At 41.8% G+C, this 272,737-nt stretch overlaps 3 protein-coding genes and 1 long non-coding RNA gene across 13 annotated transcripts in view; 3 read left to right on the top strand and 1 right to left on the bottom strand.

Annotated features, from left to right (window-relative positions):
* Tmtc1 (transmembrane O-mannosyltransferase targeting cadherins 1) overlaps window positions 1–10,157 on the top strand; it is a 211,626-nt gene extending 201,469 nt beyond the window's left edge. For all 3 annotated transcript variants that reach the window (XM_052175329.1, XM_052175330.1, XM_052175328.1), the window contains 2 exons: window positions 1–69; window positions 4,692–10,157. The exon at window positions 1–69 is cut by the window's left edge and continues 9 nt beyond it. In XM_052175329.1, the coding sequence (XP_052031289.1) occupies window positions 1–69; window positions 4,692–4,832 (210 nt within the window). In that variant the 3' untranslated portion in view covers window positions 4,833–10,157. The remainder of the gene's footprint in view (window positions 70–4,691) is intronic.
* A 29,662-nt stretch (window positions 10,158–39,819) lies between these two features.
* Window positions 39,820–69,873, top strand: Ergic2 (ERGIC and golgi 2). 3 transcript variants are annotated; one of them, XM_052175325.1, is made up of 14 exons: window positions 39,825–39,936; window positions 42,335–42,477; window positions 44,310–44,418; window positions 46,063–46,109; window positions 47,088–47,158; window positions 49,140–49,180; window positions 52,461–52,562; window positions 53,295–53,390; window positions 60,396–60,451; window positions 61,676–61,774; window positions 62,915–63,012; window positions 67,709–67,871; window positions 69,092–69,174; window positions 69,319–69,873. In XM_052175325.1, the coding sequence occupies exons 2-14, from the start codon at window positions 42,372–42,374 to the stop codon at window positions 69,379–69,381; spliced, it is 1,134 nt and encodes a 377-aa protein (XP_052031285.1). In that variant the 5' UTR covers window positions 39,825–39,936; window positions 42,335–42,371; the 3' UTR covers window positions 69,382–69,873. The 3 variants fall into 3 exon arrangements, with proteins under 3 accessions (XP_052031287.1, XP_052031285.1, XP_052031286.1); XM_052175326.1 differs by lacking the exon at window positions 39,825–39,936 and adding an exon at window positions 39,952–40,378; XM_052175327.1 differs by lacking the exons at window positions 42,335–42,477; window positions 44,310–44,418 and having other exon boundaries at window positions 39,820–39,936.
* A 3,935-nt stretch (window positions 69,874–73,808) lies between these two features.
* Far2 (fatty acyl-CoA reductase 2) lies at window positions 73,809–176,766 on the bottom strand. 6 transcript variants are annotated; one of them, XM_052175322.1, is made up of 13 exons: window positions 121,827–121,913; window positions 121,507–121,566; window positions 100,377–100,605; window positions 92,955–93,130; window positions 89,673–89,852; window positions 84,832–85,009; window positions 83,252–83,296; window positions 82,306–82,424; window positions 81,626–81,693; window positions 79,694–79,865; window positions 77,150–77,279; window positions 76,676–76,803; window positions 73,809–75,607 (listed from the first exon to the last, which is right to left on the bottom strand). In XM_052175322.1, exons 3-13 carry the CDS (start codon window positions 100,563–100,565, stop codon window positions 75,445–75,447), a joined length of 1,548 nt encoding a protein of 515 aa, XP_052031282.1. In that variant the 5' UTR covers window positions 100,566–100,605; window positions 121,507–121,566; window positions 121,827–121,913; the 3' UTR covers window positions 73,809–75,444. The 6 variants fall into 6 exon arrangements, with proteins under 6 accessions (XP_052031282.1, XP_052031284.1, XP_052031283.1 ...); XM_052175324.1 differs by lacking the exons at window positions 121,507–121,566; window positions 121,827–121,913 and adding an exon at window positions 176,746–176,766; XM_052175323.1 differs by lacking the exon at window positions 121,507–121,566 and having other exon boundaries at window positions 121,827–121,924.
* Window positions 176,767–260,453: 83,687 nt separating this feature from the next.
* The window catches only part of LOC127677756 (uncharacterized), a 19,853-nt gene continuing 7,569 nt past the window's right edge, over window positions 260,454–272,737 (top strand). Inside the window, exons 1-2 of the long non-coding RNA XR_007976530.1 lie at window positions 260,454–260,562; window positions 268,929–269,136. This is a non-coding gene — a long non-coding RNA (uncharacterized LOC127677756). The remainder of the gene's footprint in view (window positions 260,563–268,928; window positions 269,137–272,737) is intronic.

Raw genomic sequence — 272,737 nt, 5'->3', positions numbered from 1 at the left:
ACTGCTGTGACCCTGGATCCTGACCAGGCACAGGCCTGGATGAACATGGGCGGCATCCGGCACATCCAGGTAGGTGTGGCACTCACTCACTGTGTTCTCACCCACCCTGGGTCAGAAGCCATTGTTCATGTTCTCTTTGAAAGCATTAGAATACTTAAAACAGGCATTTTGAAAGTAAAATTCACAAGAACTGTATTTTCTAATAAGTGGATATCATGGACCCATTCTAAATATTTCTAAATTAAACTCCATGCACTGCTGATCTTAGGAGACCCATATGTGCTGGGAGGAAGAGCCATCAGACAGTGGTTGAGGTGTGCACTGACCCTATGATGCTTGCTGACACCCCAGCAGTACCAGACTGTTAATTTAAATACTGCTTTACTCTTTCCTGTTTTATTTTCATTTTTTTTATTTTTTATTATGTGCATGGGACTATGGATTTGTACATTTGAGTGCAATGCCATCATAGGCCAGAAGAGGGTGTTCACAGGTCCCCTAGAGCTGGAATTTACAGGCCCTTGTGACAAGCCCAACATGGGTGCTAAGAGCTGAATGTGGATCTTCTGTAAGAGCGGTATGCACTCTTCACTGCCAAGCTATCTCTACTGCCCCTTTATTTTGTGTGTTGAAAACATTTTTTATTCTCTAACCTTGTAATGGAAAGCACATTTGTGTGCTATAGCCCATACTCCCTGAAGCTACCTTTGGGTGAGTCTTTCTGCCAAGAATGATTGAAAGTGACCCTGGGTGGGATTGTTGTTTTATAGCCAATAAAGTCAAAGATGTGTCATGATTCATTCACGTCTGTACTCACTCATCTTACCGGCCTCTCCACCGAGCATCCATCCTGCCTGCCAGGGGCACATCTAGACACTGGGCACGGAACAGTGACCAGACAAGCCAGAAACTGCTGTCCACTAGAGTTTATGTTCTAGTGACAGGCAATACATACACATGTGCACACATCCATATATACATGCCTAGAATATATCACATGGTAAAAGGCATATGAGGAAAATAGGGAAAGATGAGAGGGTGTTGGCAGGGCTCTCAGAAGAAGGATCCTGTCGAGTATAGAGAGTTGAAGGGATCAAGTCATGTGAACGAATAGAGAACTCATGCAAAGGTCTGAGGCTGAGGTGCTTGGCATGTTCGGGAAACAGTAAGCAGGAGCATGGCTGTTCAGAGGAGAAGGTGGATGCTAAGGCCTAAGAGAGTGAGGCCTACAAGAGTTTCCCAGGCTTGGGCTTCCTGCTAGGTAACCTGGGTCCTTGAAGGACTTTTCACAGAGATGCCAAGGCCTGACTTGTTATGCTAACTTGCACGCAGGCTTCTCTCAGACTCTGCAGGGGTGCAGACAGTGTGGTGACGAGGATGTCCAGGAGGCCTGCTAGGGTCTTCCTTCCACAGGCACTGACACACAAAGGCAGCAAAGGGACAGGGACTGCACAGTGGCTGTGCAGATGAGATAACAGACCTCAGTGTGGGAGATCGGAAGCACATTGCTGCTCAGTCACAGACCTGTGCTCTGGTCGGCAGCACTGTGAGATGGTCAGCAACACCTAGCTGTGAAACTTTCTCTAGAATAGTGCAATTGTTTAAATATTTAAGTTGTATATTTAGTAGTTTTAAAAAATGATGCACAGTTTTCTCAGATGGAATATACCAAAAACCAAAGTTCAGTTGTTAATTTATCTATTGAGTGTCTTATTTTTAGTGTAATTGGCATCTATTTAAACTAATCAGCGTTTGTCACTTCAGACATCATGGATTAGCCTGTGTAATAGGAAACTCCCACATTCACAGCTAAACAATTCTGTGGGTGAATGTGAACAATGTGTAGTTGGCACATAGCTTGGCAGTGTCACTTTGAGGCCACCATAACAGTCTAGGGTATTATCACTAGGCATGCAGGAACAATCCTGGACTTGCTGTGTCTTCTGCAAGGAAAGTTCACCACAGTGCTACATGCCTTGGCCCTGGCTTCTGCCCTGTGGCTGGAGAGAATGGGCCTCCAAGGGTTATGGAGGTGAAGAGTTGAAATAATGCCTTACATAGAGGTGATACCGACGGGGAGAAGTCCATGAGAGCTGCAACCACCCTAGGAAGAAAGGACACTCATCACTCATTGTCTCTGAGTCAGTACTTGTGACCCGGAAGTGCCTCAGATGTGGATAGTCAGGGCTAAATGCAACATTCTCTCCAGCTTTCACACCGACGCTGTTGGTAATTGTATAGGGTATTTTTAGTGTCTATAGTTTGACAAGTAGGCCACTCCATGAGGTCAGCTACAGAATCTTCCATTTACAGTATCTTGTCTGCTCAGAAAGTGCCAGTCTTTGAACATTTTGCACTTTTTCGGATATTCACTCTCTTTTACATAAAATGAAGTGGATGGGCTGGAACTATAGCCTCTAAAGAGGATTCCATCGTACAAGCCATATTTCAAAATACTGTCTCAGTGTGGCCTCATGGTGACCATCTGTGCCTTGTAGAATGTTATTGTACAGTAGAAGGCTCTGTGAGGCCAAGCTTGTTCTGTGTCTCACTGTCCAAAGGGCAGCAACTGATACCAACTGGGCCAAGGAAATGTGTCTGGCATGCCTGATGGGTCTTAGTCTTAATTAATTAAAAGTCAGTTCTATAAATAAGATCATTCAAGTTCCTACACAGCATAGAATTGGAGTCATTGACTTAGGGATATAATTGAAAAAGTAAACAGAGTTTACAGTTTAATCAAGAAAAGAGCAATTTGAGAGTGAGAAGGCAAACTAGATTTTGTCCAAAATAGCAGAGAAACCCAACAATCTGAGACAATACCGAGGTTAAGGGTGAAACCCAAATTCAGGGTAGACTCCAAGAACTTGTGGCTCACTACATGGAGTATTTTGAGAGCTCTTGGATCCAAAAACATGCAGGTGCCCACATATACACTAAGCTTAACAGAAATCAGAGACTCGGAAGAGGATGGTGGAGTTAGCAAACCAGTAGTGTCACAGAACTGGGCTCCTGCTCTGAGGCAGTTTGGCCTTTCAGCGTCAGTTGTCAGATGTGTCTGTCTGCACAAGCCATTGATTGTACTCAGAGTACAGTTTTTTTCCTCATCATTTCATGTTCTCTTTCAGCAGCTGCACACATAGACACCATTATAACCAGAAAGTGAGTCATAGAAACTGAACAGTCTACCCAATGATGGGATGACTACATCATCCTGTGTGTGTGTGTGTGGGGGGGGGGTCCTCACGGTGTTATCAGACAGCACCTAAGGTCTTTCCACACAATCACATGTGGGAAGATATATCTTGGTAAACATTAGCTGCTAGCTTCCAGAGGTGTGGTTTTATATTGTGATGGAAATTTAAACCATCTCTGGTGTCAACCCATATGGGAGCTACAGCTGAGGAGGATATAAAATCAATTCATAGCTTTAGGATAAGAATAAATTGGGCAGCTTCCTGGGAAAGGTGTAAACATATATGCTCCAGGTAACGCAGACTGCAAAAAGGGTCCTATCTAAGGTGAAGCAATGACTTTCTAGTGGGGTTTTGTATAAGCATGAAGGTGACTCAAGAACACCTGCATCTCTGAAAGCACCCCTCAGCTGTGTCTCTAGAGCCTCATACCCCACTTTCAGGAATCTCCTGCCTCAACTTCCAGCAACTATTTGCTGCTTGCGTAACCTCAGGGAAGGGCCTCATGAGTCTTGCAAGTCTCATGAGCTTCCTGGGCCTGTGAGCAGAGGAAACAGACAACAGAAGCTATAGTCTTGGGCTCTACACCAGATGAGGAAGATGATACAGTAGGCAGTAGAAAGGGGAATAGGAAAAAGCTACGAGCTCTGCCCAATTGTCAGTGGCCATTTAGACCCAGGCACACTGGCCTTAATGGGTTTAAAGAGGTGAATATTGACAGAATGTGCTCAGCAGGTCAGAGGTCACACTCTTTCTGCCCTTCTGCAGTGGCTAGCTTATCAAATACTATGGCTAAGAGATAAACCCAAGTCCATCTTTATTTATTTTGTGTGCATGAGTGTGTTGCCTGCATGTGTGTGCACCATGTGCATGCAGTGCTCATGAAGGTCAGAAGAGAATGTTGGATCCCTTGAACTGGAGTCACAGTGGTTGTGAGCCATCATGTAGGTGCTGTGAATGACACCATCCCCCAGGGTCCTCTACAAAAACAAGTGTTCCTAACCACTGAGCCATTGGTCCAGCTCAAAGCCCATCTCTTTAATCAAGTCTTCTCTTTGTATAAAGCTTTCATTAAGGCAAAGGTTTCTTTTTTTGTGTTTCAAGGTAAAGATTAGAACAAACTAAGAAGAGAAAATGGATATCTGTTTAATTATTGCTCTCCCCCGCTTTCCCATGCCCTACCCCAAGCCTGTTTGCTTAGAGAGGACAGCAGATCAGTGCTAACCTGCTGAGAACACTGTAAAATGACAGTCTCCTCCATACTGAGAAAGCTGAAATCTGTGTTTCGGCCATTGAGCCTTATGCTATAACTATCAGCCTCCACATTCCCCAGCTGGCTGGTTCTTAAAACAAATGGATTTTCCCAAAGCCCCAAGAGATAAGGATGAAAATACCCATGGATAAGGTCTCCTTAGGGGAGCCTTGATTACTGGCAGCCCTTCTCCGTCTTCAGAGGATTGTGCTGAGCAGAGTCTTGCTCTCTTTCTTTCCCTGCAGGGAAGCTATGTGTCTGCCAGGGCCTATTATGAGAGAGCGCTGACGCTGGTCCCAGACAGCAAGTTACTGAAGGAAAATCTGGCCAAGCTGGATCGCCTGGAGAGGAGGTTACAAGAAGTCAGAGAACGGGATCAAACATAGATTGAAAGAGGACACGGGCATGTGGGACTCAGCTGGCTGGAAGAGGACAGAGCTGGGGAGGCCTTGCTTACACACAGCAGGCTCTGCCAGCCAGGCAGTCCTCTCCTGGTGGCACGGTGGGAGACAGCCACTGGTGACTGTGCTTAAAGAGTTGTTTCCATGAAGAGACAAACAGCAGAGGAGAGCAGACTGTCTGCAGGGAAGGGAGACAGCCAGAGCGCGCTTTGCCTGCTCCTGTGTGATTCCCAGTCCCAGGATAGGATAGTAAGCAGTGCTTTGGCAGCAGATAGTGACCTCCATTCTTACTATAGCCCAGAAATATAGAAACTCAAAGTCCTGTAAACACAGCAGCTGTTCCTAAGAAAGGATGCATTCTCTGAAGTCAAGTTCAGTTAATTCTCAAGAATCTAGCGTCAGTGGTGAAGAGCATTGGTAGCGCCCTGTGGAGTGCAGGGGAGCAGAACACTCGATAGCTGGGCTTGAGCTAATGTCCCCCAAGAGTATCGCGAAGCACCTTTGGAGAAGTACATTAAATTCTACTCTGGTATATGGGGTTTTTTTAGTGCCTAAAACACCAAAATGGAATCTTCTACAATTGTATGTGGCTATGTTTATCTCTACAGGAAAATCAAAGTTCAGCATCCTTGATTCTATGGAAATGTTTTAAATGTTTGAACTGTATTCCAGGTTTCACTAGTGTCGTGTCTCCACTCTGAACCTTGTGAGTGCATTAATCCTGCAGTTGGGACCCTGAAATGTGTCGCTCAAGTGTGGAGCAGTGAGCTGCACTCTGCACAAGTGTGCAGAAGTGTTAAAGGTTTGGGCCAGAGAAGGGCTCTACTTTATTCTCTTAAGGTCAAGACTTGTGAGATTTATTGTTTTGGAAAGATATATTTGAGCACTGACGAATCTTTACATTGTGTTACAGAATTCCTCACAGACTCTTTTAAATTGAGGAGAAAGAGCTCTGTCGTTGACTTTGAGGTTTAGTGGGGATTCTGTATTTAAAATACAAGTGAGTTTGGAGACTTCTTAGAGAATACGCTAAAACTCTAGGATGAAGTAAAAATCCATAATTTTTTAAAAATATATTTATATTTAAAAATAAGGAAGGCAAAGTTGAAATCACAATATGACATTATTTTTAGTGTTATTTATTGTATAACTTATAAAATATTTAATATATATCCATATCTTGTTTTTTTCCCTCTGTACATAGTCATTTTGATAGCAGCTCTCAAAACCAAGCATATGAAAATTGCAAGATAGGAAAGCTTTCACAGTCTCCCAAATCATATTGGTTATTTGCCAATAAAAGTAATAGAGTTAGGGGCAGCTCAGTGTTTTGGGACTGAAGGAGTTAGAAGGGCTCGTCACTGAAAACAAAAACACCACAGGCCCCGCAGGTCCTGATGCTGAGCCAGTCATCACACAGACATGAGAGCTGGAGAGCAAAAGCATCTCACCAGTGCAGCCAGGCCCAAGGGAAAGCCCTCTGCTTCTTATACCCCAGCATCAGAGTGCGGTGCCTCTGGGTGTTATTTTTGTAGCAGGTAAGTTGAAATAAATGGCTGAAAATGTATTTGGAAAGGCTTGTGGTGTGGTGTTGATCCAACACACACCTGCTTTGGGGGGGGGCAGTTTTTGTCACCTGGTTTCTGTCAACATTATGTAAATTACAATATCATAAATTGATCTGGAATCTTATTTTTCCCATCTAAGATATAATATATATTCTATATTAAGAAATATATCCAAAAAAAGAAATATAACTTTAGTCCCAAGGTCAAAAAAATGTACTATAATGTTTATTATAAAATAATTTCTAGCCCCTAAGTTGGATGGCAGGGACCCTTGGTAAAAGTCACCTCTTAGTTATAATAGTCTTTAACAAAATGGATGCATTAAAAAAGTAATGGGATAGATTGGACTACAAGGACTTTGCCTTACAGAAAATGCTTCGGAAGATCTCAATATACGCTTGCTAGAATAATTAAAAAGGCAATTACAAAGTAAACCTTTCAGAGAAGAAAAAGCCACGTGAGGTCTAGGAGACTGCTGTATCTGGTCCTCTCTTCTTTCTCCTTTGTCTCCCCACTTTGGCACCTCCTGAAGCAGTAAAAATAAGCACTGCTTACAAAGAAAAGCCAAGTCAGCTTGCTTTGTTGGCCCAGATATCTTGGATCCTTTATTGAAATGAGCCAGTGAGATAGTTTCCACAGTTGAAACGTTTCCTGAGAGAAAATCAATCGCAAACTGTTTGAGTGTATTTCATTGAGTGTATTTTGTAACATGCTATTTGGTCCTTGTGACGAGGAATAGTAAGTGGGCATCGTCTTTATTGCAGTAGAAACAGAGCCTGGCATGTCATGAAAATGCATCTGCTTTGCCGTTAGCAAGCTTGTGCTCTACGGTGGCTGGAGAGCTGTTTCGGAAGCCTAGGAGCAGAGCTGGCTTTGTCCTAGCAGTGCCTCATCTGAGACTCAGACCCAGGACCTTGAGCACACCAGGAGACATGCTCCCTCTGAGCTCTGACCTCAGCTAAATTTATTCTTAATGTTTTTTTGTTTGTGTCCAGCCCCGTGTCTCAGAATTCTGAAACATGCTTTAGGTAGGAAGGAGACAAAGAACAAATCAGGATTTGCTTGGCCTGTTCTGAACCCCCAGCATAGCATGCCTGAAGTTCTTCCTTCTGTTACACACAGAGCCCTTACACACATCCTTGCAGCCCCTCCCACCACCACCATTCCTTGTCAGGCCTGCCCTTCTTCCTACCCAGCCCCAGCCCATGTCATGACATCCACCCAGACAGCAGTCCTCCTCCATTCATGTGCCCGTTGACATAGAAGTTATAGGAATGGCTTGGGGATTATTTGGTTAGGATTTTTTTTCAAAATGATTCAAATGATATTAATGTCATTAATAAAACCTGCTTTGGTGGTGGCATGCAGGTGAATGGACCAAAAATGTGGAGACCATGGAGAATAGTGTGCTCTTTGAGGCCCGGTGCCCTTTTTTGTTTGTGTAGTTTTGGAGTTGGAACTTTGTGGATGCCAGGAGAGCCTTCTATCACTGGCTACCAGTGACACCTCAGCCTCGGAGTTGTTTCTTTTGAAGTTTGGTCAACATTAGTATGCAGGTTCTCTTTTGAAGTCTCCAGCAGAATTTCACAGGCTCTTTGCAGCTTTCAGTCAAGACTTAATAAAAATTCTAAACCACACTGTAGAAGCCAGCCAGTTGTGACTGATGTGACTGAACTGAGGGAGAAAAAGGAAGCAAATGTCCCATTTCTCGTGATTGTTAGCAGACAGTTTATATCCTTCTGATTAGCAGCATGGGCTGGTACTAAGGCCCTCCCTCCAGCACAGGGCCTCCCAGTACTGACTGCCCTTAGAGAACCAGGACCCTCCTACATGCCCTAAGACCCAGCTTTCTGGTGCTAGCAAAGTCCTGCAGGGCTGAGCACTTTAACTAAAGAAACTTGTGACTTTTATCAAGGGATGTTAGTAAAATGACAATTCTGTTTCTAGATTGGACTAAAATGAGCCAAAGAACTCAAAGAATGAGTCGTTGCCCCATGGTTTGGTCAAGGCCAGTTCCTCTAGTTGGACTGGCAGGTGGCTGAGTAGGGTGGCTTTATGCTTGTGGCAACTGGACTGTAATTTACCCTTCCATTTAGAAATGAAGGAGAGGCACCACCTTGCTATGAGCATGTACCAGGAAAGGTACCAAACATAACAAATGAAAATAACAAAAACCTGATTTCTTTGGACTCTTAGAAGGTGTTCATCACTCTGTATTTGCCTCTGCCTGTCTCTCTCTGCTTGGCACAGACACTGGTGTTGTTTAGTTCTTGATTAGACTTATTCAAACTCATTGTTTTATGAGCCAGGTGGTGGTGGTGCACACCTTTAATCTCAGTACTTGGGAGGAAGAGGTAGGCAGAACTCTGACTTACAATCCAGCCTGGTCTACAAAGTGAGTTCCAGGATAGCCATGGCTACACAGAAAAAACAAACCGTGTAGCTGTACTAAGGAGTTGGGTTTTTCTTGCTTTCTTATTTTCATATCACAGTTTCCATTGTAGGTTGGTGTTGCCCAAATACTACGGCAAAGCCCAAGCATCTAAAAGGCATCCTTTCACATGTAAAAGTATAGAAGTCTGCCAAACCTCCCTTCCAGATAGCAGCTGTATAAGCTAAGGCTATGGAATACCAAAAACAATGTCAGAAATATAATAATTCTTGCCATTATTCTGAGTTTTCAATGCAAGGCATGTTGTATAGTTCTGAAAACACTTCCAATATTTTTGTTTCTATGATCTCTTTGTTCCGAGAAAACAGATAAATAACTGGTAGTACCAACCACGGCTTCCTATCAAAGTGGGATTACAGGATAGAAAAAATAGGGGAAGCCACCTGTTGGCTCATATTAAAATATTTCATTTTGATCATTTGAACTCTTCTGATTAAAGCCACCAGGACATGTGTCTTTAAAAAGAGACAGACAGCACCTCCCAATGCATAGTCCTGGTCTGATTATAAATGTAGGTCATCAGCTATTCCTCTCTAAGTGGAAGCATCTGTGTTCAGAAATCCAGGATATCTTCTCATTGTCAGGGGCACACACTCTATATTCATAGCGAATCTGGAAGTTCCTAATGTGCATATCCTTTGGGGGTTCTTTAGCTGTCGGCCCATCATGGGGGCATACTAGCTCAAGATTAGTACTTCAGAGTTCTAATCGTAGTGTCACCCTGAGGAGCTGCATCGCTGTGGCAGGTTGGTATGTCTCAGTGGAGTTTGTCCCCCATGGAGCACTGTTCTGGCCAATGGTTCCGGGAATACCATGAACCTCTTCAATGCATGGAAAAGCACTATACATCTGCGGAGATAATGATCTTGACCCGCCCCCCCCCATTATTCTTGGTAGTGAGCACTACAACCACAACAAAACACATAAACAACCCTGGGAAGGATTGGGTTGCCAAGGTAACATAACAAGAGTAGCAACTCTTACTTTACAGTCTGTGTGCTTAAAGTTCTCGTAGTGACCCTGTCAGCTTTCCTGGGAGAAAAGATAACTTTTTCTCCCAGGGAACTGAGATGTCTGCAGAGGCCAGAGCTTGTTTTGATGTGTGGAAGTCACTGTATTTGCTGTCAGGACCTTGTTCTTTGTTCCCACTGCTCAATGTTCCTGTTTTGAGTGATTGTATATAAATGTACACCTGCTTTATTTTTGCTATGCTGCTTAAAATATTTCTCCATGTAAGTCTGACTGTATACTTTGCCTAAGTCTTTCAAAAATAAAAATGTCTATTTTATATAAAACATGGTAAAATAACAATTCTGTCTGGCCTCAGTCTCTCAAGTGCTCTGATTAGATTCCATCAATAGTTTTTTTCCTAGTAAATCTGGGATCCAGAAGTAAAGATAGCCTGTCCTTATCTGTCAGGTATCTGTTCCACACCATAACTGCCTACTTCTCCTCTGGAGGAGACTCTGCCCTTGACTCCCTTGGCAGACACCTCCAGGCCAGTCTCTGGCTTTGTACACCTCTGGCTTTGTAGGTGTCTTTGGGCCTTTTTTGTGCAAATGGAAGTTAGAAATCAGGGGTTCAGCTATACCTAGACCCAACACTCTCTCTCCCTCTCTCCCTCTCCCCCCTCTTTCTGTGTGTGTCTCGGCTCAGGACTTTACCTCATGCAACTTCATCTTCCCCATTAGCCTCTGTGTTATCCTTTCTCTTCCTCTGCTTGCTTAAATAGCCACCTGTGTGCATTCCTGCAGCACTGAAATGTAGAATCCCAGAGGCTGATGTGAAAATCAGGAAAATGGCCTGGAATCTGTCTCTGTTCCACAGAATAGTAGTTGGGGAATCTCTACAGTTGGTGGATATTAGGTCAGAACAATGATATCAATGGTGTTTTATTTTTAAAATGCTAATGCTATTTCAGAACAAACATTTTCTGTGTATATGGGTGGGAATGTGTACGTACACGTACACACACACATATGCACCACATGCATGCAGTCACCCAGAGAGGCCAGAAGAGGGCATCAGATCTGGAACTGGAAGTTACAGGCAATTTTGAATTGCTGTGTTGATGCTGGGACCTGAACCCAGCATAACTTTGAGGCAGATGGGTCTTTATGTCACATACCTTAATATTCTAGTATAACAAAACTGATATAAAAAGTAACTTTTTATTCTCCTGAAGTAATTGTCATTGTCATCCAAGAGGCCAACTGCTTCTGCTAACCTAGGCCTAGTCCTGGAAGCTTCTAGCCTCCGTGTATATCTTACCTAAGCCTGGAATGTTTTCTGTCTCTGAGACTTACTACTGAATACACTCACCCTTTCTGAGTTCTTTCTGAACTCTGGCTGGCTGCTGCAACTCAGCTGCTCTGACTCACACTCCTCTCCAGCTGACTGACTCAATACAACTTTTCTGAGTTTCTGACTGAATTGCTCCTCTTGGCCTCACACTAACCTTGGCAATATGTTCTGATCTTCTAGCTCTTTCTCATTCTCTGGCTTGTTCTATCTTCACCTGTGTCTAGCTTGTTCTTTCTCCACAGCCTGTCTCTCTATAACACTCCTGGCAAAACTGCCTCCTCCCTGTCTCAGCTGCTCTCTTAAGTAGCTTCCCTTTCCTCTCCTTATGAGAGTTGGGCATAGCCTATTCTGCCAATTCTTTCTCTGATTATCACTTGGTCTGACACTCAATTAAACATCACTTTCAAACATGGGTGCTTCCTTTTATAAACTAACATTATCTTTATTGTTTGGAATTAAAGGTATATGACTTCTTGGCCTTTTGGCTAAGATCAAGTGTGAAATTAAAGGTATATACTAAGGGTAGGTCTGTATTCCAGCCAGAGGGCTTAAAGGTGTGTGCTAAGGTTGAGCCATACAACATCTAGAAACAGGTGTGCTTTTTTTCCTCTGTAAACAACACAACCTCATGGTTTACTGTGTGATGAAGTGCCCTGCAATGAAATGACCTGTTATATTCATGCTTTATCTTTGTGGGAACCTGGGTGCTTGCTATTCTTGTTCTCTGACTCAACTTTACTGACCCTGTAGTCTTCCAGGGCTGTTCCCATGTTGAAGGAGAAGGTTGCCATGGGAAATAAGGCAGAATTTGGAGCTGTTACAGATTTCTTTTCCACTGACAGTCACCTGATGCCTGATTAGCTGGCGCTGTTGGCTGGTACTCCCAAGACAGCAACATTAAGTCCTCTTTCATGAGGCTTTGAATTTACTCTATAGCCAAGACAGACCTTGAATCTGGGATAATCCTGCCTCAGCTTCCAAGCAGCTGGAATGACAGGCTTAACTGTTAGGTCTGTATATCAGCTTGTACAGAAAGAAGAATTAAGCCAGCCATAGTAGAACACATCTGTAATCCCAGTAGCACACAGGAGCCTGAGGCAGAATGATTCCAAGTTCAAGGCCAACCTGATCTACCTATAGAGCCAAGAAGATCCTGTCTCTGAAAAAGAGGAATGACTTAAGAAATACTTCTTTACTACCAAACAATAATTTAAAGGGTGACTTTGAAAATAAAATTGAGTCTTCCCATTAATTGAGTGCATGACAGACAATGACCACAATAATGGTCTCTGTTATGAAGACATTACCATCTGCAAGGCACTCTGTAACTGGTATTACCGCTCTTAATAAAGGGCATCTTGAATCCCATGACTGAGTTGGTGTCTTCAAGCGAGAAATGGAAATGAGGGTAATTATGGCCACAACCAAGATCCCCGCCTGTGTTCAGGAACCTGCTTTGAATAAAGTGCTGAAAAATAACCACAGTGACTTTTCCTGAAATGAACAATCTGGAAATATGGAAGGTTAAACTCCAAACAGAAGTGATAGTGTCTGCTTGGTAGTTGGTGAATTTGGTCCTTAGACATCTCTTCATTTGGAGACTTTGATAGGGTAGTGTACTAGATATCCGAGTTTACTTTTTAAAGATTTATTTTGTTATTTTGAGTATATGAATATTTTACCTACATGTATGTTTGCAAAAAGTAGACTTGCTAGATATCCTAGGAAGTCAGAAGGCATCAGATCCCCTGGGACTGGAGTTACAGTTGTGAGCTGCTGTGTGGATGCTGGAAGTTGAAACTATGTCCCCTTCAGAAGCTCTGGACCATTGTGCCATTCTCCAGCCCTAGACTCAAGTTTTAAACATCATTTTAAGGCAATCAAAGGCATTACAACATTGCATTTATGGGTATAGTAATTTTCATAAAGTAAATAACTGTGTAACTGACCCTTGGATCAAGAATATAAATGAGTATCCGACATGAGTAGGTCCTGCCTGCCTCTATACTTTTCACTCCCCTAGAAGTAACCAGTGCCCTGAATCCTAACAACATGGTGAGTTTTGTGAACTGAAGACTTTTCAACCCATTTCTTGGTCCTTACGACTTGATAAAATGTGCCCTGGGAAGCAGCCCTGTCAGATATGTTTGGAGACTGTGGTTTGTTGTAACAAACCCAGACCACAGCTATCTCATTTTCAATGCAAGGTTTTTTTCTTATGTGTTCTTAATGCTCCTGTCAAAACAAGCCTTATTTTTCCTTCTTGATCTGAAAATACTCTTTTGATATTTAGTAAGGGCTCCAAAGATGTTTTATGGGAAAGGAGGAAATACAACAGTCCAGGAGGGAGGGTTGCTGGGCCATGAGAAAGAAGAACAAAGGCTGACGTGGAGAAATGGTCCCCTTGCCTATCACACCATGGAATATAATGAATAACTTCCTAGCTAGTGGTTGTGCTTGAAGTTCAAATCCTCTGAGAAGGAACCATGGAAAGACATCAATTGTTTTCTTCTTTGTTCCATATCTCAAGGTCACTCTGACATGTACTAGAATCTGAATTAAGCTTTAGAACAAAAAATGTTTGATTAATTTAAAATTCTTAGTCTGACACATATAAACTTGTCTAAGAACTCATGGGCATTGATGTTTTCATTTTAACAAAGACTGGATCTTGTATAAGATTTTCATAAGGTATGTCTTTATGTTTATGAGGGTTTAAAGCCACCTTTGAAAAATAGTGTCTTAGTCAGGGTTTCTATTCCTGCACAAACATCATGACCAAGAAGCAAGTTGGGGAGGAAAGGGTTTATTGAGCTTACACTTCCACGTTGCAGTTCATCACGAAAGAAGTCAGGACTGGAACTCAAGCAGGTCAGGAAGCAGGAGCTGATGCAGAGGCCATGGAGGGATGTTTCTTACTGGCTTGCTTCCCCTGGCTTGCTTAGCCTGCTCTCTTATAGAACCCAAGAACAGCAGCCCAAATGTGGAACCACCCACAAGGGGCCCTCACCACTTGATCACTAATTGAGAAAATGCCCCACAGCTGGATCTCATGGAGGCACTTCCCCAACTGAAACTCCTTTCTCTGTGATAACTCCAACCTGTGTCAAGTTGACACACAAAACTAGCCAGTAATTGACCCCTTGTCAACTTGACACACAAACACATCATTATTAAGCCTCAACCCTTACTTTCTTATTCATCCCCAAGATCTAAATTACTTTAAAAGTCCCACGGTCTTTACATATTAAAAGTTCAGTCACCTTAAAATATCCAATATCTTTAAAATTCAAAGTCTTTTAAAAATTCAAAGTCTCTCAACTGTGGGCTCCACTAAAATACTTTCTTCCTTCAAGAGGGAAACATATCAGGGCACAGTCACAACCAAAAGCAAAACTCAAACTCCAATAGTTCAATGTCTGGGATCCAACTCACGATCTTCTGGGCTCCTCCAAGGGCTTGGGTCACTTCTTCAGCTCTGCCCTTTGTAGCACACAGCTTGTCTTCTAGGCTCCAGCTGCCTGTACTCCACTGCTGCTGTTGTTCTTGGTGGTCATCACATGGTACTGACATCTCCAAAACGCTGCTATCTTCCACTGTAATTAGGCTTCACCAATAGCCTCTCATTGGCTCTCATCAGGGTGACAAGCCTCTGTTCCTATGCATTACACCTTCAAGTCCTGGGCTATCAATTGCAACTGAGGCTGCACCTTCACCAATGGCCTTCCGTGGCCTCTCACTGTACCAAGAGCTTCAGCTGCTCTTCATCACCCCTTCATGCCTTCAAAACCAGTACATCTAGGTGACTCTTACACAGTACCAAGTCCAGCCACAGCACAAAATACAACTGTGGCTATCTCTGGAATACACTCTCTGTGCTCTCAGAAAACACTTCCAAGAAGATTTCATCTCAGTGATGCTGATCTCTTCTTAATCACCGCTAATTGCTTAGCTACAGCTAACCAGCATCAATAGTCCAGTAACACAAAGGTTTGCTTTAGTGGTTCTGGTATCTTGTTACTTACAGCTGATTCTTCAGCCCCAGCTAACCAAAACCACAGAATCTTCACAATCAAAACATGGCCACTTTAAGAGTCTTTAATCTTCCCTCTGAAATTTCACAAGCCAAGCCTCCATCTTCTGCACTGTTTGTAACATTGTCTTCCAAGCTCCTACAGAACTTTCCACAGCTTTTCTAGCTCAAAATTCCAAAGTCCTTCCACAGTTCTCCCCAAAACATGGTCAGGTTGTCACAGGAATACCCCACTTCCTGGTACCAATTTGTCTTAGTCAGGGTTTCTATTCCTGCACAAACATCATGACCAAGAAGCAAGTTGGGGAGGAAAGGGTTTATTGAGCTTATACTTCCACGTTGCAGTTCATCACGAAAGGAAGTCAGGACTGGAACTCAAGCAGGTCAGGAAGCAGGAGCTGATGCAGAGGCCATGGAGGGATGTTTCTTACTGGCTTGCTTCCCCTGGCTTGCTTAGCCTACTCTCTTATAGAACCCAAGAACAGCAGCCCAAATGTGGAACCACCCACAAGGGGCCCTCACCACTTGATCACTAATTGAGAAAATGCCCCACAGCTGGATCTCATGGAGGCACTTCCCCAACTGAAGCTCCTTTCTCTGTGATAACTCCAGCCTGTGTCAAGTTGACACACAAAACTAGCCAGTACAAACAGGTTATTTCTTTTTTCAGTTGGCATCTTCCTTTTCTTCTTACATTCAATCTTGTTCGTTTTCTTGGCATTATGTGGAAATTATGGTGGCTCTGGAAACTTCATCATGTTAAGTGGCTATGGAGTCTATATCCAGTGTATGTGTGAATGAAGTAGCCAGGGTCTGCAGCTCTCAGATGGGGGCTGCTGTAACCACAGGCCTGCCACTCTTGTAAAGAAACTGCTTTAGTTCTGACTACACATTGTCCTCAGGGTTTTAGTGTTTTTATTTCATCCTCCAACCAAATACAGAGTCTGCTTAACTTTAGACAACAAATAGAAACAGCACAACAGCTGCCACCACTCTGCAGCTAATAACTTGTCAGGTGACCCACAGACTTATCTAGAAAGAATATTCAGTCTTTGGTTAGAAATTTTCTTTCTTTTTTTTTAATTCGATATATTTTTTATTTACATTTCAAATGATTTCCCCTTTTCTAGCCCCCCACTCCCCGAAAGTCCCCATAAGCTCCCTTCTCTCCCCCTGTCCTCCCACCCACCCCTTCCCACTTCCCTGTTCTGGTTTTGCCCTATACTGCTTCACTGAGTCTTTCCAGAACAAGGTGCCACTCCTCCGTTCTTCTTGTACCTTATTTGATATATGGATTATGTTTTGGATATTCCAGTTTTCCAGGTTAGTATCCACTTATTAGTGAGTGCATACCATGATTCATCTTTTGAGTCTGGGTTACCTCACTTAGTATGATGTTCTCCAGCTCCATACATTTGCCTAAGAATTTCATGAATTCATCGTTTCTAATAGTTGAATAGTACTCCATTGTGTATATATAACACATTTTTTGCATCCACTCTTCTGTTGAGGGATACCTGGGTTCTTTCCAGCTTCTGGCAATTATAAATAGGGCTGCTATGAACATAGTGGAACATGTATCCTTATTACACGCTGGGGAATCTTCTGGGTATATGCCCAGGAGTGGTATAGCAGGATCTTCTGGAAGTGAGGTGCCCAGTTTTCGGAGGAACCACCAGACTGATTTCCAGAGTGGTTGTACCAATTTGCAACCCCACCAGCAGTGGAGGAGTGTTCCTCTTTCTCCACATCCTCGCCAACACCTGCTGTCTCCTGAATTTTTAATCTTAGCCATTCTGACTGGTGTAAGGTGAAATCTCGGGGTTGTTTTGATTTGCATTTCCCTAATGATTAATGAAGTTGAGCATTTTTTAAGATGCTTCTCCGCCATCCGAAGTTCTTCAGGTGAGAATTCTTTGTTTAACTCTGTACCCCATTTTTTAGTAGGGTTGTTTGGTTTTCTGGAGTCTATCTTCTTGAGTTCTTTATATATATTGGATATTAGCTCTCTATCTGATGAAGGATTGGTGAAGATCTTTTCCCAATTTGTTCGTTGCCGATTTGTCCTTTTGATGGTGTCCTTTGCCTTACAGAAACTTTGTAATTTTATGAGGTCCCATTTGTCAATTCTTGATCTTAGAGCATACGCTATTGGTGTTCTGTTCAGAAACTTTCTCCCTGTACGGATGTCCTCATGGGTCTTCCCCAGTTTCTTTTCTATTAGCTTCAGAGTGTCTGGCTTTATGTGGAGGTCCTTGATCCATTTGGATTTGAGCTTAGTACAAGGAGACAAGGATGGATCAATTCCCATTCTTCTGCATGCTGACCTCCAGTTGAACCAGCACCATTTGGAGGTCAAAGGGATACAAATTGGAAAGGAAGAAGTCAAACTATCATTATTTGCAGATGACATGTTAGTCTACCTAAGTGACCCAAAAAACTCCACTAGAGAACTCCTACAGCTGATAAACAACTTCAGCAAAGTGGCAGGTTATAAAATCAACTCAAGCAAATCAGTGGCTTTCCTATACTCAAAGGATAAGCAGGCTGAGAAAGAAATTAGGGAAATGACCCCCTTCACAATAGCCACAAACAGTATAAAGTACCTTGGGGTGACTCTTACCAAACATATGAAAGATCTGTATGACAAGAACTTCAAGACTCTGAAGAAGTAAATGGAAGAAGACCTCAAAAAATGGGAAAACCTCCCATGCTCATGGATTGGCAGGATCAATATAGTTAAAATGGCCATTTTGCCAAAAGCAATATATAGATTTAATACAATACCCATCAAAATCCCAACTCAATTCTTCACAGAGTTAGAAAGAGCAATTCTCAAATTCATCTGGAATAACAAAAAACCCAGGATAGCTAAAACTATTCTCAGCAACAAAAGAAATTCTGGGGGAATCAGTATCCCTGACCTCAAGCAATACTACAGAGCAATAGTGTTAAAAACTGCATGGTATTGGTACAGTGACAGGCAGGCGGATCAATGGAACAGGATTGAAGATCCAGAAATGAACCCACACACCTATGGCCACTTGATCCTTGACAAAGGGGCTGAAAACATCCAATGGAAAAAAGAAATTTTCTTTGGGAAACTTTAAGCTGTGAATTTCTTCTAGTTGGTGGGAGCTGGAGGAGAAGAGATTCTTTGTCATATTGATCCTTTGTGAATTTTACAGCATGCACCCCAATCCCATTTATCTCTCCATATTCACCCTTCACTCCTGAAACTTCCCCACCCAAAGAAAACAAACAAAATAATAAATACCCCCTCAAGAAAAATCATCTTCCCATGGAAGCTGTGGTGTGTCACACAGTACACCCTCTTTCCTAAACAGCTTTAATTGCAAATGTTCATTGCACTGAGTCATGGGTCTGGTTCGAGGCCTCTGACTTCTGCTCCATCATCTATACTGGATCCTCACCAGGACTTCTCATGGATGTCCTGTTGTTGCCCTGTGTCATGGAGATCCTGAAGCTTTGGATCTGTAGGACTGGTCCTTTCACGGTCCCCAGCAGTTTATAGATGAGGTAGATGTTGGGTTGGACCAACATGGAGCCCTGTGTCTGGGCCTGGGTGGAAGCTGAGTTCATCAGCCCTTCAGTTCTCCTGATCCCAAGCCATCAGGAACAGCTCTCCTGCACTGCCCCAGGTCAATAGTTTTGGTTGGTAAAAATCTTGTAGCTGTGAGTGAATAGGTGCCTGGTTGCTGGAGAAGTGCAGAGTTATTTAAACTCCTATCAGAGCTGGGCCTTAGCTTTCTGGGTGTCTTCTGTGTTAAGGTTCTGGGTGTGAATGTCAAAAGACTGTCATCAGAATTTAACTCTGCTCTCAGCTTTTCTCCAACAGCTGCTGTCTTTGCCTGAAGGATTTGGGTTTTAGTAAAAGACTAATAACAAATGGAGGGTTAGGTGTGTGTAATAAACTTTCAGGAACATGGAAGTTCTGCAGTCCAGCACGCTTGGTTTATAGATTGTTATTCTTTTCCTTTTCACCCATCTCTGTCTCTCGGTGACCTATACACACTCAACTCCAGATAATGACTAGGAGTGAAGATAATTGAAAAGGCCTGCAGTGTGTGGTGGCAAATAATGTAATTTAAAACTCGGGTGAGAGAGGCAGGAGGATCACTACAAGTTCAAAGCCAGCCTGGTCTATATAGCAAGAGAAAGGAATGAAGTCAGGATGAGAGATGAGTTTGGGACAGAGAAAAGATAAAGAACAAATCTCACAGATGAAGCCCATGAAACTTGATTTTTGTGACCTCAGTTAAATAAATTATTTTAATTTTACCGTTTGTTGGCAACATGTCACCCTATAACCCAGGCTTCCCCATAAATGATTGAGTTTGAGTTCCTGTGTACTCAGAGGTCGGTAAGTGGTTTTGATAACAGTCATTTTAATGTATCCTTTGAGTTACTCCATTCAAGCTACTTAAAAATAGCATTGAAAATGGTAAAGAAGATGTTTCTGTGTTGTACGTGTTCATAAATTCTTAAGCATGGCAAAGCACTTCCATGGTTTGTCTATGCGAGTATGTTGTTTTGCTTAGTTCTTTCACTACTTTATAAGTTGTTAGGACCATGCATCTTGATACTCATACACTCCCACTTTGCTGTTCATATAGAAGAATTAACAAACCCGGGCATTTGAGGTTGTTATCCCCATGTATAGGAAGAAAGTGACTGGCTAGGAATGGATGGTGTGAAAAGAATTTGTATCGACCACCTTTCCAGGCAGATTTTCTATGGCAGATTCATGTTGAGAAGGAATACATGGGTGTTCTGAAACCTCTGAAAGACCATGTACGACATACTGTACTAGTTGCTTTTGAGTGAAGAATGAATTTAATTATTTTGCTTTATTAACCATGTCCTAACTAGAGGAGAAGATACAACAAGAATAGAGACTAGGCAGCCATTTCATTTACAGTTAGATAAAATCAGACGAAGAAATATCTGCTTAGGCTACAATAGTCATCCAAATAAAACGAATCCTTCCAAAATATCAGAGCCTGAGGCACTGGGGTAGAACCCTGGATCCCTGAAGTTTTTCATCTCCTATAGGCCTGCTGTCATCTTGCTGTTTGCCAAAGTCTGTTTGCACACAGGGTTCCCCTGCCGGATGGTGAGTTCTCTGGGGCACAGCAAAGGGGGCATCATGCATGCATTCACAAACCAATAGGTTAGAAGTGACTATATCAGAGATTTCACTGTAAATGCTCAAGTTTTACCCCTAAAGGAACAGAGATAGAATAAGCAAGACTACAGATGTGCCCTTGAACAGAGCTAGCTGAAAAGTGAGACATGTCCCAGTATGTTCAGCAAACTGTTCTTTGCCAGACTTCAACCATGGGTTCCGAATCTAATCATTTCTTTCAGCAAGATGAATGGCTGGCTGACTGAAGCTTTAGGGAACAGGTCTTCTTGTGCACTGCAGCTCAGCAGCTGTCCTAGTTTCACTTCTGTCACTTGTTTTAGCTCCCAGCTCCCACTCACTGTCCATTAGTGAAAGAGAGTCAAGAGAACTCTGTGTAGCCAATCAACACACACACACACACACACACACACACACACACACATCAAGAGCATCAAGACACTGATGAGCCCATGCTGTCTGCTTGCTTTTCTCTTGGCTAGCTTTCTCTGCTTACACAGGGCAGGATCCAGACAATGAAATAGTGCTGCCCTCATTCAGAGTGGGCCTCCTTACCTCAGTTAACACAATTTCTCAACTGAGGCTCTCAAAGATGACACTTATACTTATCACAGGAGCACGTGGTGAAATCCACTGTGCCATTTCCGAGAACGTTTTGAATTTCCAATTTGATTTAAATCTTACCACTATAATCCTCTCAAGAAATCAAGAACACAGGACAAATTAAATGTAATGATGTTGCCCAATTTCACATAAGAACCAGTATTCAACAGGAATAAGGATTGATTCCCTTTGTAAACACCCAGATCGTTGATGCTCATGACTGAGACTCATTGTTCTCTTCCTTATCTACATGGTCTGTGGCTTTAATAGGTTTTGAGTCCCAGAATTCTGATTTTCATGTTCTGTGACTGAGGCAAAACTGGAAGTCCAGAGCATTCCTGCTGATTACACCCCTAACTGTGGTACAGAGAGGAGCTGGAGTATTTGTGGATTTTCAGAATTGCACCATACATCAGGAAAGTCTTCCTGTTACTTTGTCCTATCCTGGGTCTTATATAAGGCTGATACTCAGTTCTAACTATTTGGAAAGAAAGCCACAGTGAAGAAGGAGTGAGAGATAACCAACCTTTCCTGGAACTAAGTTTTTGGTTTTTTGTTTGTTTGTTTGTTTTGTTTTGTTTTTTGCTCTGGGCATTTTCCAGGAAAGCAGCTCATACATGATTAAAAATGAGTTTTGAGGGAGTTAGAAGCAGGAGAGATGGGCTGGAGAGATGGCTCAGCAGTTAAGAGCACTGACTGTTCTTCCGAAGGTCCTGAGTTCAAATCCCAGCAACCACATGGGGGCTCAAAACCATCCATAAAGCGATATGACACCCTCTTCTGGTGTGTCTGAAGACAGCTGCAGTGTATTCACATTAAATAAATAAATAAATAAATAAATAAATAAATAAATAAATAAATCTTAAAAACAAAGAAGCAGGAGGATCAGGAATTCAAGACTTATCCCCTGCTACACAGTGAACTGAAAAGCAGCCTGGGCTACAAGAAGACTGTGCTTGAAGCAACAATAAGATGTTTGGCTTTTAGTTTTCCAAAGCTCTATTACTGCTTTCTTTTTTCTTTTTTCCTTTTTGTTTTGTTTTGTTTTGTTTTGTTTTGTTTTGTTTTGTTTTGTTTTGTTTTGTTTGAGACAGGGTTTCTCTGTATAGCCCTGGCTGTCCTGGACCTCACTCTGTAGAACAGGCTGGCCTTGAACTCAGAAATCCACCTGTCTCTGCCTCCCAAGTGCTGGGATTAAAGGCACGCACTACCACTGCTTGGCTATTACTGCTTTCAAAATAGGACTTTACAAAGAAATAGGTACTAACAGTAGAATAGGGACCTTAAGGAAAAAAGAGAATTGGGCCCAACTTCTAACACAATCTAGCCAGGACGCCAGAAGAGACCATACAGCAGAGGATGGTTCAGAAGATGGCTAAAAGGGGAGCAAAGAGGAAGGGTAGAGGAGATGAATGAAAAGAATTAAACAACACACACAAAAGGCTATCTCAAAGTGGTGTAACCAAAAGGTTGCTATATGTGTCCAGCCTTCATTCTCCAGCATGTAGGGGCAGATGTGTTTCTGTCCAACAGAAGAAGCTTACAGCCACCAATGAATGGTTTTTGGCTCACAGTCAGGAGAGAAGTGGGGAAACACTTGTCGATAAGGGAACCTGGTAACATTTGCAGATGCCTTTGTGAGCCTGGGTGCACACCTGATTCAGAAGTACACACAGGCCATTAAAGAGCTTTGAGGCTGAGATTGTTTTTGAGTATAAATTTCAAGAAATGAAGTCACAGACTCATAAGACATAGCATTTATCTAAGGAATCTTTCTTCCTAAGTGCAGCAGCCATTTGGATGTGGGCATCACTAACTAGTCCAGGCTGTGGCATGTTTTGCTCTAAGTCAGACCACTCCCTGTCTCCTAGAATGCTGCCAGTCAAGCTTTCTCCCTGCATCTTGAAGTTATGAGAGTGAAAAGGTCATGGATTCTTCTTCTGTGGTTTCAGAGAGCCACTGAGGCTAGGCATCATGTGGTAGGGAAGTCCCTATATGAAGGGCCTGAGAAGGCCGGAGATCCTAAGGGTCATTGAATAAGGCTATAAAGTCTGGGCTACAGTAGAGAATCTGAGATGTTAGAGTTGCTGTTGCCATGAGAACTGCAAAGAAAAGCTGCATAAAAGAAGTGAAATCACCCCAAGAGAGAAAGGTGTGCTGTGGGCAGCAAAGCCATAGGAATTTGAAATTAAGTCCCAGGCATTAGACATGAAGCTACAAGGACATGGTGTTTGCCCTGATGGGTTTTGGTCTTGCTTTGGTTCACCATTTCTTATGTCCTGTTCCTTCCTTTTGGAATGGGAATATATATATATATATATATATATATATATATATATATATATATATATAGTGTGTGTGTGTGTGTTGTGTTAGAAGAATATTATTTACTTTTTTTACGTTACAGAGGGGTACAATTAAGAGAATTGAGTCTCAGAAGAAACTTTAGAATTTGGACTTTTGAAGATGGACTAAATGTATTTTGCATTATGATATGGCCATGAGCCTATGTGGGTCAGGAAGTAACATGTGGTAGTTTGACTGGGACATGTCCTTAATAGTCTCAAGCATTTGAACACTTGGTTCCCAAGTGGTAACCCTGCTTTGGGGGTTTCACTGGTGCAGTCTTACTGTGGTAAGTATGTCACTGGGGGTGAGTGGACTTTGTGATAAACGCACCGTGCACTTCTGCACTGTTCTTATAGTTGAGAGGTGAGCTCTCTGTTTCCTCCTGCCACTGTCGTGGTGTTTTATCACAGTGATAGAGAAGTAACTAATACTTGCAAAATCGTTGAAAATTTGAAACTATCCCATCCCTAACTTATATGCACTCTGTATATGAGAGTCTTATACAGAAAGATGTTTTCTAGAAAAATATGCCTTTTTATATTGCCTTTTGAAAACTCTGTGTTGCAGTATCACTGAAAATATCCTGTAATCTTCTAACCTAGCATTTCTGTGATATGAAATTGTCAGCTAGAGCCTTATGGAATTGTTGCGTCGCTTCAGATTATAGCTAGCAAACCTGCACAGCTATAATGGAAGTATTACCTCATCCATGCTGTGTGTAACATCCCGTAATATAAAATGCTATATTTCTCCCTGTGGGAGATAACATTTCATGCAAGAGCAGCATTAGTTTCTTACTAATTCAAGGAAATATTTGATCATTCTTCAACTAGCATTTTAATATCAATGACTAAAATATGCTAACGCTTTTCTTCTTTCTCCTTCTTGAACGTAATTCCCTTCCTCCCTGCAAATATCTGTAAGGCATCTACTGTAGGCCAGGGACCCATTAAACTATGAAATGGACCCCAAATCCTGATCTTAACAAGGTTAAAGTGTAACAAGGAATGAGGCATTGTAAGGTACATTAAAATTATGTGGGATGGAAACACCAAGGGGAGTGGAGTGAGCAGGGAGGAAGGATCCAGGGGTGAAGGCCCCTAGCCGTGTGTGTGTGTGTGTGTGTGTGTGTGTGTGTGTGTGTGTGTGAGTGAGAGAGAGAGAGAGAGAGAGAGAGAGAGAGAGAGAGAGCAGGAAGGGAAGACAGGGGTATGAGGGTGTGACAACAAAGATACTTGTGTCACAAATCTGCAAGCATCTTTCTGAACAGGTGACATTTACATGTTATAACATGATAATTATTACAAGAAATTCCAAGTCTTCCCTAAACCTGCATACATTGAAAACTAAGATGCTGCATGGGTTATATGGCCTAAGGTGTATTCTGACAAGAATCACTGTGCTTATCAGCCATGTTCTAACCTAACACTTATGCACTTGATTTGAAAAACATGTTTTGTTTATGCGAATGTAAAAAACTCTCATGCTGAGATAATAAATTGCGCAGAGTCAGTTGAACAGCTAAGAGTTAAACCTTCGAACTTCTGATTCATAAAATATACCTCTAGGGCAAAAAGACCCATGTAACTTCAGGGCTGTGGAGATACCTCAGTCTATAAAGTGCTGTTCTTCCTTGCAGGCATCAAGATCTGTGTATAATCCCCAACACACACATAAAAAGCCAGGTGTGATGGCATACATGTGTTATTCCAATGCTGGGAGGCAGAGACAGGCAGAGCTATTTGTCAAGCTCCAGGCCAGTGAGGGGCAGAGAACAAGGACAAGTATTTCATCCTATGCTAAAACCTGTTTTAAAACACTGACAACTGAACCTGGTACATGAAAAGGCATGTGAGTGGCAATGGGCAAGAAGGGGCGGGCCAGTGCAGACTGCAGCATTTGTCATAGAGGATCTCAGAGTAGATGCACACCACTATGTAGAGCAAATGTTTTTCATGTCATTAAAAAAAAAACGGGAAAATGTGAGCTATTTTATATAAAGGAAATAAAAATTAGTAAGTGCCTAAGTAAATTTTTTTCTTCATCAGAAAAAAGTTGAGCCAGGCAGTGGTGGCACACACCTTTAATCCTAGCACTTGGGAGGCAGAGACAGGGGATTTCTGAGTTCGAGGCCAGCCTGGTCTACAGAGTGAGTTACAGGACAGCCAGGGCTACACAGAGAAACCCTGTCTCAAAAAAAAAAAAAAAAAAAAAGAAAAGAAAAGAAAAGAAAAAGAAAAAAGTAAAGAAAAGAAAAGAAAAAAAAAGAAAAGAAAAGAAAAGAAAAGAAAAAAGAAAAGAAAAAAGTTGAGTAAGTAAAAAGTAAACTTGGGATTTTCAATAGTTACAGGATATTTGGAAATCAATGCTGGAAATCTTGAATCTATACAGATTATATTTTCCAGAAGCTATCAATACCATATTGATCAGATTTAAAGTTAAAACAGACTCAAGCCTTTTATCTTTTGATTCTTTGCCCAGTAGCTGGCCAACTGCTGACTAGAAGGCTTTTTGAAAGCAAATAACCCACAGAATTAGCCATTATTCTCTTTTTTCTTTTTTTTTTTTTAAGATTTTTCTTAAATTTAATGTATGAGTATCTGCATGTATACCTGTGCCAGAAGAGGGCCCAAGATCTCATTAAAGATGGTTGTGAGCCACTATGTGGTTGCTGGGAATTGAACTCAGGACCCCAAGAAGAGCAGCCAATGCTTTTAACCACTGAGCCATCTATCCTCTTTTGATAGACAAGGAAAGTGTCTTTCTGTACCAGATACCACATAGACTGAGTATCTTGGGCTGGGGAAGCAGACTGCTCAGCATGTAGGAGGCCCCCAGTTTCATACTCAGTACCCCCTCCAAACAAGGCAGCAAAGGCTTGAGTAAATCTCCCACTTTGTTTCTCATGTCAGTGAGATGGATCCTCTGCCCATCCTTTACAAAGTTATAGTGTTCCTGAAATGGGATCATTGGCTCTAAACTGAAGAGACTGGGTCTGATCAGCTGACTTAGCAATGACTTATAATGAGAAGCAGATTTGAATACTCAATATTACAAAATGTCCTTGACTATGACCTTAATTTGCCTCTGATTTCAGTATAAAACACGAGAGATTCTTCTATATTGGAGAATTCCTAAAATAAAAAAGGCATATGAGCTGAGACACAGCTCAGCTGGCAAGTGCTTCCCTAGGATACAGAATACCCTGGGTCCCATCCCCAGCACCATGTAAGTTGGGAATGATGGAATATGCCTGTAACTGGGGACAGAGTAGCAGGAGGATCAGAAGTTAAAGGCCAGTTTTGGCTCCATGATGAGTTCAAGACCCATAGAAATGGTTTCTAATAAACTTAATAATAATATCGCCCAGCCACAGTCCTATGGATTTATTTAATCAGCTCTGTGCAATTACTGGGGGATTACCCCTAATCTAACTTCCAATTTGCCAGACTGACTACTTTCCTAACGATGCTCCCCAAATACTTGCTGTTTATATCTTCCTGGGTTATTTCTGCTCTACTAGACTGTCCTCAGGAGACTGTCCTCATGTCTGTTCTCATGGACACATACTCCTGGTCACCATCACATCTAATGGAGACCTCCTCTTCTCCTTCCTCCTCATGGTCCCTACCTGTGATTCCCAGTTAGGTAACTGAAAACTGCCTACCTCTATTCTCTCCAATAATTGGCTATAGCCATCTTTATTTAACCAATAGTTTTAAATTGGGGAGCAAGGTTTACACCACAAAAGCTGGTGCACATGGAAATTCATTTGTCTTGGGGCAACCAGATCTTGAGGTGTAGAACTTAGTATTTGAATGCCTATCAGCACCAGACCAACCCCCGACAAAGACCAGCCTGAGCTATATGAAAAACAACAATGTGTGTGTGTGTGTGTGTTCTCTAAGATTAGACCCCCCTATAGAAACAAGGAACCAAAGAGTATCACCAGAACCCTAAATTTTCCAATTTTAGGTGACCTGGAGTAAACTCTGTTTATTATAATAAACTCTACACTCAATGGTTTCATGAGCCCCCATGTTTCTAAACAGGCAGCACATGCTCGTGAACTGAGCATGCTCATGATTGAGCTGCTCTTGTATGCCTTTCCTGTGAGGATGTAGATGTTTCCCAGTAAATAGCAGTAAAAGGTTTATTCTATACTTAAAGATATGCTCAAGCAGAAAACCTCAGACAGATGTGATAAGCACTTTCTGAAAGGTGGCAGTCACAAAATTAATATACAGTTCCTGTATTTTATTTTATTTTACTACATACAAACATGCTGAAATGGAAATCAGGAGAACCATCCTCCTTACAACAGCATTAAAAAAGAAAACCAAAAACCTCACCTTGGTAGTGGTGCACCTTTAATTCCAGCACCTGAGAGGCAGAGGTGTCTGTATCGCTGAGTTCAAGGCTAGACTGGTCTACAGAGCATGCTCTAGGCCAGCCAAGGCTACACAGAGAAACTCTGTCTCAAACCAAGCAAATAAACAAAAACCAAACACCTTGGACTAAACAATTTTTTTTTACGTCTTAAAGAAGTTTGTCTTTGTCTATCCAAGACAATTTCTGAACTATCCTGCCTGACAGGTTTGGTGAGTTATATTTCATAATACTGCAGATGGGAACCTTACAGTTCAGCTACAGACAGCTGACTTCAGCGTGCTGCATTATGTTAGAGGTATAATTTCTGTATTACCTGTTCCCTGAATAAGATTCTGCAATGCTTGTTGCTTTATGTGTATGACCCACAGCAGCCTGTGAAGTTTTTGTTGTTGTTGTTGTTGTTTGTTTTTTAAAACAAGAAAACAGCCTGAGATGATGATTGTGTTTGTCTGGCATTTTAGTCTTTGTGAATAATCTAGGAATAATTGTTAAAACAGGTTTGGTAAGAGGAGGACAAGTGTTTATCAGTATATTCTCCATGAAAGAGAGATAAAACAATTGGGTCATTTGTTTTCAAGTAATGTGAAATAAATAAAAAGCAATATATTTGGGTCTAGTCATGTGTTTATTCCTATTCTTAGCATATGATAAAACAGTTCAAGATTGCTTTCTTCCTTGGTCTTAGTAATTTTAACAAGGTTACTAAGTAATATTATTAACTTGATTACCAAACCCAACACCTTGGAATAAACAAACAAGGAAATTATTAACAAGATTCTTTAGTAATATTAAGCAGATTACTAGGAGTTAAAATTCTATATAATACATTTACAAAGAAATTTAACGGGCTTACAAGTAAAGAATCAGTAAGAATAAAGGCAGCTGTGAAGAGGTTGTAAGTGTGAGACTTTGGATAAGAAAGGACTGTATACAAGGGAGTCTTGTCCTAAAGTAGAATGACAGAAAGACAGGGCAACAGAATGTTTCTCAAGATGAAGGTACTTCTGAAAGCCTTCTTCATGCCCTATCATGCTTCCGATATCCAGAGCTTCTGACTGAGTGTGGATCCAGAAACTAACCTTCCTCTACAAGGAGATGTCTTTGAAAGGTTTCAACAACAGACATGTGGCTGCCCTAGAAAATGAAAGGAAACAAGGTCCTCTAGGGTGTCACCTTCCAGTGATGAACAGAGAGGCTTCTCTAGGTGGGTGCCCCAAGGCTGGCATGAGGCCCCTCAGTCACCAGAAGAGCTGGGGTGAACCAGTGTTTTGTGAGCAGCAACATAACAAAAGGGAATTCTCAACATCCCCAGAATGGGGAGGTATCAGGTATATATGATTTCTATCAGTTTCTCCTACAGAAAATGGAGATTGATAAGGCCAAGTGTCTGTCTGAGCCATTTAATGCAGTCCTGTTTTTTTTTTCTTTTTTTGGTTTGATTGGTTTTGTTTATTTGTTTGTTTTTAAGAAGCCTTGGGTTATTTCTTATATATCTAAAGAGAAAGTTGCAGTTTTTACTCAATACTGGGGTCACGTACTCAGTGTTGACTGTTAAAAAGGTGTCCTATGAAAGTGGGAATGTGGGAAGGGGGAAACTGCTCAGGCCACTGAAGCAGGCTGAGAGGTTTCAAAGCACTCACTCCTAGTGGTGCCTGAGTGCCCCAGTCTACTAGCAGGAAGAAATCCATTAGAAAAACTAGGGGTGACTGTAAGTCTCTAGTACAATGGGAAGGAAATTTTGTTAGTCATTAGTTCATTCCTGTGATAAGAGTACCTGAGATGAACAGAGGAAAGGAAGGAGGATTGATTTTGGCTATCGGGTTTAGAGGCCTCAGTCCAGGATCTCTTGGGCCTGTGGTGGATCCTTACATGATGGCAAAATGGAAGGACCAGGTGGAGTTCTTACTTAAGGCTCCACTTCCTAAATGGTTCCACTGTTTCCTGTGTGCCTGCTTGTGCGCTCTCTCTCCCCCTCCTTACTTCCCTCCCTCCCTCCCACACATTCATATATACCCAGAGAGAGAGAGAGAGAGAGAGAGAGAGAGAGAGAGAGAGACTGAGAAATGCTCTGATCAGGTGTTTTCCCAGCAAGAAGCTTATCCACTGCATTTGGATATGTTGGCCCCTGAGATGTCCCTAAATGTGGTAAACTCAGCTGTATAGTCTGTAATAGTAGAGGGAACTGCATTTGAGTTCTCTTCTGAAAAAACTAAAAAACTAAAAAATAAACCTTAAAAAATTATATTGCCAGAGGTTAACATTCCTTACATGGCTACTTCATCATCAGATAGTTAATAGCTTCCTAGTTGTTGAATTATCTACTTACTTTTTTCTCTCAGCTTACACAGGCATCACGAGATATTTATTGTTTCACTCAAGTTGGAATTCATTAACTTTATTCTGTTCCCCCTAGCCACCTCATAATTAGATTTTTAAAAATGAAATTAGGTTAATTTAGTGTGGCATGTTGAGGATCTTGTGCTGGCTCCTCATGGCCAACAAGTCCTTCGAGTATTGAAAAACTATCTGCCTTACATTTTGCTTTCACATTGTACTTTTATTCAACAAATATCTATGATCTGCTATAAACATCAATTGGTTTGATCCCCATTGAGTAATATATTACATTATAATCTCAAAAAATATATGTAATAGAAAACTGAGGCACAGCATAAGGTGAAGGAACATGCCCAAAGTCACAGATTTTAAAAGTGGTAGAGATTGTGGACCATACTCAGTTCAGCAGAGTGGCCATGAGTCACTCCATAGACCTCCTTGCACTGTAAGGGGGCAGTGGGGAGCTTGTCCTCTGAGACCAGCAGCTCACCCTACAGCACATGGATGAAAATCATCAAGCAAAGACATGAAGTTCTGAAACCATGGAGGAACCATCAAGATGTTGACAGCTGTTGTTTTCTGGTTGGCTCCTCAAAACATGGAAGACAGGAAAAATTGACAAATGGAATTATACAAAACTAATTTTAAAAATCGCTATGTACAACAAAGAAAATCATCATCAGAGCAAAAAGGCAACACAATGAAAGAGAATCTATCCGTGGTGACTGTGCCCAGAAGCAGGTAGAATCCAGCAGACTCTAACTCAGGCTACTGACTGCGGAAGAGGTATCTAACCCTAATCTTGAATCATTTCTTGGAGACAAGTCATTTCTGGACCTTCTCGAATTTCTTTTTCAACAACACTCCAAGAAATGTATTAAAACAAATATGGGCTTTGATTCCTACCTAAAAACTGCAACAGTGAGAACAGGCAGCAGAATTCCAGCAAAGCTGAACCTGGGTGCCATCTAGTGCTTAAACATGGACATGACAAGCTCAGAAAGAACCCTCCTCCCTCAGGACAAACAGGCTCAGTGTAAGTATCTGACCCCTGGGAGCCCATGAGTCACATCAGCTTGTGCCAAGAGCTTGTAGGGAACCCTGAGCTTGGCTAGTACTCAAAGTGCCAGAAACTGACCAGGCAGTAACCCGCATGGGCAAAGTCCCAGTGAGAAGCTGAAGTCATTGTTTAAGGAAATTTCATGAGTTTAAGGAAAATACTGAAAGGGTTCAATATCTTATCAGAGACTCTCAAAAAGCTGAAAGAAACTTCACAATTCCTAAGATTAAAAATAAAATTTGGAACTGCTGAAATATCATGAGCCTATGTACTCATATAAATAAGAAAACTCAGATTTTTGAGTTCTAAGATGGTACATGGAAAAATGGCAGAAGCCCATAAGTGACAATGTTGAAAATGTGCACACAGCTAAGTGTGGTAGCTCACAGCTGTGGGGTCGTATTTATACTCCTTCACCACAGGTCCTTTCACATGTTTGCTATAGCAAAACATCCATTTACCTGTGTCTGCTTCAGGAAAACATTCTTTCATGTGTCTGCTTTAGCAAGACATCCCTTCACCTGTGTGCCCCAGAAAAACTCATTTGGCATAACTAACTTTCCAAAGAAACTAGAAGTTTGCCTTTCATACACCTGTAATCCCTTAGGAGGCTGAGGCAGAAGATCTGCCCAAGTTCATGGTCAGCCTTGGATATAGGTAAAGTCTGTCTCGGCAAATAAAAACTAGTCAATACAAAATATGAGTAGAAAATTAGTTGTCACCTATAGCTAAGCCTGTGATAAAGAGGCTCTGTGCACAGATGAGAGGTTGGGCAACAGTTTCAGGACAAACTGAACACTGAGGTTGGCAGTTAGGGAGATGAAGTAAACACAGAAGCCTGTGATCCTATCATATTTGAGGCTGGTGGTGATGTTCATATATAAAGAATAGATTTGGGTTAGGAATAAGACACAAAATCCACTTGAGGTACATGTGAACCTTATAGAGTAATATCAGTTTCTCTCTCTCTCTCTCTCTCTCTCTCTCTCTCTCTCTTTACACATTTTTATTTTCTATATTCTTTGTTTACATTCCAAATGATTTCCCCTTTCCCGGATCCCCCTCCCCATATGTCCCATAAACCTTTTTTTCTCCATCCCTTCTTCAATCACCTCCCTCCTTTTTCTGTCCTTATATTCCCTTCCAATGCTAGATCAATCCTTTCCAGGATCAGGACCCTCTCCATACTTCTTCTTGGGAGTCATTTGTTATGCAATTTGTGCCTTGGGTATTCAGGGCTTCTGGGCTAATTAATATCCACTTATCAGAGATTGCATTCCATGTGTATTCTTTTGTGATTGGGCTACCTCTCTTAGGATGATATTTTCCAGATAAAACCATTTGCATAAAAATTTTTGTGAATTCATTGTTTCTAATTGCTGAGTAGTATTCCATTGTGTAAATATACCACATTTTCTGTATCCATTCCTCCTTTGAGGGGCATCTGGCTTCTTTCCAGCTTCTGGCTATTATAAATAAGGCTGCTATGAACATAATGGAGCATGTGTCTTTACTGCATGCCGGGGAATCCTTTGGGTATATGCCCAGGAGAGGTATAGCAGGGCCCTCTGGAAGTCTCATGTCCAGTTTTCTGAGGAACCTCCAGACTGATTTCCACAGTGGTTGTACCATCTTGCAGCCCCACCAGCAGTGGAGGAGTGTTCCTCTTTCTCCACATCCTTGCCAACACCTGCTGTCTCCTGAGTTTTTGACCTTAGCCATTCTGACTGGTGTAAGGTGAGATCTCAGGATTGTTTTGATCTGCATTTCCCTAATGACTAATGATGTTGAGTACTTCTTAAGGTGCCTCTCGGCCATCCGAGTTTCTTCAGGTGAAAATTCTTTGTTTAGATCTGTACCCCATTTTTAATAGGGTTATTTGGTTCCCTGGGGTCTAACTTCTTGAGTTCTTTGTATATATTGGATATTAGCCCTCTATCAGATGTGGGGTTGGTGAATATCCTTTCCCAATTTGATGGTTGCCATTTTGTCCTTTTAACAGTGTTCTTTGCCTTACAGAAACTTTGTAATTTTATGAGGTCCCATTTGTCAATTTTTGATCTTAAAGCATAAGCTATTGGTGATCTGTTCAGGAACTTTCCCCCTGTGCCCATGTCCTCAAGGGTCTTCCCCAGTTTCTTTTCTATTAGTTTCAGTGTGTCTGGTTTTACATGGAGGTCCTTGATCCACTTGGAGTGAAATTTAGTACATGGAGATAAGAATGGATCAATTTGCATTCTTCTGCATGCTGACCTCCAATTGAACCAGCACCATTTGTTGAAAAGGCAATCTTTTTTCCACTGGATGTTTTTGGCTCCTTTGTCAAAGATCAAGTGACCATAGGTGTGTGGATTCATTTCTGGATCTTCAATTCTATTCCATTGGTCCACTTGTCTGTCACTGTGCCAATACCATGCAGTTTTTAACACTATTGCTCTGTAGTATTGCTTGAAGTCAGGGATGCTGATTCCCCCAGAATTTCTTTTGTTGTTGAGAATAGTTTTAGCTATCCTGGGTTTCTTGTTATTCCAGATGAATTTGAGAATTGCTTTTTCTAACTCTGTGAAGAACTGAGTTGGGATTTTGATGGGGATTGCATTGAATCTGTAGATCACTTTTGGCAAGATGGCCATTTTAACTATATTAATCCTGCCAATCCACGAGCATGGCAGATTTTTCCATTTTCTGAGGTCTTCTTCGATTTCCTTCTTCAGAGACTTGAAGTTCTTGTCATATAGATCTTTCACTTGTTTGGTTAGAATCACACCAAGATACTTTATATTGTTTGTGGCTATTTTGAAGGGTGTCATTTCTCTAACTTCTTTCTCATCCTGCTTATCCTTTGAGTATAGGAAGGCAACTGATTTGCTTGAGTTGATTTTATAACCTGCCACTTTGCTGGAGTTGTTTATCAGCTGTAGGAGTTCTCTGGTGGAGGTTTTCGGGTCACTTAAGTAGACTATCATGTCATCTGCAAACAGTGATAATTTGACTTCTTCCTTTCCAATTTGTATCCCCTTGACCTCCTTATGTTGTCTAATTGCTCTAGCTAGAACTTCAAGTACTATATTGAAAAGATATGGAGAGAGAGGACAGCCATGTCTAGTCCCTGATTTTAGTGGGATTGCTTCAAGTTTCTCTCCATTTAGTTTGATGTTGGCTACTGGTTTGCTGTATATTGCTTTAACGATGTTTAGGTATGGACCTTGAATTCCTCTTCTTTCCAATACTTTTAGCATGAAAGGATGCTGGATTTTGTCAAATGCTTTTTCTGCATCTAATGAGATGATCATATGGTTTTTTTTCTTTGAGTTTGTTTATGTAGTGGATAGCATTGATGGATTTCCTTATATTGAACCATCCCTGCATCCCTGGGATGAAGCCTACTTGATCATGGTGGATGATCGTTTTGATGTGTTCTTGGATTTGGTTGGCAAGAATTTTATTAAGTATTTTTGCATCAATATTCATAAGAGAAATTGGACTGAAGTTCTCTTTCTTTGTTGGATCTTTGTGTGGTTTTGGTATCAGCATAATTGTGGCTTCATAGAACGAGTTGGGTAGAGTTCCTTCTGTTTCTATTTTGTGGAATAGTTTGAAAAGTATTGGTGTTAGGTCTTCTATGAAGGTCTGATAGAACTCTGCACTGAAGCCATCTGGTCCCGTTGTTTTTTTGGTTGGGAGACTTTCTATGACCCTTTTTATTTCTTCAGGTGTTATGGGACTGTTTAGTTGATCTATTTGATCCTGATTTAGCTTTGATGTCAGATATCTGTCTAGGAAACTGCCCATTTCCTCCAGATTCTCCAGTTGTGTTGAGTATAGGCTTTTGTAGTAGGATCTGATGATTTTTTGAATTTCCTCAGTTTCTGTTGTTGTATCTCCCTTTTCATTTCTAAGTTTGTTAATCTGGATACTTTCTCTGTGCCCTTTGGTTAGTCTGGCTAAGGGTTTATCTATCTTGTTGATTTTCTCAAAGAACCAGCTCCTGGTTTTGTTGATTCTTTGTATGGCTCTCTTTATTTCTACTTGATTGATTTCAGCCCTGAGTTTGATGATTTCCTGCCTTCTACTCCTCCTGGGTGAAATAGCTTCTTTTTGTTCTAGGGCTTTCAGGGGTGTCATTAAGCTGTTAGTGTATGCTCTCTCCATTTTCTTTTTGGAGGCACTCAGGGCTATGAGTTTTCCTCTTAGCACTGCTTTCATTGTGTCCCATAGATTTGGGTATGTTGTGTCTTCATTTTCATTAAGTTCTAAAAAGTCTTTAATTTCTTTCTTTATTTCTTCCTTGACCAAGGTATCATTGAGTAGAATATTGTTCAGTTTCCACATGTATGTGGGTTTTCTGTTGTTTTTGTTGCTATTGAAGACTACTTTTACTCCATAGTGATCTGATAGGAGGCATGGGATTAGTTCGATCTTCTTATATTTATTGAGGTCTGTCTTGTGACCAATTATATGGTGATTTTGGAGAAGGTACCATGAGGTGCTGAGAAAAAGGTATATTCTTTTGCTTTAGGATAGAATGTTCTATATATATATATATATATATCTGTTAAATCTAATTGGTCCAAAGCTTCAATTAGTTTCATTGTGTCCCTGTTTAATTTCTGTTTTCCTGATCGGTCCATTGAGGAAAGTACAGTGTTGAAGTCACCCACAATTATTGTGTTAGGTGCAATGTGTGCTTTGAGCTTTAATAAAGTGTCTTTTATGAATGAGGGTGCCCTTTCATTTGGAGCATATATGTTCAGGATTGAGAGTTCTTGTTGTATTTTTCCTTTGACCAGCAAGAAGTGTCCCTCAGAGTCTCTTTTGATGACTTTGGGTTAAAAGTCAATTTTATCTGATATTAAAATGGCTACTCCAGCTTGTTTCCTGAGACCATTTGCTTGTAAAATTGTCTTCTAGCCTTTTACTCTAAGGTAGTGTTTGTCTTTGACCCTGAGGTGTGTTTCCTGTATGCAGCAAAATGTAGGGTCCTGTTTACGTATCCAGTCGGTTAGTCTATGTCTTTTTATTGGGGCATTGAGTCCATTGATGTTAAGAGATATTAAGGAATAGTGATTGGTACTTCCTGTCATTTTTGATGTTATATTTTAAATTTGAATGCTTAACTTCTTTTGGGTTTGATGAAAGGTTACTATCTTGCTTTTTCCAGGGTGAAGTTTCCCTCCTTGTATTGGTGTTTTCCTCCTATTATCCTTTGTAGGGCTGGGTTTGTGGATAGATATTGGGTAAACTTGGTTTTGTCATGGAATATCTTAGTTTCTCCATCTACGGTGATTGAGAGTTTTGCTGGATATAGTAGTTTTGGCTGGCATTTGTGTTCTCTTAGAGTCTGCATGAGATCTGCCCAGGATCTTCTAGCCTTCATAGTCTCAGGTGAAAAGTCTCCTGTGATTCTGATAGGTCTTCCTTTATATGTTACTTGACCTTTTTCTCTTACTGCCTTTAATATTCTTTCTTTGTTTAGTACATTTGGTGTTTTGATTATTATGTGACGGGAAGTGTTTCTGTTCTGGTCCAGTCTGTTTGGAGTTCTGTAGGCTTCTTGTATATTCATGAGCATCTCTCTTTTTAGGTTAGGGAAGTTTTCTTCCATAATTTTATTGAAGATATTTGCTGGCCCTTTAAGTTGTAAATCTTCACTCTTATCTATGCCTATAATCCTTAGGTTTGGTCTTCTCATTGTGCCCTGGATTTCCTGGATATTTTGGGTTACAAGCTTTTTGCATTTTGCATTTTCTTTAACTGTTGAGTCCATGGTTTTCTATGGTATCTTCAGCATCTGAGATTCTTTCTTCTATCTCTTGTATTCTGTTGTTGATATTTGCATCTATGGCCCCTGATTTCTTCCCAAGGCTTTCTATCTCCAAAGTTGTCTCCCTTTGAGTTTTCTTAGTTGTTTCTACTTCTGATTTTAGATCCTGGATGGTTTTGTTTAGCTCCTTCACTTGCTTGTTTGTGTTTTCCTGTAATTCTTTAAGAGATTTTTGTGTTTCTTCTTTCATGGCCTTGGCCTGTTGACCATTTTCTCCTGTATTTCTTTGTTTTTTGCGTTTCCTCCTTATTGGCTTTTGTATTCTCCTGAATTTCTTTCAATGATTTTTGTGTTTCCCTTGCAAGGGCTTCTAACTTTTGATCCATTTTCTCTTGCATTTCTTTAAGTATGTCCTTCATGTGTTCCTGTACCAGCATCATGACCATTGATTTTAAATCCAAGTCTTGTTTTACTGGTGTGATGGGGTATCCAGGACATGCTGTTGAAAGGAGAATTGGGTTCAGATGTTGCCATATTGCCTTGATTTCTGTTAGTGACGTTCCTGAGTTTGCCTTTTGCCATCTAGTTCTCACTGGTGTTAGTTGGTCTCGTCAATGCTGGACTCACCAGTGCAAGCTGCCTCTTCCCAGGTGGCCTCTGGTGCACAGCTTACCTCCTGCACTACCTGGAGACCGAGCGCTCTGGCCCAGGCTGTTCAGATCCCAAAGCAGATACCTGAAGGCTCCTGCCAGGAGCTTGCTGGATTCACCAGAGCACACTGACTTCTCCCGCAGGCCTCCCCGAAGCCCCTCTTGCCTCTTGCAGGACCTGGAGTTGTGGCGTTGCCGCCCAGGCTGATCTGGATCCGGAAGCAGAGAGATCTGAGGGCTCCCGCCAGAGGCCTCAGGACTGGAACCTAACCTCTGTGCCACTGGAGCAAGCTGTGCACTCCCAGACTGCCTCTGGGTGCACACCAGTTCTCCGGCACTTCCTGGAGACCAAGCCCTGTGGCCCAGGCTGTTCAGATCCCTAAGCAGACACCTGAAGGCTCCTGCTGGGGCTGCTGGATTTACCAGAGCACACTGACTTCTCCCGCCGGCCTCCTGGAAGCCTCTCTTGCCTCTTGCAGGACCTGGAGATGTGGCGTGGCCGCCCAGGCTGATCTGGATCAGGAAGCAGAGAGATCTGAGGGCTCCCGCCAGAGGCCTCAGGACTGGAACCTAAGCTCCGTGCCACCAGAGCAAGCTGTGTCAATATCAGTTTCTCTTACTTTTGTTATTAACTAGCTAAAGCTGTCATAAAAATATTCTTTGAGAATTTTTACCCTACTCTAAAACCTCCCTTCAATAAATGTAACATAAGGGGATGGAGTATCTCAAAAGCAGACTGTTTCCCAGATACACCACCACCAGTAATAGGGAGATCCACCTATAGTCAGGCAGGCCGCCTGGCAATATAGCCCAGGGGTACAGCTTCACTTGTATCAGGCCCGAATCTGATCCCAAGCACCAAACAAAACAACAAAACAAAGCAAAGAAAGAATAGCATGAAAGAAAAATGATTGACTGGTCAAGAAGTTTCACTTTTTGGGAAAAATTAATTTTTTATGCTTGTTAGCTTTGAAATTGTTTTTCTAAAAGTAGCAGGGTCAAATTATTTAGTTTTGCTATGTTGTGAAACCCAACTCTCAGGGGGATAGTTATTACCCTAAAGGAAACTTAACTCTGGAGACAAAGGATAAGGTGTAACTAAAAGAATAACAGCTCAGCCCCTTTCCAAGCAAGAGCCTAAACACTGTAGACCCGTAGAACAGGAAAGAGACAGAAAAGAGCTGCTGATAGATTACAGCTGGGATAAGTTTGCATTTTAGACGTGTATCAACACATTATTATGCCCATTTCACAGATGAGGGCATAGAGATACAAAGATGCAATATACTCAAAGTCACACGGTATTAACATGTTAGACTGGATGTTTAATTTAGGTAATCTTGGCTTGAGGCTGTGCTTAAATCCATTTAACCATGAACCTTAAGTAAGTCAAGTAGTAATTTATGATTAATTGGGAGTAGTCCTGAAAGTCTGGATATTAAACTGCCACCAGAGGGCATGCATTTGTCCTTGGTTTGAAGGATGAGATTCCCTTTTTCAGTAAAGGAGTATACACAAAGTGGAACACTGTGATTTGAATCTTTGATATACAGTTTAGTACTTAGTGTTGTCAATATTCCCCAGCCTGTTTCTGTTTGACAGCTGTTATCTACTCATTACCTCCCTCTTAAAACTTAAATCCTTACCTACTAACCAAGTAAACGGTATTTGTTTGCAATAGTACTGTTAGGATTAAATGGGGGGGAGGAGCGTTTAAAACAGTGCTTTCTGTGTAAACATTCGTCATAAATACGCTTTTCTTATAACTTTCTTTCTTTTGGGTAGTCCCGATTTTTAAATGACCACACATTACTGTAAAATTTGGTAGCAAATGGGTGGGAAGGGAGCCGAAATGGGCTTCCTCTCCAGCAGTTCGGAGCCAACTTCTTTTCCAAAGCCCCTCTATCTCGTCCTTTGCTGTGAAGGGTCACGAGCAAACAGGCTTTCTCGCGTAGCTTACATTTAGGGAAACCTTAAGCACACTGACCGAATAATTGAAACCGTTCCCCAAGCCCGACCAGAATAAATGAAGACGCAAAGCCAGAGGCCGCTCAACCACCTGAACCAGTGTGACTGGCGCCTTAAAGTGGCTACTGATCACTTCCGGGCTGTAGAATTGCGTCTTTCTATTTCGTTTGTCTCAGCATCAGCCGGAAGGTAACTTTTCCCTTCCTGAAAAGCGACAGACCTCGTGTTTCCACGTAGCCACGCCCCTTTCGGGTTGACCGCGCCGCTTGATTACATCACATACCGTCAACACAGGAAGTATCGCGAGGCCTCCACTTGCAGTCCCTTTAGACATGGTCAGCGGTAAGGGTTGCTATTGTTCTCGCGATATCTTCGTGTGCGCCGGGCTCGGGCGACCCGGGTTTCTGTGAAACATGGCGGTCGGCTGGGACCGTACCATTGGGTAAGAGGCTAAAATCCTGCCGGGGCCGTTTCCTTCGGCTGTTCCGGACGGACGGGGACGTGGGCGCGGCGGAGGGGCTTCCAGGCCTGGCGCTGGCCTGTGCTCGCCGTGGCTCTGCGGAGCAGCTAGCCGCGGTGCCGCTCCGCTGCCTGGGGGCGTTCCTGCCGAGTGCTGCCGGCCTCCGCGCCCGGCGGCCGGGGAGCTTCGGTGCTCGGCTCCGCGCGGGCCGGCCGCGCCCTCCGTTGTCTCGTTCAGGCTGTCGTGGACAGCAGCAACCTGCCTGCACCGTGCTTATTCTCGCCGTCCTTTACATTAAAAGCCAGGCCTAGAGAGGGACCGGGGCGGGCGCAGACGCCGAGGCAGGTGGTGTGTGTGTGTGTCCCGTTTGTCAGCTGTTGACCCTTTCAGGAGATGATGGCCCAGCTCCTGCTACTGGACAGCCGTAAGTATCATAGACTGCAATCTCATAGATCCATGGGCAAACGTTTCATTAACTTTAGTTGTGCAATTCAGTGCCCTAGACTATAGGCAAGTAACAGCAGTTTCGGTGTTTCGAGATAGGCTTTCTTTCGGAAGCAATTAAAGACAGTTAAAATAGGCATTCTTAATTGGTTTGAAGTTGTAATTCCGAATTTCAGTTTTTCAATCTCCAGCGAACGTACATACCTAAAGAAACAAGTGTACTGGTATGTGGAGGGTCTGTTTGCCTACCTTTCTTATTAGTTACCTAAAGTTATTACTATTCCAGCTTGTAGAGGAAGATCCCGAGAAATAGAAATTCCATGCTTTTGCAGTGAGGGTTCTGGGAGCTTTCTTTCTGATAATAAACTTTGCTGAGTATTACACATTATTTCACTTAGTGAAGTACACATTACAGAAACATGGTAAGTTAGAAAGTCTTTGAAAGGAAATCACTGTAGTCTAGAACAAGAGCAACAGAGACTTAGAAAACCATTTATTTTAACCAGGGTCTATCATTTAAATAATAATTCATTTTTTAAAACAGAAGTTGGTTTTAGACTGTGTGTGCTACACGTTCTTTTTAATAGTTTTCCTAGGTTTTAATTTGGTGTTTTAATGACAGAGCGAGCTTATCTTTTGACTTCTGTGCCCTAATTTCCTCACCAATAAAATGAGAATCTTATGGTAATACTTATCTCAAAAAGCTAGGGAAGTGCTTCAGTAGAGACTGAAGAAGGTATTTTAAAAAACAGTTCCTTTCTAAACCCTAAAATTGATTGAACATTTCAGTGGGTGTGTTTAACAGGAACACTTGTCCTCGATTTGGAAAACTGCTATTTCTCTTAATTAGTAACACAGAGTATTTTTTTCTCTGCTTCTCCATGTACAGTCTTATTTATATCAGTGATACTGCCTGACTTGTTCTCTTGCTCCTGGAGAACATATTGTAAACTATTTCATGTGCTGTTGACCTTTCCTCTCTATTTTGTATCTCCTTGTTTCAATCTCATGCACTTTGATTGAGTAGCTGCTATTACCCTTCCTGCCTGTTGCTGGGAGCACTACTGAGTCCAGATGGAAAGATGCTTGTTGGTAGTCTCTTTGTTTAACATTTGTACCGTTAGTTTACACCATCTTCAGTTTGTGGAATTACCCACTCAGGTACTCACACTTTCTAACTAACCTCCTGATTAGAAATACATCTCAAATAGCTTTGCTGAAAAGTATATTTATTAAACACCCCACTTCAATTTTGATAACTTGCAGCCCATATGCTCTACCCTTTTAGATAACAATATAGAAGGACTTCTGAGACGTTGAGGACTGTCAGATTTGTCATAACAGCTAGTAAGAAGTTGCTAGAAGAGAGTTTGCTGATTGGTTTGTGTTTTTCATATCACAAAACTTGTACAGCATATTATTTGCTGTCCTAGGGAACTTTTTATTGCTAAGAAAGTTATGAGATTAGACCTATTTGATATAAACTGGGAGGCTTAAGATAGTGGAAATCTATTCTCTTCAGATAGTAAAACACAAAGTTCAAAACCAACGTGTGCCATCTTAGAAGATGTCTGGAGTATTTCCTTACTATCTGTGCAGTTAACTCCCTGTGGACTCCAAGACACCTGCGTTGCTAATGTTAGAATAAATGCCTGAGAACTCACCACAGCTTGTTTTGCCTTATAACTATCCCCACATATATGGGAATTACATAACACAGGTACACACACATATATGTACATACACATATATAATATATATTTCAACTTAATTTTAATTCTTTAACTAAAAATGTGAGTTTCCCATTTTAACGTGTGTTTGCATATTGCCTTTCATTATTAATTTTGTTAGAGTGAGAATGGAGGAAAGAGTAAAATGTGCAATGCTAATTTCTGAGAAAATTGGTCATATATTTATTTATCTATTTGTTTCTTAGCATGACTATATGAAGGAAAAGGAAGGTTTTTCTGAAGATGAGGCGACTGAATCGGAGAAAAACCTTAAGTTTGGTGAAGGAGTTAGATGCCTTTCCCAAGGTTCCTGACAGCTATGTGGAGACGTCAGCCAGTGGGGGAACAGGTGAGCTCAGTTAGACTCTAACTTACTGATCACCAACATGGGCACTGGCCCACATGAAGAGGAAGAACCCACTGCTGGATCTTACCGTGGCTTTGTAACTGCTGTCTTGTGCCAGTTAGCTCGCCTTTGTTACCTGTGTTAATACTCTGCAGCATCTGGCAGTGGCCCTATGCCTTCAGCAGTGTTCATTAAAGTATTAGTGAGCAAAGTAGTGCAGCTTATGCTTTGGTGCCAATCCAGTTGTGCATTATTCTAGTTAAAAAATTCTCATGTACAAGTGAATTTGAAACTGGAGGGAGTTAGGAAAAGCTGCTGACACAGCCTTTTCCTATTCTAGGTTGAGTAATGGTAAATCTTTGCTGTAAGAAAGTCTTTTGAGTCTCACAGGGCCCAGAGTGGAGTGAAAGCTAGTTAAGGTCTATCAGCTGTAGTCTTTGCATGAAATGAGGTGATTGGTATTTATGTTGCTAGGGTTAATGTATTAATTATATAAGTTTTTATGGTAAAATGTTTACCATCACTTGGTACAAGTGATGAACCATATAGGAAAAATCTAAGGGGCTGGAGAGATGGTTTAGTGGTTAAGAGCACCAACTGCTCTTCCAGAGGTCCTGAGTTCGATTCCCAGCAACCACATAGTGGCTCACAACCATCTGTATTGGGATCTGATGCCCTCTTCTGATATATCTGAAGAGAGCAGTGGTATACTCATATACCGAAAATAAATGCATCTTTTTTTTTTTAATCTATGCCTATAGTATAAATACTTTGTTCTTTCCCCGTGGTAAATTAATAAGGTAATATTTCATATGCTAATGAAACTTCATTAGATAAAAATGTGTAATGAAGGTTGCATGCAGCTCAGTTGGTGGTGCATGCCTACTATGTGTGGAGCCCTGACTATGAATGCCAGCACCATATAAATTGGGCATGGTATGGGCACATGACTGTAATCCCATCACTCGGATGTGGAGGTCGGAGGATCTCAAGTTCTAGATCATTCTTGATTACATAGCCAGTTATAGACTAGCCTGATTGAGACTTTGACAAAAAACAAAACAAAGGGCAATAAAATGGCTTGCTAGTTCCTAGGACTCACTCTTGTTAGTGAGAAGAGTGCCAGTTCTTGTTGCACAGCCTGCCTCTAGCATTGTAGTGTATATTAGTGACTCTTTTTCACTAGTTTTCACTTAATTTGCAGTGGTACATTACAAAATAGATGGAAGTATTTTAGTAGCTTGGAGATCTTATTTGATGCAAATTGTGTTATAAGTACATATGTATTCCTTAGTAATGAGGAAGCCATTTGTAAGTTGGTGCTATCAGCATGCTTTTATTTTTTTTATTTATTTATTTTTTTTGGTTTTTTTGGATTTGTTTTTTTCAAGACAGGGTTTCTCTGCGTAGCCCTGGCTGTCCTGGAACTCACTCTGTAGACCAGGCTGGCCTTGAACTCAGAAATCCACCTGCCTCTGCCTCCCAGAGTGCTGGGATTACAGGCGTGCACCACCACCGCCCGGCAGCAAGCTTATTTTTATTATTCTGTCTGACTGCTATGAAGAAATACAAACCTTATGCTGTGTAAACTTGTGACAAGTCTAGTGAGAGACAGTTGAACTGAGGACAAGCAGTTTTTCCTCAGTGTGTAGATGTTCGTGCTCCTTAGGTTTCATTTCTGAGCTGTTTTTAAAACATCTATAACATTCTAAGGTAAATCATTTATACTGTTTATTTAAATAATGTTCACGTTGAACACTTTTAAGTTAGTCCAGCTTAAGATAGCTGCTTACTTTTTTATTGTTTTAATTCTCTTTTTTTGTTGGATTTCTCAGTTTCTCTAATAGCATTTACCACTATGGCTTTATTAACAATAATGGAATTCTCAGTGTATCAAGATACGTGGATGAAGTATGAATATGAAGTAGACAAGGATTTTTCTAGGTAACTAACTTTTTCTTCTTGATATCTTTAGATACACAATTTTTAAAACAACATCTTTTAAAAATGTTCATCGTTTTGTTTTTGGTGTATCTTAGTTTTGAAGAAATTGTACTGAAAAGTCTCATTAGTTGCAGAAAGTGAAACATTTTAGAATCATTTAAATACTGGTTAATTTCTAAAACAGGTTCAATATGCACTTGTTTAAACAAAAGAAAAGATAAACACACACACAGTATACAAAGCAAAACAACCCTAGGAACATGCCTTTCCTTAGCTGGGGATGTAGCAGCAGTTATGTCTAAGCTAAGTTGAATTTTGATATAAATTACTTTAAACCTTTGAAGACAAAGTATTAGGCAAAAGTAGCTTAACAGTCACTCAGTTGGTTTATTCAGATGTTTCTGATGGTCTCAGATAATAGGCAGAAATGGGTTTACTCTTCCTTCATATCCCAGCTCTGCTAATGACTACATGCTTCTGAGCATGTTGCTGAGTTTGTGTTGTGTGTGCTTTGACTTCCTATTCTGTAAAGTAGAAATAGTAAATATAGGACTCTTCCCATGGACTTGATGACCCAGATAACTCACAGCTAACTCCTATTAGGTCTTGATCTGTTCACCTGTACTATTGCTCTTCTGTTATTCAAAGTACCAGTGTCTCTTCAAGGACCTTGTTGCTGGTCTTCCATTGTGGTTAAGGAATCTCCATGTTGATTGAAGCATGGTAGACAAGGAACCTGGCTTCTTGGTCCCACCACCCGTTTTTTCAGCTCTCCTTGAGCTGGACATGGACTGACATTGAGTGGTTAGCTCCAGACAATTTAAAGACTGATTAAAAATTTTATTTCTCTTGATATCAGTTGAAAATAAACCATTAAAAGCAAAAAGGTTTTATGGGAAGCACAGAATTGAGTATGTTCATGCTGTTCTGTTGATAATGAGCATTAGTGACTTTTTTGTCGCTATGATAAAATACTTTGGCCAATATTAACTATAGAAGAGTTTGTTTTGGCTTATGGTTCCTAAGGCCTGGAGTCCATATAGTGGAGAAGGCATGGCATGCTTGCAAGAGCTAGCTTTCATTCACACTTAGAATATTAAGGCATGTCACAATAGTACTGGATAATTTAAACAGTTCTTTAAGGAAGCGGGTACAGGCTATATAAAGCCCTCAAAGCCCTCACCCTAAGACACTAAGTGGAACTTTTGAAGGACCAGAGGAATGGCTTAGCCATTAAGACTTGATATTCTTGCAGAGGATTAGAGTTCAGTCTTGTTCCTATGTAAGGTTTTTCACACAAAAGAGAATCTTTTAGCCAGGCAGTGGTAGTGCATGCCTCTAATCCCAGCACTTGGGAGGCAGAAGCAGGCAGATTTCTTAGTTCGAGGCCAGCCTGCTCTATAGAGAGAGAAACCCTGTGGGGAGGGAGGGAGGGAGGGAGGGAGGGAGAGAGAGAGAGAGAGAGAGAGAGAGAGAGAGAGAGAGAGAGAGAGAGAATTTTTTAAATGCTCTTGTTCTGATTTTAAGGAATGTAAGTGAAGTTCTGTTGTTTTACTGAAATCTACAGTTTCATAGGTGAGTTGATTTATATTTCTGGTGTCCAGCTGATTGACAGGTACTGACAGCTGCCCTTTTCTCTTTCAGCAAGTTGCGAATCAACATAGACATTACTGTTGCCATGAAGTGTCACTGTGAGTATATGTTCACCACTGTTAGTCAGTCTATCACGTCGGTGACTCTTGTCTGCACATGAAAAGATTTAACTTGACCATGACTACATTGTAAAGCAAATTTAGAGTTGTTTAGAGATTTAGGTAGCCACACTCTAGTGTGGAGAGTCAGGTTTCCTACCCACACTCCACATTTCCCTCTCTCACCTGATCCCTTTACATTTAAAGTGCAGGTGCAGGGCTTCCCTAAAGTAAAGGGTGGTAAGGTGCCGCGCCCTCCAACTCCCACCCCTGATAATTGTACTGGTAACAGTGGAAAGGCACCAGTGTCTGATAGATGATGCTTGGATCAGCAGGGATGCTTTGCATGGAAATTGTCTTGGAAAGTGGAAGCCAGTGAGACTTTGGTTCGGGTAACAGTTGAATATGAGCTAGTTTTACCTTGCCAAAGGGATCAGTTGTGGGGATTTCATCAAAAAACAACAAAATCTTTGCTTTTTAGTTTTTCTTATGTTTTAAGAGATAAGGAAATGCTTTATAGCTAAATTTTAAGTAGCTCTGGTCCCAAATGTATGCCATACTTGAATATTTAAATACCATTGAAATGTTGATTTTCAAAGTAAAATTTCCCTTTTGATCTTTTTTTTTAAAGTCTCAGATTTACCTTACAATTTCTTTGAATCCTTAAAATAATTCTTGTGATTAATAGTTTGTTCAGCATCTTTAGTATTTAGAGGCTATTTAACGTGGGAAAACCCATCAGCCAGTTAACCTCATACCTTTTACCACATATGATCTATTTTTCAGAACAGAAAGTAGAAAGAAAAACTTTTTAAATTCCGGAATACTATCTACAGTGCTTCATAATGCTACTGTTTTAACTTTTGAACAAATGAAAGTCACATTACATATTTTGAGTTTTCTTTTCATCATCTCTGTTTTATAGCAGATGATAGTTTTGATTCGAGTACAAAGTGTAAAAACTTTGTTTTAATGCAGATGTTGGAGCAGATGTACTGGATTTAGCAGAGACCATGGTTGCTTCTGCAGATGGTCTGGCTTATGAACCAGTAAGTTTGATTTATGTGGTTTTTAAATGTTTGCTGAAAAGACTTTAGACATTTGTCTGATTTTTTTTTTTCTTCATTTCAAAAATCATCCAAACTAGAAATTTGTGATAGAGGAAAGTTCTACCTGATAGCAAAAGCTTGAGATAAGGTCAGCTGGCCTTTCGGATCCTCCAGTGTCTGTTACATTTCAAGTCACTGCTTCTATCAGGCCTCTTCCTTCTTTGTGTTTGCCATTAGAATGTAAGAGTATGCTATGTACTTTGTCTGGGGACTTTATGACCTGTGCTATTTCGTCCAAGCCTCAATCTGTAAACATATCTGAGCTCTAGTTTTCTCATGCCCGTATGAGTTTACGGAAGCTTGTTGCACTTACCTTTTCTAATGTTGATACAAAGCACAAACTGTCCATAATGCAGCCGACTCAGCACATGCACATTATAGGATAGATGCCCTTGCAATGGAACCAGACCAGAACTAGTCCTAAAACAGCTTCAGAATAAGCATGTGGCCCAGTGGCACCATAGCCTGTGGTTTACATGTTCATCTTTAAATTTGTTTCCTTATCATTAAGCAAGCTTGGAGATTGATGACTAAAGATGGAGGAAGAGCCAAATTCATTGAATGGGTTGAGGCAAGAAAAACTTGTGGACTAGTTTTGGTTGCTGAATTAACTTTAGTTTCTAGCAGGAAAATACATGTCTGTCTTTGATAAGTCCTTGTTTTCATTGCTTTTGAGTCTCTGTGACAAAATAACTGTGAGAGACAGCCTGAGGGCGAGCTCTTCTTTTGGCTCATAGGTCCAGAGGGTTCAGGTCATGGTTCCTTGGGCAGAACATCATAGATACTGGAATGTATGGCAGAGAAACTTCCATCACATGGTGGACAAAGAGACAGGAAGAGGCCAGGACAAGACACCTGAAGTCACCATCCCAAAGTCCCTATTAGCCCAGTAGCATTAGCTGGGGTCCTGGGTTTTAACTTTAGGAACCTGAAGAGAACCATTCATATTCAGACCAGAAAGCACTCGTGAGGTAGAACTTTTGACAGAAAAATAAATAATTTACTCTCCTTGATCTTCAGATTCAGATCCAGACAGTTACCAGTAGACACTGAGACATTTGCAGTTTATACTATTTATACTGTTTGTAGAATATTCAGTTCTAGTGCTTTTTTATAGCCTACATGTGTGTGTACTCATTTACATACACATTTGGGTAGAGACCTGAGGTCAGCCTCTGGCATTGTTGGGAAAGATGCTGTCTACCACGTTTTTTACATAAGAATCTTTTTCACTGTCCCTGCAACCTAACCTTAGGCTAGGTTGGCCATCGAGTCTCAAGGACCACCTGTGTCTCTGCTTCAGTGCTGGCTTTACATGTTTGGGTGTGCTACATGTTTGGGTGTTTTGTATGGGGTCAGAGTCTGTTCCTCATGCTTGCAAGGCAAGCACTTTATCGGCTGAGCATTCTCTCTGTGACCTTTACTCGCTACTATTCATAATTTTTTGGGTTTTGTTTTTCATTCTAAGGTTTCTTTTTCAGCAAAGAAAAAGGGGTTTCTTTTGTGACCTTTTCCTATCAGGAAGAAAGGTTGTGGGTGCTTGAGTCCCATGGCTTTTGCTGTGTCGTGTCTGTCTGTCCACCTACCCCTGTGTGGTCGATCCAGTTTTAGTTTGGTTTCAGTTTCAAAAATGTTGTGTTTGAGTGATTTTAATTCCTGAAATACCAGTTTTTGAGCTTCTGATCGATTGTCAGCTTGCGTTTGTTCCTATAAATGCCAGTGACTATTCACAGGAAAATAGTTAATCATTAGTGAAGTTTCTTTGTGCTATCTTTGAATAAGACATTACCGAAAATTAAATCATAAATACTTGTCAGTGGTATATAAGTTTATGTTTTTTGTTGGTAGAAAAGCATTTACACTTGTGATACATGAAAGCCAGGCAATTCTGTGGCCGTGACAGTGTTCTCTTCTGTTACAGGCACTGTTTGACCTTTCACCACAGCAGAGAGAGTGGCAGAGGTAAAGTGTGAACAATCCTCACCATAGAAATCTACACCACTTTTGTCAACCGGAAGCTATGCATGTTCTCGTATATAAATAATCCATATGACTTCAAAAACTATCAGATTTTAGGAAAGTCATACATAATCTTTCTTGTAGTATATTTTGAATCATAAATATAATTTAGGGTGTTTTTTTTATTTTAATTGACTTTTTAAAAACTTCTAACTGTGAAAGCATATATGAACATTGTTTAGAATTTGGTATGATGGTATACACCTATAATGCCAGCATTTGGGGGCTAAAGCTGGAAAATCATAAGTTCACCTCCTTCCTGGGCTAAATTGTAAGTTCCTGGACATGTATTAAATATGGAAAATGTCTCAGAATAAAAAGTTAATTGTGACCTGGATAGAATAAAGGAAAACTTGTCTCCTCCTTGGAACTAATGAGCAATGAGAACAACAGGGGACTTCCTAGGAACTTTATATTTCTGTGTGAACCTTTTGTTTCCAGTAACTTTCTTGGTATTGTTGGAGTATAAGTAGGTCTGTCCCTGTATTTGTAAGAAACTGCTGATGTGTTAAGTGCTTTTCTCCTTTTTGTTCCCAAAGAAGGCTTCTTTTGTCTTGTTTTGTTTTTGTTTTGTTTTTTCGAGACAGGGTTTCTCTGTATAGTTCTGGCTGTCCTGGAACTCACTCCATAGACCAGGCTGGCCTTGAACTCAGAGATCCGCCTGCCTCTGCCTCCCAAGTGTTGGGATTAAAGGAGTGTGCCACCACTGCCCGGCCCCATAGATGGCTTCTATTTAAGGTTATCTAATTTCAGATTATTACCAAAAATGTACTTATATAGGGATTTTTCCCCCTTCAGACATTTTGTTTTCTAATCCCTAGTATACTTGAAGAGTCTTTTTCTTTTAATTACCAATTTTCCTGGTTGGAAGAATCTTAATTTTGAAAGTGAATATGGTTGAACAAATGCAGTGAATCATTAAGATTTCTGGGTTTCTAGCACTTTTACTGGAAAGCTCTATCTAGAGATGAAGTATATTTTATCCAGAAATAATACAGTGAGAGTCAGGTGTGTGGTGCATACTTACAATCCCAGTAAATACAAGAGGCTGGATGGGAGGATCAATAGTTCAGAGCCAGCCTGTACTACTGTCTCAAAAAGTTAAACAAAAACCAGGAAGTACTAACGTGAACTATCTCCTTTTTAACATTTTAAGCTTTTTACTTAATGTGTGTATGCCATGTTGTAAACTTCCTGATGTGGGTACTGGAACTGAACCCCAGTATTGAAGAGTAGTAATGAGTGAGAACAGACTGATTCTATTAAGAGTGAGGGCTTTTCCATCATGTCTGGGCTTTCTGTATACCTCGATACAGCATTCACACTTGGCTATTGGTTGGTGTGTTCAAAGTAGACGTCTTACAGTTTCCTCAAACTGACTGTTGACATCCATTAAGCTGAACTTGAACTACAAGATTTATAAAACACGGGAGCTTTCAGCTTCTGTTGGTCTGCGCTCCAAATATTTTGTCTTTAGATGTGTAAGTCTGAAGGTGAGATCTGCTTTCTAGATGCTTCTTACCTGCCTCTGAACGGGTGCTCAGAGTGTGTGGTCTGTGTGGCCCTGCTACTTCCTGACAGTGTAAATACCAGAATGTTCTTTTAGAATTAGCTCTCAGATGTAAATTTCATTAAATAATTAGGATCTCAATCCCTTTATTTACAAACCCTGGACATAAAGCTTTTGGGGATGTCTGCATTTTCTTTCTAGAGTTAGAGTTTATTTCAAATTAAATTTATTGTATAAATTTGATTTGTAATTTAACAGAACAGGCCTATTACCCCAGTATTCTTGATGGATATGCATAAATATGTGCTCTCATTTCTATATCTATACAATACTTTGACCATTGCAGTGACATATGGTATATTGTGAAATTAGTATTTATTTTTAAGATCATATATTATGTGTATAAGTTTTTCTTTCCTACTTTCGAGCTTAATATTTTTTAGAGTAGTTTTAAGTTCACAGCAAAGGTGAGTGGGTGCTAGAGTTCCCATGACTCATTCCCCTTTGTCAGCATCAAGCACCAAAATAGCTTTGTTGTCAAAAATCTGTGAGTGCATGGACCCAACGTTACCCAAGGTCTGGAGGTCACTCCTGAGTAAACAGTGGTGTGAGGTCACATATCACCATTGTACCATCAAGAGCAGTTTCACTGCCCTAAAATTTCTGTGTCCTCGTTCATTCTCCCCATCACATGTAGCTTTTTGCTTGCTCAGTTATGACTTGAGATGTTAATTATTTAAGATCATGTTAAAGGAGATGAATCTAAGCATTGTTTCTATTCTTTAAGGTTTATTTATTTTACTTTGTATATATATGCTTGGGCACTTTAATAATTTTTAAGTTTTAGATGTATCTCTTTAAGAGTGTTGTGCTTGAGTCTATCTAGGTCTGGGTACTATATACATCCTAGAACGGGAGTTAAGAACAGTTTTGAATACCACAAAGTGGGTGCTAGGAATCAAACCTCGGACCTCTGCTGGAACAAGAAGTGCTTTTAACCATTGAGCCATTTCTCCAGTCTGCTGTATATGCATGTTTTGCCTGCATATATGTCTGTAAACCATGTGTGTTTGGTGCCCTGAGAGGCAAGAAGGTTGATTGCCACTATATTGGTGTTGGGAACTGAATCCAGGCCCTCTGGATGAATAGCCAATAGTCTTAACCACTGAACCATCTCTCCAGCCCCTTGAGCATTGTTTCTTAAATTCATCTTTGCTTTCTAGAATTCTGTTGATTCTGTTATAAAAGTTATATAAAGACTATAATATTTTGCTTAGAATAGTCCTGTAGAATAAAATTTATTTCTTGTGGGAAAGAAGACATCAGCTGATGTGCTATAACCTAGTTTGTAATGAGACTTGGGATTCAGGTATCTCATTATCTGTAACCTCCAGTTCAATACCCGTTGTTTGGCCTGCACTTAGTTTCTTCTTCATTCCACAGCACCTACTTCAGTGCTTGACAGGAATAAAAATTTTGTACTTATGTGTGAAAGGTGATCTTAGAGATTCAGCAGAGCAAAGGTTGCCTTTGGTGCCCTCTGACTCTGTGTTCATTAAACTGCTAGCCATTACATCACTTTTCCTGAGAAAAGTCAACTCTGTTCTAGAATATGATCCTGTAGTAAATACATGGTTCATCTAAGTCAGAAACTTTGTTATAGTTGAGCAAGTCTTAGCTTGGTGTGTATTTTACTGTTTTTGTTGCATTTAGGATGCTGCAGCTGATTCAGAGTAGGCTGCAAGAAGAGCATTCCCTTCAAGACGTGATATTCAAAAGTGCTTTTAAAAGTGCGTCAACTGCACTGCCACCAAGGTAAGACAGGTGCTTCCAGTGTCCACGTGTTTACCAGAGATTTACTTTGATACAGTTTTAGTATTGCTCTGCTGCTCTTTTTTAAGAAAGTGTTTTATATGTTGAAATAGCAATGATTTCGAGCTTTTCATCGAGTTACTTTACTTTTATATGTGTGGTATATCTCCATAGGAAATTTTTATTGTATTTTAAAAACAAATTGTAAGACTGTATACATTTTGGTTAAGAATTTATTTTTACTCTTATGTCAGAATAGGTAACAAGAATTGTTGTAATCATGGAATTTATTTTTCAAATAAAAATATACAACAGCTTTATATTGGCTTAGATAGAAAACACCAGGTTGCAAGTGGGTCATGTGCCTTTTCATGACCTTGGTGTCCTTTCCATCCATCTAGCACTACAGTACCAGAAATACATGAGGGAAGTATGTTACTGTTGGACTCTCTTAGATTTTCATAGTTCTTCTGCATGGGACCTAGTCTTTTGAGTAGACTTGAAGAAGCATAATGATGTCTATTTATGTTTATTTATGTAAACTGATGTCTATTTATAGTAGCTACATAGCAATTCTAAGTATACTCAAATTGCTGCTCTAATCCTCATATTTAAGGCAGTAGCTAAAACTTTGTCTTTAGGGAGTCTTCTTTTTCCTGTGCTCTCTTTTTACACCACTACACAGTCACAGTATCCAGTGTGCATTAAGACTTCTGAATGTGTCTTGTTTTATAGGGAAGATGATTCATCACTGACTCCAGATGCGTGCAGAATCCATGGTCATCTCTATGTCAATAAAGTAGCAGGAAATTTTCACATAACTGTGGGCAAGTATGTTCTTTTCACTTCCTGAAGTTCTTCAGAATGGGGTTGGAGTTTGATTAAAATTACAACCTTTCCTGACCAGGTAGTGCATAGGCAACCACAGAGGGTCACTTCAAAGTGGTGTCTGAGAGTAAATGGGAATTAAAACTTTTTACTTGGTAACTTTTCATAGCCAGAGAGCCTATCCTTAGCTTTGTCAGTGTGTTAATTTATTGATAGTACATTTTGTTTTGTTTAACCCTTTGGTAGTTCTCATCAAAATGCAGTCCCTGAGTAATTCTAGAAAACGTCAGAAGTTTCTAGTATCTAGAGTGAAGTTCAGGTAAAAGCTCAGGGAAATTGTCACTTATTCTCCTTTGTATCATCTAGCATAGAAACTATCACAAAAACCTCTTGGTAGATTTCACCATAGTTAAACATCCCTTCCCTAGCTTCCTCCTTCCGTGGAGAGCTGATGAGTTTTTCGCTATGCAAGCCATGGTCAGAATATTTGCTTTGTGTAGAGGTCTAGGGTAAAGCTTCAGGACCAAGCAGTGAAGATAGAGAGAAGCCTTTATTCTTCCTCAGTGCTGAAGTCCTGCAAGAGAATTCAAACTTTGACTAGTATAAATGTATTAGTTATTACATAATTATAGTTGTATTGAAGCTCTAAAAGAGATTTATAGCTGATAAGAAAAATTGTGTAATCTGCAAGTCAGCAGAGGCTTCAGGAAGAAACCTTGGACCTGCTGGTGAGTTAGTTTATCTGTCAAGGAAAGGAAAGCATGCCAGAGAAAAGCTCCTGCTCAAAGTATAGCTTTGGCTTCTTTATTTGTATAGAGAGAACATTAGATTTTTATCAGGAAAGACTGTTGCTTATAATGACCAGCTCAAACTTTATTTTTTCTTTGTTGTGCTTCTCTCCTGAAAGTTTAAACTTTGTTGTTTGGCTACTGTTCAGTGCACATTTACCTGTCTGCAGCATGGTCCTGGGGACTTTGAAACCTTGGCACTGTAGAGGGAGGGAACACATGATTGAGAAGGCTCATTACAGCTTTACATGTAGATAGTGCCCTAATCCAGAAGGGAACACACTGAATTTCTGGATTATGGCCTGGACTTCATGTTTCCCCTGACTGAGGTTCAGAGCTGCTTTCCTTCCATTGCTGGGCAATGATGGGTCAGATAGTATGTCAAGAAACAGACAGGAAAATTGAAGCATTTTTAGCACATGTCTGTACTGGGGTGACTGAACTTGATTTTTAACATTTGCAATCTTGAAGGGAGGTGATTGCTTATGCTGCTAGTCCATAACATTTCAATTTATGTTTTCTAACAGGATAATTAAAAAGCTCTGGGTAGTGAGAGACTGTTGAAGTCAGATATAATGCTCTAGTTGGTACCAAGTTAAGACCTTTTGGGGCACACTAGAACTTGAGAGTGACATTATTACTAATCAGGAAATATGTGTACATTATGGAGAATTTTTATTGTTAATGTCTAGTTGCTAAAATTCCTAACTGGGTAAAGCATAAATAGGAATAGTGTGTGGAAGTCTTCATGGTGATGTTTTAAGTACATTTTTAAACCAAGAGCAGGAAAGGACAGTTGTTATCTTAGTATCAAAAGAATAAAAAACAGATTAAACTTGGGAGAGAGCAAAGCCTCATCACAAGTAAGTAGATGACTAGATTCCAGATGTATTCCACTACCTTTTTCTGCGCGACCCATTAATAAGAGATGAACGATGTAATACCTGAGATATACATGAAGTTCAGATTTGCATTTAATAGTGCTCAGGAGACGGGGCAGGTGGATCTCTGTGTGTTTGAGGCCAGCCAGAGTATGTTCGAGGATAGCCAGAGTTACATGGTGAGATCCTGTCTCATTCCCTTTCTTAGTTAGGGTTTTACTGCTGTGAACAGGCACCATGACCAAGGCAACTCTTATAAGGACAACATTTAATTGGGGCTGTCTTACAGGTTCAGAGATTCAGTCCAGTATCATCAAGACGGGAACATGGCAGCTCCCAGCAAACAGTGACATACTATTCCAACAAGTCCATACCTCCTAATAGTGCCACTTCCTAGGCCAAGCATATACAAACCATCACACTCTCTTACGGCCCAAAAGATGATGTTTTATTGAAAACTAGCCACACTTATTTGTACAGGACTGCTTTTGCTTTACAGTGTCATTTTGAGAAGGGAGCAGTTGACTTGAGACTCTGTGATGGTCTCAGTGCTTGGTGTTGTTGCTTAGTGCACCACAGGACAGTTACCAATGTCCTATACATTGCTGTGCATGAAAAACCCTCTAGGTTTTAGGTATTATTTTTAAATCACTCCCTAATTTGGCTACAGAGTATTGCGGTAACTATGACACCATGACTAGAATAAAAGAATACAGCATCTCTTGATGCTATTAGACTAGCCAGACACTCATCAAAATAGTTCCAACTCTGTAGAAAAGCAGTGGTCAGGAAATGAGAAAGTTTAAAATGTCTAGTAGAATGTTTAAGTAAAAGTAAAGTTACAATCAGGTTTCTGCATATATCACTGGTAAGCTAAGAAAGATTTTGTTCTTAAGTTAATGAAATATGGTTTTGCCACCGCCATCTTCACTCCCAGACGGACAGGATAGGCAGCCCCAGGTACACAGAGAGATATCCCGAGTTTAACATCACTTGGGACACAGACTGCCAGGCTTCTGCCTGCGCCCAATACCTGGGTAGCTCTGCGGTTCATCTGTGTGCCAGCGCTGACATGAGTTGATTGCCCTGCAGAGTGATCAGCACTTGGAGGGACTCCCCGCCATCATCTTGGCTCCCTGTCAGACAGGACAGGCAGCTCCAGTCGGACAGGACGGGCAGCTCCAGGCACACAGAGACAACCCCAAGTATAGCATTGCTTGGGGCAAGGCATATTAGGGCTCCAGTGGCACCCAAGAGTAGGGCAGCCCATCAGCAGTCTGTGCCAGGGGAAACCCAGTCATCCAGAGGAGCAGAAATAGCCTTACAGGCTTACAGGAGGTTCAAGCGCCAGACAGTGACAACAGGACCAACTAAGGCCAGAGATAACCAGATGGCAAAAGGCAAACGTAGGAACGTTACTAACAGAAATCAAGGCAATATGGCAGCATCCGAACCCAATTCTCCGACAACAGCAAGTCTTGGATACCCCAACACACCAGAAAAACAAGCTTTAGATTTAAAATCACTGGTCATGATGCTGTTAGAGGAACACAAGAAGGACATAAATAGATCTCTTAAAGAAATACAGGAGAAAATGGTTCAAAAGGTAGAAGCCCTTACAAGGGAAACACAAAAATCACTTAAAGAAATTCAGTAGAATATCGGTCAACAGATAGAAGTCAATAAAGAGGAAATGCAAAAATCACTTAAAGAATACAGGAGATCTTGGGTCAACAGGCAGAAGTCAAGAAAGAGGAAACACAAAAATGTCTTAAAGAATTACAGGAAAACACAAATAAGTGAAGGAACTGAGCAAAGCCATCCAGGATCTAAAAACAAAAGTAGAAACAACTAAGAAATCACAAAGGGAGACAACTTTGGAGATAGAAAACCTTGGGAAGAAATCAGGGGTGATAGATGCAAATATCAACAACAGAATACAAGAGATAGAAGAAAGAATCTCAGATGCCGAAGATACTATAGAAAGCATTGACTCAACAGTCAAAGAAAATGCAAAATGCAAAAAGCTTGTAACCCAAAACATTCAGGAAATCCAGGACACAATGAGAAGACCAAACCTAAGGATTATAAGTATAGATGAGAATGAAGATTTACAACTTAAAGGGCCAGCAAATATCTTCAACAAAATTCTGGAAGAAAACTTCCCTAACCTAAAATAGAGATGCCCATGAACATACAAGAAGCCTACAGAACTCCAAATAGACTGGACCAGAACAGAAATACCTCCTGTCACATAATAATCAAAACCCCAAATGTACTAAACAAAGAATATTAAAGGCAGTAAGAGAAAAAGGCCAAGTAACATATAAAGGAAGACCTATCAGAATCACACCAGACTTCTCACCAAAGACCATGAAAGCTAGAAGATCCTGGGCAGATCTCATACAGACTCTAAGAGAACACAAATGCCAGCCAAGACTACTATACCCAGCAAAACTCTCAATCACCATAGATGGAGAAACCAAGATATTCCATGATAAAACCAAATTTATACAATATCTTTTCCACAGACCCAGCCCTACAAAGGATGATAGCTGGAAAACACCAATACAAGGAAGGAAACTACACCCTGGGAAAAGCAAGATAGTAACCTTTCATCAAACCCAAAAGAAGATAACCACTCAAAGAAAAATAACATCAAAAATAATAGGAAGTAATAATCACTATTCCTTAATATCTCTTAACATCAATGGACTCAATTCCCCAATAAAAAGACATAGACTAACAGACTGGATATGTAAACAGGACCCTACATTTTGCAGCATACAGGAAACACCTCACTGTCAGACAAAATGGCAACCAACAAATTGGGAAAAGATCTTTACCAACCCTACATCCGACAGAGGGCTAATATCCAATATATACAAAGAACTCAAGAAGTTAGACTCCACAGAGCCAAATAACCCTATTAAAAAATGGGGTACAAAGCTAAACAAAGAATTTTCACCTGAAGAATTTTGAATGGCTGAGAAGCACCTTAAGAAATGTTCAACAATATTAGTCATTAGGGAAATGCAAATCAAAACGACTCTGAGATTTCACCTCATACCAGTCAGAATGGCTAAGATTAAAAACTCAGGAGACAGCAGGTGTTGGTGAGGATATGAAGAAAGGATTGCAAGATGGTACAACCACTCTGGAAATCAGTCTGGTGGTTCCTCAGAAAACTGGGTATAACACTTCTGGAGGACCCTGTTATACCACTCCTGGGTATATACCCAGAGGATTTCCCGGCATGCAGTAAGGACACATGCTTCACTATGTTCATAGCAGCCTTATTTATAATAGCCAGAAGCTGGAAAGAACCCAGATGTCCCTCAGTGGAGGAATGGATAAAGAAAATGTGGTATATTTACAAATGCAATACTACTCAGCAATTAAAAACAACGAATTCATGAAATTTTTAGGCAAATGGTTAGAACTGGAAAATATCATCCTAAATGTGTAACCCAATCACAAAAGAATGCACATGGAATGCAGTCACTGATAAGTGGATATTAATTAGCCCAGAAGCTCTGAATACTCTAGACACAACATCAAATGATTCCCAAGAAGGAAGGAGAGGGCCCTGGTTCTGGAACCAGGATCTGGATGCTGGATCTGTTTTGATCCGGCATTGCAGGGGAGTACCAGGACAAAGAAATGGGAGGGGGTTGATTGGGGAATGGGCGGAGGGAAGAGGGCTTATAGGACTAATGGAGAGGGGGGAATGGGGAAAGGGAAAATCATTTGGACTGTAAACAAAGAATATAGAAAATTAAAAAAATATGTTTGCTTGGAACAACTGAAGAAATTGTTGAAAACATATTGGCTTTGGACCATTAACTTTCAGTGAGAAAGTGCTCCAACAACTGAAGACAGTGAGCCCAGTGTCCAATAGCCAATCAAGAAGGCAAGATAAGGATGGAGATACGGCTCAGTGGTAAAGAGTGCTTGCTACCTACTGCTCTTGCAGAGGATATGAGTTTCTTTCCCTGTGTTTGCATTGGGCAACCCATTTGTAACTTCAGCTACAGGGTATCTGACACCCTCTTCCCAACCTCCATGGGTACTGTACTCACATGCATATACCTACATACAACACACAAATAAACATTACACATTAATCAAATATTCTTTAAAAAGCAAAAGAAGTGACTGAGCTTTTTGGGATCCTGGTGAGTACATAGGTGTTACCAGTACTAAATGTTGTTAGTAGACTTGAAAAATCACTGCTATATTTAAAATGACAGTAGAATTGGAGTCTGTAAGTAGTTAAAGAGTTGAGGGAATATCGGTTTTAAAGAAATGGAGACCTCAGATTCCACAGCCTAAAATAATATCTGCCAAAATATGTTGTCAACTAGCAGTCATTTTGGTTGCTCTTGTGGACTTAATATTGTCTCTGACTTTTGTTAAAAGTATAAACCCAGCATTCCAGTTTGGCCCTCTGTAAGCTGCTGGGTGGCTGAACAGTTGTAAAGCATTATTATAGTTTTTTATTGTTTCTTGCTCAGTGCTTTAAATTTTAAGTTTTGTGAGCACTTGATAGAATATTAATAATTTTAACCTAAAATTATCAGGGAAAACAGTATTTGTGTAGCAAACTAGTGTTGTGACAGAGTTGCTTCAGGAACACGTGATGGTAGTAGCTCTGAGTGGCTCCAGCAGCTGTTGGTGTCAGAAGGAAGTAGAAGTTGACGTGGGAATCAAGACCTCCAGTGCCACATCTCAGCTCAGACTGTGACCCCAGTTATCACACACCATGGCAAGTACAAAGCAAGGTTAAAAATCAATTTAATTTTACAGTTTAGGAAATTCTGCATTAAGTTTGGAATTAACTGATCTATAATATACAAAATATGAAGAGAAGACTCTACTAGTATTCTAGAGATGTCTTTAAGGGACTGAATAAACTCAGTTGAAGCCTGCTTTCAAAATTGTGTTTTCAGAGAGGAAATGTGAAACGTTATTTAGGCCATTACCAGACACATTTAAGATCATTTTTGACATTAGGAACACTAATTTTAAACCTCAACAGTTTCCCTCAAATGCATGTGGGAGCTACAAAATAATTACAATTATTAGGTTTTGTGTTTCATTGATAATTGTTTATAAAATGGTGTTCTTGTTATGTAACTGTAATATTCTCGGTTTCTCTGATCTTGGCTCATAATTACTTAACGTGTTTCCCTTTTCACAGCCCTCAGCTCACTGCATTGCTGAGACAGCTTAGCTGCAGGCTAGAGGTGCTCTTCTTACTTGGTAATACAAGCTCCTGAGTATCACAGGGAAGATTGGCCTTCTCGTGAGTCACGTTTGTCTTTTCCTCCTTTCAGGGCAATCCCACATCCTCGAGGGCATGCACATTTGGCAGCACTTGTCAACCATGATTGTGAGCAATTTCCAAAATTTTGTTTCAGTATAGAAAAAAATTAAAAGTTAATTTTGTTTTTGTGTTTTCATTTATTTTAGTGCAAATACAAGGTAGTGCTTTAAAACGTAAACTGTTGACTTATGTGGCGGCACATGCCTGCTGCCTTCTGCCTTTAATCCCAGCCATCCAGAGACAGAGGCAGGTAGATATCTGACTCAGTTCCAGGTCAGCCAGGAATCTACAGAGTAAGATTTAGTCTCAAAAATAAGTAAATAAAAATGTTAGCTAAATGTGTTGGCACCTGTAATGCCCCAGCACTCAGGAGGCTTATGCCGGGCATTGCCATGAATGTAAATATTGCTACACAGTATCATGTCAGTGGATGGCAGAATCCAGTCTCAGGAAGCACCCCTCCTCACTTCCCCCAAAAAGGTAATCTGTTTAAAAATTGACATCCAAAAGGAAAACAAAAACTTAATATCCATGTAGAGGAGAAAAAAATTAAATGCGTTGTGTCTAATCTGTTCTGTTGTGTTGATGAGTTCGCTGTGTCTCTTTGTTCACTGCAGTTAGTGCTTTGTGTCATTTAGCACACATCCTGTAACAGAGTGTTTTAAGTTTACTTCAGTTTGTAGATCCAGATAGAGACACATTTCACACATTTACACAAAATTGCTTTGGCATAATGATTATTGTAAAACTTAGATATCTTTGGAGAGCGTGGTTGAGACGCGTTGTCCTGTAGCCTGTAGGGTTGGCCTAGCCTCGGGGGACCCCCAAGATCCTCCTGTGTCTACCTGCCAGGTGCTGCGATTACAAGAGTGCACCACTGTTCCAAGTGATATGTCAGAGAACAAAATATTATAAGTCAGCTGATCAGATCATAGTAATGGTGTATTTTAAAAATATCTGTGATCACTTTCATTATTTGACCAACATTATCATAGGCCTTCTAATGGCATGTTCTTGTATTTGTATGGTTTAGAATCAAGAAGGTTGTGTGTTTTGTGCATAAGGATTAGATAAGATATTTCATAGAAATTAATATGTATGTAAATTTGAAGCAGCATTCTACTTAACGTACACTTCTTATCTATTTTTCTTAACATGTTGTTTTAAGTATTATTGCACTTGCAACGTTTAGATGATTTTGACGGAAAGTTAGAATGTAAGGCCATTTCTAGCATGTCGCTTTGAGGAGTAATATAATTTATTTGCCCCTTCCCCTATTTTTTATTTTAGCTTACAACTTTTCTCACAGAATAGATCATTTGTCTTTTGGAGAGCTTGTTCCGGGAATTATTAATCCTTTGGATGGAACTGAAAAGATTGCTGTAGATCGTAAGTATTTAATAACTGCTCTTAGAATTTACATGAAGGAAAGTGCTCCTAAAACTTTAATAATAATGTTTTTATTCCTGGCTCTGTTGTGAGGGTAGTCTCTGAGTTCCAGATAAGTATGTTATGGTAGAAGTGAATGGAAACTGAATGTTAAAAAAGCAAATCCTTAAACAGATTGAAGAGGTAAAAAGGACAGGAGGGAAGGGATGATATGTTGGTAGTGGTGTAACTGTCCTTTTTATCCTCACTAGAGGGTGGAGTTCCCTTGTCACAGGTTTGAGGCTCTAAAACGCCTGGATCTTTTGTAGAAAGCTTCCTGCACAGTGTCACCATCACAAGAGACCTAGAGTTCCTCCAGAGTTGCTTTGTTGTACATGTAGTCAGAGGTGTGCTGAGACAGCTCAGGAACCACGCATGCTCAGATTCAAGCCTCCACTCTACTGAATTCTCTTTAGTCAAGTTAAGCATTATTTTCTTAGTTTTGTAGCAAGTGGTGCCTAGCCCATTTTCAGGTGACTGTTGTTATTTTGAGATGGTGTCTTATCATTTAAATTGGGCAGGCCTGGAAATAACTATATAGCCCAAGCTGGCCTTGAACTCAGAACAGTCATTCTGGGATCATAGACCTGTGTTATCATTCCAGCTTGATTTTGAACATTCACTTTTATAACTTGTTTTATCCCTGGTGATTCCCAGTGACCCTAAAAATGACCTTTTGATTGTATAGCAATTACTGTGTGGCTTTTTAGTTACCTTTCTGCTCTGATACTCTAACTTACTGGTGTGTTTAGAATCAGCATATATGAAAACTGGCTGTTGTTGGCTTTGTGATTTATTAGTGTGATTATTAGTCTCTACTCTGAGAAATGCTACCTTTGCCTTCTTGTATTCTGTGTGTGCCTGTCAATGTCTGAGCTAACACACATGGGCACACTCTTGTGTCCTAACTGGGACTTTGTCTTACCAATTATGAGCGTATTGTTTTCATCAGCTTCTTTTTTTCTTAAAAGAGTCCATTCATTGCATATTAAATCAAATGGTAGTATTAAAATTTCAGGTTTATCATATTTAATAGAGTAGATTTCGTAGTACTTTAGTGCTACTGGATTGATGAGAAAGCATATTTTGTTTTTATTACAGACAACCAGATGTTCCAATATTTCATTACGGTTGTGCCTACAAAGCTACACACATACAAGATTTCAGCAGATACCCATCAGTTCTCTGTGACAGAAAGGGTAAGTGGGACCTAACTGCTAAAATGATGAAGGGATTTTTATAGTTTCTCAACTGCAAGATAAGGTTGGAGGTTTAGTAGGTACCCTCTCTGTCTAAGTTAGGGTTTCCATTGCTGTGAAGAGATGCCATGACCAAGGCAACTCTTATAAGGGATAACATTTAATTAGGGTTGGCTTACAGGTTCAGAGATTCAGTCCATTATCATCATGGCAGGAAGCATGGCAGCATCCAGGCAGGCATGGTGCTGAAGGAGCTGAGAGTTCTGTGTCTTGTTCTGAAGGCAAACAAAAGGCTGGCTTTAGGTACCTAGGAGGGTTTCCAAGCCCAGAGTGACACACTTCCTTCAACAAAGTCACATCTCCTAATAGTGCCACTCCCTGGGCCAAACAGATATAAACTACCATATTCCACTCCCTGGCTTGTTCAAATACTTGAGTCCATGGGGGCCATACCTAGCCATAGCACAACACAAAATGCATTTGCCAAGCTTCAAAAGTCCTATCATCTATAACAGTCTCAACAATGTTAAAAGTCCAAAATTCAAAGTCTCTTCTGAGATTTATCTAATCACTTAACTGTAATCCCCAATAAAATCAAAATTAAGAAGTCGATCACATACTTCCAATATCACAGGATATACTTTGCCATTCCAAAATGTGATAGTGAGAAAATATAGGACCAAAGCAAGCTGGGCAAATTCTAAACTCTGTATCTCCATATCTGATGTAAAAGCACTCTTCATATCTCCAACTCCTATCTTTGTTGACTTTTGGCAAACTTCTTTCTCTTGGACTGTTTCCACTCCCTATTCGCAGCTTTCCTCAGAAGATAGCCCATGGCTTGGGCATCTTGAACGTCTTGGGGTATCCAGGGCAATTTCAGCTTTACACCTTCTTGTTCCAATGTCTGGGATCCACACATTATCTTCTGGGCTCCTCTAAAGGGCTTGGGTCATATCTCTAGCTCTACCCTCTGTAGTACTCTAGGCTCTGGTTCATTCCACTCCACTGTTGCTGTTGTTCTTTGTGATCATCCCATGGTACTGGCATCTCCAACTTGCCAGAATCTTCTGCTGCAACTAGGCTTCACCAATGACTTCTCTTAGGGTTTCTTCATGGTGCCAAGCCTCAAACTCTTTGCATGACCCCTTCAGTCCTGGGCCATCAGCTGCAACTGAGGCTACACCTTCACCAATGGCTTTCCTTGGCTTTAGTGCCAAGCCTTAGCTGTTCTCTGTGACCCCTTCATGCCTTCAAAAACAGCACCACTTGGGTGATTCTTATATATTACCAAGTACAGCTGCAGCACAGGTTGCAACCTTGTCTCTCTCTGAACATAGCTTCTTTGTGCTCTCAGAAGATTTTGCCTCACTGATACTGGCCTCTTTAATCACCACTAATTTGTTAGTTCCAGCTAACCAATATGAATTGTCCCAGTTCTCTTCTATGCTTGACCCTACAACCATAGCAAAATGGCTGAAGCTGCCAAGTTCTGCTGCTTGCTGGGACTGGAACTTGCCACACACACACACACACACACACACACACACACACACACACTTTTTTTTTTATTACATTATCACTAGCTTTCTGTTTCCAACTCCTTCACTGCCACAACTTGGGTGTCCTGGAAGCTGTAGACTGACTTTGAACTCAAGAGATCTGCATGCCTATATCCTGAATGCTGGGATTAAAGCTGTGGTCCACCACACCTGGACTTTAGCTTTTCTCTTCTTGGAACTTACTCTGTGTCAGGCTGGCCTTGAACTCAGAGAACTGCTTGCCTTTTTCTCCTAGGATTAAAGGCATCTACCACAATGCCTGGACCCCAGCTTTTCCCTGACTGCTGTTCCTCAAGATCCAAATGAAAAGCCTATGTCTTCCAGCCTCAAGATCTGGAACACATGTGTGCCCTCCATTTCTGGATTGTGGTTCAATCCAGATTAAAAGTCCAAATGAAAAAAATAGCAAGTTCATAGTAATACCCAACAATATGTAACTATCCCATGTTCAACTGCAAACACATAAACAGTAAGTTTAGCTGGGTGGGATCTTGCCCCAAGGTCACCACTCCCTTAATTTATCTTCTTGAACACAGGATTCAGCTTCAGTTCACTTCCTGATGCCCTTTATTCTTTGAACCATACATCTTGTATCTTTCCTTTCTAAGCCTGCTACACTTGATCAAAACATTCTTCTAGAGAATAAACCTCTAGAATTCTTCTAGAGGACAAAGTCTATGCTGGGCATTTTTGAGACTTTCTTTGTTGATAGAATTACTCTCTTTACCTTAGCCTCAGGCGGACTCTTTGGACAAGGGCAAAAAGCAGTCACATTCTTCACAAAAACAAAAGTATAATCTTCAGAGGTCGTTACCCTCAGTATCAATGTCTTCCGTATTCCTACTAGGATGGCCCGGCTTTCCACAGTCCCTAATCCACATTCCTTCAAACAAAAAATGGTCAGGCCTATCACAGCAATACCCCCTCCTAGTAACAACTTCTGTATGTGTTAGGGTTTTACTGCTGTGAAGAGTGATACTGACTAAGCAACTCTTAAAAAGGACTTCCATTTAATTGGGTCTAGCTTAGAGGTTCTGAGGGTCAATCCTTAGTCATCATGGCAGGAAGTATGGCAGCATGGTGCTGAAGGAGCTGAGTGTTCTACATCTTGTTCCAAAGGCAAAGAGGAGAAGACTGACTTCCAGGCAGCTTGGAGGAGGGTCTCCAAGCCAACCCCACAGTGACACACTTCCTCCAACAAGGCCACACTCCTAATAGAGCCACTCCCTGGCCAAACATATTCAAATCATCACACTCTCCATTTAAAAATTTGCGGAAGTTTTGAAGTGAATTAACATTTTAAGCAAAGAACCTATCAGAAGTGGTTATTAGTAGGTGTGTTTTAGAGGGAAAGAAATTTGTTCTAAATGATAGAAATGTGTTATTACAAATTAAACTATGATGGCAGAAGTTACTTTATGAATTTCTACTTGTAATCCCCTGTATTAATATAGGTAGCTTATAATCTGCTACAGGTTTTCTGGTTTCTTTGTTGTTAGTAAGTCCAGAATGTGAGTGCTCCCTGCTCTCAGCCTGTCCTGCAGTCAGTGTGCTTCCAGCTTCAAGGTAGATGAGTCTTAGCAGCTGCATGGAGATGAAGAGCAGGCTTGAACAGTGTGTCTGTTCTGGGTTGTATTTTATTATACATATGTATAAATTTAGTTTGAGGTTGTAATACACAACCTTACAACAAGTGAATTCTGGGGCATGTGAAAGCTTCCTATTCAACTCTTCTTTATATGATAGTGCTGAAGTTGATCCTCCAGTGAGAATGGGGTTCTCCTTATTCTTCTGAATTAGATTAATTTCAGAGGGTAAATGTTAAGTGTCTAACTTTCATATCATTCAAGGAGCATAAACAGTGTATATTTGTGTGTGTGTTCTACACAGGAACTATGTTGTACTTTCCAACATTTCCATTAAGGGTAGGAAGGTATTTCTCACCAGCTATATTGACAAACACCTTAGAAACACAGAATAGGTTTAGCAAGACTTTGGGGCAAAGCAAGCAGGTGTATATGATTATAGAATTGCTATGGGATGCTAAGTGCCATAGCCTATGAGAGTGTTTGGCTACATTTTGAAACTGGTGTATGCATTGCTTCTGTTACAGCTATCCCTGTGTTAGAAACCTCTTTCCAAGATACAGTGGGAAAAACAGAAAAATGCTGTGTGTGTGAGGTTTATTGTGTTGTTGCAATGGCAGAAGACTAGAAACAGCTCAGATTATAAATCGACTCAGTGGAAGGACATATGACTAAGAAAGAAGGACGTGTCTGAATGTGAGATTATCTCCAGGACAAATCTGAAAATAGCAAAATCAAAAAGAAAAAATCCATATGTAAGGAGTGTTTGATAAAGGTGAATAAAGTATTAATCATTTATTGAATTTTACAGTGTAGGGTGGGCAAGGAATTGCTACTCTCAGTTTTGGAAGCCCAGTTTAATCATTCTTAATCTTCTCCAATGTTATTGGATGTCCTGATCCCCAAGGTAGCTTGGTATGTTATAGGGGGTCAAAGGGTTTTCATGTCTTCAACGTGGTACTGAGCACTTGAGTTTCTGAATGAATTAACTGTTGGAAACTTGATTGGTGGCTCATATGTAAGGTTTTCCATGTTAATAATGGGGTGGGGGGGTGTTGACCACACTGTATGTATTCCTAATTCTTGCAGTTTAATTTCAAATTAGAAATAAAATGGTAAAGAAGTACATGCAAAGAAACAATACACAAGCATGTCACGATGTAAACTTGGTTTTTTGTTTTTTTTTAAATTCCTTGATTAGTTCTAAGCTCATGAAAAAACTGGTATGTCTACAATGACCATTTCCACACAGTTAAAAATGGTTTAGTTCTGGGTTCTGGGTTTTTCGTTTATTTTGTTTTATTTGAAGTAGTATCTGGCTCTGAATGCACAGCCCTCCAGCTTTTCCTTCCTAGTGCAGGATTACATATTTGCCTCTAACCCCAGCGAGGACACTGGTAGTTGCCTCTGAAGAGCTAATTATGGCCCAGGGTAGTTCATCCTACGGAAAGTGGGATGTCCTATGTGGGACACTGTAGCTTGGCAAGGAGTACATTTTAGTAGGCACACCACATTACGTGCATTTTATTTCTTTTCCCTTCCTCTCAGGAACGCATCATCAACCATGCTGCAGGCAGCCACGGCGTCTCTGGAATATTTATGAAATACGATCTCAGTTCTCTCATGGTGACAGTCACTGAGGAACACATGCCTTTCTGGCAGTTTTTTGTAAGACTCTGCGGTATTATTGGAGGAATCTTTTCAACAACAGGTTAACGTTCATTTCTTTGCCTTTTTTTTTTTTTGTTTTTTTTGTTTTGAGGTAAGCTCTTACTACATAGCTCTCACTGGGCTTACAGGCACTAGCTGTCATGTTCTGATAATCTGATTTCTAATGTTGTTTATTACTTTATCTTGTGAAGATAGTGCGTGCGCGCGTGCGCGCGCGCGCACACACACACACACACACACACACACACAGAGATTAAAAGCCAGGTAGTGGTGGTGAATGCCTTTAATCCCAGCACTTGGGAGGCAGAGGCAGGCAGATTTCTGAGTTCAAAGCTGGCCTGGTCTACAGAGTGAATTCCAAGACAGCCAGGTCTACACAGAGAAACTCCGTCTCAAAAGACCAAAAAAAAAAAAAAAAAAAGAAGATAGTGTGCCATAGTGTGGTTCTTACTTTCTCAAGGCCCAGCACCAAAAAACAAAATATAAAGTGATGCCTCTATCAGAAACAAGAAATAATCACATTTTCATGTTTTAATATTTGGAACATCTTTGAATTCTAAAGCTCTAATATATATTTCATATCCTGTGAGCATATCCAGTTCACAGGAATCAGTAACATAAGGGAGATTATGTGGTAAGCCACACAGATTCTGGGTGTTAATCACAGACACAGCTAGAATAGAATCTGTGTTTCACCATTGACTTGGTAGTCCTTATAGTGTTCACCTGCCTTTTGTTGTTGTAGAATTAAATGAGGAAATGCCTAGGAAGCATCACAGATGTATTGAAATTTCTCTCCCTATACACTGTATGAAGTCAGGTTTTCTGGTGTTTTGATTAAATCAGTAATGCTTTTGGTTTTTGTTCAAGATTCTGGAATTTTTTTGGGAGCTCCATCTTCAGCCCTTGGTTACTCTAAGCTAGATAGTTGTGTTCTTGGAGCCCTGCCTTGTTTTCATTTGTATTTCCAGTGCAAGTGAGCAGCTTTCCTTACACAGTTCTTTTGCTTTTTCATTTAAATCTGTTATTTACAAAATTATCTAAGAAAGTCTTAGGTAGGTTATATCAGGTGTGCATTATGTGTGTGGATTATGATCTTGATAAAATGTTTTTAAATATAACCTTTAGCGTCAGAAGCAGCCACAGATGGCTTGGCTTTCTTCCTTCTGTGGTCAATCTTCTGCAGCTGGTGCAGCTTTTTATTCTCACATAGCAATTTCAAAGGCAATTTAATGAAAAACTTGAACTTATTTATTGCAGGTATGTTACATGGAATTGGAAAATTTATAGTGGAAATAATTTGCTGTCGTTTCAGACTTGGATCCTACAAACCCGTCCATTCTGTAAGTGGTACTTACATGGTGCTTGTCTTAAGTGGTGCTGTCATTGTTGTGTCTAAATAGAAAAGATTGCCCCCTATAAAGCCTTGTGATCAGAGACATCATGTAGAGTGGAACTAACTCTGGCCTTGTCTTCCTTCCCCTCAGGTCCCCTTTGTGGATGGCCACACAGACAACCACTTACCTCTTTTAGAGAACAATACACATTAGCACCTCGTGGGTGGAGAAAAACTTTTTGCCTGAGACATAAAGCCTTTTCTAATAATAAAATGTTGTGCAATATATTCAAAGAAAAAGAAAATATGAGAACCCGGAAACATACTTATTTAAAAAAGAAAAAACAGCCAAGGAAAACAACAAACTGCAGTCGTCTTGTATATGTTGTGTCTGTTACAAATGTCCTAGAAGAAATTATGCAGCTAACTGGAGAGTCAGCCCAGTCAAAAGTGCCAGGTGAAGACAGCACCTCTGATGCTCTCCCTGCAAACAGACAGTATGGAAAGCTGAGCCTAGAGGATGGATGAGAACCCTTTTTTAAAGAAATGGGCATTGATAAATGCAAATGTGTGCGTCCTTTGTTTTTAAAGATGTCAGAATAAAATGTGTAAAACGTATGGAAAACTAGTCTAGACTTTAAAAACTGTAATCAGCTCACGTGGTTAATAAAGGACTGGCCCTGTGTTACAGCCATATTAATGTTAAGCCATATTGACAAGACGGTGTTGTCCAGGTTGGGGTTCTGATGAAGGGAAGGTCATTGCTTCCCTTTGAACTCCAGTTGCTGACTTTCCTGACTGTTGAAGATTGAGCCTTAGAGGACTAAGGTGAAGTTTCCCAAGGCCAGGCATATAAGTGCTATGATGTGTAACAGGTGTCATTCACAGCGTGAACAAGGGACACTGCAGGGAGAAGAGAACACAAATATTTGAAAAGAAAAACAGTTTGTAAGATGTGAAGGAGAAAGTCTAGTGCTGTATGTTTGTGAGGAGTAGAAAACTGGACAGCTGACTGAGACGGGCGAGACAGTGTCCATACAAGACCATCAGGTCTGAAGCAGCCTAGGCACAGCTCTAACACTGGACAGAGCACAGCCCTCAGGGCTCTGCACAGAAGTGATGAAGGAGCCCTGTCAGGCGCTATTAGAAACTGCTGAGTATGTGTGCCAGCCTCGTGTCCTGTGATTCTGAAGGGCAGAGGTTAAGTCACTGAGGGAGAAGACTGAGCTCCAGTCCCTGTCAGACACAGGACTACACTGACAGTGGCCTGACACAATCAGTGTTTCAAGTGAATGTTCTTAAGGATTAAAAAATGCTTTCTTGAAAAAGGGTAGACCATCTGGGAAGGAGGAGATGGCAACAAATAATTCAGCAGTAAAGTATATGAAAAGTAGCATTTTGTAGAAAATAAAGACATTTTGGTTAAAGTATGAAATATTAAGAGTCAAGAAGTTAAGTGACTAATACTATTATAATGTTTTAAAATTTTTTAAATGAATCCAGGAAATTAAAAATTTTTAGTCTTTTTTTGAGCTTTTTGTTTCATTTTGTTTTGGTTTTCCCCTTAAATTTTATAGTTGGTCAAGAAACAGAACATCTCTCCAGAATTTTGTTAGCGAGAACTGGAACTTTGGTCACTTGAGACTGAATGTTGCTTGCTCTTCATGTCTATTTACTAGGAAATTCAGTCAGTTTTCAGGGAAGAAAATACTGATTTAGAGTTATTTTCAGTATTATAATGTTTTTTAAAAGATTTAAGATTATTTTAAATTATTTCAATGTTTTCTAAATGCCACGTTAACATTTTATTGAGATGTATCTTTTCCATTAAAATTGACTCTATGGGAATTTGTTTAAAGCAAACTTTTCTTTGCTGTTGATAGTCATTTTAAAAGTTGACTTTGATTTTCAAATAGTCAGGACACATTTTTTTGTCAGTAAAAGAATGAAAATGCTGACCATCTGTTTGGGTAATGAAGGGAACTTGGGCCTTGCTAGGGTTTCCTTTCCAGGTCAGAAGTTTCTCACTGACCTGGCAGCTACACAGCTTTCTCTATGCCTGTGGGTCCCCTGGAGACAGATACCCAAGTGTCTGTTCAATCCAGTCTTTTTTGAAAGATATTTTGTGTGTGTGTGTGTGTGTGTGTTTCCAATCCTATTATTTTAAGTCTGACACCTTTACTTGAAATGTTTTTATACTATGTTTGTATTTGTATGCCTTAGCCTATAATGATGAGTAAACAACAGGTGAATAAATTACTGTCAGGTGTTCAAACGCTTGACTGTCTACCTCTTGAGATAGCCTGCTCAGTCTGCCTCCTGCAATAGTTGGCTCAGTAGAATTGCAGATCCACTTGCTCTCAGCTTAGATGAATAATGGATATGTTTCTCATAATTTCCTATCAGATACACAGAAAAGCTGTCTATTTCATTATCAGAATTTGTCATTTGAAACGCAATTTGCATCTTTAGCGTTCAGATGCATGTATGACTAAGATGTATTATGATTCAAATGCTAGGAAAGTAAATTTACCTGTAACTCTTTTACCTCAGAATTCTGTTTACATCAACCAGACTGGACTTAAGATCCTTAAAAATTCAGCATGCCATTTAATCTAGCAGCTTCTTTTCTTGTTAAGCTTTCCAAACCTTTTATAACACTGCCAGAGTTACGCTGGAGGCTGGCGTGGCATGTATCCCCATCCCAAAACTGGGAAAGCAGAGACTGGAGTTTGGCCGCCCACCTAGTCTACTGAGTCAGTAAGTTCCAGGTTTGGTGAGAGACCACATGTGAAGACATGAACATCTGAGTACATGCAGCACCCAGCAGCTTGTCTGAGTGGGCCTGGGAACTATTGATAGTATTACAGTCAATAAAGCACATACGTGGCTGGGGTCTCCTAATACTCCAGTCCTTGTACTTTTGTGTTGTACTTTAAAAGAGCTGCTCATAAAAGGCACAGGGATAACCCTTAAATATAGGCTGGGTGCCAAATAGGCCTGCATTTGTCCCTGCTAACGTGGAGATTCTTTAGATGTGTTTTTCAGGTATGTACAAGATTACATACAAGGTTACTCACATAGCTGTAAGTTTTTTCTTGTGTCAGTTTGGATTTTGCATTTGGGGCCCTGAGAATTGTTAGCAAGTGCTGTGCCACTGGGAAATCCCTGCCTCCAGCTCTGCTTTATATTCGAGCTGTTTTTTTTTTTTTTTTTCTTAGAGTTGACCCATGTTATTCTACCCACCATGTCTCCTACCATAGGACTCAGTATTTCAGATAAAATAGGAAGATGCTGAAAATGTTCCATGACAGAAAACATGGTTCTGCCTAAACTCAATTCTGGGTAGACAATGTTTACTCTCAAAGTAGCCGCACTTTGTCATATATCAACACCTAGCTATTGCTAATTTTGTATTGTTAGGTTGTTAACTATGTTTTTAAAGCTGATGTAGGCAGTGACTTTTTTTTTTTTTTAAACTTCTCTGGACATGGGGGACCAACACTGTATTTTGGTATCCCAAGATGGCAGGGCCACAGTTCCAGAAAAGTAGCATGTGAGCTCGGCGAACTTTAAAAGTTACTGATTTTGGAAACAAGGTTGATTTAATTTTTATGTTTGTTTTGTTATAATAATGTGGTTTGAGTAAGAATGGTCCCAGTAGGCTCCTATTTGAATGCTTAGTTGCCAGGGAGTAGAACTGTTCAAGGGAATTGGAAGGTTTGGTCTTGTATAGAAGAAGTGTATTAGTGGTGGTGGGCTTTGAGGTTTCAAAAGCCTGTTCCAGGCCCCCCTCCCTCTGCAGATCAGGATGTAGCTTCTGCAGCTCCTGCACCATGTTCCCTGCCATGATGATAAAACAGTGAGCCTCTGAAACTATAAGCATAAAAGGAAGCAGTGAATACTTGGAGAGTTGCCTTGGTCATCAGTCACGCTTCATATCAACAAAACAGTGGCTAAGACAAAGGGTGTTTGGAAGTTCTCTACCTCATTCTAAATTATTTAAATGAGCTAGAAGTACTTGATAAATGCAGAAGAATGGGAAGTGCTTTTTTGATGTGTATATCAGCATTAGTTGCCTTAGTGGCTCTCTGATCACTGTATCTAGTATCATGGTACATGTTATCAAGACTTCCTCTTAGTACATTTTCATTAGCATATATTAATAGCATAAAACGTAATAGTTCTTGTAGGCATTTTTCCCACACGTGTAAAAGACACTGGTTATATTCAAACCCTCCCTTTTGCCAGGACTTGTTTTCAAGCCTGTACTTTTATTATTTTAACTTCACCCAAGTAGATAATTTTTTTACTATTATGTATATGTTAGGATTTGTGTAGTTAACTAGTCCTGGTGTGGATTTTTCAATGGTGGGGACTTGATATAGCTACCTACTTTTCCTGTTGAAGCATTGCAAGATAAATTTGTGCCATGTGTCAGATCCCACAGAATACTCAAACATGACCCAGTTGATGTTGCAAGAAAAAATGGAATCGGTGTGTATATAGCTTTGTTTATGTTCCTCTAGTAGTTATTCTTGTGATTTTATTTGGTTGAGAGTTTTCAGAGGATTGTCTAGTTTTTTTCTGAAGACAGGTTGTGGAAACTGGTCAGCAGTTAAATAACATTGAAGACAGGAGTTAGTAATTCAGAGTTTTATTTCATCTGAAGTTCAAACTTAGTTGCTGGAGTTCCTGGATTGATGAAACAATGATAGTAATCAATCAAAAGGTAGTAAATCTTTAGAACTGTCCTGTTAGTCTCTTCCTGCCTCTTGAGTTCTTATTGTATCCTTAGCTGGTGTCTTTCATGTAACTCAGAAGTCTTGGCAGGTGTCTCACATAGGGAACGCAGAGGTGCTTTATTTCAGAGTTTAGTTTTCTGCCTGGACAGTAGTCACTGACCTTAATCAAATCTGCAGAAACTGCCAGAGAGGGTTTTCCCAACATGTTCCTCATGGTTCTGAGGAGACCTCAGTACTGGCCACACTTCAGCTATCAGAATGTAAGCATACACATGTTGTTATCAGCTTGTGTGTAGTTTTCAGCAATTTGTGTGGACATTCCTTTTATTTGAATATTTCATTGTTACCATGCAGAGCTCCTGCAGTCCAGTATGCCTTCATCTCAAATATGAGCAGAACTGGGTGCCAGCTTATGAGTATGAGAATTTGTGACTGTTTAAGGTTTTTATTTGTATTTAAAATGCTTACGCAAAAACCTTCACTCTCTTTTGACCTCTGTACATTATAGTTAGCTATGTGTGTGACTTCCCAGGGACTGGGTGTGTGTGTACAAGGGGCCTTGGGTGACCAGGAGTGTGCTCCTCCCAACTCCACACATGAAGACAGAAACTAGAACTTAACATTTTATTTGAAGTTTTGCTTTCCTCACTGGCAAAGGTCAGAAGGGTTTCCACAGTTCTAGTCTAGGAACATCTCCCTCCCCATCATTCTTTCTGACTGAGGCCTGAGTGAAACATTTAGAAGGGCTTTGGCAACATCATTAAATAAGAAGGGGACTTGAAGCTTTCAGGATAACAGTGATTACGAACACAGAATAAGGGATGTCCAAATCATGTTGAAAATGAAGTACACAAGACTCCCGGGTGCGTGTATGATTACCTTCTAATTTGGTATGTACCTAACTACACCGTTTGTTCCTTTCAGGATTAAGTTGTAGACAAAGGTGAGAAACAGGATAGGCATGAGCCTGCTTCCCCTCAACCAGGACTGTCGTGTGTAACACAGGCTGCTCGTGCTGTGTTGTGAGGAGGTTGAGCAGTGCACAGTTCACAATGATTGGAAGCGCTCGCCTTGGCACTGAGTGTGCGTCCCTGCTTGTCTCCATGCCTCTCTCTAGCCTGCTTAGGCTTCTGCCATGTGTTCTTCCATGCTCTGTGAGTTGAAATTGGTTTTATCAGGAAGGAAAGCTAAATAAAGGAAAAGCAGTGCTTTCATGCTGCATGTGTGATAGTGTGGAGTGGTGGTGTTGGGACATAACCTGGAAGTTAGGTTTTTGTAAATGTATGCAGTTAGAGGCTAACTTTCCTCACTGAACCAAAAACAAAAACAGAAGAAAACCAAGCAAACATGCATGCATACACACACACACACACACACACACACACACACACACACTAAAGAATAGGGAAGAAGATGGAACGGCAACTTCGACTGGAAGCTTGGGTGTGCTTCTTGTTATGTTCTAGCATAAGACCCAGTTTTACTGCCTTAGAGGTATCTGAGGTTCCAGATGATGGGCTGGTGTAACGTTCTTAGACCTTGAGCGTGCTGGAGGCCCGAAAGTAGGAGATGAACTTGTAACAGAAGCTCACAATGAAGAACCAGACGTTCCGAGCCATCTGAGACCTTGCAATGAGGAGGCGCCAGATGATAAGAAACAGGGCAGTGTTAAAGAGGTAGTGAATGTTCCTGAGCCTGAGGACAGAGACAAAAGCACAGTTAAAACAGCACCTGCATCCAGCTGTGTTACCCAAAGCAGAAAAGTGTTTCTGTCTGTGACCAGCAATACCAAGTTCTCAGAGCCCACGGCATGGCTTGGCGCTCTGGTTTTTTATGCCTTTCATTCCTATTCTTGAATTACCAGGTTTCCCTCATATTTTCGAAGCTCGTTACTCTTCCCTCTACTTCTCTTTTGCAATCGTAATTCATGGATGAAAGTAATATTTCCAAAATCCACTCTGGTCTTTTCAATGTTGAAAATCCTCTCTGACCAGTGAGACTGCTAAGTAGGTAAGTGCACTTTTGGAGCAAGCCTGTAACTTGAGTTGGAACCCATGTAAGGGTCAAAGGAAGGAATTTGATCCCACAAAGCTGTCCCCTGACCTCCACAGGCACTATGGCATGCACACCCACACACCATCCATGCACACACAGTTTAAAGATGATCACTGTTTTATTGGATGGAGGGTAGATAGTGAACTTTGAAGCCTGCTTTTCAAGTGTCCTTCCTTTTAGTGGTCTATCTTTCCATTTTTACCATCTGTACTACAGACTGTTAGTTTTTGCAGGAATCTTGACCTGAATCCTCTAACTTAATTTGTCAGGAATTTTAGCTAAACTGGGAAGGACCTGTAGGAATTGAGTAGTTATGTGACTTTCCAAGTTATGTAGCATGACCTGCCCTTTGGATATTCCTAAGGCCATACTGTGGTAAGGTGCACAAGGACAAACACACTTGGGCTCAAGCCTGACTCCACTATTTGTTTCCACGAACTTTTTTTTTGGGGGGGGGTTGTTTGTTTGTTTGTTTTGTCATGCCCCAAATACTTCTGTGTTAATGGGATAACAAAAAGGACATGTACCTCAGGAGTGAGGTCTAAATGTTGTAGGTTATAGGGTAGTATGGAATGCCTGGTCTGTAAAGCTTAAGAAGTGTGAATCCAGCCTCATAATAGCTGCTGCATAAATGCTGAGTAATTTAATTCATACACATTCTAGTATAAAGTCAGCACCTTACAGATAGATACCAACAAGTGTGCCTACCTTTTTAGGTGTTGCTTTGCTTTGGGGATGCCAGCCAGATCCTCTTTTAATAGATACTTCTTAACCCCCAAAACATAATTTTCAATGTATTCAATCCAGTTCAACTGACGCACGTCAAAGTTAAATACCTGCAAAGCAAGAGATATAGGCTGCCAGCATTGCACTGCCAGGCGGTCACCTTGTCCATTGTACCCAGAGCTCATTAGTATGTCAGTATGGCTAGAATTGCTGGCCAGTGAGCCTCCAGCACCCAGCTGTCCCCATCTCCCCGCCACCGTTAGCAAGCAGACCACTATACCAGCGGCAATGCAGGTCCAATCACAATCCACAGACTAGGTCTCTTAACTGCACTGAACTTGTTTCCTGTGAGTGCTGACATTATTGTGTGGTTTTCTTAAGGAAAAAAAAATCCTCTGTATGCCTAACACTCCCCTATCATTGTCTGATTACATAATTCTGAATTCCCATACTTACTCTTTGGTCTTCTGGACTGAGCTCTGACAGAAGCATCTCCGTGTTGTTTGTGCTCCATTCCCAACTGTGGTTGATGAAATACTCCAGCATGGAAATGGTTTTTAACAGTCGGTTCATGAGCTTTAGCATCCTGAGGGAAAGACCAGTTAGGAGCTGGTACTATGCATCCTGCCCACTACCTCTTCCTGCACAGGGGAGGGCGGCTGAATGTCACTAAGGAAGTACAAGGGCTGGTGGGCTCATGGCAGTAACACCAGCACTCAGGAGGCCAAGGCAGGAAGGCCAGCCCCGACTACTTAGTGAAGTGAAGTCCAGTAAAACTGTCTTTAAAGAACAAAACAAAATATCTATCTTTTCCCTCCCAGTTCTCAGGATTCTATTTTGAGCTCCTGAGTCACTTCCCTCTTTTGGCTAGTTTACAATAATAGCAATTTTTACCATCAAGCTTCATGTTTATCTTCTATAAAGTACCTTACACATTCCTTCAGGTAAGTGAGTCCCAGCAATAAATCAGGTCTTAGTATAAAAACTTCAGGCACCATTATTACTTGGTGAAGGAAAGGCTGGTTGTAATTCAGACTTAAGAAAATGTAGTATTCATAATCTACTCTGTTAGATGTAGTGCTGACACTTCTAGGAAATACTAACTGCTGATTTTCATAACAGTTTTGTAGGTATCTCTTTGCATTTTTCTGAATGTGGTTCATAAGTTTAAGAGTGTCAGCATTTAAACTCCAACCTAGTTCTGACCAGCCCCAGAGAACTTCTCTTGTACTCCCACTTCCTGTGTCCTTTGCTTACAGAGTAAGTAACCAATGGAGTGCCCGTGGTCAGAACATGAGCCAGCTCTTCTCTGGAAACCTCTTAGGACTGTGAAGTAGCCAGAATTTACTCATACTGGCTTTTCAGAAAGGTTATGTTCATGTCACATAGGAAATGCTCCAGTAGGTCTCTGTGCAGAAAGTGTGGTTAAGCTCATCGTGGTACTGGAGTAAAATCAATTCTCTTATATTTGTGAAGCTCTGGGAATTTGGTCATATTCTTTGTTCAAGTTCCCATCAACTATTGAAAGAATTTCATGGGAAATATCTTGTTTGAGAAGTACATTTAAATAGTCTAGGAACAGTAGTTGTACAGTGTGTCACTGTCCAATGAATATTAATTTTTAGAAAAAATGTTATTTTTAGGTAGAGGCCTTTTGTACATAAAACAAAACGTGAAGAAAAACTTAGAACTTAGTCACAACAGTGATTATTCTACATACGTTTATACTGAGTACATGTTTTCTATCCCCCTTTTTATAAGAGTTAGAATTTAGAAAGAAAGTATATTTATGACTCATGGCTAAATTAGTGAAGACGAGATTTTAATCCTGGCTTTAAATCCCAACTTCACAATGTCAGATCCTATAGTGACTGGCCTTATAAAAAGCCATCAAAGGATTATTTTGGGGTCAGTAATGGATGGTTCAGTGGGTAAAAGTACTTGCTGCTAAGTCTAACAATTTGGGTTCAATCTGCATTCAGAACACACACGGTAGAGAAAACCAACCACCCTACAAGGTGCCCTCTGATCTCTGCTCTTGTGCAATGACAGTATATACACAATAAATAAATGTAAAAAATTAAAGATTATTTAAAATAATTATATTACAGAAACAACTCATTGTCCAATCCAGTATGGTTTAGTTTCTTACAAACAAAATACATATTGATTTTTTTTTGTTTCCTGTTTCTCTTTTATTCACCAAACCTTGTGGTTATCCAGGCACCTAGAATTTCTTCTTGTGTTTTTCTTCTCCCATCTATACTGGGGAAAATTCACACAGATGTGGAGGTAGCAGGAGATGTGCTTTGTCACTGTTGGGTGGTGACAGAGCTGGCTTTTCTTGGCACCTTGTCCCTCAGTTTTTTTCATCGCTCTAGGTGTCAGTCAGCCCCTATTTTGTAGCAGGGGCTATGAGATGGCTTTCTGTACTTCCTTCCTTGGTCACTTCCTGTTAGTCACTTCCTATTAGACCAGTAGTTTTCAACCTTCCTAATGCCTAATCCTTTAATACAGTTCACGTTGTGGTGTCCCCCAACCCCCAACCATAAAATTATTTTCTCCTTAGTTCATAACTGCAGTTTTGCTGCTGTTATGAGTTATGAATCTCTATTGTGACTCACAGGTTGAGAACCATTGTGTCAGACTATGCAGATTCTGCCCTTAGCTTCCCTTTCAATGGCAGAGATGCTAGCCATGTAGTATGAAGATGGAAATGGGACCATCATTAGTTCTTGCTACAGGGCAGCCACACAAAAAGCAGTGAGTGAGACTGGTGTCATCATTGTGTCTTTGTGTGTGTGTGTGTATGTGTGTATGTATGTGTATGTGATTTGTACGATTATGTAAATATGTATCTTATGTGTGTTTGTGTGAATGTATATGTGTTTGTGTGTGTGACAGAAACATTTATCTTCTTTAATCCTCAGCTGTAGAGAGGATTAAGGACTTTTGCTTCCATGCATTGATAACATTAAAACCATTGCCTCAACTGCTCACCTGGGTTGCCTCCCAGTAAGCCTCAGATAGAAGTCATAGATGATGGCTGGGGCCCGGTGGCTGACAGCGTTCCAATACTGAGTGGTGAAATTGTTGGTGGTGAAGTCAGCATTTGGCCTTCTAAAAGCACTCTCAAATGGGATCTTTTCGATAGTCGCCAAGACCTGTAATCCTGGAACAAAAAGGGGAAGTGCTGAATCTCAGAGAAAATTGAGGAAATTTCTTATTCAATATGAGGACGGGCTATTCAAAAGGATGTATATCTGTTCAATTCTGGATTTTCAAGTCTACTCTCAAAGGCCTTCGACTGAGTCTGGGAAGAGCCCTTGCAAAGCCATAAGGAAAGTTTTTGGCAGTTGCTTTTCTTAAGGTTAAATGTTCTTAACAGAGGTTTGCATAAAAGTATTAAGATAGATTTTCATGGATGGTTCACTTAATGTACCACAGAGATTTTATAATTGTCTTCATTCATATTATTTATAGTAGCTTATATTTTAAATTTTAATATTTGTAGATATAATGGTCTTTTTGAGAATATTCATTTAAATTCAGTTTTAACTTAATTGGATCTTTACAAACAATGCAGTTAATTATTCAGCTATGATGAAGTTATCAGTTATTATGGCAATTAGATTATTGTCATCTTTTAAAAGATACCCGTAAGAAATCAACATGTAACATATACATGTTTTTGGTTAGCTTTAACTCAAAAGAGGAAAAAGTTAATTGAAAAACTGGATCAACTGAACAATGGTCTGGATCAGACTGTCTGATAGGCATGTCTTTAGGGTATTTTCTTGACTTTTTAAATTAGATACAGGATGGCCCAGCCCACAGTGGGTAGCACCATCTATCGCATGGTGATTAGAGTAAGAATGGCCTCCATAGGCTCATATATTTGAATGTCACTAGGGAGTGGCAGTACATGAGAAATAATAGGTGTGGCCTTGTTGGATTAGGCCATTTCTCCAGCCTGATTTTACTCTATCTTATTTACGTATGTTAATAATCTATTTATATGGGTAGGATCTCAGATATCTTCCATTAATGATACAAAAACAGATATCTTACCATTTTGATTTAGAAATGTGATATAAATAACTAGGCTTATGAAGAAAAGAACTTGATTATAGTTAACTTTGTGTTTACCACTTTGCGAGTACAAATGTCACAGTGGATGTCCTCTGAATGGGGATCAGACCAATACAACCACTAGTATACAATCTCAGACTGTAGCAGGAAACCCAGCTCCCAATAAAGGAGTGCACCATTGGTTGATTGGCTAGGCAGACCCCTAGATATATGAGATGTGTTACTAACAGAACACTTTTAGGGTCACAGGTACTGTACAATTAGGGGCAGGCAGCTGCAGAAATGGATTTGCCATACACTGCCCCATAACTAAAGTAGACTTTTGTATGACCTTTCTAAATCTGTCACTGTTCATCTGCGTTCTTAGAAAGGCAGCAAAAGAAAAGGCCATGATGAAGGACACAGGTGTGTGGGGTGCTGATTGCCACCAACACTGTTCATTTTACCAACTTTGTTTACAAAACCTCCTGTCAGACTTTTCATTCCATGTAATCATGTAATCATACATGTAATAAATCATAATGTAATAATACATGTAATCATGCATGTAATTGCGTAACCCTATGTGTAAATATGTAATCATACATGTAATCATGTACCCCTACATGTAAGCATGTAATCATACATGTAATCATATAATCCCACAAACCATTTTTTGATATCACAATATGTCCTAGTTAACTGCAGCACATTAACAATTCACAGAGATTTTTCTCTCTTTATGGTTTTCTTTTGTTTTGGCTTCTTCCCAACTGTGTTCTTGGCGGCAAGACACATTCTGGTTTTCCCCTGGCCAATACAGGTAGTTAGTTATGTGGTTACATGGTTAAAGGCACTTACCCATTTTATACCAGTTACATGGATTGAGATTACCAGATGTGGAATGGTAGATTAATGTTGACTTAGGCCTGGAAGATAAGATCAAAGTTAAACAAATACAACAAAATTGATAACTAATGAAAGATAAAGGAAAATAACACTGAGACAGGTTTCAAAAACTGGTCTGGCTTCTGTAATCTACATGGTACTTTCAGATTCTGCAATTCTACACAGTACCACCCAGTTCTTTCTTTGGGTTGATAGGAAAAATGGAAAAGACAAAGCACACACATCGACATGTCCCATAGCTGTGGAACACACCTGCTTGAGTTCACATGAGAAAAACGCCATTCTCCTTGTCATATATGAGCAGAGACACACACAATTTCTCTCTTAACTCTTGGCATTTACCAACAACTAAGCAGCAGTTAAAATATAAACTGTACTGCCATTTTATCAACTAATATCTTAGGATGCTGAATAGGAAGAAAACCTTTTTGGTTATTCAAAAATTCCATGGCTAATTACTTTGTGACCCATCAAGTAGTAATCAGTTTTCATACATGTTAGCCCACATAGGAATTTACATTGGGGATTCTGAGATACTGAACGAACATCCTATCATTTTGGAGTCTTATAGATTGAAAGAGTGACTGACATCAGCTCCCCAGTTTCTCAGGGGCTTGTGTGAGTGTGCTTACCTATGAACAGCAGTATACCATCCTACTGCTATGGTGAGATTAACAACTGTGTCAACCGGAATCACATCTGCTACTGCCATGGGAGTTGCTTTTATGGACCGAAGAAATCCTTTCCCAGTCTGCCCAGGAGAGATGGAGCATAAAGTATAAACCAGATGTAAAGTCATAACCAGGACCACCAACCACTGTGTGTAGGAGCTGGTCACTAGGCCTCTGCTTTTGCTGTAAGGGTTCATCAGTGGTTTGGCACATTTCTGTGCATGCGTGCGTGTGTGTGTGTGTGTGTGTGTGTGTGTGTGTAAACCAGCTGCTGGTCTTTGCCTATTAAGAATATAAGCCCACAGGCCCACAGGCTTGACTATTTAGTATCAAGGATTGCATAATCTTTGGGATACGTTTTTGTTTTTGTTTTTGTTTTTGTTTTTGTTTTTTTTTTTGAGTCTGTGGCACAGGCTGGCCTTGAACTTCTAATCCTTCTGCCTCTTCCCTGAGGTCTGGGATCACAAGTGTGAGCTGCCACACACATTCAGTTTATAAAGTGCTAAGGATCAAACTCAGGACTTCAAGTATGCTAAACCAAGCACTCTAACAACTGAGACACATCCTTCACTCCTGAGGCTAATCTTTTAACCATGTGCCTGATTAGCTGTATTAGTTCAAGCCATTAATAAATCCATTAATAAAGCAATAAAATAAAGTACCTCCACATTATGGCAACAAAAGGGAAATTTTTGTTGTGCAGACATCTCCAAAGTGAAACTCCTGAATAGCAACTGGGCGTGTCGGCCACCTCTGTCCTGCTGCCTCACCTTCCAGTTAGTTACTCTAGACCAGCTGCTCCCTTTATCACCACACATAATTTTGCATCAAGGAAGCATAAGTCAACACTAAGGCCTCTGTTGCTGTTCTCTATTCCAAGGGGTTACTTTCTCATCTCTGTACTTACCGCAATAATGAGTCCGCTGGGTCCATTTAAATTATCAACCCAACCCTGGAAAGAAAGATCTCTGTTGGTCACATGTTTAAGGAAATTGTTATCCATAGACAGTCCAGTCTGTTTATGTGGGGGAGGATGCATGAGTGTACATACATATGTAGGTGTTCACACCCATTTGTAATACTAATTGGTCATAAAGAACAGGAAAAGAGAAGAAAAGAAGAGAGGGGGAGAAGAAATGAAGAGCAAAAGGAGGAGAATATAAGGGAAGAGGAAGAGGAGGAGGGTGTAAGGGAGGATGAGGAGGAGGGTGTAAGGGAGGATGAGGAGGAGGGTGTAAGGGAAGATGAGGAGGAGGGTGTAAGGGAGGATGAGGAGGAGGGTGTAAGGGAAGATGAGGAGGAGGGTGTAAGGGAGGATGAGGAGGATGTAAGGGAGGATGAGGAGGAGGGTGTAAGGGAGGATGAGGGGGAGGGTGTAAGGGAGGATGAGGAGGAGGGTGTAAGGGAGGATGAGGGGGAGGGTGTAAGGGAGGATGAGGGGGAGGGTGTAAGGGAGGATGAGGAGGAGGGTGTAAGGGAGGACGAGGGGGAGGGTATAAGGGAGGATGAGGGGGAGGGTGTAAGGGAAAATGAGGAGGAGAGTGTAAGGGAGGATGAGGAGGAGGGTGTAAGGGAGTCATGAGGGGGAGGGTGTAAGGGAAAATGAAGAGGAGGGTGTAAGGGAGGATGAGGGGGGTGTAAGGGAGGATGAGGAGGAGGGTGTAAGGAGGAGGAGGAGGGTGTAAGGGAAGATGAGGAGGAGGGTGTAAGGGAAGATGAGGAGGAGGGTGTAAGGGAGGATAAGGAGGAGGGTGTAAGGGAAGATGAGGAGGAGGGTGTAAGGGAGGATGAGGGGGAGGGTGTAAGGGAGGATGAGGGGGAGGGTGTAAGGGAGGATGAGGGGAGGGTGTAAGGGAGGATGAGGGGGAGGGTGTAAGGGCGGATGAGGAGGAGGGTGTAAGGGAGAGGATGAGGAGGAGGGTGTAAGGGAGGATGAGGGGGAGGGTGTAAGGGAGGATGAGGAGGAGGGTGTAAGGGAGGATGAGGAGGAGGGTGTAAGGGAGGATGAGGGGGAGGGTGTAAGGGAGGATGAGGGGGAGGGTCTAAGGGAGAGGATGATGAGGAGGGTGTAAGGGAGGATGAGGAGGAGGGTGTAAGGGAGGATGAGGAGGAGGGTATAAGGGAGGATGAGAAGGAGGGTGTAAGGGAGGATGAGGAGGAGGGTGTAAGGAAGGAGGAGGAGGAGGGTGTAAGGGAGGATGAGGAGGAGGGTGTAAGGGAGGATGAGGAGGAGGGTGTAAGGGAAAATGAGGAGGAGGGTCTAAGGGAGAGGATGAGGAGGAGGGTGTAAGGGAGGATGAGGAGGAGGGTATAAGGGAGGATGAGGAGGAGGGTATAAGGGAGGATGAGGAGGAGGGTGTAAGGGAGGATGAGGAGGAGGGTGTAAGGAAGGAGGAGGAGGAGGGTGTAAGGAAGGAGGAGGAGGACAATCAGAAGTTGATTCAAGGCCCCTGGCTTGATGCAAACCAGGGAAAGTGCTGGGCTCACCGGGAAAGGCTCCTGCCAGGTAGCTCCCACTATGGACGGCCTGACAATGGCCACATTCAGGTTCCCGCTCTCTTGCTGCACCACTATCTCCCCCAAGGCTTTGGTGTAGGTGTAGGTATTGGGCCGGTCCCCGATCAGCTTGGGAGTGATCTCTTCAATGATAGAGTCGTCTAACCACCTGAAGGCAGACAAAATAATTCCTAGTAACATCCACTGTACAACAGGAGAAGGAGAAAACAAACAGCCAGTCAAACAAATCTTCCACCTCTGGCTTGAACTTTGGAAGGCAGAACCATCTCAGGGCCACAAGGACAAGAGTGTGTATTCAAATCACATCTCCATATACCTTAGTGAAAAGCCTGCTTCCTCCCACCCAGATACTTGATTATTCCCATGGATATGCAGTTTGCTGCATCACATGTAACCCTTACCTTTGCTTCTATACTAAGTCTCATCAGTGTGTCCACTGAAAGGTGTATGACGGCCAAGCCCATGTCTAAGAGCAAGCTGTTCCTGTGCCCCGGGGTCTTCTCCTCCTCCAAGTTGCTTCTTTCATTCAGGATAGTCCAGGAAAGTCATCTTGTACCAGCTTTAAACCTCTAGTTCTTAACTTTTAAATTTTCAGTGTCACCACAAACAAAGCAAGCTACATTTGGCAGACTTAGCAATACCCTGACATAGTCTGAAGATCTGTTTAGAACCTAAGCTAACAAATTGATGACTGTTGAGGGCTTCCAATGATTCTTGCGTTAACTGGAGTGAGCCCAGAGCTCTGCAGAAACACCAACAGCACAATTACTAAACACTGATCAGTGCCACTTAGGGGTGATATGTATTATCCAAGCATCTGCCTAATTAAAAATATGCCAGAGCCATTGTAATAATCCCATCTTTATGACACTCCTCTAAGAGAACATAGTTGCCATTTAAATATGTAGTACTTCTTTTAGGTAGCAGGGGTATTTGGTTAAATTGTTGATATAATCTAAAATTTTAAGGCTTCCTGAATATGTTCATGTAAGTTTGTAGGGCCCAAGGCTTGACACTATTACTGAGGCTATGGAAGGCTCACAAAAAGGGACCTAGCATCACCTCACTCCAGAAGACCCATCAAGCAGCCGAAAGAGTCAGATGCAGATATTTGTACCCAAGCAATGGACAGAATTGGCTGACCCTTGTTGAATCCTGGGGAGCTTATGTCAACCACTCTTTCAATCTCCAAGACTCCAAAATGATAGGATGTTTGTTTAGTATCTCAGAATTCCCAATGTACCTTCCTATATGGGCTAACATGTATGAAAACTGATTAATTCTTGGCAGATGATAAAGTATCTCTCTTGCTCTTCTGTCTCTATCTTGTTCTCAGAGTTAGGAATTGAACCCAGAGCTTTGCACGTTCATTCCCCATGCTCAGGCCAGTGGTGGTATTATGTTTTAATAAAGCAAGCACAGAGAATTTAAAGTAACCTTTCTTTTACTATCCCACTGATCATTTTTTGTCCCATCTTGTCCCTCTCTGGATCCGGAGGGAAGGGCAGTATGACAAATGCCCATACACCACTGCCTGAGGTCCTTTCTTGTGCTCAGTTACAGCTCTCTGCTATTCTCTTTCCCATTAGTTCTTCAAAGCCATCAATTAGCACAGAAAAAAAAAAGATACTGCACAAGTCAACATGAATCAGCAGAATCAACATGAATCAACAGAATGTCCCACACTATGTCCAAGGACATGTTTTGAACACATAACTCTCCAGCTCCCAAATTTGGCTTAGCTTCATTCCTATGAGCCCCTAAATTTAAAAGTCTACTTAAGTTGCTTCAAAAGAAGCCTAAAGCTGCAAAAGAATTGTAGCAGTAGGTGTACGTCTGAAGCAGTTAACACAGCCGAGGCTCTTCAAACTTACGCCGTCCTTCTTTAATATTATGGAATGAATAGCTTCATTGTCTAGACTCAGTCGTGTGAAATGGGGAATGTGTTTCTCCTGATTTATCTTCCGAAGACTGATCTACAAGTATTTGGAGGAAAGCTCTCTGGGAGAGAGTGGTAGGAAGTCCATGATGATCTTCTTTATCTTCTCTAGTCAGGCTGTTTGTCGTGTCTTCATGCTTGCGCGTTTGATATGTGTGTGATTCTAGACAGTAGCCCAGAGAGCAGAGATTCCATTGCCTCATTCATGTGTCTCAGCATCTTTCTGTCCCTGGGATCTTGTTTCCTTCATAGAGGGTGCCACATGTGATCCTCAGGAGGGGTCAGTTTCTATATCATGTAAGCTTTAGGGAAGCAGGGATGGATTGATAGACATTCAAGAGAACGGATGGAGCCTTCTCATCAACCTTCTGAAGTCGTGGGGAAATATATCAAAGAAAGAATGGTAGAATGGGATGCTTTTACAGAGAAGGAAGCAACATCATGGAATATAGTCTACAGTGGTGGATGACTGCTGAGAACAAAATCACAGAAAGCAGTCTGGGGGCATTAGTTTCAAAGTGTATTTAAATGATTTCCAGGGAGGAAGGAATTTCTGAGCTTAATGCTCATCAGTTTGTTTTCTTTCTCCTCCACCCCATCTCTCTCCCTTTCGGCCATAACTGACTGTAAACTATGGACTTTTTCTGGGCCCTGGACATACTGACGACATCCGGAGAATCCCTTCTCTGGGAGGGAAGTTGATGTTTCCTTTTAGCCTTGGAGTATTCTAGTGTCTGATTATAATTTGGAAGGAAAAGGTGGCCCAGGGAGCCCTTCACTGGAGTGAGCTGTGTGTTATTTCCGTGTCTCTGGTGAACTCTCATAGGCTTGGGGAGGACAGTGGATGAGGCCCTTGGAATTCAGTTCTGGGTCTTGAATCAAGCAGATGGGCCCCTTTCCCGGTACTACCATTAAGGAAGAGGTAGCACTATAAGATGAAAGCTTAGTGACAAATGCAAATTCCATATTGAACATGCTCTAGGGCTTTCTACAGATGTACAGAGAACCTGGGTATCAAACCACGCGTGCCTTTTCTTCAGCTCTCCCGAGGAGCCATTAACCTAAAATGTTCCCTTGTACCAGATCCTCTAAATGACCCTCATTTGAAGATTTTTAAGTGATAGGCAAAAACATCAGATCTTAGAGCAGGAGAGACAGAAATTAAGGGAATGAGCTCCCAATTTAGCTGAAGCTTTTCAGAAAGGAGTGTATTTTAAATACAATTACAATATTGCATGCGATTATATGATTTACCATGTAACCATCATTTTGTGTCATTTTTTAAATGTAGAGTTTCCCCGGGTGTGGTGGCGCATGACTGTAATCCCAGCACTTGGGAGGCAGAGGCAGGTGGATTTCTGAGTTCGAGGCCAGCTTGGTCTACAGAGTGAGTTCCAGGACAGCCAGGGCTATACAGAGAAACCCTGTCTCAAAAAAACAAAAAACAAACAAAAAACAAACAAACAAACAAACAAACCAGAAAACAAAAAATGTAGAGTTTAAAAGACACAAAGTTGTTAGAGCAAAATAAGAAGAAAACAGAAATAAACTTCTGAGACTAGAACCATGTCCTATGAAGAAAGTGGGTTTTGTTTGTTTGTTTGTTTGTTTATCGGCCACAAGAGAAAACAGATTAGAGACCACTTCAGCTAAGGTAGGAAAGTCTGTCCCAGCAGAATCTAACCACAGACCATCCCCTGCTGGATGTTGGAAGAATTAGACTCTTCACCAAACCTGTCATCTCCTAGCACCATAGCAACTGACTTACATAAATTTGTTTATCTTCACAACTGTAATGTGCTAGTAGTTAGCCTCTGGGCCTGTATCTGAGGGGCTGTGCTGACTGTGTTGCTTAAGGTGGGAAGACCCATTCTTAGGTGGGAGGGACCGGCCCCTGGGCTTGGTTCCCAGGCAACCAAACCAAACCAAACAAAAACAGAAGACAAGATGAGCAAGGAGACTCCTGTTCCTTGTTTCCTAACTGTGGACTCAGTGTGGCCTGCTCTCTTCCGGTCCTTCCGTCATGGCTTCTCTGTCGTGCTGGACTATGCCCTAGAACTCTGAACCCAAATACGTCCTTTCCCCATAGGTTGCTTTTATCAGGTTATTTTGTCAGAGCAATAGGAAAAGTAACAAAATGGGGCCCTGGGGGTTCAGAAAGATAACAGTAAAACAATTCACACAAATAACAAGTTATCAGCCATGACCCTATCAGTCCAACTCTAAAAATTCTCCCCTGATCATTTATACTCTATGATCTAGTGATGCTAAGAAGTGAGGAACACATTTGTAGCCCAGTGTTTCTGCAGCTCTATACTTAAGATTTTTCTTTGGGGAGTTTTAGGACTGAGAATATAGCTCAGTGGAAGGATGGCTTAGCACACACAAAGCCCTCGCTCCAATTCCTATATACCAATTTCTTCGTTTCTTTTCTTTTGGTTTTGGTTTTTTGGTTTTTTTTTTTTTTTTTTTTTTTTTTTTTTTTGAGACAATTCACTCTGTAGACCAGTTTGCAGTTTGGCCTTGAACTCAGAAACCTGCCTGCCTCTGCCTCCCAGAGTGCTGGGATTACAAGCGTGCACCACCACCGCCCGGCTATCAATTTCTAGTACACACACACACACACACACACACACACAGAGAGAGAGAGAGAGAGAGAGAGAGAGAATTTCTATCTTCCTTCCCTTTAGCAGCTTAACTCTTACTGGAAAAAGGAACTAGCAGAGAAAAGTAAAGTAAAAGCACTTTGCTTTCAAAGTATCCTACCTCATAACTTCATTAACAACCCCAGAGACACCAAGAGGAAGCTGTGGGCCGCTGCCCAGCCCCTTACCATGTGCCACGGCCCAGCCCCTCATCTGATCTGACTTACTCCATGGAATCAATGATCTTTCTTGGCTCCACAGGGCATGGGTAGATGACCTCATCAATGTGGCTCAGGTTGCAGTTAGAAAAGGCAGTGGAGATGTGGATGAAGGCTTCCAGCTTTGGCATCTGGCTGGCCATTAGCAGGAGCTGCTGGGTAGCGGTGACGTTCAGTTGTACAGCTTCCCTGGAGAGGTTGAAGTAGAAGGAAGCAGTAAAGACAGTCAGCACACGTGGTGTAGCACACTGAGTATACCTTCTCCAGTGACTGGACTACCACACTGTGACTGTACTTACCTCAGTAGCTGATATATCAGGATTTTTAACTGGTGTATGTGCAATTACTATACCTACTTCAGTAATGGATAGATGGCTGAGATTTTGGTGGCACATCATGAGACAAAGAGGAGAAGGATAGTCCATGGCTCCATAGTTCTGTGACATAGGAAATTGTAATGTGCTCCTGGTATGTGAGGTCCTTAGTCCTAGTCACTGAAGCACTGTAAATACTGTGTCTAGAGGTAACATTATTCTAATCATTAAACAGATGAAAAACATTGTCCTTTGAATTTACTAACTGGCTTCCATAAGTGGCCCTTGAAAGAATAAAATCCAACAAATGAAGAATCTAACTCAAGAAGATGGGAAATACGAATAACATGGATGGACCTAAGAGTAGTTATTTGAAATAACCCTGTTAGTTGTTGTAAAGATCCAGGACAGCCATGAAGATTGATGCAAAATCCTAAACTGTAGCTGATACTGTAGAAAGCTATATAAATTCATTATAAACAGTAAGATGGCCAGAATTCACTCAAGGGACACATGCTTTATCCAGCATCAGGAAACCTATTGCTCTAAGCTAACTCATAAAGAGAAAAACTGTATCATCATACACACATTACTGTTAAGTATGTGCACTTGCACATGTGTGCATCTGAATGTAAGTACCCAAAGAGGCCAGAGGCTTTGGATACCCTAACACTAGAGTCACAAGCAGTTGTGAGTCATATGAAATGGGTGTGAGGAACCAAACTAAGGGCCCCTGCAAGAACAGTCAGTATAAAATTAACTCCTGTGCCGCCTCTCCAGCTCTTTTCTTTTTCCCTTTCTTTCTTTCTTTCTTTCTTTCTTTCTTTCTTTCTTTCTTTCTTTCTTTCTTTCTTTCTTTCTTTCTTTCTTTCTTCCTTTCTTCTTTCCTTCCTTCCTTCCTTCCTTCCTTCCTTCCTTCTTTCTTTCTTTCTTTCTTTCTTTCTTTCTTTCTTTCTTTCTTTCTTTCTTTCTTTCTTTTCTTTTCTTTGTTCTTACTTTCTTCCTTTTTCCCTTCTTCCTTTCTTCCTTCCTTTCTTCCTTCCTTTCTTTCTTCCTTCCTTCCTTCCTTTTTTCCTTCCTTTCCTTTTTTTTTGTAACAAAATGAAATGACATTTTATATCCATTTCCCACGGAAAGAAACTTACTAATGAAAGGACAAAAGATCACACATTTCAAGTTTTATCCAAAGCCATAACTAATTAGGAACAGCTAGGAATACTGCCTTTCAGGGTAAAAAAATGCCTTTAGACATGGCCAGTTAGCCTCTGTTGTTACTATGAGGAACTACCCCATGATTGGACAAAAACAAGTTAGTAAATGGATGCAAAGCACTGAAAGCCCAGTCACAGAAACTGCTGTAATATTGTAGAATGATATATTTGGAAAGTAAACAAAACAAGCTAAAATATTAGAATGCAGATAATCCATTCAGTAAGACATCTACTAAAATTATTACAAAATATTAAAGTTGTATTCTATATCTTAATGAAAACTAGAGAATACAGTGGCCTGAAAGCACCCATGCCTGAGCATTTGTACTTAAAGAAATCATTAGTGAGCCGGGCGGTGGTGGTGCACACCTGTAATCCCAGCACTCTGGGAGGCAGAGGCAGGAGGATTTCTGAGTTCGAGGCCAGCCTGGTCTACAGAGTGAGTTCCAGGACAGCCAGAGCTATACAGAGAAACCCTGTCTCGAAAAAACCAAAAAAAAAAAAAAAAAAAAAAAAAAAAAAAGAAGAAGGATTGGTGTTTCTAAAATGTTCAGTTTTTCTAAATGAATTTATGTGAATCTTGGGAAAATTACACATGAGGATAATTAAGGTATTTCTGTTTTAAAAGGTTCCTTTGAATACTGATGCTGTTATCAAAATTAGCTCCTAAAATGATGTGATATTTTCTGAGAAAGCTTGATCAATGGAAGACACAGAGTTAGTAATTTAGGACAAGAATTTTGTTTCAAATAGATTGAAAAACAAACCCCCTGATAAGCATTGTTAGAGAACTAACCATCTGTTAGAAAATAAGACAGCTACTGTCTACATAAGCAGTTCACTATTTCTGTAGAATCTTTCTAGCTATCCATGTTCATAGTTAACGGCATTTAAAAGGAGCTGGGTGTGGCAGCACGCACCTTCAGTGCCAGCAGTCAGGAGGCAGAGGCAGGAGGATCTCTAAATTCCAGGCCAGTCTGGTCTGTGTAGTGAGTTTCAGGACAGCCAGGGCTCTGTAGAGAGACCCCATCTCAAAGTAAATGAATAAATAATAAATAAACGAATGAACTAATAAAAATGTTTCAAATGAATCGAAGATCTAAATGTAAGAAACAAAATTAACAACAGAAATTCAAGAAATTGTAAATATACACAACTGAGCAGAAAGACAAAGGTAAGCTGAACTGTGCTGAGCACTATAAAAGATAAAGTTAATACGTGGACACTTCCAGGTAACCTTGAAATCACACAAAAAAGTCAGTTCAAAATAAGAAAGCAAGATGAATAGGCATTTCACAAAAGAAATTATCAATAAGTATTTAAACATGTTTGTCTTTCTAATCATCAATGAAATAAAGAAAAATGTGCAGCACCATGTCTGCTGTCATCTCCCAGCAGAACAGCTTTTCTTTGAAGTTTTGTCTGCATAACTGCAGAAGCAGGCAGAAAGGTGAACATGCATGCATGCCACAGTAGACTGTCACCTCTGCATGCTGGGATGTGGAGACGCTCTGAAGATTCTTTGTTTCTTTTAAAACTTTTCATTTGAGTATGTTTTGTGAGGTTTCTTTCCTTTCTTTTGATTTTTATTTTTACAGATTCCATGAATTCTTACATACACACACACACACACAGAGGCAGAGTGACACACACACACACACACACACACACACACACAGAGAGAGAGAGAGAGAGAGAGAGAGAGAGAGAGAGAGAGAGAGAGAGAGAGAGAGAGAGAGAAGCTACAAGAGGATGGGGGAGTTTACCTCAGATGCGCATCAAAACGCACTGTGGCCGCACAGTGGAAGACAATGTTGGTGCAGGACAGAAGTTCTTGCATGTCTTCCTTGCTGATGGCGAAGTCACGCTGGTTGAGGTCTGCAGAGATAGGTCTGATCTTCTCATGCACATTTGGACAGACTTCTTTGACTTGCTCAAATAGCTGAAACAGAAATCCACATGCCAAGTGCCTCATTAATGTCATAAAGCCCTGCTTTGCACGTGCGCCTTTTATTTTATTTCAAAAGCTGGTTTACATAGATACTAGTATTTTCTGTGAAGGTGTCTTCACTTTATTTCACAAATTTGATGCAATTTGGATCCTAATTCTGAGAACATCTGAAGAAGCCATGCCTAATATCAGTTGGGTGCATAGTTTGAGCTTTGCCCTGGACATGAAGTGTGAAGGTCTCTGTGCTGGACAGTTTTATGTCAACTTGACAGAAGCTAGAGTCATTTGAGAGGAGGCAACATCAATTGTGAAAATGCCTCCAAAAGGTCAGGCTGCAGGCAAGCCTGTAGAGTGTTTTTTTAATTAGTGATGGATGAGGAAGGGTCCCAGCCTACTGTGTGTAGCCCCACCTGGCTGGTGGTCCTGGTGCTGTAAGAAAGCAGGCTGAGCAAGCCATCACGAGTAAGTCAGTAAGCAGCACTCCTCTATGTGTAAGCCAAATAAACACATTTCCCTCCCAACTTGCTTTTTGGTCATGGTGTTTGTTCCAGCCTATTTTGATAAGATGGAATTTTCATACAGCATCCATAGAGATAAATGTCTGGAACTGTTAAGAGTAAACAAAGTCAGTCTTTGATTTTAAACATAAAGCAATATAAGAAAGGTCTCTTGTCAGCATACTCTGAAGACTGTATGCTCCTTGATTCATAGTAGCAGGCTGCTTGGTTGAGCTCAGTTGGCAGGATGTTTGCCTTCCACACATAAGACCCTGCGTTTGACGCCCCCAGCATGGCATAAAAACAGGTATGTTGATGCACATTGGTGATCTCAGCCCTAAGGTTCAAGGTCACTTTTTTCTACTTAGCCAGTTTGAGGCCAAGTTGGACTGCATGAGACCCCATCTCAAAACAAACAAGCAAACAAAATAAACAACCCCAAAACAAAAACAAAAACACACAAAAATTCCAGGTAGTCAAATAAATCATATTGCATTTGCATCAGGCAAGGGCATATTCAAAGACATCCTTGGAACTGTGTGACTATGTCCAGGGAAAGGACTCAATCCCATAGGTAGCCATATTCTGTCCCCGAGCGTCCATTTTCTACATAGCAGGGCTGGCCCATCAATAACTGTCATTTCAGGTCTGAAAACAATTAGGAAGTTGGGCCAGACTTCAACATTTTGTTTTGGCATTTCAAATAGATAAGGTTGATTAAATGTCCAGGGTTTATTTTGACTCTTGGAGACAGATCTTTAATCTAATCTTAATCATCATAAATACATTTTTATTGTCAAGTATTTCCAAATGATAATTCTTTTAGCTGAACAACACATGTATGAGTTTGTGTGAAATGTCTGCAATTCCTGCCTTTTGGTAACTGAGTTTGTATGAGCATCTTTGAAACTTTATGGTGTAATTTTCCTTCATCGTTAACTTGTTTGTAGTTCTGGGAATACTATGGCTTTGGAGAGGAACCTAAGTTGGGTGGAGGGCAGATGCATCACCCTGTGTACCACTTTTGAAAGAGTTCACACCCAGCATGTGGACTCTTCAATGAAGGGATGACCCCTGTGCCTCATTTAGGATGGCATATACAGGAGGTATGGCTTTGTTTTCTGGGCATCATTGGATGTAATCTTCTTTTATGAGAGCCTTTGATCTCTATTGCTTCTACTGAATCCCTCTTTTCAAACAGAACTATATTATCTAGTCCTAAGCAATACACCAGTACTTGTTTAGTTAGTACTTTTATTCTGAGCAGGAAAATGGTGAGGGCTTTTAAGTTAAATGGCAGACTGTGGACCTTCCAGAGCCCTACAATGAAAGGAAGACTCTAAGGAATTTTCAGGCGTGGAGCTGAAACACCAGGGATTTTGGCTGCTAGCTCCAGTCCAGTTGCAATTAAGTTTATATAAATCATACTGAAGAACTTATGAATCCAAAATATAGTCAAACACACACACACACACACACACACACACACACACACACACCATAAAACATCAGGCTCTTCTTTGCTAGTCATTTCCATGAGCTGCAAAGGGTGGATCGGGAAGGTGTTAACTGCTTCAGTAAGGACCATTGCTATTATACCACACAGCAATGCGGTGTGATCATGTGGTTCGGACTGTCTTGTAGATATAGAAGGTTTCAAATCAACAGTCCTGAGGTGAATAGTGGGTATCTGTGCTTAGTACCAGCATCTAATGACTGCGATCGGTGACACACCACAGGTGTGTATCAGAACTGTGCACATTCTGCAAAGACATCAGACCTGTCATCTTGTGGGGCTGGGCTAAATCCCTATCCTCTCTTTATTCTTCATGTAACAAGGGCAAGGTTCAAAGTTCTCTGGGCCCTTCTCTTTTGTGCACAGTTACTTTAGATGCCAATCAATCATGGGACTGTATCATCCTGTGACCTTAGAGAATTAGAGATTCATTGTAAAAGGCTGTTCTTGAGGGCAGTCTTTCACTTGTCAGAACTTTTTATAAGAACCTATAACCAGCACTAATGGTGGCACATATTAATCATCTTTGTGTAGTTTATCCCCACAAGGTAAGTTCCATAGTGAGCCTTGAGAATCCATATGTGGGCAGGAAAGAGTTAGCCTGGAAGACGGAGACCAAGTATAGATTGTTCTAGGCTCTAACAAGACCATGCTGAAGAGAAAGGTGCCCCCCACAGGGGGTCAGGGCCTCAGCACTTTGGCTCCTAAGATGCTGTCACCAAGGAAGCAGCTCTGAGAAGAGGTGAGAGTGCCTTGGTTCTCAGAAGAGCTGCCTTTCGGCTTTGCCGTGTCACCTCCTTGGCACAGATCACACAGCCTAGGGGAGAGGACAGTTTTCTGGGATTAATTTCTCATCTGTGACATAAGAATGAACACTTCACAAGTATTGCTAAGATTATATTTAATCTTAGATAAAATAATGATAATGATAATGAAAGTCTGTGCTTGGCATAGCATAGCACTTGTCACTTAATGGGTCCTTAAAGATGGGACTGTTGTTCTTAATTTCCCAAAGTTGCAAAACAGGATGTTCTCCCTCTCCCTCTCCTGCTCTCCTCACCCTCTCCTCCCCTCCTCACCTTCTCCTTTCTTCTTCACCCTGTCTTCCCCCTTTCTCCTTCTTTCCTCCTCTCCTCTCTCCTCCTCTTCCTCTCCTTCCTCCCCACCCTCTCTTTTCTTCCTCTTCCCTCTTCTCTTCTGCTCCCTCCCCTCTCCTCCTCTCCTCTCCTCTCCAGACCCCCTCACTGTGTTGAACAAGCTCTCTCTGATCTTCATAGCTGTCAATTTGGCATAGTGTCTTAAATCAAGCTGTGCTGTGCGAGCTGAGGTCATGGCTGTGAGCCCTGCTTGCCTGATCATCCTCTGTATTCCAAAGTTCATTCACCTCAGGGATAACTGACAGCTTATTGAATGATTTCTGTTTTTCCATGGAAGCTTATATAGTGTTCAAGGTAACATGCCAAATGACAGGTTTAGCTTATAAAAATGTAGCATAATGCTCTGTGTGGGCCCATGCCTTTAATTCTAGCATTTGGGAGGCAGAGACAGGAAGACCTCTGAGAGTTCAAAGACAGCTTAGTCTATATAGCAAGTTACAGGCCAGCCAGAACTGCATAGTGAGATTCCGTCTCATATATATATATATATATATGAATGGATGGATGAATGAATGGATGGATGAATGAATGAATGAATGAATGAATGAATAAATAAATAAATAAATAAATAAAGTGAGAAGACTTAAGAATTAGGAGCCATAAGTAAGAAGACAAGTCTTTTCTGGTTCTCTGTGCCCAAAGGATTAGAAAACTCTTCTTTGGAAGTTGCTTCTCTGTGAGATCAGGAAGAGGGAGGCAGCAGCTACATGTCCCATGGAAGGAGAAGGAAGTAATCTATGAGTTTTGATGGACAGAGCATATGTCTTCTCATCCATAATCCTAGGCATATCTAGATAACCAGAGGCACACTGTGCTCCACATGTGTGCATTGCCCACAGAGGGAAGAAGAGGACACTGAATCCTGTGGAACTGGAACTGCAGATGGTTATGAGTCACCACTGGGTGCTGGGAATTGAATCTGAGTCCTCTGCAAGATCAGCAAGTGCTCATAACCACTGAACCATCTCTCCAGTCCTTGTTTTATGCTTTCTCAAGACTTGGTGGGAGTAAGACTGTTTCAAGAGTGACTAGTGCTATATATTTCTTCAAATGGATTTACCCAAGCCCTATATTTTGTCTGTAATTTGAGATCTAAGGCCTCTTTCTTCCTTCCTTCCTTCCTTCCTTCCTTCCTTCCTTCCTTCCTTCCTTCCTTCCTTCCTTCTTCCTTCCTTCCTTCTTCCTTCCTTCCTTCCTTCCTTCCTCCTCCTTCCTTCCTTCCTTCTTCCTTCCTTCCTTCCTTCCTTCCTTCCTTCCTTCCTTCCTTCTTTCTTTCTTTCTTTCTTTCTTTCTTTCTTTCTTTCTTTCTTTCTTTCTTTCTTTCTTTCTTTCTTTCTTTCTTTCTTTCTTTCTTTCTTTCTTTCTTCTCTCTCCCTTTCTCTCTCTTTCTCTCCTTCCTCACTTTCTTCATTCCTTTCTATCTAAGGACTTTTCATTACTATTCTTCACTTCTCTCCTGGGTGATCTAGGAGACCCTCCACAAATAGCCCATTGCTGGCAATAGATATCCAACCTGTGTCTATTGAATGAAGAAGTTCAAGCCATTCCAGGATTTTAGGTTTGGGATCTTATTCACTAAACAAATCTCTCATTCCTTCTTGTACTTCTTCAGCTCTCTCTCTCTCTCTCTCTCTCTCTCTCTCTCTCTCTCTCTCTCTCTCTCATCTTTCCCTTGGGACAAACTGACAGACACTATGCACTAACCATGTGGTTTCCTTTTTCCTTCCAGAGTCACAGAACACCTGACTCTAAATATGCACACATCCATTGGCTCCCACCTTCTGCTTGCAGATCCAAGAATGCATTGCCAAAGACAAGGAGAAGAGGATCTTCCTCAGCCTCCACAGCAGTGGAGAGGGCAAGGGAGAACCTTCCAGAATGTGGAGCAATTGGCCACAAAAAAGTGCTGGTAAAGAGGCCTCTTTCCGGAGAGTCCAGTCAGAGACCAGGTAAGGGACTTACATCTTACTCTACCACCCTCTCAAGGAGCCTTCTTAGTTTCTGCCAAGTACATTTCTTAATAGATGTATCCCAGTCTTGCTGCCTGGCATTTAAAATACTTTCTTTGTCTAATTTTCTTATTTCTTAAATGGTTTACTCCATCTCTGTCCTACTGCTGTATATGAAATTTGAGTTCTCAGAGTTCCCTAGCATTATGGACTCTGATTTGAGAATGGCACAGACATTAAGGCCGAAAGGAATTTCGTGACCTAAAGTGAAGACAGTGGGGGTTTCCTCATGGGCAGCCATGTATGCATTTCCTAGCCATGGGAGATGTATCCCAGGGGCAGTCTTGCAGAGTTATCACTGCATGGACACTTACTCCTGCCCAGACCAGAATCCTTCCTTGCTGTAGAATCAATCCCAGCTTCGTTCCCAATACTAGTGTCATCCATGGAGACATCAATGGCTTGGGGGCAATGTATAAAAGATGGCAACCCTTCTATCAACCACCTTGGATCCCAAGTGACTAGGTGTGTTTCCTCTCCTATTGGCTGTCTTTCGAGGACATTGGAGACTATTTCAGCACGTTTGTAATTCATATATGCCAGAGAATAGCTAATGCGAATGAGAACAGATACATTACAGATCTGTGAAATCTGGAAGATTAAGATTACTTATGATCCTGGCACAGTGGTACAAGCCTGGAATTCCAGCCCTTGGGAGGTAGAGCAGGTAGATAGAGTCTGAGGCCATTCTAAGCCACAGAGCAAGACCCCACCTCAGGCACAGCAATAACTAAAAAGCCACCTACTCATCTTTATTTTTGTCTCTTACAAAAGCCTTGGTGAACTAATAGATGAGCGATTGTGGGAACATGTGTGTGTGTGTGTGTGTGTGTGTGTGTGTGTGTGTGTGTGTGTGGTTTGATGTGTGAACCAGTTTCAGGTAATCCACAATCTGGCTTTAGGGATAATGAACAAAAGAGCTTCTCTGTGTAAAGGAACTCAGAGTTCATTTATAATATCTTTATATTATGCAACACAGTATTTTATGCATTGATATCTCATCTAATCCTCACGAATCCCTGTGAAATTGCTTTTGTTAATTGATCCATTGTATAGATAAACAAGACATAGGTGGGTTAGGCAACTATGCCAAGGTCTCTATGCTGGGCTGTTTCTCTGGTGTGGGAAGGAGCAGGTAGGACCAAGTCTGAAATTTTCTCTACTGTCCTATGCTACTCATCTTGCAAATCCAAGAGCTAAGCCTAGTAGTGACTGGTTACTGAATACTTAGACTTCTAGAACCATCAACCATCCAGACAGTAGCTGTGAGACAAAAAGAAATTAAAAGGGATAATGCCAGAACCGTACTTGTGATACCAAGAGAGGACTAAGATTGGGCAATGGTATTCAGGGTTGTTCAGTGCCATCCATATCAAAGGTCTCCCTCTAGTGAACCACTTCTGCCAGTCAGGCCTTACCTCAGATTTCACAATGGAGAACAAGTACCCGAAACAGAACAGTGGGAACACTTCCAATTCAAACCATTACAAAGATGATTTCTTTGTCTGCCCTAGATATAATGTAAGCACCTCTGCTCTCCTTGGGGCAAATACCTCAGGTCTCCCCATTGTGTCTTTTTCTGTTCCCTGTATGTTCTGGCCCATAGGTAAGAGTTTGTCTTCATTTCTTCTATAGTTGCTGTGATAAAATACCCCCCAAAAAGAGCAACTCGAGGATGAAAATGTTTACTTTACCTCACAGTTCAGAGTATAGTCCATTCTAGTCAGGGAGTCAAGGCTACAGGGGCTAGCTTGAAGGAAACAGTAACATTGTATCCACAAATGGGGTAGAGAGCTATATATTCTTGTGCTAGTTCAGGATCCCAACCCAGTAAATGGTGCCACTCATTATGGGGAGGTCTTCCTGCCTCAGATACCCCAATTAAAATAATCTCCCACAGGCATGTGTCAGCGATCTACATGCCTGTGAGCGTGTCCCTGGAGGCTTGTCTCCTGGTGATTCTGGATCTTGATAGGTAACACTAACCATTACAGATCTGTAAGGAGACATGTACCCAAAGCATTGTTCATCATGCGCAGCCCTCCCCACAAGACATACCTTACTGTTGAGGATCTGGAAAACCCTCTCCTGCAGTGTTTGTCCTGACTTGGGTCTCACGAGGATGTAAATGACTTTCAAGTGGGGGCTGGTACGGAATAACTTCTCCATGAGCACCTTGCCCAGGAAGCCTGTGGCCCCTGTGATGAGGATAGACTTGTTGCTGTAGAAAGCTGCGATCATGGACATGGCTCCTCTGGTCTCCTTGTACGCTTCTGGGAAGAGAGTCCTGACAAGAGAAGAACAAGGTAAGATCTCAGAAGTTTTAAAATTCATGGTCACTTACAATAGGTCCAGGGCTTTCCGAAGTTCTGGAAAGAGAGAAAAACTGTGAGAACTAGAGGCTTCTGGGGACCAAGACTCGCCCAAGTCAATGTTTCTGAACCCTCTCTGCATCCTAGGTTTAATACTTGGGATCCTAGGTAAAGGAAGAGTGTGATACAGTCTCCATCTAATAGAGGACACAGACATAGAGAGACATTTAACTATAGTGCAGTGAATGAAAAACAGACTGCGGTTGTAAAATAGCAGGCATTGGAGACTGACATGTGGCCATGTCCATGTGGTAGGGTCAAACATGGTGACTTCATATTAAAGGCAGGCAAGGGCAGGCATAAAGGTGGTTTAGGCCAGAAAACATGAGAACAACCTTCTAAAATTAGAAACTGGGGCTCACACAGCTATCAAATGTTTTACAATTACAATGTAACTAATACTTCAGGTTTATTTAGCAACTATGTTGGGGTAGACAGCATAGTCCCATCTGTTATTTCTGTTCTCTTGGGGTCTTTCTTAGGCTAATAATGAGTAGCTACCATTTTCTGCATGTCTCTCTGGTGTTTAGCCATTGTACACAACAAAGTCAGAGCAGGTTGACAAGGGAAGTTTGAAACCATTGGCTTTGGGGTGCCTAGAAAGAGCAACAACAGACACAGTGGCTGTCCAGGCCATTTGGGATTGCCGTTTGCAGGAACATAGGAAAGAGCTGACAAGCTAGCCCAGGACAGTGGGGGCCCAGGTTCTCTGGCTGCTGATGTGAACACCCCTTGTAGGTTGTAAAAGAGCAATTACATGTGGTCTCTTCAATCCTACGTGGGGGAATGACTGACAGCAGCCCAGAGAGCTGGGAAGACCCACCGCCTCCCCTGGCAGCTCAGGACAGCTCTGTTTTCTATTGCTAAGATCAATTTCAGGAAGGCTGTTTCCCTTTTCTAGTGTCTACCCCAATTTTGCTTCTCCAGAGATTTGAGGCTTTCATTGTGGAGGTCTTTTACCTCCTAGATAATGTATTTTCTTTGAGGATATTGTGATGAAAGTGTGTCCACGATTACCTTTCCAGCCTGTTTGTGGTCGGTGTATAGAAAGGTTGATGATGTTTACAAGTTGACTTTGTATCCTGCCACTTCGGTAAACATTGATCCTTCTTAAAACTTTTCTGGTGGAATTTTGGGGATCTCTTATCTCTCATATCATATCATCTGCAAATAGGGATCATTTGATTTCTTCTCCCCTCTACACATCTCTTTAGTTTCTTTCTCTTGCCTTATTGCCCCAGCTAGTGTTCCAAGAACTATAATGAAGAGGAGCTAGGATAGTTGATGGCCCTGTCTTATTACTGATTTTAACGGGGTTGTTTCAAGTTTCTCTCCATCTGGGGGTGATGCTGGGTGTGAATTTCTTATATATAGCCTTTATTGTGTCAGAGTTTGTTCCCTGTAACCTTAGTCTTTCTAGAAATTTTATTATGAAGGCATGTGGATTTTGTCAAGCCCCCCCTCCCCCATGAGATGATTATGTGATTTTTTTTTTTTTGAGGATTTCTCTGTGTAGCCCTGGCTGTCCTGGAACTCACTCTGTAGACAAGGCTGGCCTCGAACTCAGAAATCTGCCTGCCTCTGCCTCCCAAGTGCTGGGATTAAAGGCATGCACCACCACCGCCCAGCTGATCATGTGATTTATTATATTTATTGGTTTATATATACTGATGCTTCATGTTAACTCATTAATCTTTTAAAACCAAGTCTAACAAATGAAAGAAAAAAGATTGGCTCTGAATACACTATTTCAATATAGTTTTAAAAAATTTGTTTTATGTTAGTGTGTGTGTGTGTGTGTGTGTGTGTGTGTGTGTGTGTACCATGTATGTACCAGGTGCCCTCAATGGCTAGAAAAAACTTTGGATCTGCTGGACTAGAGGTGCAGACAGTTATTAACAGCCATGTTGGTGCTCTGAATTGTCAAGTTCTCTAGAGTTCTCTTAACCACACAGTCACCTCCCCCACCCTCATTTCAATACAGTTGGCTAAATGCATGTCCTGAGTATCTGCTATGTGAATAAGTATGTAACTTGTCTGTTGTCAAGGCATGACCACAATACAAGGCATCAGAGTTTCTAAGAGGAAGTCACACATGGCATCTGGAAAGCCAAGCACATGTAAATCTCATGTCTCTCTGTCTTCTTGAAGATTTGTAAACAGAGATACATTACAAAGGAAAAGGCGATCTGTTAGACCAATGAGCAAGTAAAGTAGCTGAGTGAATAGTAAGCCAATATAAGTTTTACATTTTGCTTAGAATGAAATATCTCTCATAACCAGACGACTTTCCATTCATATTCCAAGTCATTGGAAAATGATCAGAAAGTTCTGCCCCCAGGGAAGACACTGAAAGGGATGCAGTACCTGCTTCTATCCACTGTGGGCCAGTGCCTGCATTCCGAAGCATCTGTAAGCCAGACTCAAACCCCCATGATGCCATGCATGTCAGCTGTGAAGAGGGAAGGCAGTGCAGTGGGAATAGCATCATGGGAATTTGAGCTACATTTTAGTGTAACTTGTTTATGTCTGCATGATTTGCGCAAGCCTATTCACACCTCAATGTAAACACACACCAGATCAAAGTAAAAAACTGTCCACTACACAATCCTAGTTCCTGGTCCTACTGGATAAAGCAACGCTCAGTGGTGAGTGCTCCGAGTGTGTTAAGAGAGTAGTCTAGACTTACTCTGTTCTACTAAGAGACTGCAAGCCATTTCTTAAAGGAACAGTATCCTAAATCTCTGTCTATCTGTCTCTCTCACTTCTTTTCCCTCCCCTCGACCCCTACCCCTGTGGTGTGCATGTGTGTGTACACATGTATGTGCAAGCCAGAGGACCACGTTGGATGTTATTGCTTAGGTGTCATCCAACTTTGTTTTTATTTCTATTTATTTATTTATTTATTTATTTATTTATTTATTTATTGACAGGATCTTTCCATGGCTTGGAACTTGTCAAGTAGACTAGGCTTTCTGGCCATCAAACCTGTCTGTTTCTGCCTTCCCCTCACTGGAATTACAGCTTTTTGAGGTTACTGGGTCCTATGCTTATGTGGCAAGTATTTCCTTCCTGAGCCATTTCCTTAACTCTTGAGGCTTCCACTGTGAATCTCCTATTGTGGCCTGCCAAAGCTATCATTGATCGATCATTCACACACATTGGTATTAGACCACGTGGCGGTGTGGCATGAGCAAGGCTTGGATCTATTGTACAGTTTCCTATTGTTCTGGACCCAACTCTAGCTAGGTGCTTTGGACATCTTTGTGTGAATGGGCTATATAGTAACACATCTAAGTGAGGACTATGTTTCCTAAAATACAAAGAGGCCCACAGGATATTGTGCTTCTTATTTTGGCTTTAGGATGGGGATAGATGCAACAAAGAATGTCCTTTACTTTAGATGGAACGTCTTGACCCATCTCAACCATCTGCCTGAAGACTTCACTAGACAGCAGGGTCCTGAATCCTTGCTGTTTCTTTGCTCCCTGACTGCAGATGTCTTACCAGTAAGTCCAAAGGTTTCACCACTCCTTGCTTTCTAGATCCTCTCAGCAAAATGTCATCAATATAATAAACCAATGTGTTAGTTTATGGAAAGGAAAAACAATCCATATTCAGGCTAATTAAATCGATCTCAGGGCTGGAAAGCCAATGTTCTCTTGCGGTAGGAAGCCAAGGTGTATTGATAGCCTTCTTAGTATGTAAACTGCTTATTACCTCTTAATTAAGGGTAATAGAGTCAGTAGCATTGTATCATCTGAGCACCAGGTAACTAACTATAGCATTGTATCAATCTGAGCACAAGGTAACTATAACATTGTATCGATCTGAGCACAAGGTCATTGTAGCATTGTGTCCACCTGAGCATGAGGTAACTGACTTAGCTCAAGCTGCTTACAAGTACAACAGTTATACTTTGGATGTAGCAGATGTATTTAGGGCCACTGTTTGGTTAAGCTGAAGACAATCAGATGCCATTTTCTAAAACTGAACACAGGTAGACTAACTAGGCAAACCGAATCTGGATGTGGTGGGAATGGCAGCAATAATTTCTGTAATATTTCTAGGGGTATGGTTTTGCTTTTGAGACACTATCTGATGGATAGGGCAGTTCTAGTGACTTCTACTTGGTCTTGCCCACCAGCATATTCTCATTTTGAAGGTAGTGAGGCGATCCAGGAGTTATGCCTGTTCCAGGATGTGTTTATTTTAGTATGCATCTGTAACTTGAAAAATTGCCAGCTGCTGGTCCTGGGAAAGCCTGACCCAATGTAAGCCGGCTAAAGGCCCAATCTCCTTTAGAAGTGGTGTTTCAGGCCTGATGTATGATTTTCTTTATCCCAAGTGTACAGTTTTCCTTGCAAAAGACCACACCTTCTAGACCTTATTGGGGGGGGGGACTAGAAAAAAGGGGCTAACAGGATAGATTCTTGATAGTGTATTGGGGCCTCAAGAAAAAACAGTCTTCTCAGAGTCTTACAGTCCAGGGAATTGGTTGAAGAGCTTCAATAATCTGTTTTATGAGTATAGCTAGATTTTTGTTCAGTTGTCCTAAACCTTTTCTGCTTATGTTGATCAGGTAAAGTTTAGTAGACACATCCCATCCTAAATTACCTGTAAGGTACCATCAGGTGGGCGTCTTAATGGGTGCTGGTCTTCCAGAGGACCTGAGTTTGGTTCCCAGCACCCACACTGAGCAGTTCAAAACTGCTTATATTACCAGCTTCAGGGGATCCAACATCCTCTTTTGGCCCTTTAAGCAGCCGCACACATGTAGTAGACATTCATAGAAATGTGTACAGGTGTACATTAATAAAGACAAAAATAAACTTTTTTAAACTATCATCACAGGTGGTAGCACACAGCTTAATCCCAGCATTTGCAGGAGGCAAAGGCAGGCGGACCTCCGTAAGTTCAAGGCCAGCCTGGTTTACAGTGTGAGTTCCAGGATAGCTAGGGCTACACAGAGAAACTCTGTCTCAAAAAATAAAAAACAAACTAATACATAAAAATAAAAATGCATCTTGGCTGGCTTGCCACTACCAGAGGTTCCTGCAAGTTAGGCCATTCTACTTTGACCCTACTGACCCTACAGTCACCACACCCACGATGTCACCAGCATTGGGATTACTGTCAGCCTGGGAGCAGCAGGATTCAGTTATACCCTCTGCATCCATGCTCCCAATTCAGCAGCAGCGGTTCCCAGAGTCAGTTCTACCTCTACAGCAGGGGCCAGCATGGGGCTCTTTAAGCACAAGGTAGTTCTCTCAGGCTTATTTATTTCTGTGACATATCTGAATTCCCATAATATTAATTCCACTTTCTGTAGACACACTTTCCATGTGAAGGATGACACACACTTTTAGAGCTAAATTCTTGCTTGATGGCTTCATAATACATTTATTTTATGTGCATGTTGTATGTGTGCCTGATTGTGCATATATGCACCATTTGTGTGAAATTCCCATAAAGGTCTGAGGCATCAGATCAACTGGCCCTAGAGTTATAGGTAGTTGTGAGCCTCTGTGGGTGGTTGGGATCTGAACCTGGGTCCTCTGCAAGAGTGGTAAGTTCTTTCTTAATAGTAATTGTTGAGCCATCTCTCTAGCTCCAGGGAGAACATTTTATCATCTGATTGGGAACTGTTTCTGTTCTTTTAATTTCTTTTCTTTTTCAGTAAAATTGTTTGTTATGGAAATAAATTTTATTTTTTTAGACTATCTCTGCTTAAATTTATTTATTTACAAAATAAATTGAAGTGGGTCATAGACTCTGAGAAGAATCTTTCCGGGAACTGGAAGACCTGATGTGCTAACTGGTCATTAACCAAATCTCTAATTGTGACATTAAGACCCAAGTGTCCCTGCTGTTAGATAATTTTCTGTCCACTATGAAGAATGGTTTTAATAATCAAATACAGAAATAATCAGGAGAATCAAATAAAAAAATAGAAAGGATCATTCCAAGTGGTCTAAGTAAGACAGAACAGTATTTTTCTTATTCTGGATACTACTTGTTGGGGCTGCTGTTACTGCCTTGATCTTGAATCAAACACTGTCTAGTAAAGCACCTGAGAAGATGCTATAGCTTACATTTTATTTTAGTCTTTAAAGATAAATTGTTCATTAGTATGTGACTATGTATGTGTATACATATATGAGTGATGCCATCTGTCCATCTGTATGCGCCTGTGCCTGTGTGTATATGTATACATATCTATGGTGCCTTTTGTCTGTGTGTATGTGCCTGTGTGTGTGTATACATATCTATGGTGCCTTCTGTCTGTCTGCATGTGCCTGTGTGTGTGTATACATATCTATGGTGCTTTCTGTCTGTGTGTATGTGCCTGTGTGTGTGTATACATATCTATGGTGCCTACTGTCTGTGTGCATGCCTGTGTGTGTATGTATACATATCTATGGTGCCTTCTGTCTGTGCGTATGTGCCTGTGTGTGTGTATATTCACATATGTGTGGTGCCCTCTGTCTGTGTGTATGTGCCTGTGTGTGTGTCTGTGTGTGCATGTATGTGTGGTGCCTACTGTCTGTGTGCATGTGCCTGTGTGTGTATGTATACATATCTATGGTGCCTTCTGTCTGTGTGTATGTGCCTGTGTGTGTGTATATTCGCATATGTGTGGTGCCTTTTGTCCGTGTGTATGTGCTTGTGTGTGTGTGTGCATATATATGTGATGCCTTCTGTCTATGTGTACATGCTTGTGTGTGTGCACATATGTGTGGTGTCTTCTAGCTATTTGTATGTGCTTATGTTTATGTTCCTGTATGTATGTGCAAACATGTGTGGTACTTCTGTCTGTGTGTATATGCCTGTGTATGTATGTGCCTGTAGGTGTTCACACATATGTATGGTGCCTTCTTTCTATGTGCCTGTGCCTATGTGTATATGCCTCTGTGTGTGTACCTGTACCTGTGTGTATGTGCCCATGTGTGCATGTGCATGTGTGTATGTGGTACCTTCAGAGGCCAGAGGGGAATATTAAGTCCCCCGGTCCATACATCTGTTTCACAGCCTTCAGTCAGCTATTGGTAGGTGTGAAGTCTCATAACAAAACACAATTAACAGGATATTGATTTAAGATTATAAACTCCATCTATCCAAAAGACTACTGATTTATGGAACAACACTGGAAAATTGCCACAACCACTGCTCTGCTCAAAGGCCTTAGTAGTTCTACCACAGGTTTGTAGGTTGTCAGAATTGGTTAGTGATGACTATTAGATACAAATTTACCAACTGTGTCTATCCCAGAGCAAAGACACAGCATTAGTGACTTCATGTCATGATGGAGATTCCAGGACCTTGGTCATTGCTACCTGGTAACAACTGTTCTTGATCTACACAGGAAGCTATATTTGTAAAAACGCTACTACATTAGTTGATTGAATGCAAAGGAATATCACAAGAAGTCTGTCTTTCTTAATACAAACCCTCTGCTAACAAACTGACAATCTCCAGGAAACTGAATAAATACAAGCACACTATTCAGAAATATACAGGTCTTGAGAAAGAACTGAATTCTGACTGCTAATGCTAGTAATGTTAATAAATGCTAGTAATTTTCCTTTCAAAATTGCCTCCAGGGGACCTCATTCCTTGTCAGAAGAGAGTGTGCCACAGTGACATTAATTCTTTTCTGAAAAGGCACAGTAGGTTCTGTTGAGAAAATCAAGCAGGGCTTTAGGCATTTGTCTTTGAGAGAAGGCATTTACAGAGGGGAAAATTTCTTCTCATTTGTATTAAGCTGCAGTGGTGGCTTTAGAACAAGAGATGACAAAGTAGATGGGTGAGAAGGGAGCCTGTCAGAGCTCCTGGGGACCATCTGGAGCCTAATGGCTTAACTTTAACAAAAGGTAAAGTGGAGCTATTTCCCCCTCTTCAGTACATCATTTGAGTGCCTATTAACTCTATTTTAACTTTCTTTTATAATGGCAATTAAGGAAAACTCTGTGGTCACACTTTGCAGTGAATGGAATTGTAAATGCACCTTTATGGATGGGTCCACGGATGGGGGGTCGGGTGTTTTTATTATTTAATATTAAGGCCACTGTTGTACCTCTGTCACCCATTGCTTAAGTCTTATTTCTGTGTTTATATGCTGATGCTGTTTACCTGTAACCTGTAACATAGAACAAGGGCCTATGTTTACTTATTACTAAAAAAATAAGTAATTTGCTTTTTTTTTTTTTTTTAATTTCTATTACCCAACCTCAAGTGATTGCCTGCTTGTCTTCTAAGGTTTGTCTCCCCCAGGGAAGAATCCACATATCCCGAGGGAAAATGGCAAATGTTATCATTTATACATATAATATATATAATGATTTGAAACATAGTCTCTCTCTCTCTCTCTCTCTCTCTCTCTCTCTCTCTCTCTTTCTCTCTCTCTCCACAAACACACACACACACACAAACACACACACACACACACACACACACACACACACACACAGAGAATTTACTAACTCTGTCTATCCCAGAGTAAATGTGTGTGTGTGTGTGTGTGTGTGTGTGTGTGTGTACAGTGCTGACCATGTCAGGTTCTCTCTCCTGCCCTCCCTTTCTTCCCTCCCCCTTCCCTTCCTCCCTTCCCTCTCCTCCCTCCCTTCCCTCTCCTTCCTTTCCTCACCCCCCTCTCTCCCTTCCCTTCCTCCCTCCTTCTCTTCACCCCTCCCTCCCTTACCTTCTTCCCTTCCTCTCTCCCTCCTTCCTTTGTTCCTCCCTCCCCTCCCTCCCCTCCCCCTCCTCCCTTGCCTCCCTCCTCCCTCCTTTCCTCCTCTCTCTCCCTCCCTTCCCTCTGCATATAAGGTACACTACAGTCCAAGTGTTGTAGGAGTCAACAGACACAACAAACACAATGCTGAAGAGCTCAGGGTAAGGCCCTTTGCATTGTGGGAGAGTTCTAATTATGAAGCATCCTGAAGCAATCTAACTGGTCCTTCAGAAGCAACTTAGGACACCTGGAGTTTCTTCTGGCTTGGACAGTTCCTAGACATGAAATGAACTGGGTGTGCAATTTCAGTTCCCTGGAGGAATTCAATCTAGAGTTTGGTTTATGACAAGTACATAAGCCCAACTCTGGCATTGCAGAAAACAAACAAGGATTGATGCTTGTATAATCTAAGCATTCTCCATGCACATACACCCCACCCAAGATCTGGGGACTAGAGCTCATGTATGCCAGACATGTGCCCTACCACTAAACTATATAATGGCCTTCTTACTGTTTTTTGAGATTAGAGCCTCTCTAAGTTGCTCAGGCTGGACTTGGTCACTATGTAGCTCACACAGTCTTCCTGCCTCAGCCTCCTAAGAACTTGGGATTATGAATGTGTACTACCAAGCTCAACTCATCTGCACCTCTTTGATCAGACACTATTGTGAAAACATGTAAAACTGGGTCCATTCTACATATTTGTGCAGACTGAGTTCCTCTCAGCTGAGCTCATCCTTTTGAGGGGAACAACTGAGAGACTGAATAGACAATTGGGGGAAATATAACAAAATGGAACTTTGATCTACAACTGCAGCAATGTGCTTGAGAAGCAGTCCCTTTATCTACAATGAACAACCAGGAAGCTGTGCTGCTAAGACAGCAGGAAGCCAGAATCCTATCAATGGTGATAACTCAGAAAGATAAATAATAATACTTAGCTACCAATTAGTAGCCGACAACTCTCCTAGTATTTGCCCCACTTCCACTTAGTCAGAAGCCACAGAAGGCCAACCTTGGCCCCGCTCAGCTCACAGGCCTGTGCTTCTGGCTTGCCTCCCTGCCCTGCCCCCAGGCCACTACGGAGGGCAACTCCCCAGAACCACAGTAGGGTTTTCCTTTCCTACTGTTGCCCCTCTCTGCTGCCTGCTTAGAGTCTGCTGAAAATGCACGGAAGGGCGACATTGTATGGGGAATGAGTGTGCACAGGCTCACACGATGCAGAGGACTCATGTCCACATACTCACTGAATTAGAAAAAGATAAAGTCCCCTGCTTAACACTGCTCAGAGGTCAGGAGGAACTACTAGAACACCAACTTTAAGAACACGAGGTTCCTGTTTTGGAGATACCTGGGTTGCTGCTGGTACTGAGCCATCCAGTTCCAGGGAAAGGCCCCACACCCACAGTAACTTCCTCTCTTGTTCCTCTCAAATCTAGAAGTTTTATGTCTGACCCTGAGTGGAATCCCCATCAGGAGAGGAAATGCATGCACTGGAATAGATTCCTAAGTTTCTGACTGCACGCGTGAAGTCCGTGTTACACCACCACTGCCACCTTCAGCTGCCGCAGTGAACACTGTCTGATGCGATTATTTCTCTAGAGAGAAGCTAGAAAAGAAAATAGAGTGTTGGCTCAGGTTCTGCCACACACCCAGGGCACTCAGTATGCCCATCAGCCATTTCCCTCTGGACAAGACACTCGCTGAGCAGCTGAGGCATCTCCTGAGGAGAAGAAAGCATCAGGGCTGATTGGACCTGGGGCGGGATACACAGCGGGGAAAGAGCAGCTGTTAGCTTGGCCAGGGTGTGCCTTGTTTCTTATTTCAAGTGTTTATACTAGAGGAAAGAGAGAAAGGTTTTGTGTTGTGTACAGCATGTTAGAGAAGTATCTCAGAACATCATAAGAAAGGAAGCATTGAGAGCACCAGGCTACCATAAAATCTGCAACCACCTCCAGTTGTAAAACCAGAAGAGATGAAGGGGATTGTTCCAAGAAAGAAATATTTAAATTTTCCACAAATTATTTCCATGTCTTTCTGAGAAAGTCTTTGTAGCTTGGTATGGACTTGGTCCCTAAAATTAAGCGAGAACCCACAGGTCAGGGACCCTGCCTCCAGTTGGTTTTGATTGGTTAATAAAGTTGTCAGCAGCCAATGGCTGGGCAGAGAAACAGAGGCGGGACTTTAGGATTCCTGGGCAAGGGATGGAGGAGGAGGAGCAGAAAGGGAGAGAGCCACCTTGTCAGAAAAAGAGTAGATGCCAGGCCCGAGAGAGACCGGATGGAGAACATGGCTGTGACGTAGGTGCTTGGGAACTCAGCCTGAGAGGGCTGCAGGTCTGGGTCCGGGGCACCCAAGATACAATATAGGTTTTAGTTATAACTCAGGAATAGCGGAGGGGAGAGTGTTAGGCATGTGGAGGTTTGGAAGTGACTCAATCACTGAGCTGTTTAAGGCATATTAAAATATAAGGCTGTGTGAGTCTTTCATTCAGGAACCCAGAACATTGGGGCAGGGAGCGAGGAAAGGGCCACAGCTGCTGCCAGGTCGATGTGCGTAGCCATATTTAGTTAGGTACAGCAACGGTAGCTCCCTATCAAATATAAGACAACTATTCTAACTGCAGCCACATAGCACCGAGCACTCACACAGCATGCACAGTGGTCCAGGGACACACTCAGTATATGCTCACATGTACACACAATGGACTAGGTACATGCTTGGAGGCAAAGGGCTCCCACAAGGGAAAAGACCCAATCCTCTAAGATATTCAGGGAAGCAGAAATCCTTATTAGTATGTAACCAGCCCTAGCTAGTGCATAAGAGGGTCTAGCCTTGACCATATCTTCCACAGCTTACATAGGGTGAGAGTCTTATATAGAATTTCATATAGATGAAGCCTTTAGGTTCCCACCCAAATTAATTTTCTGTGCAATTAAGTGAATTCAAAGACACAAAGTAGCTCAGTTATCTTAAGTAAGTAACTTGCTCTCAAAGCATCTGACAACCAACATCATTTCTTCAAAACAGCCAGGCAAAGTTTCACTTCTGACAATAGTAAGAAGCTCTAAGGAGTGTGAGCTTACAAAAAAAGCAAAAACTTAAGTAAACAGGCTCTAATTAAGTCAGAAGTATACCTCTTTTTTGTTTTTCAATATTCTCCAGGAAAAACCTGTGAGAAAGCTGCCTATCTTACAGTTACGTTTGAGTAACAGTTGAGCAGAGCCTTGGGCTAAATTTCCTTTCCTCTTCAGTCACCTGCACAGTGGACCTGGGCACGCAAGATGAGGAGACGCACACACCTCACTGTAAAGTTAGAACCAGACCTTAAATAGACAACGGGCAAAAGGGCAAATGACCCAAGTCTCAAAAAAGGACAAGTTCTCAAGAGAAGACATTCAAAAGGTCAGAGGCACAGAAAGACGTCCCTCATTACTGTTCAGCAGAGAAATGCAAGTTGGAATCACAAGATAGAACCTGAGTCCAGCAAAGAACAGTTATGTGAATGCTGTCGATGGCAAGTGCTGGCAAGAATGTGGAGAAAGAGAGTCACTGTGGTAGACACTAACGCAGAAGGATCATAGATCAGCAAGTCTACCTGGGTTTAGAACTGAAGGAAATGATGTCAGCATGACAAAGAGGCTTCTGCACTCTGGCATTATCAGAAGCAACCATTTACCCTGAGTATACAAAGGTGGGACCACACCGAGGGGGTAGTAAGTGCAAAAGGAATGGAATTCTCTCACTTGACACACTATGGGTGGGGCTAGATATCATTCAGTCAGGCATCAAAGGCTGCATGATCGTTCTGTATGTGGAATCCAGCAATAGGGAGAGTGGAAGGGAGGTCAGGAGAAGCTAAGGAGACTGGAAAGGCTGGGGAGGCGCGAGGTTGGTCAGTGGGTGCCATATTGGAGTCAGATAGGAGCAAGAAGCCCGCGGGTGAGACTGTACAGCTGGTGACTTGTAGATAAGAGCCACAGACTGTATCTCACAAATGACAGGAGGAGGGTTTTGGACATCCCCAAAGATCACTTGAAGAGATAAGTGTTTGACCAGCTTAAAGCAGCATGTAGGAGAAACATGCATAAATCATTAAATGGGAAACTTTCATGATTTGTGTGTATCTGTAAACAATTGAAATGATTAGCACTGGAGAGTTGGCTCAGTGTGTGAAGAGCTTGCCTTGTGAATGGGAAGACTGGAGTTCAGATCCTAAGTATCCATGTAAAAAGCCAGGCACAGAGTGGTACACCTGCAGACTCAATGCTGGGAGAGAGGAAACAGTACTCCCTGGAGTTTGTAGCCAGCCAGTCTGACTGGATCAGCAAAGTGAATATACCCGATGTCAACGCCCAGCCTTCACATGAGCATATACATACATGCAGCAGCATGCAGATATGCCACACATATAAAAATGTGTTTGTGTAACCACTTCACACACCCAGTTAAATAATTACAGCCAGCCCATGGCATTTCTAGCACTTTAAATGAGCATATATTTTAGATCCATGGTAATCGTATTTTAGTTACCATCTTAAAAAATATTTATTATGTGTATGTGTGTTCTGCCCTTGTATGTATACACAGCATGCATGTGCCTTCAGAAGTCAGAGAGGGCATCAGCATTGGATCCCCAGGAACTGGAGTTACAGACAGTTGTGAGCTGCTGTAGGTTCTGGAAATTGAACCAAGGTCCTCTTTAAGAGCAGCTAGCGCTCTTAGCCACTGATCCACCTCTCTAGCCCTGTTGCCTTCCCAACAGTGGATGGTTAATAAACATCACACCTAGTTTCATTCCAAAGAGGATCATGGGCACCTGAGAACAAGGGAGAAGAAATCTCTGAGGGACAAGTTAATGCCTCCAGGAATACCCAGTGCTGGATAAAGTGCCTGGATAGTGAAGACAAAAATCTTAATTGAAATAGTCCCTGTTCTGCGGTATACATGCAATCTGCTACCTCATATTTTCCAGAACACATTTCTGTCAGTGGGACTCTTGGGAAACAGCAGGGTCTGTCATGGGAAGTGGGGAGGAAATCAGCAGAGGAAGGAAGAATCTCAAGGAAGCAGAATTCAGAGGGAGACAAGACACCTCCAGAATCCTTGGGAACGTGGAAACAAATTCTTGCCAGAATGTATGAAGTGGGTCTGGTCTATGATGCATATGTCCGAGCTTGCTCTGCTGCTGCGGCTTTCTGTGTGTGACTTGTTTCTCATCACACAAGAGATGCTGTCTTAGCTCCTCTTCCTGTCACAGTGATAAGCTCCATCAAAAACAGCTTAAGTGGGGAAGAGTATTTCTGCTCACAGTTCTGGGTTACAGTCCATCATAGCAGGGAATCATGGCCATAGCAACCCAGGGAGCTGGTCAGATGGCATCCATAGCCAGGAGCAAAGAGAGATGCAGGCTTTGTCCACCCTGAAAAGGTCTAGTGTCTCTTGCCTAAGTCTATGAATATCAATCAAGGTAATCAAGATAGTCTCCCCCAGGCAAGTACAGGGGCCAGTTTTCCCTGGTGATTCTTGCGTCTGTCACATAGATAATGAACAGAAATATCATAGCTGTGTATGATGGCAGGAATAAAATATTTAAACTACTTCTGTAAGGACATTTTTAAGAGAAGTCACCTGATGAACATATGGTGACCTGGGTGCAACCTGGAGTCACTATCATCTGTGGTAAGCTTCATTTCGATATTGCTTTTGTGGTGGCACAAATACTAACTCAGCAAAAAGGCAGACAGCATATCACTGGTTCTGTGAGAGCAGTCTTCACCCTGGTAGCCTCAGCCCACACTTCACATTGGAAGGTAGTGTCTCAAGAGCTTCCTCATGTAGTTCAGGCTGATTTTGTGGCTAGCATTCGTTGAGAAAAGATCTCTAGCGGTCCAGGCTGGCTTTGAACTTACTCTGTAATTCAGAATGACCCTGAGCTTCTGATCCTCTTGTCTCCATCTCCAGCTTGTTGGTGTCCCAGGTGTGTACCACCACAGTCACTTTAGGTCACACTAGGGATCCAATTCAGGGCTTCTGGGTATGCTCAGCAAGCACTCTGCCAACTGACTAGTGTCCTCAGCTCCCTCAAGGTGAACTTCGAGTACCTTTCATTTGTGTTTGGAGCTCTTCCGGTATGAGATGCTTATTGTACTTGTGAGCATAGAAGTCCTTTAATCTTATAAATGCACTAAAATAAGGCAGAAGAGGTTTCCTTACACATTAGGCTGGGCTAGTAGTCAGCAAAGATCATGGTCAACCTAACTAGCTTTCACTAAGGTAATGGTGTGGCTTTGGTTTAGTGTGGCTGGCATCTTCTTGCTCCAGTTGTCCTGTCTCAGAATTTTAGGCATTTCTGGTTTGTAGTTCCCAAACCAGAAACTAAAAGCTAAAGTTATCAACAGAACCAGAACCCCTGCTTTTCTTACCTATGCCCCAGGTATCTGGCTCAGGTTACACTTTCGTGCATCAAGAAGTTGAGGCATTTCTGCTGAACGTTATAAAATGTTACTGTCATAAAGGAGATGTGTCCTACGAGTAAAGCCCTCAGCTAGAAGACGGACTCCGCCAAGGAAGGCCCTCCCCCTTTTTAAACACAGCCTAGACTTTGCTACAAGTTTGGAGAAACAATGTTGCTGGTCAGTTTCATTATCACCTGACAAGAAAAGTTGCATTTACTTCGTTTTTTGCTCCCTTTGTATCCACACCTCACAAAGCCCCATGCTTCCCAGACAGAGCTCTCCCAAATGCTAATGGGCGCTGGGAGCACTGGCATAGTTACCAGGTTCATTTCAGAGAAAAGATGGTAACTCCTGGAAAACACACACTTCCTATTGGTTTGCTTTCTTGCCGTTGCTCAGTAATAGTTTTCAGGTGGAGGAATTGTGGGACGATACTAGGAGATATAAGAGCACCCTTTCAGAAGCAGAGCACTGTGGTTGTGGCATTCCTGTGTGTCCCAGGGAACATATGATAGTATTTTCTAATAGGCACTTGAGAAACTCCAGCCACTATTTACAGCACCAGTGTGACTTAGTCTTTGTTTTCCTTCCGCCTGACTCTGTTGTCTGGGTTCCCTAGAAACATCTTTCCTAGGTCTTATTGACTGTGGCTCACACATCCAGCTATTCATTTGGGAGGCAGTTATGGAAGCCCATTACACAGCAGGCACAGGATAATAGGAGTGAGGGGAGGTGGCTGATTTCTGCTGTGTAAGGTGGAAACAAAAACTGCTGTGAGAAACACTACACTCAGAACAGTACTGGCGGCTGACAGAGTGTGTGCTGCTACACCCACTCCAGGGGAACCACATACTTGGTGCCGTGAAACATATGGGTATGGGAAGAGTGGTTGACAATACAAGACTCTTTGGGAGAGATGACGAATAACTATAGTGCATGAACAGGGCTGTGAGGATACTGTGAGGGGTGGGTTTCTTGGAGGAGTCCCGGAAGCAGAGTGCACCAAACTGTGTGTAGAAGGCTAAGAAAGCAGTAACGGCTGTGACCGAGGGTCACACGAAGAGATGGATCTTATTTGGAGGCTGTGTGCCTTTGAAAGGCATCAGGAAGGCAGTAACATGAGCATGTATGACATTTAGAAAGTTGGTTAAGTTATAGATGGTAGGCAGAGTAGGTCAAAGAGGTAGAAAATGGAGGCAGGACTAGAAAGAACACAGCCATCATGTGTCTCAGTGAAGGTATGGTATGCGAACAGGGAAGGGAAGCCTCAGTACTCCTCTACAACTGGGTAATCAGGTGAGTAACTTAGAGGAGACTAGCTGCTCTCTGCCTGAGGAACTTAGAGTTAAAGAAAAACAGGGGTCTGGGTGTGACCTCATTGGCAAAAGCGTGTAGAAGGCAGAGGCTGGTGGATCACTGTGAGTTTAAAGGTAGCTCTGTCTACGTGATGAGTTCCTGTTCAGTCAAGGATACACACTAAGACCCTGTTTTACCAAGAATGAAAGACAGGAAAGAGGGAGGGAAGGGAGGGAGGGAAGAAAGAAGGAAGAAAAAGAAAAGAGAAAAGAAAGAAAAGAGTGAGCATTCCAAATCTTACCCCCTTGATTTTTGTATGGCTCTCATAAGAAAAACCAAACTCATTCTGGAAATTCACACCTAACTTCTTTTGTTTTTCCTTCATCCAAAGGATCAAAAAGCAAATTCCATGGGACATGATGACTGGAGAGTGTGTGAATTAGTCTGCCATAGTCAAATAAACCGAAGCTAGTTCACCAATGGTTTCTAGAACTTACTCTTTATGGGGGTGGGGAATTCTTTTAGAAACATCCAGTAGCTAGGGGAAGATTCGGTGGTTAAACTATGAGCTACTCATACGTGAAAACTAGTATCTGTATCTCCACAAATCTATGTAAATGCTGAGTGACTCTGGTGGCCCATTTGCATTCCAAGCCTTGAAAGGTAGAGATGAGGATCCTCAGAGCAAGCTGGAAAGGTAGACCAACCACATCACCAAGAACTTGGTTTGATTGAGAGACCTTGCCATAATGAATGAGGTGGCTGATGGAGACTGGTTCCCAGCATCAACCTCTGGTCTCCATGTACACACACGCATACATACACACATATACATACATGCACACACACACACATACACACATATGTGTATACACACACAGGCAAACATATACACACATGGACAAACACACACATACATACATACATACACACATACGCAAACACATACATATACACACATACACACACAGGCAAACACACACATGCACACACACATACACACATTCATACACATGTGCACACATGAGCAAACACATGCATGTACATGTATGCACAGGCACACACATGCACACATGCATACACACACGCAGGGAAAATAAAAAACAAGCACTGTGCTCTACCCACAAAGAAAATCAAGCGGCAACTAAAGACAGACCATCACTGACTGTACATAGAAGAGGAGAAAACAAACAAACAAAAACACATTCCATAGTTTCTGTGCAATTTCTGTTCCTGAGATAAATTATCTTTTATGGTTTTCATTCTAGTACTGAATGCTGATAGAGACATCTCTGCAGGGAGATTAGTAACCATCAAGTATTATATCAGATGAATCACTATAAAGGTAATCATTTTATAGCAGGTTTTCCATAGGAAGTTTTCTGATATAATAATACTTGAAATGATAACTCATTTGAAATTTGAATCTTCAAAGTAAATGTAATTCTGAAAGTGTTGTTTTTCAGAAGATATTGCCCCAATGTTTTAAGATTAAAAAGTTCTTTTGCTTGTTTCATGGAGATAGAATAAATAAACTCAAAGGCACATGTGGGATATGAGACTATTTTGCTGAGAAGGTAAATGAGAATAAACACAGTAAGGTTTGGAAAAAACCCTACTGAAGCCAGCAACCCTGAGTTCAATCCCTGGAACCCTTGTAAAGGTAGAAACAGTATCAACTCTACAGAGTTGTACTCTGCTACATGTGCATGACATATACAGAGATAAATAAATTAAATAATGTTTTTAAAGAAGCTAATTATTTATGACTTTAGCAAATTATACCAGTTGTGACAATTAGTTTTTATTGTCTACTTGACACAACCCGAAGCCATCTGGGAGGAGGGAACCTCAGGGGATGAATTGCCTGGATCAGACTGAGAGACTGTTCTGCTTAGTAACTGATGATTGACATGGGATGGCCCAGCCCACTGTGGGCAGCACCATGCTGGGGTGGACGGTTTGGGCTACGTAGGAGAGCTTAGCTGAGCAAGGTCAGAGCAAGACAACAATAAAATGTATAGGTTTGGGCTGTTAGTCTTAAATCTTCTGCAGGCAGGTAGATTTTAATTGTCATGGCAAGCTAAGTTCTTAAGACAGCCTCCCTTGAGTGGGGTGGTGCTCACATCCTAGCCAAGGGAATGCTGTTAGGACATTTCTGGTTTAGAAAATGAATTGATGGTTAGACAAAAACTGTCCAGAACAAATGAAAAGTTGTTGAATTCCTAGAGACATGACGTTAGAAAAAAAGACGGCACAGAAAACTTGGAGGAAATGCTCTAAATACAAGGAGCATCAGCTCTGTTGAGGAGAAAGTTACACGGAGGGATAGAGGAAGACTCACTGCTGATCTGTGGCCTCTGAAGCTCCCTCCTCATTCCTTCCTCCCTCTCTCCTCTCCCCAGCCTCTTCCCGTTCTCTTTCAGTTTAAACTGAAGAACATTTTTAGAGCCCATGTTACTGAACTAATACAACCACAGAGGTTTTTACTATGGAAACCAGAGTGACATCTGATTTCTTACTGCAAATATCTTCCAAAAATTAGAAAAAGAAAAAGAAAAAAAAAAAGAAATAGCAAGGATGGTTGTACTTACCGAGCTCTTGCTATGGTGTAAGTAACGTCTCCCTCCCACACCCTGTCATTATTTTATCAGACAGCCCTTGCAGCAGCTCCAGGAGATGGCAGAAGACTCTGCTTATCCCAGAGGGTGTAAAGACCTTGTGTAAGTCAGATATCAGGGAGAGTAGGGCAAAGGTGAGCACTTTCACTGGCATGCATGGTTAGTCAGTTTGGAAATGAGAGAAACTAAAATTTTGGAATTGAAACAAAGTGTGGGCTGGAGATAAGGTACATTAAAATGACACCTGTTAAACAAAGCTGTGACCCAAGCGGTTGAGGACCTGCCAGAGCTGCTCCTGATTTCTGACACTGGACTGGGATTTCCACATCAGCCTTTGTCCTGATACCTTACTGGGCCACCACAAAGACCAGGGATCCATAGATTCTGATAACACCCCCCCATCCTGAGACAGTGTCCCACAAGAATCAGTGCTGTTGAAAGTCCAGTGGTTTCTCACCCAGGTTTCAAATGTAGTAAACGTTCGTGGAAATTAGCCATTGGCTTTTTAAAACAAACAAACAAATAAAAATGTTCATGTTAATTACTCAGAATATTATGTCATTGGTGTTATCCTGCAAATTAATCTTTCATCAAAAACACAACCCCCACTTCCAGTGTTTGCAGGACAGCTTAGATGTTTTTGTCCCAGCCTCTTGTGAAGACATCTACATAGCACCTGCTTAATCTTTATAACAACCCTGCAAGGTAGCCAGGCATCATCTGTATAGGAGAGAGAACTCAGGCAACAAACTGAGGAGTGGCTGGTCACACTTCAGGTCTATACACTCAAATGTTAGTCACTCCACACTGCCAATTCTTCTCTGAAGATTAACCCCAGGACAGAGCTCTTGAGATTTCTGTTTACTGCTAGGTTTACTCAGTTACCACCATGGTGTGTATAGAACTCGAGGGTGTCCTATAGAGGGGGGGATGGCATATTTCCATCTGATTTCACCATACACATGATAGTAAGAGCAATCAGTCTTCTGAGTACTTTGAGTGTCACTAATTAATAAGAAACCCCAAAAACCCAAAAAATTCCACTGTCAGATACAAGCTGGAATATGTAATCTGTGCTTTGGGTATGAAAACTAAGTTCTGACCTTTAATTGATTTTTTTCTGTGCAAATTTAATAAAATGATCAAACAAAATTAAAATGTAATATTCTTCCCTGGAGCTCTGTGGATCTTTAATCTGTGTTTAAATCCCACACGAAAACCCTCAGACTCTAAATGTGCCACAGATGTGCCAGAAGGAATCCTTGGTGTGGTACATGTTCTCATGGCAGAACTGAATTTTAGAGACAACATCTTTCCTCTCCTCCAGGAACCCCTCCCTGTCAGCCTGGCAAACAGAACTTTTCCAATTCTGTTTTAATTTAAATGCTCAACCTTCCGCAATTAATTGGCTCAGACCTCACAGCACAAAGTAAACCAAGTGCTCATTTTTCAACCTATAGAGAACATTGTGGAAATGTTACACAGGAAATTAGCCATTGGCTTTTAAAAACAAACAAACAAACAAACAAACAAATAAATAAAAAAACAAACAAACACAAAACCCCCAGGTCTACTGAGCTATGGTGGAAAGCAATGGAATGGGAAATGAGAGAAAGACAGCAGCGTGCACCTCCAGACCCAGCTTGCCACAACTACAAGTTTGACGGTAGCAGCCTCTGAGCCTCCACATGCTGCTTAGGTTTCTCTTACCTGTCTTTCCTTTCCCCTCTCTGCCTTGTGTTTCTCTGAGACCAGAAGGTGTGGATAAGGCTGAGTAGAAAATATGGCAGAATTGAAATCACCTCCAAAGAGTCTCTCCTGGCATCCCAGGTGCAGCAGCTTCACCACACAGCTCCAGAACAGCTCATTGAACCATTATATCCCCCGCCCGTGTTCTAGATCTCCCCCAGCTGAACTTGGAAGGCTCCGTGGGCTGGGCTTGCCACGGACACCTGCAATCCTCTCTGTGTTGTGACACACAGACAATGCCTTCTGGTCCTAGAGTGTTGCCACGGCGGCCTTCAGCATACCTGGGTTTGAGAAACACAGCCTTCGTATCTTTCTAGAGATCAGCAACAGAATATGCAGTCATGTTGTGAATTTAATCGACGAGTCATTCAGCTCATTAAAGGAAGGACTGATAACCGGCCCTTGATCACCAGACACTGCACTGGACTTTGCAGATAAAGAGTTCAGAATGTGCCAAAACATATAGACATCCACATTTGCAAACCATTCCCCTTCGCCTTGCTCTCCCGGCTCCATGTCCTGTGTGTTTACTGGGAAAAGGACACATTTCATAGACTCACACCAGCACAACACCTGAGCACCTGAGAACCCTCTCAGTCACCAGGGTCTTAGAGTCACTCACACCCTGATGTGCTGTGATTGAGTAATTTTGAACAGGCTTTGTAATAGCTGTGGGCTTCAGCCTTCTGTAATCCTGACGTGGAGATAATACAGTCCTTCTTCGTGAGTACTCAGGAAAGATTAGAGGGGTCAATTTCTAGAAATGAATTGGTATAGGAGGCAGCAAATGATTAGTACAGTATCAATATTTAAGTGTGTTTACCATCTGCTGAAATTCAGACTTCCTAAATTTCCTTTGGACGTTTCTGTGTGGGATTCTACTAAAAGATTTCATTCAGAGGAGCTCAGTAGGTGACAGTCCTCTATAATAACATACAAAGAGGAAGTTTATATTCCAGAGCTTACATCTTTCTGTCTGTCTGTCTGTCTGTCTATCTATATCTAATTAATTAATTTATTTGATACAGGGTTTCAGTATTTAGCTTTAGCTGGCCTATAACTCACTATGCAGATTAGCCTGGACTTGAACTTACAGAGTTCTAACCTTGCTTCTTGCCTCCTTATTGCAGAGTTTAAAAAAACATGAGTGCAATACTTCTTACATTCCCTTTGTGAGTGTGTGTGTTCAGGTGCACCTGTGTTTTCAGGAGTGTGCACAAGCACGTGGGGGCCAGGGGTAAACCTTGGCTGTTATTTCTCAGGACTTTTCACCTCGTGTTTTTAGACAACTTCTCTTAGCAGCCTGGAGCTCACTGTTTAGGCTGGGCGGGCAGCAAGCTTCAGGGTTCCCTTGTCTCTGCCTCCCCAGGGCTGGAATCATAGTACAGCTACCTTGCCCCATTGTGTTTCATGGGTTCTGGGATCGAACTCAGGTTCTGGGGCTTCACGCGCTAAAGCTTTATCATTACTGTGGTTCCAGTCCCACATCCTGCATTCTTAAGTGAACCTCAGGAGTGGTGAATCTTCAAAAACTGCCTTGACCCAACTTCTATCAGGGTCCACTGAACCTAGTCTTAGCAACAAATGTTTCTAGGTAACTCTTTATTTTATTATTATTATTATTTGGTTTTTTGAGACAGGGTTTTCTCTGTATAGTTCTGACTGTCATGGAACTCACTCTGTAGACTAGGCTGGCCTCAAACTCAGAAATCTGCCTGCCTCTGCCTCCCAAGTGCTAGGATTAAAGGCATGTGCCACCACTGCCTGGCACTAGGCTACTCTTGACATCTAAAACCAATTTATTTCCCAAATCATCCTCTTTGATATCCCAAACAACTTCCTCTTACCATCTTGGCCCTTCTTCTCCTCCCTACTGTCTCCAAATACCTGCTTGTTTTTATTTGTATTTGAACTTGGATTCACTCTCACCTATTGTAATAAAGGTTTGAAAAGGCATTAGAATAATTCTTCTTTAGTAATCAAAAAGTCAAAAATGTCAGTGTACCTAAAAAAAATTAATTCTCTATACAGGGCAATGGGAAGATGTTAAGGTTAGGGGAGTTTACAATGCTCAGGCAGGTCTTCTTAGGAGTGTGATGGCTGAAGAGGCATGGAGAATAAGGCAGGCACAGGAAGGAAGCCGCCAGGGCATCTGTCCACAGCTGTGTCTCCCACAGACAGTCAAGGGCTTGGAGACAGAGGAGCTCAGGGTCAGCCTTGGCTATATAGCAAGTTCAAGAACAGCCTGGGCTGGATGAGGGCTTGTCTCAACAAATAAAATAAAGAACATTTTATGGTTAACTGAGTTGAACGAGAATTGGTGACAATTGTTAACCAGTGGTGTCTCTTTATCCTCTACCTCCCCAACCTTTCAGCACCAAGCCTAGAGTAGGAAGAACTGACTGTGAATTGGAAATCAATCATCTTAGAAGGTTGTTTTTTTTTTTTTTTAAACTGAGAGGAAAGCAACTACATTAGGGAGTTGAGTTACATTTCAGCTCATCTTGAAATATGTTAGAGAAGGAATTGTAAGGACATGTGTGTTTTTCCATTTGAAAACAATCCCTTTGTGTTCAGGATACTTTGTTCAGATTCCAAAGATCACAGAAGATGAGAGAGGTGTGTGTGTGTGTGTGTGTGTGTGTGTGTGTGTGTGTATGAACTGATGAATAGCAAAATGTGTATTTACATTAATCACTGTAAAATAGTATTTCAGTTGGTAAGACACTGCTTTCCCCAAAGAAGTGCCTGTAACTGGTAAAACACTCTGGATGAAAATCTCTGAATGAAGAGTCCCTCACACTGACGTCAAGTCACCTGTTAACATCAGTAGAGACACAGATCAAAGCCCTTGGGGAGAAGAGCTCCATTCCTGTCACAGCAACCGAATATCCTCTGTGCACAAAGACACTTACCCTAGTCTTGGCTGTGTAGCAAGTTCATAGCAAGTTCACTTGGCTAAACTTTGGGTGTATGGGAAGATACCAGCCTGGCCAGCTGCCGTGTTTGCTGCTGCTCTCAATCTGTGTCTGACACCCGCCACCAAGGGCAAAGCATGGGTGTCAGTCTCAGCTGTGTCGGGAATTAGGTCTGTGTAGGACTCGGGGATTATTATTATCTCTGACCACCCTACTCACTGTTACCCTCCCTCATCTAGTGGTGTGTGTGTGTGTGTGTGTGTGTGTGTGTGTGTGTGTGTGTGTGTGCGTGTGTGCCTCCACCCAGGCATGCATGTGTGGAAACCAGAGGTGGAATTTGGGTGTCTTAGATTTCTCTCTGTCTCTTTTGAGACAGGGTCTCTCGCTGGAATTGGAGTTCAGCAATGGGCCGGGTTAGCCTGTCCTAGAGCTTCTTCCAGGAGCCTCTAGTCTCCCCAGAGCTTGGATTAAAGGAACACCCTTCCAAGAGCAAGATTTTACATGCATGCTGAGGATCCGAATTCAGGTCTTCATGCTTGTGCAGTGCTGGGCCATCTCCCCAGCCCTTCCCTTGAACAATTGTTTTGTTGTTTTTTGTTTGTTTTTTTTTTTGTTTATTCACAGTACATACTTAAGCACCAAGAGAAAAGACCTGCTTCTAAATGTTTTATTTGATATTTCAACTTCTGAAAGGAAAAACTTTCTATGTCTGAGATGTAAGGAGTACTAAAGTCTTTAGAATAAAAGAAAAGGAAGGCCACTACTGTCCTCTGCTGTGTCCAAGAATGCAGGAGCCAATCTATGGATAGCTTCATGTTCAGTGATGCAACCAGCTCAACCATGACTTCCCAAGGGGCAGAGTGCTGTGGGTTTTAATTGTTCCTCTTCTTTCTCGTCTGTTTAGCGTTGCGACATCGCTGTAAGTTACCACTGGGAAAGCATTACCACATACAGTGGTTTGAATGAGTTGGTCTGTAGTGTTGTTCAGGTCCTGAGGTGTAGTGGTAACTGCCACCCCTGTTCTCCCAGAGCATGGCTTCTGCTGGAGCTGTCCTGTTTCCACAACAGTAGCGTTTGTATGTAGAGAAGCATGAAGGAGACACATGCCCTCTACCGCAGATACCTTTGATAGTCCATTCCTCCAGAGTTTAGAGGGTTAAATGGTTTCACTTAATTTAAAACCAGGAGACTTACGACACCATTGTACCATCTCATGATTTCCAGTGATTCTAAGGAGAATTCACACATTATCTCTCCTGTGGCTTTCCTGAATATATTTTTTTCATTTTTTAAACTGATTTTTTAAAAACAGATTTCTCTTATTTATTTATTTTCTAGTTTTTTTCTAGGTCCTTTTCTTTGTTTCTGCCCTGGTTGGCTTTGCCTGGGATATTTTAGTAGGCAAACTGACATTTTAAAAATTGCTTTGTCACCTTCGTGGTTGGCGGCATTTCTTCAAATGTTTCCTCTTCCCTGGTCTATTTTGTGCTCCATGCCCTCCCACCCCAAGACTTCAAGTTAGGAGTGTCTAACAGTTTGTTATCTCTGTGTTTGCTCTCCTAGTCTCATTCCATTTTGTATTTTATGTTGGCAAAACTTATGTTTGGTTTCATACACCTTTTCTTCCTCTAGGTGGCGCACTTTCGAGTCCACCTTCATTTTGGAAATGGGAGCTCATTCTCTCCTAATTCTTCTTAGTTTTCTTTCTTGGAGTTCTGCGCTTTAAGTCATGTTTTTTCTCTTCTTTTTCATTTATTTAACACACTTCCAATGCTTATTTTGAAGAGCTTGCCTATGAATTTTGTCATCTCAGTTTTTTTATGAGCCATTTCTACCGAGTTTTGAATGAACTCATTTTGGTCGCTGGTAAATGGCTCAGCAGGTAAGTGTGCCTGCTGCCAAGCCTCATGACCTGAGTCATCCCTAAGACTTCCTCCCACAAGTTGCCTTCTGACCTCTATACATGCACTGTAGCCTGAGTGCCTCCCAACATATAAATAAATGTAATTTAAAAAACTTAAAACTATTGAACCAAAAAGCAAACAAACTCCCCAAAACCTACTAGAACCTGGATACCATGGAGAAGCATAGGACTGCCTGACACTACTGTGCCTGTGTGCATGTGTATATGTATTTCATGTGTGTATAAGTGTGTGTTTGTATGTATGTGTATGTGCATATGTGTATGTGGGTGTATGTGTGTGCATGTGCATATGTGTGTGCATGTGTATGTATGTACATTTGCATGTGTGCATGTGAATGTGCATGCATGTGTGCATGTGTATATGTGTGTGCATTTTCATTCATATGTGCATGTGTGTACATGCATGTGTGTGTGTATTAGAACGTTGTACTTAAAAGAACCATAAAGACCATGCTTGAGTGGATGTGTTTCTGCCAGAGATGGCAGTGTATGTACTTTTTCTCTGTTAGACAGCTAGCAAAAGGTTATTCACATCAACTCAACTAGAATTTCTGTTGTTTTCTTATTTTAGAGATAGGGTCTCAGCTGTAAGTCAGATTGGCTTTGAGCAAACTCTGTAGCTCAGGCTAACACTGACGTCATTGCAATCCTCTTGTTCTCTATAAGCTCCTGGGATTTCAGGTCTGGTCCCCATACCTGGTTGCTAGTGAAGAATGGAGCTACATTGAGACTGGGTTGACACTTTAGCAAGTTCAACTGCTGTCTGTGTTGAGCATCTTTAGGAGTAAATCTGCCTCATATGTGTCATGGGCTCCTGCCTCTGGTGTGACTTTGGGCTTTAGGCACCTTGAGTCAATGGACACCCTCTTGTACCGTCCAGCCACTCCCTCAGCACACCTGCAGCACACTGGCAGCACATCTGTAGCACACCTGCAACACACCTTTAGCACACCTGCATCACACCCTCAGCATACCTGCAGTACACCTACAGCATATCTGTAGCACACCTGTAGCACACCTGCAGCACAAATACAGCACACCTGTAGCACACCTGCAACACACCTGCAGCACACCTACAGCTTCCTCTGTGCTTATTAGTGTGCCCATTTCTCATCTCTGGATTTTCACTATAGATTATTCTCATTTACTGGTTTGTAAAAGTGTTTTTAAGTTTCTACACCTCCACCAAACATGTTTAGCCAGAATGAATGTTACAGTCCCTTCCACTTTAACACACGACAGATAGAGGTCAACTTTGCTAACTGGTCTCATCTGTTCTGCCTGCAAGCCACTGGAACTATCAAGAGTTATTTACATTATGCAGAAGCTAGCTCTGTGGTGTTCCTTTGTGATGCGAGTTTAAGTCTTTTGGGATCATAGAAGGAGAACACTGGCCCTCCATGCCTCTGTGTTTTAAGGACTAAAATGCTATGGATTCTTCCTGCCTTTTCCTATTGGCTGGAGGTGGGTGTGATGCAGGGGAAATACAGAGAACTCTGTTGTGGAGCACAGAGTATAAGTAGTCTAGGAGACGGCTGAGGGGTAAACCCTGATGGATGGTGTTCAGAAAGAATAAGCAGGGTTAGAAGTACCCACCAAATGCTGTCCTTGGATACCACAATCAAAGAAATACAAGGAAACTTTTAAAGTCCTTAAAAAATAATTGATATACTGGGCATGATGGAACACGCCTTCAATCCCAGCACTCAGGAAGCAGAGGCAGGCAGATCTCTGAGTTTGAGGCTAGTCTAATCTACAGAGTGAGTTCCAGAATAGTCAAGGCTACACAGAGAAACCCTGTCTCAAAAACAAAAAAAATAATATTTTATTAATAATAAATAATACTATAGCAATAATAATTGACATGATTGTTAATAATTAATAATAATTGATTCTACATCTGTGCTATGTAATAAGTTCCTGTCTTCAAATTATTTTTAGTGATTCTGTTTGTAAGCCACAGGAACAGCATGAATGTTTCAGCCCTGGGTGAGCACAGAACCCAAATAAGACTTTAGGTTTAGATTTTAAAAACTTACATGATTACTATAGAGAAGTTTTATGAAGCCATTACAGATGGCCTCAAAATGAAAGTGTATGTCACTAAATTGCTTTTATTAGCACCTAATTAACTCTTTCTGAAAGACCCAAGATTTCGTTTCTTTGGCAGATATATTTCCTGTTTGATTGATAAGCAGGTTTTTCTGTGGTCCTTACCTAAGCAGTACAGTACGAATCATCATAGTAAAATGTTTTGACGGCACTTTAAGTATTCATGCCTTTCATATTTAAATCTTTCCAAACTCTTCATTCCAATTTAAGGTTCTGTGTGAGTCAGAGAAATATTTGTTTCTCCTTCGTATTGATAGCCCAGATCCTCTGGGACATGCCAAGTTTATTTCCACTAAGGGACTCTGAAGTTGCTCTTCTCTGATTGGAATAGTCTTGCATGAGACCTTAGCAGGTTTATTATTTATAGATTTGAATCTTAGTGCAGATGTCAGCTTTCCCACTATTTTCTATGATGTCACTAATGTTGATATCTTCATTGACTTATTTGCCAGATCAACTGTCCCCTAACACTGTGATGTCTATAATAGTGGGACACCAGCCACTGTTTGTGTGTGTGTGTGTGTGTGTGTGTGTGTATGTGTGTCCATTTCCCTAGCAATTCAGACACTTCCTGGAATATAGTAGAGATAAAAATGAATTAATGATTTCCCTTTCTCTACATATAGTATGTAATAGGTTCTAGTTAATCCTGGTGAAGAGACCTAAAGTCTGGCTTGAGAAAATGTTGCATCAAGAACTAGTGTTGTCAAATGCTATGAACAATACAACGAGACAAACAGAGGCCATTTTTGTCATTGCTATTGGATCTATGAGTAGGAGCTGATAATCTCTTGAAATACAGGCTGGGATATTGAGACAGGAATATATGGCTTTTCTGGTGAGTTATATTGGCTGAATATGCTCAAACTCGATAGTTTTATGAAGATAATATAAGAGAAAAATCAGAGCCAAGGAGTTAAAAGAGCAGTTAGAAATAGACGGCTGCACTAGGTGTATTATCAATCCAAGTCACTTGATGTTTCCTTATAAACTGTTGGCTCTAGCAGATTTCTGCCTTCAACAGTCATGAACTGGCCATCTTGGGCCTATTTGAAGAGAAATGGGTGAAGTCAGTTGAATGGCTTATTTCAAGTCCTCCAACTATGCACATTGGAGAAAGCTCAGTGTGACAAGAACAGGTTGGTTAGAAGACAGTGGAGGGAAGGGTGAGGGAGAATATATTATGGACAGAGTAGTTTACCATGTCTGTCTGAGTCAGGGATGTGTGTACCTCTGTTCACATCTGCCCCAACCTGTGTTCTTTTTAATGTTCGATAGCTTTTGTAGTTTCTAAAACTGAATGTTTTGCATACTGTTTTTCCCAAAGAAATGCTATTCCAATAACAGCTATCATGAGACTTCTTGTTTATAGATATGGGGATTCAGAGGCTGAGGGCTGTAGCCTTTGTTAGAGTGTAAGGGGAGCATCAAATGCTTCTGAGTAGGGGAGCCATGGATCAAATATGTTCTGAGGGGAATTTGATGGAATATACATGACACATCAAATGGGGGACTCAAAGAGGATCGATTAGTACATAATTGTTATTGTTAGGCAAGAAAGAATGAAAAGCCATCTGTCACTCACTGTGTGGGATGAACAAAGGGTGAATAAGTGACAGCATAAAGCAAAAATGACAACTGCTCATTATATGTACTGTGTGCTAGCCACTTCGTTCTCTTATGTGTGGCTGTTTTGAGTCATACTAGGTCTCTGACATTAAGAAAAAAAATGCTGGAGGCATTCAGCTACTGAAAACAAGATGGTACTTAGATTCACATTTGGCTCTTGCAGAGGCAATATCTTCACTGTGAGGCAAATCCAGCTGTCATGCTTGGGAAGAAAGTATAATTGAAAAGCAGTCTTGATGGCAATCATTGGCAACACAGTGTTGTCGGGGGAAGATTCTGTGTAGATATTGTGCCTTCAGTGTCATAAGGGATACAGGTAGAGGAGCGTAGAAGGCAGAAATCAGACTGGGAATCTGGAATGAATTAGGGCTTGGTACAGATTTGGGGGTTCACCTGTGTATGAGTGATCTGTCACGTGACAGTGTATGAGGACAGTAGAGAAGTAAGTAGAGTATGATATTCTAAGGAATGCTATGTTTAGAAGATTACAAATGTAATCTTCTAAGGCTAGAGAATAAAAGAAAGACAACAGAGGTAGATCATTGTCATGTTGTGAAGCTGTCAAGAAGAGATGATGATTAAGGTTTCAGGGAATAGGTGTGACAGCAAGAATATATTGGGAACAGGTCACTAGATTTAGAATGTTTTTCTGAGTGAACACATTTCTTTTAGTTTTCAGGTAGATGCAGAAGCCATGGATTTTAGACATTTGCTTCCTATTTCAAGATCAAATCCACAGGCTGCCATTCATAGTAGCTTCATGGAACTATGTGTTCTAAATACCCAGAGTAAAATATTTCTGAACATTCATATATTAAGATGACCTTTTCTTAAAGGATCTTCAAAATATTAGTAAGGTTAAAAAAAGGTTATGTCAACCACAGATTTGTAAAATAAGTTTTCACTCAGACCAAATGGAAATGACTCTTCATTTTTCCTGTGAGAGCCAGGGGCATCTTCCCCACAAACAGCGGGTAGGTTTAGAAAGAGTATAGCTTTGAAGGTACATTTATACCCCACTCCTGGTACTTTTTCCACAAGTATTTTACTTTTAGAGCTCCTTCCAATTTTACTCAGTCTTATACTATTTCTCCATTTCCTGGGGCATGATGGTTTGTCTCAGGTGTTCTAGAATACAATTTCCCTTAAAATCTTATCTTTGTTCATCATGGCCTTGTTTATCAGAAAAGGAAAGATGGATACAAAACTCATAACAGGAAACTAAAGCAGTTAGTTTGGCCATAAAGTGAAATGTTACAAGTCTATTAAAAACATCTGTATTGTAATTAACAATCCTTAAAAATGTTGATATTATAAGTGGAAAGTATGCACAGTCTGCATTCTGGTTTAAAAAGAGCAGAGAAGAATATTTAAAGTTGGGTTTCTTTCAAACTAACATATGGTCACAAGCACCATGTTAAACAATTTTAGGACATGGTATCTCATATTATGACACAGTATATAATACAGTCATCAACCCATGTGCTATAGTAAATAGCAACCAAATGTCTCTGCATTTTTTAAAAGACATTTCTATGGATTTGAATAATTTATAAATTATGTAGTGTCCCAACAAAACTTCTGATTTTTGTCTTAGGAGATTTAAAAACATAATCATATTAGCATCTTTCAGGAAAGTTTAGTATGTATCTAACAAAAACCAGAGTGAAGGCCCTTTAATCAGGGTCCATTATCATTATGGGCTGAGTAGGGAGTTCATGCATGTGGTCTGATTATATATCACCAAAACAAAACCTTCTGAACCATCTGCTTTGATGCTTTGTCTTAGAATTTGTAATCGATGTTTAAACAGAAAAATTGAAGCTTTGTGTTTTGTTTAAAAAAAAAGAGGCTAACACAAAACATTTGCTTATTAAAGTAACTATCGCTACATTAATTTGATAGGAAATGAAGTTATAGGAGAATTCAAGCAATCCAAAATATAACTTCTGCAAGCCAAATATTTGCAAAAAATTTCAAACATTGATTTCTTTTTGTAGATAGGGCATTTCAGTGTACTATTGAGACAACTGAACTCCAATCCATAGAACATACCTTAATAACACATACCATCCATTTCTAACTTCCCTGTGAGTTGTAGGAAGGAAGATGTCTCCTCATTCTAAATATAGGACATCCAGCCCAAGACACCAGCTACATTATTTTAGGAGATTGAATAATTCATTGGGGAATTGGAAATAGAATATGACTCACACTCTCCTCCTTTACATGAAGTTACAGTTTTGGGCTGTGATAGATTTCTAGCCAGAAGACAGGTTTCACAAGATACTACATTAGTACTATAGCCACTGACAAAAGATGAATTAAACCCTTTTCTTATAACATTAAAATCCAGAGGGCTAAGTTTGCAAAGGTGTACACACACCAAGATTTTATTGATTTCTTTGTCTCTCTCTTTGGTACATACATATTCATAAACACACATGCACACATTCGTATAATGCAGTCTACTGATCACAAACATACTGTATGCACACACATATACACACAAGTACTCATGCAGAGTCTAAAAATCATACACATACATGCAGAATCTGCTACTGAATATACCAACACATACATGTAGAATCTGCTACTGAACATACCAACACATACATGCAGAATCTCTACTGATTACATACACTGCAGAGTATAGTGATCATATACATGTTTCAGTAGAATTTCTACTGAACACACACACACACACACACACACACACACACACTCAAGGGTATATTGACCAGCAACATTATGCACAGGAGGACACATAGGGTTTGCACATCTGTCCAGCAAATGGAACAAGTCTGAGTTGAAGAACAGGTAGGTGTAAATGATATTAAAATGAATCATTTTTTTCCAATGTTACCTTAAGGTAGGGTAGAAGTGATTTCCCTTGGAAATATATCTGGAATGTGTGTTGGTAAGAAGGAAATTTATTCTCTGGCTAATTTTTAAAAAAACACATTAAGGAAATCTATATCTTTGGAACAAAACAAAACAAAAAACCAAGCAAATGAGCAGTCAGGAGAGAGGCCTGGGTTAGGGCCAGCAGCTACACATTCATTGATTCACAAGGTGAACCCAAGGCTCTATCATGGGCTGGGCTCTTCCCACATAGGGTAAAACCAACATCTGACTTGATCCAGCTCACTTAGGAAAGAAAGTTAGAGACTTGAAGCACAGGGCACACTGGTGAGGGCAACAGCAGCCCTGAAGGCAACACGTGCTGAGGACATGATGCTAAGGGGGACATGCAATGGATCCAAACTCAGATGTGCCTTTTAACATTGCATTCTACTTTGTGTGCTTGTGAGTATTGCAAGCCACAGCATGGGTGTGCAGGCCAGAGGACATTTTTCTGGGGTCAGGTCTCTCCTTCCATCCCGTGGGCTCTGGAGTTTGAACTCAAGTTATCAGTCTTGATAGCAAGCGTCTTTACCTGCTGCACAACCTAGTCAGCCCTGCACACCTTTAAAATTAGAAACAAGTCTTCTGTGACCTTGGACTCGTCCAATGAGCACACCCTTGGGTCTCCTTCTTCACTGAATTCGTTCTGAATTGCGCCCTGCCTGAGTTTCTGCCACACAGCTTGCATATGTCTAGCCTCACCCCTCCTTCCAGAGCGTTCTTCTCTCTATTAATCCATCTGCAGTAGATTGCTTCCCTACCTCAATTTCCCTTTGGCCACGTGGAAGCTGCACCTTACCCTGGAACATCCCTTTGTGATTCTGCATAGTTTCCTCCCACTATTAAGAAGTTAACCTCACCAGTGTGTTACACACACACACACACACACACACACACACACACACACACACACGAGTGCACATGATAATTTACTGCCCCCAGATGTCACAGGCACCTCAGGATTCACAGACTCCCAGAACTCACAGATCTGCATCCAGAGCTAGATAGGCTCAAATCACATTTTTGCCCTTCTCAAGACCAATATTTCCAATAAACTTTCTGATAACCTGAAAAACAAGGGTTTATGTTTCTTACAAAACCCACCTATGGCATTTTAGTGAAATCTAGCAGTAAGTGTGGACACCCAGCTCAGCAGCCATTTGCTGTGCTTGGTCAAGAACAACGACAGCAGAGTCAGAGGGAGCTTTCTCTGCCTCGGCCTCTGATGCGCACCTTCCTGGCACGGTCAGACCCAGGCGGCTTTGGCTAGCTGCAGCTGGATCACCAGTCTGGAACATTCCCCAGGGTTCTGGGAGGGCCTGGGCACAGGGCAAGAAGCATGGTAGGGTTCAGTTGCCTTGTGCACTCCCAGCTGAAGAGCTGCAATTGTGCCCACATGCTTGCACAGTCGGGAAACGCAGAGCCTGGAGTTCAGCTGGGGCTGTTCACTTCCCGTGCCATTAAGACACAACTCAGCATGAACTAATGTTTTATATAAATTTCATCATAGAAATAAGCAGATTTACAGTCCAGGCACTGTGTTCAAGTTGGTGATCTGGGCAGGAATGTGAAATGTATCTCTTGTAAGCTTTAGCAGAATCTCATCGACAGTCTTACAGAGTGCTGGCTGAATACTTTCTTTCTAGAGAGGCAGCCCTCTTCTAAAAGATCCATCCTCTATCTTCCCAATGTCCAATATCCAGCCCTGTCTGTCTCTGTCTCTACTCAGGCAGCCATATATTGCCACACCTGTTTCAACCAGCTATTAACCACAATAGAGTCAGAATTTTAACACCCACCCTTTAAAAGAAAGGGGGGCTAGAAAGGATAGTGCACAGTTAAGAACACTTGTAGATCTTTCAGGTTTCATTCCCAGCACCCACATGGTGGTGGCTCACAACCATTAGTAACTCCAGTTACCAGGCACATGCAGTACACATGTATACATGCAGATAAAAACACTCATAAGCAAAATAAGGAAAAACAAAGAAAAATAAGAAGGGAAAAGCAGAGACTACAAATGAACCACTGTAGCAAGAGGCAAAATGATAGAAATCATCCCTAGAGCTCTTTGCCCTACTGAAAGGTGCCCTGGGGGACCACTAAACCTTGTGGGGACTTTTGCGGTGCCCTCTCCTGGTTTTTGGAAGAATTACATAGGCAGCTGAATTGGCTGATGTCATTGTGCTACTCCTAATTATTTGTGTCTCAGAGAAGAAGAAGGAACCAATGAGGTCTTTGCAGGAGTCTACACTTACTTTTGTTAAACTGATGTTCCCATTCAGGAGGCAGAAGTGGGAAGAAGGAAGCGGTAGGAGGCATTGAGTCTGGGATGTTCGAGATGGCAGAGGAAGCCATCCTGGCAGCACATGACCAGGCCACTTTTAAAACCCCTTGGCCAGGGCTCCTAGGCCTTGTGATAATTAGATAAAACCTACTTTCTGCCTTCCCTTGTTCTCCTTGATACTATGTGTTTACCATGACCAAACAAGCTTGGTTTCCTAGAACTTCTCTTCCCATGCCCCAAGTCACCACAACTTTCCTGTGCCTTCCTGTGTGGCCCCATGTCAGCATTTAAAAAACCTCTCCCAGATGGCCCTCACATCAGGCATGGCTGAGGATGACTGAATTGTCTCAGGCCCACTCAACCCACTGTGAGTCCGAGCCACTGTGCCCCCCCAGGAGTCACTTCCAGCACACCCCTGGCACTATAGTTCCTGCAGTAATGCTCTGCGTAGTTACCATAGTTACCGGCTCCTTATGCTAGTTCTCCTCTCTGTCCTTTGCTTCCTGACACAAGACTTCATATTCTTTCCATCCTTTAAATGTCAGTGTGCCTTATCACCCCAAGGAAAGATAGAAGTCATCTGGGTGTTTTGGCTTTTGTCTTAAAAGAGGCTGATGCAACTGAGTCAAGAGTTCAAGGTCAACCTGAGCTACATGTTGAGGCACAGACTCAAAAAGACTCAACAAAGCTGAGGAGATGACTCAGCCAATAAAGTACCTGCCAAGAAAACATGACCTGAGTCCAGATCCCCAGTACACATGTAAATAGCAGGGTGCTGTTGTGCACATCTGTGATTCCAGCTCTGGGACTCACAGACATCAGGAGCCCTGGTGTTTGATGGCCAGCCAGGCCTGCAAATAGGTGAGCTCTAGGTTCAGGGAGAGACCCTGTCCCAGAAAATAAGGCAGAGAGTGATTGGGAAAATGTCCAACATTTACTTCTGCTTTGCCACATACATACAAATGTGAGTAAGCATACTTCCACATAGGTGGACATACATGAACACACACACACACACACACACACACACACACACACCAAAAGTATGGGAGATATTCATTCAAATTGGATCCCACGGAACCTTCCATTTAACTCCGAGCCAGTAAACACTTTGATTACTGGACATGAGCCAGAAGCCCTGAAAAGGAGCCAGACTGTAATTTGACTCAAGGCAGCCATAGAGGAGCATTGTGGGAAAGTTGCATGCACTGTGAGGCTGTAGTATGGCTTTCGGGGTCTGAGGCTGCTTGCCAGGTTGAGTGCACACCAACGGTTTCCCAATCCATCTCAACAAGCCAGGCGTCTGTGTCAGGTAATGTTGGTGCCACTCTTGGATACAGGTCTCAATTGCTTTTGGTGTGATATGTGCTAGGAACATATCAGCAGCCGAAACCCGAGTGAGACAAGACCCAAGTGCACAGTTCGTTCTACACGGGCTCGATGATTAGGAATACCCTGAGTAGTGAGTCAGGTGGAGCGGTAGACACCCCTCTGGGAGCAAGCCTTCTCAGAAACACGTTGTCACTCCTAGACACTCCACTCACTAGGAATCCCAGTAAGGATCCGTAAAGCTTCAGTCAGAGTGCCTGCCTCTGTTAGAGATTCACTCCTTAGAGACAGGGTCAGTAACACTTTGCCTCTGACCAAAACTGGAGTTATCATTTTAAAAATGAGCTTTTAGCTGGCAATGGTGCTCTACTCTTGTGATCCTGGAACTTGGGTGGTGGAAACAGAGGCATCAGACATTTAGGGTCATCTTCAGCTATATACTGGATTTGGGGCAGTGTGGGTGACACAAAACCCTGCCTCAAAAACAAGACAAAACAACAGCAAAACCAGTAAACAGAAAATTAAACTTTTCATACTGAGTAGTCTCCCATCAAAAAAAATTTAAGCATGGCATTTTTTTTAAAAGATAGAAATAATCTCTGGGTCCTTTTAACCTATTAACACTAAATATCTGGGTATTTAAGCTTCAGCTATGTGATACAGTTGTCTGGGAGTCAGGACTTCTGAGACTTTATGAGACCCTGAGTTTCTTTTAGCCCTTAAGGAAGCTTCTTGGTGTGAGGACCTTCCAACTTGGCTAGGAGAACCATTTCTTTTGAGTTTACGTGAAATCTTTGCTCCTCTCCCAAGGGTCTTGTTTGCACCTGATCTAGACAGACCACCCTGACTGCAACAGGGAGAGCTCCACAGATGGGTCTGATCTGCATGCCACATTAACCCATGCTTTCCTGGTGCAATCATTCAGTAGTCACTGTGAAGTGGCTGCTTGTGCCTTAGAATCAGTGGGTGAAGGAGCCCATGGTTACACAGAACATGCAGAATGGGAACTAACTAGATACAGGCCGTGCTAAGAACGGAGGACATGATTCATCCCTAGTCCACAGACCTCTCTGGAACCTCTGAAGACCTCTGCAAAGACTTGGGATTTGGAAGGGACCAGCACCTTTATTATCCACACATAGTATAATGACCAGATTGCACTAGGCAAGGCACTCCAGAACCATCCTTGGAGTAAAGTAAGTGGGGGTGGGAATGGGAAGTTTTATGAACCCATTCGACCCAGAATCTCAGGTTTCTTCATAGCATAACATGACAACTATGTGTAATCGCTGCAGTTGATAACAGATCCTCAGATAATGTCTGTCAGGAAAGACCTAGTTAGAGCAGGTAGCTCCTTAGGTACAGAACTCCACCTCACCTTGGGGTCAAAGCATCTGCTGCTCCCTCTACCCAGAACCCATTTGGTTTTCTTTTGATTGCTTTGAGACAATTGCATTGTAGCCCAGGCAGGATCTTGTTCTAGAAGCCAGCCTGGGCTCACACTTGTTGTGGATAGCTTTGGTGCTATTTGTATTTTGATGCTAATTCTATTTCCCCAAGAGTGGCTGTCTAGGATGGGGAATGAATCAAGTACTCAGGTGACTTCAGGAGAACCTTCCCCTAATGAATAAAGATTTCAGGGACCAATCACTGGGTGATAAGTAGGCCAGGTCAGAGAGAGGAAGAGGGGAGGCAGGAGAAGGAGACTGACCTTTGGACAGGAGACAGGAGGCCAAAATGTAGGTAGTGGAGGCTCCCTTTCAGGGTGGATCTGTTGGGTGGAGGATTGATTTAGAATGGCTTACAGATTAGGATGCTAGTTGCTGCACCCAGTGATTGTGTTACCTGTTAATTCTGAACTACATTTGAGTGGTGTTTTCCTTCACGCAGCAACTCAACTGGGTTCCAGAGAGAAAGGTACGGCAGCAAAGCATGGGTTTGCAAGAATTGCACCCCAAAAGGCTGTGGGAATTTGGAAGCATGGGGCAGGCATGGCAGCAACCAGCAATGGAAACTTAGCAAGTCAGGTGGAAAGATTTCGGAATTCAGGGTCAGAGAATTGCAAAGATGAGAACAGGCTGGCCTGCCCACCAGTGCCCTGCTGGCTTAGCATGGATTGCATTTTTAATATTTCATGCAACACACACCTGCCGCTCTTTCAGAGGACCCAGGTTGGGTTCCCAACACCTAAATGGTGATTCATAATCATCTGTAACTTCAGTTTCAGGGGATTTGACACCTTCTTTTGGCCTCTTTTGGCTCTGTGGTACACATACATGCTTACATACAAGAAAAACACTTATACACATAAAATAATAAAAAACCCTTGTCTTTGTTTTGCAGATCTCTGCAGCTGAGCATCACATCCCAGGGACCCTCTTTTATGTCTAGGTGACTCTTTGTGTGTGTGTGTGTGTGTGTGTGTTTATTCCTCCATAAAATGTGCAGGAATTTTCATTGTTTCTTTTTGTTACATTTTTGTCAGTGGTCCCATTGAAATATCAATTACAATGAGAGACTAGAGCCATGTCCTCACAGAGGGGTGTTTACACAGAGCTGTGTCTTCCTGGGAGCCATGTCCTCAAGCTACTGTATCTCCTTCACAAGGCTATACATTTCAAGTCCTCACGGGCCTCAGGTTCTCTGAGGTCAGTTTCAAGCCAACTTAGGAAAAAGACAGTGAAAAGCTATCTGTCAGCATCTCTTTAGGAACCAATTCCCAGAATTGGAATTTGGTCTTTGGGTTTTTAAGTTTTACTTAATGGGTTTCTTTGCCAGCATGTGTGCATGTGCATGTATGGTGCCCACAGAAGTCAGAAAACATGTATCAGATCCCCCTGAACTAGAGTTACTGAAGGTTTCAAGCTACCATGTGGGTGCTGGGAATCAAATCTCTGTTCTCTACAAGAGCGGCCATGCTCTTAACCAGCCTCCTCTCAAGGCTCACATCTGCATTAGACACAGGCCAGCTCCTCATGTTCTGTCATGCCCAGTGGGTCTTGCTGAGGACCTTATTCTTTGGAAAGGAGGAGAGATAAAAAAGAGATACAAAGTAGAGCTGACAGGCATCCACTGGCTGTTTTCCAAGCTCTCAGTTACTGATCACACAGGACCGCTCTTCGTAGGACCTGATGAAAGACAGCATTTTACCTCTGACATTGAACTCAGAACTGTCTACAGTGTTTGAGTGGCTGGTGGTTACCACACACCCTATGCAGGTGTGACCTTTGTTCCTATACAGAGGCTCAGTTTTTCATGCACATGAAGTAATACAGCAAGGATGAAATATCTTTGATGCCCTCAGAGGAGGATCATGTGGGATTCACAGTGTGACTTTGAGACCCTTCTCACTAATCAGGATTCACAGAGGATATCGTCTGTAAGCAGTCCTTCCACATGAACTGAGGGCAGCATCTACAGCCTCTCTTAGGTTGTTGTTCTTTGGGAAATTAAACAGATATTATGAACTGAGAGCTCCTTTATTTTATTTCATTTAATTTTTGTGTTTGTTGATTTAAAATAATGATTCCTGACTTGTAATGTTCTACAAAAAGAGCCTAGTGGTTCAAGCCTGTACTCCCAGCTACTCAGAAGTCTGAGGCAGGTGAATGTCCAGTTCAAAGCCAGTCTGGCTTACAGAGACAATCTGAGACCAATCTACAAAACTTGGTGAGATCTGACTAAACAATTAAAAGGAAGGCTAGAGTGTAGTTTAATATTCTGAAAACACCTCTTAGAGAGACTGGAACTTTTGCTGGACCTCACAGCCAGAGTTAGTCATACATCTTGAAGTCACTAAAGACAGCTAGCCTACTGTGTGCTCAGACTGTTTAACCCTTTAGAGACCCACATAACAACCAAATTTTATTGCTTAGGATTTTCTATATTGTCAACATTTATGACCTATCCTAATGGAGAGCAGTATCTTAAGTTATCTGCTCTTCCATGACCCTGATCACAATATTCATGTGTATGATTTGGTGAAAGTTGCAAATATAAAAGTTGAGACAAATTCCTAAAATCTACCACAAAGCTTGAAAGCATCCAGTTATGGATATTGATGATGTTGTTATCTGGGTCAGTTGGAGCTAGTGACTTAATTCCTTGTGAAATTGTTAAGGATTGTTGAAAATTACCCCATTCCTTTTCCATGTGATGGCATCTGTGCTGTCCAATACAGAGCAAAGCCTTCTGTTAGGATCAGATACACAGCACACACACTGACAGTCACACAACTCACTCATGGACACATGCACACACACATACACAGACAGAATGAACGCACAAGGACAGGAGGCACAGATTTAGACTCATGCAGGAGACAGGAGATGGAAGACATAGGAAGAGCATGAGGTAGAGAATTCAAATCTGGACTTGCTCTTGCATGAACAGTTCCTAGGAGAAGTGCTTTTATTTTGTTCCCTAAAGTGACACCTGTGCATTCTTGGTAACTGGAGTTAATCACGAATGCATATAACCTACGCACACGTGTGAGGCCTGAGTTCAATATCAGAACAGGGAGGGGGTGGGAAGCAGTCATGCAAACCAAAGACAAGAGCTCTATGACAAAACTCAAGCTAAACAGATTTTGAGTGGGCTTTCTACCCCAGGAATATCAGGGGCCGAGAATCAGACGACCAGAGCTCCTCTAGAGTCACCTCTGCTCTGAAGTGTGCAACCACTCACACTGCCTCACCTCCACAAATCCCCAGCATCCCATCTGAAATTTGACAAAAACAGTACAGATAACATTGTGATTACTTTCTATAATGGCAGTGAAGGCTTAATGAATGCTCTATGGCATCCCAAGTCCTGAATTTGGCCCCAGGAAGGCATTGTGTCCCTTTAGCGCTTCACAACTCTCATACCTCATACCTCACCTGAAATCAATCTATAGCCTTGAGTATTTTGTGCCATTAACCTTTTGCTTACTCCCTTGAGGTTTCATGTATCTTTCCCTTGCTCATGTAGCTGCTTGCTGGCCTTTTAAAATGAATGTATATCCGCTCTACTCTCAGCTAAAGCTTTCCCAAATCACCTTGTGGAAGGGACAGGATACACTCTGAATTCTCACAGTGCCAGGAAGCACGCCTACTCAGGCCGGCTGGTGCACACTTCAACACATGTCCTTCAGCATGTCTACACTCTAGCCACATACATCATCACCTTTGCCTTCCTTACCAGGTCCAGCTTCATTGCAGAGACAAGGTCAACCGCCTCTACCATAGAGTCACATTTGCCAGGTACATGACAGCAGTTTCCAAATCTGTCTTCCCTTTAGACTTTCCGTGCCCAGAGGAGTATGTTGTTACCTTTCTATCTCTACTGTATGCCTCCCACCTAGCACTGTGAATAAATGCTTGACAAGTAGTTGGCTGCATGCATAGGTCAGAGAGTATCAAAGAGGCGAGGAGCACTCAACAAATGCCTCCAGGTGGCCAGGAGGGGTGGGACCAAGAGGAGGTGGGACAGGAAGGAAAATAGAGGCTGAGACATAAATGCATCTTCAGATCTAAAAATGGCCCCGCTGTTTCTGTCCTAGCAGGCAGGATCATAGAGTCCTCTGTCCTTGCTCACAGAGGGAGAAATACACTTCAAAGCACCAAAGTTCTAAAGCTTCTGTCCTCTGTGAAAAAGTTGTGGATGCTGGTGATGAACATTAAAGGCCAAGAGTTAGGATATTTAAGAAGGTAAGGGATGAGCGGGTGCGCAGTGCATACAGTATGCACATGAGGGTTGATTCTCTCTCAGATGGGCACCGAAAGATCTCAGAAAGGCATGGAGTTTAAAACTGAAGATTTTTTTTGTTTCTGGAACATTCCTTTCAACATTTTCAGGTTGTACTCAGCCACGGGTAATTGACACCACAGTGAAAGTGGAGACAGATGCGTGGACGGTACATTTAACGCTACAGGAAGCTGTGCTCATCATTCTACCTGGACACATCTAGAAATGAATCTGTGGTTGATACATGTTCCTGTTCCATGCACAAGTCTTTGTTTTGTCTCAAGTTCAAGCATCTGGGGTGTGTTCCTTCTTAGGTGTCAAGGTTTCCTCACTTCTCAAAGTCACCATCCAGAGTCTGGGAAGAGGCCAAACCTCTACGTCATTAGGTTGGGTTAGAGTCAGGCCACAAGTTTAAACATTGCTTTTATAATCTCATGTACAGATATTTTAAAATCTTAACTTCTATTTTGGCTTATTTTTGTTTTAATGTTTTGAGACAGATTCCTATATAGCTCAGGCTGGCCTGAAAGTCACTGTGTAACTGAGGGTCATCTTGAATACTAGCATTCCAAATTTGTCTTATATTTTATTTTGTATAATGTGTGTGTGTGTGTGTGTGTGTACACATGTGTGAAGTCCTGCTCACCTACATGTGCACATGTGGAAGTAGAGGTTGATGAAGAATGTCTTCTGTCATATTCACCTTATTTTTCAGAAAAGAACTCTTCACTGAACCTGGAATTCTTTGGCTAAATTGTATGGTCAGAGAGACCCCAGGATCCACCTTTGTCCCCCAGTGGTAGAGTCACACACAAGTACCACCTTACTCAGCTTTCACATGGGTGCTAGGAATCTGAACTCAGGCCTCAAGTTTACACAAGACACCACTTTATCCATGGAATGATCATAGCATCCTCTCCCAATAGCCTGTACAAATGTACCAAAGCCGTAATTTGCTTAACTTGAATTCTCTTACACAGTACCAGACACTTACAGAGTTGCTTAATAAATACTTAGGTAAACTGCTTAATCTTTCTAAATCTTAGTTTATCGACAAAATGAGATTAATGTCTATATCATAAAGGTGTTGGAGGATTAATTGCTTTTGCTGTACTACAGGAAAGCTACTCAAATGTTGCTATCTTCCTTTGCTTGCGTATTGGTCCTTGGGAATATGTTAAGTCAACTTTGCCCTAGAAATACAGCCACACACCTGATATTTCAGCTTAAGAAATCAGGTACTATTTGAGTAACAAAATTCAGGGCCCATTAGAGATAAATGGGAAACTAACAGGCCAACAGCAGGAAATGACTCTTGTACAGAGTAAGACTATGACAAACCTCTTATCCTAGAAACAAGCTTTGTTTAGTGCACAGTTCAGGAAAACTGAAAACATTCCTTTATGTGAATTTTCTCTTCACCAAGGATGTCCATCTATCCTTAATAAACCCATGATCCCAAATATATCAAGAGCCACTCACCTAACTGGAATCTGTGTGTTCTACTTATAAACAGATTTAAAGATAAACACTTTCAAATGGGGCCATTTTGGGGGGTGGCTTTCTTCCTGGCATCTTTGGAAATGTTTTTTTTTTTTTTTTATTTTCTTAAGAAAATAAAATATAGTAAGATAAAACAAAGAGCAATCACATCAGAGTTGGATAAGGCAAACCAACAGAAGCAAAAGAGCCCCAAGAGAAGGCACAAGGATCAAAGACCCACTCATTCACATATCCAGGAATCCCATCAAAATACTCAAGTCATTCAGAAGTCATTCAGACCAGGGAATACTCGTATAGGGCCCATGCATACTGCCTCAGTCTGTGAGTTTATATGAGTTTTGCTCAGTTGATTTAGAGGGTCTTGTTCTCCTGATATCTTCCATTCCTCCTGGCTCTTACACTCTCTGCTTCCTCTTCCATGGGGTTCCCTGAGCTCTGAGGGGAGGTATTTTTATGGAGATATGCCTTTTAAAACTGTGTTCCAAGGTCTGTCTGTCTGTCTCTCTCTCTCTCAACATATATATATATATATATAGTCTGGCTGTGGGCCTCTGTATTTGTTCCTATCTGCTGCAGGAGAAAGCTTCTCTGATGATGGCTGAGTAACTGATCTATGAGTATAGCAGAATGTCATTAGGAGTCATTTTATTGATACTTTTTTTTTAACCAGTAGTATTTAGTTTTATCCTACTTCTCTGGCATATCCAGTTCTTGGTCATCCAAGCATTGTCAGGTATAAGCTCCATCTCCTGGAGAGGGCCTTAAGCAAAATCAGACAACGGTTGGTTATTCCCACAAGCCTTGTGCCACCATTGCCTTGACGTATTTTGCAGGCAGGACAAATTGGACATCAAAATTTTTGTGGATGGGTTGGTGTTTGTCTGTCTCTTTTGGTAGCCTTCAGAGTACCTTCTCATACTAAAGATACTGGGTAAAAGTTCTGTTAGGCACCAGAGTGCTTTCTCCATGTTCAATGTGTTGTGTGTGTGTTATCTTCAGCAATAGAACCCCACTGTCAGTTTGCAGACAGCAAGCTATTGTCTTGGCAATATCCTGGGTTGTTAGGGGATTTACATGGGATCACTTTAGAAAAAAATTATTTCTCATGCCTTCCAAATCTCCCATGATCCTCTCTAACTGTGTTCCTGTATTCATTCCTCTACAGATCCATAGACAAGTTAGTCACAGGTGTTCTAAATTGATCTTGCTATTACCTTATTTGTTTGAATATGAATGACCCCTTAGGCTCATTACCAGGGAGTGGCATTATTGGGAGGTGTGGCCTTGTTGGAGGAAGTGTGTCACTGCAGGTGGGCTTTGAGATTTCAAGTACTCAAGCCAGGCTTAGTGTCACTTTCTCTTCCTGCTGCCTGCCAATCTATAGGTAGAAGTCTCAGCTACCTCTCCAGCACTATAGACATGCCACCATGCTTCCTGCCACGACTAAACCTCTGAGCTGTAAGACAGCCCCAATTCAATATTTTCCTTTATAAAAATTGCTGTGGTCATGGTATCTCTCCACATCAATAAGACACTACAGCTAAGACATACCTCTTAATTCTTCATACATCCATAACTTTTTTCAGATATTTTCTTTTTTTCCCTCTATACTTCCCCAAATGGATGACATATCTCTCTTTAAAACATACTGCTAGTCCAGCTCTCATTGTGATATTCAGGATGAATCTTTGTAGTAAGAAGGAAGACTGGCAGACATACGGTTTAGTAAAATGATGAAAGCAGTTGTTGGAGTACTCTCCAGACGGGATGGATGTAACTCCCAGTGGATAGGATCAGATACTGGGGGAACCTCTAAAGAGATGTGTTAACTCTCAGGTGAAAAAGAGTGGGAGGATCAAAGGAGGAAGTTCACCGCAATCTCTGCTGCCAAAGAAGGGTTAAAGAAAAAGTCACTTAAACAGAGGAATGGAGACTTAATATAGCTTCCCCCAAGACTACCGAGGTTTAGTTCCCAGCACTCACACGGTAGCCCACAACTGTCTGTAACTCTAGTTCCAAGGGATCCAACAACCTCTTCTTGTCTCCTCAGACACCAGGCATGCATGCAGTACACTTAAATCCACACAGGCAGAACACTCATACACATAAAAATAACAATAGATCTTAAAAAAAAAAAAAAAACAGTCTTGGTCTCTGAGAGATTTAACTTGGGGAGTATGCCCCACGAACCACGTGGAGAGCACAGGAACCATGCGGAGAGTGCTGCCCGTACTCTCTCTTCCTGGTTGTATGGTAGCCAAGTTATCGTCTTATAGACCATGCGCATTGACTCTAGCTTATGGTGTTTGTCAGCCAACTATTATTTTAAGCCAGGCCCCTCCCTCTTCCCTTCCTTTTCAGTATCAGGGCAGGCTGATAAGAAAGGCCAGGTGCTCTTTTTCACCAGCTGTCATTTCTGATCATAAATTCCAGCCTTCACTCCAGTTCCCTTCCATAAACCCCATAAAATGCCTTTGAGCAACAGGAACTCTCAGCCATTGCTGAGACAGTAGATATAGTAAGGTGCCTTGAGAAGACAGTCTGGTGGTTTCTTACAGAATTCAATATACTCTTGATTCATTCATTCATTCATTCATTCATTCATTCATTTGAGCCTTTGTTTTTACCCAAAGGGGTTGAAATCCAAATTTAAACCTGTACACAAATATTTGTCATTGCTTCAACTTAACAGTAGTTGTGAAGACCTTTATTGGAGGGATAGATAAACAGACTGTGTGTTTCTAGATTAAATAGAATTCTACACTAAAAAGGAATGACCGTCCATGCCAGGAAAAGATTTGGAGGAAAGATACCTGAGTATGAAAAAAATAAAAGAAACCAGTACCAGAAACTGAACTTGTGTGTTCATCAAGTGACACTGCCCATGGATCAGGGAGAGACCGTGGAGAAACACTTGGTTTGGTGGAATTACCCTGTAGGCCACTAAAATGGGGGCATACATGCCATCAGATATTTGTCCAAACCAATAAAAGTACAATAACAGTACAAACTTCAAGTGTGTGTGTGTCCATGTGTGTGCAAGTACCTGTGTATGTGCATGCATGTGAGTATTTGTGCGTGCCTGTGTATACATGCATGTGTATGTGTATATGTATATGGGCATGTGTAAGCACCTATGTGTGTGTGTACAAGCACCCGTGTGTGCATGCATATGGGTATACAAGAACTTCTGTGTGCATGTGTATGTGCATGCATGTGGAGATGTGTGTGTATGTGTTTTGTATATGCATGTGTATGTGCCTGCATTTATATGTGTACAGCTGAGTTTGGATCTCTTTTTCAACCACTCTTTGTATTATTTTTGAGGCAGGCATGTTCATTGAACATGGAGCTAGGTTGAATGATCTCCAAGAGTCCCCCTACCTCTGCCTCTACAGCTCCGGAATTACAGATATATGTTACCATGCCTGGCTTTTTATGTGTGTGCTGGGTCACAAGATCAGGCCCTCCACCTTGTATAGCAAGCACTATTGACTGACCCATCTCTCCAATCTGGATGTAGGAACTCTCTGTCCTTTTCACTCAGTTTTACTATGAATTTGAAACTGCTCCAAAAATTGTCTTAAAATCAATGTACTGTACCTGCTGCTAGACTACAAATGTTAAGGTGAAAACTTGCGCAGCTAGACGTGTAAGAATAAAAACTGTTTGAGCTTATTTTAGAAAATAAACAAGAATTTTAACCACAATTTAGAAAGAAATCCTTTTCCAAACATTCACAAATAGCATAAATGTAATAATGCTCACAGTCCCGAAGGCTCAGGAGTCCAAGGATAAGACCTCTGACGAGGACTTGCTTCGAGGAGGTGCCTTCAGCTGTGTTCTCCAGGGGTGAAAAGAAATCTCTTCAAGAGCTTACTGGGGAGCACAGGGTGCATTTGTTTATAAATGCAAAAGCAGTGTCCAGGAAGGAGCCAAAGTGTTTATTCTGACATTTTCTTGCTTGCCATTTCCTCTTTCATTTTAATGTTGACCAGAATGTTCCCCATCATTAACCGCCATAAAACTGTTGAGTAGTTAATGGGCCTCACCCCTTAAATAAACTTAGACACCTCCATGCTCCATCAATGTTACTGGTTCACTCACAAACGAGATCTGAGATCTGTTGAGAGCTATCTGACAAACACATAACAAAGGTCAGTTAGAATCCCAAACCAGGGAGGCAGTGTTTAAAGAACTCCCAGGCTTTGGAGTTATTGGAAGTAGGCTTGGTGGGTGCTCTATCAACTCCTAACTAGTTAGGAGAGTGTTGGAGGGGACTGTGTGCATGGGGCATACACTGTCGTGCTTGGCGTCCAGCAAGTACTGAATAAATAAATGTGAATTGCTTTTCCTAATTCTCCTTGAGTCCTGTGGGGTTTTAGGACATGAAAATCTTGTAGGGGCTTCAGATGTCATTAGCTTAATCTCTCTCTCTCTCTCTCTCTCTCTCTCTCTCTCTCTCTCTCTCTCTCTCTGTGTGTGTGTGTGTGTGTGTGTGTGTGTGTGTGTGTATGTGTGTGCGCTTTACATTCAGGGCTTCCACATGCTAGGCAAGCACTTTCACTGAGCCACCTCCCCAGCACCTCTGATGGTTTATTTTTATACTTAGAATATTAAGATTTACATAGTAAAAGGGACAATTTGCTCCATTTGTAAAGGTATAGCAAAATATAGAACTTGCTCATTTTTGCATCTAATGCTGTAGAGGACCTGAGAGTCCATGATAGTAATCTCTCCCATAAGGTACTCATCTGGTCATCTCTATCCCTTACCATAGGAATCCTACCAAAGCCACAAACAAGCCACACTTGACCAACACACTGACCACAAGTCTTGCTTTACAAAGAAGTAATCTCAAGAATTGAGAATTCATTGCCTCATTTGCAAAGCAATGACCAGCAAGTCCTGGAAAGTAAACACAGTTGCTGGGAGTGCAAAAGAACAAACTTAACTGTCTTTCTGCTCTGCAAACAATCTTTAGTTCAAGTTAGTGACTTAAAAATGAAAGACCTAGCCCCTCACAAACATCCTGGAACCTCAGTGTGCCTGACTGAAAGCTTTGTCATGGAAACATGAATATGTCAGATCAAGTTTCAACAGAGTTCCCATAGCAGTTGTGCCTTGGTTACTTTACACAGCAGCCTCACAGTGGAGAATCCACCACCAGAGCAGGCATGCCTACCAGAGCTCTGGGCTTCTCTGATCTTGCACACGTGACCATCTCAAGAGGGTTGTTTTCACGCTGAAGAGTCATCAGAAGCTCTTCACCATGATCTCAGTTTTCATGACGTCAACTGCAGCTACTCTCAACCTTGTAGCTGTCTATTTTAGCTTACAGAATTGAGGATGCATCCTTACATGTTCATGGAATAATACGTAAGGCAGAAGTCTTCATTGGTAGATTGGAAAGATATGAGAATATTACTAGTTAGAAGATTCAGGGGTGTTTGCCACTCTGCAAATGAACGAACTGAAAAATTAAGGGTGAAGAGTCAGGAGCTAGGGCTGGAGAGACGGCTTAGTTGACAAAGTGCTTGTCATATAACTGTATGGACCTAAATTTCATCACTGCCTTCACATAAAAAACTGTGTTGACACACACCTATAATCAGCACTGGAGACATGGGAACAGGAGGATCCCTGAACTCACTGGTCAGCCAGCCCACCTGGAGGGATGCAAGTCCCAAGGAAAGACTTTGTCTCGAGAAACAAAATGGATGGTAGGGAATGATACTCATGGTGGACTTTCTGTACATGTGTACCTCTCTCTCTCTCTCTCTCTCTCTCTCTCTCTCTCTCTCTGTGTGTGTGTGTGTGTGTGTGTGTGTGTGTATGAATGTGTGTGTGTATACACGAATACACTCAGACCAGGCTAAAATCTTGATATAACAACTACAGTAAAATGACAATGTTGGCTCAGAATACATTTTGCTTTAAAAACAGAAATGTACAGTTTGTGTGATACCATTAGCAGAAGAACAGAAGAGACAATGTACTTTGGCACTAGGCCAGAATGAGGAACCTCTGGATTTATTTTCTTTATATTCAAAGGTCAATGAAACAACACAGCAAGAATGGCGGTGCAGGATCTACTGTCAAGCTAAGTGAAGTGAGTAGGAAATATGTAGAACAAGTCCAGCAGACTGAGCCCAGGGGCCGGATTCCAGCCACAGCCTGCTGCTGAGTATGGTCAGAGCACAGCCAAACACATTAATTTACATATCTTAGCTTCTGTCATGGAATAGTGACAGGCAGAGCCCAGCATCTGTGAGAGAACCACTGACTTGCCAAGTGAACTTTCACAGCAAATTCACTAGAAAACACAGATTAGACAGGAGTGCTGTTAACAGCATTGAGAGAGTCTTGTATTCTCTTCCAGGACATAAATCTACCAAAGCCCAGCTTGACTGAGAGTACATTGTTTCCTGCAAAGTTTTCACAGGAGCCTTGGGGGGGTGTGGCTCAGTGGGTAGAGCACTCACCCTGCAAGTATGAGTGCAGATCCTAAGAACTCTGGTAAAACCAGTTTGGATCTGATGGCTGGCCTGTAATCCTAGTAATCAGCTGCCAGAGGGAAAGGGTTCCTGGGGCAAAATGGCTAGCTAGGTTGACCCCAGGCTCTGAGTTCAGCAAAGGATCCTGGCTCAGTAACTAGAGACTGAGTATGGAAAACACTCAGTATCAACGTCTGACCTCCAGATGAGTGCTCTTGCATGTGCACACACCCCCACATGCATTTACACATGTGAACACACATGCACAGGATTAGCATCCTTATAGATACATGAAGGAAAAAATGCTATTTTCAGACAAGTGGTAAGATCACCTTTCCTTTGTAACTTACACTGATGCTTATATCTCAATCCACTTAAAATATGTGTGACTTGTTGGGTTTAAAGACTTAAAATTCTAAGATCTTAAAATTTGAAATCCAAATAGATACATGTGTGTGTGTGTGTGTGTGTGTGTGTGTGTGTGTGTGTATGTAGACATATATTTATCATATTAAAAGTATTTTGATAGAAAATAAGATGTATGCATGGAAGACATGAAATAATTGAATACCTCAAATCAAATGTTTTTATCTTTCAGACAAGCTTTCAGAGATGAAGAAAGCTACATAAAAGGTTGTATTTGGTGTAATAGGAAGGAATGCCAGGAAGAACTAAGATCATATAAAATAATTCTTGTAACAAAAAAAGGGGGGGAGGAGGCAGGATGGTGCCTCATACCTGTAACCCAGCACTGCGGAGGCTAGAATGCAGAGGTTCACTACATGTTTGATCTAGCCTGTGCTACAGAGCAAGTTTCAGGACAAGCAGGCCTCCATTGGAAGACCAAGTCTCAAAGGATAAAGGTGGGAGAGGGTGACAGGAGTGTGTGTATTTGCTGGAGGGCGCATGGGAACGATGGGCGGAAATTTCAAGAAAAATTTAGGCAAGTGCTGTTCTAAAGCAAGGCAGCTTTGGGAAGGACAAGGCTGCTCTGAGAAGAAAGCCACAAGCCAGGTCCACGCCCACTCAGCGTGAGAAGCCGGGTCCTCGCCCACCCATCTGAGAGGGGAAGGAGATTATGGCAAATGGAGATGCAATTGCATATCTTTTGAATCAAGCCTGAAATTACAAAACGGTCAATTTAACTTCATCCCTGAAAAAGAACACGCTGAACTGACTCATGCAGAAGTCAATTCTCAAACTCCCAGATGACCAGAAGAGACGAAGCTCTAACAAACACAGCTCTGGCCTTCTGCGAAGCAGTCAGTCTGTGGTGGTGACAGGAATAGGCCTCGGGGTCAGCCTGGGTCTGTCACCCAGATGCATGGCTCTCCTAGAACTGCAACATGGGCACATGGACGATCAGGATGAGCTAAAATGTGCTGTCAAGTGTAAATGCACACCAGATTTTAAAATCTCAACACTGGACCCCCCAAAATATCTCACTAATAAGTTTGTATCAAATGCATGTTGAAATTACCGTGTGTGTGTGTGTGTGTGTGTGTGTGTGTGTGTGTGTGTGTATGTACAGGTAGGGCTCCATTGGAAGATTGAATCTCAAAGGATAAAGGTGGGAGAAGCAGGAGTGTGTGTACTCCATATATATATAAAACTGTGTTGGATAAAATAAGCCAGACCTCAAGCAGACAAGTCCTGAATGTTTTGACCACAAATGAAAACTAGATTTAAATATATATGTGTATATGTGTATATGTACATACACACATATATGTTATATATACATGTATATATGTATATATGCATATATACACACACACATATATATATCAGACTTAAATTTGATTACCCAAGTGATATGTATGTGCACATATATACATATATATACATATATATGTTACACACACACACACACGTAACATTGAATGTAGAAAGGAATAGGAAAAGACAGGATAATAGAATGCGTGAAGCATGAAAGAGAAGATTATTTGGGGGAGAAGAAGAGGAATCCAGCAAGAAGGGTGGGAAGCATAGAGAGCAGTAAACATGTTATTTAATGTCAGCAGTGACATGGTGTGGAGTATGCCATTCATTTGAGATCCATCCACACAACACTTTTTGCAATATAACAGAAGTTTATAAGTAAGAATTCTATCTTACTATATGACATCCTATAGTTAGGAACTAAAAACTATAAAAAGAAGATATTTTAGCTAAGGGAAAACTGAGGCCATAGGGAAGTTTGACCTTGAGTTTCTTTGGTTATCTGATGCCCACACTGATGGCTCCTGCTCTTCAGCACTGTATGTTGTTTGACTGTGTCCTGCCTGATCATCCCTCAGAAAGAATCCATGAGAGAAGGATATGAATGAGCATGGGGAAGCTCCAGTGAGGACTGTGACAATCAGACAGCCGCTGCTATGTGCGATGGCCTCAGGAAAACCCACATTTCAAACGCATCAGATCTAACTGTTGCAGCCACAGATTTAGAATTCAAATGGGTCCCTGACACAGAATATGGCCCATGAGGAAGGTTCTGGTTCACACTTGTGGACCACATAGAAGACAAATGCGATGAATGTGTTCTCATTACCCCAATTCTATCTGATGGAATTATTGTGTGTCAAAAGAAAAAAAGCAAGTGGAAGGAGGTTCTATTACATGATAGTGTATTACAATACTGTATGTGCCTTAGAGGCCTTCCCATCAAGGTAGAACACAGGAATATTGCAAATGGGCAGAAACTGAAAGATAAAGATAGCTGAGAATCACTAAAAAGAGAGAGACACTTTGGGCACGAGCTTCCGAGTTTGGGAGAAAGAGGGCAGAGTTAGAGTGTCTGCAGGGCATTGGCTGGGCTCGCGCCCCTCATTTCCCCCCACACTGAGAATTTAATCCAGAGGAAAGGGATGCTAAAAGATGGAAGAGAGTTTTATCTGAGCATCTTAAACTTTGAGGGTCAGAGGAAGATAACAAAATGTCCACCTAGGTTAAATATCTTCCTCTCCAAAGACGGCAAACCAGACCTTCACAGGTCTGTGGCCTGTGTGAATAATTTCAGAAGTGTAAAAACAGGTCTAGAAGTACAGCTCCCGGGCTCCGAGCAGAGTGTAAGGAGGTGGAAACAGCTTAATTTGCCCACAGCATCCTTATTCTAAGCTTGACCTGATCTCCCTCAGGACTACAGATTCAAATTGATTTCTGTGCCCTGGATAGATAATTATCCTGGTGGAGTTATGTAAGCTTCTTTACAGAGGAGGAGGAGGATTGGACCTCTGTGCTGGTATATATATTTGAGGTTCAATTCTTATGCCATAGAACATCACCTTAGGGTGTACAGTACACTCACAATGGCATCATCCACCATCTTCACTGCTTTTCAAATCTCTGTGCTAGATCATGTTAGGACATATTCCTCTATAAAGTTTCCTCTCAGATGTTGACCTGGTGTAGATTCCAAGTTAACATTTACCTGGATTTACGTTAGCTAGTCAAAGCAAAAGTACAATGCCTTTAGTGTTTAATACAGGAATAGTAATAAGATAAACATAGGCATTGTTGACAAGACAGGATTCTGGGGGAAGTCTCTAATGTCAGCTTGTGGAAAAATATGAAAATATGTAATACTTAAAAATACTATGGGTGTATCTCATATCAGTTTGAGTTTTGAAACAGGGTCTCACTCTGCACCCTAGGTTTGACATGAAACTCATAGCAGTTGTCCGGCCTCAGTCCCCTGAGTGCTAGGGTTACAGGTATGAATGAGCACCTGACCAATATGATGCTCTTACCTGTATAAAATTTAATTTCAATGAATGATTTTTTAAAACTAAACTTCAAAAGAGTAATCTAAAGGTGTCTGTTTCCTAAGTGTTACGTATTTTAAAAACTACAAGCAAAATGAATGCTAAGTAAAAATGTGGTTCAATGTTTTGTAGATGATTAGTAATTGATGGAGGTTCAAGGGAATAGCTACTAGATAGACACAGCTTTATATGGGACATACATATATGCACACATACCTACATATACACATACACACACTTACACATACACATATATACAAATTCACATATATATGCACACATATATCATTCGCCATTCACATATACATATACACATATACATATATGCACACATATCAAATTCACATATATACATATCCATATACACATACTCACATACATATCCACCCACACACATATATATATACACACATGCACACATTCACATCTATACCCCATATACATACACATCCTGCACCCTCCATATATACACATATATACATACATACATATACACACTCATCTTTCCACATATATACACACCTACACACACATAATCATATACACATACATACACATATATACACATTTACATATACACACATATATAGACACATAGTACACAATATACATATTCACATATACATTTAAACATAGACACATACATACACATTCAGATGTATACACATATACATATACACACACTCACACATATACACCCACATACATGCACACTCATGTATACATACACATGCATATACACACAAACATATACACATACATATGCACACACATTTACATGTTTACCCACACATATACATGCCCCAACACATATATGCTTATATCTACAAACCCACTAACCCACCCACAAATGCATACATATATATACACACACCCATAGTTATACACATTCACATACACACCCACCCACACAATACACACAACACATACACACAGCACATACACACATTTGCACATATACCCACATAGAAACACACACATACAAATATATACACATTCACACATTTGCATATATATATACACACATAGACACAAACATATAATGCCTGGAACATTAGAACAAGTACTTTCTTCCCTCTCCCATACCACAAGTATGATGGTGGTATAATCCTCTTCCTATACATGGGACTAGTAAGTGGGCAAACCCATATGCTTTCTCAGGAAATTCCACTGTTTGCAACCCTTTGTATTTCATGGCTATAAATTGAGTGGATGGATGGATGGATGGATGGATTACAGTCCTAACTATTTTGTGAATATTAATGGACTGGCAGATGGATGGATTCTTTCCTTAAATATTCATGTAAATCTGGGGACATCTTGGGGATTGAAGAAGGGAGTGGTTCCCTAGATCAAGCAAGTGACTCTAGAAGTCCCCGAGGCCTGAATTCACCATTGGAAGGTTGGGAAGTCTGGTTAGACCTTCGGCATGCACTGCGGGAGCTTCAAGGGGCTCCTAGGGCAGAGAGTGTGTGGGACAACAGATGCCACGCCTGGCTTCCTTCTCCCTCCCTTCGTGCATGGCTTTTGCTCACAGTTGAGATCTGTCTTCTGGAGAGAACACACAGTTTCAGACTTGCTGCAATTGCTGTGCAGTTTAAAGCTGAGGACGGCACATGGCATATCTTTGTGCCATGCCCTGTGGAGCATGTGTGAACTGGTGATACTATATATAGCTTGGTACTACAGATGCACTCCTGTCTTCTACCCAGAAGCCATGTTTATGCCTTCTGTGTCTTGTGAAATGTGTGTGTGTGTGTGTTTGCGTGTGTAGGAGAAAACTCCAAGACAGATGTTCCTATGCTGGCTGCTAGGAAACTCATGATGTGACTACATCCCAGCTTTCACCGTAAAAGCATGCCACTGGACCAGGGGTGAGCAGAGCCTAGGCAGAGTTCCCAGTGACATCCTCCCTCTGTCCTCATTTGCCCACAGGGCTCCTTTGTGCAATAGTCAGTTCTAGCAAAGACAGAGTAAGACAGGACACTTAAGAAAGTGCTTGTGAAGGCCACGGCCACAGCCAGATGGCTTGTTTGCTCTGTAGATTATTAGGTTTCTCCGCAGCAGCAGGCCTCATCCTGCCTCTCTCACCCAGATTCGATACGGCTGAAGTAGTGAGATTTGGGCCAAGGACCTAAAGGTTCGCGGCTCAGGGCAGAGGCCTCTGATTCCTCCTCTAAACACTTTGGCTCCATTCACTGCTGTGTCATTCACAGACTCCCCCAGGCTTTTGGCCTGTGTGAGTAAAGTCAGGTCACTACTTTCAGGTCTCTGGTCCTAGGGAAAAAAAAATGGACTGTTGCTTCATTTTGTGAGAAAGCCACGGGCTACCTGTCCATCTTGCCCAACCCAGCTGATGAAGGATAAGAGGTTATCACAGCTAAGTGGGATCTCTGGTAGTTTGTTCAAGAATACAACTAAAGGCTGGAGACGCTCAGGGGAGACCTGCCATGCTTGCACAGCCCCTGGGTTCAAGCCTCAGAACTGAGGAAAATAATAATACAGATAACATAATGGGATAATGCAAGCTAGTTTTTGCTTCTTCCATAGCCAGATCTATTACTTATTTTTAAAAAAATATTAATATGATTTATGTAAAATCGAGCCTTCCCTCCCTCCTCTTCTTCCTCCCCCCATCCCCTTTCTCCAGCGTCTTGCAATGACATCCCTCCGGTGAAAGCCCAAATGAGCAGAGAGCCGTGAAGGCAGGATGCAGACGGCCTGGACGGCTACTGGGCAGATGAGCAATCTTGGGAAGCCATGCTTGTGTGGCGAGCAGTTCCTCACGGGATTGCTCAGTGTGTCTGTGGCATGCGGAATGTGCTCGCGGCATGGAATACCGTCTCCAGGACAGCCTGAAGGGTTAAAGTTCTTACTTCAGAATCTTCTAGTCTGGTCCTGAGTGGATCTTTATTTTCTCTACATGAAAATGAGTTATTTTCCCCCTTAGAGAGCTTTCTCTTTTCCACATTGAAAACATGAGGTGAACAACACAAAAATTGTCCCCAGTATTGTCTTTTCCTCTGCTAAGTGATGTGTTTTCACTGTTCTTGGTTAAACTCAGCTGGAATTCTGATTTCTTGTACTTCAGGAGCTTAATGCCAGGCTGGTGGTTCTGAGAAACATGAAAAAGTCAGAGAACTCACTAAGAGAAACAAAAGGATCCTCTTCATAAAACAATCTTATTTTGTGGGCATGTATTTGGTGTGGGTGTGTATGCATGCACAAGTATTCACATGTCATGTATGCAGAGGTCAGAGGTCAACTCAGTTTCTCTCCACCTTTTTTTTTTTTTTTTTGGACAGGGCTTCTTACTGAACTTGAAGTTTACTGATTCAGCTAGAGTGGTTGCTCAAGAACGAATCTACCTCCCCAGTACCTGGGTGACAAGGGCGCTCTGCTGTGCCCATATTTTAAGGGGCCTGGATCTTCATTATTGTATGGCAACCAGTTTACTCACTGCCTCCTGCACACACACACACACACACACACACACACACACACCCTGGACCCCTTCCTTTAACAAGAATCTGTATTGATATCATGAAAGCACAATATCTTTCATACACTAGGAATCAAACCTTCCTTTAAAACAAGTTTGCACCCCATCGCATGGAGAAGCAGCAAACAAGGACTTACATTTTAGACACAAAGATATTAAACAATTATCCCCCAGGGCTGGAGAGGAGGCATGTCAGTTAGGAGCATTGGCTACTCTTCCAGAGGTCCCAGGTTTGGTTCCCAGCTCCCTCGTGGCAGCTCACAACTGTCTGTAACTCCAGTTTCAGAGGATCCAATAGCCTCTTGTCACTTCCTTGGGTACCTCACACATGTAGTACACATATGCACATGTGCAGGCAAAACACTCACATACATGAAATCTAGAAAAGTTTAAAAACCAACTACCTCCTCTGTCTAGCAGTTTTGGAGCTTGCAAGGCATTAAGAAGTCTGATTTGAAATTTCCACCATTTAAAAGTTTCAGTTGCTAGATTTTAGATTTGAGGATTTTTTTCATTTTAAAAATTTTTCACTCTAGGATTTCAGTGACATGAACATGAAATTACTATTGTTTTTAATCTGGAAGACTTAATATTTAGTCCTGAAACAAGCTTCTGAGATTTTAAGAAGATCTCTGGACAAGAGGCTACATGAACATCAGTATCCCATTCTTCATGTCCAGAAATGGGGTGACCAGGATACCACTAGGATCACTTGCCAATAGAAAAAGGCTTTCTTAACTGTAACCTCATGGAGCTGAGTCAAAGTTCACCAACTCCCAATAGTCCTGGCCATGAGCCAGGATCAGAGGAAGAACTTCCCCAAGATCTATGTTTGCTCTTCCCTGACCCCTTATCAGGATCCCACCTTCTGGTACTTTCTGGAATCCTGCAATAAAGACCTACTTATGGATTCTGACTTTGTGACGTGCCATCTCTTCAAGAACTCGTAGTCACCGACTTCCCAAACTGTCCTAGCAACCATTGCCCCTGTATGAAGGTTAACAGTCTACAAGCTGACAGCTCCTGTCACTGGATATAGCCACACCTCAGGTAGACTTACTTGCGAACAGTAAATGTCCTTATTGAGTAAATTAATACTTGTTAATGTAGAAGAAAGTCTCTAAGTAAATCAGCATGCTAAGTGTTGGAATAATTCATGAACTGTTTTTTGAATGTAGAATTTATTTGACAACTCTGTGAACAGATGACTTAATCAAAACAGCCAGGGTCATCACCTCTGGGAGAATTCATCTACAGGAGGAAAAGTGGGCTGGGGTGAGGTAAACAATAGAAGAATAAGATATAAACAAAGGCATGTGGGAAGCCCTTGGTGAGTAAAATGTTGCATGAGTTTATACATTGTCTGAGATGAGTAGACAAAGTAGAAGCAGGCGGAGTAAGCAGCTGAGGTTCTGTTGAAGCTCAAACAGAATAAAGTTATAGGAAAGGCGGGCTGGGAGACATGGGCTGGGAGACATGGGCTGGGAGACATGGGCTGGGGAGAGGTGGGCTGGGCAGAGGAGTGATGGAGAGGGGCCTCATACATTGCCTTGTATGAGGACCTGGGTTTGATTTCTAGAACACAGAAGAAGAATCTGAACAAGGTGTTAGATGCCTATAATTCCTGTGTTGGGAAATTGGAGCCAGCCAGATTCTTGGGGCTTGATGACTGGAGCCTAGCATCTTCATCATCATCATCATCATCATCATCATCATCATCATCATCATCTCTCTCTCTCTCTCTCTCTCTCTCTCTCTCTCTCTCTCACACACACACACACACACACACACACACACACACACACACCACATTATCACCCACACCAACACACATGAACATGTGCACATACACACATAAACTTTAGGAAAGACAGAAGTATCAGTCTTGGGCAGGAGGAGGTGATTCATCCTCTCAGATCAGAAGGAAAAGAAGTAAGGTCTATGGGGAAGTCCGGGCACAGGGGGTGGGGAGGCTGAACAGAACCTGCCACAGATCTGCTCTGTGGAGCAAAAGTCCTGCACTGCCTGTAAGCCAAGCACAAAGGAAGGGAGCTTGAAGACAGGTAAATGTCTGTAATGACTGCTCCAGACAACGCAAAGAATCAACAGCAAAGAATTGACTGTAGCTTCCAGTTTCTCTGAGGATCAAGATGCATGTGCATTTTCCCTGTCTCCTATGAGTATTTATCTGATTTGTCCAGCAACACTTAATGCTTATATGAAGTTGTAGCAGAGTTGGCAAGAGCCAAATTCAGGGTCTGCAGTGATGGCTTGGCATGCTACTTTAGCAGAGGATTAGGAAGCTCACACTCATTTCTAACTCCAGCTCTGGGGGTCGGACACCCTCATCTGGCTTCTGAGGATACCTGCACTTATATGTTGCATATAAACGGGCATACTCACATACAAATTAATAAATCATTTTTCAAAGATCAAAATTCAGATAGAAAAATATGGAAAAAGTAGGGTCAGCGTTAAGGAATGATTCACTGGCTAAGGTAAAAAACGCAGGAGAAAACAGGTGCTGGCGAGGATGTAGAGAAAGAGGAAAACTCCTCCACTGTTGGTGGGGTTGCAAGCTGGTACTACCACTCTGGAAATCAGTCTGGTGGTTCCTCAGAAAACTGGGAATGATACTTTTGGAGGACCCAACTATACCACTCCTGGGCATATACCCAGAGGATTCCCCAGCATGTAATAAAGATATATGCTCCACTATGTTCATAGCAGCCCTATTTATAATAACCAGAAGCTGGAAAGAGCCCAGATGTTCCTCAACGGAGGAGTGGATACAAAAATTTGGTATATATATGCAATGGAGTACTATTCAGCCATCAGAAATAATGAATTCATGAAATTCTTAGACAAATGGATGGAACTGGAGAACATCATCCTAAGTGAGGTAACCCAGACTCAAAAGAACACTCACGATATGCACTCACTGATAAGCGGATATTAGCCTAGAAGCTTGGAATAACCAAGACACAATTCACATATCAAATGATACCCAAGAAGAAGGAAGGAGTGGCCCCTGGTCCTGGAAAGGCTCAGTGCAGCAGTTTAGGGGAATACCAGGACAGGGAAGTGGGAAGGGGTGAATTGGGGAACAGGGGGAGGGAAGAGGGCTTATGGGACTTTTGGGGAGGGGGGATCCAGGAAAGGGAAAATCACTTGAAATGTAAATAAAGAATATACCGAATTAAAAAAAAGAATGATTCACAAATGTAGGCTATACAAAGGAGGGGCTAAGATCAGCAGGAAGGCACCCACACCAAGAAAGGTATGTTTCCCTGTGTGGTTACATGTGTGTATTGGGGAATCAAATGAGCAACAATGTTACTGACCTAGAACAGAGGGAGAAAGAAACCTCTGGAAACAGTATCCTTACACAAATGTGACACTCGGATATAAAAATCTCATGTAACACTGTGCAGAATGGTGTTAAGATGAGAGATGGCCTCTTCTGCAGATTTCCAAAAATAGAGATCTTTGGTGCTCAAAATAAAAATGGACAGAGATGCATGGTTGGAGCTCTGGGGAACTCTGTGCTTGTCCACGTGTGACTTGCTGTCCAGGATACTCTCAGGAGTGGGAGTGGAATGGAGATAAAAATTAAACACCACAGAGTGGCCTGGGGCACAGCTGACCGTGAACAGATTTGCTCTGGGTGAGAAAGCCTGAGTTGATGACTTGATCAAAGAAGACTCCCCCTGACCCATATTCTGGGATGCATATAAAAGTCTTCCAAGGAGTATAAAATACAGTTAACAATGGGGAGGATTATGAAGCACAGGACTGTGTGAAATTGTGGCTACTGTTTATGCAGAGCACGCGCGCGCGTGCGTGCGCGCACGCACACACACACAAACACACACACACACACACACAGAGCTACCCATGTTTATAACTGCTAGCATTCTTTTTAGGTTCAGCCCAACAGTTACCTGGTGACAGCCAGGCAGGCCTGGCTTACTATAAAAGGGGATGTTTGGCCCCTCCATGCTCTCTTACTTACACTCTGTCCCTTCTTTCTCTTTGACTCTCTTCTCTCCCTGACCCCTTTCTCCCTCTCTCCCATCTCCACCCCCCCACCCCGTGTATTCCTGGATGTCATCTCCTTTATCTCTGTCTGTCTGTCTGTCTCCCCCTCTGTTTCTACTCCATTCTCAACACCCCTCCTCATGCCCTAAATAATCTCTATTCTATACTATACTGGTCATATGACTGGTTGCTCAGTGGGAAGGGATGGCTTAGCATGGGCTCGCTGATGCACCCCTCCCACCTCACCATACCTGGCTCTACAAAACATACCCTGGCTCTCCTTTTTATAAAACACAGCAATAACACTTCCTACTCACGCCAGCAACTCTTACATCAGAAAACCATAATGCATCTCAAATCATATACATCTTTCTTAGTCTTTTCTCACAAGAACCCTGTGAGATCAGACAGGAATAAAGAGATTTAGTGACTGGCTGAGGACAACAAGGTCAAGGGCTATGATGCATGCCAACTTGACACAGTGTAGAATCACTTCATGGCTCTTGACTATGGATACAATCGACCTGTTCTCTCAAGTCCTCTTGAAAGACACTGAAGTCTTCTGGTGGTGATCAATAATGAGAAAGCTCCAACCAAGTATTCATCTGCTACCTGATTCTCCTGTATGACAACACTTAGGGCTTGTTTGATAATTACTAATTTCTTTTTTTTTTTTTTTAAGACAGGGTCTCTTTACATAGTCCTGGCTGTCCTGGAACGATGTTAAGTAGACTTGCTTTCAATTCAGAGAGTCTTCTACTTCTGGTCCCTAGTGCTAGGATTAATTGCCTGTCTGCCTTCTTTCCCTTTTTCCTCCTTTTCTTCTTTCCTTCCTTCCTTCTTTTCTTCTTCTTTCCTTTCCATCATTTCTTCCTTCCTTCCTTCTTTTTCTCTTTCCTTCCTTCCTTTTTTCCTTCTTTCTTTCCTTCTTTCCCTCTTCCTTCCTTCCTTCTTCTTGCTTCCTTGCTTCCTTGCTTCCTTGCTTCCTTCCTTCCTTCCTTCCTCCCTTCATTATCTTGACCATCACATTACAGCAGCAGAACACTGCCAACCTACAAGTAGGAAGTTGTCAAGTTCCAAGCTCTTCATTTCAAAACTCTTAGTCATAAATATAAACCCATAGCTCTATTCATGAGAAGTTTGGTAATTAGAACTGAACACAGAATAAGTTTTCATAGAAATGGGAATCTAAAGCTAAATATGGCTATGGCATCCAGATACATTTGGAGCATTTTAATAACGGAGGTATCTTTCATTCTAGATATCTCAAGGTAGACTTTTTGAGTTGGAAATATCTCTCTTATGTGAAGTTGTGCTTCTATAATGGTTATATTCTAATAGTAATGTCTGCCTGGTAATTCTACTCAAAACTTCATGGATCTCAGTTTCTCTGTGTGTGATATTGAATCTCTAGGGCAAACAGGACAGCTTTTGTGACACAGCAACATATTTGGTGAATGTTTTTGAGCATTAGTGGTGAGTCTAGCCAGCCATCACTGATAGCTCCCACTCCACTCTGTCTATGAGATATGCTACCAGGGTGATAGACTATGGCCACTTTGAGCTTGAAACCACAAACTTTCGACTTAGGAGAAACCAGCGACTAATGATTTCCAACGTGGAACAGATAGAAAATGGACAATTCTTGGTAAATTCATCCTTGTAATAATATTTCTATTTTTCATAAACCAGTGCCAAGAAAACAAAAAGAACCCAGGACATGCTTCCTGCTCTGGTGATGTGACACATGGCTGCAGATATGGGTCCTGAGCAAGCAGCAGCCGCCAGCACTTTTGTAAGAAAAAGCAGAGTACTGCTTTTTACCTCAGGAAAGCACACTTAAAATCTTTTCTGCTACTTTCCTATCAACTGTTAGGGCTCATTTTGTGCCCACTTACACTTCTCACAATAATCACATTTGGTGGTCAAGCAGCTAGAAGATGTCTACTCAACAGCCCCCATTTATACCCCTCTCCAATCTGTGGCTGAGCCTGGAGTCCTTTCCACCCTTCTCTCAATCCTCCTCCTTTTGGGGCTTCTTCTTAAGACCACTTATATATTACTGCCTACTTTCCCTTCCCTGAGGGATGGCTGGGGAGTCTGCCAAGCAGATTTGAACAGTTCATGGTCAGTGTGGTACCAGCAAAACACCACAAAGGATGTGGGAACAGGGCTCCCTGATGCCCAGGGCTGGAAAGGGGCAAAGATGGAGGGAAAAGAAGAGGAAGAGGCAGTTGGCTTCAATCCAGGGATTTAGGTATCAATGTCTCTTTGGAGGAAATCCCAAGACCTATCTAGATGGAGGCATTGGAAAACAGAAAATAGCTATGGGTGTCTGCGATAAAGACAAACACAACTCTTCTTGATGGAGTAAGAGTCCCAGCAAGGCGTTGCCTGTTTAAATCACAGTATGGGGAGAAGGTGGTGACATGGGCAATTGCTGATTGTACTTCCTGAACTTGGTGGAACATACTGCAAGCAAGTGGACTGTCCCAATGATGACAAAAATACTCTGATGGCATCGTATATACCAGTCCACACTAGACCATACTTGTTCTACACTAGTCCACACCGGTTAATGTCAATCTACTCCTATTCATTCCAATCCACACCTGTTCACTCCAGTCCATACCTGTTCACTCCAGTCCACACCTGTTCACTCCAGTCCACAGCAGTTCACATCTGTTCTATACCAGTCCACACTTGTTCACTCATAGCTCCCGATGCACTGGGCCCTAGTTGGTTAGGGAAGACTTCTAAGAACTCTACTATACATCTCTCATAGATAGATGAGGACCCATTTGGTTTAGTCTCCAGTAATCTAGAGGGCTTCATACAACATAGTTCCCTAATTACAAAGGAAGAAGTTGGAGAATACAAGCTCTGAGTTTGTCAGGTTTGGAGAAAAACAGGAGAGGGAAAAGTAGATGTGAGGACAACTTCAGCGAAAACCTGTGCTGGGTAAAGGAGATTCCTCTTAGTGGAGGTTCCGGTAAAGGAGAAGTCCTCCAAATGGAATTTCTAATATTGCATTTCAGCTCAGCTTCCATCACATCCTTTAGTTGGCTTGTAAATAGCTTCACATATCCCAGGCTGGACTCTGACTATGCATGTAGCCAGTGATGACATTGAATTCCGGGTCCTGCCTCTATCTCAGCCACTACAGTAACTGCAACACTAGCAACCAAAACCAGGACTTCATGCATGCTAGACAGGAGGATGAAGGGTAAGTAAGGATCTACCAGCATTGCATGTTTTTAAATTGATGACGAACATTGTTCAAAATTAGAAGATGTTCTCCATGAATGCAGAGCTAAGTAATGTGCTTGTGTGGTCTGCAGTCACTAGATTTGAGTTGCAGTCTACATGCACTCAGCAAAAGATCACTATGGAGTAAAAGTGGTCTTCAATAGCAACAAAAACAACAGAAAAACCACATACATGCGGAAACTGAATAATATTCTACTCAATGATACCTTGGTCAAGGAAGAAATAAAGAAAGAAATTAAAGACTTTTTAGAACTTAATGAAAATGAAGACACAACATACCCAAATCTATGGGACACAATGAAAGCAGTGCTAAGAGGAAAACTTATAGCCCTGAGTGCCTCCAAAAAGAAAATGGAGAGAGCATACACTAACAGCTTAATGACACACCTGAAAGCCCTGGAACAAAAAGAAGCTATTTCACCCAGGAGGAGTAGAAGGCAGAAAAACATCAAACTCAGGGCCGAAATCAATCAAGGAGAGACAAAGACAACCATATAAAGAATCAATAAAACCAGGAGCTGGTTCTTTGAGAAAATCAACAAGATAGATAAACCCTTAGCCAGACTAACCAAAGGGCACAGAGACAGTATCCAGATTAACAAACTTAGAAATGAAAAGGGAGATATAACAACAGAAACTGAGGAAATTCAAAAAATTATTAGATCCTACTACAAAAGCCTATACTCAACACAACTGGAGAATCTGGAGGAAATGGACAGTTTCCTAGACAGATATCCGACACCAAAACTAAATCAGGATCAAATAGATCAACTAAACAGTCCCATAACACCTGAAGAAATAAAAAGGGTCATAGAAAGTCTCCCAACCAAAAAAAGCACAGGACCAGATGGCTTCAGAGCAGAATTCTATCAGACCTTCATAGAAGACCTAACACCAATACTCTTCAAACTATTCCACAAAATATAAACAGAAGGAACTCTATCCAACTCTTCTATGAAGCCACAATTACGCTGATACCAAAACCACACAAAGATCCAACAAAGAAAGAGAACTTCAGGCCAATTTCTCTTATGAATATTGATGCAAAAATACTTAATAAAATTCTTGCCAACCGAATCCAAGAACACATCAAAACGATCATCCACCATGATCAAGTAGGCTTCATCCCAGGGATTCAGGGATGGTTCAATATAAGGAAATCCATCAATGCTACCCACTACATAAACAAACTCAAAGAAAAAAACCATATGATCATCTCATTAGATGCAGAAAAAGCATTTGACAAAATTCAGCATCCTTTCATGCTTAAAGTCTTGGAAAGAACAGGAATTCAAGGCCCATACCTAAACATCGTTAAAGCAATATACAGCAAACTGGTAGCCAACATCAAACTAAATGGAGGGAAACTTGAAGCAATCCCACTAAAATCAGGGACTAGACAAGGCTGTCCTCTCTCTTCATATCTTTTCAATATAGTACTTGAAGTTCTAGCTAGAGCAATTAGACAACATAATGAGGTCAAAGGGGATACAAATTGGAAAGGAAGAAGTCAAACTGTCACTATTTGCAGATGATATGATAGTCTACTTAAGTGACCCGAAAACCTCCATCAGAGAACTCCTACAGCTGATAAACAACTCCAGCAAAGTGGCAGGTTATAAAATCAACTCAAGCAAATCAGTTGTCTTCCTATACTCAAAGGATAAGCAGGCTGAGAAAGAAGTTAAGGAAATGACACCCTTCACAATAGCCACAAACAATATAAAGTATCTTGGTGTGACTCTAACCAAACAAGTGAAAGACAGAAACCAAATATAAGAATGGACCTTAAATTATATACGGTTAGAGAATGTGAATATTCTTCTATAAGATAAGCTATGTGCAGTCAGTGCTATGTGTTGTAGGCAGGAGGTTGTGGTACAGGGTAATAGGGGTTCATGGAAGTTCAATTAAAAAAAAAGTTTTATCTTAAGAAAAACTAAGAACTAAATTTACCCAAAGCACAATCCTGTGATCTTAAAGATACCCAATAACACTTGGATAGTCAGTACCTCTGAGAGGGCTGGGACAAAATAGCAGAAGTAAAAAAATGAAGTGGCGTAATTCCATTAAGGAGAGAGCTTGAGAAGTACAAATTGCTGGTAAAATACCATTACCACTACTGCCTCCACCACCACCAACAGCAACAATAGCAGCAGCAGCAGCAGCAATAACACCAGTAACAGAAGCAGCAACAACAGCAGTGGCAGCAATAACAGCTTTAGAAACAACAGCAACAGCAATAAGAACAATAGCAGCAACAGCAACAACAGTAACAGCAGCAGCAGCAACAACAACAGCAATAATAACAACAGCAACAGCAATAACACAATAACAACAGCAATGAAAACAGCAACAACAACTGCAACAATAGCATCAAAAACAGCAACAACAGTAAAGCATAAGTTACAGTAACAGCAACAACAACAGTAGCAACAACAGCAACAACAGCAGCAACAACAGCAGCAACAATAACAGTAGCAGCCACAATAACAGCAACAACAGCAGCAGCAACAGCAGCAGCAACAGCAATAACAGCAGCAGTCAGAGCAACAACAACAGCAATAACAGCAGCAACAATAACAGTAGCAGCCACAATAACAGCAACAACAGCAGCAGCAACAGCAGCAGCAACAACAGCAACGCAATAACAGCAGCAGTAAGAGCAACAACAACAGCAACAACAGCAGCAACAATAACAACAGCAACAGTAGCAGCAACAACAATAGCAACAGTATCAATAGCAACAATAGCAGCAACAACAAAATCAGCATCAACAAAGGTGACCATTTCTGTTTTGGGAAATGAACATCTTCAAACCACCAGGGATTTTTGACTATATTGTCATGAGTTGCTGGCTTTAACTTTCCCTCAAGTGCATAAGTAGTCTTTAGTATATTGAAGTCAGACACATAATTTAATATTAATTTTTCTAATTTCTGTTCATCGTGACCTTAACACACCTGGTTATGTGCTTACTTTTGTGGAGTGTACCCTCTCATGAACAATGCATCACTTAGGAAGATGGCCTAGAATTCAGGGCATTTCTACAATGGCTTTGTCTGGTCCTTTGGCTCTCAAGAGTATTTGTTTTGCCACCTGTGCTTGTCCTGTTTTTCTCCAGTGAAGTTACTGGCCTAACAATGGTTCTGCTGAGGATAAGTGGATAATTTTTGCCTTTTCACAATAAATCCCCAGGAATTCCTTACCCGCTCTTCCCATCTTCAGGACTTTGCTGTACTGTATTAGGGACCATCTCTGGAGAAGTCAGGGAAATTAAAATGTCATAAAACCAAACAGTGTCTTTCATGAAAGACAAGGACCACATTTATCTGTGAGAATAAGGACAAATGTTTAGATTATAGTTAGGGATTATTCTGGTTTAGTAAAGTGGTGGCTGTAGATTCTCCTCCAAGATCCATGACGTCAGTAGTCTTAGGTAGTTGGCTAGGTTTCCAGTACCAAGCATGACTACCCTTTTGATGAGCAGATCTTAAAACCAATTAGAGAGATGTTAGCTTCCACTACTGTATATTATGTATATTAAAGTATATTGCATGGTGTCTTATGACACCATGAAAGCTAATCCTCAGGGAAGAAGCTTCTGGTCTAGTTCAGGTCACTGAGATTGAGTCTCCTAGGAATATCAGAAGCTTATAACTATAAATTCTCACCAACATGACTCTCTAACCTGAGCTAAGCAATGAGGACACCCATAGATATGTTAATGTGAATAGTGAAGGTCAAAAGAACTCAAAATAACTGCAGGGAGCTAAGGGATGCTGAGAATTGGAAAAATAGTCTACCTCAGGGAAGTTTATACTAACTGGTTACCCAATACTGAATGGTCACCCCTGAAAAGGTACATAAAAGCAGCATTATATAGACTGAGCAGGTTGGATTTATGCATTTAGGAGAGAGAGGGGGAGGGAAAGGGAGGGAAGGGGAGAGGGAGAGGGGAGAGGGAGAAGGAGAATATGTAATGACAGTTGATGAAAAAGAGAGGTGATAAATTTGAAAAAGAATAAGGAATGGCATATGGGAAGGTTTGGAGGGAGGAAAGGGAAGAAATGATATAATCTCAAAGTTATATTTATTTAATCAACATATAATATAATACAATATAATTTGTATGATTCATATATAAAATATAATCTCAAAAAGGAAAAATTAAAAGAATAATATAATAAAACTTGTTTCTGAAACAAAACAAAACAAAACAAAAAAACCCCAAAATGTATTAAGTACAAAAGCCATAAGGGACGCATTGTATCAACTGTGGCTTTGTTTTTCTCTACTCAGAGGTTAAGGGTGAAAGATTTAATAAAACCTTTCATAAACCGTGACTGAAACTGAAACTGTATTGCTGTGAAGCACAGTGACTCTCCATGACTGACAATTATGGCAAGACTAGTTTGTTCATTACTCAGTTACATTGTTGACTACACAAAGAAATATGTTACCCTCTTTGCTCTGGTTCAGGTGCAGAATTATAACTGTCCTGGCAGGGTGCGGATGTCCTAAACAGACACTGGTGCCCCTCCCTTTGGCTATCAGACTGTTAGAACAATGGTCTCCAAGAAATTGGAATTTCCCTAGGAATCGCATGCTGGGTGAAGGGAAAGGCTGAAGTCTGATGCCAGCCAGAAGAGGAACTTGCCTCCCGAGAAAAGACTTCACAAGGTTCCTACAGCTTGTCAGACTTCACCTTACGGGAGAGACTGGAGCTGGGACAATTAGGGTGGGTGGAACCAGTCCTTGTTGCAGCCCTCTTAGCTATACTTCCTGTCTTCTGTTTTAAATCTAACCCCAAGCCAAGGACTTGGAGACGAATCTTGACTTCTCTTGTTTCTCTTCACAGCTCAGCCACATTGAACAAATTTAATTTCTCCGTTTTTCACTACTGTCTCTTTTGGGGGTATATTGAAGGTCAGTGGCCAAGACTTACTTGATAGATCCACAAGGGCCTGTGATTTTTAACCCTTTCAACTCAGGAGCAGAGTGGAGTGGGACAAGTGTGGGGGAAAGACCTCATCTGAAACTGACTTCCAGTTTAAAGTCCTGTCTCTCCTCATGGGTAGAGTGTCTTGAATGCATACCAGCTAGCCTGACTTCGTGGTAGCTATGGGCTGGCTAAGCAGGGCACTTCAGAACTTTACTTTCTGATCTTATCTTTGGCCCTCCAAGTTCCATACCCAAGTCATTCTGGCTACCTTGTAATCCTTACACCCACTCCACTTGGTGGAGTGGGGACAAAGAAACATTTTTCTCTCATCATCAAATTACTACTCTTGACATGGAAAAGTGTCTGTTAATAAGAGGAGATTTTACCCATTGCTGAAATAAAAGTCTAGAAAGGGTACTCCTGGGTAATCTATGCTCAGAGGAAGGATTTCAGCAATGATGTCAGGATTGTCTTCCCCCAGCACCTGACGGTGTAATTATATTTATCCAATGTTGTCCTGTCCCTGCAGTGGGGTGGGGAGCGATATCTAACCTGGGGCTTCACACATGCTAGGTAAGTGTTCTACAGCTGAGTGGAGTGGCATCTCTAGTCTGTATCACATTTGTAATGGAAGAATTTATGAGGTTGAGTAGCTTAAAAGCTGTCTCCTCAGGTTGATGGGTTCTTCACAAGGCATGTGGTCATTAATTACACTGGTCATCCATAGAGAATGGTTGGCTGAGGAGCCAAATTAGAAAGTCAAGTTACCTACCTGACTTTTTACCCCTTAATGCACAGAAACAAATGCATATAAAGTGATTGATATTAAACTCACCTCGCCAGCCAGTGTAGGAGCTGAGGGGATGGGAATAAATCTTCTAGGCTTTGGCAGTCACATTCACTAGCTGGAACTCTAGAGTAGCCATCTAGGTTAGGGTCAACTAGTTTCTACTAAAACTTTATTTATGGACACTGATATCTAAATTCCATGTCATTTAGCTATGCCACAGAATAATGTTCTTGATACTTTTAACTTCCAAAAAAGCATAAGAACCATTTCTAGTTTGAAAGATATATAAAGTCAGAGGCTAAATTTGACCCCCAGGCCAGTACTTGGGACTGAGTTCCGAGCAGATGAAACCAGAGGATCTAATTCTGCATGGGCCTCTTTGAAGAACTGTCACCATTGCAAGGTTCTGTAGCCACAGATTGCACTTGTGCCTGCAGCCACTGTCAGTCTATTACAGACAACGGAGAGGATGTACAACACTCAAAAACCATTACTTCCTAAATGCCCACACCACGTCAGTCTCGTAGACTCGGGCGATGCCTAGAAGATGAAAATATGAATGAGAGAAACCGAAGGCTCTGCCTAGTAACTCTTTGCCACTCCTAAGACCCTCCCTTACAAATGCCAACAGGCTGAACCTCAGCAAGGCCTGGCAGAGCCTCAGCGAGAAAGCAGATACTGAAAAAAGCAAAGCAAAACAAAACAAAACAGGAAGATGGTTTCCTTCCAACCAGACTGCAGGTCCTGCTCGTTCATGGGGAAGTATATTCTCATCCATGCCGAGTGGATCCAGTGCCTCTGCTTTGCCCAAGGAAGACACACTGAAGAGTGGAGAGTAGCTAACAGTTAACAGAGAGCAATGGATGCTGAAGGCTAAATCTGTTAATATAGGACAGTGCTTCCCACAGGATTCCCAGCACAGTGACTTATCAAATGCTGACTCTGTTAGATGTTCCACCAGAGACATTTGAAGGTCATAAGTTTAGGATATGTCACAGGAGACATGTTTCATCTTTGATGATTCTCAGTCTTCATTAGTATTTTGTGGGCTCTGAGGATTCCTGTATTCAAATTGCTTAACTGGGTTAAGTTAAGCATTTTCAGAGTTATATGATCATCAAAGATTTTATTTTATTTTATTTATTTTTTGTCCGTTTCCTTCACTTAACTGCTAATATCCCGATAAACTACTGTCCCACAAATGATGGTCTGGGGAGCACAGCTACTGAGAGGAAGGAGAAAAGGAGGGTTTTAAGAGAGGGAGTAAGCTGCATTTTAGAACAAACCCTTTGATGAGGCTCAGTCCTGTCTTCCCTAGTTTTTGCCATTTTAGGAAATTATACCGCATCCCATCTAAGCTCAATGGAGAAAAATAGAAGCTATATCTGTCATGGTGATAACCTTTAAAAATTATAAAATGCAAGTGTGGATTTAAAAATAATTTAAACAGCAGACGAGTCTGAGACATAAACTTTTCCTCTTTCCTTTCTTATATGCTATCTGCTCAGCCACCATCCCTTCCCTTCGGTTCTGATTCGTTTTTCTGTTCTTATCATGGGTTCTGAAAAGGAAGTAGCAGTGAACCCACTGCTGTGGATTTAAGCTATCGGCGGGGCTGGAGAGAAGATTCAGTGGAGGCACACAGACTGTTCTTGCAGAGTTTGGTCCTCAGCACCCAAACAGGGCATTTTTACCACCCATAATCCCAGTTCCAGGGCATCCAATGCTCTGGCTTCCACTGACACTCCTAACTACAGGCAATACTCACACACATAATTAAAAATAAAACATGCAAGTAAAAGTCTTTTGAAACTCAGCACTATCTGCAGAAGCATTGATCTAAGTTTCTTCCAGCTGTCTCCCTCCCTATGAGTCCGCCACCCGTGGATCCAGTCGGACTTGAAAATGGTCCTCAAGGCTCAGCAAGTTCTTGCTATCTCTGCCTTTTTCCAACAGTATTCTGCCTTGAATTCTCTCTGATTCCAATCCTTCATTCCTCCTGCCCCTTCTCCTTATTGGCTTTGTGCAGATTTACTTTCTTAAAATATAGATCAGCGGAGCTTCTGGCTGAAAAGCCTTCAATGGTCTCCACCAAAGCAGAGCCAATGCTTGAAGAAGCTCCGTGGAAGAAGGGAAAAGTCCCACTTCAGAGAGAAGGGAAACAGTTCCTTCGTTCCTCCTTAGTCGGCACAAGACTTACAAAGGACAGCTTGGTAAGGGATAAGCTGGGCCACTTCCACAATTATCCAATTAAAGCAAGCTTTATTTAGTAGCTATATAGGTAGTATATATATTAGTATATAGGTTGCACAACCCCTTAGAGGAGCTTGATTGATACTCCTAAAGCTACTTCTAAAACCTGTAGTAAAGAGGATCCCCTTTGTACCGTCATTGTTAGCATGGAACTGTGTAAGGCAGTGGACCCTCCTGGAACTCCTACCTCACTCCATTCTTAGTCTAGTCAGGTTGACCTAGATCTTCTTGTGTAGCAGAAGATAGCCTTACTCCCCTCATCCTGCTGCCTCCACTTCCTGAGTGTTGTGTTCTGCCAGGCATGGTTTAATTCTCTTCTTTGCTCAAAGATAATACAGATACCTTTAAGGTAAATTGTCAAGCTCATTCCAGTAAAGAAATCGAGATAAAGAAAAGCCTAATGATGTGTTCAAAGGCACCTAAGGAAACAGCTAAAAAGAAAAATCTCAAGGAGAAAGCCCACTTGCACAATTATCCAATGAAAGCAAACTTCATTTAGTCCTGGCCAGGAAAATGATCACTGGCTAGGTTCATACCAGGGATTTCCAGAAAATGACCCTGATTTTAGATCAATTAGGTGCTCATAAAGGCAAATACCGTAAGCCTGTGGTACTTCCTGCCTTCTTCCAGTCACTGGTAAGCATGTATTCTGACATACCTCCTGCCTGTGTATCTACGTGTGATCAAACACTAAACAGTTGTGTAACCAACCTTGTTTATTGAAGTGAAAACATATGACTTGCTATTTCATAAGAATCACAGGCCCCCAGTATCCCAGGAAGTTATCTGTCCTTGGGCAAGTGACAGGTTAACATTAGCTCTTACTGGGAACTCACTTGAAATAGGGTTGATGTGAGGAAACCCCACTACACAGTAAGCTCTAGAATGGGCTGTCAATTTGAGGTCAAGGGATATTGAGAACCCACTGTAAAATAACGATGTGAAGCCTCTGATTAAGATCATGGTGATGGCTCCAAGGTTAACTCTTCATGTCTTATGTTGTTAGTAGACATCTAGAAAGTTATTTAAAATTCTAGATGTATTCATGTATAGATGAATGATATATAGATGAAATTTATGGGCTCAGCTCAATTTTTGAGTCTGAATTTCTCAAAGCTGGTCCTGTGAAGACTGGCTGAATGCATGGAAAGTGCATATTTGCATATCAGAAAGCTGTGACCTTCTGAAAGTGTGTTTCATAGTCTATACCTTTTTATCAAGTACTCAGAATGGTCCCTGAACAACACAAACATGAAATATGCATGCTCATCACTAACTAGTACATGTTCCCACAGAGCCCTGGCATTAGGCATGCTGGTGGGAGCAAGTGGTCCTCTTGCAGTGGTGCTTGTCAAAACTTTTGGGCCCTTGGATGTAGCTCGCCTGGGAGAGGGATTGCCTGGTACACAGAAGCCCTGGATTCACCCTCAGCATTGCATAAACTGGGCATGGTGATGCATGCCTTTAATGTCAACACTCCAGAAGTAGAATCAAGAAGGCTATATATATTCAAGGTCATTTTAAGCTACATAGCAAGTTTAAGGCCAACTTGGGCTATATGAGACCCTGTCAAGAAAATGAATGAATGAATGGATTGAAACATGAATTCTTATGACTGACCAGATGCTTCTAGAAGGAAGTGTAACATGGATCTTCTAGAGAAAAGAAGGAAAATGATATGGTCAGAGTATCTGCAGTCTTTTTTTAAAAAAAAAAAAACCCAAAACTTCATTTTATTTATTTAAATTTCTTTATGTTATATGTATGAGTGTGTTGTTTGCATGCATGTACATATACTGGCAACCCCAAACAGGCCAGAAGAGGGCATACCCCAAAACTGGAGTTATGGATGGTTGTAAGCCACCACATAAGTGCTAGGAACTGAAAACTCAGTCCTGTGCCAGCACAGCACAGTGTAGTTTGAATAAGAATGGCTCCTACAGACTCATATTTGAATGCTTATGGAGTGGGATTGGGAGGTATGGCCTTGGAAGAAGTGTGTCACCTGAGGGTGAGCTTTGGGTTTCAAATGCTCTGGCCAGTTCCAGTATCACTCTCCCTTCCTGCTGCCAGATTTAGAACTCGTGGCTCCTTCTCCAGCACTGTGCCTGCCCTCACACTGCCATGTTTCCTGTCATGACCATAATGGACTAAACCTCTGAGTCTGTAAGCCAGCTCCAATGAAATGTTTTCCTTTATAAGAGTCGCTGTGGTCATGTGTCTCTTCATAGCAACTGTAACCCTAACTAAGACAGGGAGCAAATGCTTCTAACTCCTGAACCATCCCTGGAGTCCCAAAGACTATGGTCTTGATAAACCAAAGTGATACACACAGACAAGCTATGGATTTCTCAGCCCCTCTGAAGCAGTCCCTCTTCAGAAGCTGCATCACATTTTGTTTCCTTGGGGGAGCTCACCTTCACCTATCTTTCCCCCCTCCCCTCCCCATTCCCACCCCTGGTGGTACTGATGCTGCATGGCACAGTGTGACCTGCTTCTCTCTGACAGACAATTGCAGCCTAATTTTACCATTTGGAGTATGTGTGTGTGTGTGTGTGTGGGGGGGAATCCCTTAAGATAGGAGTGGAAGATGCCCTTAGAATAAGGGAAATAAGAAAGAGTAAGGCAAAGACACAGGCCTTCAGAAACACTATGAACGAAATCACTGTCCTTGAACTTTGGTGAGGAGAAAGCTCTTGGTTCTCTCTAGACACCTCCAAAGCCCAAGATGTGAAGTTTGCTGAAATGAGCGTCTTTGTCGTTTGTAAGCTGCCTTAAATTTTATTTAATCTCTTTGCTCTATTTTATGACTTAGAATAACTATGACCTCAAGTTAAATCTCCAGATCACATAGATGGAGAAACAGAAAGACAAACGGTGGAGCTACAGGCCAAGTCTTACACTTCTATTTGCAATGTCAGACTCTGGATGTGGCCTCAAACAAGCAGACATACACAACGACACAACAATGCTATTGAGTTTCGTGCTCACTTGGTTCCTTGCTCTCAAACAATGGAACACTCACTTAGCATGATTCAAAAGGTAGCCAGAGTCTTGCAGATAAGGAGATAATAATCATGATAGCTCAACTCTAGGTAAATAATGTATGGAAGGCAAAAAAATGTTCATAATCTTACCCCAAAAGGAGACAGGAAGGAGACTGGGGTCAGGAGCCTGGCAGGGGAAAGCCATTCTTAGGTTGGGCATGAATTGTCCTGACTGCAATTGCTTGGGGGGAGGGGGTTATCTCACCCCCAGGGGTGTGTCAACAGTCTTCCTTAAACCACCCGTCCTAGCTGGAGGCCCTGGCACCTATCCCCTTGTCACTGGAGGAAGTCAGAAACTTCTGACCAGGGACAGACCTATTTGGCCACTGAAGCTCATTCCAGCCTGCGGTTAATGTCCTGATGCTCACAGCCTGAGGTGGGCCAGGGGGTAAGGGAGGGCATGAAAAGGAACCATTGCACATGTGGCATGGAAATATATGTTGTCTCTAGGAGTAGCCTCAACCAGGAAGGCTTGAGTGGGACCAGTCAGATACCTCTGTCCATTGGTCCCCAGTTACTACTGAGAGGTCCCCATGTTTCCCTTGCTCAGCCCTTCCGGGTTTTCCAATGGCTGTCCATCTCACCTTGCAGATTCGGAGACACCTAGAGCCTACAGGACCCTGGAGGACTGTGAGTGGCCAGGGACGCAGCAGGGCCACTGCTTCTCTCCTGGCGCCTGCCTGCTTTGCAGCTACAGTCCGCAGGTCCCCCTAGCCTAACCTTCTGGCCTCCCCGCCCGCTCTTCGCCATGGTACCTGCTGCTTCAGTGCGGGTGACTTGCCGGCTGGTGGTCACGGTCCTCCCGGAGATGAAGGAGGCTTTCGAGCTTTTCTGAACCGCGCCTCTGCTCTCCCTGGCTCCCAAACGTGACTCTCTATATATCCGGCTCAGAGACTGGGTGTGGGGCGGGAGGAGCGCACCCTCCCTCCGACCTTCCTGGTCGCTGCTGGGCGCCCAGCCGAGGCCTCTGCCAGGGCGGGAGTAGTACAGGGGCCTCGGGCGCACAGGCACGGAGGATGGCATCGCCTGGACTTCGGGTGTGTTCCCTTTTGGTGTGTATTGTTGGGTGAGGGGAAAGTTAGCTGGGATGGCGCCCTGTCTGAAAAAGCAAAGGAAGGAGGGAGGGGAAGAGAGAGAAAGAGTCTGATTTGATTCATTGCAGGAGAGATCACTTCCTATTGCTCTGGCAAAATGCACTCCAGATCCCATTTATCCAGCTCTTCCGGACCACTCGCCAGGTGGATGGAGGATGCAGAGGAGCCCTGCGGGGATGCACCAGCTCAAGGGCTTTTAAACACTCAAGGGGCGGCAAGTGTGTGCTTTGGGGAGATGGGGGGGGGGGGCAGGCAACAGGGAAGTTTGGGGTTTGGAGAGAAGAAACCTGATTCTTGCTATCTGGTGGGCAGGGACCATGGATGCTAGGTGGTGGGAGAAATGGGCAGAGACAATCTTTGGGACTTCCCCAGAAAATGCTTTCTTTCTTCTCTTGGTAGCTTTAACAATTTTATTTTATTTAGATTTAGTTATTGATAAATTTTAGACAGAAACCCTGCAGCTGCACAGGAAGTCATAGCATGGTGGATGAGCAGGAGAGCAGAATTTTCCCCCTCAACCAGAAAGAGGAAAAATGGCCAACACCCACCCCAGTTCTCTGAACAACGTGGAAGGTAGTCTTCCAAATTTATAGTCAGTTAAGGAAAATGGGAAGAAATACGGCCCCCAAATTACTTTAATTCTCATTATGACAGGTGGCATGCACGTAAAAACACCAACATTGAATCATGAAAAGTTGAAATTAATGAAACAAGGAACTCCATCCATTAAAAATTTCAAACTTCTCTTGAATTTGCTGCTTCTGGACTCTGTTTAATTACGTATGTTAAGGGAAGTGTAAACCAGAGATAGTTTTGCATAGATGACTACATAAAAACAAGAGTAATGAACAGGACCTGACAAACATGCAGTTAAACACACACACACACACACATCTTAAGAAAATATCTGAATGTGTCCTCAGACCCAAATTCTGTGAGTGTGCTTGAAATGATCCAGGAAAATGATTATAACAAAGTGTGAAAATCTTTCACTTGAAACCCCAGATCTTCAGTATGCTAGGCCAGGAGGGTGGCCTCCCTGGTCTACCTGGAGAGCTCAAGGGCAGCAGTTAAACATGTGAAGATCCCATCTCAAAAATTAAAAAAAGGGCTGAGAATGTAGTTCTGGGGTAGATGGGACTTTTGCCTACTACAATGAGGTCCCAGGTTCAACCCTGAGTGTTGTGAAATGAATACAAAATGCAAAAATCCCTAGTCACATAGATAATACATGGTCACAACTTTCTGGAAAGCAATTTAGCAACCCACTTCATTTTTTATTTTCTGAGACCTTTAGATAAAAGATTTCTGTTTATTAGGGCATAGTCAAAACAAGAAATGTGTGAAGAGTTAATTTCTCATTACCTAAAGTAAGAAATTAAGAGGCTCACTTTTGAGGAGTACCCATAGGTGAATGCAGCAGTATTGTAAAATAAAAGAAAAATGATTTAAGTATTATCACGTGAATGGTATTCATATGTATGTCTGCAAGAACCACGGTCTCGAAGCGTGTAGGCTGAGAGGCTCACGCCAGAGAAAGCATCCTTTTGGAACTTCGCAGGCTGCAAGGCTAAGGTTAAATGTCTGCTGGTCTGACTCCTCATTGGGTGTGAAGGAGAGTTCATTCTGTGTTTCTTGAGTGCACCTAGTGGCCTTCTGGCAATCTCTGATAGATTAGAGAACAGAAATATAAAGACATGTGTTAGTCAGGATTCTCTTGGACAGAGTTGAGAGACAGACACACATATACAGAGAGAGAGGTGGGAATGAGGGAGGGAAAGAGAGGGAGAGGGAGGAGAGGAAGGAGAGGGAGAGGGAAGAAAGGGAGAGGGAAGAGAGGGAGAGGAAGAAGGAGGGAGAAGGAGAGGTGACACTCATATAGAGACAGATACAGACACAATTTATTAGAGTGGCTTACAGGCTATGGTCTGGCTAGTCAAATAATGGCTGTCTCCTGATAATGGCTGTCTCCTGATGGAAAAAGGCCAGGAGTCTGGTTCAGTCCATGAGGCTGGATGTCTCAGTAGTCTCAGTCTAGTGCTGAAATCTCAATGATTACTGGGGAGCCGCTTCTTTTAAATCTATGTTGTAATCTGAGGAAGTAGGTTCTAACACTAGTGAAGGAATGCCTCAGCATCAGGATAGATGAGCTTGTCAGCAAGAGTGAGGGCAAGCAGGCAAAAGCAGAAAAGCTTTCTTCTTCCAGGTCTTTTTATGTGAGCTGACGCTAGAAGGGTTGGTCTTCCTATTTCAAATGACCCAATCAAGAACAATCCCTTACAAGTGTGCCCAACTACTTGAATTTTAGATTATTCCAGAAGCACTCTAGTTGATACCAAGACTAGCCACCACAGCCAGTCTATATCTTCGTATGTCTCTTTCTGTGTGCCTGGGTCTGCATCTACACTTCTCTTATAGGTCATGATGAATTACACCTTTCCAAGTGTCTTAATTTAAGTAATGACATTTGCAACAACCTTGTTGCAACAAAGAAGGCCATGTTTTGGAAGTGCTGGGGATAAAGCTTCAACATATGATACTTGAGAAGGATGTGAACACATTTCAGCTGGTGGGCCGAATGCAGGCCTAGAAAAAGCATATGGTCTTGCAATGCAAGCAGCTTGTGTGTTTGACTGACTTGAGATGGGGCCTCTGCCCAGGTGGCTAGAGATTCTGCAGTGGAACCATCTTGAGCTACATAGGGAGGCTCCAAGACAAACAGCCAGTCAGCAGCATATAACAGAAAGGCTAGGGGACGTTAGACACAGGTCCCAAAGAGACCAAGAAATGCAAATGGCAGCCAGAAGCTGAATCATCAAAAACAAACAAAAAACCTTCCTACAACTTCTCAGGGTAGTGTGGCTCTATAAAGTCCAGAAATGTGAGAGAGTAAATTCTGTTGCTTAAACCATTCACATTTCTATCAGTCCCAGGAAATTAAATTTCCTATCAGTCCCATGTAACTTTCCTAGGGTACAGTTTTATGATAAACTTTTTTTAAAAATTACTTTTAATATTTTACAATCCAGCTGTTGCCCACTCCCAGTCTGCCCTCCCACAGTTCTTCATCCTATTCTTCCTCCCACAATGTCTTCAAGAGGATGTGTCCCACCCCCTCCCCTACTGCCCCCCCCCACAGGGGCCTAAAGTCCCTTGAGGGTAAGGTGTATCTCTCATTGAAGCTAGTCTAGGCAGTCCTCTGCTATATATGTGTTGGGGGGGGGGTGTCTCAGACCAGCTAGTGTATGCTACCTGGTTGGTGGCTCAGTGTCTGAGAGATCTCAGGGGTCCAGGTTAGTTGAGACTGCTGGTCTTCCTATGGGCTCACCCTCCTCCTCATCTTCTTCCAGCCTTTCCTTAATTCAACCACAGGGGTCCTGGACTTTAGTCCAATGGTTGTGTCTAAGTATCTGAGTTTGTTTCAGTCAGATACTTGTTGGGCCTCTAGGAGGACAACCATGTTAGGCTCCTATCTGTAAGCACACCATAGCATCAGTAATAGTGTCAGGTCTTGGAGCCTCCCCTTGAGATGGATCCCAGTTGAGTCCATTAATGGGCCTCCTTTCCCTCAGTCTCTTCTCCATTTTGTCCCTGAAGTTCTTTTCGACAGGAACAATTCTGGGTCAGAGTTTCTGACTGTGGGATGACAACCCCGTCCCTCCACTTGATGCCCTGTCTTTCTATTGGAGGTGGATTCTACAAGTTCCCTGTCCCCACTGTTGGGCTGAAAGGTTCTCTAATTTTTATCTTTTTTTAACTGATTACTTTTGTTTTTTGACAGTTTCTGAGGATTCTGTCCCCACTCTTTCCCATTTCCCTTCCAATGCTTCCCACCCTCCCCCTTCTAATCCCTAACTGTCCCTTTCCCCAGATTCACACTTCTAAGTTTGTTTTGTGATCTTTTAGTTTAGTCAAGGCTATCAGGGTGAACACTTGAAACTTGTTGCAGATAACAAGTAGGTTCATAACTGGAAGCAATGATCCTCTCTTTCTCTACCTCTCTGTGAAATACATCACTAGCCAATAGCACAGCAGGGAGAGGTTCCCCATGCAAACCCTCTTCCACCTACACCTGATTATTGGCAGGCCTTTTCTTGAGAAGAATCAGTGCAGGCGGTATGTGAGAATTCTTAGCTGCGGTGAGAATTGTCTTGAGTCTTAATCTACTTTTGAAGGGCAGAGCAGAGATATATTAAAAATGCAGGATCTTGCAAACCATATTCTCCAATAGCTTAAGCCAAAAGCAGGATGCCAGCCTATGCAGTGGATGCCACATTAACTCTGGGCACATTAGATGCAATTTCTTCCAACATAAACTCATCTTCACAGAGGCTTGATAAGACAATGATGCAAGAACAAATCTCGAACCCCATGTTGCTCCTGGTCAACCTTGAAAAACAGTTTATCATACTGACTAATACTTCAAAGCTTTTCCATCACCCTTTGCTCAACAGCTTAACATCTTGTTCAACTTTATAAAACAAATATTTATGATAGAAAATACAAGATGTTCTAGACATAAAATCATATGGCAGACCACTCTGCCAAATACCCTAAGATCTAAATGAAAGACCAGTGCTCCATAGAATTTTACTCTCCAGTGCCTTCTGTTTCTGTAAATGCAGTTTCCACTGGTATTATCACAGAATAACTTTGATTTTTATCTACACAGAACTATAAAAACACAGTGTTTAACAACCAGAAAGCTGGCAACATGCCTATGATGTTAATTCACAGTGGAAAGACTGTACTTTACTTCTTGTTCAGGGTGGCTGTATTAGTTCTCTGTCACTGAATAAGCACTTACCATCACATTGGTGTTTGAGGGAGTGCATACATGCTCTCAAAGGCCTGCAGGTAAGCTCTTCAGGCAAAAAGGAACCTGTAACTGTCTGTAACTGAAGTTCTTGCTCTCAGCTCCAGGCCATTGGTGATTCAGAGTTCTTTTGGGAGCCCTTCCCCAGCTGATGGTACATAGAATTTATAACTAGCTCTTTTAGGCTATTCTAGGTCCCAGGTCTTCATTTTCTAGCTTCCTACTGGCCAAGGTTGACACCCAGTGAGCCATGCTTACTTGGGGCAGTCTCTTTTTGAAGAACTCAAAGCTACTGACTTGGAAACTTGATGTTCAGTGTGTAACAAACAATCACAGCATTGACATCCTTGATGTTCACAGCTACACCCCCACTCCAGGGTAGGGGGATTCTGCAGGATGGATGATGCTGGGGTGAACCTGGGCCCCACGAGGGTTCTTCCTACCATTGTTACTTGCCTCTGGAGTGCGGAAGCACATGGCTTTCTCTTTCAACTGTGAGTTACTTTTTACTTTCTAGCCCCTTTGTCAATTAGCAAGAGGTGGGAAGGTTTGCCCTCTTTTTTTCATCTATGTGTGTGAGAGAGATATGTATGCAATTATGTTGACTCGACCATGTGTGGGTGCAAATGTGTGCATGTGCATGCTGAGATCTGAGGTTGATACTGGGGATCTTCCTCAGTCATTCTTTTGTCTTCTTTATTGAAACAGGGTCTCCCAATCAAACCCAGAACTTAATCTCCCTGTGGGCTTTCCTTAGAGAGCCTCTGTCTTTGTCCTCTCTACATGGGTTAACAAGTTAAGCTTTCAGGCCAACACAGCATGTATGTACATTCTGCGGATCCAGACTCTGCTTAAGGTCCACTTGTTTGCACTGTAACACTTAACTACTGAGATTTCTCCCCAGCTCTAGTTGTGGTTTTCCACAACCTTTATTCTTATCTTTTTTCTCTAGAGATATGTATAACTCTGAAAATTATAGTTTATTGGCAAGTATGTGCATTTAACAAGTGAAGGCTGTGCCTGAGTTTCCTGGTGACCTCTGAGCTGATGGTTATTGGACTGTGTTGATTTGACTGAGAGCCACCACAGGCTCAGGTATTTGAGTACTTGGTCTCCAGTGTGTAGAACTGTGTAGGAAGGATTAGGAAGCCATGCCTTGTTGGAGGAGATATGTCACTGGGGAGAGCTTTGTGGTTTCAAAGACTCATCCCCAGTTAGCTTTCTCTGTCCTGTTGGCATATTTTTTCTTCGCTGTTTTATTGGGCTCTTATATCTGTCTACCACCCTTCCAAACTTTATTCTACCCTAATCCCTTCCAAATCCTTTCCAGTAGAAAGTTGTCAATCAAACCTGAAAGACAAAAGCAATCAGTAGAAAATCTCAAAGGATTGTGGGACTATAGCACACATGACACTTGTATAATGGGAATCTCCCCAAAGAATGAAGGAGCAAGAAGTGACAAAGTTCAGCCGCATAGTATTATCAGATACCAAATTACAGAATCACAAAGCACAGAGGATGTTACACAAGATAGATGAGCCCTTCCCCACTGCTCTGCACATCACAGCTGAATTTCAGAACATCAAAAGAGAAAAATCTCAGACAAAGGCAGAGTGCGGGGAAAAACAAAATGAAAAACAAACAACAAACCAACAAACCAAAACAGAACTTGGTGTGAAGAAGGGAACAAAGATAAGGCATCTGACATCTTCTCAGAGATACTGTGAGGAAAAGAAGATAAAGAAAAACACATACATTGTTGGAGAAAATCATCTCCCCATCCTTGGATTCTGTGCCCTGTAAAATAATTATTCTTTTAAAAATATGAAAAAATAACCCAACCTTTTTCACACAAACATAACAAATAAGTTGCTGTTGTTGACAACAGTAGCTCTGCTTTGGGAACAATGTAAAACATTTGTAAAAAGAAATGTACAATATGTAAAGAAGGGAAGACCATTGATAAAGTCCAAACATTCTCTCTCACTCTTAATTGAACTAACAATATTTTTGTCTGTGTAAAAGAGTGCTAGCAATAACATCTTCAAAATCTTTATGTACGTTTATATGTGTTTGTGCTTATGTGCACACAAAATGAACTGTAACAATAAAATAATGGACAGGGGGAGGAATCAAGGCTACTTTGTGCCATCTGTGCACTACCATTGTGTTGTCACAGCATGAATGTGAATGTTCCATGTTTGAACACAGGTATGAAGTTTGTGAAACTTGTTCCAAAGTTCAGGGCAAGCACTACAAAATGTAGAAGGCATACTAACAGGGTAAAACCAAAACCAAACCAAACCAAAACTCCAAACCTAAACCAAAACAACACTGGTCATGTTTTCACATGCTAACACAACATCTCTGATAATGATATGGGAAGCTCCTGTCTCTCCCCACACATACAGTCAGTTATCCAGCAGACACCAGTAGGGTATTCTTAAAATCACTGCTGCCACTGTTTGCCTGGAGTGGAATTGGAGCCTTTGTGCTATTGGCTCAGTCTACAAGAACATTTCCTATATTGGATACAAGAGCATGAAGTAAATTGCCCTTTACATTCTAGCCAGAGAACACTTATTATGCCTTGCTAGACTTTATTGTATTAGCAACCTCATAGGACACAAGAAACACTTCACTCACTGGTTTATTAGTGAGATGTAGAATCAAAGACACAATCACTCTATGTTCCTGTAACCACCAGTTCGCCAACGTGGTGAACTGTATCCCTTAAACTGTGAGCCAACAAGGTGGACTGTATCCCTTAAACTGTGAGCCAACAAGGTGGACTGTATTCCTTAAACTGTGAGCCAACACGGTGGACTGTATCCCTTAAACAGTGAGCTAAAATAAAGTTTCTGTCCTTAGGTTGGTTTTATCATGCATTTTGTCATACTGCAGACTCAGATTGAGCAAAGTTCTCAGAAAGGGAAGGGGATAATGATGCTAGTGCTTTGGGAAGATATAACATTGTGAAGATTGTGTTTGGGGAAAATACTTGAATCCAAAAACTGGTAGATCTGAAGCAGAATATGCAGATGGTCATGAATAGGAGATTCTGATGCTTCTTTATCTGAAATGGGCAGATCTTGCAGGAAGAAGAGAAACAGAATTCAGTTGATCTTAGAGTTAGAACTCCATCAATAAAATGGATGCAGATGGCATCTCCAGGCTGCTCTATTCAGTGAAAGACTCCATTCCCATTCTCGAACTCCCATGGAGTATTTACAGCATTAGGCCACATCTAGCCATACAACATATCCATCTAGCAAATGAGCATAGAAATCACACATTTGGCTCTCTGAGCATAAGGGAATTAAACTGAAAATTAATAATAGAGAGATATAATTGGAAAACCCCCCAAATTCTTAACAGACTTATAACATGTGGGTTAAAGAAGAAGTATCAAGGGACATTAACCCATTTTGAAATGTGCTAAAAATAAAAAGATAATTATATGTATGGCATGGAACAAAAGCAATATTTATGGAGAGATTTATCACATCATAGAAAACATAGACGTTTTGAAGTCCATAATTCAGCTTTTGTTCTTTGGAAGGAACAGAAAAATCAAGTCAAGTCTAAATAAAGGAAGGGGAAGGGAATAATAGAAATAAGTCAGCTAGTGAAAATGGAGAAACAGAGAAAAGAACAAATGAAAGAGTAGTTCTTTAAGTGGATAAATGAATGTGAGGAACTTCCTGTTGAGGTAAAGAGGGAGGGAGAGAGGAAGGGAAAGGGAGGAAGGAAGCAAGGGGAAGAGGGATGGGGAGAAGGGAAGGGGAATGGGGAGGTGAAGAGAAGGGCGGGGGGGGGTGGTGGATGGAGGGAGGGGTGGGAGGAATGAAGTGAGAGGGAGAGGGGAAGAGAGGGAGGGAAGAGAATTATACAAATGAAATAATGTTTGGTACCCAAGTCTTGACTTGATGCTTTGTAAAACAAGAGCCTCTGTTCTTTATACTTCTGGATAAGAATATCCAGTAACACAGTGGTGGCATCCATGAGGGCTTTCTTTCTGCATTGGAACACTTCAAGATGTCTTTTCTCCCCAACCCAATCTATAAATCTAATGAAATACCATTACAAACACCAACAGATTATCTTGTGGATACTGACAACCTGACTCTGAAATCACATGGAAAAGCAAAAACTGATTACAGCAGACTCTATTAAAGCATGGTGGGGGGGTGATATTAGAGGATTTGCACACCCCAATTTTAAGACTAATAGGCCTCCAGTCATCAAAAGAGTATATTTTTGGTGAAGGAAGACATCAATAGACCAGAACTCAGAAACAGGCTCCCATAAATAGACATGGAAGACAATAGATGAGGGAAACCATATTTTCAGCCAATGCTAGAATAGCCAGGCACACACACAGGGCTTACGTTTGCAGAAAAACTAATTCAAAATGTATCCCAGACCTAAATGTAGAGTACACAGCTGTGTTGCTCCTGGATGATCATGTAAAGCTCCTAGAACAGGGCTGGTGGCTTCTCTGGGTCACATTGCACAAAGAAAAATGATCTTGGGCTAGCATTGAATCCAGCGTGTCCTGCCCATGGGTTTTTGGCAACATAGCTGGTAACAGCATCATCATCTACAAAGTCCATGTTTGAAAGTCACATAAGCAAGTTGTGACACTTTTTTTTTTCCAAAGAAAATTTATAATGCATGGAGTACATTTCTGCTTTTTGTATAGGCCCGCACTTGTAGCTGACTCCATCTACAGACAGCCCAGGGGCCTCAGGTTGGCTATGCCACAGTGGTTTCTATCAGAAATAGGATCAATAAGATGACCCTTGAAATAAAAATTGATAACCTAGGCTTTATTACATTAAAAATTACTCTGTAGAATACAAACTCCCATCTGGGAGAAAACATCTGTAAAAGACATATTTGATAAAAGATTATCGTAACTTCAAAAATATTTTCAGTTTTTATTCTACTTTCTTTTTCTAAATATTTATTTATTTGTTTGTTTATTATTACTGTTTAGTTATTTATTATTACCGTTTATTTATTTACTTAATTATGTGAGTACATTTTTTCTCTCTTCAGAACACACAGAAGAGGGCATTACAGGTGGTTGTGAGCCACCAGGTGGTTGCTGGGAATTGAACTCAGAACCTCTGAAGGAGCAGTCAGTGCTCTTAACCACTAAGCCATCTCTCCAGCTCACTTTCTTTTTTCAAAAAGTGATTTATTTTATTTTTTAATTGTGTGCATGCAGAGGTGTCAGATCCCCTGGAACTGGAGATACAGGTAGTTGTGAAGGTCCTGGTGTGGGTCCTGAGAACCGAGCTCAGGTCCTCTGCACAAGCAGCATGAGTTCTCAACTGCTGAGGCACCCACTCTGTCCAGCCCTGCATCCACTCTGTTTTCCATCTGTTTCTAAGTGTCCATCAGTTCGGCCCCTCTTGTGCCACACCAACCCCAGTAGATTCTGTGTGACAAAAAAGTTCCACAGACTGAGGCATTTGACTCCGAAGGGGAGGCCTGGGAAGGCTGTGGAACTCTCCAGTTGGAGGATAATTCTGAGCCTTAGTGCTCAAAAGCAGTTTACTCTAAATTTCCCCTTTTCCTCTTTCACAAGGTAATCCCAAAACCCCTGGCGGATGATCCAGTAATCCATTCTTTGAAGTGGACTCACTGACTGTAAACTCTTTTTTAAGAATTGCAATGCCTTGCCTCATAGTCATCTACATAATTACAATCTTCCAACAACATGCAGGTTTATATGGCTGTGCATATGTAGATGAGGGTGGCTCTGACACTGTGGTATGGAAAGCATTGATTAAGTCAAGAAGTTTTTACAAGGTAAAAGCTAAATGTTAGATAAGCATCACTCACAAAAACTCATTAAGACCCAGGGGGTATAAGAAACTTCAAACTCTTTTTAAAGGTTTGCTGTTAACTACAAGTCACTCTGTATTCTAATCAGGAAGATTGATGGTATCTGTAAAATGATCCTCTAAATCTCTTACATGGGAAACATTGCACCTGATTAATTTTGCATTTCCTTGTGCCAAATGGTTATGATAATTGTGCCTGCCTCACTGGCTACATCTTTTGAAATGGTAATACCAACTCTTCCTGTATAAAAATCCTTACTTTAGAGCTCCTAAATACATTCATATTCAAGCCACCTCTGAAAAATCCTTACTTTAGAGCTCCTAAATACATTCATATTCAAGCCACCTCTGTGGTTGTTTCTGTTTGTCACCTGCTGAACCTGTTTCTCTCCTGAAATCCAAAGTCCCGCCTCGGATCTAAATCCCCTGGCTGGGACTGTCCAAAGCACTCTTGCCTCGGTTGCTGCCACCCTCTCTGTCTTTAGCGATGTTGTCGTCATCATAATCTATAGCCTGTAAATGCACGAGTCCCAGAAATGCCCCAGCTTCCAATCTGCTCATTCACCTTTGCTGTGTGCTGCTGGGTCATCACTGTGTTGACTCTGACAGAGGCATTTCCCAGCATGCCACCACATGCATGCTTCTCTCCTGCCCTGGGACACTCTCTTCTTTCAGTATTCTCCTCCTCCTTGCTAGTCAGGATGAGACACTCACTTCAGGTGAAGAATTTAGATAAATGAGACTAACAAACGACTCATCTATACCTGATAGAAAAGGCTAAAACTTTACCCGAAGATAGTTTCTGGCCAGGCATCTTTATGACTTTCATCCCACGTTAATCGTGGTCCTTGTCCTAAGACATCTCAAAAATCTGTGGTCAAATGCAAGCTGTTGTCTGTCATATAACTTTAAAAAGTAAGATTGATTTTATTTTCAACACGTGTATTTTGCTCCCTTAGATTAGAATTGGTGGGGCACGCTGCCTCTGCCTTGGCTCCTGTACCCTGAAGACCAAAGGCTGACTCCTGGTTCTTGGATATCAGTTTGCATGATGACAGCCCACCCTTACACACACTGGTTTGACTCTGGCTTCCAACAAATTTGGAACAATTACACTTTGCCCTGTGCTGTGAGTGTTGTTGTGTAACATAGACATTAATGGGGGAATCCAGACTATTAAAGCTTTACACTGTGCAGAGACGTACTCAGTGGCCCCACTGGAGTTGCCCAGACAGGTCAGGGATTAAGATTTTAAACTCCCCTCTGCTTCTGGTCACCCTTTGCCTCTGGGCTGGGCTCTGTCCTCAGCTTTTTTTTTTTTAGCATGTGTGCTATTTAGATTTCCACATGTGGTGATTTGAATGAGAATGTCTCTCATAGGCTTCCACGTTTGAATATTTGATCCCCGATTGGTGGCATTGTTTGGAGTAGTTTAGGAGGTGTGGCCTCCTTGGGGAAGTGTGCTCCAGAGAGTAGGTTTTGGGGCAGGAATGCTTCACTCTGCTTCCAGCTTGCTGCCCAGCATGTGACCTCTCAGCTTCCTACTTTGACCACTATGTCTGCTGCTTGCTGCCATGCCTCCTAGCATGGCGAACGAACTCATGCCTTTGAAACCACAGGCTCAAATAAACTCTTATTCCATAAGCACGGAATTGTATCAGAGCATCAGAAGAGTAGTTAATCCATCATTTCCCACCCTCCCCCGACCTGCTGTACAGAGGGTGTGGTCTTCCTCCATCATTCAGGTTTCTATATCCTAGGCCATTTCTCTCCTGGAACCATCTATTTTCCCCAAACACATCAAACTGTTAACTGTCTAGCCTCTCTCCTTTTATTTCTGTACCATACCAACCTCCTCATCCCAGCCCCACTCAAGGCTTTCCAGTAGCTCAATTAAATCGTTAGCATATCATCTCCATAATACACATGCTCATTTTCAAAACTGCACAAGTACACTTTTTATAGACTCTTTGAGAATTTCACATCTTATTCCCCAATCCCACTGATTTCGCAGTCCTTCTTCTATGTCTGCCCTCCATCCTTGTAACCTCCCCGCAAAATAAAATTTAGAAAAAAATTAAAATTGAACAGCAACAAAAATCTTGCCTACTTCTCTTGGCAAAGACTGGCTCCTCTGTTAACCGCAGCATTCTCTCACACCCTCACAGCCGCCTGGCCTCCAGTTCTGCCCTGGGTGTGATGTTTCACTCCTTCTTTTGTGCCTCTCTGTCACATATTTGTTGTACTGACATTGGGAGTTGCTGTGTGTCACACAGTATACTCTTTTGCCCCTAGGGCTTGACCTTTAAATGTTCATTGCAGCAAGTCACTGGTCTGGCTGGCTCAAGGTTGCTGGTTTCTGCTACATCAATAATGGACGCTCACCGAGACTCCTCTCTGCTATCCTGCCTTTGCCCGAGGCAGGGTCGTGGGGGGTGTGGGGGCTAACACTCTCCTGCATTCATGCCATTGAGGCCAGTTCTCATGCCCGTGCCATTACTGGCACCCAGTGTGGCAGCCAGTGAGGTCCTCTGGTATTAACACTGCTTCAGGCAGCAGCCCAGACCATAGGCATCTGCATAGCTTTTGGTGGCACCATGAGCCACAGACATCAACAGAGACCACACCACAGATCCAGACATGGTCTTTGGCTGCAGCACAGGCTCAGACATTATCATGACCTCAAGTAGCAGCTCAGGCCACTCAGATCAGAATGACCCCAGCAGCATGGCCCTTGGACACCAATATGGTCTCTGGTAGCAATCTAAACCAAAGATAACTGTGCGGTCCTTGGTGATAACATGGGCCATGGGCATCAACGCAGATCCCAGGTGCAATAGGGCCACAGACCCAGCCATGGCTCTCAGCAGCACAGGTCCAGACACCGTGTGGCTTCAAGTGGCTGTGCAGCCTGATTCTCAGGGCCTTCATGTCTCCACTTCTGCCTCTCTCCACAGAACAAGACCCTCTCCACTTCCCTTTCTCCTCCACCTCTCTCTACCACATAAGAGCTTATTGTAGGGGCACCTACCCAGGCACGGCCTTGAGGTGCTGACATGTGCAGATGTGTGGATCTGTGTGCCATGGCATACATGTAGAGACCAGAGGACAATGTGCAGGAATCAGTTTTGTACTTCTCACATATGGTTTCTGAGGAGACTCAGACTCATGTTGTCAGCCTTGGTGGCAAGTGCCTTTAGTGGTTGGGCTATTTCATTGCTTCCACAAACAGACTTCACTTCCTCCTACACACAAAGGATTCCATATAGATCTCTCTACCCTCATGATAGCACCATCTTTTCATGGAGAAGTGCTTCTCTTTTATATGAGTGGTACTGCCATTTGTTGTTGGAGAGATTGGTTTGATTTCCTACAGTTCATGCTGTCGTGTCATGTGAACTGTGGGCAAAAACCAATTTCGGGCAACACTACAGCTTTCTGGTGAATGAGAACAGCTACAGCTTGACGATACTTGGCAAATGCTTTATTAGGGAAGGTACCCAGTCCAATCTCCACCAGACCTTTTCCCTGAAGGCTACAGTCTAGCTTCCACCCAGCCCCAGCCCCTGCTGCTGTAGTCTAGCCTCCATCCCGGCCCCATTCCCTGAAGGTGACTTGCCCCAGCTCCATCCCTTGAAGATAAGCAGTTCAGCCTCTACCCATCCCTATTCCCATTTGTATATCTGCTCATTAATTTTTACAACAGTCTTAAGTAGTAGACATTATTGGCTTTCTTAGCTGAAATAACTGAAAAGATAAATTGATAACTAATAGATAGACCATGTTTAGAAAACAGAATTTAAAGTTAGTAGTGGTAGAAAATAGTTAAAATTATAACTTGAAATAAGTATGTGTTAATGTGTCTGTGTGTATCTGTGTCTATGTATGTGTCTATGAATGTGTCAGTGTGTGTGCTTCTCTCTCTCTGAGTGTGCACGTGTCTCCATGTGAGTGTGCACTTTCTCTGTGTGGTGAGAATGTAATTCCTCTCTTCATGGTTTTGAAATACTTGTTCTCTTAGAAAATTATACAAGAACGTTTTATTACACAAGTAAGAGAAAAACAGATCTAATACATGCACTGTGGTGACATTTATCACATGAGATTTCACTGTAAGGAAGAGAACAAAGGAAACAATTGACAACAAGTTTGTCCTTTCACATTGAAGTCACTGAATGATGTTGGGGAACTCTGAGTCTCAGATATCAGACCTCAGATCCCAAGGAAATTTTAGGGTTGTGTGTATGTGTGTGTATGTGTGTGTGTGTGTGTGTGTGTGTGAGAGAGAGAGAGAGAGAGAGAGAGAGAGAGTGCATGCACGCTTGCACACACATGCATGTGTGCCTGTGTATGTGTGAATATGCGTATGTGAGTGTGTATATATATGAGTGTGTGTGCATTTGTGTGTATATGTGAGGATATATGTGTATATATGTGTGTGAGTGTATGCGTATATGTGTTTATATATATGTGTGTGTGAGTGTGTGTATGTGAGTATATGTTTGTGTGTGTATGTATGAGTGTATGTGTATATGAATATATGTGTGTGAGTGTGAGTATATGACTATGTGTTTACATATGTGTGTAAGTGTGTGAGCATGTATGTGTATATGAATGTATGTGAGTGTGAGTATATGATTATGTGTGTACATATGTGTGTAAGTGTGTGTGTGTGTGTGAGAGAGAGAGAGAGAGAGAGAGAGAGAGAGAACACATTCATGCATTGGGTGCATGTGTACATATGCACATATATACAAGTGCTTGTGGAGGACAGGGGTGGATACTGCTTTCCTCCATCATGATCCACTTTATTAATATTACTGAAATTTTAATATATTCTTTGAAAATCTTATGAATTTTGCAGTGCATTTTAATCATATCCACCATCACTGCCTCCTTCTGAAGGCTCTCTCCTGTGCCCCACCCAGCCACTCTCCCAACTTCATATTCTTTTTATTTTTTGTTATTAATAATGCAGAGTCCAATTTTTCTGTCCATATGTGGATGGGTGTGACACCATCCACTTGGGCATGAGCAACTGTGCCCAAGAAGCAGCATGGCTCTCCCTCCCTTAGAAGCCATCACTTACCTTAGATGCTTCACCACTAAGGGCAGGGCCTCCAGGCTCCTCTTCTATCCATGCTGGAATTCTACGGGCTTGGTCTTGTCCCAGGTCTTATTCATGCAAGCTCACCTACCGTGAACTGATGCATACAACAGTTGTACCATGTCCAGGTGTCCACGTTTCACAACTCTCTCCTTACACGTCAGCTCTCACACTCTTTCTGCCTACTCATCTGCAGTGGAGAGCTTAGTACAGGTGATTTCATCCTCCGCTGAGCATGAGGTTACCTGCATTCAGAATGTTCATCACGTGTAAGTTTCCGCATTGACTAGTTTTGCAGTGAGCAAAAAGAAGCTTTTCTGGCCAGAGTTGAGAGCAACACACGTATATTGGTATTATGGTGATTTGAACAGGTTTAGCCCCCATAGATTCATGTGTTTGTGCTATAGTTAATGGCATTATTAGGTGTGGCCTTATTGGAGGAGGTGTGGCCTTGTTGGAGGAGGTGTGTCACTATGTAGGTGGGCTTTGAGGTCTCCTATACTCAGTGCAGGAGAGGCTCTCCTTCTGGTTGCCTTCAGATCAAAATGTAGATATCTCAGCTCTTCCAGCACCATGTCTGCCTGCACACTGCCATGTTCCTGCTATGATGACAATGGACTGAACCTCTGAAACTGTAAGCCAAGCCAGCCTTAATCAAATGTTTTCCTTTATAAGAGGTGCCTTGGTCATGGTGTCTCTTCACAGCAATGAAACCTAGACAAAACAGGTGTAAACATAAATATTAAAAGGTAGTTTGGCAATATGATCATCTTATATAACAATAGTAGGTTCCTTGCTAGGGCCTGTGATCCTGCAGTTATGGACTGTTGAGCTGGCATGAGATCCCTCCTGTGGTGTAGTGCTCACAGCCAATCAGAAAGCAGCTGGTCACTCCCATAACTATCATACATCTTTTGTATTGATGGGCACATCTTTCAAGATTGATATTCCAATGTTCAGGATCTAGCCCTGGGTGAAACTTGAACTCTTTTCTCCTCCAGTGGACCACATTGCTTTTTCAGGCACTGTGTAAGCTAAATGGCAGGAAGAGAATTTCCTGGTCCATTGAGACTGATTTCTCTGTGTCATGTACCTGAAGCGAGTGGTGTCTTCAACAATTGGGTCTTGGCATCTAGTTCTGGTGGGCAACCAAGATGAACAGTAATGGCTTGCATTGCTGTAGGTGCCTCTGTAGCCTTTCTGATCTATTGCTCTTACCTCATAGAGAAGTACCCATGCCAGACACTGAGATTTTCATTTAGTAGCCCATGTTTTATGGGAACAGAATTCTGTTCAAGTTCTGTTCAAACTCCATATGCATTCACTTAGTGGATTTACAGAAAGTGTTTCACACATCCTTGGTTTTAGTTAACCTAACTCTTACTCTGCCTTTTCATGTCACCCCGCCCCGCCCCTACCTTTAACCCAGATTGTCCCCTCTGTTATCTTACATGTTACCTCACATCACACATATTCTATGATCTCCTCTGACTGTATCTTCTTTTTCTTGAGTTGCAAGAACATAGACTTTCATATAGTGTTTTCATATACCCTTCAGTTTGTTTACTCCTTTCCCACCCCCACTTTTACCCTGTCCCTTCCCATGTTGACTCTTTGGACCCTTCAGTAATCTCCCTCTTTCATTTCGTATATTCTACCATCTTCCCTCTCTCAATTCATCTGCTCCCAATGACTTGTTCCTAATGATCTTTATTCCACATGTGCTTCAAATTAATCACACAAAGTAAAAGATTCAAAGTGGGGTCCACATTTGAGAGAAAACATGAGGCATTTTTCTTCCCCTGGGTGACTTTACTCAGTATAAATTTTCCAGTTTCATTCATTCATATCTGTCAATGCCAGGATTTTGTTTTTCTTTACAACTGAGCAATGTTCCCTTGTGTATATATTCCACATTTCCCATATCCATGAGTCAGCTGATGAACATCTCAGTTGGTTACGTTTCCTAATTATTGTAAGCAGAGAATCAGGGAACATGGATGTGCATGTGTCTGTGTAAGAGTGAACATGGATGTGCATGTGTCTGTGCAGCAGTGAACATGGATGTGCATGTATTTGTGCAGCTGTGAACATGGATGTGCATGTATTTGTGCAGCAGGGAACATGGATGTGCTTGTGTCTGTGTATGAGAGAACATGGATGTGCATGTATTTTGTGCAGCAGGGAACATGGATGTGCATGTGTCTGTGTAAGAGTGAACATGGATAAGCATGTGTCTGTGTAAATGAACATGAATGAGCATGTATCTGCAGCAGTAAACATGGATGTGCATGTGTCTGTGCAGCAGTGAACATAGATGCACATGTGTCTGTAAAAGTGAACATGGATGAGCATGTGTCTGTGCAGCAGTGAACATGGATGAGCGTGTGTCCCTCATCCCTTTCCCTCGTCTTTTTCTCTCATCCCTCTTGTTCCTCCTCCTCTCACACCCTTGCAATCTTACCATTAATTATTGGGCATTTTTTCCTCTCTAAATTTTACATATGAGAGAAAACACGTGCTATTTGCCTTTGTGGGCGTGCTGTGTTTCACTTAGCATAATAATCTCCAGTGCTACCCACTTTTCCATCAACAGCCATTGTGTTCTTCCCTACGGCCGAGTATGAAGACTCCACAGCCATTGTGTTCTTCCCTACGGCCGAGTATGAAGACTCCACAGCCATTGTGTTCTTCCCTGCGGCCGAGTATGAAGACGACTCCACTATGTACTTGTAGCAGAGCTTCTTTATCAACTCATCAACTGATGGGCATGGAGGCTCACTCCACGACTTGCCCATCATGCAGGTCTATTATTTCTTGTGAGAAAGTTGGCTTCTGCTTCTGAAGAGAGAGGAGTAAACCTTTGAGTTCTAAACATTCGTTTCATGCAACAGAGCTTAGTTGCCAACCAAGTCAATGATCTCAGGAGATTGTCAAGTTCCCTGTCAACAAGACTTCTAATCTATCTTACAAGAAATAATAGATACATGGGAGCTCAAAGATGACTTGTGGGGTGAGTGAATTGATATTCAGATCAGCTGAGTTCCTGCCAATAGCAGGGTTTGTCTCCACATCTTTGAAGAAACTAAAATAGCAAGAATCTCCTCCACAAGATGGCTTCCTTGTCCTCTTAAGTCATCAAAGCAGTTCTATGGCAGGCAGTCTTCCACCCAAGAAAGCTGGCACATGGAAGCAAGACCCTAGCTGGGGTTAACAGATGAATGGCATGTTCATTATGCCTAAGTGACCCTCGCACATTTTCCTGAGGAGAAATGGAGGGGAAAGGAACCTGCATATTACAAAACATGGTTGTTCTGTCTTTACCATTCTGCTTTGTCAGGGAACAGGAAGCCTGCTGTGTGGGGGTGTCAGAGTGAAATAGCACAGCCAAAGATTCCATGGAAAGCCAATGCCCAGTCTGTGGCTCTGTGGGTCTGTCCTGTCTACACAGGGGTCTTGGTGACACATTAGGAGCTGCATACCCAGGTAGGCTCAGGTGACATGTAGAAATACAAGGTTTTCCTTACTGTACACTGTAGACTTTTTAGCAGCAGCAGCAGCAGCAGCAGCAGCAGCAGCAGCAGCAGCAGCTCAAATTCATTCAGACTCACAAAGGGCTGCAAAGAGCCTCACAAGGACGGCTGAGCATTGACTCTCTTCATCATGCAATATCTGCCTAGGTTGAAAATCCAGAGAAGTCTGCCTTCAAAGAAGCTATAAGAGTGTAGCAGAAGAGGTGGCATTGCAACCACATTGTAGTGCTATGATCCAGCTTTCCTGACACAGGTTGCTGGTGCACTCACAATTCATCACAGAAGGGCAGGATGCAGAGGAATGTTTGGGGAAGGGAACCCTACTGGAACTGAGTAGGAAGTGTGCCTCAGAAGGATCGAAGCTTTGGCAAGGTGTGAGGGAAGAGCAGTCCGTGAAGAAAGTAGAGCAGCATGTGAGCTTCCAAAATGAGACGTTATAAAGGATATGTGAGGACCCGCAAGACATTCTACTGCTGCAGTGTGACAGCAGGGGCAGAGCTGTGGGCTGTGACCCAGGCACCTTCAGAGAGGGCACTTGTCACTGGACTAAAGGTCTGAAATATTGTCTAAAGGCTATAGAGGAAACTTCATGTGTCAGGGCAAGAAATGGCAAGTGGGTTTCCTTTTCCCATAGTTGTGCACGGGAGCTGTTGTAGAGCACAGAAAGTAGTGGCAGATTTTTCTGTTATCTAGAACAGTCTGGAGATATTGAAGGCAGTTTCCAATCTGTTTCAGAACACTCCCAGCACAGCATTGTGGGTGGCCAGGTAAGACTGGACCCCAGCACTTACTGACTCAGCTTTGCATTCTGGAGCACTGTGACCCTGGGTAAATCATAGTTCCCCATACCCCATTTTACCTGAAACTGGGATGGAGATAAAGCTCTCCCCCAAGTTCCAGATGAAGCGATAAGCAGGACCTGGCCAGGTATTATTTAACCCTTGATGGGTGCTGACATTCTTATATAACTAAGAGAGAAATGAAAAGTATGTAGCACCATGGGAATCATCAATGGCACGCCTGGAAAAATCCCATGTCTTCTTCCAATTAACAACCGTAATTATTTTTCATTCTAGCTAGAATTTAGCTAACAATAAGAGAACCAACAAGATGCAGCCCATTGGGTGAACACAACAATAGAAATTTTGTTGTTTTCTGCAAAGTAAGTCCTGGCCTCTTGCTACTCGCTGATTTCAACATGAATCATTATACAAGTGACATGATCTTGTACTGATCTGAAAATGGCTTCAATGTATCTGCAGTGTGTCCACTGATAACAGAAACATGACACAGCTAGCAGCTACATATCCCAAATCTACTGCAAGGCTTCCAGGATTGCTTGTTACAATCCCAGTTTGAAGGAAATTTCTGACTGTTTTGGAGACTCAGTTGTGTCATGTGATGTTTTTCTGGAAGCTGTCTTACGACTGGATGAAGTGGAAGCTTAAGTGTTTGTTGGAAAGTCAGTTGGATGGTGTTTTGCTGGGGCAGCATATGAAGGAACATTTTGTTTAAGTGGACACAGATGAAAGACTAAAGTAGACTTGTGAAGGGACGTTTCACTGAAGCAGCCACAGGAGAGAGGATGTTCTGCTAAAGGGAATATGTAAAAAGACATATGATGAAGGATTCTTTGCTAACAACAGGAATGTATTGGCCCACCTTACATTGCATAGTTGATCTGCATTTGTTGGGATTCCATGGACTTGGGTTGATTGGATGCATGTTCAGAGACAAGACACATGCTGATGCAAGACATATGCTGAGGCAAGACACATTCTGAGGCAAGGCGTGTGGAGGACACATGATATTTGGAGGGTATATAGGAATCGACAGAGCGACACAGAGAGAACTTGGTTTGCTGTGCAATGCTCACGGGTCTCGCATCTTCGCTAATCTTTGCTTCCCTGAGAGAGGTTCAGCCTAGAATTTCTTCTGGTGTTCTTGCTGGTCCCTCCTGCTGATTCAAGCCCAGGGTGAGGCCTGGATGTCTGTGCTAGGTCGTGTCACCACTGCTGATTCCTGTTTTGATATCCTGACTCTACAAACTGGACTGCTGGTGTATCTGTGATTTGTGGCTGTTTGTGGCTGGATCAGGCTGCCGCTGCTAACTTGTGAACTGAACTGCTGATTTCCAGACAACACAGATGGGAGTTTCTCCAGTTCTCCAAAGAACCTTTCTAAACAGGTCCACTTGTACCCATATCCTTTCTTTTCCACTATCTCTGGTGAGTGGTGGGCTACAAGGGAGGTTAAAGCATTTAAGAACCATAATTAAAAATAGGATTTGAAAAAAATAAAGTTACAAGAGGATGTTGTTTTGCTGAGAACAGTCATGTGGCATTTTTCTGGGAGCTGCCTAGAGAAAGGGCATGCTATCTTTTGCTGGAGAGGACCCTGAAGAGGATGTGATATTTAAAGGGTATAAGTGTAACCCAATAGACAGTGGGCCACGCTGTGGCATTGGTTCACCTTGCTGCTCTTTGCCGACAATGATCTGTGCCGACACACTCTGGCATTTGTCACCTGCCCTTCTTTGCTGATCATTGCTTTTCATGACTTCACAGCGAGAAACACACCAAAGAACTTATGTGATATTCTTGTGGCTTCTTGCTGCTTGTGTGGGCTTGGGCTGACTGACAGAGCCTTGTGGTTTCTTCTGGATTAAACTGCCATTGCTGATTCATGAATGGTGTTTGTGAGTGGGTCAGGCTACCACTGCCAGTTTGTATGAACTGAATTGCTTCTATCCTGACAACAAAGATTGCAATCGCTCCAAAGAACTATTTCTAAACTACACCCCTCTCTGCCCTATTAACCTTTCCTTTCCACCATCTCTTGTGGGCAGTGTACTAGAAGGGGTTAAAGTGTTTAGGAACCCTTATAAAGTAGGTGTTGAAGGTTCCTAAGCTTATACCAGTTCCTTTTGACTGCCTGAAGGTCACACTCTGTCTCTGTGTCCGGCTGATAACAATGCTGAGTAGCACAGATGTGACCCTGCTAACTTTATGCAGTCACGTGTTTATGTGCCTATCTTACCTCTAATTGATTTGCTGTATTTAACATCTTCTGTGTTATTTTATCTTGGCTAAGACAGCCTTGGCACGTGTTGTATGTGTATATCATTCAAGGCACGGTTGCTGCACGGTGATCAAAGCCCTGTTGTTTCCTTGCACTTACCAATCAAAATGATTAGCCGCTTCACCTATGGTGCTGCATAGTGAGGTGCTCATTCTTCATATGGACAGCTAATATTCTATCTGTACACACATCACGAATGGGTTTATCTGCCAACAGTCACAATTTAGAAGGTATAGGAAATGTAGTACAAGACAATGAAAAAGGAATCGCCACATTCCTGCAGAGCTCTGGGGATAATAGTGTTATCACAGCCTTCGGCACCACTTTGTCATTTTTGCCTTTCATCCTTTACGCCCCCTGTTCCAGCTATCTTCACTAGGAATGATGCCCTGGGCAATATAATCTTATTGGTAAAGAAATTTTAAAAGCATATTATTTTATTTTTATTTATGGGTGAATGTGTGTCTGTGTGTGCCTGTGTATATGGTGCAGTGTGCCTGCAGAGGCCAGAGGAGGGTGTGGCTTCTCCCTGGAGGCGGAGTCCCACGTGGCTGTGAATCACCTGACATGGGCGATGGGAACTGAGCTCAGGCCCTTTGCTCCTAACCACCAGGCTGTCTCTCCAGTCCCTGGAGTAAACCTGTCTGTCTTTGTAAGGATGACTAATATGGGGTGAGTTTTACCAGAAAGTGTTTCTATTATGATTACGAGCGCAACAGTTCTCCCTAATTTTAATCCCTCTGTAGTCTATTTTTAGATCATGCAATTAAATGAAAGGAAGTTGATTTTTTTCCCATCAAAAGTACTCACTTTTATTATTAGATAAGTAGACTGAAATTGTCTAAAAAATAAGGAAAGGCAGTAAAATATAATTGGTAGGAATGCAATGCCACAATAGCTTGGCTGGGGAACTTTAGATGTCAGGACAAATGTAACACAAACCAAGGAATTTTAAGGAATGAAGTGTTAAATACAAAACTATAAACTTCGTAGAAGGCATCAGAAAAACATTCTGGGTGGTCTTTGGTTTGTTTATATCTTCTTAAGCTCTAAGAAGCATACTGGATAAAAGAAAAAAATGGAAAGTTAGATTTAATTGAAATTCAAAAGTTAAACAAAATAACAAATGACATTTTTTAAAAAAAGCAACAGCCATAGAAATGACTTGATCAAATACAGATCAGATGCAAAACAGGCGCTCAAAATACAAAGAAGAGCTCGAAGGTTCTGACTATAAGCAAACAACCTGATTTTAAAAAGAAGCCACAGTCCGTCATCTCATGCTCTAGCCACTGCCCAGCCCAGCCGCCTCATTAAGTAGACTCAATAAACAGTTGTAGAAAATATGTAGTGGGCAACGGATCTCTACAGACTCTGTCCTCTACCACCTGACTTCCAGAACATTTTCAGCACCCCTAAAAAACCTGCTGTGGGTAAATGCTGGGCAGGATAGTGGTCAGGTCACATGGTAAGAACAGGTTGACTTTTGTTAGAAGCCCTAGGCCATATCATTTTGGATTCCCAGCGCTAAGGTGAGCACACCCCATCTACAGCCTTGCCAGGAGTCAAGCATTCTCTCAGGAGCATCAGGGACCCAAGTCCCTTGTCAAGATGACAGTGGTCCCTCTTGGTGAGGTGCCTGCTCAGTTCTTTCTGGGAATTTGTTTTTTCATTTGAATTGTTCTGCACCTATTTGGGGTCTTGGTTTTTGAGGTACATATGCTGTGTCTCCCAAGTCAGGAGCTTGTCTTCTCATTGTTTCCATAGGTCAGAACTTCATTTCCTTTTTAGGCAAATAATATTCTTTCTTGTTTTTTGTTTGTTTGTGGCGATAATGATTGAACATTGAACACTCACACATTCAGCTCTATCTCCAGCAAATATTTAGGCAAATATCCTTGTGTATATGTGTGTGTATGTACACGTGTGTATGCATGTGTATATACATGCATATGAGTATATGTGCATATATATTGATGTGTGCATGCATGTGTGTATATGTATGTGACTGTGCATATGTGTGTATGCATACATGTACATATATGTGTGTGTATGTGTGTACCTGTGCCTGTGTGTGTATGCATGTGTGCATATATGTGTGTGATTGTGCATGTGTGTGGCTGTGCATGTGTGTGTATGTATTTGTGTACGTGTGTGTGCATGTGTGTGTGTGTTGTGCACAGCATACTTTGTTTATCCATGCACTTATACTCCTAGTGGACCTAGTGGAAAGATTTGGGGTAGCTTTCACCATTTGATGGTAGTGAGTATCTGCTATGGTGATTAACATAAATGTCTATTTCCCTGCTGTCAGTTCTTTTGGGTGGACACCAACAAACAGAATTGTTGAATGTCTCAGTGAACATGATTCAACATGGATGGACATAGTGCATCCAAATAATTATTCCCAGCTCTTATTTTTGTGAGCAAAGTGGCTGTGTAACATCCGTGACAAGACATGGCAGCAAGATCTTTGCTCTTTGTATAGCTTTTCATCTCCCTCAGTTCAGTAGACAAGGCATTGGCAGGCTGCTGGCTTCGAGAAGGAGCTGTTTGTGGTCTCTGCCTGCCAGCAGCCTTGTTTACAGACAAATGAAGAGAATGGATTGAAAAGCAACTTACAAAATGCCTTTGCAAATGAGAGAGACATCCCTTAGTTCCTGCAGGAGAGAACTAACCTGGCTTCAGACACAAGTCTGATCAAAGTAGCATAGGATAAAAAGAGCCCAAAAAAGACCACAGAGCATCCGTTGAGATACCCTCCCTTGCCGCCTCAAACCACAGACACCTGAGGTAACTACAGTTTCATATCCTGAAGTTTTCATGCAAAAGTAGTCTTCTATATTATGCTCAAAGTCTAAGACACAGACAGGGGCTTATCACATCTCAGCCCAGGAAAGGGACAAGTGTTTAAGATTATTTCAGTCCTGCCTAGGCCAGCCCTCCTCTTGGATATATGGACAGTTGTTTAAACAAACTGTTACCTGCACGTAAAGGCTGTATCTTCATCTATGGTTCTACTTGGGAGCTTCTAAATATGAACAAGGCCGTATAACTAAATTTTATATTAAAAATGTTCAAGTCATCTCCACGACTACTTAACTATAGTAAAAAGCTTTACTTTCAATACATGTTTAAATATTGGTGCAGAGGCCAGAACTGGACATTAAGGAGTCCTTTCATGTTGTTCTTTACCTTTCTACCTCGAGACAGTCTCTCCTATGGGAAGCATGGTGGTCCTGGGCTCACCGATCAGTCGGGGTTGGGGGAACCAGGACTGTTAAGCACATAGGTTGTTTTCAAAGGGAGAGATGTGTAACCTGTTTTCTGCCCAGAAGGCTGGCAGCAGATGTGTTAATAGCCTGGTGACCTTTGCTCTATCTGTGTGGTCAGGTCATACTGATTCTCCTCAGGCCCACATCTTGAACCTTTCTTCTTAATCTATAGAACCTATCTTTATGGAAGATATCACTTGTACTTTACAAAGAGCTTTGATGCAGTCATGTCTTAAGCTTTGTTGTGCACACAGGATTGATTAATTATCACCAGGAGAATTTCCCCAAATTGTGCTGTGCTTAAATATGTCTAAAATAAACAACTTGGGATCAGACTCTCAAAGTTTGAACAAACAACACTGGCTACTGAGTTGTATTGAACCAAACTGCCTTCTTGCCTCTTGTAAATTAACACTCTACTGGTTGTGGTGTTTGCAGAACCCCCACCTCACCCCCATGCACTAGAATCTCATCATTTGGCTAAACTGGCTGGCCAGTGAGCTCCCAGTGCTTGGGACTCAAGAACTCTCTGTCATGCCCAGTTTCCCCATATAGATACAGGGGAATTGACCCCAGGGCACGTTCTTACTCACTAAGCCATCTTTCAAGGCCCATTGGGGGCATAATTTTCATGCATTAGCTTCTTTATAGCTACTATCCATATTTAAAGAGAAGGCAGCTACTTATAAACACACACACACACACACACACACACACACACACACACACTGAACCTACATTCTGAGATGTCACCCTGGGTCTCCATAAGGAACATCTCATCCCTTCCTCTTCCTCATGGCTTCCTAGTTTCCCTGTAGCCCAGCATTCTAACAAGAGTGTTCTCAGGCTCTTGATGGTGTGAACTTGGATGGTGCTGTGTGCTGGTCATCTCAGGAGGCTGAGCTGGCTGTGCACTCTGCTGTCAGCTTTGGCTAGCCCTCATGGAGTTTAGAACCTGGACCCCTGCACTTGTGGCCATGGTCATGTCTTTTTTTCCCCATGTGTCATTGAGGGCAGGTAGTTTCCCTCTTCATCTTTTTGTTATTTGCTTCTCATGGAGTTAGCATGGAGAAGAAAACAAAACAATACAAAACAACAACTATAGCAGCAACGACAACAAAACAAAAAACCTCCACCTTGGCTTCCTCAACTGAAAATCTTCTTTGGAGTGATTTTGGGGTGCTCAGGACGGTCACTTGGACCGTCCCCAGACACATCCGACCCAGCACAGAGAAGCACAAACTTCTCTTCTTCGCCTGTTCCCAGCCCCTCCCTGTGTTCAGTTTTCCCCGTCATATGAGGCATGCATTACTGAGCCTCATTTCCTAGACACTACTAGAACTGGAGATGTGTAGTAATTTTTTCTCCTTACAACATCCGGGGCTGCCTTGTTTATATGTCTTGTATCTTGTGTGAGTCTCTGTTTTCAGTGTCATGATGCCATAGCTTTCTAAGGAAAGCTGTACACCATTCCTGATGTAGTTTGACCTTTTCCTTTTTGGGGTGGGGTGGGGAGGTGGGATTTAAGGCTAAGCGATTGAGCTGTTTATTGGAGAGGTGGACAGCATGGTCTGCACCATCCAATCTGTTCTTCACCCTCCAGTCTATTACAATGTGATCTATCGAGGTTTATTGTAGTCACAGGAAGCAAAGGTATGTTGTTTACCTCAGTGATAACACTCAGCTGTGCTTAGAAAAATGAGCAAGCGGTTCTTTTTTTTCTGAGGAACTTTCTTTTGTGTTAGCGGTGATGATAGGAGGGTATAGTCTTTATTTAACTCTTGTCCTGTTCAGCTGACAGGGCTGATGTGATGGACAATGGACAGGAGGAGGTAAAGCTCCTGTCCCCACTTTAGCAGGTCTTGGGGAATTATAGGTAGAAGACACCTATTGGTATGCTGTGGAATTTCACCTACACTAAAAAGTTCTTTTGAATCTGAGGCACAAACTGCCTGGTGTTGTGTCTAGCTAGCTTCAGGTCAGTGACTGGTGTCTAGCTTGTTCAGGTCAGTGACTCTCCAAATAGTCACAAAAAAGGAGTTATGGTCATGAAGAAAAGATAGAAGCCATCCTTAGCCTTGGAAAGGAAGAATCATTTTTTACTCAAAACAGGAAAACAAAACACAACATATGAATTTGGTGTAGAATATTCAATGATGTAAAGTTGCCGATCTAATATGTATTCATACTAAATGTGTTTGTTTTAAAACATATGCATTTTGATATATTTTTCATTAATTTATTTATTCACTTTACACCCCAACTATAGCCCTCCTCCCTCCTCCCCTTGCAGCTCTACCACCCTGCCCCCTTCCTCCATTTCCCCCTCTGAGGAGAAGGGGAACCTCCTACCTTGGGCACCATCTGGCTCAAGTCATGTTAGGACTAAGCCTGTCCCCTCCCACTGGGGCCAGACAAGGCAACCCAGGTAGGGGAAAGAGATTCAGAGGCAGGGAACAGAATCTAAGTCAGAGACAGCACCCTGCTACAATTTTTAGTGGGCCCCCATGAAGACCAAGCTGCACATCAGTTACATATACAAAGGGGCATAGGTCCAGCCCAGGTGATGCTATTTGGTTGGTGGTCAGTCCCTGTGAGCCCCCATTGTCCCTGTTTAGTTGACTCTGGAGGCTTTCTTTCTTTCTTTTTTTTTTTTCAGTTTTTATTTTTTATTCGATATATTCTTTATTTACATTTCAAAAGATTTCCCCTTTCCTTGATCCCCCTCCCCACAAGTCCCATAAGCCCTCTTCCTTCCCCCTGTTCCCCCATCCACCCCTTCCCACTTCCCTGTTCTGGTATTCCCGTACACTGCTGCACTGAGCCTTTCCAGAACCAGGAGCTACTCCTTCCTTCTTCTTGGACATCATTTGATATGTAGATTGTGTCTTGGGTATTCCAAGCTTCTAGTCTAATATCTGCTTATCACTGAGTGCATACCATGAGTGTTCTTTTGAGATTGGGTTACCTTACTTAGGATGATGTTCCCCAGCTCTATCCATTTGTCTAAGACTTTCATGCATTTATTGTTTCTAATGGCTGAATAGTACTCCATTGTGTATATATACCAAATTTTTGTATCCATTCCTCCATTGAGGGACATCTGGGTTCTTTCCAGCTTCTGGCTATTTTAAATAGGGCTGCTATGAACATAGTGGAACTTATATCCTTATTACATGCTGGGGAATCTTCTCGGTATATGCCCAAGAGTGGTATAGCAGGGTCCTCCAGAAGTGTTGTGTCCAGTTTTCTGAGGAAGCGCCAAACAAAGAATTTTCACCTGAAGAACGTCGGATGGCTGAGAAGCACCTTAAGAAATGTTCAACATCATTAGTCATTAGGGAAATGCAAATCAAAACAACCCTGAGATTTCACCTCACACCAGTCAGAATGGCTAAGATTAAAAACTCAGGGGACAGCAGGTGTTGGCGAGGATGTGGAGAAAGTAGAACTCTCCTCCACTGCTGGTGGAATTGCAAGCTGGTGCAACCACTCTGGAAATCCAGAGGCTTTCTGGTGGTGTCCTTGCTCCCTCTGACTCCCTCAATCATCCCCCAACTCCTCACAAGACTTCCTGAGCTTCGCCTAATGTTCTGCTCCTGTTTCCATCAGTACTGGATGATGCCTCTCAGAAGATAGTTATGCTAGACTCCTGTCTGGGTTTTCCTGCATCCCCCTACCCCCCATGCCTGGATGCTCCTGGGACCTGGCAGGCCTCCTCAGAAGGGAAGGCGATGAAGCTTCGTGGTGGTGTGGGGCACAGCAAGCCATGCCTCACCTGTGCTTGCTGTGTTGCATTTCAATATATTAAAGCTATGACTCGGTTTTTAAAAAAGGGAATAAAAATTGTCTGATATAATTCTGGGAAAAGAAGAGTGATGATGGTTTGGGCATACTGAAATTTAAAAAATTCTTGATAATTTAAAGAGAACGGTACTATGATTTAGGGACTACTTAATAAGAAAAAGAGTTGTTTACGATTGTAAACAGATAGATGAATTAGGTGGAGTATAAGCCCCCAGATTATAGAAAACCGTATATAGTGATCTAATAAAAAATGAAATAGCCCAAGAACTCCAGTTAACTCTTCAGTAGAAGTTTATGGGACAAATGAAAATATCTGCATTGTGTTTTGAGGACAGGAAGGGGGAAGAAAGGGATTATGTTAATCCTTGTGGGCTTTCCTTAAGGTTCTTTAGAGATCAGAGCTGACAGCCTGACAGCTTTGTGTATCTGGATGCTGGGGTTTGAGAAGCAATGATTCAATGCACTTAGGAAGGCTAAGGAGCTTCAGGGTCTGCAGGAAGCCAGAACACAATCAAATGAAAGATTTAGCTCTGACTGCAGGCCAGTGGGCGTGTAACCAAGCTAGGGCTGAGGTTTCATTTCATGTCTGAAGGCAGGGAATCCAGTTAAAGGCAGACAGGAGGTAGGTGGTTCTCAGTTGCTTGGTAAGGGTCGGCTTTTGTTTTAATTATGTACAATTTGATTCATAACCTCACGCAAAACATTGTAACAATGGACCCAGGGAAATGTTTGCTCTAATATCTGGGCATCTCATAGCAATTCACGAGCATAATTCAACCCACAGCCTTATAGAAGGTCGATGGGCTCTGTTTTCTTAACTGAAACCATGTTACAAAAGGTCATGACATTCACTTTTAAAGAGAGGTTTGCTGTACAGTCAATCCAAAGATGTGTTTTAAACAGGGAACAGAATTTCTCTGTCATTGTCCTCTACCTTCTACTGAGCATATGATCCTCTCAAGTCCACATTGTATTTGTTCGAAGACTACACAGGGACAGATATGTGCCATGTTAATGAGCTGAGAAGGTATCTACTGCTGGCCACTAATTGCACATGGGTGCTTTGGTTGACTCTTGCATGCTGGGATACTCAGATTGTCTCAAGCCATTAGTACCTGAGACAAACAGGCCCACATTCCACTTTTCTCTAATGGATTCTGGGCGTTGTGACATCACTGTGTTAAGCTTGTTCTGATATTACCTGATATTAATATTACCTTGGTCCTGATTACTGACAGTCCTCAGAAAGGGTGGACTAGTGAAATGTGGGCCCAATGCATGGGCTTCAGCTCCCAATTCAGATGCTCACAGAGAGGTAGATTTTGGAGAAATGCATTTTTGAGTGTTTCAACCAGCATCTCTGTGTGCTCGTGCATGTGCATGTGATGTGCACAGACACACCTGTAAATGCTCATAGGAGTGCACATATGTATGAACATGGCTATTTATGCATGTGAAGGCCACAGACCACTCTGTGTGTCATTCCTCAGGTGCTGCCCAGGTGCTGGTAAGCACTTTACTGACCAAGCCATCTCCCCACCTCCCAATGTCACTTTGAATCGTGAATGCACATTTCTTCAGATCATTTCAGGCCTGGAGAGGAATAACTGAGCCCTTGATGAGACCTGGGCTTGCCCAGTGTAGCTCATTAGCTCTGGTAGTTTACAAATTTCATGGCTTTATATCTGTTCCTTTTAAAAAGGCAATTCAAAAAAGGAACTGAGAAGTGACTCACACTGAAAGGCTGTCTTGAGGGATTTGAAGAGGATCAATAACCCTAAGTGCTGGATTCAGGTTCATTCCGTTTCTCTATCAGCAAGAATTCCTTCCCAGAATTCTTAATGAAGTGATTAAGAATCACACATGCTCCACTATGTTCATAGCAGCCTTATTTATAATAGCCAGAAGCTGGAAAGAACCCAGATGTCCCTCAACGGAGGAATGGATACAGAGAATGTGGTACATTTACACAATGGAATACTACTCATCTATTAAAAACAACGAATTCATGAAATTCTTAGGCAAATGGATGGAACTAGAACATATCATCCTGACTGAGGTAACCCAATCACAAAAGAACACATATGGTATACACTCACTGATAAGTGCATGTTAGCCCAGAACTTGGGAATACCCAAGATACAATTCACAGACCATATGAAGCTCAAAAAAAAAAGGAAGACCAAAGTGTGGATACTTCAGTCCTTCTTAGAAGGGGGATCAAAATACCCATGGGAGGAGATACAGAGACAAAATGTGGAGCAGAGACTGAAGGAAAGGCCATCCAGAGACTGCCCCACCTGGGGATCCATCCCATTTATAGTTACCAAACCCAAACACTGTTGTGGATGCCAAGTGCTTGCTATCGGGAACCTGATATAGCTGTCTCCAGGAAGTTCTGCCAGTGCTTGGCAGAAGCCATCCATTGGACTAAGCACAGGGTCCCCAGGGAAGGAACTAGAGAAAGGACCCAAGGAGCTGAAGGGGTTTGCAGCCCTATAGGAGGAACAACAATATGAACCACCCAGTACCCCAGAGCTCTCTGGGACTAAACCACTAACCAAGAGTACACATGGAGGGACCCATGGCTCCAGCCACATATGTAACAGGGAGAGCCTTGTTGGACATCAGTGAGAGGAGAGGCCCTTGGTCCCGTGAAGGTTTGATGCCCCAGTGGAGGTGAATGCCAGGACAGGGAAGCAGGAGTGGGGAGGGGGTTCAGATAGAGAATTTTCAGAGGGGAAATGAGGAAAGGGGATAACATTTGAAATAAAGAAAATATCTAATAAAAAAAGGAAAAAATGTTATCTAAGAGATGACAAAGGCACCACAAGGAACATTGCCTTCCGAGAGGGTGTGACAAAGGCTCAGGAGAGTGCAGAAGGGCCACAGGCAGAGTGTCAGGAAGCATGGTTGGTGGGGTAGCTTGAGGCTAGGAATTAAAGAGCCATATACATAATCCTAAAATAACCAAATTCTTCAAGTGCACACAAATTAATTATGTCCAAATCAGGATGTATGTCAATTGCCAATCACATAAGATCAGATACCAGGTGAGTGTGTAGGACCTCAGAAACTTAGTAACACCCTAGTCAAAGTACTGAGGTAACAAAACCTTGTTTTGACACACAGATATGACTTTGACATTTTTATTTATATAGTAAGATTCAAAATAACCAAACACACTGCATATTATTAATATAGCTTCCAATCATTTCTCTTTCAAGTACTTTTTTTTTTAAACTTCTAGCTCAAAGCACTGGTGGAACCAGTTTGTAATCCTCATGGTTTCACCTATTGTTTTCTGACCATGTTGTCAAATTCTGAAAGAACCTTACCACACTGCAGCCGAAGACTCACTGTGAAGTTGCCCTTCCAATTAACTAGCTCTCCTGATTTTATTAGCAGTCTCCAGTAGGTTCCTGATGACAGACATAGCCCTTCTATAATCTTCATGTTTATCCATCCAGGTCAACTCCTGCATCTGACCCTTGTGTGTGATAAGTGGCTTAAGTCTGCACCAGATTTTGGTTCAAATAAAGGGCTGCCAGTGTGTGTCCTCAAGAGAAACAGCAGATACCCATGGATATCAGAACATCGAGGTCTAGAATGACCCCTTGCCTTGAGCTCTGCAGTGTTTTGTACTATTGTGATCTTCCTCAAAACCTCTTATGTATAGCACGAAACAAGTTTGTCATAATTGGAAGTATTTTTAATTTGTTAGTGTCATTAGACAGACTTCTTATGATCAGAATATTGGCAGACTATAACAATTCATGTCAAAATCTCATCAGGTCATAGTGTCTCAGAAACTCAGTACCCAAAAAGAAATAGATAATATTATAGTATTTGGGTAGACATACCTGAAGCAATGGCTGTTTGTCATGATTTTCTGGGGGCTTCCAGTGATTCTGATATTCTATCATATGTTACATATGGGAATAATAAAATCTTTTAAAGCAAGATTACACCAGGAATAGTCAAGTGAAGTGGATGCTGAAAGCAATATTGTTTATATTAGTGCTCGCCAAATATAATATTTAGATATAAAACTAATAAAATATACACAAGATCTTTTTGAGGAAAACCACAAAATTGTGATGGAAGGGACTGAAAAAAAACCAAATAAACAGAGAGATAGTTCATGGTCATGGGTAGAGGGATGCAATATTATATCGAGTCAAGAATCTTTAGTTTGATTCATGAATTCAATGTTGTGTTACCCAAGTCCTAGCTAGTTACTTGGCAGATGTTGACAGACCCGTGCTAGAGTTTTAATGAAAAGGCAAAAGACTAGGGGCAACTGACTCGATATTGAGGAGCAGAGTCGGGAAACTTCTGCTGTCCAGCAGGCTCTGCAATGTAGCTGTGTGTGGTGATGGACTATGTCCTCTCTAAAGCCTGCACTCAGCATCCTTCCCAAGACGAGACTGTCTGAAGATGGGCCTCTTAGTCCATCTTCACCTTCACCCTCTTCACCTATGTGAAACCTTCCTTCAGGAAAATGGACACAAGTGGAGGTCATCTCTTTACACATAAAATAAGCCAGAACTAGAAAGGTTTTTCATGTTTTCTCTCATGTGCAGAGTCTACATTTAAAAATACCCAAAAGTAGAAGCGAAGCAGGAGGCATAGGAGAGGAAAAAGGGGTGTCAAAGGGTGAGTGTGTTAGAGTTGAATCTATGAAATGTTACCTTCCTATCACACGAAGAATGGCACTAAAATATTATTTGTAATTTGTAAACTTGTACCATATTATATATAAAAAGTAAACTATCCTAAAGAAAAGAAGAGACAGCTGGGCAGTGGTGGTACATGCCTATAATCCTTGCACTCTGGGAGGCAGAGGCAGGCGGATTTCTGAGTTCGAGGCCAGCCTGGTCTACAGAGTGAGTTCCAGGACAGCCAGGGCTATACAGAGAAACCTTGTCTCGAAAAAACCAAATCAAAAAAAAAAAAAAAAAAAAAAAAAAAAAAAAAAAAGAAGAGACATGGAAGAGATGACCTTTTCTTCACCATGTGGAGATATAATTGAAGAGTTAACTATCTTCAGACTGAGAGAAGGGCCCTCAGCAGACACCAGTTGGTTCGGTCTCTGACCTTTGTTTTCTTGGCTTTTAGAACTTTGTAAAATGAATATCCTTTGTTGATGTTCCTTGGGCTGTAGCGATTTGCACCAGTAGCTCAGATAAGCTACTGTGATAATCAAGGAAGCCTGAAAGAACAGACAGAAAGTTCAATGGAACAAGCTTGAAAGCCAGGGCTATACCACAGGCACCGTCGATGGATTTCTGACAAGCGTGACCCAGGAGGGCAAAGACAGTCTTCTCAACAACAGGCTCCACAGCAGTTGATCACCCACACAGACAAAAATGCACTTAGGTGAGACATTGTGCCTTTGTGGAAACCAATCCAGTCTGAAATACAAAGTTGAGAGCCTGGGGTGGCAACAGTAGAGAAGTCAGGTGACCAAATGAAGTCACTCAACCCTCCCAGCAGCCTTCATGGGCACCATAGCTCGTCAAGCATCTGCTCACTTGCTGGAGGGAAAGCACATTGAGACATTTCCTTGTAACTCTGAGTGAGAGGCAGCCAAGCAAATAGGAACTCAGAGTTTTAATAGAAAAGAACAAGGTAGAGAGTTAAAGGTGCAGGAGGGGAAATGCCTTTAAATTGATTTAGCGAAAAACTCCTTAACCTTTTGCTTTCATTTCAGCTAGAACTGAGGAGGAGAGCCCAGACTCTCAGCCATCTATTTTCTGATATTGTTTATTTTAAGTGGCTATCTGCTGTCAGGCATGTAGAAGGAACAATGAGTATAGGGTAAATAGTATCCAAAGCAACAGATTACTGTTAATGCCCAGCAAATTAATATTAATTAGTATAGCCATAGTATTTTTAAGTTAGATAAATAAATCTCAGTGATTAATTAACTGGCTGCTTTTTTAATCAACATCACTTTATCCATAACTATGGTAAGGCTGATGGAAGCAGTGGTGTTAATAAATAAATAAAAAAAAAAACAACAACAACAACAAAAAAACGCTCTCTTGCTCTCTTGCCCTGCCCCTAATTTCTTGCTTCTGCTCTGTCCTCTTAACCCTTCCCCCACCTCTTCCCATTCCCCTCCCTCCTCTCTCTCCACATATTCATGGCCAGCCTCTACACCTCTATTCTCTTTCTCTCTGCCTTTCTTTGCCTCTACTACCCTCTTAACTCCCTAGCCCAGTACCCTGAATAAACTCTATTCTATACTAATAAAGAAAAGAAAGGAAGGAAGGAAGGAAGGAAGGAAGGAAGGAAGAAAGAAAGAAAGAAAGAAAGAAAGAAAGGGAGGAAGGAAGGAAGGAAGGAAGAAAGAAAGAAAGAAAGAAAGAAAGAAAGAAAGAAAGAAAGAAAGAAAGAAAGAAAGAAAGAAAGAAAGAAAGAACCTATAGAGTAGAGACCCCAAATCCCCAAATCAGATTAGGGCTTTTAAAACTGCTGACTTGTAAAAATAAGTTGTTATAACATTTCAGATTGTAAATGATTAAATGTTAAGAAATATAGGCCCCTTAATGTGACGACCAATAATTTTCAAATATTAAGTTCCTTCTGTATGACCCCTAAGTACATGTTTTCCAGCTATGCCAAACAGTGCAGTTTTGGTTGCTCAACAGCTAGGTCTTGGTGCCAACTTGAATTTCTTTCTCTTTCCATCTTCAAAGGTGAGAAAAGGAGAAGCAAAGATAATCTAACACTCCTTCTAGCCTGGTTCCCTTCTAAGATTCTAGCTTCCCAAGGGTGCATGTCCAATGCTGCCTGGGCAATGGTAACTGATGGCCACGAATCAGGTGGGATATATTGCAGTCTCTTCATATGGAATCTCTCCTTCACTCAATTTTAAATGCAAGTATCATGTTTGGGGTTCCTTGTTGACTAAGTATAGAATGTAGTACCCAGTCTCCATCCTGTAAAATCTTGCCAAATACTAAAGTATCCAACACTACCACAGCTTTGACACTAACTGTATTGAAATTATGATTGGTTAAGGAATCATGGGTGAGGCAGGGTATTTTATGTCAACTCAAAGCACGTAAATGGATCTTCATATATAGTTTATTTTTCTTTTATAGAGTAAGGTAGGTCCCACAGTAGAAAGTCCCACCATTAATCAATGATATATCACTGTTGGTCTCCTAGTTGTTTCTTTGCCATTGATAAAAGAACTTAAAGCCAGGCAGTGGTCGCCAGTGCTTTTAATCCCAGCACGGTGGAGGCAGAGGCAGGCAGAACACTGGGTTTGAGGCCAGCCTGGTCTACAAAGTGAGTTCCAGGACAGCCAGGGCTACACAGAGAAACCCTGTCTCAAAAAACACCAAAAGAAGAGAAAAGAAACAAACAAAAAAAGAATTTATAATATTGTAAATGCCAAATCCTAATGTTTTATTATTAATTATTTATCTTAATTTGCTTATATGTATCTGTTTCCATTTAAGTAATTGTGATATTCATTGTCATTTGTAATTATGGAGACTTCCCCAAACATGAAACTTTCATAGAAATACTAGCTTTATTTTCTTATTCGTGGTTTATACACTTTAAAAATATCCCATTGAGTTCTGATGCCATAAAAATCCAGTGGCAAAACTAGACTTGGAAGCAGACAACTGCATATTGACACACGTCTGACATACCATTTTTCTGACATGCCATTTTAGGACTGAACGTTCAAGAAACTTAATTACTAGCTAACATATAACATCCCATCCAATCTGATGAATTGGTTCAGGCAAGTCTGAGATCATTTTTCATATATATTTTGTTAGGAAAAACAAAAACATTTTGTGTGAAGAAGTTAGAAGCCTTTAGACGCATTTTAGAAGGTTTTGAATGTTTATTAATGATTTTTAAAAGTCAAGTAAGTAAACAAGAGTTTTGGTGGCACGCCAGTGGAGCACCCAGCCACCAGCAGTAAAAGGAATCCTTGCCATCTGTGAGTCTTTTGGAAAGGCAAAGATAGTTTATTTCCTAAGAATCATGTTTAGTCCTTTCTATTTTTCTTCCATAAACTGAAAACACCTCCTAATGTGCACAAAAAGTACACCACCTATCCCCGGGTGATGTGTTTGCAATTCATGGTCCAGTGACTCAACTCTGCACCCAAGAAAGTCAAGGTTTAGAGGAATGAGGTCACTTTCCCAAGGTCAAACTTGTAGTGAGCGTCTGATCCCAAGGTCAATTGTTTTCTTTTGTGTGCACCTGTTCTCTCCTGGCATGCAGGGTCCATATGTGTGGGCTAAGAAGACACATGTAGCCTGGGTGTGTCTCTTCACCCAGCAAGTGAGTTCTTTCTTTCTAGTGGTCTGGCATACTGTGATTCATGGAAGCTTCCAGAGGTACTAGTAATGTCAATGATAATGACCTTCTCAAGAGATTTCCCATATTTCTCTATCAATTTGGAGAGAGAAAACATTTCCGAATTCTTGTCACACAAGTGGGAAATTCATATTTAAGGAATTATAGCTAATAATTTAAGGTAATGACTTAGATGTGGATAGTGATTCTAATTGTAAATTATTTTCCACATGATTTATGTCAAGAGCAGATTATTCAAACTTATTAATTCATTAGGCTATGAGTGGTCCTCTACCCTCTCATGCATTTTAATTTAATTTTCCATTATTTTAAAGAAGCCATTCGCAACCATAGTCTAAAAATACTTGGAACATTCTGGAACTAAATAATTCATAAGCTTTATGTGGCGTCTTTCTGCACTGTATGATAAAATCTACCGTGGTTCTTTCCAGGCTTGTCTGGGGTGTAGCTCCTCCCTTGCTCAGTGTAGTTACATGGTGCTGTCCCATTAGTTACCGACACATCTTGGGTATGTGATTGTAGAGATCCCAGTGCTTGTTCAATTAGCCCCTTTCCACATCAGCACAATGGTGCTGATGCCAGACGTCCAGACACACTAAGAGAAAGAGTAAAGAGAAAGAATGGTGCAGCTTTTCCATGAAAATGTAAACATTCTCAATAAGGAAAGAAAAATAGCATGCTGAGGCTGCTGCCATCTATAGAACATTACTGTTAATCTCATGTCGTAACTAACTTATCCATTCAACTATATCCCAAGTGTGACAAGAACTATATGATACACAAAGAGCTTGGCGTTATCTACCATTTGGGGTATTCACTGAGGACTTGAAGTATGTCCTCCGCAGATACAGGAACATTGCTGAATTACTTTGTTATGGAAATAAGCTCAGTGATGTGCAGCAGCAGAGGTGTTGCAGGGATAATCCCTGGAGATTCTGGAGAGGCTGCAGTTATGGGCAATTGCTTTTTACTTTATTGAAGAAATAAAGCAAAGTTCAGGGTAACTCCAGCGGAAATGAACAGAATTTAATCTTATTGCTACAAGGGGAAAGAGAGCCAAACAAAGCATGAGCCTCCCAGGGCCATCACTGTACTTAGAAACAAATCGCATGGGACACCTTTATACAAAGAAAGAGAGAGAGAGAGAGAGAGAGAGAGAGAGAGAGAGAGAGAGAGAGAGAGCGAGCATGAGAACAGTAGAGGAGGACCAGGATGAGGCTCAGTGGAAGACACCTGCCGAGTGTGCCTGAGGTCCCAGACTTGATCCTCAGCACCAAAGTGAAAACAGCACGGGACATTGTTGCTTGTACCAAAATTGTCAATTCGGTTTGCCAATGTTCTGCGGAAGCCCAGTGTAAGCTGGCACATTCTTTGATGATGACCAACATCAGACTGTCTTCCTTGTCCTGATTTCATGCATTGAACCCACCAAGTCTTTAAGGACCCTCTATTTAGAAGTCCTATTTCCATTCTCCAAGGAGAATGTGTGTGTGTGTGTGCGCGCACGTGCGTGCGTGCGTGCGTGCGTGTGTGTGTGTGTGTGTGTGTATGTGTGTGTTTGAAACAATATTATCAGTCATTGAAAACTTATTATTCATGTGTATATTGTAGCTCTCCTGATTTTAAACTCTGGGAGGCAAGAGATTGACTTATGTTTCATTGAATTCCACTATTACTTATAGAAAGTAGATGCTCAAAGAGAGGACATTAGTAACTAGTATATGATCAAATCACCTTGAACTGATTGTATCTTTCCAACCTGCCACATGTGCCTGAAATTCAATCTTTGGTGGCACATTTGCCAGACTTATGCACTGTTTTTCTATTTGGCAAATAGTCCAATAGGCCATTCTTACTGGTTACTTAGCATGAATTTATGTACGAATAATAGCAAACATATATTTCCTAGGGAGATATGAGGCACTGTGTACTCCTTGAACACAGGACACCCAGGACAGACTAAAGAAATGGTTCCATTCAATAAGCTTATTTGGTTTCTTAGAGGATCATGATCAAAGGGATACTTAGAAGGCACATAGGTGCCTCTCAGGGCATTGTAGCACCACAAAAAGAGTTCTTTCCTAGCATGGGTGGTACTTTCTGAAGGTGGTCCCTGGAGCTTTTGTACAACTTGAAGGCAGATCCACTGAAGAGTCTCTTCTTTCCTAGGGATGGCTTCCTGCTTATGTAATGTCAGCAAGTGTCCTCACGAACTTAGCTTTTTGAGCCTTTTGTGCCAAAATTGTACATTTTTTGAACCTCTAACTTTCAGTAACTTACTGGCTCCTATTAACCTCATTCATCCCTACAGGAAGGGATGTTTCAGTTAGAGGACATAGCTTTTGGGCTGTGGTTTGAAACAGACTACTGAAGAAGAGGAAGAGGGGAAGAGTTATAGAGAGTCAGGCTAGAAGCCCACCCCAAGGTGTATCTATACTGGGCCTTTCCTGCCCGCTAGGTATGGATATTATCATAAAGGAATTCTTCTACGAAAACTTTTAAAAATATTTTTTTCTTCTTGAACCTGATTCCAACATGTAATTGCTCAGATTTGAGGTTGCCTTGGAATGTGGCAAGTGTGATTGCTTCAACCCTTTGCCCCTGAGAAGCAGCTGGACTCATCTTTACCACATGAAAGCATTTGACATTCTTCCATTGATCTGTGGCAGGACACAGTGGTTGTGGCTACCTTGACAGTTAAGCCTACTTGGAGCTTTCCAATGGAGGCTCCGGTTCGTACCATCTGTTTCTCATCACCTAAAATTGTGGTTGTTTTCCTGAAAGGCCAAAGATGGCCAATTTATCCCGAAACTGAAAATCAATACGCCTCTAACCTTATGTGGCCCAGATTTTAGGAATAACATCCTGGCTTCTTTCGGAAATGTTCCACCTTGCTTTAATTCTTGGAAAATAGGGATCACTCAATATTCCCCTTTCCAGATGTCTTCAGCCAGCATCCAGCAGTGAACCAGAAGCCTGTGTGTTTGACAGTGTTGGAGACCACAGGTCCAATTGAACATCCTGATGCTCCTGTCAGGTGCCACACTGCTAATGGCCATGGGCTTACTAGGTCAAGCAATTGTAGGCACTCCCTTGGTACAATTTGGGATAATTTTCACTGCAAGAGACTTCAGGGTAGAGTTAGGTGAAGTGTTCTGGTATTTATGCATCTGAAGGTTAGACACAGAAAGTACCCAGTGAGCTTATAAATTCAAGGAAATAAAATTACCCATGATGTCCAAGTTGTGTGCACTTTGCCATACTATTTCAGGAAGACTTACTGCCTAACCACAGTTATTATTGGTGTCTTAAGTTTTCATGAGGACCTTTCCACTACATATAACAGTTCATATTTATAATCCTTTTAATCTCAACAAATAAATATGTGAAGCCAATATTGCAGATCTGAGAGCAATTGGAACCAACCAAACAATGGGGAAATGAAATTCCCCAAGTTATAGTATCAGAAAGTTTGGGGTAGGACAAATTTTAAATTGTATAAAGCAATTGTCCTACAGTCTCAAGTTCACACCCCCTCTCCCCACTCTTTCTGTGTCTGTCTGTCTTTCATCTCTCTATCATCTATCTACCTATCATCTATCTATGACTCAATCTATCATCTGTCCGTCTATCTATCTATCATCTATCTATCATCTATCTCTCTATATCTCTATCTATCATATATCTTTCTTTCTATTATCTATCTCTATCATCTTTCTATCTCTATCATCTTTCTATCTCTCTATATCTCTCTATCATCTTTCTCTCTCCATCTCTCTCTATCTCTCCATCATCTATTTTCTCTTTCTCCATCTCTGTCCCACCTATCTTTCTATCTCTCTATCATCTGTCTGTCTGTCTGCCCTCCTTCTTTCTCTCTTCCTGCCTTTGGTTTTGCAGGCCTGGATCTCAGATGGATTAAGAGTTCCAAGTAACACAAATGTTAGTATACCAAAATTTGCTTAAAGAAACCCAACTTGTCCTCGGTACTGTTCTAAACACATGGCAATGGCTGAGACAGAAGAATTCTCTTGATGTCACTTAATTACTATTTTAGTGAGGAGAAGTCAACAGTACCCAGTGGAAGAAGAGTAAAAACCCCTACCTTGGTGTCATTCAATAAACAAACAAACAAACAATTAAAGTGAGAGGGAGTATAGTTCAGATACATCGAGCCATGAAGAACCTTAAGTCTGAACCAGGCTGATGAATAAGAACATGAGGGCACAGCTGACTTAGACTTCCCCATCATCTGGAAGTCCCTCTTGTCCTCTGCCCTATTACACTCCACTCATCCCCGAGGTTATCATGATCCAGATATTGTTTTTTAGTCACAGGATAGTTTCACATTTTCCAATGTGAATGAACTCTATTTAGGGCCTGTTCATGTTGCTTCATGTATCTGCACAATCATGATTTTCACTGCTAAATAGTAGCACATTGTGGGGGTAAGCCAGTTTCTCATCCTGACCCTGGACGCTGGACAGTTCAGCTGGGAGCTGCCATGATTTAAGTGTCTAGGGGCACTCTTTCACAAGTCTTCTGGGTTCAGCCATTTTAAAACCCTTTCCCCAGTTTCTGACAACTCACATACTACTTCCCATGTGGTTATCGGCCATGTGCACATCTCTTTGAAATAAAGTATCCATTTATGACATTTGCAAATTTAAAACATGGTTTCTTCAAACCTGTATATTATCTCTGTTTATTATCTGTTTTGATATTTTTTGTGTTTGTGTATGTGTGGTATATAGGTATATGTGTTCATGTATATAAGGGTATGTTCCCATGTGTATTTGTGTTCATGTATATAAGGGTGTGTTTGCATATGTGGTTTATGTGTATATGTGCTCATGTATATATGGGTATGTTTGCATGTATGGTTTATGTATATATGTGCTCATATAGATATGGGTATGTTTACATGTATGGTTTATGTGTATATGTGCTCATGTATGTGAGGGTATGTTTACATGTGTAGTTTATGTGTGTATGTGCCCATGTATGTAAGAGTATATTCGCATGTGAATCTGTAGGCCAGATGTCAATGCCAGGTGCCTTCCTCTGTCAACCTTATCTTTTTTCTATTTTTTCTTCACTTTATTCATTTAGTGTATGTGCATTTGTGTGTGTATACAGATACATGCCTGTGTTTGTGTGTGTCTGTATTTATGAACTTACATACATGTAGAAGTTGGAGGACAATTTGTAGGCATTGGTTCTCTTCTTCTACCATGTAGGTCATGGGGTTTAGTCTTGGATTATTAGTCTTGGTGGCAAGCACCTTACCCCTTGAGCAATCTGACTGTCTCCTTCCTTAGTTTCAGGATCTCTCACTGAACCTGGAGTGTGCTGATTTGGAAAGATTACCTAATCAGCAAGGCCCAGATATTCTGCTTTCTACATCTTCAGACCTGGGATTACCTGCACACACCACCAAGCCTTTTTACGTGGGTGCTGAACTCAGGTCTTCATGCTTGGGCAGACAGTTCATTACCAACTAGGCCAACTTTCTCACTGCTTGGCTTTTGTTTTATAATTATTTGATTCTGAATCCATCATCAGGAGATTGTGATGAGTGTACTTCCTCCCATCTCTGACTTGCTTAATGATTTTCGTAAGCAGCCTTTGGATGAGGCAAAGTTTGCAATCAGATGAAGACTTGTCCATTGTACTTTAGATGTTATTGCTATGGAGGCTTAGGTACCCTGTCAACCTTAAACTTTCAGAGGTCTTCTCTTATGTGTCTTCTAGAAACTCTATACCTTTAGATTTACAGGGAATAATTTATAGTTAGGCACACACTGCTTATCCTGTGGCTTTGTCCAGATGCCATGGCACATGTGTAGAATTTGGTTCTGGCTTATTTCATGAACAGTGGGCATCACTGGTATTGTTGGGAGTCATTAGTCTGTTGTCTTCTGTTCCTGAGAAACACTATTGTTTAAGAATGCCCAGATCTGATGACATTTGAAACACATTTGGATCTTTCCCCATCTCTTGAGTATTATAGATAAACTTTCTGTTAATATTTATATCAGTTTCACACAGGAATCAGATGGTATGTAACATGTAAGGAGCCAAGAACCTTGGTGGTAGCTACTGGCAGAGGCCCCATGTTTTCCTGCTCTGACAAGCACTGAATAAATGTTCATGAGTCCATCCATTCTCCTTAAGAAAGTGAGGAACAAGTCAAGAGACACCTTTTCACTGGGCAGCTGGAAAAAGTACCTGAATTGAAAAGGTAGAAAAAGCTAACACACTCAAGCAACTGGCTTTTTTAAGCTATGCAAGATCTCCCAACAGTCTCATTTCTTTAGGTCAAGGAAGAGCTGAGCTAGTTTTCAAGCTTTCTGGTTTTGCATGGTAAGAGTTTCTCTATAACCTGTTCCCACTGGATTGTTGACCACAGAGCATGGAACCAACCTTACCCAGGGACTTTGTTGCTCCAGGGAGCTTCAGACTTGTTCATCCTTAAAGTGAGCTTTGAACTTCCTGACCTTTCTTCCCTGTATCACTACTATAAGTGCAGCCCATTCTGGAAGGAGTTTCACTTCACCTCATTTGGAAGAGAAATGACTAGGCATGTTATCTTCTGAGGGGTGCACAGGCTTTTCTTAGGACCACACAACCTTAAGATGCAGGAGAAGGAGTTTAAAAGCCTATCCTCCATTTCCTCCCCACCATTTTCCTGTATACCCTTCCATGGCACTGACTTGGCATCTGGTCTCTAACCAACCTGTATTGAGAGTTAATAGCACATGCTAATACTAGACTTCCTGGAGCCTGGACACCTGAATGTGAACCAAACCCTTCTCTTCCTCAGCATCTCCAAGGAACAAATAAAGGACTGTTTTTTTCTTGAAGGCATCTGTCTGTACACCAAGTACCCCGACATTTATAACTCCCACTTGAGGGACTATACCCTAAGTGCCCTGGCTTTGGGAACAGATAGCACTAAACTGCATCAATCTCCCAAGACCATAGTACAAAGAGTTTGTTTTTGCCAGGTTTGCTGGGGTAAACCAATAATCCCAGCACTCTAGAGGCTGGGACAGTCTCAGTATCAGGAGTATCAGTAGTTCAAGTAGTTACATAGAAAGTCTGAGGACACAATGGGATAAATAAGACATTGTCTCCAAAGTAGTAGTAATAGTAGTAGTCTGTAGTAATAGTAGTAGTAGTAGTAGTAGTAAAAGAATATATATATATATATATATGCATATATATATATAGCATTATATATTGCAATATATAATGCAATATATAATTAATTTAAAATGCTTCCAGGGCCTACACACCCCAGCAATAGAGCACAGTCCTCAGTTCCTTATCAGAGGAGCTTGAATGTATATGCACTTGCTGCTGAGAATTAAGCTTCTACCTAGCTTGAGTGAAGGAATCACCAAAGCCAAAATTTCTATGGATCTTCAATTCTGAGTAAAGTCTCAGCACTTTCTGTGGATTCTTCCCTACATGCCCCAGAGATAAATCTATGTCTACAGATTCTTCCTGGAAAGGGAACTTCTATGTACTAAGTTCTCCATTTTCCACAGTGCCCATCAGAGATACCATATCTTTAAACTTGTAGCTCTGGGTGTGAGCTAGCAGTGAGAGATGGTTTTAAATGAGTTTATAAAAATTTCTATGGGATAGCCACAAGAAAACAGATCCCAGTTTTCTCTCGGAAGGTAAGACTCTAGAAGGTCATCTTTGTATCCTACCTTGTAACTGACTCCACTGGGGAATCAAGAACATAGACCTCTGGGAGCCCAAGCAATTGTTCGAGGTTTCCTTAGCTTTATTTCAGCTTGTTACAACAGGAAAGTCAGACCTGCTGATTCTTGCCAGGAACCACAATTTGCAGAGGTGCCCTTCTTTACCTCCCAGCTCAGAGAATTGGGCTCTACATGCATTGGTCTCCTTAAATCTCTGAAATGTGGACGTTGACAGTCACTGTGTTTCACTTATGGGTGAAACCTCACAAAGTCTGGAAGCCCTAGTGGGAACAAGTATAGAGTTTTGCCATAGATACTATTCTTAGCTTAATGCAGAGGTTATAAACACCTGTTCTCAGCTTTACATTGAATGTAGCAAGAAACTGAAATACACACTGAACACTTTGAACCTTTCCAGTCATCTCATCTAGTGATCTGGCTTCTTCCTCACCCAAACCACCATCTTGAAGGGCCACACCCTAATCCACCGGGAGCTACTAAGAACAGATAGTGTGGATAAACACAGACCTCATGTAACTTAGCATCACTGCTTGGACAGATTGGTGAGTTCTTTCTATGTGAGGTCATTCTGACAGAACTGAAGAAATTGTCTCTGAATAAAACATAGTTGAGGGGAAAATGAAGATACAAGGCAGCATGCTGTAAATAAAAGAAAATACATATTCAGAAATTAATCCTAGTGAAGTGTAGATATGTGTGTTACCTTGTTGGGAACCAGAGAGCTTGGCTCAATTACCCCAGCTGAGCTGTTTGCACAGGTTTCTTGAGAGCAAAACATCCCGTGGCTTAGCTTGATTCCTGCCTTCCCGCCCGGTGTGGTATGAACTTCAGGTGCCTGACCTATGACTATAATTGTTTTTTCCTGTTCCCGTCCCTGGCCTCTAGTATATATATTGCTGGCTTCTCAGTAAAGCTTTGGCATTCTCCTTGCAGAATGACCCGTGTCTGTGTTTTTTGTTAATCCCCCAGGCCTATGCCTGATACTTGGTACCATGGCAGCGTGGGCGCTGTCATTACCTGACATGGACTTAAAACTAACAGTCACTGAGATGCTTGCCATGATCACATCAGCAATGCAAAAGCACACTGCAGGTTTTAACAATGAAACAAAATATTCTTAACACTATCACTATACTGAATACTGTAACTGATTAATTAATTCAGAGAGTTCCACTTCAGACCAGATCAATTAGAAGAAAAAACAGTGAACTAGAAAGTAAACCAGTTGACCATCTATGTACAAGCATATTTCTGGAGTAGCTACTCTATTCCGCTGGTTATCATGTCTTATTGTAGGTATCCCCAATAAGCCATTGTACTGATGATAACTTCAGATTACTCCAAAGAGAGTAAGTGTATTTAATGTAGAGCAATCAAATAGCACCATTGTAGTGTTGTATAATTATATGTTGCTTCCACTTCCTTCTGGCTTTTAAAGCAAATGTATTTAAGTATAAATTGTCAACTGGTTCTCATATTTAATTTTTTTTCTGTTTTTCAAGACAGGGTTTCTCTGTATAACCCTGGCTGTCCTGGAACTCACTCTGTAGACCAGGCTGGCCTTGAACGCAGAAATCTGCCTGCCTCTGCCTCCCAAGTGCTGGGATTAAAGGCGTGCGCCACCACTGCTTAGCATATTTAATTTTTATTACTAAGGCTTTGCACTATCAGTAAGAGAAAGCCCAGCCAGTAGTGGCTTTGATTTTTAAAGGGTTCAGCAGCTTGCAAATTGACAATTTGATATCTCTGCAATTCTGTGGACATTTATTTTTATGCTATGTTTCCTATATTTCAGAGATCATGTGCACGTTCAAGTTGTAAAGAAGCAGTTTTGGCTATGACCACTTCTTTTATCAGTGAAGAAAAGTTTCCCAAAAGTTACCTAGTTCTATTCCAGTTACTTTGGCCAGAAAGATGGAGCATGTTTGTATGTAGCTGCAAAGGGAACTAGATAAGTAAGTTAGTTTCTTCAACTTCTGTGTCAGAGGAACTAGGTTAGTTCATAGGACACCAAGTGATCATCAACAGTGCTACCAGAAATAAGGTCCTGTTACCAGGTTCTTAGAACTGCCTCCTTTGTGAAGTACAGTTTCCACAGTTGGCAAGTATTATCAGCAGTATTTACATAACTGTGAGAGAAAGGTAAGTACCTAGAGCTTTAAGGTACAATGTATCATTTCAGCTTTAACTGTGCATCTCATAACTGGGTTTAGAAACCTCAGACTATCTTATTACTATTGATTTCTGCTTGAATGTCTAGTTTCACTATTCATTAGCCATTTATAGTTTAAAACTGCAGAACTTCTCAGAAGTAAAAGTTGAAGGTGGCAATCAGGATTTTACAATTTCTTGTGAGAGGACTTTTAAACCTGAATGATATATTAAGACAATGAAAGGAGTTGAACATGGGAATGAAAGTCAGATCTGGCCTGAGGCCTCTGGTGGGAGCCTTCAGATCTCTCCACTTCCGGATCCAGATCAGCCAGGGCGGCAACACCACATCTCCAGGTCCTGCAAGAGGCAAGAGGGGCTTCCGGGCGGCCAGCGGGGAGAAGTCAGTGTGCTCTGGTGAATCCAGCGGCCCCCGGCAGGAGCCTCCAGGTGTCTGCTTTGGGATCTGAACAGCCTGGGCCACAGCACTCAGTCTCCAGGAAGTGCAGGAGACCTGGTGTGCACTCAGAGGCAGTCTGGGAGCGCACATCTTGCTCTGGTGGCACAGAGCTTGGGTTCCAGTCCTGAGGCCTCTGGCTGGAGCCCTCAGATCTCTCCGCTTCCGGATCCAGATAAGCCTGGGCAGCAACACCATACCTCCAGGTCCTGCAAGAGGCAAGAGGGGCTTCTGGGAGGCAGGCTGGGAGAGGTCAGTGTGCTCTGGTGAATCCAGCAGGCCCCAGCGGGAGCCTTCAGGTGTCTGCTGCAGGATCTGAACAGCCTGGGCAACAGCACCCTGTCTCCAGGCAGTGCAGGAGGTAAGCTGTGTACCAGAGGCCACCTGGGAAGGGGCAGCTTGCACTGGTGAGTCCAGCATTGACAAGACCAACTAACACCAGTGAGAACTAGATGGCAAAAGGCAAACGCAGGAACGTCACTAACAGAAATCAAGGCAATATGGCAACATCTGAACCCAGTTCTCCTTTACCAGCATGTCCTGGATACCCCCATCACACCAGTAAAACAAGATTTGGATTTAAAATCACTGGTCATGATGCTGGTACAGTAACACATGAAGGACATACTTAAAGAAATTCAGGAGAAAATGGATCAAAAGTTAGAAGCCCTTGCAAGGGAAACACAAAAATCGTTGAAAGAAATCCAGGAGAATACAAAACCCAGTAATGAGGAAATGCAAAAAACACTTAAAGAAATACAGGAGACCTTTGGTCAACAGTCTGAGGTCATGAAAGAGGAAACAAAAATCTCTTAAAGAATTACAGGAGAGCACAAACAAGCAAGTGAAGGAGCTAAGCAAAACCATCCAGGATCTAAAATCAGAAGTAGAAACAACTAAGAATACTCAAAGGGAGACAACTTTGGAGATAGAAAGCCTTGGGAAGAAATCAGGGGCCATAGATGCAAATATCAACAACAGAATACAAGAGATAGAAGAAAGAATCTCAGATGCTGAAGATACCATAGAAAACCATGGACTCAACAGTTAAAGAAAATGCAAAATGCAAAAAGCTTGTAACCCAAAATATCCAGGAAATCCAGGACACAATGAGAAGACCAAACCTAAGGATTATAGGCATAGATAAGAGTGAAGATTTACAACTTAAAGGGCCAGCAAATATCTTCAATAAAATTATGGAAGAAAACTTCCCTAACCTAAAGAGAGAGATGCCCATGATATACAAGAAGCCTACAGAACTCCAAACAGACTGGACCAGAACAGAAACACTTCCCATCACATAATAATCAAAACACCAAATGTACTAAACAAAGAAAGAATATTGAAGGCAGTAAGAGAAAAAGGCCAAGTAACATATAAAGGAAGACCTATCAGAATCACAGCAGACTTTTCACCTGAGACTATGAAGGCTAGAAGATCCTGGGCAGATCTCATACAGACTCTAAGAGAACACAAATGCCAGCCAAAACTACTATATCCAGCAAAACTCTCAATCACCATAGATGGAGAAACTAAGATATTCCACGACAAAACCAAGTTTACCCAATATCTATCCACAAACCCAGCCCTACAAAGGATAATAGGAGGAAAACACCAATACAAGGAGGGAAACTTCACCCTGGAAAAAGCAGAATAGTAACCTTACATCAAACCCAAAAGAAGTTAACCAATCAAATTTAAAAAATAACGTCAAAAATGACAGGAAGTAACAATCACTATTCCTTAATATCTCTTAACATCAATGGACTCAATGCCCCAATAAAAAGACATAGACTAACCGACTGGATACGTAAACAGGACCCTACATTTTGCTGCTTACAGGAAACACATTTCAGGGTCAAAGACAAACACTACCTTAGAGTAAAAGGCTGGAAGACAATTTTACAAGCAAATGGTCTCAGGAAACAAGCTGGCGTAGCCATTTTAATATCAGATAAAATTGACTTTCAACCCAAAGTCATCAAAAGAGACTCTGAGGGACACTTCTTGCTGGTCAAAGGAAAAATACAACAAGAAGAACTCTCAATCCTGAACATCTATGCTCCAAATGCAAGGGCACCCTCTTTCGTAAAAGAAACTTTAATAAAGCTCAAAGCACACATTGCACCTAACACAATAATTGTGGGTAACTTCAAGACCGCACTTTCCTCAATGGGCCGATCAGGAAAACAGAAACTAAACAGGGACACAATGAAACTAATTGAAGCTTTGGACCAATTAGATTATATATATATATATATATATATATATATATATATATATATATATATATATAACATTCTATCCTAAAGCAAAAGAATATAGCTTTTTTTCAGCACCTCATGGTACCTTCTCCAAAATCGACCATATAATTGGTCACAAGACAGACCTCAACAAATATAAGAAGATCAAACTAATCCCATGCCTCCTATCAGATCACTATGGAGTAAAAGTGGTCTTCAATAGCAACAAAAACAACAGAAAACCCACATACACGTGGAAACTGAACAATATTCTACTCAATGATACCTTGGTCAAGGAAGAAATAAAGAAAGAAATTAAAGACTTTTTAGAACACAATGAAAATGAAGACACAACATACCCAAATCTATGGGACACAATGAAAGCAGTGCTAAGAGGAAAACTCATAGCCCTGAGTGCCTCCAAAAAGAAAATGGAGAGAGCATACACTAACAGCTTAATGACACACCTGAAAGCCCTGGAACAAAAAGAAGCTATTTCACCCAGGAGGAGTAGAAGGCAGGAAATCATCAAACTCAGGGCCAAAATCAATCAAGTAGAAATAAAGAGAACCATACAAAGAATCAACAAAACCAGGAGCTGGTTCTTTGAGAAAATCAACAAGATAGATAAACCCTTAGCCAGACTAACCAAAGGGCACAGAGACAGTATCCAGGTTAACAAACTTAGAAATGAAAAGGGAGTTATAACAACAGAAACTGAAGAAATTCAAAAAATCATTAGATCCTACTACAAAAGCCTATACTCAACACAACTGGAGAATCTGGAGGAAATTGACCGTTTCCTAGACAGATATCTGACACCAAAACTAAATCAGGATCAAATAGATCAACTAAACAGTCCCATAACACCTGAAGAAATAGAAGGAGTCATAGAAAGTCTCCCAACCAAAAAAAGCACAGGACCAGATGGCTTCAGTGCAGAATTCTATCAGACCTTCATAGAAGACCTAACATCAATACTTTTCAAACTATTCCACAAAATAGAAACAGAAGGAACTCTACCCAATTCGTTCTATGAAGCCACAATTACGCTGACACCAAAACCACACAAAGATCCAACAAAGAAAGAGAACTTCAGGCCAATTTCTCTTATGAATATTGATGCAAAAATACTTAATAAAATTCTTGCCAACCGAATCCAAGAACACATCAAAACGATCAGCCACCATGATCAAGTAGGCTTCATCCCAGGGATGCAGGGATGGTTCAATATAAGGAAATCCACCAATGCTATCCACTACATAAACAAACTCAAAGAAAAAAACCATATGATCTCATTAGATGCCGAAAAAGCATTTGACAAATCCAGCATCCTTTCATGCTAAAAGTATTGGAAAGAACAGGAATTCAAGGCCCATACCTAAACATAGTTAAAGCAATATACAGCAAACCGGTAGCCAACATCAAACTAAATGGAGAGAAACTTGAAGCAATTCCACTAAAATCAGGGACTAGACAAGGCTGTCCTCTCTCTCCATATCTTTTCAATATAGTACTTGAAGTTCTAGCTAGAGCAATTAAACAAAATAAGGAGATCAAGGGGATACAAATTGGAAAGGAAGAAGTCAAATTATCACTATTTGCAGATGACATGATAGTCTACTTAAATGACCCGAAAACCTCCCAGAGAACTCCTACAGCTGATAAACAACTTCAGCAAAGTGGCTGGTTATAAAAATCAACTCAAGCAAATCAGTTTCCTTCCTATACTCAAAGGATAAGCAGGCTGAGAAAGAAGTTAGGGAAATGACACCCTTCACAATAGCCACAAACAATATAAAGTATCTTGGTGTGACTCTAACCAAACAAGTGAAAGATCTATATGAAAAGAACTTCAGGTCTCTGAAGAAGGAAATCGAAGAAGACCTCAGAAAATGGAAAAATCTGCCATGCTCGTGGATTGCCAAAAGTGATCTACAGATTCAATGAAATCCCCATCAAAATACCAACTCAGTTCTTCACAGAGTTAGAAAAAGCAATTCTCAAATTCATCTGGAATAACAAGAAACCCAGGATAGCTAAAACTATTCTCAACAACAAAAGAAATTCTGGTGGAATCAGTATCCCTGACTTCAAGCAATACTACAGAGCAATAGTGTTAAAAACTGCATGGTATTGGCACAGTGACAGACAAGTGGACCAATGGAATAGAATTGAAGATCCAGAAATGAATCCACACACCTATGGTCACTTGATCTTCGACAAAGGAGCCAACAACATCCAGTGGAAAAAAGATAGCCTTTTCAACAAATGGTGCTGGTTCAATTGGAGGTCAGCATGCAGAAGAATGCGCATTGATCCATTCTTATCTCCATGTACTAAACTTCACTCCAAGTGGATCAAGGACCTCCATGTAAAACCAGACACACTGAAACTGATAGAAAAGAAACTGGGGAAGACCCTTGAGGACATGGGCACAGGGGAAAAGTTCCTGAACAGATCACCAATAGCTTATGCTTTAAGATCAAGAATTGACAAATGGGACCTCATAAAATTACAAAGTTTCTGTAAGGCAAAGGACCCTGTTAAAAGGACAAAACGGCAACCATCAAATTGGGAAAGGATATTCACCAACCCCACATCTGATAGAGGGCTAATATCCAATATATACAAAGAACTCAAGAAGTTAGACCCCAGGGAACCAAATAACCCTATTAAAAAATGGGGTACAGATCTTAACAAAGAATTTTCACCTGAAGAAATTCGGATGGCTGAGAGGCACCTTAAGAAGTGCTCAACATCATTAATCATTAGGGAAATGCAGATCAAAACAACCCTGAGATTTCACCTTACACCAGTCAGAATGGCTAAGGTAAAAAACTCAGGAGACAGCAGGTGTTGGCGAGGATGTGGAGAAAGAGGAACACTCCTCCACTGCTGGTGGGGTTGTAAGATGGTACAACCACTGTGAAAATCAGTCTGGAGGTTCCTCAGAAAACTGGACATGAGACTTCCAGAGGACCCTGCTATACTTCTCCTAGGCATATACCCAAAGGATTCCCCGGCATGCAATAAAGACACATGCTCCATTATGTTCATAGCAGCCTTATTTATAATAGCCAGAAGCTGGAAAGAACCCAGATGCCCCTCAAAGGAGGAATGGATACAGAAAATGTGGTATATGTACACAATGGAATACTACTCAGCAATTAGAAACAATGAATTCACAAAATTTTTAGGTAAATGGTTTGATCTGGAAAATATCATCCTAAGTGAGGTAACCCAGTCACAAAAGAATACACATGGAATTCAGTCTCTGATAAGTGGATATTAATTAGTCCAGAATCTCTGAATACCCAAGGCACAAATTGCATAACAAATGACTCCCATGAAGAAGTATGAAGAGGGTCCTGATCCTGGAAAGGATTGATCAAGCATGGGAAGGGAATATAAAGACAGAGAAAAAGGAGGGAAGTGATTGGAGAAGGGATGGAGAGAAGAAGGTTTATGGGACATATGGGGAGGGAGGATCTGGGAAAGGGGAAATCATTTGGAATGTAAACAAAGAATATAGAAAATAAAAATACTAAAAAAAAAAAAAAAAAAAGAAAGTCAGATCTGATCCCCATCATAGTTTTGTCCTGAGCTCATCCTTATTTGTAATTGGCCATCATGGTACACTGCCTGCCTCTACAGGGGCCACTGGTTGAGTTGGATTCTTTGCTGCCCTTTGCAAGATTGCGGACATGTATGAGTACATGTCCTTTTCATTTTGTTATTCTCCTGATAAAAACGAGTGGCTTTTCTTGGCATAGTTTGCTTCTATTTATTATTATTATTATTATTATTATTATTATTATTATTATTATTATTATTCTGTGTGCCTCCCATTCAGGTCTTTCTCCTTGCCCACTGACATCCTGTCTACTGTCAAGGGACACTTCAAATTCTGACTTCTTTGCTCATTTATCTCAAAATATTTCAGTAGACTGTCTTTGTCTTTGTGATTGGAGAAGGGATGGAGAGAAGAAGGTTTATGGGACATATGGGGAGGGCGGATCTGGGAAAGGGGAAATCATTTGGAATGTAAACAAAGAATATAGAAAATAAAAATACTAAAAAAAAAGAAAGTCAGATCTGATCCCCATCATAGTTTTGTCCTGAGCTCATCCTTATTTGTAATTGGCCATCATGGTACACTGCCTGCCTCTACAGGGGCCACTGGTTGAGTTGGATTCTTTGCTGCCCTTTGCAAGATTGCGGACATGTATGAGTACATGTCCTTTTCATTTTGTTATTCTCCTGATAAAAACGAGTGGTTTTTCTTGGCATAGTTTGCTTTTATTAATTATTATTATTATTATTATTATTATTATTATTATTCTGTGTGCCTCCCATTCAGGTCTTTCTCCTTGCCCACTGACATCCTGTCTACTGTCAAGGGACACTTCAAATTCTGACTTCTTTGCTCATTTATCTCAAAATATTTCAGTAGACTGTCTTTGTATACTTATCACAAACTACTTTGTATGTCAAATGTTGAGTTATATCATCAGTAAGTCATCACGTTTTTTATCTTAGAGAATGACCACAGTACCTGCATTGAAGCTTCCACATTATAGAAGCTTAATTTTTTTTACATTTGTTGAGTTTTAAATTCTATTTGTAACAAAACTGACTTCTAGAGAAATTGAATAATAGAAAGTCATATGGGGTGGCTTGAAAAGTTCTTTGTCTGAACGACTTGAAAAATCTTCCAATCCCAGTACCAGTAATTGTCGGTTTTTCAAAGACAGAGCTCAGATTTTACACATATCTGAGTTGTGGTTACATTCTAGAAACCATGATTGAAAAGAAGAGATGAAGAAAAATAATATTCATTGGAATAGATAGAAAACAAGAATTCTGAGCATTTAATACACAAGAAAGTCTGGTATCCAGTGATTTCCATCAGCAGTGTTTTTGATTGTGTAACCTCAACGGCTCACCTTGGTTACTTGTGATTACTGGTGTTTGTCCCTCTGTTGTAGCAACCATTCTATTCAGTGATACCCACCAGCTGAGTTAGGTTCTTCATCCTTTGCCAAGAGAGTGGATGACTTAATAAAATTGCGGTGTTTCTACATAATGCTAAAAATATGTCATTTTTCCCCCTGATAAGTCATTTGCTCCAAGCAAGGAGATTCACAGTTAGTTGCCTGCTTGTCTCTGGAAATTAACTCAAAATAGAGCCATAACAAATGGATAAATTGATCTGTTGAAAGCTGAGAGACTATTGACCAAAGAAAAAGGTTTTTCAGTGGCTGTGGGTAACACCAGGCAAGATGATGATGATGATGATGATGGTGATGATGATGATGATGATGATAATGATGAGTTTACAGCTGGGCACTAGCCATCCAGATCAAATCATTATGAATAAATGCCCCTGGAAGAAGATAGAATTGTTAAAGTAAATATAAATGATAATTTCCATTTGTTTGTTTATATTTGAACTGAGATTTCTCTCTGTAGCATAGGTTGGCCTGGAACTCACTATGTAGCCCAATCTGGAATTATGCTTGTATTTCAGGTGATAGACACCACTGCCCAGTTTTCTTTCCTATGAGCAGTCCATTAATCCTGAAAATTCAAGTTTCAGGTGCCCCACACTTTACATCAAGAACAAGTTGGATCTTTCTATATTGAGTACTTTCTTCCTCACGAACCTAGGAAACCCGTGATCTCATAAGCAGCCCCAGACTGGGAATGAAATCATTGTGAAATTTTCAACCAAAGTCTAAAAATATTGTTGAATTAGGGGGATGCCAGACATAACCTCAGAGGTGTGGGGCTCCTAATTTTCACCCTCTGACACTTCAGGTGTTTCTGAGACTGTGTACAGCTTGGGAGTAGAAACCTGGAAAAAGACTGTAAGGGAGAGATGTTCTAGAAGCCTTCCAGAAAGCAGTGCCATCCCAGCAATGAGAACATTCAGTCACAACATTTTCCATCGAATCTTATCCCAAAATCTATCCCACAAATAGGATACGTCTTGAAGCTGTGACGCCTTTGCTTCAGCTGAGGTTCTACTTAGATCTGTGAAGCTGTCTGTAATTACACCTGTGGAACCCTGACTCTTTGTTCGTTGGAGACTGGGTTGCTGATCTAGAGAATGGGATCTCTTTTGTAAAGGTATTAGTATATTGTCCAAGACTTTGCTTCTGAAATAGCCTGAAATAATTTTGTAGGCAAACTCCATAGACATTATTATATTTTATTATACTAGAAAGAACCACAAGACATTAGTCACAGCTAGCTGCATTCCTATGTCATGAAAACATGTATCACTTATGTGTCTGCACTAAAGAGCAGTCCCATCTCCCCCATCGTTCCCAAGAACAGAATATCTTCCTGTCCTTACCATCCATCCAGCACCACAGGGACGCTCTGGGCCAGGGTTCTTCAGAAGTCCCTGGTCTGAATCTTCTGGGGCTTTGTGTGCCTTTCACCTACACTTTGTTGACAGCCTAAAATTTCAATATAGAGGCCTGTGAGCTTGGAGATCTACCAGCCAGAGGCCAAAGCTCATGTTTCTCTGAGACTCATGTTGGAAACACTCTCATCATAGTGTTGTTGGGTGGCCTCAAATAAGACGGTTAAACCCATAGTGGACAGAAAACAGACCATTCACTTTTGATATGTTTAATTATTTTTCTTTTTTTAAGGCAAAGCCTCACTATGTTGTCCTGGTTGTCTTGGAACTCACTCTGTAGACTGGGCTAGCCTCAAACTCTCAGAGACCCACCTTCCTCTGCCTCCTGAGTGGTGCAATTAAGGGTGTGTACCACTGTTTTTGGCAACATCAGTAATTCTATGCTTCTTGAAATGTCTTACTCTGTGATAAATGTTAATAATCTAAAAACCATAGAAATTACTAAGACTATAACAACTCTGAAGTAGAAACTTGGGAAATAGTTCAGATGATTATAAGAATTCAAAATGAGGCATAATGCTGCCAGGCTCCGAGTATTTTAAGATATAATAATTCATGTACTGATTTGGTTAATTTTTTTTACATCTGCATCATATGTATGCGTTTGCATTTCATTTGCATGTTGACTTAGCCTCAGTTTGTATTTGGTGGTTCATTTTCTATTTTGTGATTGGGAATCCGGGTGCTAAGGGAAATTTCTCAGCTTTTACTTTGTTTCATTTCATAGTTATTTTGAAGCTGCTAGAGAGTAGAAATCGGATGAATAGAGCCTCGAATTTCTAGTTTTCTAAGCAGAAGCTTACAGGTTAAGTGGGGCAAGGTGGGCGGGGCGTGGGGTGCTGGTATTCTCTCCAGGCCCTCTCACTTGGTGTGGCACAAGACCAGAGTCCCCCTGGAGCAGGGCATACATGCATGGAGACAGCCGGCCTGTTTGTAAGGCTATCCTAATACAGAGGTGGAATCTTTTAGGGTGTGATCTGGGCTCAAAGGACTCAAACTTCAGACCACACTTTGGAATGTAGTTGTGGCAAGGAAAAGTACAAGCCAGCACTGTGGACATCTGATTTCAGTGCTGGACCCCACAGAGCATGCACTGCTTTTCCGGCTTAATGCCAGTCGTTCCTGAGGCAAAATGCTATTGTTCTGTTCAGCACTCCAAAACTTGCACAAATATAAATAGCATTTTCTTCATAATAATAGTATATTATATTTCTTTAAATGTTTATGGTTATTAGTGTATGTCTATGCATTATATGCATGCCTGGTGCATGAGAAGGCCAAAAGAAGGTATTGACTCTCTTCAGGCTGGAGTAACAGATGGTTGTGAGCCATCATGTGGGTGCTAAAAAACCGAGCTCAAGCCCTCTGCAAAAGCAGTTTGTGCTCTTATTTATGTGTATGTATGCATAGGTTCATTCTATGCATGCAGATGCCTTGGAGGCCAGAAGAGGGCGCCATATCACTGACGGTACAGACAATTGTGAGCTGCCTGATGTGGGTGCTTGGAACCCAACCTGGGTCTTTGCAAGATCACTACAGTCTCTTAACTGCTGAGCCATGACTCCACACATGAAATACATTTTCTTTATGTTTTCTTTGTTCCTTTAGTTTTATATATTTGGCATACTGAGTAATTCCTGTTGGTCCCTGTCGGGTTCAAGCCACAGCTAGGCTTATAATTCAACCAACTCTAGAATTACCTAGTAACAATAGTACCCCCCTTAAAAAATAAACTAAGTGTCTTTTCATCTACTCCCCCTCTCCTCCCCAGAGATTTCTAAACTCCCCCGGGGACTTCACAATCCTGCTTAGTCCCTGAAGGAACTCAGTTTGAAATTTCAGAGTGGTTAGTACCTGCCCACACAGGGAGACAAAACTAGATCGGATGGTTGCTGACACTTCCTGCTCTTCCGCATCCTCTTCTCCCTGTCTTTTACTCCCCCCTCCCCCCATATCTGCAATACTTTTACCCATGTTCATTTCTGTCTGTTTTTAAGGGATGATAACCAAATCGTCACAGGTCTGATTCCCAGAAGTCAGTTAGAACAGGATTTTAGAGTTGTCCCCTCGCCAGTTAGGAACAGAAATCCCCTCCTTGCTTTGCTGTGTAGAGGGCAGCAAACTCTCTAACTGCTGGTTTACTGTTTCATCGCAACTGCTAGGACACCTACCAGCACTGGGCTTGGAGGAGATGCAGATACAGAGGTAAACGATCATTGTAGAAGAAACTGTCTTGCTGCAAACTGTGGGATATTACCTACTGTTTATATTTGTGGTTAATTAAGAATTGTCCGTGGCTCCTTTCCAGAAAAAATAGAATTTGGTATTCGAAACGGAGACTATGTCCTAAAAGTCTCATGTGCATGTTCTGTTTCTTCATGGACACTGTTTTGCTTCTAGAATATAGTATTCTAGAAACACAGCTAGCCAGGACTCACGGATTGCATGATGATCTGGAGTGGGACCAGAAGCATTGTCCTGGCCCTTGACCAAAGCTACAGAATGAAATAAATGACATGATAGACCAGGAGAAAACAACCTATGGTCTAAAAGTTGTTTGGGGGAAAGAAGGTAGCCACATGTTAGTATTGTTTCATATTGTTCCTTGGATATGTTTCAGATTGATAACTGTTTCCTGGCTTTAGCAACATCTATGAGTCCCAGTTCTGGAGGCTGTTACATACTGGAATGCATGCCCGTAAACAACTCCTGTGAAAGACCCCTGCCACAGAGCAAGTTAGCAGTGTTGGTATCTGAAGGGTTGCTGCTGGGAATGATGCCTGACTTCTTTTATAGAAAAGCTTGGACTGTTTTGAGGGTAAACAAAGAGAAGATAATAGAAAAAAATTAAAACGCACTTTTCCTGTTTGAAAGGACCATAAGTCATCCACTGTCTTAAATGCCAAAGTATTTCGTGGTCTGTGGTGGGGAGAAAACTTGCTACGGTGTCCAAAGGCAGTCAGTGATCAGCAAATGTACTAAGAGAAACATGTAGATTGATATCAAAATAGAAAAGCATTTTGCTAGTTCTTAGTTTTTTTGTGGGGGGGGGGAATTAAAGAAAACCTAATCATAAGACAACCAAGATTAAATTTATGCATTTCATCTAGTGCTTCTACTAAAAGAATTGTAGCAAATATAATATTTTAAAATTATGTTATCTTTGGGTATCGGTGTTTAGCCTGTATATATTTCTGTGTACCATGCATACTCTGAGGTCAGAGTTGATCCCCTTGGGCTGAACTTAAGAGACCATTGTGAGTCTTCATGTGGGTGTTGGGAATGGAACCAAGGTCCTCTGGAAGAGCTATCTTTATTTAAAAAAGAAACACCCATAATACATATTAGCACACTGTAAGAAAAGAAAATGGGGGAGCTATGAGAAAATTCAGTTAGGAAAGTGAGCCTCTTTACCCACTTGTTTGGCTGAACAAGTTTCTCAGGGAGCTCTGACCAGGACTCTTGCCCACTGCTCAGTCATACTGGAGATTCCCAGATATCACCCAGGGTTTTTCTGGAATGTTTTCCCTGGCTGTATATATGGAGGAGTTTCTTAGAGTTAGTCTACATTATGCTTCATGGACAAGTATTCAACATGTTAGATTCACACCTGTAAAGAAACAGCTGTAGAACTTCCTACCCCACATGACTAAAGTTGACCACGCAATGGCTTGTGACTTATTACTTAGTGGTCAAGGGAGCTCCGCGTCTGTTCGGCAGATCTCATCCTATCTAACTGATGACGAGTGATGCAAACTACATCAGGAAGATGGGAAATCAATGCATTTACTTGAAGGTTGCAATGTTAGTTTAAAAAATAAATTATAGCAGAAAAGAAGATAAAATAATTTTAGAGAATGAGTTTTCAGGTGTTTTTCTGTGTAGCCATAGACAGAGATTAGAATAAGCTGTCACATGTGTATAGAAGTGTATGGCACCATTGTCAAGCCCCAGTGAGAGACTTGTAGTTTATATATTCAGGGATACAGGGAGAGAGCCAAGCTTTGTGTAACTGAACATACCTCATTTGAGAAGTAGCTCCTGCTGTCCTACTGGGTGCTAGAGAAAGTCAAGTGCCAAGGGGTTCCAAGTAAGTTGTATCAAGTAGTTCTGAGGGGCTCATTGTGAACTGGGTAGCTCAGACCCCCTAACCCACAATACTGAATGGACAAAGAAACCAATCACATGTGTGAGATTTGGCCTGAACAAGTCAAGGAGGGAAGAGTACATTCTTCATGTTCATGTTCTGGATTCTCATTACATACACTTTGGTGGTGCTAATAGTCTTCCTCAAATAACAGGACAGTGCACTTCAGAACTAGGTAGCTTCCTAAGGCTGAATTCACAGCCGTATCTCACTGCCTCCACTCCCTCTCTCTGTGGCAGGATCCTCTTGCCGCTTGCCTTCAATCCCTGAGTATTGGGAGAACTAGCTTACATCACCTTGCCTACTTTAGGCAGGACTGAGGATCAAAAACCCAGCACTTCCTGCCTACTAGAGCTGCATTCTCACAACTATGCTGCAAACTCTGCCTGTCACACGAGCACAATTTCAAGAGGAGGATGAAGATCTGGAGGCTTAGAGACATGGCCTTCTGTGCTTGTCTTCAGTTTCTTTGTCTGTCACTTGGGTATCCGCCACCCATTTAACCACAGGGTTCTTACAAGGTTAAAATGAATGTGGTCTGAGAAAGCTAAATGCTACTTAAGTGTTTAGTGCTATTAATCATGATTTTCCATGGCTGAATTTCTTACCCATCCGTTACAAAGCCCAGGGCTATTTATAGTGGAAGATCATCTTTCAATTAGTCAAAATAATCTCTTATTATCCTTGGGGTTAATGCAATGGATTTAGAGATGTTACAGTGTGCAAAAGCTTAACCCCAGAGAATGTACTCTTGTTTTCTTGTCCTTTCTCTTAGTGGTATATAGGCCATGGAGTCTTTTGCATAAGCATTCCTTCAGGGAGAGGTACCTAGATTCACTGGTTCAATTTCTCTTCTAGAAACTTTGTAATGGGTATTGTGTAAGGGAATCCTTCGAACCCTTGCTCATGAGGTAGAGATGACATCAAGTGGAAGTACTGGTCAATTTTCCTACTTGTCTTCCAACCCAATTTAGAACCCACCACAAGAATGGCCAAGCCTCTCAGAAACTGAAACATGGGAGATTTCCATATGAAGCCAAAGGCTAGTTTTGGGCCTGTCAACCTCACATTCCATACCAGGAAGAGAGGAAAAGGGAAGACAAGAAGGCAGAGAGGGCAATGGATGCCTACTCAAGATCAAATTAGAGATGGACACATGAGACTGAACCATAAGGGAAGCAGACACAGTGGGTGTTAGTTCTACAGTCACAGAACCTAGCAAAACACGTGGTAGGCATGTGTGTATTTTATGAATAAACCGTTTAAGAACAAACACAAATTTAATCTAAAAAAGTCCATTCCTCTCAAAGAGTAAGTGGTTATAGTGAAGTTAAAAAAAATCTGTATATGGCTTCTCTTCCTTAGAAACTTTTGCTTGCCTTAATTTCTAAATTGTGAAATGGGTATTACCTTATTCTGCATAGGAGTGACATAAAGATCCATTTAAAGTGCAAGTCTGATCAAGATTCTCTTGCTTAAAACCTTACGCCATGATTACTTTCATTACCCTGTTAAGTGAACCATCATCAGGCTTCTTCTTAGCACACATTTAACAAACTCTCAAGTTGCAAAATGAATGATGGACAATTCATAAGCCCTAAGAGTTTGCAGGAAGCAGAGCCCATAGATTTCCTGACCTTACTGCAAATAGAGTACCTATTGCAGTGGCTGAAGTGAGAAAGGATATCAGGTCTAGAGTACTAAGGAGGGGTGGTGAGTCCTGTTGCAATGAGGCTTGAAGGAATGAGAAGTCACAGGAGTCTGCAACCTTGGTAGGCAGATGTGCTGCTGTGGAATACAGTGGGAAATTTGTAAGAAGGTCAGAATAAATATGAAGGGAGGGTCAGGAGGTATTCAAAGGTTCATAGACAAGGAAAGATGTGTAGTTGCTACTCACAAGTCAGAGGGAGATGGCTACTTTTGATTATAGAGGCAAAGTTGATCTGATGTAGAAGTTTAGGAGATATTTATTAGCCTCTTAGCTCATGTATGGCCTTTGGCTGGACATTGGCCATACAGGTAACTGCTTAAGTTGTGAAGTCTGGATCTCAGAGGAAAGGAGCAAGCTAAAGGAAACCCCTCCTTCAGAAGGGTTTTGAATGCTTCCGAAGCTACAGGCAGCATCACATGCCATGAAGAAAGTAGGTAAAATGGAGAGGGGAGATGTTTCTTACACTGGTTTCCTACATGTAGATTCCATGTTATGTTTCGTGAGAAAGAGTTCAGAGTCACATTATAACAATAACTTGTGCATAGGGCATACCGTATGTCAATGTCTTAATAAGTACAATATGCATGTATGCTAGTATCTACAGCTCTCTCTCTCTCTCTCTCTCTCTCTCTCTCTCTCTCTCTCTCTCTCTCTCTCTCTCCCCTCTCTCTCTTGCACTCGCTCTGTTCCTTTTAGCCTTCAAAACTCAGTGAGAGGTTGGGGTTGTAGCTCAGTTTAAAGAGTACATACCTAGCAAGTATGGAGTCTTGGGTGCAATTCCAAGTCCTATATAAACTTGGGAAAGGGACATTGCATGCTTTTGTTTGAAGGACTTGGGAGGATCAAAAATGCAAGGTTCTGCTTGGCTACATAGATCTAGAGACCCTGTCTCAAGCAACAAAGATAAACCCAGGTAGGCAAAAACATTTTGATAAGGCTTGATTGGGTTCTCATTTTCTGAATATGGAATAGGTTCAACCTTTTTCTTCTTCTTCTTCTTCTTCTTCTTCTTCTTCTTCTTCTTCTTCTTCTTCTTCTTCTTCTTCTTCTTCTTCTTCTTCTTCTTCTTCTTCTTCTTCTTCTTTTCTTCTTCTTCTTCTCCTCCTCCTCCTCCTTCTTCTTCTTCTCTTCCTCCTTCTCTTCCTCTTCCTCCTCCTCCTCTCCCTCTTCTTCCTCCACTTCCTCTTCTATCTACTTCCTCCATCTCACTTATGCACACCAAAGAGGGAAGACCTTAGAGACAATGGCTCATTCTCTGTTACTGTAGGCCACACATTCTCTCAATGTCAGAAGCTGACAGGTCAGAGACTGGCACAGACATGGAAACATCTTGCTCAATAAACTGCTGCACTGAAGTGGTATTTCATAGATCCATGAATGCAAATGCTTCAAGATAAGATCCTCCTACCTGCTTCCCAAACACAGAGACTCTTCTGAATTTCCCTTTGACTCACTGTGTGGCTTTGTGATGCACAAATAATAACACATATTAGTAGTGATGTTATAAGGATAAAGATTACACAGCATGTGTCAATGATTGGCACATCCCATTCATCTGATAAAGTCTGGTATTATTACATTGCCTTAATCTATACCTGTGACTCCCATTTATATTTTTTAACTTTAAAAAGTATTTATGTTTTTAACTTTTAAAGCTTCAGTGACTGCACAGACTGTGTCTGTTGAATTAACACAACAGTTATTGTGTGTCTACAGTGCTCTATGTCTGTGCTAATTCCTGAGGATTTACTGGTGACCCACAGAGATAAGGTAGATGCCTGCTTAGTGATTATGATCTCAGTAGGGTAAAGTGAGGTGAATTACTTACAGGCCAGTCCTAATGAGATGATAAGGAAACTGTGGGGTGGTTGGGAGTAGAGGAGAGGCCCTTTCTCAGATTTGAGAGGTCAAAGTGCTACCTCAGGCAAGCACAATAGTATTCAAAAATTAGTGTGTTAGTGGAAATGAACACTACCAGACACATACAAACATTAGAAGCCAGAGAGCAAGGCCAATCTGAGAAAATTAAAAGCTTACTGCCAGGTCTGTGAGAGGGATCAGCCACTATTACAGCACTTACTACCAAGCCAAAACCTTGAGTCTGATTTCTGGGATCACAAGGTGGAGGGAAAGAACCAACTCATGAAAATTGTCCTCTGGGCTCCATATACAGATCCACACACATGCACATGGAACGAATAAATGTATGTTCTGTTTTATAAAGCTCACTGATAACAGAAGCAAGGCAGCAGAAAGGGACTACCTCAGTTCTCAGAAGTCTTTGTGTTCTATTAATGTGGACTCTGTTGTAAGAGAGATGGTCCGTTGTTAAGATGAGAGCTAAGTTTGTTACCATGGGAACCAAATGGAAATTGCTGTTATCTTAAGGGCAAGTGGACTCTGCCCTTACCAGCTCAAGGAGCCTGTGTCTACCTGGGAACTGCCATTGCCTCGGGCAATGAGTTCATTCCTCTTTACCCTGAGAACTTGGCACTGCTTGTAGAACACAGAACACACACATACACACACACACACACACACACAGACACACACGCAGACACACACACAGACACATGCAGACACACACACACACACACACACACACACACACACGCACACAGACACATACAGACACACACAGACACACACACACACACACACACACATACACACACACACTTCTGCATAACAAGGCATCCTTCCTAAAGAGCTATTTAAGGTCAGATCATTATTATTTTTTTAAGAAACAAAAATATTTCAAAATATTCCTGTCTTCTTCTGAATTTGAGGGGAAGGAAATTTAAAAAGAAAACAAATTAGGTAAAAGAACAGAAAGTCTCTGCTTTTTGCTCTGTTGCTGTGTTCCAGGACAAACACCACAGGAGGTGAGGAGACCACCACAAGACAGATGCAAGCACTAGGAACATAGAGTTTTTGAGTTGGAGGAGATTGGATTAAGTAGACCAGGGCTTGGTTTTAAATGAGTGCCCTAAAGAAGCCCACAGGATGAAAGCAACTGGAACATGGCTGATTAGGAAAGGGTGGGTTTCCTCACAAATGACCTGTCTTTGCATTGGAAGGGAAGAATGCAAGTCGTTTTGTTTGTTTGTTTGTTTGTTTGTTTGTTTGTTTGGTAAGAGACTCCTAATTAAAATTTAGCAACAGTTTTACTATGACTATATGTCAATAACACATACAAACGGGCTACATTGTTTTAACTTGGAAACTTTGAACAAGCATGGTAACTATGGAACAATGTGTCTCTAAACGCAACACATTTCTCCATTAGTGCAACTAACAGATTGGAAACCAGGTCAGAGAGGGCTCCTGGCTGCTTTTCCCAGGAGCTGCTGCTTCCTAACTAACACTTGTGTGGTATGGTAGATTTTCCCACTGTTTCTGAAACTGTTCATACATGCATACTGTACACCTACTATAATAGCCAAAGAAGAAGAAGATACACTCTTATTTCTGACCATAGCAGCAGACAGGCAGGCGAACCTCAGTCGGATATTCTTTTTTTTTTTTTTTCATCATCTGAAAACATGACATACTTTGCTTAATTACATGTCTAGGCAGATCTCCCTCTGACTTAGTTCTGGGCCCTGCTATATGTTCAGTTTCTATTCTCAAGAATAAGACTCTTGCTCAAAGGAAATCTCTTCAACTATGAAAATCTAGCAAAAGTCACTTGAGGCCATGATGGCCTGTGATCCTCACAGCTTTAAAAGTCTGTTTGGTTAAAGTTGAAACCACACCATATAAAATTTGGTGAGAGGCTGGAGAGATGGCTCATTGGTTAAGAATACTGACTGCTCTTCCAGAGGACCTGGCTTAAATTCCCAGCACCCTCATGCTGGCTTACAACTTTCTTTAGTTCTAGAGAATCCTCTTCTGGCCTCTAGGTACGGGCATGAGTATGGTGCACAGACATACCTGTGGGCCAAACACCTATATGCACAAAGTAAGTCTATAAAAAAAAAAAACTTAAGCAGATGGGTACTCTTGAACTGATTTGTTTGAACACCCCACCTATGTACAACAAAATGCATATGTAGAAACTAGGGATTAAGCTGACCTGGCCGTTTAGAGCAAGCAGTGAATATTTATTCTGATATTTTTGGAAATATTAAGTGAGAATAGATTTCAATGGCTTTCAAGGGTTTTAGGTACATAGTGTGGTCGTGGTTTACACCAGTTGACACTGGCTTCTTTTTGACTAAGAGCAGGGTTTTATTTGTATTCTGGTTGGAACCTTTGACTCAGATGACCAGACATCCACACAACTCCTTCAGCAAAAAAAGAAAGGGGGGAAAAACCCCAACCACTTGGATTTACAAGACTGAAGAAGGTAGCTTGTAGAATCCTTTGTGGAATGTGGTCCTTGCAATTCATCATAAACAAAGGGGACCTGAAACCTCTGGGTTTGGTCAGGGAAGACTTCAAAGCTGCAGCTGCCTTCCTACTGAGAGGTTTCAACAGGCAAAGTGAGGTATGGTCAGTGTGTGTCCTGAGACGACTTGTGTGCACCAGACCCAAGGAGGGGTGACTGGTATTCAGAGAACACTGACCTATCGCTGAACATTTTCTGTGTGCAGAGACTTTCCACGTGTATCTTTTTTTTTTTTTTTTTGTTTCTAGAATAGCCCTGTTTACCAAGAGAGACTAGGTTAGTAACTTTACATATTTTAGGCTTTGTACCATTTGGCCACTTCTTATTCAATCTCTTCATGGCGATCACCACTCTGCTCTTTGCTTTTAATATTAATAGATGGCTTCCTTGGTTACAAGCACTGGTTGTTCTTCTAGAGGACCTAGGTTCAATTCCCAGCACCCATGTATGGTGATCCACAACCACCTGTAACTCCAAGAATCAGATGACTTTGGTGGTATTACATATGCATGGTACATTTACATAACAGTCATATACATAAAATACAAAATAGAGGGAAACTTTAGAATGAAAGCAATTACACATATATTTCTGTTAAAACTGTGAGACACTAGAAAAAGATTAACAACATACGGCAGCGTGTGAAGGCCCACACAGGAGGGTTGCCAACCTGGAGGTTTGGAGGCCAACCTGGGCTACATAATAAATTCCAGACCATCCTGGGCTACAGAATGAGACCCTTTATCCAAAAACAAAAAACAAAACAAAACAAAATCAACAACAACAACAATAACAAAACCCCAAAACACCAAACCCACATACACACTTAAAACAAAGATCAGTAGTAGAGGCCAATAAAGAAAGGAGGAAAAGAGGTTGTGAGACCAGAGCTACTTATCTGCTGATTCTAAGAGCCTACCACTCCAGAAGTATGCATGTATACAGATCCTCCTGCCTCAGCCTTCCAAGTGTTGAGATGACAAGTGTGCACCACCACATGCTTCCATTAGTGATTCCTGAGCACACAAATTATTGCTTCACTGGTGCCCAGATGCTTTTGTATCTTTTCACTTTTAACTGGGTCAGAATGTGAGTGAGTAAGGAAAGGTATCCTCACTCTCTAGCACAACGCAGTAGCCTCCAGCAGCTTAGGCACAGGCCTGGCCAGTCTTTGAACCTTGGGCTGTAGTGGCTCAACCTGTGAGAGGCATCTTTAGTATGCTGCTGTTTTTTTTAATTTTAGTTTTATTTATTCATTTTATGTATAGGAGTACACTGTCTTCAGAAACACCTGAAGAGGTCATCAGATTTCATTACAGATGGTTGTAAGACATCATATGACTGCTGGGATTTGAACTCAGGACCTCTGGAAGAGCAATCAGTGCTCCTATCGACTGAGCCATCTCTCCAGCTCCACGGACTGCTTCTTAATTTGAAGAACTATCTCGACTCTTCCAGTCTGCTCTCTGAAGGGATGGAGTCATATCTGAGATTAAGGATTAAGATAATCAGGTTTTTAGTGAGGTCAGTTGCTTATGTATTCAGGAAGAGATTGACATTCTTCCCCTGGTTCTGAAAGGTCTCTTGACTGAAGAATAGGATTATCATTTGACAATTTCACCCTGTCTTCGGGAGCTATGTTGGCATTGACATAGGATGGGTCACTTCAGTGTGAAATAGCCTCTTTCTTCCCCGTCACAGCCAGGAGGGCACAAAGTCCTGGTGCTCCCTTATCTGGACTGTGTGTATTATGTTTGGAGTGTGCTGGCCATGAGGGTGTCAGGACAAAGTACAGCTTTGTCTTCTTGGGGAAGCCAGGCTTGCTAGATGTCTGGAGATTAGAAGCTAAAACAAAGACAAAACCAAAAATATCCAACCAACCCTCAAAACAAACAGTAACAACAACAACAACAAAACAAGGTTTGGGAAATTTTGAACCCAAAGTTGTTCTGCTTTTAAGAAGACCTTAAATCTTCTTTTACCTTTCTTCTCCACATACCTCACCCCACTTTTTGAGTCAATGTCTCACTCTGTAGTCTAGGTTGACCTAGATCTTGCAGCAATTCTCCTGCCTCAGCCTCTCTCATGGGATTACAGACACAAGCCACCACATGTGACTGGTCTGTTCTTCTCTGGAACTTTTTATTTTTTAATCTTTTTATTGATTCTTTGTGAAATTCCCATCATGCACCCCAATCTCAGTCATTTCCCCATCCCTCCACATCTGCCCTCTGCCCTTGCAACCTCCCTGTCAAAAGAAAACAAAAAGTAGAAACAAACAAACAAACAAAAGCAAACCCCATCTTGCTGTGAAAGCTGCTGTGTGTCATAGTGTGTTGCACAGCACACCCTTTTGCCCAAACAGCTTTACTTGGAAGTGTTCACTGCAATGAGTCATTGGTCTGGCTTCTGCTACACTATCAATCCTGGATCCTCCCTGGGACTCCTCTCAGATATCTTGTTGTTGCCCTCTGTCATGGAGATCCTGTAGCTTTGGTTCTGCAGGACCAGCCCTTTCACACACTCTAGCAGTTCATAGACGATGCAGATATTGGGGTGGGTCAACTTCAAACTTGGATCTGGACCTGGGTAGCTCAGGATTGTTCAGTCTACCCACTCTCCTTAACCGACAGCACTAGATCCAGCTTTCTCACTTCGCCCAGGTGAGGAAAGGGGTGCTCTCATGCCTGTGACAGCTGGCAGGGAACAGGACTGGCTCTCCCTATCTCACACCCCCAGAGCCAGCTCTCCAGCACTGCCCTCGTGAGGGGTGGGGTCAGATCTCACACTCTTATGCCATCAGGCTGACTTTCTTGACCCCACACCACCAGGGTGAGATATCTCACACTGTCCAGGTGAGAGATGGGGCCAGCTCTCCCACTTACCACAGGCAATGAGGGGCAGGGCATATCTTTCCCACACTCATATACCCTCAGGCAGGCTCACCTACACTCATGCCATGAGGGCTGGCTCTACTGTGTTGACCAGGTGAAATGTGGGGGTTCACTCTCCTGAGTGATGTAACTGATCAGAGGTAGGGCCAGCTCTGCATAGCTCTTGAACGTCAACATGGTCCCAGGTGGCAGCCCAGACCAGGGATATTCACACGGCCTTTGGTGGTAACATTGGGCCACAGATATCAACACAGATCCTGGCTGCTCGTGGCTGTGGACTGAGACATGGCCCTTGGAAACAGCATGGGCTAAGACATCACCACGGTCTCAGAGGTCAGTGTAGGCTACTCCCCTCAGGCTCTTCCTCAGCACCCTCCCATCTCTAGTTATTCATGCTGCACAAAACATTCCAGTTCTCTTTCTCTTCCATCTCTCCACCACACTCTTGCTTGTTGTAAGTACCTTTCACCATGCTGGTGCTGTGTGGCAGCAGGCAGTGGACTCTTTAAGGGACAGATCAGGAACAATAGGGGAAAATAGTCATGAAGCTGGTAATGGCTTCAAGCAGGGTGATTTATTATTGCTACTATCATGTTTTGTCTACTATCCTTTTTCAATGGATTATAGAATTATAAATTGCTAGTCTGATGTGGAGGCACACAACTCTCACACCAGCACTTGGGACATAGAGGCAGGAAGATCAGGAGTTTAAAGTTATTCTTGGTGACAAAGTTTTAGGCTAGCCTGGGCTACATAATATTCTATCTTTAAAAAATGTTATTATGTTGTATGACTTTAATTGGTGCAGGTGAGCATGTTTATGCCATGTGAGGAGGTCAGAGATCACTTCTGAAGTGTCGGTGGCAGTTCTTTTCTTCAACTAGGTAGGCCCCAGGGATTGAGCCAGTTGGTCAGGATTGTTGGCAAGCCCCTTTACCCGCTGAACCATATTGCAACCCATTGAACCTCAACTTTTAAAATTTTGTAAAATTTACTTAGTTTATGCTTTTATGGGTCTCTCAGAGTTACTAAGGCTAGACATCACATTGAGAAGAGGGAATCCAGAAAACTCAGCAGAGTGAGCCTTGCTATAAGACAGCCGTGCTCATGAGCATGTGTGTGCTTATGGTAGCAAGCAAGAAATTTTCAGCTTCTTAAGAGCAGAGTTCATAAGGTGGTCATTATGTGCTGCGGAGGGAGATTCATTACCCGCTAAAATAAAAGAATCCTGCCTGTGCAGTTTGCAAGTGCCTATACAAGAGAACTTGGCATCGTGTTTCCCAGCAATAAGAGATGTGGGGGCAGTGTAAGCATCAGAACAGAGGGAAGATCTATGTGGAAAAGGATGACCAGTGACCCCAACTTCTTGCCAGGCCTCCATGGGTGTTGGTCGGACCCTGTCTATGTGTTCCAATTTAGGGATCTAGTTGCTTGTTTAGAATAGAACTCTGCAGTGTTTTCAAAATTGTAGTCTGCTGGGCAAAAGACAGAGATAGGTCTGTGGCAATGATCCCTCTGTTGGATGGCCACATAGAACATTTAAGGAAGCCTTTCTAAAGATTATCCCATGGCAGGAGAGTATAGAAAGGTCGGATCCCTCAGCAGGTCAAATGTATTATTCCTGTTACATGGAAGTCTCTCACTGGATCAGGTGAATAGGGGCTCCTTCCCTTAACAAAGTATTTATAGTGTAGCTGTTGTCAAGGATTGTTACTGACAGAGGGCTGGAATGGCCAATAGATAGGTTCTGATTTCTAGTCACTAAGGCAAATGCATAATAATAAGTGGACAGACAGACACATAAAATAAAAAAAGAGGAATGCAAGCTTAGCTTAACAGAATATGGAGGATGGTGATTGCCTCTAGATCAGCGGTTTTCAAACTATGAGTTGGGATCCCTTTAAGGGATCCCATACCACGTACCAGATACCTGGGTATGGTATGTGGTATACTATACCACATACCAGATATCCTGTATATCATATGCTTACATTAGCAGTAGTCAAATTACAGTTGTAAAGTAGTGACAAAAATAATTTTATGGTTAGGGGTCACCACAACATGAAAAACTGTACTCAAGGGTCACAGCCCTAGGGAGGTGGAGAACCACTGCTGTATGCAGTAACCCTTCCAAGAGGAAGCCCAGGAAGTCACCAGGGAAATGCTGTAAAAATCAGACCCCCACCAAATATGCCATGGCTCCAGGCTGAGATGGGTCCAGAAGAAAGTGTCCAAAGGGGACGAAGGGCTATCATATGACCAAGACATACGTGACAAGGGTTCTTGTCACTTGTTATACTGTATCACAGGCTGTTGTACTAGACTGACTTATGACCTAGGCATGTTGATTAGACAGTTAAGTGATCACAGTGAAGCAAGAGCTGAATCAGTGGAAGGTATTTGTATTAGTAAGTGTTTGTTGCTTTGATAAAACACCATGACCAAATCAACATATAGAAAGAAGTTTATTTTGGCTTATGGTTCAGAGGGAGAGTCTGTAACTGTGGGAAGACATGGTGGTGGGAGCGCTAAGCTGAGAAGTCACAGCTTCAACAACAAAAACAAAGCAGAAAGAATGAACTGGAGTTGGAATGAGGCTATAAACTCCAAAGCCAGCGCCTAGCAGTGTTCATTTTCCAGCAAGCCTGCACCTCTGATAACCTCCCCAAACAAATGGGGATCAAGTGGGCAAACCCATGAGCCCATGGGGAGGTTTCTCATTCAAACCACTACAATGGCCAAGATGATACAAAACCATCCCAAGTCTTCAGTTTGAAGGCCTGGAACTGTGTGATCAAACCTGGATCCACAGGGCATGGGATGAGTTCTGTTGACTGAGTACACACTTAGGCTATAAGAGTCCCTGAGTTTGATCCCCAGCACAGCATGAACCAAGCATTGTAATGAATGCCTACCATCTCAGCACTTGGGAGGTGGAGGCAGGAAGATCATACATCAAAGGTGAGGTTAAGAACACTGTCTTATCTCATTGAGAACCCTAGTGCTATTCCCATCTTCCAAGTGGGGCAACCTATAACCACCTGTGTTTTAGTTTTCTGTTGCTGTGATAAGATGCCATGACCAAGCCAAGCAAAGGATGAAGGTTTATTTAGGGTTGCAGTGCTACATGGATGGATGCTTGAGTACATCATGTGGCCAAGTAAGAGACAAGGAAATGGAAACAAACAAACAAGTAAAGAACTACACCTCAAATGCTGTGCCTTCAAGGCTCACTGCAGTAGTATCAGAGGTCAGGTCTGAATGGGGGTGAGTACATCACAAGGCCCCTTCTTCGTGAATAGCTTAAAGTCCTCAGCAATGAGGTCAGTTCTCATGAGAATAGCTTTGATAGAGTAACTTTTCTTATGTGTATCCTTGCCCTATGACCCTAAGATACCTTCTGACTATATGACACCCTCTGATTGTGGGATGTCTTCTGATCATGAGGCCTCTTTAACCACATGATGCCCTCTGACCTCTGCCCCCTAGACAGAAATCCTGTACTGTGTGCTGCTACCACATCTTGGATCTTCCAGGCCTCCAGAATCACCAAGTTGATTTTTCATTATGAGCTACCTAGTCTGTCGTATTCTGTCATAGCAACAGAAAGGAGAGTAGCACAAGTAGTTTGAAGAGGAAAACACTAAGCCGAGGTATCTTTGTGTGTAAAGATGTGGGCCAGAGTCCCTGACTGGCACTCTCTTTGGAGACTGTAGTGCCTTGGCTGAGATCAAGCGTAGGGAGGACACCAAGGAAGACCTCATTGTCTGTGGTTAGAACTATACACATGGACTTGTGAGGAGATGTATGCTTTGCATATAAAAAGGAATGAGTCAAGAGATTGAGTGTGTAAATGTGTAATCTGCATCTGTATAGTCTGACCACTCCTGAGGTGAGGAATATATATGAACATTCACCAATGGAACCAAGAAACAAAAATAAATAAGGTCTCCTTTGAAACTTCAGAAGCTTTCTTAACAAAGTAAGGATAATAAGGTTCATCTTCATCTCACATTCCCAGCAACTCGTGGGGATAGTTTCTGATGAGCAATCCGTGCTGCCTCACACAAAGGAAAGCACTAAGTATGCCACCCTTGGAACTGGGGAAATGTAAGGATCTGAGTTCAATCCCCACAGCCCACATAGAGATCTGGGCATGACTGTGTGATCTCAGCATGGACAGGCAGAGACAAGTAGATCCCTGGTGCTCATTGACCAGCTAGTTTAGTGAAACTGATGAGATCCTGGTTCAGTGAGAAACCCAATCTAATAAAGTAAGGTAAATGGTGATTGAGAAAGACAACTGGCCTCTGGCTGCCACTCATGTGCACAGATACATGTGTATATGCCCATGTGCACAATACAAGCACACACATGAGAGTGCACACAGAGGAACAGTCACATACACACATACACAAACTATGCAACTCCTGACAGATCATACATCTTCTGTGTTGTCCCCCCCTCCCAAAAAAAAAAAAACAAAATAAAAAAAAAAAACTAAGCCTGATTGGATCATACATTTGGAGCAAACAGGTTTCATGGAATCCAGACCAGAGAAGAACATGTTACTCATACCAGGGAAATGTAATCAATGAAGCCCAGACTGTGGGAAAACCACAGGACAATCAACTCCCTTCACCATAAGATTTCAAGGTTAGAGATGGACTGAGGACTTTCAGATTAAAGGAGATTTAATAGACAGCCAATTACATTATACAGTTCTCATTTGAGTAATTACACAAGCAAGCTCTAACAAAGAAAAAATGCACCATGGCTTAAACCTATTCATAGGTCATTTTGGTAGCCTGGGTTTGGAACATTACCTCACTTGCAAAACCCAGACCTACAGCCACTGTTCTGACTTCTTTCACCTCTTCATGACCTTTTGACAAGGAATTATGCAACACACCTCTGTTTTCCTTTATCTAGTGTAATGCCTGTGGGACCCAGTGGGATTTTTACCATGTAGCATTCATTCCCTTAAGAGTGATTGGCTGGGAATTTTGGAAACCATTCTGTATGCAAACAGCAACAGTTTTTACTTGGACCTTGCTGAAATGTGAGCTCTAATACTATGGAACTCTTCCTTTATGAAAAAGATTTGTTAGATGTTATAAAAAAAACACCCCACAAAATAAAAAGTGCAGTCCTAGATACCAATAAATAGACAGTCTAAGAAGGAAATGGATGTAGTCAAGGAAATCATAAACACATAAATTCAAGATGTCAGAAGGAATGGTAATGGGTACCATCATTACTGAAATAGTCAAGGAATTTGGTGTTTATTAAGACAGACACTGAGAAGCATAGAAAATGGGTAAACACAAAAAAGCAGTGAGGTCAGGTAGGAGAATGGCAGACGGCTTTGGGGAATTCTGGACTTCAGACAGGACAACTCAGTCAGTATGCCTGGATTTATAGGTGGGTGGGATTTGTTAGTTCCCCCCACCCCAAGCTGTGTTTAGGTATAATTGATTAAAAACAAGTTATCCATGTTTTAAAGGGTTTGGTTCAACTTTAAGAATGAGCTCACTGCTGGAGTCACCATACAATCACGATAATGAAAAGTTTTGTCACCAAAGCCTTCTCTTTCCTTACCACAACCCTGCTTTCCCAGTCCATCCCATCTTGATGGTATGTCAGGAGTGTGTCTTTTAGGTTGCCTACCTGCTGCCATGCACAGAATTGGCTACTCATTTTTATGGCTAAATACAATGATGGTGCTTTGTTTATGCTTCAGTGAGGTGGATACCTGAGTGATCTCTAGTTTGGGATAATATTATTAGATTAGTGTGGCTATCCACGTGTTAAGTATTTGTACAGGGAGAATTTCATCTGTATTCTATCTATGGATGTACCCACACTGGCAGCAAGTAATGGGCCCAGTTTTTTGCCCCCATCTCTGCATTCTATATAGTCAGCACATGGTCCCTTCTTTCTGGCAGGTGCAGGCATGCAGCACAGACTGAGAGACTGACTTCTGCCTGGTCTCCATAGAAAAGGTGTTGAACCTCTTCCTGATCCTGTTTGCCATTCAGAAATCTTCGGTGAAATATTTGCTCAAATAATCTGTTCACTTAAGTTTGGGTCATTTCTCTTCTCACTGAGCTACAAGTGGCCTTAATACCCTCTATGCACAACTCATTATTGTCATGTGGTCTAAGATAGTTTCTCTCTGGCTCTCCTTTGCATAGTCTTAGTAGCATTCTCTAGAGGGCAAAAGCTTTGAACCTTCTCCTGCATTCTTCATCTATGATTGTAGACTATTTGAGAAATAATCGCCTAACCTCAAGTCTCTAAAATCTTCTCTGTTTAACTCTAGAAACTTACAGCTTTTGTGTTTACATTCATGCCTGACCTATTTCAAGTTAGTTTTTGTATACCAAGCACAGTAAAGAATAAGGGCCTTTTTTTCCTCATGGCAATCTGGTATTCCCATATTCACTGATAAATAGGTTGTTATAGAGCTATTGAGTGACTTTTTAATATTTGTTCTAACTCAACTGACCATATGCATGACTAGCCTTACTGAAATATTTTTATTCCATTGATTTATTTACTTATTTTTATGCCAATGCTGCTGCATGATTTTGATTTTAAAAGCTTTAGATAAGTCTTGAAACTAATAACTGAAAACCTTCCAACATTCATTTTTGATATTTTTTTGAGCCAAGCCTGGTCGTTTATACACCCTTGGGGATTTAGGAATCAATTTGAAAACTAATATTTTTTTAAAGAATGCCTTCTTTTCTGGAACCCCAACTTTCTTTGTCATTTTATGGGAGAGTTCTAGTTTCTCTCTGGGTCCTTCTGTGCTTGTGTAAGGTTCTGAAGACTTTGTCTGGACAATCAGAAGGCTATCTCAGAGATCATCTAACTGTTGATGTCTGAGGTCTGGAAAGTAACTGTTCCATTTTATGAAGAGTTGCTATGGGTCAGAAGATAAATGTAACCTTGGATCTTCCTAAGTAAGAAAATGAAAGTCATGTTAGTGTCTACATGGACACACATGTGCCATGTCTTTTGCAGTATGTGTGGAAGTCAGAGGACAACCTCTGGCGCTGGTCCTCAAGCATTAAACACTTACTTCTTTGAAACAGGGTCTTTAGCATCTCCATGGCCTCGAACTCACTGCAGGCTAGCTGGTCTAGTGAGCTGCCTGTCTCCCCTTCCCTGATGCTGGATCAAGTACCTTCCATGATACACTGCTTTTTATATGGGTTGTTGTGTTTACATGACAAGCCTTTTACAAACTATACATCTCCCCAGCCTCTGGTGTTATATTTTCATATAGAGAATCCTCAACTTTGCGAAATATTTAGGAGACATCTTTAAAGTATGAGTTCCTGATAGCCAGCCTGTGGGGGAAATACTTCTTAAATATCTATATAAAAATGTGAATGTTTGTATTTTTACACAATGTTCTGAAGCTTCTGCTAGAGGATTAAAATGTAAGAAACATCTGGATTGGAAATTGAAAAGTTCAATTTCATTTCCTTGTCTTCATGGAAATTTCTATGCAAATAACACAGATTCACTCTCTTAACACCCAAGAGAAGCCATTTTGGTATGCTTCCAAATTGGTGACATTAGAAAAATCTACACAACATGAACTCCCACATGAATGATAACTCAAACTTTGTATGTCTATAAAAATATCATTTGTCACTTTGATTATATTGATTATATTTTGATTAAAAAAGAAGGAAGAATCATTTCCCCTTGGATTTTGTTGTGGCTTCATGGGGTACCCTATGGTCTAGTGCTCTTGAGCTTACTGTGTAGCTGAGGCTAGCTTTGAACTCCTGATCCTCCTAGCTCTATCTTCCAAGTGTTGGGACTACAGGTGTGTGCCACCATATTGTTTTTTAATACTATATTATACTAGATAATATAGGCACTTTTAGAGTCTTCTTTTGATGGGTTTTATGTGTTTGGTTATGTCTCTCTACTAACAATAAGGAGATATATATAATATATAATAGCTTATAAGGAAAAAGGGAAAAACTCAAAATGTTTTGGATGAAGATATCAAAGATGAAACATTTTAAGTATTTATTAATGACCAATTTTCAGCATTATAGAGTAAGCTGGAACATCAATGAAGTTGCTGAGCCCCACAGGTTCTGATTTTCTTCACAGCTGGTATGGATAACCACTGGGTAAAGACACAATGATAATAAGAACCTTAGAGCAGTGGTTCTCAACATGCCGGGACCCTTTAATACTCATGTTGTGGTGAGCCCCCCCCAACCGTAAAACTTCTTGTTACTTCTTATTGTAATTTTTCTTTCATGAACTGTAATGTAAATATTTGATATTCAGGATATCTGATATACATCCCCTGTTCAAGGGTCTTTTGACTGCTCTCCAAAAGGCATCACAGCATACAGACTGAGAACCACTGCCTCAGAGGATTCTCTGACTCTCATTGATCAATGTCTCCATGGCAGCTTGATGACTTCACATTTTCCTCTCTGCTGTCAGTGTGTTTGTTTCAAAACAACTTTTAAAAGAGTTGACAGATTCCAACAGAACTTGGAGCATTTCAGATTCTACCCACATCTTAAGTTTGATTTCTGGCGGGATCTTGAAACAAAGCTGGTTTCTGATTTACTTTGTTCTTTAAATGGAGACAACCATTTTGCCATCTTCTAGGTCTTGTAGCTGTGTGTGTGTGTGTGTGTGTGTGTGTGTGTGTGTGGTGTGTGTGAGAGAGAGACAGAGAGACAGACAGAGACAAAGAGAGACAGAGGGAGAGGCAAAGAGAGAGAATACAGTGGTCTATAATCTCAGGCATACTTGACATTTCACAGATTCTGTAGCTTTCTGCTGAGTCCTTCATTTTGCTCCTTCAGTTCTATTCACCTCTAATTAGTTTGCCATCTCCTGACAATTTAAAAAATATTGACCCAATTCTCCTGAGATATCAAATTTTATGCTAGTTGAATCTGTACTCCATTCCATTTTCCTTGACTTAAAGTTGCAATTAATATAATCTGTCAAATATGTGTCATTAATATTTTGGGACCATTTTCTTAGAATTGATTTATGAGTAGAGTGTCTGAATTAGGAAACAGGCTACCATCAAGACAAAAGCTTCATTCTGTAGATATTAAGTATGACACCTGTTGGCTCTAGACAAAATGCAAAGACACTGCTAATGGATTTCATATGTCAATTTATGATTTCCCAGAAAATATATGTGAGGTCGACTCTAGCCCTGTCATCACAGGAGTTTTGGAATCAAAAGGATCTCAAGAGTACCTGGGAAGAACCACATGCCTGTCCTTGGATTCCTTCCATGCTTCTGATGATCCCTGTTGAGTTGGGACTGTCACTCTTGAGAAGCACTTTGCTCTGGGGTTGCTGGTTTGTACTAGTCAGTCCCTCGGTAGCTTTCCTCATGATCATTTCTCCACTTGGGTCAAGACACGTGATTCATCCACACAATTTCCATACAAAAGCCCTCTCAAGGGTGTACAGCACCCAATGTCCCACAGGCTCCTTTTCTGTGTATGAGAAAACAATCACATGCCTGTCAACTGTATTCACTTATCATGATTCCATGTCCTACTTACTCTCTTCTTAATTAGTAATAATTAAAATATGTTTTTATTATAAGGCTTAAAAATAATACCCAGACATTTTTGTTGAATAAATAAGCTAAATGTATAGCTGAAGAAAGGCAAGCCAATTGAAAGTTCAAGCAGATTGAACTATGCATTGAATATTACCACTAATTTTAGAAAAAAGTCATTTTTGTTATTCTTTGTTTGGCTGATTTGTTTTTTGCTTGACTTTCAGTTTAGGGAAAGCTGTGGACAAGTTTTATAATGTGAAGCAATGAGTAGTAAAATAGAGGCACTCCAAGATGAGGGGCAAATGGGGAGAAAAACACTACTTTTCAGAATCAAATGGTTACATATGCAATAGAAATTGCCTTGAATTTCTAATCCACCATCTTAGAAAATCAGTCAAAATAAACCAAGATGATAACTGTTGTAAAAATAAACATTTGGTGTGTAAGATATTGAAAGTGAGGAAGAATGGAAAGCCCATAGGTCTTCGTGGAGTTTGGCAAGGACAACAGTAATTTCCAGAGTTCACATTTCACTGTGCTGTAAAATCCCAGAAATCTCTAACTTAAAACGCGGCAAGGAAGGTCATGTTCTTTGGCAGATGTGAAGGTTTCAAAGGCCCGCTGCCCTTTCTGTAGGAATTGCCAATGCCTCTGCTGATGGGTGGTTTAAACTGTGGGTAACATAAACATATGTGGGTCACATGTTAAACATATGACCAACCATATGTTAACTGGTAACTGAGCATGGGGACATGCAAAGTTTGACAACCGTAAAAGGCTTCTGAATGTATAAGAACCAAACATTAGTTCCAAACAAAAGACATAAGGAGTCCAAGGCGTATCTGGCTGCACTTGCCCGTGTGGCATTAAATGACCTCATCATAGCCCTGGTTCTGAACACACAGCACACACACTTCCCAGTGGACAAGCCTAATGCCACAGAATAGCGATGAATCCTACCTGAAACACCTGGGCTCACACCTCAGAATACTGCATGTTACAAACCTTAGCATGTTTACTGTATGTACAAAATCTGCTGCTGTTACAGAAACACATTGACATAATTACAGGAAACAGAGTCTTTATATTTTCCTATTTATCAAATTAGGGTATTTTTGGATCTTGTGTTAGAATGTTTGGCTTAAAAACTGTTGTTGAAGATGACTTGAGTTTCATAAGATATCATAAAGTTTTAGTTTGGGATCAGGGCAGAATTTCCAACCATTTCCAAAATAGCTCTGAGCTTACTTCTGCCATCTTGTAGGAGGTATTAGTGTGAAGTTGCACCCTCACCACTGATTATTTCTGAGATCAAAATATTGATCAACTCTGAAGAAACGTTGATACTCTTGTGTCCTGCAGCATCAAATATCAGCCAAGATTTCTTTATGCAAAGAATAAGTACTTTTCTCTTGTTAACACATAAAATTGAAAGCAATTTCAATTTAATCTCTAAAAGGTATAAACTAATTTGTAAAGCACCTGGTCCCACCTCTCAGGATATACCCATAGTCATATAAATGTATAATTTTAAATAATATTATCTATGGTTTTATTAATGTTTAATTAATTAATTTATTTTTATATACTTGTAATATGTACCTGGTGTTATGTAAAACTTATCATGCAAAAGGAGTTATGTGGGAAAAGTAATAAGAGTATATTACTTCAGACTGGAGGAAAGTCCACTCGATAGCCTTCCTTGGCCTAAAGCGTCCCTGCCACAAGAACACGCTCTGTTGGATCCTTTTCAGGTCTCTGTGGGGATGCTGTGCAGAGTTTTGCATTAGGATAGATCCCAAGAGTCGGTGGGAAAGGCACTGCCTTTGAAGATCCAGCCTATGGTGACCCAGCTCAAGGCCCTGACAGTGTCATGAGCTCACCCACAGTTCATCGATTGGTAAAGGAGCACAAGCCACACTGCAGAAGAATAAAGGACAGCAGCGACAGGATTGAGAATGCCTCTGACACTGCCTCGTATGAGCAAGACAGAGAACAGCACATGGACCAGCAGCAGTAGCTGGGCTTACTAATTCCATCCCTCCGTCCGTCCGTCCGTCCGTCTGTCCGTCCATCCATCCATCCATCTGTCCACCCATCCATCTATCCAGTCGCTGGTCCACCCACTTTTCTTTCTGTTGTGTTTCAGAGAATGTCCCACTCTATAGGCCATGTTGGTCTGGAGTTTGTAACGATCCTCCTGCCTCAGCCTCCACAGTGCTGTTATGGCAGGCATGAGACCCCACACCATTCCACTCTCATTTTTTTTTTAAATGACATAACGTCTGAACTTGGGCTATTTAGTTCTGCGCTAGATCTGACACTCACTCAGCAGGTTTGATTCAAGATCTACAGCATGACGTGGTGCTGCGCTGCGCTGGTTCAAGGCTGAGCAGCCTCAATCCTCACAGCTCAGCTTTCCTCTTCCCCTGGGCAGCGCCAGGCCCCGCCTCTCAACTCATGCTCAGTTGTGTTCTCTGTCCCTCCCCCCCCCCCCCCCCCGCCCCGTGTTCCATCCATCTAATCTTTCATCAGGAACTTCCTTAACACTCTCAGAGTGTCCCAGTATCCAAATGTCACCTCTCCCAGGGAACCATGGGAAAGACTTCAGAACTCAAGGGTTGGAGGAATGATTTTGTTTTGAGAAATCTGCATGGAATTGGAACGTCACAGTACTGGAAAAGACCTGAGCACCTCTTCAGTCCTGAAAAGGAAAATCCCCAATTGGTAAATGTTCACAAATAAAGATGAAGCGAGAGATATTTTTGTGACTATGTACATGACAGAAGATTAATTTTAATTTTAATGCTACGATGTTTATTAATTCCCCAGGTGACTTTTTTTAGTTAAATCTTCTGGAGGCAAAAGGTTGAAAAGGAAGAAGGAAGAGAGGGAAGAAGGAAAGAGAGAGAATATTAGCTTAGCTTTCTGTTGGGGGTGTGGGTGTATCCCAGGAGATCACAGCAGGTGCTAAGGAAACATTTATTATGAAATCATTGCACATAATCAGCATTTACCTCATATCAATAGACCATGTGTTAGAGAGAGACCACCAGTTAGCAAATCCAAAGAAGACTAAAGAGGCAGTCACCAAACAATGGGGAAGAAAGTCACAAAAGGAAATACGAACAGAACCACATTGATAAAGTCCACCAGGCATGGTACAAATAAAAATTACACTTGTGGGGGAAGCAGGTGGAGGCAGTTGTCCCAGATACCTGGCTACATCTCACTGAGCTCTCAACTGCATGTGTGCACGTAAACACACAACACATATATACACACATGCACAAATACACACATGTAGATATACATACACACATATAAACACACATACACATATACATAAACCTTCACACACATACACACATACACATATACACACATATTATGTGTGTACACACATGCACAAATATATACATAAACATACATATATACACATACACAAATACACACACATACATATCATACACACACATATATACAACCAAATACAAACATATACACAAATATATGTGGATATAAACATACACACATATATATACAAATACACATGCATATATGCACGCGCACACACACACACACACACACACACACACACACACGTATGCATGCGCGTGCTAACTGGGCAGGTAGAGAGGGATACGGAAACCCTGCGTCTGAGGTGAGGAAGAAGCAGAATAAGTTGGGTTGTCTGCCATCTCATGTATGGTTCTCTACAGTCCTGGGATAGGAGGATTCTATTCTCTTTCCCCTCTCCCCCTCAAGATACTTCCTCTTACATGCTGTGACATGGGATAATGGCTGTGACGTTGCCTGAACCATATCTGAGGGACTGGAGTCTGAACGCTCAGTTTTTCTGGTAACCACTGGAGGGCCCCCAAAGGTAAGCTTATAGACAATCACCAGGTATTACTTAAATCTTTTTTTTTTTTTTTTTTTTTTTTTTTTTTTTGCTTTGTTTGCTTTGTTTGTTGGCTCCTTCTGAAGTTTGATCAGCTCCAGGCCTCTGGGGAGTTGGTGAGCAGCTATGTCACTCTTAAAATGAGAGATGAATAATATTTGGCTGGAACAGGCTTGAGTCAACTTTGGGCAGAGGTCACACGAGGATCTTGCCACACAGCTGTCTATGTAACCCCAAGGCCCGGCCGCCCACACCACGCTTTGTGAACATGTCCTGAGTCCACACAGAGCTCCTTCAATCCACTTGCACCTTGACCCACAGCACTGTATATGTAGTGCGTCAGCTACGTGGATCTCCAGCCCCTCCTGCTCTGCAAATTCTCTGCAAATTCTCCTGTTCTCTGTAAATTCTCTGAATCCCTGCTGGAGCCTGGAAATACTTCCAAAGGAGATCCTTCAGGATTTTATTCTCATTCTATCCCAAAGCAGGGAGCACTCTCCAGAAAGGAGGTTTGGGTTCACAGTGGGCTTCACAGCACTCTCTGCCTCCCTCCTGCTGGTTTAGGCTTCTACCCTGCCTCAGGCAGTCAAGGTTTAAAATACAGAGAGTGCCTGGTGAGCCCCGCAGAGGAGATGCCAGAGTTTTGTTTCTAAGTACAAAGAGACTCTGAGCCAGTTCCAGGGATTTTCCTGCCTGTCTCCCTAGCAGGAGAAAGAGAGAATAGGTGTGTTCCACTGACTTGGCTGGCTTATCCTCTCTCCTTCCTTTCTTCTTTCCTTCCTTCCTTCCTTCTTCCTTCCTTCCTTTCTCTCTTCTCTCTCTTTTTTCTTTTTCATTTTTTAACATGGTGCTGAGGATCTAGCTGTGTCTTCATGTTTTTGCTAAGTCATCTCCCAGCCTCACAGTGGTTTAATGTTATGAACCACAAACTTGAGAGACAAACCTCAAGAGTAGACAACTCCGTGGGTGTCCCTCCTGGTTCAGGTTCAGGCTCAGGGGTCCACTTACATGTCACACACCTACAGGCCAGGTAGTTATTTCCAGTCTAACAGAGAAATGAGAAGAAATGTTAGTCTATATGTCTTGCTTCTAGTGACAGTAAGTTCCCAGCACCAATTTCCATATCTCTTGGAAGCCCGAGGTCTGACGTTCTTGCACATGACCTGGTTCTGCTTGGGTGGCATGGAAAGCTATCTGGATCCATTTCTTGTCTGAGCCACCCTCACGGCCAAGTGACAGGGTGGAAAGGCCCTTCAGATGTGGCACAGCATCCAAGCAGCCGTCTCTACTGTCTAAATATTAATGGCTTAATTCACTCACAGAGGAGAGAGGGGCATGCAATGCCCAACAAGCTTAGCCTGATCTGGGGTTCAATTTGAGTTAATCGTCACTGTTTCTGGAATATGCCTATGTGGTTTTTTCTCAGTAAGTGCAGTCAGCAAGTCTGAACAGAGCCCTCCTATGCCGACCCACACGGATCAGCTTGGACTGTCTGCGACATTGCATCATCGTAAGAGGACTTCAGGGTGCTCCATGAGCCAAGTAGAATTGGCTAAATGGTTAACACATGACTTTAGGAAAAAGCACGGACACTTCTCAGAGGAATATGGGGCTGAAAACACTGTGGCTCCCTCATCTCAAAACCTGAGAGAAATTAAGCTCAGAAAACCTTCATTTCTCAATCATAAGTAAGAGTAAAAATTATAAGCAGGGGCTAGGATTCATGGGAGACCAGAGTCACAGAAGAATCTTTTGGCAGCTTACCAGGTCCAGGACCCAAGGCAGGGAACATTTTAAGTTTCACCCTGATAGATGTAGTTGAAAGTAAACATGAGCTTTGAGCCCAAGTTGTAAAAACAGGGTGGAATTGTTGCCAGTGAAACAGAAACAAGGTAAATCACAGGCATCCTCCGTGCTTCCGTTAGAGGGCATTCTTGCCTCACATATGCCTGGATATTTTTTTTAATCACAGAGAGTGTTTTCTTCCAAGGCAGGTCTGCATTATAGGTGGTCTAAACTGGCAGACTCCATGCCAAACAAGGTATGCAAAGCCGAGGGGGGGATAATGTGACGTTTCTTTCTGCTTTCACATCAGCAGCACATACCCAAGGTTAGCAGAAATCAGCTTGGGCCAAAACTGTGCCCCTGAGCTCCCTGCCCCCACTCCCCCACTCCTGCTGGGACCCTAGACCTTGGGCACTGCTCTGCCAGGGGCTGCAGGAGCCTTCCCCAGGAAAGCTGAAATGAGAGCTGGTTGATTATTCAGAGAGATTTTGTAAATGCAGCCAAGGAACAGGAAGGTGCCTCAAGTACTAGACGGGGCCTTTCCTTTCCCTGGGCAGTCACCAGGTCCGCACATGGGAAGAAAGCCAACAGAAAGCAGTGCGGTGCATCTTTTGTAACTCTAGTGTACCCCAGTGCCTGGATGTCTCCCAGGCAGAGGCTTCCCGAACTCTGAAGCCTCCCACAGGCCAGGAGGCTTCTGTGTGTGTGTGAGAAAGGCACTAATGTTGAGTCATACACATACACACCTAAGGGAGAATGCAGGCTCCAGAGTTGTTTGTAGTGCGCCCAGTTTTAAAACCTTAGGCAGAAGAATTGGTGTGAACCATGGTGTTGATCTCTCCCAAGGCCTGGCATGATGATGCTTGCTGCCACTGCTCCCAAGGCCTGGTGTGACGATGCTGGCTGACGCTGTAGTGAGCAGAAAGGCCTGAACACGAAGGGACAGGGAAACACCCTGTGTGCTGACCACACATGTGGTACTGAAGCACAGGCGGGAGAAGATGAGACGTGGGACCAGGAAGCTGCCCCTGTCACATGGGCACACAACCAACGGGTCCTAAAGACAGAAGAGAGTCCCTTGCTTTGTGGGAAGCTTGGCCTCTAACACTGTGGAGGAGTGCAAGGTGGAACAAGAAACTTGGGAGCTCTCAAGGCTGTTTCTCAACTGCCTCAGTCCAGTTCCCCATGTCTATGCCTGTGAACAGAAAAGCAGATTGACACAGCACAGAGGGTGACCTCCTCTACCCTTCTCCTCTCACTCTCCAAACACACACACACACACACACACACACACACACACACACACACACACGCTTGTACACACATACATGCACACACACATGCACAGACATACAAACATGCACACATGCACACAAAAATGCACACACATGCACACATATACACATGTACACATACACATGCACATAAGCTCACAAAAATGCACACACATGCACACACACACATATATACAATACACACATACATATAAATACTTGCTTGTCAACTTTGGGTGTCATTCTTTGTTTTTGTGATATCCTCGTTTTTTGAAACAGGGTTTCTCATTGAATCTTACTAACTAGGTTAGGCTGGGCAGTTCCCCAAGTATCTGCTTGTCTGAGCTGGGATTTCAAGAATGCTGCCCATGTGATTACTAAACCCTGTGCTTGGGCAGCAAGCACTTGACCAACTGACCAGCCCCACACCCCAGGTCAACAGTGAGGATTCTGTGTCCAGGCACTGATTGTGGAATCCCATACTCAGGTGGACACACAAGGTTCTTTTTCTTTACCATGGGCCTGAGAGGGCAGTAGCTAGGATTTACCAGTGTTAGACCATTATAGAGAATATTTATCTCCAGGTGACTACAGAAAATCATGTCAAGACAATACTAGGGGAAAAAAAGCTTTTATGAGATTCTTAAAGTACAGAGCTGGCAGAGGACCCACAAATGCCAAGTGAACTTGAATGACTCAGTGTCTCTCTAATGGGCTTAGGTTGGAGACCCTGGGCAGAAAAATAAAACCTTCAGCAAGCACTCGGGAGGGCAGGGCCCTTGGCAAGGTCCTAGTGTAAAGTCATCCCATAATTATAGTCCTGGAGGAAAGAGCCTTGTTCTCTCCCTGCACCCTGTAAGCCCCTGAGTTTCCAGCTAAGTCTTCTGGCCTTGATTTCATTTGGGTTCTGTAGCAACACAGCACCTTTGGCCCAAACCTCTCCCTTTCTATTTTTAAAAAAGAAAGAACTCGAGTCCTGGGGAGCCTATAATTGACAGAGCACTTAGAGTCATCAAATCCACCTCAAGGCGTGGATGCAGCCAGGCTCCTGCTGCAGATTTTGATGTCTTACCACAGCACTAAGGACTTCTGTTATGTACAGCCTGGTCTCCATGGTTCCCCTATGGCTGCTGTTTTACACCTAAGGTAGAGGTAGGTGTGCCCAGAGTGTTTTGAGCTTGAGAAACGTGGCAGGACTTGCCAGTATAGAACCCTCTGGAACCCTGTGGACTTGGAGCTGCAGGTAGGATGCCAAATGCCTTTTTATCTTTGTCTTTGAGGTTTGAGTTCTTTTTAACATTTGGCACACACAGGACATCCTGTTTCTAGGTGGTGTGGGGAGAGCTTTTAAAAAGGTCCATTGAAAAGAGCTGCTGAAGAACCTGGCTGCCTAGTGGTCCTCACAAAACAGTATTTTGATGTGTTAAGTGGAAACATGTCAGAGACCCATAGATTGGATCTCCCTCGAAGCGCACAGGGGCTTGAGTGCAGGATGCAAGAAGGCAGGCCAGACAGCTTTTAGAAACTCAAACACTTGAAAAATACTGGGAGGCGTTTATGTTCAAACCTACAGGACTGGCCCACCCAGGACGGAAGCAGCAAGCTCAGCAGGACAGACACCTGCTCCCTGAGGCTGACCTTTGCATAGATGGCTTTTAGATTAGGTGTTGTACTGTGACAGGGGACAAAGCAATGCTTGTCCAAAAATGGAATTAGCTTGCTCTCTCCCTCTCCTTTCCCTTTTCCCTCCCTTTCCTGTCTCCCTTCCCTCCCCCTCCTTTTCCCCTCTTCCTCTTCCTCCCATTCCCCTGCCTTTCCCCCTCTCTTTCCCTCCCCTTCCCCTCCCTTTTCTTCTCTCTTCTCTTCCCCTCCCCTCCCTTTCCCCCCTCTCTCTGCCCTTCCCCTGCCCCTCCCTTCTCTGACAGGTTCTCATGTAGCCCATGTTGGCCTGGAACTCCCTATGTAGATAGAGATAACCTTAAATTTCTTAAATGCTGAGGTCATAGGTGAGCACCTATGCACCTGCATAGCTGGTTTATGCAGTGCTGGGGCATCTTGGACATGCTAGGGCAAACCCTCCACCAACTGAAGGATTCCTGAAGCCCAGAACATGATACTTTGTGTACAAACTGTAGGAAGACAGACCCTGATGAAGCAATTGAAACCTCAACTCCAACCCTCACTGGACAAATTGCCAGGAATGGGGATCCCTCCTAGCTGCACAGGGCAATGCCTTTCTCCTGCTCATAAACCTGCTTCTGTCCCATGTGGCCTTTCTTAGATCAAAAATAAGATTGATTGACAATCCCACACAGTGTGTTCTCACAGAACTTATTAATTCCAGTCATTAAGTCAAAGTCTCAGATGTTGTACAGAATTTCACAGGTCTGGGGTGCTGAGATGGCCACTGATCTTTCCTGAGACTCAGAGTTCACCTTAGGACAAGTGAATCTTAACTCTGAAAGGAACAATTGCTTTGGAAAGGGAGCAAGGAGTTCAAAGCAGCTCAGGGCCTGGGAACTCCACTTTTCCACAAATCTTAGGATTTCCAGAGCCAAAAAGACATTTCTTCTCTCTCTTGCATCTTATTATTTTCTTGGAAGATGACATAGGTGTTCCTGAGATGCCTCTTCCTGGCTGCATACTATGCTCTTGCTTACCAATGACCCAACCAGCTTCCTGCAGATAAGTGAAAAGATGAAATAAGGTTGATGGTTCTGATGTGTGGACTGATGTAGTTGTGTCTGGTAGTCATAGGAGTCTCCTCAGCACTTTGCTGCTCTCCTGAAGCATTCCCAGAAGTTTCTACTATGTACTGGGGATACACAAAATTGAAAGCAGAAACTGAGATGCTATGACTTCCACGGCAAGTAGGACCTTGAACTAGTTTGAAAGCCAAGTGGCTTTCCTTTAAAGGATGGGCATCAAAAGCGATAGGAGGAGCATTTGCCCTCTCCCTGCCCCCCTGCCTGCAATTAAGCTAGCTGTACAATTAGTTCCTCTGTTTCCCTATATTTCAGAAAGGATGCTTTTAAATATTACCAAATAACTTCTGAGAGAAATAATGCAGAATGCTTCAAACTCCTTAAGGGCAAAGATGTCAGCTTTAAAAAGAATACAATAAACCACACTATAGAATTATAGTGGAATCAAGTACAGCTCAGAGGATGCTGGGAAAGTTACCTTGTTCTTGCAACCTGGTCGCCTACACATAATAATAGTAATTAGCTATGTGGTGCCTGCCATATGCCAGGTATTTCTAGATTTTTCTATGCATCTTAACTTATTCAGTCTTCACAACACCATTAATAAGTAGGTTCTTTTATTAACCTGATGGGGAAACCAAGACACTGATAAGTAGTTTGCTCAGTTGCCAACACACTTTGGCAAAGCCATGCTTTGAACCCAAGCAGTTAAGCACTTTCATCTCTAGGCTGGACAATCCAATCCTGCCTCTGACTTTTCTCCTCTGATCTTGAAAATACCCCCGTGACTTTTTCTTCCTCTCATGTATTTTACAAGCAAATAATTATGTTGAAATCACATAAATCACACACAAAAACATTTCCCTCTAATTTGCCATGTCTACATTCGCTGCCAGCAGGGGAGTCTTCGTACAAACGGGCTTTGTCGTCCGGTGAAAGCCTGCAATGTTCGACAGGAGGAAGCAGTTCGTCTCCTTTGGTTAAAAGTAGATCCACAAGTATCTAGAAAGCAAGGCAGTTTGCAGGCATCTACTCAAGTTGCTGGGGAGATGAATGAGGAACACCTTGGAGGGCTCCAACTCTTGGAGGGAAGGGAGAGCACCAGGACCTAAGGCTTCTCTGAGAGCTTTTGCTGTGTGGCTCATGGGCAAAGATGACTTTCTTCCTGGTTGGGCTGTTTCAGAAGGGCCTTCTCCTGGCACCATCCATACAGAGCCTCTTGTGGCCTGCAAGTGGTCCTGTCTCTGAGAAAGGAGATTGAGATGCTCCAGGCCCACACCCAGTCTGTCCCCTTCTCTCAGCCACGGAGCTTCCACACAGCAGAGCAGGACACCACAGTTCTGACCAGGAGCAGGAAGAACACTGAGGATACCTGACTGCTGAGTGCAGCACCTCCCCAAAGTTTCACACATAGTTCTGGCTTGCAAGAAGACTCAACTCGACTGGCAAACCATGCCTCAGCCTCCAAGCGATGTTCCATTTGTGAATCCCTGGAAGGCTGCTCAGACTTTGCAGAAAAGCCCGTGCTAAGTTTGGTTTCTATGGAAATAGGCCCATTAGGTTAAACAGTAATTGAAAACTATTTGGTGAAAAAGATACCAAGTGCCATTTATTTCTGTTTTACACTAAATTGTACATTATTATTTTAATTGGCAACTATCGAGCAAGCAATGTTTATGTTCAATTATATGAAATTACACGTGTCCACATATTTAGGAAAGTAGCATTGATTGGGCTGGGTACCACAAGGTGGGAGCCGGCTATGTGGTCTGAGGAGACTCTCTGAATGTTCTTTGTAATTGTCTGTTAAAATAGCTATTTGACCATAGGGGCTGAAGATAACAGCTCACACATGCTTTAAAAACAGTGAAGTGTCAAACATATTGGTTATTGTTCTTTCCTTCCTTGGAGGAGTGTGTGATCTGACAGGGGCTGTCTGTGAGAAAGTTCTTCAGAGGGTACACTGGAGGGCAAGGCTGCTGGACACACAGGCCCATGATGGTCTTGCTGCAGATGCATGCTACAGAGATGTCCAGAGGACCAGGAAAGGGGTTTTCCTGATGTCATGGGGGCCTCTCCTCACAGCTCTCAGCAGATCTGCTACATTTCTCATTGTTTAGGCAAAACATGTGATAGAAGTGACTTAAGTGGGAAAGGATTTCTTCTAGCTCATGATTTGAAGGCAGAGTCCATAGTGACAGAGAAGATGTGACAGAGTCTATGGTGGCAGGAATGTGTGGCTGGGACTCACCATATCTTGATGGTCCAGGAAACAGAGACAGAATAGGAAACAGGGACCCTTCCTCAATCAGGCTTGTTGTCCAAGGCTCCACAGCCTTCCCAGACAGACCAAATTTGGTCTCCATTTGGTGGAGACCAAATATTCAGACACACGAGCCTGGGAAGGGCATTTCACATTCAAACTTTACATCAATCAAAAAGAAACTTGACCTGTATAGGAGGTCAGGGTCATTATCTGGGTCATTTAGACAAAGTCTACCATGGCCTGTGAGCCTTTAGATCTCTGAGGAAGGAATACAGCCCAGACTCACACCTGGATTGTTGTTGGTCTCTTTCGACATAGGGCCAGCAGTCAACCTCCACATGGGTGACCTTGCAAATAACCAGAGCCTTCATCTGGGAGCTCCTCAGTAGCCAGATTCCAGAGCTCATGGGGTTGGTGATGTTGCTGGACAGACTGCTGGGGATCCCCAGCCCCAGCTCTTCCAGCCAGTATGTTCCCAGTGGCTGTGAAATACCAACTGTCTTTGACACCTGTGACTTTTCGAACCGTAAGTGGTTTTCCTTCTTGTTAACTACTGGTCAGTTCTTGGTTTACACTTCTCTCCCATGCCTGGATGGATGCACTGTGCCTTCCATCCAGTCCTTCTGAGGTGGCTGAGAGGTACCTCTTTTCATTTGAGCTTCACATGCTGATTCTAAGCCTATGACTCTAGGAGGTTAAAGATTGTCTGCACAGCTAACAAGCTGTCATGTGACCTCTGGTCCAGCAGTCAACTTTTAGATGGAAGGTAGAGCATCACTAATCACTGTGTACATCTGCATATTTGAGTGTGTACTCATGTTTAAGTGTGAATGACCATACAAATGTGTGCATGTGTGCACATCTGTGTATGCACCTGCATGTTGGCATTTTCTGCATATGTGTGTATGTATGAATGTCTGTGTGTGTGTGTGTGTGTGTTTGTGTGTGTGTGTGTGTGTGTGTGTGTGTGTGTGTGAATCATTAGGGATGGTAACACTTGCCTGATACCCATCTTTTATAAATGAAGTCACTTATTAACACTAGGGCCTCACCCTAAAGAGGCATCATTAGGTGACTGTCATTGTGTATACCTTGTGAGGAGTATTCACACTAAGCCTAAGATGTTACTAGGTGTCCATGTTATAGTGACATGGCACCACTCTCACAGACCTATGATGTCACAAGACAATCTAGACACAAGACAAAGTTGCCTCATATAAGGCTATGATTTCACTAGGCCATTTAGTCTTATGACTGCCCTCCCATAAGCCTCTGATGTCATTGGGTAACAGCTATGGCCATCTTCCTAAAAGGTATGATGTCATGATGCATGACTGCATTCAGATCTAATAGATCAGATTAGAGAAGCTAAATGGAACCTGGGCTTCTTAGTGCACATGCCTATTGGAAAGCGGCATGCATATATGTGCATGTGTGGGCCACAAGTTGCTGTCAGGAGTCTTCTGTTGTTCCCCATTTTATTTTTCAAGACAGGGTCTCTCAGGAAACCTGGAGCTTCCCGTGTCAGCCAGAGAGATTTTGGAGTCAGCCTGTTCTATCTCCTTCCAGTGTGGGGATATCACCTGCATAATGTGGCGCCCAGATCTTATGCTTACACACTTTATCCAGTAGGCTGTCTTTCTAGTGCGAATCATTTTCAGTCTCTGGTGGATTCTGGTCTAAGAAATTTCATGATAAAAGAGGATAAAAATAATTGTCAAATAAAGACATTGGTTTGTGCTGATTTGTGAAGGAAGAAGTAAAAGAAATTCCAAATCTAATGATTTCAGGAATAGAGATTTACTCCCCAATGTGGCAAACCTTCCTTGAAAATTTGAAGCTTTGGGACTATGGGTAGACTACATATGAAAGTACCTCTTGATGAAGGGTGGGTGTCAGGAAGGCCACAGATAGGTGGGACAGAGGCAGACATAGTAATGGATACAGTGATGATGCAGATACAGTGATGGATACAATGATGGATAAAATGATGGATAGTGTGAAGGATACAGTAATACAGAGGCAGATACAGTGATGAATACAATGATGGATACAGTGATAGATACAGTGCTACAGAGGCAGATACAGTGATAGATACAGTGCTACAGAAGCAGATACAGTGATAGATACAGTAAAACAGAGACAGATATAGTGATGGATACAATGATGCAGAAGTAGATACAATGGATACAGAGACAGATATAGTGATGGATATAGTGATAAAAAGGAAGATACAATGATGGATACAGTGATACAGAGGCAGACACAGTGATGGACTCTGCTAAGAAGCAGAGGCATAAAGGTTTAGGGAAAGTCAAAGTCAGGGAGATGGTTTCAAAGATAGATAATCTGGAAAAGGGATAGGGGAAGAGAGACAGAAAAGAAGGAATTTACAGTTTATCCTTCAAATGCAGCTGAGTTTAAATATATAATTTTGATCCAAGATTGATCATTTAACTATGTACATTTGATTGCTACTAAGGCCACAATTCAAACAGTGAGTTTGCTAAGAAGAAGAGAGATTGATGAGGAGTCCTTTAAGTGCAGTGGGGAGTAAAATATAAAAACTTTGGTAAAGGAAGTGTAAGAGTGGTATTCTGGGGACATGGAAAGGAAAGGGGTGAGGACTAAATGAGAAGATTGCACTGTGTCTGCAGGGAACCAGCTATCACTTGTTGATCTCCATGACATCAAACTCATTGTTTCCCAGAATCCCGCTTCATAAATGAGGTTGGAAAAACTAAGCTTGGATAGCCAGAGTGTTGCAGGAAGCCCATTCTCTTATTTGTTTTCTTTCTGGATCAGCCTCAATGTTTGTTGGCAAAGGATATTTTTTTTTTAAAAAGTCCTTTTCTACAGACTTCACTTAAAATAGACAGTTATTCAAGCGTATTCAGCATGAGGAGGAAAAGTGATCTTGGAGGTGTTATCATATGTGCTCTTATGAATAGGGAAGTGATTTGTTCACCACCATGTGACTACGTGATTTATGTCATACATTTTTAAAGACCCTTACCACTGTATTCCTCCTTATGCTTTAGGAACACTCAACCACTTTCTTTTGGTAACATTTCATAAAGAATGTCATGAGTTGAAACCTTTTTTCACACAAGAAGAATGTTGAAGAAAGATGGAATGGGCACATCAACATCTCACGTTTGCTCTTCAAATGGCGATGACTTCAGAGGACACTTGGGGACCTCTGGTATCTCTCAACACTCCTGCTGGGTGCCTGTTTTGACTCAGATATTAATTAGGAAATGATAGAGAAAACAGCAGAGCACAGTCTTGGCTTGTTTCCTGGTGGCTCAAGCACTCTGTGTATTATGACATTCCTATCAGCCATTTCTGTTCAGAAAGAAATTGAGCTCTTGAGCATTTCATGACTTTTAATTTTCAGTCTTAGCCAGTTAACTGAGAACCACTCCATGAGATTACCTTCTGATGAGGGCAATATTTGTCACAGGAGACCCAAACAATCAGACATTGCACAGAGCAATGGGACCCCAAGGGACAGAGCTAGCATTCCAACTGCAAGATCACTTCCCTGTTTAGAAGCAGGTCCAGCAGCAGATACAATCTTCAGAACATCAAAAGCCAGAGCTGGAAGCCAAAGGGCAACTTGGCAGCAGTGTTCTGGCCTTGAACCTGCTTTGGCATGAGGCTTGGTCAAATGACTTCATAGTTCCTTTTCTGTGAAGCATTGTTCTCAGGAGGGGGTGACTTAATGGGCTAACACATATCTGTGTCTGCCCACTCTACTGTTCCCTGTATTTGTTATAATTTACTTGGTTACCCTGGGAAGAACAAATAGATTATGTAAGTCCAGAGACACCCTGAGGTCAACATCTGCAAAGGGCATTTTGAAGGGATGTGGTCAAGAAAGAGAGAGAGATGGTGGTATGTAGGAAACCTGAGCTCACAAGTGCTCTCTAGATGCTTCCAGAGTAAAGTTTGAAAAAAAAAAGTATCAGGATGTAATATGTCCTTGTACTGTGGGAGGCAAAGGGAAGACCTAGTTTGAACTCTGACTTACCAGCTTCTTTCTAATGACTTCAGCTTTCCACACAGATAATGGGCTCAACAATAATTATCTCACTTCTTTGAAGAGGTTTGTTTGAGAATCA

Source organism: Apodemus sylvaticus, chromosome 2 (assembly GCF_947179515.1).
Source record: "Apodemus sylvaticus chromosome 2, mApoSyl1.1, whole genome shotgun sequence".
Classification (NCBI taxonomy): Eukaryota; Metazoa; Chordata; class Mammalia; order Rodentia; family Muridae; genus Apodemus; species Apodemus sylvaticus.
Note: the sequence above shows the minus strand (reverse complement) of the source record. Positions and strands in the feature narration are given on the sequence as shown.

Coding starts and splice junctions, on each gene's coding strand:
- Far2 (XM_052175318.1), bottom strand. CDS start 121,621: ATGCCAGGAGAGACTCTTTGGAG. Junction 85,010..89,672: donor AAGATCATTGATTCCATGGA/GTAAGTCAGATC, acceptor GTCTGCCTTCAG/GTGGTTAGACGACTCTATCA. Junction 79,866..81,625: donor ATGTAACTGGTATAAAATGG/GTAAGTGCCTTT, acceptor TTTTTGTTCCAG/GATTACAGGTCTTGGCGACT.
- Ergic2 (XM_052175325.1), top strand. CDS start 42,372: ATGAGGCGACTGAATCGGAGAAAAACCTTAAGTTTGGTGAAGGAGTTA. Junction 61,775..62,914: donor TGAAAAGATTGCTGTAGATC/GTAAGTATTTAA, acceptor TTTTTATTACAG/ACAACCAGATGTTCCAATAT. Junction 69,175..69,318: donor CCTACAAACCCGTCCATTCT/GTAAGTGGTACT, acceptor CCTTCCCCTCAG/GTCCCCTTTGTGGATGGCCA.